This window comes from Lissotriton helveticus, chromosome 6, assembly GCF_964261635.1.
Source record: "Lissotriton helveticus chromosome 6, aLisHel1.1, whole genome shotgun sequence".
Lineage (NCBI taxonomy): Eukaryota > Metazoa > Chordata > Amphibia > Caudata > Salamandridae > Lissotriton > Lissotriton helveticus.
Window position 1 is genome coordinate 1836378866 of NC_136067.1, and position 256324 is coordinate 1836635189.

The window sequence follows — 256324 nt, forward strand, 5'->3', positions numbered from 1 at the left end:
TGTTAGATATATGGAGTCATCAACATTCTAGCGACTCAGGGTACACCTATTACTCTGGCACCCATAAGAAATACGTACGACTCGATTATTTCTTAGGTTCAACAAATTTATTAAGGAAAAGCAGAATCAGGAAACTTCCGAAGGTAGTTTCAGATCAAAAACCATTTGTTTTTAAGGATGAAGTCGAAACAACTGTCAAACATAGTAGAAAGTGGACTTTTGATAGCAAGTTACTTACAAAAACTACGTTTGTCAAACATATCAGGAACTGGTCACAGGGATTTTACGATGTTAATAGATATAGTGCAATAAACAAATGAAGGAGTATACCCCGAAGAAAAGAGATCAACAAGATATGTAGAGGAGGAAAAGAGGAAAAAATAATTCTTTTTAAAAAGACCCCTCAAACACCAACCTAGTTGGTGACATACTTCATCATTGGGGGTCCCACTCGAGTAGCCGAATGCCTCCCGGGTGTGCTTTAAACCTGATTACAGCGGAGCAGGTTTTATTCGCAACGATACTGCAAGTGAGTTAAAAATGTCTTTATTGTTCTCCCTAAAGTTTAATATGGATCAATAAGACAAGATTAAAAAAAAGGTGTGATACCTAAACAGGTTAAATTGACCTATGGTATCTATATAAAGTGATGGTCATGGTGGTCTACATGTTTCAAGCTTCCATGAATATTACTAGGTTTTCTTCAGCACCTATGCAACGACCTGGGCGGTATACACACTTTAAGGTGCACCCATCCCTGGGTCAAACATGAATCATTCCATATACTTATGGATGATACCTTTCAGCCTTCTGTGAAAGGGAAAAAATCTGGAAGACAAATAAACAAATCACACACAGTCCTAGTTATTACTGTGTACTGGCAAGTTCATTCCTCTCATTCGTGTCTCCATTGTGTAGCCTCTACCGTGGTATGTATATTTGTACACACACACCATGCACATTGTATAATTTGTGAGTTCACATTACAGTAGTGAATGTTATTCAGAGGAACCAGAGTGCAAATCCACCTCTATTCGTAGTGTCATACCCACAATAAATTTCCAAGTGGGTGTCACAACGCTCACCTGAAAGTGAGCATATTTTATTGTGGAGCCATTTAAAATACACATGTGCACATATCATACTACTGTAATTGTGCAGATGTGAACGGACAGACAAACATGTAGGAGGGAACCAAGAATCAAGCTTACTAGAGACTAGCTTCTGTCTCGCCCCATGGGAACCGTAGTGGGGTGCTGGTTATAGTCACACACTATAGGCGTAAAACACAAAATAGCATTTTGTGTTTTACACATACTCAGGGGCCGATTCCGATCCGGTAAAAAGCGCTCCGAATTGCGGTTCGGAGGGGTTTTCCCCTTACGAATCGTACCCGTAGGCGTCCCCGTACGAATCAGCAAGTACGATCACAATCTAAAGCGTCACTCCGTACGGCTCGTAAAAAACGCCGTACGAATCGAAAGTCCATACGAATTGCAGTCGGCTGACACTCGACGCTACGTCCGAACGTAAAAGGAGCGCGTCTCCCGAACCAGGAAGTACGATCCGTGTAGAACACACTCCGTATGGCTCTTTTCCTACGAGAGCTCAAAACTACCGTAAAACCACACTCCGGCACGAACCGCACCCCGGTACGTGACAAGCAGGACATGAACGCCATCGTCCGTCTCATCCCTATCCTGTACGGCCACCACCTCGTACTTAGAAACCGACGACGGCGCAGAAGGTGAGTACAACGAAGTCCAACATACCTGTACGTGTTGCCACACGCGCACATCTCCATTGCACGACTGTAATGACTGGGTACGTTGCTCCACACACTCCCGCACTCCACCAGTGTAATACGTGCCGCATGTACGTCATCCAGCTCGGGGTACGGTACGTCACCGCACAACACCAGTGTAATACGGAGACGTACCGCACCTACGTCATCGACCTCGGGGTACGGTACGTCACCGCACAACACCACTGCAATACGGAGATGTGCCGCACCTACGTCATCGAAGTACGTCACCGCACTACACCAGTGTAATACGGAGACGTACCGCACCTACGTCATCGAAGTACGTCACCGCACTCCACCAGTGTAATACGTGCCCGCATGTATGTCATCCAGCTCGGGGTACGGTACGTCACCGCACAACACCAGTGTAATTCGGAGACGTACCGCACCTACGTCATCGAAGTACGTCACCGCACTCAACCAGTGTAATATGTGCCGCATGTACGTCATCCAGCTCGGGGTACGGTACGTCACCGCACAACACCAGTGTAATACGGAGACGTACCGCACCTACGTCATCGAAGTACGTCACTGCACTTCACCAGTGTAATAGACGTGTGGGACATACGTCTGCTATGTCAATGTAAGTGTAAGTATCAGAGTGTGTGTGTGTACAACACCCCCACCACTGCCCACCAGGGCCCACCAGTGCCCAGCATCAGACTGTGTGTGTGGACAACACACCCACCACTGCCCACCAGTGCCCAGCATCAGAGTGTGTGTGTGTATAACACCCCCACCACTGCCCACCAGTGCCCAGCATCAGAGTGTGTGTGTGGCTGAGACCCCCACCACTGCCCCCCAGTGCCCACCAGTGCCCAGCATCAGAGTGTGTGTGTGTACATCACCCCCACCACTGCCCACCAGTGCCCACCAGTGCCCAGCATCAGAGTGTGTGTGTGGACAACACCCCCACCAGTGCCCACCAGTGCCCAGCATGAGAGTGTGTGTGCGGCTGAGACCCCCACCACTGCCCCCCAGTGCCCACCAGTGCCCAGCATCAGAGTGTGTGTGTGGACATCACCCCCACCACTGCCCACCAGTGCCCACCAGTGCCCAGCATCAGAGTGTGTGTGTGGACAACACCCCCACCAGTGCCCACCAGTGCCCAGCATCAGAGTGTGTGTGTGGCTGAGACCCCCACCACTGCCCCCAGTGCCCACCAGTGCCCAGCATCAGAGTGTGTGTGTGTGGACAACACCCCCACCAGTGCCCACCATCAGAGTGTGTGTGTGGCTGAGACCCCCACCACTGCCACCCAGTGCCCACTAGTGCCCAGCATCAGAGTGTGTGTGTGGCTGAGACCCCCACCACTGCCCACCACGGCCCACCAGTGCCCAGCATCAGAGTGTGTGTGTGTACATCACCCCCACCACTGCCCACCAGTGCCCAGCATCAGAGTGTGTGTGTGTGGACAACACCCCTACCAGTGCCCACCAGTGCCCAGCATCAGAGTGTGTGTGTGTATAACACCCCCACCACTGCCCACCAGTGCCCAGCATCAGAGTGTGTGTGTGGCTAAGACCCCCACCACTGCCCCCCAGTGCCCACCAGTGCCCAGCATCAGAGTGTGTGTGTGTACATCACCCCCACCACTGCCCACCAGTGCCCAGCATCAGAGTGTGTGTGTGGACAACACCCCCACCAGTGCCCACCAGTGCCCAGCATGAGAGTGTGTGTGCGGCTGAGACCCCCACCACTGCCCCCCAGTGCCCACCAGTGCCCAGCATCAGAGTGTGTGTGTGGACATCACCCCCACCACTGCCCACCAGGGCCCACCAGTGCCCAGCATCAGACTGTGTGTGTGGACAACACCCCCACCACTGCCCACCAGTGCCCAGCATCAGAGTGTGTGTGTGTATAACACCCCCACCACTGCCCACCAGTGCCCAGCATCAGAGTGTGTGTGTGGCTGAGACCCCCACCACTGCCCCCCAGTGCCCACCAGTGCCCAGCATCAGAGTGTGTGTGTGTACATCACCCCCACCACTGCCCACCAGTGCCCACCAGTGCCCAGCATCAGAGTGTGTGTGTGGACAGCACCCCCACCAGTGCCCACCAGTGCCCAGCATGAGAGTGTGTGTGCGGCTGAGACCCCCACCACTGCCCCCCCAGTGCCCACCAGTGCCCAGCATCAGAGTGTGTGTGTGGACATCACCCCCACCACTGCCCACCAGTGCCCACTAGTGCCCAGCATCAGAGTGTGTGTGTGGACAACACCCCCACCAGTGCCCACCAGTGCCCAGCATCAGAGTGTGTGTGTGGCTGAGACCCCCACCACTGCCCCCAGTGCCCACCAGTGCCCAGCATCAGAGTGTGTGTGTGTGGACAACACCCCCACCAGTGCCCACCATCAGAGTGTGTGTGTGGCTGAGACCCCCACCACTGCCACCCAGTGCCCACTAGTGCCCAGCATCAGAGTGTGTGTGTGGCTGAGACCCCCACCACTGCCCACCACTGCCCACCAGTGCCCAGCATCAGAGTGTGTGTGTGTACATCACCCCCACCACTGCCCACCAGTGCCCAGCATCAGAGTGTGTGTGTGTGGACAACACCCCTACCAGTGCCCACCAGTGCCCAGCATCAGAGTGTGTGTGTGGCTGAGACCCCCACCACTGCCCCCCAGTGCCCACCAGTGCCCAGCATCAGAGTGTGTGTGTGGCTGAGACCCCCACCACTGCCCCCCAGTGCCCACCAGTGCCCAGCATCAGAGTGTGTGTGTGTGTACATCACCCCCACCACTGCCCACCAGTGCCCAGCATCAGAGTGTGTGTGTGGACAACACCCCCACTAGTGCCCACCAGTGCCCAGCATCAGAGTGTGTGTGTGGCTGAGACCCCCACCACTGCCCCACAGTGCCCAGCATCAGAGTGTGTGTGTGTGGACAACACCCCCACCAGTGCCCACCAGTGCCCAGCATCAGAGTGTGTGTGTGGCTGAGACCCCCACCACTGCCCCCCAGTGCCCACCAGTGCCCAGCATCAGAGTGTGTGTGTGTACATCACCCCCACCACTGCCCACCAGTGCCCAGCATCAGAGTGTGTGTGTGGACAACACCCCCACCAGTGACCACCAGTGCCCAGCATCAGAGTGTGTGTGTGGCTGAGACCCCCACCGCTGCCCCCCAATGCCCACCAGTGCCCAGCATCAGAGTGTGTGTGTGAACAACACCCCCACCAGTGCCCAGCATCAGAGTGTGTGTGTGTACATCACCCCCACCACTGCCCACCAGTGCCCACCAGTGCCCAGCATCAGAGAGTGTGTGTGGACAACACCCCCACCACTGCCCACCAGTGCCCAGCATCAGAGTGTGTGTGTGGACAACACCCCCACCAGTGCCCACTAGTGCCCAGCATCAGAGTGTGTGTGTGTATAACACCCCCACCACTGCCCACCAGTGCCCACCAGTGCCCAGCATCAGAGTGTGTGTGTGGACAACACCCCCACCACTGCCCACCAGTGCCCAGCCCTTACATCATAAACATACCATTGTTAACCACATTACCATCAGGAGAATGGCACATGTCAACATAACTATATTTGAACATCACACCAGCTCCCAGGCACACAGCAGTCACAGACATTATCACACAAACTGAAGTTCAGAAAATGAAAAGAATTGCTTTATTCAGCTGGTTCAAAATAGAAATCCAAATAAGAGTCCTTGCTCATTAAAGGCCAATGGCCAGTCCAAAAAAGTCTGAGCAACAGTTTGTGACTCAATGGGTGTGATCACACCCAAACTTGCCTGCACATGGCGTTTAATCTGCTGTGGAAACTATGGGGGCACCATCTGTGGAATCCTCCGGCACCGCATGGACAGGAGAGGGAACGACAGGTGGAGTGGGTGCAGGTGTAGTGGATTCATCCACACTGGTTGGTGCATCGCCAAAAGTAGCCTCAAAAACCTGGCTGCACACCTCAGCCAGTGCGGAAAAACTACCACCTGAACCCGGGTACACATTGGGGGTGGAGGTAGAGGGCTGTGAGTCTGTTCCCCTGGGTGTGTGGATGCGTGTGTGAGGTGTCTCCCCTCTCCCTGTGGGTGTGCCTACATCCCCTTGAGATTGGGTGCATGGAGCTTTGAGCTTCTTATGCTGTGTGTGTGTGCTGGGTGTGTCTGACCTGTGGGGTGTGCGTGTATGCTGTGTAGGTATGTGAGAGGCAGAGGTGGATGGGTCTGAAGGATGGGGGGGGGGCAGATGCTGCTGGGTGTACAGAGCTGCCGTCAGTGTTGACTCTATGGCAGCCACACTCCGACGTAGATCAGACATGGCCGATGACATGCCCTCCATGAACGACACCAACTGTGTAATCAGTTGTGTATGTCCATGGAGGACAGTCAGCATGGATGTCTGACCTACTGCTATCTACCGGAGTAGGTCAACAGTCTCAGCACTGAGGGCAGCAGGGGACACAGGGGCAGGGGCTGCGGTGCCGGGAACAAAGGAGACACGGGGGCTAGCACGGACCCTAGGCACACCAAGGACTGGGAGTGTGGAGATGGGACTGGAGGAGGGGAGGGCAGCCAAAGATGAAGAAGTGACCATTGCTGCATATTCCCCCTCTTCCTGAGAGTCTGACTCGGAGTTGTCGGCATGGTAAGATGTGCCAGTCACCTGTCGTCCGGCCTGCAGACTCTCCTCACCCTCCGTGCCACTGCCACCCTCTGACTCCTCAAAGCAGGTGGCACTGTCGCTGGGTCCCTCTGCCTGGTCCGCGCCTGTGTCTCCTCCAGATTCAGATGATGATGCTGTGGGCAAGGAGAAGAAGAAAAACATATCAGTCACCTGTACACATCAGACATATCAGCTACAAATCATTTGGGCTCATTTCTAAACATGGCATGCATCATGAGTCACATGACACTGAACTCTGCACAATGATAAGTCTAGTTTTGGCCAATTGTGAGAGACACAACGCTCAATGTATACTAGGATACAAGCAACAGGCAAGGCAAAAACTTGTATGAGAGACACAATGATGATCCACTGCCTGACAACAGGATAGCTGATGATGCATCACATGCTCATTTACCCACCCTGCCACCCAAACCCAGACCTGGACTTGTTTGATTTGCTTAGACCTTGTGCCACATGGAAAAAGTCCTGCCTGAACTGAAATGTGATGCCATCCTTGGACCTGAACCAAGTGTAACAACACCTCACACTGGCATCACAGCTGTTGACACCCAAGGCCTAATTGTGTGGCTGACCATCATTATTAGTTAGAAACAACATTCTACTTATTTGGCGAATATGCACACACGCACTGCCAAGTGTGAGTATGCATAAGCCCAAAATGTTGCACATTAACATTGTGCACCTGTAGCCAACACATGACAATTCGAAAGAGTACCATGGACAAAGGCCACTGAGGCTGACTCCTGCAGAAAACACATGTTGACACTCAATATCAGTGCCAAAATATTAAGAATGGCAGACACAGTGCACATGTGGTGCTACATGTAATGTACCAACAGGTGTCACAGACCCCCCTCCAACATGATGATGTGCAAAGGAATACGCATACTGAGACATTGCACCATAGGAGTACATGTGAAAAACAAACATCAGCCAAAGCGCAGGCCTAATGTGGAGTAGGGCAAGGCTTGTAAAGTAGCAGCTGCAGAAACTGGGACATTCTAATGCCAATGCATGGAGTGCCTGTCTGACCACACCACTCAAACTATGGGAGTGTTACCATGCCTTGGAGCAGTGCATGGAGCATGTGACACACATGACAACAAACAGACATGTACCTACCCCCTTCTTGCTAATGTCCCTCCTGCAACTGCCTATGGAGGTCTGGGAACACCACTTCCAGGACCCGGAGCATGTGGGGGGTGAGGTTGCGGGTGCCGCCATGCCGGCGTGGAGCTTCCAGCCCCAGCTGTACTCTGGCGATGCGGCGGGTCCAGCACCGGATATCCTGCCACCTCTTCTTGATGTTTCTGAGCCTCCTGCGAGCCCCCCCTCACTCCTGACAGCCTTGGCGATGTCCACCCAGATTTCACCCGTCTCATAGGCAGATACCTGTCACAAATGTAAAGTAAAAGAGCATCAGTACACCTGGTCCATGTTCTAAAGACACACATATGTGCACAAAATGCTTGATAACAACAGGGCATCGTAGGCTCCACACATTTGCATCATTGTCCAGGAGTATGTGGCCTGTGAGCAAACACTACTGCATTACATGCCATTGAAAGGCTACAGATGACATGACGGGTGCTAAACACTCTTAGAGCATGGCACTCACAGAGCAATGTATGCTACATCTGGGTGCACTGCAGCACGTGACACGCTGTCACACACCCCACTACAACAAAGAACCCTCTTGAAACAACACTGTACACCCTGGCACTCACTCCTAACAACATTGCATCTATACACTATACATACACAGTGGCTAAAATGTCACACACACAACAGGTGCACACTCCAAGGTATTGCACACATCACTCACCTGATCCCCTGGTCTCCCATACAGCTTGCTGTATTTGGGCAGGAGGGCATCCAGCAGGGCCTTGTTCTCAGCATCAGTGAATGCAGGTGCCCTCTCCATGCTCAGCTAATCAGGGTCCAGAGGATTCAGAGACAGCAGCTGTGGTTACCACACCAATGTTGTGCAGGCAAGTGCCCTCCCACAGCCACATGCTGCCTTATATCTGTGCTGCAGAGGGTCTGTGAGTCCAAGGAGTAGTGTGTGATAGGCCACCATAGTTAGCATCCTATGTTCCATCCAATAACATCACACATAAGGCCATTACACACATATGCATGGTTTGAAAACTGAGCCTGAGCTGAACAACAACATTTGCAACATTGTATACTTTTGCCCAACTGAATTTACTAGAACACCTGTAGGAGGCTCAAAAAACTCTGTATCCATGACAACCTGGTTGCATTTTGATCAGTACACTGTTCCCCTAGATGTTGCCTATGTATTTATTCAAATACCCACACAAGTACGGTGACATTGCCGTTGCTTATGCAACCCATTCAATGGTGTAACGAGGCGTACACACGCACGTACCATTGGGGTACGCTTGGTTCGCGTATGGCTGAAATGCAATAGGGAAATGAGGCGTACACATGCACGTACCATTGGGGTACGCTTGGCTTGCGTATGGCAGAAATGCAATAGGGAAACGAGGCGTACACACGCACGTACCATTGGGGTAGTGTGCGTCAGACATGCTCAAGTAAACGATTGTGTAGGCTGCGTCCCTGTCCTCCTTCATGTCACCATTGGGAGAGTGACTCCAGGAAATCACATAGCAGGGATGTAGACTACACTCATGTCGAGGATGTGGATGCATACATCAGCATGGCATCCATACATCAGCATGCCCCAGGTGTGGCAGACATAGAAGAAGCACAGGGACTGTTACCTTGTGCCTCAGTTGATGTGTGAAGAGCTGGCGAGACATGTCATCAACCATATTGCACATGTGCCTCACATGCATTCAACACTTCACACCGGAGTAACGTCTGCAACATATTGTGATGCACATCAACACTGGAATGGCACACCATTCAGTACAGGGAACTGGCACATGATGACAGCAACATGCCCACTGTCACAGAGGTGTAATAGCCACACAGCATGACCCTGTGTGACCACGTCATGTGTGTGCCATGTGCGACATTGTGCATGCTGTTTGCATATGAAATTAACAGGTCAGTATCATATTACTCACCTTTGAATATCCCCACGTGTCATCCTGGATATGGCAATTTCCGCTCAGCAGTACACTTGTGTGTCGGTAGGCATGTCCTGCAGCTCAGCATGTGTAGTTGGCGGTGTGTGTGCCGTGATGACGTTGTCTGAGTACTCAGACGTCACCTCTGCGTGCACACGTCAGGTACTCTTTTTTCACAACACAAGCGCTGGTATAAGTGCAAGCGTACTCATTTTTGCCCCAAAATCATAGTACGTTCACTTCTAACCATTTCACTTGGATTGTCTGACTCCGGACGGTGCCAATATGGATGTCCGTTTCAAAGCCTGTGAGGAATGCAAACGACTCATGTTGGTGACTGACCCTCACCGTCGGTGTCTCCACTGTTTTCACGTCAAGCACAACAACAAGAGCTGCTCCGACTGCCAGGACCAGACATATGAATCCAGGTGTGATTGGACCCACAAGCCGCTCAGACTCCAGCAGTTGGCCCTGCACCACTATAGCTCATGGTCTGGACGTAGGACGAGTGCCTGGGCGTGGGTGTTGAGACATCAGAGCCCCTGAATCTGACATCAGTCCTCCAGGGCTGAGTCGTCAGGTAACCCAAATAAGTCAAAGACATATCATCGCACTTCCAAATCACCACAATGCACGTGCAATGCTGCATGGGATTCGGGTGACACCGCCCACGCGGCTCCATCAGATTTCCAGCCGTCGTAGCCTGCACCACGACCTCCGGGCCCTGCCCTGCATGTGACGCAGGAGGAGTAAGTGCACTTAATCATTGTCCATGATGGCCCTCACCCCACCAATGGCCTACGCGGCGGCTTCTGGCCCAGCGGACCCGTCTGGGGCACAAGCGCGTCTGGTGAATTGCCCCTGACACCATCACTTGCTTTGTCCCTGACGCAGGCGGCGCATACGTCCCGGAACCGCTGGGACAGACAGGATCTGAATGGTCATCCTGGTCCTCGCTGGTTCACCTCACAACCTCACTGGCAACTGTCCCCCAGGTGTCAGCCTTGGCGCCGTTCTCGGGTAGTGCTGTCCCCGATACCACACACTGTACGGCTCCAGCGTGGAAACTGTGCGGCAGAACACCGCTATTAATGCTGCATGGGGAGTTAAACTTCAATGAGCCGGGCACAGCTCATTACAATGGTTGTTAATGAGTATTGGGAGGGTCATGAAGACCCACTGGCACGTGAGTGTCAGTCCCAAGACGACAGGACAGGTGGACTGGGGGATGCGAGTGGTCTGGACACCTAGCCAGACACTGGTGATGTCTCTACTCCAAACGTGTTTTTGGATGAGCAGGCAACGTACAGTGTTGTGTTTACGTGGCCGGCCGGAGCCTTGCCCCTTCATCTCCCCGTTGCCACCGTGAGGACCAACCTCCTCACTGAGGTCCTTCAACTCCACTCACGCTCCGCTGAGCCTCTGCAGGCCTATCTTGAGGAATGTACTGTATCTATATTGGCCAGCATGTACAGGCACGCAGCATGTTTGGCTGTAGATAGGCACGTTGTCAGACGCCCACACCCCTCCCCGGACTGACCATGTTCCCTGTCCTCCCACCCCACCCCAGAGAGCATGGGCATCCAGGCCTCCAAATCACAGACCACATTCCCGTTAGCTCCGCTGTAGAGGGTATCCAAGAGGTATGAGCACTACGGAAACATGTCATCATCCTCCCTGAGTCTGGGAGTGAGGTCTTCCAACATCACATGCCTCTTTGTCCGCTACCCACACTCTCTGTGGGACATGGTTGTGTAACTGCTGGCAGAGTGTGCGTTGTAGGTACGGGCAATACTTGGCCACGCCCTTGTAGGATGCCAATCAGCGACACTGTCTTTTTTACGGTGTGGCCTGGATAGCCCCGACTCACTGGGCAGATCGATGGCATCCAGGGAAGCTTGTTATGTATTCAAAGTCGGGAATATGCTTCTAACTACTGTTCCTTACTGATATTTTGTTACAAAAGGTAAGTAACTAGTCCATACAGTTCAGTACATCTGCTGTAGGAGCATCTATGTTGTGTCCTTGGCGTGATGACCGGGTTTCTAATGTACGCACACCATGCCACGTGTGTTAATGACCCGCTCATATGTGTGATGGCATCACAGACCATTTGTCACAAATCAAACATTTATGCTGTATGATGATGGTCATGTAATAGTTGGGGAAAGTACACACCGCAACATGACTAAGGCAGAACTGTGAAAATAATGGCACATGTGGTGTGTGTGTGTGTATTGCTGTCAGCTGTCTGGATGTGCAGACAACCTCCTACTGACATTCACGTGACGTGTGTCACTGACATGATACATTGTCATGCTCACTAAGACCTTTCCATCAGATCATTTGTATGCATGTCATATCCATTCCACACACCACAGGTCTTTTACTTTTCATGGAGGAGTGGCTGGGAGCTGGCACATGTTACATCAGTGTGTATCCCACGCCACACTCCAAATTGTCTAGATTATTTGAAGCAGTGTTGCTTGTGCCATGTACATTGTTGTTGTCTTAGTCAGACAGTTGAAGACATTTTCGATAAATTGTGTATTGCAGGGCACCCCCTCTGGAAAGGCCGTTGCCTGACTTGGAAGCCATGAGGGAGCGCAATTGCATCCGTCGTTATCGCTTCAACAGACAGATGATCAAGGACCTGACGGACAGTCTGGAGGCTCACCTACAACCACGCCACAGGTATCCAACTGCGCTGACACCCAAGGTAAAGGTGATGGCAGCCCTCCATTTCTTTGCCACAGGTACGTTCCAATTTACCATAGCTGATGTGGGAGGGATGTCTCAGACAATGTTTAGCCGGGTATTGGGCGATGTATTGGCAGCTATGTTGCTGCACATAGATGAATTCATTACATTCCCTACTCCAGAAGAGTTGACAGATGTCAAGGGGGAATTCTATGCCCTGGGCCGCATGCCACATGTAATTGGTGCAATTGATGGTACACATGTTACTCTGGTGCCACCACAGGCTCAGGAGCAAGCGTATCGCAACAGGAAACACTACCACTCGATAAATGCCCTGGTGGTGTGTCTTGCCAACATGATTATCTCACATGTTTGTGCACGTTTTCCAGGATCGTGCCACGATGCTTTCATCATGAGGCGTAGCAGGGTACCACAGATGATGCTGCAGCTGCACAACCACCGGGCATGTCTTGTTGGTGAGTATACCCTGTTACGTTATGTTATGTTATGTTATGTAGCTTTTTATATAGCGCACGGCTACTCAGGATGAGTGTCCCGGCGCTTTCCACCTGCAGCTCAGAGTAAAAATAACACAACACAGAAAAAAACCAATAAAAGCAATAAACAGTAAAAGCGAACTAAAGATTAAAAAGCCAAGTCTTCAGGCTCTTCCTGAACTGAAGCAAGTTGGCAGTGCTGCGGAGCGAAAGAGGAAGCAAATTCCACAGCTGGGGAGCTCTGCAGCTGAAAGAACGTCCTCCCGCGCGGGCCTTCCTCACCCGCGGGACCACCGCTTTAAAGAGGGATTCCGAACGCAAGGAGCGGACTGGACGATAGAAGGCCAGTCTCCGCCGCAGATATCCAGCCCCTGATCCAAACAGGGCTTTATGCATCAAAGTCAAGGATTTGAACTGGATCCGCTTCCTGATAGGCAGCCAGTGTAGCGTCTGAAGCAGCCCGGACGCTCGAGCTCGTCTGCGAAGGCCGAAAATAGCCCGGGCGGCAGAGTTCTGCACCACCTGTAGGCGCTGAACCAGGTAGTCAGGGAGGCCAAGAAAGAGGGCGTTAGCATAGTCAAGCCTCGAGCCGACAAGAGCCTGCACAGTAATCCTCCTGTGCTCCTCAGACAGCAGAGGCAGAAATTTGCGGAGCATTTTCAGGATACCGTAGCAGGTGCCAGCCAGACCTAGAATATGAGTTCTCAGCGACAGCTGATTGTCAAGTTTGACACCCACATTTTTGGCCACCAAAGACGGCTGTGCCGGAGGGCTCATGTCAGATGGCCACCATTGCTGCCACTCCGGATCGGCGACGCAACCAAAGAATAGAACCTCGGACTTACTTGAGTTGGCCCTCAGACTGTTCCGCTGGAACCAGTCGAAGACCAATGCAAGACAGTCCCGAATTCTCTCTCCATCAAACTCTTGGTCTTTCCCGCATGTGAAGAGGAGTTGCGTATCGTCGGCATAAGAGACGATCTGGGCCCCGTAGGCCTCCACCAAGGCCGCCAAAGGGGACATGAAGATGTTAAACAACGTGGGGCTCAACACAGAACTCTGTGGAACCCCAACTCCCAGTGGCGGCATCTCGGCGGAACTCTGGGAAACCCAGACCATCTGGCGGCGGCCTTCAAGGAAAGAAGTAAACCACCTAAGCACCGTCCCTCTAAGGCCGATGTCATACAGCCTAGCTAAGAGCGCCTTATGGGGGACGGTGTCGAAAGCCGCCGATAGGTCTAACATGACCAACATGGCCCTGCCGCCGACATCCAAGGTCTCCCTGATGATCTCAGTAACCTCCAACAGAGCCGTTTCCGTGCTGAAATTAGGACGGAAACCGGATTGGGATATATGGAGCAGATTGTTAGCTTCCAAAAAGCTCGACAAGACGCCGTGGGCATGTTTTTCCGTAATCTTCGCTAGCGCCGGAAGAAGCGAGATTGGCCTATAATTGGCCAAAACCTCAGCGTCGAGACCCGCTTTTTTTAGGAGGGGGATCACCATCGCTCTTTTCCACGAACTAGGGACCCTCCCCTCCCTCAAGGAGGCATTGAGGATGGGGTTAACCAGTGGATTCACCACTGCCGCCATCCCGGCCAGGAATTTGGCAGGGCAGGGGTCAAGTGGCGAGCCAGATTTAAGATTGGCCAGCAGCGACCTAGACACCTCGCTGGAAACAACAGGGAAATCGGACAGCACCGCCAAAGGTGTGTGCGGAGGTCCACAACCCGTCCTCATGACGCCACTACCATCCGGTCCCTCCACGAAGGTGGCCTGAATCGCCTTGATCTTATTAGTGAAGAAACCGGCAAGATCACACGCCCATGCATCCGAAGAGGCTAATGGGGGCGGATGGGCGCTGGGGGTCGTGAACTCCTTCACAATATTAAAGATCTCCTTACAGGAGTTCGCAGATGCCTCGATCCTCCTAGCCAGATAGTCCCTCTTGGCACCCAAGATGTCCCGGTGGTAGGCCTTCACCGCCACCTTATAGGCGAGTTTAGCCTCCCCATCATACAAGAAGCGCCAGGCCCTCTCGGCCACCTTGCATTGGCTGCGAGCCACACGGAGCGCCTCCGTAAACCACGGTGCAGATTGCCGTGCCGCCAAGGACCGGGGGGCTGCCTTAGGGGCAAGATCATCCAGCCTGTCAGTAAGCCATAGCTGCAGAGCCTCAGTGTCGCTATCCAAATCACCCGAGAGATGACAGGGGTGGTCCAGCAGCGCCTGCTCTAGCATATCAGGTGTCACTCTGTGCAGCGCTCTCGAGGCCGGTCTAAGCAGGGAAGACGCTCTATTGTCCGGGCGCGCACACTCCAGCACCAAGAATCTGATCAACCTGTGATCGGTCCAGAGCACCTGCAGGGTATCAACCTCCAAGAGTGGAACAGACGAAAACACCTGATCCAGGGTATGCCCCTTCTCATGTGTTGGCCCTGACACGAACGGTATGAGACCCAGCGGAGATGTGACATCCAACAGTTTGGCCGCATCTGGGTCATCCGCCACGTCAAGGTGGAAGTTGAAATCGCCAGCCACGACACAATGCTGTGTGGTCAGCGCCAGCTCAGAAACGGCTGTCTGCAGGTCCTCCAGAAAGAGACCCACAGGGCCTGGTGGTCTATAGACCAGCAACACCTTCAGAGCCTGACCCGGGGATAGTCTGAGCGTAAAGGCGAGCGACCCGGCGCTCCCAATGGAGTTCAGGGGAAGCACTGAGCAGGAAACGCTCTTTTTCACCACTACAGCCACTCCCCCACCCCTCCCCTTAGCTCTATCCTGCCGGAAGATATTATACGCCGGAGGAATGGCTGAGAAGACGTCCGGATGGGAAGCCTCTCCCAGCCAAGTTTCGGTCAATAGCAAGCACAGGGGATTTTCCCTGACCAGAAGATCGTAAATATGCAGGGCATGGCGTCCTACCGACCTCGTATTCAGCAGCAGGCAGAGATGCTTCACGCTCGCTGTTGCTGGGCGGGGAACTGTAACACGAGTCCAAGACGGCGTCCAGCCACAGCAAGGACAATGTCGTTTGCCCCTAAACCGCCCAGGGAAGACGGAGCGGCAGGAGCAAGAATGGCCCCGCATGTCCCGCAATGTCGCTGAGGAATAACTAATCATCTTAGCCACAGTATCGCCGGACCGGGGTCCCCCGCCGCCCCGACGCCTCCGGGACGCTGACGGGCGCAGACGGGCAGGACTCCGGCACGACTCAGGCTAAGCGAGGGCGTCTACCTGTCAGCTATGTATGTCAGTATGTCACAACTTCATGATCTGCATCATATTACACACTCATTTCCATGATGTCAATTTGCAGGAGACGCTGGATATCCAAACATGCCGTGGTTAATGACTCCACTACGCAACCCCAGGACAGCTGCAGACCAGCGGTACAACAATGCTCATGGTAAGACCAGGCGGGTGATCGAGCGAACATTTGGACTCCTGAAGAGCCGGTTCAGGTGCCTGGACAAGACAGGCGGAGCCCTCCAATACAGCCCACGCAAGGTGTGTGACATCTTCACCGTGTGCTGCATGCTACACAACATGGCAGTGGAGAAGGCCGTGCCACTCTACCTTGATCCTGATGAGCTGGAACATCCGCCCGTTGAGGATGAAGGCCTTGCCCAGGATGCCAGCGACGAGGAGGGTGAAGATGATATCCGGAGTCACCTCATCCGCAACTTCTTTTCATAATGGTGTGTCATAGCAGGTGTAATGTGAAACTTGTACTATAGAGTTGCATGGGTAGCATGCTGTGTATGCAACAGACTGTATGCAAGGTCACTTGGATGTTTGTTGTGCAGTGTCACTCAGGTGCAGATGTAATGCAACACACATACGTGCTATGTGTGTATTTGGAATGTACAGGTGTACTACAACATCTGGATATTCAACAGGACATTGTCAAAATGACATTATACAGAACTTGACCCCTTGTGTGCCACTCTCATCCACAGCTCGCCCTGCCTGTTGTCCGCTGGGGTCATCATGGTCATCCTGCTATTGCTCATAATGATTGTAACGTCAGCCAAATCAACGGAGCATGCATGGACATGTGGAGAAGTAAATTTGGGTAAGGACTCATATGAGGCTGTTTAGCGTTGGTATGTTTTGAAACGTGTGGTACATGTTCATGTGCATGTAGTGAGACCATGCATACATGCAACAACATTATGTTACTTATTACATGTATGCCCACTCCCATGACAGGATAGTCACCCCATCTGACTGTCATCTGTTGTAGTTTGAGACTCTGGTGAATGCATCAATGTGTGTAGACATTGACACTGCAACATTGCATATACAATGGCTTGACATTGTGTCAGAGGTCACAACCACGGACTCTGTGGGGGATTGCAGCCTCACTGTGTGCATTAGAATGTGACTGGATCCTCACCTCCAGCTTGTGGGCCAGTCCAGTTTGATTACCATCAAACCATGTGGTGTAGGTGTGGCCCAGTCTATGTTCCACATGTTAAGATAACTGTCCTGTGATTCTGTTTACATGGATGTATTGCCCCTTGTTGCAGTATATCATGTCACTGTCATGTCGTTACCTCAGTGCAGGTTGAAAATACTGCAACGCCAGCCTTCACAGTGAGTAGCAGTTCTGTTTTGATTCACATGATGCCATGAATGTTTAGCATGAGAAATGAAAATGTTGGGATGATGCATATGTGATTTATTGTGTTGCACCAGTGGAGTGCGGTCATTCACATGAATCTCTAGTCCCGTGCAGCATTACTGTGCAATGCTAGGGTCTCATTATGTGGCTTGGATCAACATCACTTGCACTTTATATTTCTTCTACCTGCATATCATGTTTAGCATAGTAATGCAAACGTGATCAAAAGACTGGCTACAGAGTGCCTTCATTGCATGTAGGTCATTAGCTTCCTCATCATATGTGATACTTACAGCTGTTGTGGGTGAAGTAAAGTTTGCCTACATGGCCCTTATGGGTACCCATAATCACATACAGACATTACAGTTATCGTAAGTAGCATTGCCATATGTTTCCATTTGTTTGTAAGGTCCACCTCATCTGAGCCAGTGAATGAGTTTTAACAACATAGATCTCATTGCATGGTAGCTCACTTGTGAGCGTTACACATGACTCTAATGGATGACAGACTGTCCTAGGTTTTATGTGTCCGTGTCATAGCATCGGATCTCATGTGATAGCATGATTACTCATCTAAAATTGTCTCCATTTAGTACACTTCACAGGTGTGACTGGTACAGTGTAGCAAATGAGGTTTTTGAAGTGTCAGCGCCATGAGAATGTACTCCTAATGGTTATTTGCCTCTGTTTCAGGTCTCCCTCCCAGCAGTTCCCATCCTCTCCTTCCCTCGCCTGATCACCCTTTTGTGTCTGTCATTTGTACTCAGACCAAGGGGCTATTTGGAGGTGGAACCCTTTGAGCATCACACCACTCTGATGAAGAAAGGTACGGCCAGTCCTTGACAGGGTTGTAGCCAATAGTACTGCTGCATTACAGGTGACATCATTAATAGTGTTATTTGGAGTTCTTGCCAATGCACATGTATGTTTGATAATGCTCTATGGGCTCACAATGTAAATAATCATGTTGTGCATGACGTCTAACTTCTACAGAATATTGTGCCGCCTTGATGTCAACGCACTTGTCCTTCTAATGTGCATGTATACTATTTGGCATGAAGTTAGCTTATGCTTGTTATGTGTTTACCTGTAAAGTGACCACACGCATGGTGTTGGGGAAGGCTAGAATACTATGTTGTGTGTGAGTTAGATGGCTTTGTAGCTGCTGTTTAGCTTTGAACACTCTAGCTGTAGTCTATACCTGCTGACGCTGTGTGTCTTGTGCCCCACTTGTCCGTAAGGGCCCTGATCCAGTGACTGTGATCTTTGGTGATTACTGTGCCATTTTATTTGGAGTGACCCTGAGTGAGGCAGACACTCCTGCCTTCACATACATATGTCACTTTGTGGCTTGCCAATGCCCTTGTGGTATGTGCTTGTTTTGCAAGTTGTCACACCCCTCCTGCCGTCATGTCTTCACTCATTGCTGCTGCTGCATACACAGCCACCATGCAGCGCACACTATCCAGGAACACAGAGACCTACAGGATGACCCTCCTTCCATCCATTTATAGAGCATGCTCCTGCCACCCTACACACAGACAACACCAGACATTCACCCTCCTGCTATCACAATGCTTCAAACTCAGCCATTGCAGCTGCTATGCCTGTGTGTGCAACACATACTGGCACGACTATGGCAGATTCACATGACATTGGGTCTATGTACCACCAGGTCATGTGCCGTGTACAGCACACACACACCTTCCATAGGCACAATATTGTACAGTGTTACCTTGTCAACGCCACAGCAGCAAAAACATAGCTGTCACAGGCAGTCAAGTAGCCACAGGGGACACACACCATGACCACGTCTCTTGGGTGTGGTGTGATTTCCCCGTTCTGGTGTAGGTATTTGTCAGATGTGGGTAGTTGTTCTGTATGCGTTGCTCCCATTACAGTAGTATAGTACTTGTAGCTACATAGGGGTAGGTCACCTATTCAGGTGTGCTTGTGTAGAGTGCTACAGCCCATTGCCCACAGTCTGTCCTGCCACCCTTGTCCTGTGCGCCATTCATCACATCCACAGTACTGCATCATGCAGATGATAGTTCACATACCTGAGGACACAGTTGTAGGTACTCCCTACGTGGACAACTAGTTTTGTCACACTGATCTGTACACCTCAAAGTGACTCTCCTGGGCCTGCCTGTGATTGTAGTTTTGGGATCCAAACCCCCCTGCAGCATTTACTATCCCACACAGGTGTGTCTTTCCATCCATGTATCTAGTTGTTAGGAATTTCTGACCGATGTGTGTTCGCACTCAGATTCTGATCCAAGTGTGTGGTTGGCTGCTGTTTGTTGGATACCCTTGCATTTTATACATTTGCACACACATATCAATTTATGCTTTGGTTCAAAGATAACTCACCAAATGTGTATGAGGATTAGTATATTTATTGGGTGATATTGTGCAGGAAACGTGAATAGGTGCTGTACAGAAAGGGGTGGAATCCAAAGTTCACTGCTGGAGATGAGATGCCTTACAGTTTCAGTCAACAGAGTCCAGGCCACAGTGCTTGGCATCATTGGGCAGACTGTGACCAGCAAGTCCATGTGGGAGAGTCTCATAGGGGATGCTGTTGCACCCAGGGGCAATATGCCAGGCCCAGTGTCCTGGGAGATGTGCATGGCCCACTGCCCCTCAACGTCTTAGCCGTGGACGACCCACCTTCCTTGGGGGACCCTCAGGTGCAGGCCTGGACGATGCATGGGATGCTACGTCAGAGAGTTCCTCCTCCTCCTCCCTCCCTGTGGCTGGTGTCACACTTTGCTGTGATGTTGCTGGCCTTGTGACACAGGGAGGGTGCTGCATGTTGGCAGCTATCTGACGTAGCGATTGGCTCATTTCCCGATGCACCATCAAGAGCTGAGCCAGACTTGCCTTCACCCGTCCATAATGTAGGTCTTGCCTGGCTATTTATTTATTTATTTATTTATTTTTAACACTTATAAAGCGCTGCTTATACCCTTGGGCGTCAAGGCGCTGAAACCAATATTAAAGAAGAAATGGGGGATGAGAGAATGAACAGATTTGACGGATGAGAAAAAAAAGATTACTGAGAGAAAAGCCAGGTTTTCAAAAGTTTGCGGAACTGGAACAGAGTAACGCTTTGTCTGATGTTAGGAGGCAAGGTGTTCCAGAGTCTGGGGGCCGCCACCAAAAAGCGTCGGTCACCCCAGGACACTGTTTTGGTGCGAGGGACAACCAGTTGGTTGAGAGTGGCTGATCGTAAAGCTCTTGTAGGTTTGTAAAGTTGAAGTTGATCTCATAGAAAATGTGGTCCTTGATTATTGATTGATTTGAAGACTATACAGAGTGCTTTGAAATGAATTCTTTTTTGTACAGTCAGCCAATGAAGATCTTTTATGTTTTTGGCAATGGATTCGAACTTTGTTTTGCCAGTAATGAGGCGGGCTGCTGCATTTTGTATAGTTTGGAGTTTTGCAGTTACTCGAATTTGCGCATTGAGAAATAAACCATTACAATAATCCAGGGATGAGAGGACAAGAGCAGAAACCAGTGTCTTAATAGCAGAGTCCGGAAGAAAAGGACGTATTTTGCGGATCATTTTTAGCTTTAAGTGCGCTGTGGATACTGTTTTGTTGGCGTGATTCATGAAATTAAGTCCATCATCAAAGATAACACCCAAATTCCTGACCTTCGAGGTCGGCGTGGGAGGAGTGCCGAAGGTCTCTGGCCACCAGCAGGTGGACCAGGCTGGGGAGAGTGGACCGAAAATGAGTACCTCAGTTTTTTCTGAGTTTAGCTTTAAGCAGTTTGTCGCCATCCAGTCTCCTATGTCTAGGAGCCCTTTCTTAAATTTTTCAGCTACTTGTTCTCCGTCGCCTTTGATCGCCAACACTAGTTGGGTGTCGTCGGCGTACGAGGTAAGGCTCATCCCATGTGCTTTGATGGTCTTAGCTAGGTCCGACACGTAGATGTTAAAAAGTGTCGGACTAAGGGATGAGCCTTGAGGGACTCCGCAGGGGGCGGAGAGTTGGGCTGATTGAAAGGGTCCTAGGATGACAGCCTGCGTTCTATTGGCAAGGAAAGAGGCTATTAGGTTTTTGGCAGTATGACAAATGCCAAGTCCTTGGACACGGTCGACCAAGATGTTGTGGTCGACCGTGTCGAAAGCCGCTGATAAATCTAGCAGAACCAGTATGGCAGTGCCACCCTGGTCCCTGATAACCCTGATATCATCAGCGGCTTTGATCAAGGCTGTCTCGGTCCCGTGATATTTTCGGAACCCGAACTGCGTGTTATCAAGAAGCTGGTGTTCTTCAATAAACTCAGAAATCTGGGTATTCATGATCTTTTCAATTGTCTTTGCCATAAAGGGTAAACTAGCAATTGGTCGGTAATTTTTTAGCTCATTTTTGTCGAGCGAGGGTTTTTTTAACAGCGGTTTTAGTAGTGTATTTTTGAGAGGGTTCGGGTAATAGCCTGACCGCAATATTAAATTGCAGACCTGTGTGAGTGCCGGTATGATGACGTCTATGACTGGTCTGAGGACAGATAGAGGGCAAGGGTCTAGGGGTGAACCTGATTTGATGGTCAGTAGTGTGTTTTTTATTTGATCCTGGGTGACTGGTTGAAAGCACGGGAAGGCATTAGCTGGGGAGGAGGTAACGGATGAAGTTAAAACCGAAGGTGATTTGGAGGAGAATGCTTGGTAAATGTCATCTACTTTAGTGTAGAAAAAAGATGCAAGAGAGTCACACAAAGATTGTGACGGAGGGGGCGTGAGGTCCGGGGAATTGCCTGATAAAGCTTTGGTGATAGAGAATAGTTGTTTACTGGAGTTCCTGGCCTTCTCAATTTGGTCAGTGTAATATTCTCTTTTAGCTTCTGCTATCATGTTTTTATATAGTGCTAAGGATTCCTTATAGGCAGACTTACTACCGGCATCATAGTCTTTTCTCCAGGTTCTTTCCTTGCTGCGGTTTATCTGTTTTTGTGTCCTGAGTTTATCGTTATACCAAGGAGCGGTGGGTTTAGCTCTGTTACTGGAGTGTTCCTTGGAAGGGGCTGATTGGTGTGTTGCCTGACCAATCCAGTCATATAATTGCTGGAGAGCTAGATTAGGGTCTGAAGCGAACCCTGGGCAGGTTTGTATGAGTGTAAGCTTCAAGTTTTCTAGATTTATATTTTTCCAGTCTTTAAACGATAGTTTAGGTACAGGTTGGGAATTGTTGTTACAATGATTGCTAGTAACAATATTGGCAAAGATTGCAAAGTGATCTGTCCACGACATGGGCAAAATATTAGTGATTTGCAGTCCTTCTAAGTTGGAAAAGATGGGGTCCAGAATGTGGCCTGCTTGGTGAGTGGCAGATGTAACAAGCTGTTTTAACCCTAGATTGCCTAAATCAGTAGTAAGGGCAACAGAGTCGGCTAGGTGATCCAGATCTAAATGAAAGTTCAGGTCGCCGAGAACCGTGAAGCTGCTTTCTGTTGCTACAGATTCCATTATGGTGTTTATGTTAGACAGAAAGGTTGTTTTTGATCCCGGGGGCCGATATATTAATATACCCTTGAAATTAGACAAAGGGGAAATATTGATGGAAAATTGCATGGCCTCGCAGGCGGTGGAGGGAATAGAGGTTGTTCTAACAGGGTATAAATCTCTGGCGATTATAGCCAGCCCTCCCCCTCTTTGTTTGGGCCTGTCCTGACAATATGCCTTAAATCCCGGTCGCACAGCGATGACCAAATCTGGCTGTGAGGAATCATCTGTCCAAGTTTCTGTAATGAACAAAATATCGAGAGAGTGGTCGGTAATCAGATCAAATATTTCCTGCCTGTGCTTACCAAGTGAACGCGCATTTATAAGGGCTATAGAAGTGATAGCACCTGCATCTTGGTTAATTGGAGTGCCGATAGTTTGTTGGGGGAATAGTAGAGGGATAGTGTGACGACAGTGAGGGCAAGTGGTGGCCATGTCTTTATGGATCTCTGATGGATTGATATGTAAACACTTGGACGTATTAAATGGACGAAAGGCATGTAGGTTGTGACTGGAATATGTTGTAACATTTCCTGATAGATTTTGGGCAGGAGTTATGGCCCTGGGCCCGGTCCCGGCGCGGACGGGCGCAGACGGGCTTGCCTCTGGCGCGCCCGCCCGCTGCGCGGGCGGGAAATCACTTTACTTTTATGCATCGAAAGGGCGGGAAGGGGGGAGTGCTGGATCGACCTGGCTATTTGCTCTGCCTGCTGTTCTTTCACCTGGTTGAGGGCCTCCGCAAGCTGGCTTACCTCCCTGGTGTCCCGCCGGTATGCCTCTAGGATGTTAGCGAGTTCAGGCGTACCGGGTGCTTCAGCTGACTGGCCAGAATCTCGCCTCCGCCTTCCGCCACTCCCACCACCCTGACCCACACGAACACGGCCTGCGCTTGTGGGCACATCCGATCGACGGGCCCCCCCCCCCGAGTGCTGCCAGGGTGGAGGTCGTCAGCAACCTCAGGGGCGCCCGACAAAGGGTGTCCCTCATTTTCAGACTGGCTCTCTTGTGGATCATGGGCAGGGCTGTGACCTGTCTGCTGGGATGTGGTGGGAATGGGTCCGGTGGTTGGCTGAGATGTAGCTGGTACAGTTGGTGCAGGGGTTTGGGATCCAGAGGAGCCAGGTTGGTTGGGGTCATCCACAGTGCGTTGAGTGGCGTCGCTGTCGGTGGGGTCAGGGTCCTGCTGAGCCTGGAACTGGGATCCTTCTCCCCCCTGGTTGGGGGGGGCGCCACACGATCCCCTGTGTGTGGGAGAGACAGACACTGTTAAGGCACTATCAAGTGACATCTTGTTTAGTTATCCATTATGAGCATCACAGTTCCACAAGCTTTACATTGTTGACATTGTTCTGTTGTGTATGTAGTGGTAGTAAATTGACATGTACTCTGGGGTATTTTCATTCTTCCATTCTCTTGACAATGACTGACACAGCCATTGCTGTGTCTTGTATTGCCGGCACAACACATGTAAAGCATTGGTCATGTTCACGAAACATCCAGGATACGGTGTAAATCCTTATGTCTGCGTCAAGCATGCACAGAGTTTAGATGCAGCATGTTGATGTAAGAGACAGAGCATCATTAATTTGCATGACATCTACTACTTTGGATGTCTTTTGCTGTACCGTGATGGCCAAACAATGCCAACACCCCTGGACCTGTACACACACTTATAGATCATGGCTTTTGAACTTGGCACTTCTCTAAGACGCATAACCTTGTCAATACCCATGTCCATGTTGGTACTTCAGTGCATCCACAACGTTCATGAGATGGGGCACGTGCATTGTTTGAGCGGCACAATGGACTTGAGCATCTGCAATGTGCATGTATGAGTTGTATGCGTATTCATATGAGTGAGTGTTTTGTTGTGGTACATGACAATTGGGACAGTGTTGCACTCCAAAGCCTGTCCCCAGGGCATGAGTTTCTGTAAGGCGGGTGTATGATAGGCCGTGCTAGTAGTTTGCGTGTGATTTGCAAGCGTCCATCGTTCATGATTTGGCTGCCCCCTGATGTAGCATGCTGGCATAATCGTGGTTTTGTGTTCATGCACAGGATGTGTGACCTTGTCCTGGTGTTTGTGTTTGCAGTAATCACAGGAGGGACTTGTGCTGCCTACACCTGTGCCCATTGTGTACTACAGAGCTTTCCGATATGTGTGTCCTGACACAGTACAGTGTTGCCTGGAAATGGTGTGTGTGTTGCAGGCACTTAGTAGATGACTGCTGGTAATTAGGAGACATCCCTAAACATTCTGCTCTATGGTGTTTGTAAGGCCTGTGCAGTGCTTGGGTGCAACTGTGTGTGTGCCCAGGGAGATGCGGTGAGGTGACAGAGGGAGGAACACTGAGGGATGGATACAGAGGGAGGCAGGCAGACAGAGGGAGAGGGCGACAGAGGGAGAGGGCGACAGTGGGAGAGGGCGACTGTGGGAGAGGGCTACAGAGGGAGAGGGCGACAGAGGGAGAGGACGACAGTGGGAGAGGGCGACAGAGGGAGGGAGGGCGATAGAGGGAGGGAGGGCGACAGAGGGAGAGGGCGACAGAGGGAGAGGGCAACAGAGGGAGAGGGCGACAGTGGGAGAGGGCGACAGAGGGAGAGGGCGACAGTGGGAGAGGGCGACAGTGGGAGAGGGCAACAGAGGGAGAGGGCGACAGTGGGAGAGGGCGACAGAGGGAGGGAGGGCGACAGAGGGAGAGGGCGACAGAGGGAGAGGGCGACAGAGGGAGAGGGCGACAGTGGCAGAGGGCAACAGAGGGAGAGGGCGACAATGGGAGAGGGCGACAGTGGGAGAGGGCAACAGAGGGAGAGGGCGACAGTGGGAGAGGGCGACAGTGGAAGGGAGGGCAACAGAGGAAGAGGGAGACAGAGGGAGGGAGGGCAACAGAGGGAGAGGGCGACAGAGGGAGAGGGAGGGAGAGGGCGACAGAGGGAGAGGGCGACAGAGGGAGAGGGCAACAGAAGGAGAGGGCGACAGTGGGAGAGGGCGACAGTGGGAGAGGGTGACAGAGGGAGAGGGCAACAGTGGGAGAGGGCGACAGTGGGAGAGGGCGACAGAGGGAGAGGGCGACAGTGGGAGAGGGCAACAGAGGGAGAGGGCGACAGTGGGAGAGGGCGACAGAGGGAGGGAGGGCGACAAAGGGAGAGGGCGACAGAGGGAGGGAGGGCGACAGAGGGAGAGGGCGACAGTGGGAGAGGGTGACAGTGGGAGAGGGTGACAGTGGGAGAGGGCGACAGTGGGAGAGGGCGACAGAGGGAGAGGGCGACAGAGGGAGGGAGGGCGACAGTGGGAGAGGGCGACAGTGGGAGAGGGCGACAGAGGGAAAGGGCAACAGTGGGAGAGGGCAACAGTGGGAGAGGGCAACAGAGGCAGGGGGAGACAGGGATGGAGACAGGTTGTTTGTGCTTGCTCACCTGCTACACTGCCTTACTGTGTCACAAAATATTGCATCTCTGGAAGGTGTGTCCGCAACATGAAATTGTTTAGGAGCTGTGGTCTACTATCTTGTGTGATATTTCCCTATGCCTGCACATTGGGCATGGTGCTTGGGTGAGGCCCTGGGACATATGGGATGAGAGCAGCCTCCTACCCTCCACCTTCCACCCTTTGTGGCTCCCCCTTGCAACAAACAACATTTTGTTTTGTCCTGCTTGGACTCATGGCCACCCACCCCATGCTGCTGGGCACTGTTGTAAGTCCACCCATGTAACATGTATTATTTGTACACTCACCAGACTCAACGGCTCCTTCGATTCCATGTACTCCCTCCGGTGGCAGCAGGGCCATGACTCTCTCCTCCCAGGGATGGTATACAGGAGGTCTGCGGGGACCACCACCTCCAGTGTAGTGTGCAGAGGCGTAGTCTTGGTCCATTTTCTTCTTGACCATCCTCCGCTGATCATACCACCTGGACTGGCATTCCCCCCTGGTGCGCCTGATGGGTGCAACAGCATTGACCCGGTCTACGATCCTCTCCCACAGGCCTGTCTGACTAATGCGCCAAACAGCTGTGGCTCGACTCTGATGACTTCATCTGTAAGTATCTCATTCTCCGGGTTAGTGAACTTTGGATTCTTGGGTGTGGTCATGGTGTGGGGTGTATGTGATTGAGGGGGTGATGGTGTGTATGGATGAGGGTGTGTGGTTGTGATTGTGAAGGGGGTGGTGTGGGTGTAGATGTGATAGGGTGTATGTGTGAAGGTATGTGGCTGCAATTGTTGGTGTGCTCTCTGTTTCTTCGCAAGAATGGGTATGTTGCAAAGGTTGATGGGTTGTATGTGTGGACCCTTTTATTGGTCAAAATAGTGGGTGTGGCTTAATTTGAATTGGTTGTGTGTGTGTTATATGGGGTGGGTGTTAGTGTTGACCTCTGTTTGGCTGTGACCAGGACATTGATTCTCTATGGTGTGTACACAGGAGACATGTTCAGTGTTGTTGTGCGACTTGTTTGCAAAGTCCTTGTGCTGTTTTGGGTGTTGGCGTTATGTGTGCGTGTCGTACTTGTGCGTGCGATTGACTGGTACGGGCCGTTGGCGGGTGGGGGTGTTCGCGTGGGCTTGTTGGGGGGGGTGCGTGTCATACTTGTGCGTGCGATTGACTGGTACGGACCGTTGGCGGGTGGGGGTGTTCGCGTGGGCTTGTTGGGGGGGTGTGCGTGTCGTACTTGTGCGTGCCATTGACTGGTACGGGCCGTTGGCGGGTGGGGGTGTTCGCGTAGGGGGGTGAGCGTGTCGTACTTGTGCATGCGATTGACTGGTACGGGCCGTTGGCGGGTGGGGGTGTTCGCGTGGGCTTGTTGGGGGGGTGTGTGTGTCATACTTGTGCGTGCGATTGACTGGTACGGGTCGTTGGCGGGTGGGGGTGTTCGCGTAGGGGGGTGTGCATGTCGTACTTGTGCGTGCGATTGACTGGTACGGGCCGTTGGCGGGTGGGGGTGTTCGCGTAGGGGGGTGTGCGTGTCGTACTTGTGCGTGCGATTGACTGGTACGGGCCGTTGGCGGGTGGGGGTGTTCGCGTGGGCTTGTTGGGGGGGTGTGCGTGTCGTACTTGTGCGTGCGATTGACTGGTATGGGCCGTTGGCGGGTGGGGGTGTTCGCATGGGCTTGTTGGGGGGGTGCGTGTCGTACTTGGCGTGCGATTTACTTGTACGGGCCGTTGGCGGGTGGGGGTGTTCGCGTGGGCTTGTTGGGAGGTGTGCGTGTCGTACTTGTGCGTGCGATTGACTGGTACGGGCCGTTGGCGGGTGGGGGTGTTCACGTGGGCTTGTTGGGGGGGTGCGTGTCGTACTTGTGCGTGCGATTGACTGGTACGGGCCGTTGGCGTGGGGGTGTTCGCGTAGGGGGGTGTGCGTGTCGTACTTGTGCGTGCGATTGACTGGTACGGGCGGGTGGGGGTGTTCGCGTGGGCTTGTTGGGGGGGTGTGCGTGTCATACTTGTGCGTGCGATTGAGTGGTACGGGCCATTGGCGGGTGGGGGTGTTCGCGTGGGCTTGTTGGGGGGTGCGTGTCGTACTTGTGCGTGCGATTGACTTGTACGGGCCGTTGGCGGGTGGGGGTGTTCGCGTGGGCTTGTTGGGGGGTGTGCGTGCCGTACTTGTGCGTGCGATTGACTGGTACGGGCCGTTGGCGGGCGGGGGTGTTCGCGTGGGCTTGTTGGGGGGGGGTGCGTGTCATACTTGTGCGTGCGATTGACTGGTACGGGCCGTTGGCGTGGGGTGTTCGCATAGGGGGGTGTGCGTGTCGTACTTGTGCGTGCGATTGACTGGTACGGGCCGTTGGCGGGTGGGGGTGTTCGCGTGGGCTTGTTGGGGGGTGTGTGTGTCGTACTTGTGCGTGTGATTGAGTGGTACGGGCCGTTGACGGGTGGGGGTGTTCGCGTGGGCTTGTTGGGGGGGTGTGTCGTACTTGTGCGTGCGATTGACTTGTACGGGCCGTTGGCGGGTGGGGGTGTTCGCGTGGGCTTGTGGGGGGGTGTGCGTGTCGTACTTGTGCGTGCGATTGACAGGTACGGGCCGTTGGCGGGTGGGGGTGTTCGCGTGGGCTTGTTGGGGGGGGTGCGTGTCGTACTTCTGTGTGTGATTGACTGGTATGGGCCGTTGGCGTGGGGGTGTTCGCGTAGGGGGGTGTGCGTGTCGTACTTGTGCGTGCGATTGACTGGTACGGGCCGCTGGCGGGTGGGGGTGTTCGCGTGGGCTTGTTGGGGGGGTGTGCGTGTCGTACTTGTGCATGCGATTGAGTGGTACGGGCCGTTGGCGGGTGGGGGTGTTCGCGTAGGGGGGTGTGCGTGTCATACTTGTGCGTGCGATTGAGTGGTACGGGCCGTTGGCGGGTGTGGGTGTTCGCGTGGGCTTGTTGGGGGGGGTGTACGTGTCGTACTTGTGCTTGAGTGAGGGGTACACGTGTGGTATGTGTTGACGCTGCTTGATGCGAGCCGAATATTGCCGTACGATTCATTATTGAAGTGCGAGAACTTTGTTCTGTACGAACCGCTGTCAGGCTTCTCGTATAGGATCGTACTTGTGTGTTTGTACGGGCTGGTTACGATTCGTACGGTAGGATTCCCGATGCATATTCGTACGGATCATCGACTGTGATTCGGACGGTTCGATGATATTCGTACGGAATTGGACGGGAATGGATCGGAATTCGCAGGTCGAACGTAAAGTTCCCATTCGTACGGATTCGGATACGAATGCGAATCGTAGGCGGAATATTTTACCGGATCGGAATCGACGCCCTTGTGTTTAACGTACCTTTTCTCAGAGCTTGCAGCAAAGCGGGGCCCACCCGCATTTCGTTCATACTCACGTCTTCAAACCATACTGCCCGCCTTCCAACCAAAGGGGACAACCTACACAGAGCCCCGAGGATCCTTCGGTGTTTTTCTCAGCGGGTTTTATGCCGGATAGAAAACAGTGTACTTCCTGGATCGTGATGAGTGACGTTGTCACGTGTTCACGTGATGCCGTCAAAGGGGTGTGGCCAAGAGCCGGTCAATTTCGCCACCTCGCACGGAGGAAACAGCATGAGACCTCCCGTGCAATATACGCGCACACCAACAGAAATGCAAAAAGAAAAAGGATTGTGAGACTATGTATACCATCATGTACTAGTCTGAATACATAATTCGGGGGAAATGTCTGAGATGAGTCAGTTTTATTCATTCCATTGTATGCTCAGGATTATGGTCTCATTGTTAGTAAAGAGTGAAACTGATATGCAAAAAAGCATTTTCTGGTAAAACAACAGTGATAAAAAATAGTGATAAAAAAACAGGCAGAAACCAGAAAGGGAGGGTCCATTAAAACAGAGGTAGGCCATGTTACCATTTTACCTCTGCTTTAAGGAGTTCCACGGGATGTTGTCATTTAACCCGTGTTTATGTGTAGACAGTCTATAAACCCAGCGTGACAAAAGGACCAAAGCAGCAGACCTGGTCATGCACAACAATTCATTTGTTTCCCATTTAATGGTGGTGCAAACACTTCTAACATCCGCTGCCGTAGGATGTGTAATTTACAAGAATATTGAAACAGAAAAAGAAGGTGCACTCTAAGAAAAATCAGTATCCGAAGTTGCTTTTTTGTATAAATTCTTCTTTATTTTGGATTTCTTTCAAACATCAAAGGCACAGCCAACGCGTTTCGTTCCACTCTTTGCCTTTTGGAACTTCGTCAGGGCTGTAATAATTATAAACATATATACACACATAAATATTCAATTGACAAAACCAAAAAAAGTAAAAGTACAAGATTTTTACAAAAAGAAAAAGATTACATTTATACAATTATATTACACATACAACAAACCCAAGGAGATACAAACTCAAAATAATACACCATAGTTAAAAAAAAAAAAAAAGTGGAGCTAAGGTTGGTTATACCATTTCTAATGTTGTCATAACATCTTTACAATATAGCCAGAACAAGTGACTGCCATGATTGCATTGATATAATTTTTAGAAAGCATCATATATGTTGAAAAGACTGTCATGGTTTAATGCCTTTCTACTGTTGTTAAATGAAAGGAAAAAACGGACAAGTGTCGTAATAACCGTAGATAATACCCTGCTCCTAGTTGATGCCTATTAAAACCAGTTACAAAACCTGAAATTTCTTATTTATAAGACATACATAATAAGATATATACAATAGATCAAGTCTAGACAGAGTCATAATTACATTGAGTTAATGTGAGCAAAAATGAATACATAAAGGAGATCAATCTTCGGAGGACAGATTTAAACAAACAGAGGGATTGGATATTCCGTCCTTGGTCTTAAAAGGCCATTGTCACAAGGAGTGACGTGTTGCCCTAAATGGATCCCCTTTGCCCAAAATGTGAATTAAGAGTACTGAGTTAGGCCAACCCCAACAGAATATTAGTGAGAAGTGGGGGGAGATCAATGTAGGTCTGCCTACAACCACCAAGATATAGAGGATAAAAAAGCCAGTTGTGCTTACCAATAGACAATAAACTTGGGACTTCAAAGCAGTAAAATTCGGACTGCCACATAGTTCCACATATTACGTTGTGTAGGCCGGAAGTGCGTTCTAAACAGAAAGGAGCGAAAATGTATAGTAATTTAAACATAGAAAATTCAACCCATTAGCGGCTCATAAAGATAAAAACCATGAGCCAGGGGGTCTCGCATCCATATGACAATAAATGTTAGTGACCATCCTTTCCAAACATATTATATAAACACCCGTCCATAGTACGCACTTAGGGTAAATTAGCTGTTTTTACGGCTCCATGGTCCTAAACTAGGAACCATGTAGCGACTATAAAGTACTACTGCTCCCGCTCAATGTTTATATACCTCATAAATAAGGATAGCGTAAGTCAGCCTGTGGTTCCTGGGGTGATCTTGTGTTTCACGCAGGAAGATTGGGAACCTATAGAAATCGCAGACAACTCAAATCAGTATGAGGTTAAAAAAAAAAACATTTAATTTTCAGGACGTGGAAAAGGCGGAAATTTAAAACACCAAGGATGGCACCGACTGTCACTTTTAGTTTCAAGGAGGCTACTAAGAGGAGTTTATGCTGTAATGAGTAAAAACTCACAATGATAGACTACAGCGCCGGAACTTGGCGAATTGTTATTATAGTATATAGTTAATGGCCTCGCGCTCCAGCGTTGTTCTTTCTCAAATAGAAGCTGTTGGGTATGTTCTCTGGTTCTGAATAGTTCAAATATTGTCCATCTCATATCATTTGTAGTGTGGTTTGCCTAGAGGAAATGTTCAGTGAGTTTAGTTGTCACTTTCTTGCACCTGATTGTGCTGCAATGCTCACATATCCTTTGTTTTACTTTCCTTCCAGTCATGCCTACATATTGAAGGACACATGGGCATGTTATGAGATAGACGACGTTCATACTGTTGCAATAAGTGTGTGCCCTTTGTGTCCAAATCTTTCCAGGTTCCAGGTCTAAGGTTTTGGTTGCAGTTGTTAAATGGCACACACTGCAATTGCCGCAGGGAAAGTGTCTGCGACATTTGGTAGGCCCCATGCGTTCAGTACAGTGGTTGCATTTTCTTGTTCCTTTCTTCTGGGGCGAATGGTTACAAGTGTGCCTTTTAGACTTCCCGCCCTCTTAAAGGAGAATAAAGTTTTTTCCCAGTGTAAATTTCCTGTCTGGAGAATTCCCCAGTGTTTGTTGCTACAACGTGTCACCTGATTGGAGATCGTACTATATGTGGTTACACATGTTAGTGGTGTATCTTTTTCTGTAGTTGTTTTTTCTTCTAGAAGGGCTTCACGAGGTTGGTTCCTTGCACTTTTTTTGACAAGTGTTCAATAATCTTTCTGGGGTAAACACCCTAAATATCAATTCCAAAATATAGACTGCCCAAAATATCGAATCAAAAATATAGACTGCCCAGAATATCGAATTATCAAAATATAGAATTTGGGGTATGAAATATCGAATTCCATAATATCAAATTTAAAATATTTATTCCCATAATATCTTTTTTTTTAGTGTTATATATTGTAGTATATGTATTAAAATTATGTATTAATTTTGTAATGTATGTTTATGTTTTTTTAAAGTTATGAATGGTATGTAATTTAATTTTTGCGTAATTTAATTCCGTAGCGGGTTGTGGGTTTATAGGGGAATAGGGTGGGAAGTAATTTAATTATAGTAAATTAAATATCAAATTTTATTTATATGTGTTGATAATTAATGATTAATTGGTAAGTAATTTTTATTAATTGGTAATTAATTTTTTTTATTTGTAATTAATTTGTATTAATTGGTAAATAATTTTTATACATTGATTAATTGATAATTATGTTAATTGTATTATTTATTTGGAGCGGGTTGTGGGTTTATAGGGGAATAGGGTGGGAAGAAATGTAATTGTAATAAAGTTAATATTTATTTTTATTTATATGTATTGATAATTAATTGCTTGATAATTAATTATTAATTGGTAATTAATTTTTATTAATTGGTAATTAATTTTTATTAATTGGTAATTATTTTTAATAATATTTTTTTGGTATGGATAATGAATGTAATTTTATTTTAATATTAAATCATTACTTTTCCTACTGTTGCACTCTCTGGAGTGGGAATAGTAATTTTTACCCCCACTATCCAACGCTTTCCCTACTGTTGCACTCTCTGGAGTGGGAATAGTAATTTTTACCCCCCCCCCGCTATCCAACGCTTTCCCTACTGTTGCACTCTCTGGAGTGGGAATAGTAACTTTTACCCGCCCGCTATCCAACGCTTTCCCTACTGTTGCACTCTCTTTGGTAGGGAGTAGTAATTTTTACCCTCTCGCTATCCAACGCTTTCCCTACTGTTGCAGTCTCTGGAGTGGGAATAGTAATTTTTACCCGCCCGCTATCCAACGCTTTCCCTACTGTTGCACTCTCTGGAGTGGGAATAGTAATTTCCCCCCCCCCCCCCCCCGCTATCCAACGCTTTCTCTACTGTTGCACTCTCTGGAGTGGGAATAGTAATTTTTACTCCTACGCTATCCAACGCTTTCCCTACTGTTGCACTCTCCGGAGTGGGAATAGTAATTTTTACCCGCCCGCTAACCAACGCTTTCCCTACTGTTACACTCACTGGAGTGGGAATAGTAACTTTTACCCTCTCACTATCCAACAAATTCTCTACTTTTTTTACATTACATTTATTATTTTGACATTTTAAGATTTTTTTACATTATTTTAAGTATTTTTTCGTAAAATTGTTTGTAATATTTAATTAATTTAATATTATTTTTAATACATTTACAAAATTCGATATTTTAGCTAACTATATTTTTAACAATCTATATTTTGGATTCGATATTTTGGTACTTACCTGTTTGTAGATAGGGATTCGATATTCTGTACTTAGATATTTTGGATTCGATATTTTGGGCATTCTATATATGTCCCTCGATATTAAGTCACTGATCCCTTTCTGGGTATCTGTGAGAGGTCACCCTGCTTCCCCCCCCCAAACCTCCGACTTACCTGCTGAAATGCCGTTTTGGTCCTCGTTACTGCCTGGTCCCAATGACGTAGAGAGGGGCTGGAAAAATATACCAACAGTGAGGATGGACTGTTGTTCCTCCCCACAGGAAAAGGAACTACAAAAGCAGAGCCAATCAGGAGAGCCGAGAGGAGGAGAAAAGGAACCAGGAAGAGAACGAGGGGAGGACTCGCCGGACGGAGGAGACAAGCATGCTACAACCCGGGAGGAACCAGGGACAACCCAGGAGATCGGAGGAACCCAGAAAGAAGACGAGGAAGCAGAGGGATGCCCAGACGAGTGGTGTGAGGAGTGGTGGCACCCTGGAGCTGATGCGCAGGAGCCGCTGCAACTCAGGAGATTTGCGTCAGAGGCGGTACGTGGCTCAAGGGGGTGAGATACCCTTGGGTTGGCTGGGAGTGAGGGCAGGTACTAGCGGGAGGTTTGTTTGTTTACTCCCTATCGTTTCCCTCCCGTTCTGCCCCCGTCTGTCCTAATACACTCCCTTGTTCACCTGTCCTCCTCTTACCTGCTCATAATAGAAAAAGAAACCCTCCCATATTATTGTCTCTTCCTGTGGCCTAAAGAGGAACATACGTAATTTTCTTTTCTTTTGGTGTGTGTGTAATTCACGGGCATATCCCACCCTGACGTAAAAAGAATTTATTCACTTGGGACACGATTACATTGTTTTGTAATTGTACAAATGTATATAAATGTGTGAATTGTTTATATATGTATCTATTTTTTCTGGTATCTAATATATTCTTCCAGTGCATATACCACTTACTTGCCTTTCGTCTCCTTTCACATCACCTATATTGCCATTGTGCATTTATAATATTACAACTTGTTGAGTATTTACCCACAGGAGCCATTGTTTTTGTTTGAGTAAAAAGAATTAAAGCAGCCCCAAGAGAAAGCAGCATTAGGAGAATCCCAGCAATGAGAGAAAAGCCAAGCACCGGGCACCAGCAAACTAGACGGACTGTCCCAAATTATTTTCTTCATTTTTTTTTCTCTCTTCCACCCGGTTGTGGTAACGGGATTTATGCTAGATTCCAGAAATATCCGCAGCAACTTACCCCTCATTTGTTTTTGTTCTTCTGCTCTTCTTCTCAAGCTCCGCGGGACGCCATCAGACGACCGGAACACCTGGGAAAGAAAGAGAAGAAACAAAGCATGAAGTGACGGACATTTTATCCAGTGGACAGTGTGTTTTTTCTTTATACTTAAGTTACGATTATGTCTGCAATAAAGAACCCCAAATATAGCACATATCCGGCCTCCTCACTTCTGTTTCCGCCCATCCCTCCGACAGTATCCCCTTTCAGATAACTTCATGGAAAGGTCAGCTGCTTAGGGCCGATAGTCGGAGGTTTTGCTACAGTTACGCCTTAATCTGAGGTACGGTCCATAGGGGAGATTCTCCTACAGTGCCCTAGGATGAAAACTCTCAAACCTAAGGAGATTGTTCTTGGCAGTAGGTTTATGATATGTTCTTGTCTCCAGCCTTCCATCTTCCTTGGTGATTATGATGTCTAAGAAAACCAAAGTGTTGGTGTCCATTGAGTGGGTGAACTTCAGGTTTCTGTCACAAGTATTGATCCATGTGATGAAATCCAATAAGATGTTACTAGGTCCTTGCCAGATGGCAAGGAAATCATCAATGTGTGAAGACAAAGGGTGGGCATCACCTAGTATATACTTTCCCTGAAAGTCAAAGTAACATAATCCTTTTAACACCCGCCATCCCAAAGGACCACAGGGCTTCACTGGCCCAAAACAATCCAAGACGGATGGAGCACCGAAAAGTATGTGTTGCGTTCAGATTTTGTCATCCATGCCCACAATCAGCCAGTGGCGGCAGACTGATGGGTTTAACAAATTGATCAAAGGGGGCTTGCCTTACCTTTTATTTCGCCTTTACCTCCTATTTCCTCAACACCAGAGCACTTTTCGGTAGACCACGTATCTATCTTCGTGTAAGAAGTTAATAGCCTTCTTCCCACAGGTGCCATTTACCGGAAAGGGACGATGGTGCTATTTGCTCCTGTGTAGGATTAGTTGTCAAGGGGGCGTAATTTTCTTGTCGGTTAGTAGACACTGGCATTCTGTTTGGTAGGCTACCTTGCCTGCACTACCACCCTTCCCCCTTTATCTGCCTGCTTTATGACAATGCTGTTACAGTTCCTCAAATTTTCCAGAGCCAAATTTTCTTCTTCGCTCATATTGAAGAATGGTTGTTTTGCCTCCATTTTTTCAATGTCATTACAGAGGGCTTGTTCAAATGTTATCACCTCCACAGGGATTGTGTGGGGTGGTGGTATGAATGTGGATTTTACACGCAAGCCCGTCTCACATTGGTCCTGGGTGTGTACCCTATCTCCTTGTTTTTCAAAAAAACGTTGAGCCTTCACTTACAAAAGAAACCGGCCAGTTGACAATGAAAACTGAATTTGTCCAGTTTAGTCGTTGGGACAAATCCTTGCCCTTTGTTTAAGACCTTTTATTCTGTTGTAGTGAGGGGTCTGGAAGACAGATTAGTGACTAAGCCCTGATGTTGCTTGTCTCTGCCTGTGGGTCCAGTGTTCTGCTCCTTGTGTTGCTCCCCACTGGGTTCTCCTCCTCCCAGTGTACCTGGTTCTGCCTCTTTCTTCTGCCTCTTCCCCTACTGGCCCTGTCTAAAAAAGGGGGCTTATATGTGTTCTGTGGGAATAGAGATTGTGGAAATAGCGGTTGACACCCAAACATGGGGTACTGCTGGTGTGGGTTATAGGGGTCTGGGAACCCACCCATCATTGGGGCGTTGAAATTGTGCCATGTGTTTTGGGATCTGTTTTTCCCTCTCTGTCTGAATCTCCTGCTACCTGTGCTGGAGCCACTACTGACCGAAGAATCATCACTTGAAAGATCTGAATTCCTGTCTGTCTTAGCAGGAGGTGTGAAATCTGGGTCGGAATAGGGATATGTTTTACATAAGAGAAACGTTTCTGTTGGGTTAAATTTTCCTTGTATTCGTTAATTTCTCTGTTCAACTCATCCAGTTTCCTTTTATATCCTGTGATGGTTGTCTTGATAAGATTTTCTAATAGTTGTAGTTCTACTAGCATTGTTTCGGATAGTCTCAAAGCTGTCTTTATTATTAGTACCATCCAGTCACAGGTGCAATGCCACGTAATCTGGGCCCAATCTTTCCTAAACACAGGGTCTTCGAGAAAGATGTGTGGTGCGTTAGTGACAAGTAAACCCTTAGGTGAGGTGTTGTTCCTAAGGTACTCAGTTAGTATGGTGCCATGAAGTATTGACCGAATCCTATTCTTTTTCATTTCTGTTAGCTTGTCCCAATCTGTGATTTGCGATATAGTATGTGCTATGCTGGCATCATCAAAGAGGGAAGAATCTGCCTGAATGGCATCAACTTCCTCATTCAAAAAGGATAGACCTTGGTTCTCCCCATGTCTGTCAGTTAAGAAAAAAGCTCCTAAAGGATCGACTCTCACAGCTGTGTGCTGCCTGGACTGTATTCAACAAAATAGAGATAAAGGGTTATTTGTCATAGGGAATACTCCCAGTCCCCCTGAGATAAGTACAATAAACAAATGAAGGAGTATACCCCGAAGAAAAGAGATCAATGAGATATGTAGAGGAGGAAAAAAGGAAAAAATAATCCTTTTTAAAAAGACCACTCACTCACCAACCTAGTTGGTGACATGCTTCATCATTGGGGTCCCACCCGAGTAGCCGAATGCCACCCGGATGTGCGTAAACGCCTGATTACAGCGAAGCATGTTTTATTTGCAACGATAGTGCAAGTGAGTGAGAAAGTGAGTTAAAAATGCCTTTATTGTTCACCCTAAAGTTTAATTTGGAGCAATAAGACAAGATTTCTGCATTTCTGTTGGTGTGCGCATACATTGCACGGGCGGTCTCATGCTGTTTCCTCCGTGCGATGTGGCAAAATTGACCGGCTCCTGGCCGCGCCCCTTTGACGTCATCACGTGAACACATGACGACGTCACGCGTCACAGTCCAGGAAGTACACTGTTTTCTATCTGGCATAAAAACCGCTGAGACAAACACCAGAGGATCCTCGGGGCTCTGTGTAGGTCATCTCCTTAGGTTGGAAGGCGGGCGGTATGGTTTGAAGATGTGAGTATGAACGAAATGCGGGTGGGCTCTGCTTGGCCGCAAACTCTGAGAAAAGGTATGTGATGCAAACCGCAATGCTATTGTGTGTTTTACGCCCACAGTGTGCGACTATAACCAGCGCCCCCCCCCCACGGTTCCCATGAGGCGAGAAAGAAGCTAGTCTCTAGTAAGCTTGAGTCTTGGTTTCCTCCTACATATTTGTCTGTCCATTCACATCGGCACAAGTACAGTAGTACGATATCTGCACATGCATATTTTAAATGGCTCCACAATAAAATATGCTCACTTTCAGGTGAGCGTTGTGACACCCACTTGAGAATTTATTGTGGGTATGACACTACGAATAGGGGTGGATTTGCACTCCGGTTCGTCTCTGAATAACATTCACTATTGGTAAGTGAACTCACAAACGCACAAATTATACAGTGTGCATGGTGTGTGTACAAATATACATACCACTGTAGAGGCTTAACGATGGAGACATGAATGAGAGTAGTGAACTGGCCAGTACACAGTAATAACTAGGACTGTGTGTGATTGAGTTTATTGTCTTCCAGATTTTTTCCCTTTCACAGAAGGCTGAAAGGTGTCATACGTAAGTATACGGAATGATTCATGTTTGTCCCAGGGACAGGTGCACCTAAGCGTGTGTATACCGCCCGTGTCTTTGCATAGGTCCTGAAGAAAACCTGGTAATATCCATGAAAGGTTGAAACATGTAGACCACCACGACCATCACTTTATATAGATACCATAGGTCAATTTAACCTGTTTAGGTATCACACCTTGTTTTTAATCTTGTTTTAGGTTTAAATCTTTTATTGATTTTCAAACAGGTAGAAAAGACAAGGCTCTCAGCTCCTTAAAGACGGTGCACATGAGACAACAAGGTCGCAATACATATCAATACCAAAGGCAATAAGCATGGAGAGGGCCCTCAAAACTTAACAAGGTAGGGAAACAAGTGAAAAAACCCAACTGCCCCCCCGTCCTCCTACCTCCCTCGCCCTCCCCTCATCCACCCTTAACGAAAAGATGAAAAGGGGAAGCAGCCTAGTGTTCAGCGCCGTTATTTACAGTGTTTCCTGGGATCGCTACTTGGAATATGTGTGTCTGGAAGGCGAAGTAGTCGGAGATACCATGGGCATGTCAACTCTCGGAACTCGGACACTAGTAAAGTGAGGAAGGGCCGCCACAACTCAGGGAATTCAGACCCTCTACTGGCCAACATAAGAGTGAGTTCCTCCATGCCCAACAATAGCCAAAGTCTCTGGAGCCAGCCAGAGTGCGTTGGGAGTTGGGCAGAGCGCCAGTGTATCAGGATGTTTTGTGTCGCTGCTCCTAGAGCAATAGCATTCAGCCAGCCCTTCCGGGATTTAAGTGAATATGTCAATGGGTTGGGCAGGCCCAAGAGGACGTAAGTGGGGAAACGTGGGTGCTGCGTCTCGAAATGTAGGTCTATTTTGTCAAGGACTTGGGACCATATGGTTGTATACAAGTACAGCTCCAGAGGACGTGTTCTAGGGTACCCACCTCCCCGCACTCCCTCCAGCACGGGTCGCTCCGGTGGGGGTCGAAGAGATGTATGCGCTCCGGTGTGTAGTACCAATAGGTGGCAATCTTGGTCAGGGTCTCCGTGAGGCCCATCTGATAGACCGAGTACCGTGCCCTATGGTAAATGCCTTCCCATTCCTTGTGACTTAATGTTCTCCCTAAATCTCTTTCCCATCTGGCACGGCCCGCATTATATGTGTGGGTGGTAGTGGTTAGAAGCATTTTATATAGGTCGGAGATCATTTTCTTTTCAGAGGTGCGTGTTACAAGCAATTTTTCATATGGGGTCAGTGCCTGTGGTCTAACATGTGGATGAAGTGCCCAGTGTCTGATTCGGAGATACGGCAAACGTTCTAGTTCCGAGAGGCCATTATCCTATTTGAGCTGTGGAAATGGAGTGATGCCATCAATGTTGAAGAGGTGACCCAAAGATCTGCAGGGGAAAGAGCGCCAGGCCTGAAAGGTTCGGACAACCGTGCCAGGGTGAAACTCGGGATTGTCAAATAACGGTGTGAGGGGTGATGGGAAGGTGGTCAGCTGATTGGAAACGTTCGTGCGATCCCAGGATTCCATAATAGTGCTTGTAATGTATGAGGCATAGAGGTTTGGCGACCTGTGCTGTTTGCGGAGAAAGGGCACCCTCTGCAGCGGCATGCCTGCCACCGCCTGGTCCTGGAACAGCCAGTGTTTCTCTGATTCCAGGCGGTGCCACTCCAATAGGTATCTAAGCTGGGCAGCATGGAAGTACAGTTGAAGGTCAGGCACCCCCACTCCCCCCTCTCTGGTGGAAGAACCGCAATCTGGTGATGAAATCGTGGCTTGTGCCCATGCCAGATAAAGTGCGAAAGGTCCGCTTGGGTCTGTTGGATCCAACCCAGCGAAGAGGAAGGGTCTGGAAAAGGTACAGAATCTGGGGAAGAATAGTCATTTTGGTAGCAGCGATCCTTCCTAGCCAAGACATTGTGCAGTGTTTCCACCTGTTTAATTCCTTGCGTTGTGGGTGCGGAGGTTGGAATAGTTAATCTCAGTGGTAGCCTGTATGGTGGGGGCCAATTGAATTCCTACATAGGGAATCGCAGCAGATGCCCATTGCATCGGGTGTTCCTCCGGCATGTGGAGTGTGTGTGGAGAGAGTGAAATATTAAGAGCTATAGATTTGTCCATATTAATTTTAAATCCCGGCCCTTGGGCAAAACTATATAGCTCAACAAAGAGGGAGTGCAGAGCTGTGATCGGATTGGAGAGAGAGAGCAGGATATCATCCGCGTAGAGGCTTATGGTGTGGACATCCCCCCCGAATTTAATCCCAGATATAAGAGGGTGATGTCGAATTCTAAGTGCCAGAGGTTCCATAAAAAGCGCAAAAAGGAGGGGTGACAGAGGGCACCCCTGCCTAGTGCCCCTCCCGATGGGGAAACGGGAGGACGTGTGACCGTTAACTCGGACCGTCGCCATAGGGGAACGGTAGCAATTTAAAATCCGAGCTTCTCACCAAAGCCAGCAGCCATCAAGACCATCTCCAGGTAAGGCCATGGCACCCTGTCAAAGGCCTTCTCCACATCGATGGCCAGAAGCATGTATTCTCCGAGTACGGGACGCCTTTTCGATCAGGTGTAGGATGCGTTTAGTATTATCACTAGTCTGCCTCTACGGGATAAAGCCCGCCTGATCTGGTTCAACCAGGTGAGTCATATATGGGGCTAATCAGGCCGCTATGATGCTAGTATATATTTTAATATCTATGTTCAAAAGAGATATAGGCTATATGCACTACAGACCGTCCTGTCCTTCCCAGGTTTCGGGATAACAACTATTGCCGCCTCCAACATTTCGCCTGGTATGGCTCCTGCTTGTTTGGAGGTATTAAACAAACCTGTCAGAATAGGGGCCAGCTGGCTGCAGAATGCCTTCTAGAAGGCAGCCGTGTAGCCATCTGGGCTGGGTGATTTGCCTAGCTTGATACGAGAGATCGGGGAGACAACCTCCTCTATCTGTATGGCTCTATCTAGGTGGTCAGCCTGTGCCTGAGACAAAGAGGGCATGCAAGCCGTAGCTATATAGTTGGTGCTGTTCTGGGCATCTAGTGGGTCTCCTGTGTAGAGGCCAGTGTAGAAATTTCGGAATGTTTCAGCTATAGCCGCATCTTCAGAGACTGACTCGCCCCCCGGTGTCTGAATAGTGTGAACAACTTGTCTCTGCCTGGCTTCTCGCAACTTGTTGGCCAGGAGACGGCTGCATCTGTCCCCCCGTATAGTAGGAGTGACAAAGTCAGAGGGCCGCATATTTGGCTCTGTCCTGGTCTAAGGCTGCGAGCTGCTTCCGCTCTACACATAGCTGACGCCAGGCACAGGAGGCACCGGTTCGTTGATGCGTCTGCTCAAGCTCTGAAACTCTCTGGGTGAGTTCCACCCGCTTGCGGCTCCTCTCCTGGTTATGGGCTGAGGATATAGCTATACATTTCCCCCGTATGACTGCCTTCAATGCCCCCCATTGTGTCACCAGGGATGTGTCTGGGGTAGCATTAAGGGTGATGAAATCTTTGATGACTTTCTGGACCTGTTCAGTTACAGATGGGAGGTGTAGCAGCGTGTTTCGTAGGTGACAATGTCTGAGAGGCCGCGTTGAAGGCGGCAGTCGGAAAGTGGCTAGGACTGAGAATTGGTCTGAGAGGGAGGCTGTCAAAATTTCGGCGCCTAATGCGTGTGCCTGAAGTGATGAGAAGCTAAGGAAGTAATCTAATCTCGCATATGTTTTGTGGGCCCTGGAGTAAAAAGTGTAGCTGCGAGTGTGTAGGTGAAAGTGGTGCCAGAGGTCAAGCAGCCCCAGGTCCTGAAGATGGGTCCGCCCCGTAGATGTGAGTACGCCCGCTTGGCTTGTTCTCAGGCAGGAAGGATCCATTTCATTGTCAAAGACAATATTGAGATCACCGCCCAGCAACTGGTGGCGGTCCGCGGCTTTGGCCGCCTCCCGAAGTGAATTGAGGAGGAACTTGATCTCACCATCATTAGGTGCGTATATAGAACCAACTACGAATGTCACCCCACCCAGTGAGAACTGATATGTGAGTAGGCGGACCTTAATCTCCACCTCTTTCTGTATGACCATGCCGGTAAAGGAGCGGGAGACCAGTATGGCTACCCCAGCCGATTTGGAGGTGTTAGGGGAGAACATCTGTGTTGGGAAGGCCCAGGACTTCATCTATGGTGGTCTTTGGAGAGAAGGTCAGTCTCCTGCAGGAGGCACATGTCTGCCTTTGAGTGCTCTAAGTAGTGGGGGACGGCTCTGCGTTTGATTGGGTTGTTCAAAGCCCTCACATTAAGCGTGAGGGCCATAAGGGAGTCGTGTGGCATCAGGGGACCATGGTCGGACTGAGTTGCGGTGTTTGCTGCATGTTCTGTCAAATAACAGGAGTCGATAGAATGGGCCACGGAGCTAAAAAGTTCCAGAAGGGCAACAAAAGGAGGTGGACGAGGGAACCCATAACCAAAAAAAAAAAAAAAAACTACTTTCAAAATTAGCGTCCCAACTATAAAAATGAGAAGAAAGACAAAGAAGAAAGTCAAGTTCCAAGAACAGTGTCCGCCATCCCGGAACAACCAGGAAGTCGTCCAATTGGGGCTCGTAGTGTGACCAAGAGGGGGGTACGCCCACCAGGAGTCAGAGAGCCAGTTCCAGAGAGGTGCAATTACCAACTGTTCACTCGGTGATCTGGCTCGCCCCAGCTAGGGCTTCCGTTGAGGAAGCTAGCGCATCCTGCTGGCTTTTAGCTATATCTGCTTTGTTTGGCTTCCCGATCCCTCGACATTGGCCCTGGCGCTGCCACCCTGAAGGCGCGGTCTCAGGCCCCGAACTGGTTATTTGGTGAACGTCTTCCTCGCTAGGCACCGCCAGGCCCTGCAGTCGGCAAGAGTCAGTGAGCGACCGCAGCTGATGAAGCTTGCCGTTGAGGAAAAGTATCCTTCTTGTCGGCATTTATTTTGTGTCAGGACTCCATTGTTTTTGCATTGCCATTTCGTGTCAAACACCTCTGCACGACCCTCCTGGTCGTTTCTGCTGAGGTCTGATGAAATTCTAGCTGTCACGACCACCCTGCCCTTCCTGCTCCTTGTGGTTGAGCCAATTTCGAAAAAGGGGAACAAAGAATTGGCCTCACCACCCTCGGACTGAACTCCTGCACGCACCCATCCTGTTTTGCAAGACTTGGTCAAGCCACCGTCCCAGAACCTGTTCTTTCATGTATATCCTGCTTTGCAAGATCTGTCTGTTTCTTCGTACATCTCATGTTTTACAAGATCTGTCCTTAATCTATTACAACATCTGCTGCAGCACCATCCTGCCTGAACAAAGAATGGCGAAACTATGTCCTGACTCGGAGGCGCCCAGCCCCATCCAAACTGGTTTCTTAATGGGGGAAAATATGTATATAAGGCCTGTAAGCTGCGGAGTAAAGTAGCAGCCTCCTCTGTCTTGTTTCTAACGAGCTTGGGACTCTGTTCCATAGCCCGGGCTATTCGAATAAAACTTGGTTCCTCCTGCAAACGAAGGCTCCTGTGTCTCCTTTTTCCATATAAGGAGGGTATGGAAGACTTGGGCGGTTCCCCCGCCGCCGAGACCCAGTAGGTGGGTATAAACGGTTCTTCACCGTTGAAGCGAAAGATGAGGCGAAATGGATGACCCCAAGAGTACTGGATGCCTTGTTGCCTGAGGTGTTCTGTCACTGGCGGAATTGCCGGCGGTGCTACAAGGTGATCAAGGCTAAGTCTTGGTAGAGCACCCGGTAGTGCCCTTGATAGGAGATAGGATGGAGAGATCTCGCTTTTGAGAGGATGGCTTCCTTGGTTTTGAAGTCCTGTAAGCGCACAAGGATGTCTGCTGGGGGGGTGTTGGGAGCGCGAGGTGGACCCACTCTGTTCTCTCTGTCAAGAATTATCTCTGTGCTATCAGGACCTGCTAAGATGTGACAGAACAGGCCCACCGTGAAAGCAAAGAGGTCCTTGATGTCATCTGATGCCTTCACGCCCCGGATCCTAATGTTGTGCCTGCGCGACCTGTTTTCTAAGTCCTCTAGGTGTACTTGGGTATCCAGATGCTGATCCTGTAAGCGGATTATCTCCTGTTCCTGTTCCTGTTCCTGTTCCAGTGTTGCGACGCATTGTCCCACTTCGTCGACATCCCTGCGGATCTCCTTTATCTCAGGCGTCAGGTCTGCTTTCACAGTTTGTAGATCAGTTCTGAGAGTGTTGAAAAGCGATTCCAAGAATGCTTTAGTTATAGGCTCATCTCCATTGCTAGGGGATTGCTGCAGGGTCGCCATTTTGGGTGACACGGTTGCTAAGTTGGGGATGGAGTGAGCTCTTCCAAAGATATCCTTCAGGGGCTTCTGTTTTCTCGTCCTGGACGGGGACATAGTCGTGTGGGCCCTAGTGTGCGGTCAGCCCCTGTATATAACTGGCGGTTTCGCAGAGGGATGGCCGAGCGCCACTTCCAACAAAGTCGGGCCAGGCCGCGCCCCTCTGTCCTCCACGGGCCCGGGGTAGGCCCCGTACATGTCCAGGTAAGGGTATTCTGCTCATCTCAACTCCAGGAGCAAGGATCCACATGGCACGAGGGCGTGTCGTCACCCGCGTGGGTACTGTAGGATGGTCAAGGTGTGGGCCAACCAGGCGCGGGAGTCCCCAGTAGCCGCGGGTTATGAAGAACCAGTAATGGCTGAGGCAATCAGCGAAGGTCCCATTTGGTACACCCAGAGGCCCGCTCCAACACCACTCCGCTCGCTCAGGCCATTGATGTCCTCTCTACCACACTCCTCGGTATTTGGCTGGCGATGGGTCCCCACGTAAGGCCGGCTCAGGGCAAGGGGCACACTTGCAGTTGCAGACCTGCTCAGTTGGCCCACTGCCTACTTCGCCCGCATGAATGGTGGGTTTGCCAGTCTCTGCTCGAGTAGAGCGAATGTCTCTTCGGCCCCGGTTAGTCTGTCAGTAGGGCCTCTGGGCTAAGCTAGGCCGCAAGGGAGCGTCTTCACCTCAGGCCATCCGGTCAGCGCCACAGGCCTCCCCCCTCGCTGTGGGCCCAAGGGGCCGGCTGTGGTTGCCGATGTGGGTATCCCCGACGTCGCTGAGTCAAAGCTGGCGTGGCTGATGCAGGAGAGGGGTAATCTCACCTCGATCCCTGCCGGCCGCTGCGGACTAGATGTAAGGCCCCAGGGGCGTCCGGCAGGCTCCGGGCGCCACGCGGCTGACGGGGTCCACTGCTCTCCAGATCGTTGGCCTCCAGAGGTCCCGGAGCAGACGGTGCAGTCTCTCAGGTGCGGCGTTGGGCAACCCGCGTGTCTTCCAGGTCGCTCGGCAGGGGACGCTTCGAGGGAAGCTGGCCTCGACGGTCTCCGGTACGGGCCGTCCCTGTGTCAAGGCCTCCGCCGCAGTGCGAACGGCGTAGGCCAGGTCGCTCTCCTCTCGCCCGCAGCGGGTCGCTGTGTGCTGGTGTCCGCGGCTGCCCACCGCGGTCACCGAGGGCATAGATCATGGGTACTCATAGTATGGCCCGCGGCCCGTCAGCGGCCCGGCAAGCCTTCCCTGGCGGCCCGCGGACCTTGCAGACAATTTACCAGTGTTAAAAAAAAAAATTACAGTGTCTGCAAACACTGGGGGCCGAGACTCTGCTGCTCTGTGGGGGCCCGGGCATTCCGTGATAGTCAGAGTGGAGCTGCAGGGGCAGGGGCGCTAAGAGGTGAAAGACAAAAGCCTCATTAACATACAAATGGTCTTTTAAAGACCTGTGAAGTGCTCCTGCGGCTGTGTGCTGTGTGTGTGTGCCCTGAAGCTGTCTCAGCCCGGGCACAGACAGGCAGGGACAGATGAAGAAGGTGACAGAGGGAGGTAGAGGGAGGAAGACAGAGGGAGTGAGAGAAAGGGAGGGAGCCAGAGGGAGAGCGAGGGAGGAAGGGAAAAGGAGGGAGAGTGAGGGAGAGCGAGGGAGGGAAAGGGAGGGAGAGCGAGGGAGGGAGAGAAAGGGAGACAGACAGAGCGAGGGAGGGAGGGAAAGGGCGGCAGAGAGAGGGAGAGGGAGGGAGGGAAAAGGAGGCAATTAAAGGGAGAGCAAGGGAGGGATGGAAAGGGAGGCAGAGAGAAGAAGAGCGAGGGAGGGAGAGAAAGGGAGGCAGACAGAGGGAGAGCGAGGGAAGGAAGGAAAGGAGGGAGGAAAAGGGAGGCAGACAGAGGGAGGAGGGTGACAGACAGAGCGAGGGACGAGGGAGGGAGGAGGGTGACAGAGGGAGGGAGGAGGGTGACAGACAGAGGGAGGGAGGAGGGTGACAGACAGAGGGAGGGAGGAGGAAGGGGGAGGGTGACAGACAGAGGGAGGGAGGAAGGTGACAGACAGAGGGAGGGAGGAAGGAGGGTGACAGACAGAGGGAGGGAGGAGGGAGGGGGAGGGTGACAGACAGAGGGAGGGAGGAGGGAGGGAGGAGGGTGACAGACAGAGGGAGGGAGGAGGGTGACAGATAGAGGGAGGGAAGAGGGAGGGGGAGGGTGACAGACAGAGGGAGGGAGGAGGGAGGGAGGAGGGTGACAGACAGAGGCAGGGAGGAGGGTGACAGACAGAGGGAGGGAGGAGGGAGAGGGAGGGTGACAGACAGAGGGAGGGAGGAGGGAGGGAGGAGGGTGACAGAGGGAGGGAGGAGGGTGACAGACAGAGGGAGGGAGGAGGGTGACAGACAGAGGGAGGAGGGTGACAGACAGAGGGAGGGAGGGGGAGGGTGACAGACAGAGGGAGGGAGGAGGGCAACAGAGTGAGGAAGGCGACAGAGTGAGAAGGGTGACAGAGTGAGGAGGGCAACAGAGTGGGAGAGGGAAGGAGAGAGAGGGAGACAGAGAGAGAGGGGGAAGGAGAGAGCGGGAGACAGAGGGAGAGGGAAGGAGAGAGAGGGAGACAGAGAGGGAGAGGGAAGGAGAGAGAGGGAGACAGAAGGAGAGGGAAGGAGAGAGAGGGAGACAGAGAGGAAAAGGGAAGGAGAGAGAAGGAGACAGAGAGGGAGAGAGGGAGTGAGACAGTCAGAGTGAGTGAGACAGAGGGAGTCAGGGGGAGAGAGAGGGAGAGAGAGGGAGAGAGAGGGAGTGAGAGGGAGTGAGAGGGAGTGAGACAGTCTGAGTGAGACAGAGGGAGCAATAGGGAGAGAGGGAGGGAGAGAGGGAGAGAGAGGTTGAGAGAGCGGTTGAGAGAGGGAGAGAGAGGGAGGAGAGAGATGTGTGTATGCCGGGTCTAGTGGCTCAGTGGACGAAGGCGTTCGCTGCGGGGACCTGTGTTCAACCTCATGGTCACAGTTTTTTTTTGCTCTAGCCCCGCCCCCTCCTCCACTGATCCCGCCCCCACCGGGGCAGCCCTCGGACACAAACCACACTGTAAATTTGGCCCCCGAAAGAAAGTTTGTGAGTATCCATGGCATAGATGTTATGGGGAAGCCCTCCACCACAGTAATCAGCCTTCCTACGCTGGTTTCAGCGGACGGCGAGCGGGAGCTCTGGAAAACGAGTCCTACCTCGCCGCCATCTTGGCCACGCCCCACTTTAATCTTGTTTTATTGCTCCATATTAAACTTTAGGGAGAACAATAAAGACATTTTTAACTCACTTTCTCATTCACTTGCTCTATTGTTGCGAATAAAACCTGCTCCGCTGTAATCAGGCTTTGAAGCACACCCTGGTGGCATTCGGCTACTCGATGGGACCCGAATGATGAAGCATGTCACCAACTAAGTTGGTGAATGAGGGATCTTTTTAAAAGAGGATTATTCTTACCTTTTTTCCTCGTCTACATATCTTGTTGATCTCTTTTCTTCGGGTATACTCCTTCATTTGTTTATTGTGCTTATCTCAAGGGGACTGGGAGTATTCCCTATGACAAATAACCCTTTCTCTCAATTTTGTTGAATACAATAGATATAGTGCTTCACATGCCATAGTATGGGACACCTTCAAGGCTGCCTTGAGGGGGGAAATTATTAGCTTTGTCACCCAGGAAAGGAGACAACTCCAGGCTGAAAAAGAAAGATTGTTAAGGGAATTGGCAGAGACGGAGCAGGAACATGTGTTGCAGATATCACAGGGGCAGGGGGCAGCTCGAACTCAACTTAAATTTATCACTTTGAAGGCAGAAGTTGACGCCTTAACGGCGGCCGAGATTTTACGGGCGGGCCGCGTCAGCCATTGGCTGACGGCAGCACAGGGGAAGTAGTGCTGCCGTCGGCCAATGGCCGACGGCAGCACGGAACGGGTTAATAGTTGAATAAATCAAAGAGCGGCTGAGTAATATCAAATACATAGAGCCGAAGTATATGAATTCGGAGAGTCAGCTGGTAGAGTACTAGCGCTAAGTATAAGGCAAAGGGAAGCCAGAAGTAGGATAGCCTTGATACAGAAGGATGGAAGAGCTCATACAGATGTCAGTGATATACTTGGGGTATTTCAGGAATTTTATCGGGAACTATATAAGGGGGAGGATGGACCACCTTTAGACATCTCTCAGTTTATTTTAGAAGGGGATCACGGGCGGCTCTAGACCAATCCACTAGAGCGGAGCTAGAGGCAGAAATAACATTAGAGGAGGTCATGGCAGCCATGCAACATCTGTCTTCAGGGAAAGCTGAGGGGCCTGATAAAATACCTATTAAATGTTATAAAGTATTCCAACCACAATTAGCCCCCATCCTATTGGATCTGTTTCTGGGAGTGCAATATACTGGGATCCCCCCGGAATCGTGGAAGGGTACTGATATGGAGATATTTCCCAAGAAAGGCAAAGACCTAGACAACCCAGCCTCGTATAGGCCAATTTCACTGATGAATTCAGATGCCAAGATCTATTCTAACATCCTGGCAACTCTTCTGGGTAGGGTCATAACCCATCTAGTGTCGCCATGGCAACATGGGTTTATCCCAGGCAGGGGGACTACGGACCATACGGTGGGCAATAACTCTGTTCGACATCACAGCTGGGACAAGGGGACGGATGGCTATGGCCCTACTCAATGCCGAGAAGGGCTTTGATCGGATGGATTGGAGGTTCCTATGCGGGATTCTAGAATTAAGGGGGTTTTGCCCCCAAATAATTACTAATTAAAGCCATGTACTCCTCTCCATATGCATGTCTCCAACTAATGGAAGAGGAATCAGATGTCATAAGGATTTTGAGGGGGACTAAGCAGGGGTGTCCATGTTCCCTCATCCTATTTGCACTCTATATAAACCCTCTGATTGAAAAGATTATAAATAACCATGGGATAAGCCCTATAATCAACAAAGGGTATTAGACCAAGGTTCTGCCATATGCCGATGACATTGCTGGCATCACTACTGACCCCAAAGGAGCAATCAGGGAAATAGAAGTTACGGCTGAAGATTTTGGAACAATCTCAGGCTACTCTCTGAACAAAAGCAAAACACAGATTATCTGTACAGATAATCTTAACTTTCAAGACCCTCGATGTCTCAACTCGGCAGTGTATCTTGGAGTCAGTATCAGCCCCACAGTAACTCCCATAGCAAAAATAAATGTTGTCCCTTTAATGGAGAAAATGTCAGCTGACCTAAGACGTATACATGGGTTGCACTTATCAATTATTGGTAGGACTAATGTTTTAAAAATGACCATGCTGCCTAAAGTCTTATATCTCTGTTGATTATTACCAGTGGTTATTGACAAAATAATATTGAAGACTCTGGATGCTATATTAATTAACTTTATCTGGCAGTATGGTATGGTGAGGCGCTCAATAAAGTATCTCTTTCTCCCACAGAGGCAGGGGGTGCTGACAATACCTAATATTAAACTATACTACTGGGCGGCCATTATACAACAAATGCATATCTTGGAGGCAAGATGGCGCCTGAGTGAGAGGACGCCGTAACACCGCTCTCACAGGTCTCTGTGACCCGCCTTGGAGTTCAGCCTTGGAGTACAGCCATACAGCCGTATGCTCTACTGTGGTTCACTACGACCACGGTCTCGTATTAATGGAAGCGCGCTGACCGTAGAGTCCTCTATGGTGCAGTGATGTCTGGCGAGGCACCGGCTGTATGCGAGGGGATGAGAGAGTAAGACCCGGGCAGCAGCAGCGGCTCTTCGGCTTCTCAGCTTTCGGGTTTTTGGCATCTGGGTCTGATCAACTAAGTGAACCCGGTATCCTGCTGCGGCTGCTGCATTGGTGACGGAGACCGTCGGAGGGGGAGCGGAAAAAAAAAACTCTACACATTTTCCGAGCAGACTTGCGGACCAGGCGAGCAGCTGCTCTCACCTGCATTTACCGGCTGTGTTTACCGGGGCGACGGAACCAAGTGTGCTGCGCTGGAGACGGGGTTGAGAGCCAAAGACTGGAGGTGAGGCTGCATGGAGCATGGCGGGGCAAGCATCGCGCTATAGCTTTTGTTGGAGTTCGACTCTGTGGAAGTTAGTGTCTCTCCATAGCTGTAGATACGAGAAGGAAACGCAGTAGTGTCACTACAGCGCGAGACACGAGTAATCTGCTGTTTGTTGTCTATCCACGGAACCTTTACAGAACTACAGAACTTTTATGCCCTCAATTAGTTAAAGTGGCCGTTTTATCGCAACGTCATTCACTGTTTGGTGCAGAAGATTTGAACTCTCTCCTCTCTCTCCTCTCTGCAGCGGGGGAGGGGGGATATTCATCACCTGTCTGTCGGAGCTGCTGAGATTATTTTTGAAAAAGCAAACTGTGTTCTTCTTTTACAGCAGTTGCTCAGCCTGGTCTAAGCTCTGCAGCCTTCTTCTTAGTAAGGTCTGCAATCGGCCAGGATAAACGGGTTAAAAATAAGCCTGCACCTCATATCACGAATGGCAATTAAATGGCACTGAACTGGATTAAAACTGAGTAGAGCCGAGCTAATCGAAATGGTCAGAGCTGAGCTGAACTGAAGAGAGTGGGTGGCCTGATAGTCTGACAGCCTGTTAAGTCAGTATTGCAGTCGAGAGGGCTAGGGGAAATCTAAAACTCTCCTAAGTTGCTTGCAATGAGAGGTGGGTCAGTAAAGAGTAAAAATTTGTTTGGACAGTTGAAGCAGCAGTCAAAACAGAGATTAATATTGGAAACCCGACTCACAAACGAACATACACAGCTTATCTCTGGCCCTATTAGATATCAATCGGCGAACGCAATTATTCAAATCGAGCTTGGAGGCCACCACCTCACAAAGGTGATAAGCTGTATATACAATGTAATTCTTGAGTGCAAGGCACAGCTAAGATCACGGCTCCCTGTCCAAGCGAAGCTGCTTAAGGGAGTGCGAGGCGCACAGAAAGCGACAAAGATTGAGGTGCGAGGAGAAGCGCTCACCACAGTATCTTCGTTCGGCACCCAATCGCTTTGTATTTCAATCTTAGGACCTGGTAAAATATCTAGCAGAAGTTCAGCTATGGAAGACCTGGTTCATGGGGCTTGTGCTGGAGATGGAGCATCAGTTTCGTCGTCAGCGCTGAAGGAGCCAATAAAGCATTGTGAGACCAATGTAGGAAACCTCGGAAAAAAAATTGAGAATAAGTTGGAACTATCAAGGGACTTAAGCAATCCAACGATACCCTCTAGGAGTACAGAGGGAGATGCCTATACATCTGATATTGAAATCGACAATGCTGTTGACTCCTCTAAATCGAAGGATAAAAACATAGATAAACGATTAGAGACAAAGAGACCAGAAACTCGTGGGGCCAAGGCAAAGGAAACCAAAAATAAATTACGAGAAGAAGGGAAGGGGAGAGAGAAAGATAAAGACAAAGACAAACCAAAACGGAAAGGCCTAGAAAAAGAAAAAGAAAAAGATCCAGATAAAGACAGAGACAAAGACAAAAGCAGAGATAAAGAATTGGAAATCGAAAATGAAAAAACTACAGAAAAAAAATATATATATCTTGCTGAAAAAGAGAAAGTCCAACGTAAAGATAAAGAGAAGGACGAAAGCACCGAAGCAATAGATGACGCAGAATTAATGGCAAAAAAAGCCAAGCGTCTACAAACTATAAAGAATCTGAAAGCAAACGCTAAAGCCACCGCTACTGACCAAAACACTACATTACAGCCTAGCATATCCAGCATCTTCAGCCCTATACCCAAGGAAGGGGCGAAAAAAGCTTCAGAACATCCAGCATTAGTTGAACTATCTAAGAATGATGAGAATAGAATGATATATTCGGAACCAGACCCTGAAACATCTACAAAGTCTCTTATAAATCAATCTGGTTATATTGAGACTCCCAGCTCCATACGTAATCCATCTATCGCGAAGCTGAGACAATCTGAAGCGGAAAATCCATCTGAGGGATCGGAGGCAGACATATATGAGACTAGTCTATCCACAACAAGTGAGATTAGCGATGATAATATCAATCCTGCTCGAGGTTCAACACCTGAAGGTACAGACTCCTTAGACGCCAAGAAATCCAGCGCTCCAGATCAAGGTAAGACCCCGCGGGGGAAAAAATTTGAGAAAAGGAGAACAAGGAACCTACGGCTTAATAAGTCAAACTTCGAAGACAGTTCAGACCAAGGAAGTATAACTGGGCAAGGTAGCAAAAGCAGGAATAAATCCAATTATTCTGACGAAGCTATACCGGCTCAGTACAGTGGAGAGGAATTAAATGGGAGCGAGAACCAGCTACAACATGGCTTGGCTATACGAAAAGAGAAATTGGCTGAGCCTTCCTTAAAAGATATTTTGATGACTATTAGAGACTTTCATAAGGATACAAAGAAAGACAGTGAGAGGAATCATGCTGCTATTCAGAAGTTAGAAGGAGTGGTCAACAAAGTAGGCAGTACTTGTACCGAGATATCGGAAAGGATGGCATCTCTAGAAACTCGTACTGAGTATTTAGAGAAAGATGTTGCCTGCCTCCAAAAGCAAGAAAAATCTCAAGAAGGGATTATTCGAGACTTAATGTTCAAGGTTGAAGACCAGGAGAATCGCACCAGAAGAAATAACCTCCGGTTCTTGGCATTCCGGAAGACGTGGAGAGAAACGATCCTAGGGGATATATAAGCAATCTTTTGAAAAAAACTTTTCCTGAATTAGAATCCTGGGATATGGATAAAGAAATCCAGCGGGCCCATCGCTTTCCCCTCACACAACGTAAACTGGCCAAGAACTCAACCATATACACAAGGGCAATGTTAGTGTATTTTGGTAACTTTCTGTTACGGGAAGCCATTTACGATCTAGCACGACCTACCAGTAAACGGGAACATAATGGATTCTCCTTCTTTGTAAGACCAGATTATGCACATCCAACAGTTGAAAGAAGATGGAGAATGCGGCAGCTTTTTACCCCTTTTGAAAAAGCTGGTGCTACTGTGTACTTACAAAACCCTTCTCGCTTGAAAGTAATTTTTAAAGGTACTACGCGTTTTTTCAACAGCGGAAGGTTACTTGCAAGAAATATCGGATTCTGTAAGGAAAGACAACTGATAAACATTAAGGGGGCTAGTTAATTGCCTGAGACCTAAAAATTAATTAATGTTTGGGTATAGCCTTAAACTTTTATTTTTATGGTTTGTTTTTTCCTCCTTTCCTATTTTCTGCTTTGGCGCTCTCTCTTTAGTCTCCAATGGCGGGGCCGGAGGCTCTGAGAGCGATTGTCGTGCTCGGACCACACAGACGACCACACCTGGATCCGGCTGGACCCAGAATGCCTCAATGGGAGGTTGAGGGGGGTGGGAGGGACTGGGTGGTGGAAGGGGATGGGGATGGGGAGGGAGGGTTGGGTTGGTACAGGGGGGGTGCAAATCAAAAAAAGAGAATTCATGATACTATTGTAAATATAATCAGATTAAGATTTAAAGTTGTAACAAGGTATGTAGTCAAACGTGTCTTTACTATATCAAGTGGAAGGTTGAACCGAAGGAAGGATCTAAAACAGAAGTATGTCAAAACTTAGGATCTGCTCTATGAATATAGGGGGTCTAAACGATTGGAAAAAAAGGGGAAGATTAGAGGAATTTGTTAAATTTACACGTACAGATATCATGTGTATACAGGAGACCCATTTGCCATGGGGGAAAAGGCATTGGTTAAACATAAAGGGATTCGAGATTCTATCCTGCTCCTCCCAAACGTCTACTATTAGGGGGGTCGCTATCATTGGCAAGGTCGGTCTGGGGGGAGCTAAACGATTTAAGGCTGACACCATGGGGCGGTGGGCATTATGCGAAATGAATTCTGGTATTACTATTTGTAGTATATACGGGGCTAACAGCGACGACCCTGACATCTTCAATCATATTGAGAAGGAGCTAGCAAGCTGGCCAGCACCCATAGTGGTTTGCGGGGATTTTAATATCTCTGCAGATTTCGAAGGGGGAATAGGATATACCAGGGGTAAACCCCGGGTATATCGGGCAGTACGCTCAATGATGGATTCACATGGTTTGAGGGATGTCTGGGGTAGTATTGAATCAGGGAATGCAGGCTTCACATATTTTTCGCATCCATTTAAGAAATATTCCAAGCTGGATTATTTTATGATTACCACCACTGAGATTAGCACAGTAGAAATCCGCAAATTACCTATGATAATATCAGACCATAATCCATTGTTATTAACAATAGCTTCGAATAGACCAGCTAAACCATTGAGACCATGGACTTTTAAGAAGCTCTTAACAGATAGCACATATATCGCATATATGAAGAACTGGTCACAGGCCTTTTTTGATGTTAACAGATACAGCACATCGCGAAACTCTGTTTGGGACAGCTATAAAGCTGCACTAAGGGGAGAAACCAGCAGCTAGACCTCTCGTAATTGGAAACGACTCAACTTAGAAAGAGAGCAATTATTGAATAAATTAACAGCAGCGGAGGAACAGCATAGGAAAGATATATCTGAGAGAAGGCCGGGCACCATAAGCCTAGAAAGAGTGAGCACTATCAAAGCTGAGATACAAAAGCAATTAGCCGAAAAAGCTGCTGCTGAATATCAAACACAAAGAAGGAATATGTGTGAGACAGGGGAACAAGCTGGGAAAGCATTGGCACTACGTATTAGACAAGCGACCTCGAAAAATATTATTTCACGTATAGTAGAGCAGGGCAGGATCTATGAGGAGCCAAAGGATATTACAGATGTCTTCAAAAGATACTATCAAACATTGTATCAGGAAGATGTGGTGACAGAGGAGCCAATGGCTGAGTGGACAGGATTGGGGATCAAAGTGGCTCAGAATGATAGAGAAATTCTAGAACAATCCATTACTATGGATGAACTCTCGGAGGCCATACAAGAATTAGCAGCAGGGAAGGCTGCCGGCCCCGATGGTTTACCAATTGAGTTCTACAAAAGTTTTTTTGAAGAAACATCTATACTTCTGATAGACCTTTTCAACGGGGTTATAAATACAGGTTTAATCCCTGAGTCATGGATGAACACCAATATAGTGGTGTTCCATAAAAAAGGCAAGCCCACGGAAAATCTGGCTTCATATAGACCCATATCTCTAATAAATGCGGACAATAAATTATACGCTAAGATCTTGGCAACCCGCTTGGGACGGATCATTGGGTCCCTGGTCTCTCCCTGGCAGCATGGTTTTATTCCTGGTAGGGGAACCACAGATCATATCAGACGAGCTATCACGTTGTTTGATATCCATGCTGCCGGGGACGGAGGGGTCACAATGATCCTCCTAGATGCGGAGAAAGCTTTTGACCGCATCAGATGGGAATTCCTGTGGAGTGTGCTCGCCGAAAGGGGGTTTGGACCAAGGTTTATGAAGGCTATTCAGGCCATGTATGCCACCCCAGGGCGAAAATTCAAATGATGGGTGAGAGTTCAGATAAGATTTTTATCACGAGGGGGACGAGGCAGGGATGCCCATGCTCACCCATTCTATTCTCACTATATATTGATCCTCTAATACGCCAAATAATCAACAACACAGCAATTAAACTGGTAGTTACGAATGCATTTCAAACAAAAATTTTGGCATATGCTGATGATCTAGCTGTCATTACTACTGATCCCGAAGCAGCTATGCGAGAAGTAGTGGGTACTACGAGCAAATTTGGCGGACAATCAGTCTATCGTCTAAATGTGGGTAAGACACAGGTGCTCTGCTCCAAGAACATAAACAAGTCAGACTCCAGATTCGTTGACTCTGTGGTTTACCTGGGGTTTACCTGGGGATAACGATCAACGCACAACCGGAGTTGATAATTAGAGACAATTTTATTCCTCTTATGAAATCCATGAGGGAGAATCTGAAGAGAATGGACACGCTACAACTCTCAATAATTGGTCGCGCCAATGTCATCAAAATGACTATGTTCCCCAAGGCGTTATATACATTTTGGTCGATCCCCTTTAAAATAGAGGGGAAAATTATTAAAGAAATAGAATCCATCTTTATGAACTTCTTGTGGCAATATGGTAAGGTTAGAAGATCCATGAAATATATGTCTCTGCCTCAGGAAAGGGGTGGTCTGGGAATGCCAAACGTCAGATACTATCATTGGTCCTGTCTACTTACACAGATGGCTATTTTATTTGAACCAGTGGGAAGCATCTCAAACTCCCCGAGAAGACAAGACGCGATTCCATCTATCTTTGAATTACTACTTGGCAGCGAGGCTACCGGGGTATTATTAAGGAGAACAGAAAGGAAATATTATAGCAAGTCGAGACTTAAGACACTCGAAGGAATATGGGGGGTCTGGGCAGCAGCTCAGAAAGCACTGGCAATCCGCAAATATAATCACCACACCCCACTCTGGAATTCTGGCCTCATTCCCAATTTAAGTAATGATGGGTCCTGGAGACACTGGGCGGGAAAAGGTATCCTGACACTGGGGCAAGTTATTGTCAGGGATGAGTGCAGAACTCTGGAAGAATTAAGACAAAGGCACTCCCTCCAAGGTATACAAGATTATAAATATGCTCAGGTGGTCAGTACAATCAGATCAATAAGGCCCCGTGAGGAACCAGAATTAGATTAGGCCTCGCACGGGTAAATAGAACATGGTTTCTAAGTCAGTGTTCAGCGTGATGCAACTAATTAACATACTAAGAACGCCCCTATGACATAAGACACCCTTTTTGTTCCATTCCGTCATATATTGTGTAATCATTTTCTTTGCCCTCCTTGTAAATAGGTTAACGTCGGTCAGCAGGACCAGCGCCATTTTGTTTGGCCAATTCGTAGCACTGTCTGTAAAACTCTCCATGTCTCAGCATTTTCGCAGCTTCTCGTTCTCATGAGAAATAGCTAGACACATGTAGCAGGCAGCTGCTTCTGCTTTCGGGCCCCGTCAAGGTTATAGGAGGGGGCCGGCCAGATAAGCACATTCTTGCAGGCGCTGTGTGGACTCTCACCGAAACTAGCAGAAGGGAGTCAACCGGCCTGACCTTGCTATACTGAGCTCAGATAGACGCTTTGTGTGCCATATATGGGCATACCCCTTGCCACCTCCTGTACCAACCTATACTTTTCCATTTTGGGTAACGGTTGCAAATTGTGATAGTATATATGTGTTGACCTGACAACGTGCCAGCAGACTCTCTGCGGTCCTCGGGGTGTGAGGTCGTTGGGAGCTCCTCTGGCAGAGTATTGTTTTGTCTAATAAACGCTTGAACTTTCTACACTGCCAATTGACTGATTATTGATGAATGACATTTGGTTATTGTAAGTATAATCTGTTAGGGGTTTGTAAATCTCGGTACTTCAGTTGGCGACTCCGACGAGAACCCTGCGTTGGGGTCGTCCCTCCGTATTCGGAAAAGGAAAGGGACATTAAAAAGGGGTGCACTCGGTCAGGGGGTGGACTGACCAAAGAAAAAGGGTTGCTCCGCTTTTCTGATCGGGAGAAGCCTCAGCTGCTAGTGGCCCCACGCCGGAGTCCTACGGGTGAAACTCGGAAGAATAGATCGATTGGCAGTGGAGAAATCTGCAACCGGACCTGAGTGCACCAGGTGAGTGTTTGCCTCGTCTCATGTTGGATATCCTTCTGTAATTGATTTGGAATTTGGTGGTCTTTGACCATGGAGATCGCGGTATTTTGGGAGGTGGTCTGACGGGGCAGTAGTGAGACTGCACGGGCGGACACCTCTAATTCGTATTTGATAGAGATATAACTAACACGCCTAAGTATGAATCGTAAAACGTTCATACCTGGCCGGATCTCTCTCTGAAAGGCTGATGGTCATACTTGGGTAGCACTCGGACAGATCTGGAGCGGTGCTTGAAAAAGCGGGCTAAGCCAGCATAGTCCGGGAGGTGAACCAAGAGGGCCGTCGGATGGTCGGTAGGTCGGTCTGTGGTAGTGAAAACCCTGTGTAGCTATCTCTAGGCAGCCCCTATGGTGAGGCTGTTTTGATCTTTGGTTCTTTGACTTGGAATAGACTGGTTCTCCACAGACTGGAGTCGACGGGCTCCGTCTTTTGATTTGGGCTAGCATTTGTTCTCACTGGTTTGTACTGTCTGTATTTCGGTCTATGTTCTGTTTTATGTTATTTGTATTCCGGATGATCAGACGAATTTTGATTCTGAACAAGTGATTGCATGAGTAAATGAACATGGCCATGTATGTGTGAAAGTATTGTGAATAATAAATTGCCTTTTCCTTTTATACAGATACAATTTGAGCAGTAGTAAAACAATGCCGTGCTTCAGTCGACTATGTTTTGGCTGTACCAGCCCAAATAGTACTAGATTAGACGAAAGTCAGCCGGCCCCTCCGGAAGGCACTCCCAGCCATGATCTATACTGTAAGCACGGGATTGGACCCATGATATTTAATCGTCTATGGCACAAGTATACCAAGGATAATGTAGAACTGCAGTGGCCTCTGACAGGGTCCTTCGATGAGAAAAAGATTAATTATTTACAAGAGCGTCTGTTTGCGAAACGCAGCAGACAGTCCATGATACCCTGAGAACGTGGCAGAAAGAGGCCACTCGCAGAAGAATGAGGGCCGAAAAATTAGTACAAATGAAACAAGGACAGACCATTACCCGGAAAGCAATCGCGCATGACAAAAACCAAACCGAGCAGAATATCGAGTACCTAGATAGACAGTTTCGGTTGGAGGTAGATAAGACCTATGTTGTCCGAAAGGAAGCCGAAGAGGAGATAGAGGATCTGCTGGACGTTCGCCCCCCTCCGCCGTATGCTCCACAACGGATATATCCAGCAATGCCTTTAACGGCGCCCACCGCCCCTGTGGCATTGGCTCAAGAGGGGGCCCCGACCCAGGCTCCCACCGATGTACCGGCCACCATCGCTCCTGCCCCTAGGAATTTAGCCACCTTGCTCCCGGACACACGCCACCCCTTGGGGGCGACGGGTGTCTCTCCAGCGCTATCGCCCTTGTGTAGCCCGGTAGGAACTTCCCAGTCAGCTAGCACGACACCCGAGTGCCGGGATCGGGCTCCGATTGGGGATTCGGAAGGCTCGCATGTTAGGCGCCTGTTCACGAGAGGTGCTGTGGGCTACGGATAGAAAGAAGCGATACCGGAGCAAGCAGTTAGATGGATGTACAAAAACATCTATACCTTTACTGACATATGGAGTACCATGAAAGACTTTGAACCGGTGATGCAACAAACTGCCCTACAACACATGTCCCGATTTCTCATCGAAATATGGGAACAAAGTTTTGGAACACGGGGATTAGCCCCACAAATTCTGTATGACATAAAGGATTGCGCTCATAAATTCCAATTAAGTCCCGATGAAGTATATAAGAATGCCGACACCTTAGTGGGTTATCGAGGCAGACTCTTTTTGCAGTTCCCTGAGTTAGGTTCCCAGCAACCCATGAGGGAGGTACACCCTATTTATCATCCCGAAATTCCCGAACTACGCAATGATCAGAATGTAATAACACAAGACCGAGTAGAAGCCAGGTTTCAAGAACAATGGGTGTACACCCCATGGAAACGAAGTGAAGTGTTGGCTTTAAAAGCGCAACTTCCTGACCCCCGTAAGAATCCCACTGCCTATTATAAAGAATTAACGGAGGCAACGTCCTCCGCTGTCATGACTTTAGCTGATATTGAGTTATTTTTCGGGTTATTGGTTCCTGTAGATATATGGCGGCAAGTCCATGATACTCCCCACGCGGCCGAGTTGGGGGGTACCTGTGATGAGCTGAAAGGATGGGATCAAGACCGTAAGCCGGGGGACAAGCCGAGGGCTGAAATAATCGCCTTGCCAGCAAAAATTATAGCTTATATGCATACTTTGATCCCTCCACGGAAGGTGGACTGGGATAAACTGACTGCTTGCAAACAAAAGAAGGATGAAAGTGTCTCCGATTTCTTTACCAGATTCGAGGGAACTTTTATCGATTTTAGTGGTCAGGACCTTGCTAGCGAGGGGGGATACGAATATTTGTGAACAGATTTGTAACAAATCTGATACCTGAAATTTCGACCCGACTACAAGCTGCTGAAAGCACGTGGACTATGTCCACCCCTTCTATCATATTAAGCATGGCCCAGTATTATGAGCACAGGGAGAATGAGAGCAAGGATAAAGACGAAAAGAAGACTAAGGACCTCAAAACTCGAGTGTTGCTACAGCAGGTTATGAGTGGTCGAGGCGCAGGAAGAGGCGCCAGGGGGCCCGGGTCCAGCGGGCCAGTCTCCAGAGGGGGAGGAGGGGGTCAGCCCTTCCGATGGGGACCCAATCAGTGCGCGTACTGTAGAGAGGAAGGTCATTGGAAAGATCAGTGTCCGTGGCTGTTAGCACAGAACGGAGCAGTCCGAGGAAGGGGTAGAGGACGTGGCGGAACGGACCGTAGTGATATGCACCGAGAGGAGGCAGTGCAAGGAGAAAACGAGCGAAATCATTTTGATAAAGCACAAGGCACAGTGCGAGGCACAGGTAGGCAGTACTACAATGAAGATTATGGTTTTGAGGATCAGGATAAATTCGGAGATGTATAGGACAGCCAAGGACAGAGTGGGGGCCAAGTGTCGATACCGGTCAATCAGCAGGGACCCTATGTCACAGGGGAATTGATGGGGACCACCGACAAATTTTTGATTCACACAGGAGCCATGAATAGTTCGGTTGCTCGCTCGTTGGTCCCTGGGGCCGCTCTGTCCGGGCATAATAATGTTTCCGTGGGATTTTCAGGAGTTCCTGTAATCAGCCCCATCTCTCAGCCTATCCCTTTCACGATTGGTCCATTCACTATGAACACTCCATTCCTCTTAACTTCCAGTTGCGGAGAGAATCTTTTGGGCTTGGATATGTTGAAAAGACTGAATGCTAAAATACATTGTTCCCCCGATGGTGTTTATTTGACCATTCAAAATCCCGATGTAAGTACGAGACAATGTTTTGCTAAAAATGACCCATTGCCACCTGAATTTGCGGATGTATCGCCCAGTCTATGGGCAACAGGAGATACGGATGTCGGTAAACTAGATATCCCTCCTGTCCGCATTACCTTGAAACCCGGCGCTAGATTGCCCCGTCTACCACAATACAAGATCTCCCCAGCGGGAGAACGAGCTTTTTTTTCCACAATCCAAGACTTGATTGATAAAGGGGTGGTTGAGGAAACTGCATCGAACATCTGTAATAGCCCTATCCTGCCTATTTTGAAAAAAGCTCCTGAGACAGGGACCCCTGACAATCTTGATGTCTACCGTTTTGTAATTGATTTGCGGGAAGTTAATAAAATAGTGGTGCCCCAATTCCCGGTGGTGTCGGACATCACTACAATCCTTACTATGATACCTCCTACTGCTAAATATTTCTCTGTCATCGACCTGAAGAATGCCTTCTTCAGTATCCCTATCCATCCTGATAGCAGGCAGGTCTTCGGATTCTCATTATCTGGCCGAAGCTTCAGATTCTGTTGCGCTCCCCAAGGTTATACCGAAAGTCCTAGCATCTACAGCCAAGCCCTTAAGGCAGTCTTAGATGACCTGTCTTTGCCAGATGGTAGCGTGCTCTTGCAGTACGTTGATGATTTATTGATAGCGTCTGATACAGAAGAGGGTTGTAAGGAAGCAACTGTTAAGTTGTTGCACCACCTGGCGGACAGAGGTAATAAGGTTTCCCTGTCCAAGTTTCAATATTGTCGACAGGAAGTGACCTACCTCGGCCACTTACTATCGAAGGAGGGTAGACGTTTATCACCTGAACGAATTACTACCATCACTAACATGCCTGTGCCTTGTACTCAGCGTGAAGTCCGTGCTTTTCTTGGCATTACCTCTTACTGTCGTCAATGGATCCCTAATTTTTCTCTTCTTGCTAAACCTTTGCTACATTTAACCACTAAAGATGTGCATGAACCCCTCCCTTGGACTGATGAATGTCAAGCTGCTTTTTCTACCCTGAAATCTGCTTTGTGTTCTGCTCCTGTCCTTGGCACTCCTGATTACCGTAAACCTTTTGCACTATATGTGCACGAGGTCGACGGTTGCTCGCTTTCAGTGTTAACACAGGACTTTGGTGGTAAGCAAAGACCGTGTGCTTATTTTTCGACCATATTGGATAATGTGGCCAGAGCACTTCCCAGCTGCTTGAGGGCCACGGCGGCTGTAGCAGCGGCCATCAGGCAGTCAGAAGGGCTCGTTCTAAATTCTAATTTGACGGTGATGGTGCCGCATGCTGTAGACACATTATTGAACAAAACAAAGACTCAGCATATGACAAGCGCGCGCCTCACTGGTTATGAATTGACTTTGTTCGCCCCACATGTGACCATTAAACATTGTGCCACATTGAATCCGGCTACGCTGTTACCCCTCCCTTCAGGAGAACAGGCGAATGATGTTCATGATTGTATTTTCAGAACAGAAGAAGAGATGAAGGGAAGAATCGATCTCACAGACATTCCTTTATCTGACCCCCAAGGGGAACTGTATGTGGACGGTTCTTGTTTTAAATTAGCAGATGGCACAACGACAGCTGCGTATGCAATCACTACTCTAAAAACAGTAGTTGAAACATTCCGAATACCCCATCGATCAGCCCAAGCTGCTGAATTGATGGCTTTACTACGAGCATGTGAGCTGAGTGAAGGACTAGAGGTCAACATCTTCACGGACAGCCAATACGCCTTTGGCGTGGCTCATAGCTTCTGGAGGTTATGGAGGGAGCGGGGATTCCTCACCTCACATGGTCAGAAAATACAGAATGGACCCTTGGTATTACGATTACTTGCAGCTTTGACGCTCCCCAAGAAAGTAGCAATTGTAAAATGTAGTGCACATAAGACAGTGGTGGATGAAGTAGGAGAGGGTAATGCTTTTGCAGATCAGGTAGCCAAACACACAGCTCAGTCAATGATGTCTTCTATGTACGTAAACTCCTCTGCACGATGGGTGGGGGAGACAGACTGGTTTGATAATACTATTGAAAGTGTCCGAGACATTCAGAAAGAAGCGACTGCAGTGGAGCTAGAGAGATGGGAGCAGGAAGTAGGGAGGTTGGATGAGAATAATTGTTGGGTGGACCTGACAGACAAACAGCGATGGTTACTGCCCAATGCCATGGTACAGGCTGTCGTCACTATGGCCCATGGACCAGCCCATGTTGGAGCTAAAGGCATTTGTGCCTTGTTGGACCCAGTGTGGAATAACCCCAATATACAGAAAACAGCTGTACGACTTGTTCAATATTGCATGGTCTGCCTACAACATAACCCAGGGAAAGGAGAACCTGTTCTGAGTGGAAGTTTTGCACCCCCGACATTGCCATTTGAGGTGCTCCAGATGGACTACATCCATATGGAGCACGTCAATAACTTCAAATATGTACTGGTGGTGGGGTGCGCCTTCAGTAAATGGGTTGAGGCGTACCCTACCAAAGAAAATACTGCCCTAGCCACTGCAAAGGCTCTTACAAAGGAGTTTATCCCACGCTTTGGATTGCCTCGCTTGATCTGGTCAGACAACGGCGGGCATTTCCATGGGGCCCTTGTGCAAAATATATGCAATGGGCTCCAAATAAAACAGAAATTCCACGCAGCTAGGCACCCCCAATCCGCAGGATTAATGGAAAAATATAACGGAATTCTGAAGTTAAATGGCAAAAATCCAAGAGAGTACTGGTTTGAAATGGCCTGACACCCTCCCATTAGCTCTTATGTCTCTGCGGGTCACCCCCCATTCACGCTCTAGATTATCTCCTTACGAGATAGTGTTTGGGCGACCTGCTAATATATGGGGCGTGCCTAGGCCAAAATTGTTTTCTGATATTGAATACCCTATGTTGATTGATTACTTGTATACGTTGACTAAAGATCTTCGTTCTATTCATCAGCAGGTAGCCTCTGTACTGCAACCCCTGCCAGAGGGTCCCGGACATCGCCTGGAACCCGGCCAGTGGGTTCTTGTCAAGAAATACGATCGAGACTCCAGCTTGGCTCCGAGATGGTCTGAGCCACACCAGATCCTGTTGGCCACGCGGACGGCCGTAAGAGTGGAGGGAAAACGACACTGGATCCATGTGTCGCACCTAAAAAGAATTCCTCTTCCACTCCCCTATGACCAGCGACACCCTGAGGGAATTCTGACTCAGGAAAGCGAGAGAGCTGTTGCCTTTGTTCCCTTCTCCGACGCTTGTGAAATCGGAGCTGAAACAGAGACAGGGCCGGTCGGGGCAGTCTCTGGAGAATCAGCAATAACCCCTGGCTCTGTCCATGTTGATTTGGTTGCAGCAGATCTAACGAAGGTGCTGTACTTTCCACTGTGTTATTCCCGGTTCAGGAAGTAACAGGTCATGTCTGTTACAACCTGCGGCCAAGAAAAACCCACAGTACCTCAGATGACCCTATTAGGAGATAAGGAAAGACTTTGATAAAACTAGGGTTTGCTAGTTTCCGATCTGTGGTACTGAGCGAGACACTGGACTGAACTAGTTGAGAGCTGGAACATTGATATTGTGCTCTGTTCAGAAAGAAAGACTCTGTTCTTGTCACTGGCCAGGTTGTTTACACTAAACCCATTTTCCAGAGAATCTCCATCGTGGGACGCCGTTGGATATGTATGCTGATTAAAAGCCTGCCTGTGAGGCTTTGAAGGACACAGGAAAGAAGAACCCTCTGGCAGGAAGGTTGTTCTGATCCCATTTAGTTAGTTTGGACTTTTTAGCTAGGAATGTACCCTTTTGGTCGTTTTATAATAGAAGAAGAACTCCCTTTGGCTCCTAGGTATTTGCCTTTATACGAACCAATGTTTTCTAGTTGGACCATGCGTGTGAAAATAGCTTTCGTAGTTACAATCGCAGTAATTTTAGCAATCTTCATGGGGGTTTTTATATACTTAGAATATAAGCACCCAATGCAATCAATGATGACAACGACTGTCGCTCCTCCTGAGCATTTTATGTACACTTTAGAGCCCCACAAAGAACGACATCGCCAGACCTATTCGAAAAATGTATTTGTTGAGATGTTGCACCAAACACATAGCACCACCAACACCACTGACTGCTGGGTTTGTGGACTTCTGCCCTCTGTTGTACACAATCATGATCTGTTCCTCTCGTTACCTCTCTCCTATTTAGGGAGTTGTGAAGCCTGGTTCAAACTGTTCTCTGCCATGTACAATCATTACATAGAAAATTACAAGCAATTTGTCTACACCGAAAAAGATTATAATATGATCCTAGCGTACATTAGGGCACATCAAGGTTTTGACCCGCAAGGCAATGGGGGGCGGGGATCTCTAGATCCACAAGCATGTATGAATAAGTATATGGAGATTCAAAATAGTACTTGGTTGCAGGATGAACTCTATGATTTTGATGATTTCAATTCTACCAAATATTTTCAGCTTTTTGTTGATCGAAATGTTACAAGCGAACGCATTGTACCCATCCCTATTCTGAATACTTACTCTGATTTCTGCGTCCAGGGATTAGGGCATGTGCAGGTTGGTGACAGTGTTTGTAATTATACCTATCAGATGAATATACTTAGCAGTCCACCGTTGTTAACACCACCCAATGTGTATTTCGTATGTGGGGAAAATGCTTACACTTGGTTACCTTGTGGGTGGGCTGGGTACTGTTACCTATCCTTCCTGTACCCACCTGTATATATAGCACCATCTGACTACCATAGAACACACCAGTTACACTCAACAAGATCAGTACCCAACAGGCAACGTAGGCAGCTCATAGCAACCGAAGTTGATCAGACCGATACCTCCTTGGAACAGTTCACAGACTTTAGCAAAGGCTTGGTTCCCTTCTGGGGACCAATCTTTAACAGCAGAGAAATAAGGCCGCTGTCTAGAATAGTAGAGAATGTTATTAACATCACTACTGATATCATGGCCAATCTAACGGTTGAGCTTCAGGCGACCAGACTCGTGGCGCTTCAGAACCGTATGGTTTTAGACGTTATCTTGGCTGATCGAGGCGGAGCATGCCGGGTGATCGGCAGCTCTTGCTGTGTTTACATTCCAGACTCCGCCCCTACTGTCCATCCGGCCATTCAGAAGCTCCATCGCATAGCGGCAGAGATGCATGTAGATAATGGGTCTTGGTCCCTGTCTGGGTGGTTCTGGGGTATGCTGGGCACTTGGGGATGGAAGGTATTGTTGGTTCTGGGTGGAGCGGCAGGTGTCCTTTTTGTCTGTTGTCTCTGTCTGCAGTGCGGTCCTGCGTGCTGCTCATATTGTGCCACTAGACTAACAGCGGCAGTTACCCCTTCAGTAACCCCCACTAAAGCCCAGATGCTCCAGCAGGAGGTCCGTGAACTTATGAGGATAGACGAAGATCACTTCGACGATTAGTGACCTCTGTTATTAGCTTCATCACGCTAAAAATAGGGTTTGAGGAACCAGAATTAGATTAGGCCTCGCACGGGTAAATAGAACATGGTTTCTAAGTCAGTGTTCAGCGTGATGCAACTAATTAACATACTAAGAACGCCCCTATGACATAAGACACCCTTTTTGTTCCATTCCGTCATATATCTTGTAATCATTTTCTTTGCCCTCCTTGTAAATAGGTTAACGTCGGTCAGCAGGACCAGCGTTATTTTGTTTGGCCAATTCGTAGCACTGTCTGTAAAACTCTCCATGTCTCAGCATTTTCGCAGCTTCTCGTTCTCATGAGAAATAGCTAGACACATGTAGCAGGCAGCTGCTTCTGCTTTCGGGCCCCGTCAAGGTTATAGGAGGGGGCCGGCCAGATAAGCACATTCTTGCAGGCGCTGTGTGGACTCTCACCGAAACTAGCAGATGGGAGTCAACCGGCCTGACCTTGCTATACTGAGCTCAGATAGACACTTTGTGTGCCATATATGGGCATACCCCTTGCCACCTCCTGTACCAACCTGTACTTTTCCATTTTGGGTAACGGTTGCAAATTGTGATAGTATATATGTGTTGACCTGGTTAGAGGCGGCAGACCCGTAAGCAGAGAACGGCCCGGGACCAGGGTTCGATTCCCGACGCGGCAGGGTCGTGGACCAGGGTCAGCGGACCCGATAATTCTCGCCTCGGTGCCTACTCTAGTCAGAAACCACACTCGGCAACTCTGGGCATCAGCTTGCCTCATCTTCACAACGGCCCCCCCAGACCGCCGGGGATGCTTGGTCGCACCTTAGAGATACCCATCAGGGACCATCTCTCAGGGTGAGCCAGGACGGGTTCCCCAGCGGTCGAAGCGTGGAGATACTCCTCCGGGAGTCGATTCCTAGCGCTATATAAACCCACAATTAAATTAAATTAAATTAAACGTGCCAGCAGTCTCTCTGCGGTCCTCGGGGTGTGAGGTCGTTGGGAGCTCCTCTGGCAGAGTATTGTTTTGTCTAATAAACGCTTGAACTTTCTACACTGCCAATCGACTGATTATTGATGAATGACATTTGGTTATTGTAAGTATAATCTGTTAGGGGTTTGTAAATCTTGGTACTTCACCCGAATCATCTTAAGGGAGAGGTGTAAGATATTGGACTATCTGAAGGTGGGTGAACCTAGAATTAATAGTGTGTACAGGCTGTTTTTGGAGGAATCCCAGGACGACATGGGCAAAACCGAGGCAGCCTGGGCTTCAAAGCTGGAGGATCCGGATATTGACCTGGACAGAACCCTCGAAATGGATAGAAGATTCCTACGCTCCTCCAATTTAAGAGCTCAACACTTTAAAACATTATTCAATCTTTATTATACCCCCTCTAAACTTTATGATTGGGGCAAGAGGGAGAACAGTAATTGTCCCAGATGCTGCAAAGGCCCAGCTGACATTATCCATATGTTTTATCAGTGCGAGAAACTAGAATCAATCAAAATAGGGATCGAATCATTCTGGTCAGGACTGCTGGATGCTCAGATAACCTTGTCTCTGACACTCATGATTATAGGATGCCAAAGTCAATTGAAATTAAATACTGAGACTGAAGCTTTAATTTTTATCTCCACAGCTGTACTCAGAATTTTAATTTCAGCAGCTTGGAAAGATACTGAGGCCCCAACCTTCCAAATGTGGTTATCCAGATTATTGGGTATACATAATGTGGAGGCGGCTTTGTATCAACTCAAAGGTAAAAAATTAAGAGAATTGGGGATGAAGATATGGGTACCAGTGGCTTCTTGGCGTACTAGTAGATTGTAGCAAACTTATTGATTTTCAGGATTATGGTTACGGCAATGCTCTTAATGCTCTTATTTGCTATATTTACTTTTTCTTTTTCTGTATGTGGTAGCCGGCACTATGTTTACCATACGCATATTAATATCAATATCAATATCTATATCAATAACATTTCATGATTTACAGCCATCAATTTCAATCAGATACTAGCAATGTAATTCGTTAACCGACCTCTACACACCATGTTTTTGTTTTATTTATTCTTTATTGTCAATTTTTCTGTGGTTTGCCTATACTGTATCAAGTCTTTTTCAGTCAAATTTATTCATATTGCTTTGTTATTATGTTACATGAATTCTCAATAAAAAACAAATAAAAAAAAAAAAACAAATGCATATCTTACTCCTGTTGGAAAATAAAGAAGGCACAGATCAGCAGAACCACAACAAACTCCCAACAATATATGAACTCGTTTTGGGAAGGGCTGATGAGCTATTGCTGCGGCAACTGGAGCCAAGTTATTATAAAAAAAAGTATGCTTTAAGGTTGTATTTTGTGCTTGGAAAATATGGAGTAATGAATCTAAAATTATGAATGTTCCTAAATCTAGCAGATATACTCCCTTGTGGCGCTCTTCTGCTTTTCCTGAGCTGTTCTATGGTGTAATGGGCAGACAATGGGAGCGTGGTGGACTGAGCAATCGGGGATATATTCCACCTAGGCCAGCTACTTCCTTTTACCACGTTACTTCAAAAATGTGGTATCCCGGAAACTCAGTGTTTTAAATATATAGAAATCAGGGAGTTTTGGAATAACACCAGGGAGGTTACATGTACTGATAAAATATATTTGATGGAGACAGTCATCCGATGACCTCTCAACCTTCCAGTGTTCTATTTATTGGTAGCATGTCCTTTGATCACTATATCGCAGTGAAGAGTGGGTGTGAACTCACGTCATTGCATAACCCAATGCTTCTAAAGAATTGTGTTCAGCATCCCCGCCCAAACATGATCCACCCGCCCCTCTGCCAGGGCCGGACTGGCTGTAGCGGGCATCGGGCGTTTTCCACCCGGCTGGAAGGGTGTAGGGCTGGTATTACAGCGGTGGGGGCCGCTTTTGTTACTGCGGCCAGTTTTTGAGCCGTGCTGCAATATCGGCCCTTAGTAACAATAGCTGCAGTGCTTCACACTTGCACTACACCCCAGCCCTCGGTGGCTCCGGCACAATTGCCAGAGAGAGCTGCTTTGGGTGTCCAGGCCTGCCTTGCCCTCCGTCTCCACCCACTGTGCGGCACGTTACAAGTCAGAGCTCAAAATACATTTCGGAGAATTTGCCTTGCACTTGATCATGCAAACGCTCAGCTTCAGGAATAGATTGTCTCGGTATGTAAATGAATCAATTAGCGCATCACCACCTCCGAGCTGGGAAATGAAACTGCTGTAACACACACTGCAGATAATAGATCCGGGCGAAGGACAGACCACCCACACTGCTCCGGGATGGCAGACCGAGGCAAACCTGGGCAGCAGCCGGTTCATACAACCAGAAAGCAGAAGTGCCGGCACTTAGGTGCACCTGCTGACCACTTTCCAAGCCGTGGACACATGCCTATGCCGGGCCCTACCTGTACATGTTGGCGCGGCGCCACTCTGTAAGGGGAATGCACAGCACAGCTCCTTGATAATTAATGGGGGCCCAGAGGGGTGCCAGTTGGATAGTTCACTCGGTTACAGCGAGTGGTGTAGGTATCTATGGGCCATCTGCAGCTAATAGTAACAATACTACGTAGAATGCTTTGCAGCACGTTAGGGAATGCACCTGAACGCTCCAGAACCTCGGTGACTTTATGTCACTCATGCTATCGTCCTCTTAGAATACCATTTCAATCTGTCCCGGGGTATTTTTCCTTCTCTTACATCATAACTTACATTTTCCTCTTGCTAATTCCTAGATCTCACTTTTCATCTTTGTTCAATCGGAATTACACGCTCTTCTCTCCTGTTGTTTGTCTGTTTAGACCAGTACGACCGCCCATAAACTATTTTTCGTGGTCTCAGAAGGCAAGCGAATGAAAGAATTAAACACACTTGTACACAGTAACACTGACGCCAACTTGCCACATGACCTCAAAGCTTACACTGGCCTGACACCGCCATGCCACCCCTTTCCTGCCTCTGGCCCATGCATCCGGGCTGGTCAGAGCACCTCCCCTTCACATCCCACGTCCAGCACCTCTTCAGCCTACCACAAAGAAGCAAAGGCAGACAAACAATCACAACACTCCTGGGCGACTACCATAAAATCACTCAAGCATGGCCGCACCACCGAGGTGAACTTACAGCCCCTGAAACACCTACCCACTCACAGATAAAATATCTTCACAGCCGAAGCCACTTAGAGTTCAACAACCACCTCTGAAGCCTCCAAGCGAAGCAAAACTGTATTCAGTGCTATAAAGCACTGCACCACGCCACTGCCAAACACCCCCTTAACACATAACACGCTTCACAGTAAGATGCAAGGACAGTTATTATTACATCTTCAGTACTAACACTGACACAATATTGCTCTGTAACTGTTCTGTGCGCAGTATAGAGGGGCACACACGAAACCAGGGGTACACATGCAATAGTAATGAGACAATAGCTAAGGGCAGCGTCTGCTCATTCAGCACAGGGGGGTTGCGTTGCACAAATATCTCTGGAGCTTTCTTCAAGAGGGCTGGAGGTCGTCCATAGGACCACCATCTTGGTGGGAACAGGGAGGGGCCACCAGCTGTGATTGTACAGTTCAGCACAGGGGATAGGAAGGTCAAGAGGCGGCCTTCGTATGTGTTGCATGATTAGTTCTGGTGCTGCTCTGGAACATGTACAGGCAGCATGTGGGTGCATGATCCAGTTCTATGCTGTGGTGCCAGACCCAGAGATGACCGTGAGGCCAATGGAATGATGTGACATCTTCCTTGGTGTCTTAACAGTCTGTAGAATGGGTCATTGGGTCGCGGTCTGCGTCTTTGGTCGGGTGCAGTGGCGTACAGTGAGTGACAAGCAGCCAAAACAAAGGTGCAGCGGTGGAAGTCACACACTCTGGTGTTGCACATGCGATGTTCTGCTGAGGATAAGCTTCATGCTTGCAGTGGTTTACAGTGAGTGGCAAGCAACCAAAATGAAGGTGCAGCGATGGAGGTCACACACTCTGGTCTTGCACGTGTGATGCTCACCTGAGGATAAGCTTCATGCTATGGATGCAGAGGCTCACAGTGTTAGCAGGCCACCAAGACGTGGTGCTGCTGAGAATTTGCATGCATAATCCTCACACCAGCAAGTATACTCGCTCTTGAGTGCATCGTTCGAGACGATCAGGTCCTGCTGGGTAACGTTGCCCAGTATGAAACAGATTTTGCGGTTTGACTCCTCAGTGCTAAGCATCTCCTAACAGTGCAGGGCACAATATCTGGTGGTGCTCAGGCAGGTTCTCAGTACTGTGGGCAGTCTACTCTCTTCTTCAGCTGGGCTCAGCATCACATAGCTTGTCCTCAGTCTTCATGGTATGATCCGTACCCAACAAAGGGGAACAGATATAGATTCTGCCTCGGGTCCTGCCCTCCATCTACACAGAACTGCTGCGCTTTCTTTAATCCTAGAGGTGAGCACTGGATATGCTGCAATTGTGAGTATGGTTTCCTGGTCTCAGGCAATCAAATTCAAAGTTAGGCTCAATTTTAAGAGGGGACGAATTCTTACGAAGTGCATTTTCTTTTCATGTATGTAATAGCTTTACAGCAAGAGCTACAGGAAAACCAGCACTATTAGGTCTTGTTATGCTTCCAGACACCTTGTCTAGCCAATCAGATGCTGCTGCCGTAGTCTTCCCACTGAAGCAGCACAAAGTACCTCATTTTTGTTCTGTAGTTGTGAATCCTTGGCATTGGCTTGGGCCACAGTCATTGCTCTGGTGTTGCCCTTGCCAGTCTACAGGCTTAGCTGCTGAAACTGACTTGGTATAGGTCTTCCTATACCTTTCTCCTGGATGATGCTTCCAGTTAGACAGTTGCACTTGGATTCCACATGGAGGATGGAATAAGGGGAGCAGCGCAGGGGACATGTAGAAAGAAGGGGCAACAGCAGCTCTGAGTACTACTAGACCATGGGGAGCTCCCTAAGGGCTACAAGCAGGCAAGGGAACCCCAGCAGAGGAGCACAGCACCTCTCATGTACCCACATGAAGCACTCATGCACAACAGACAGTCAGGGAAACTGAGGGCGCCCAGTCATCCTATGCAACAAAGATTCACCAAGAAGAGAGCCTGTAGTCAGTTACCCCACTGGGGTACAGATTAAATCCAGTTCACCCCAACTATTAGAGGTGCCAAGGCCTGGTCATGCGGTGGGTAGATAACAATGGCAAAAGGAGTACCACTGTGAGGTGTCCCCTTTATCCGAACTGTCTATCTATCGCTCTGTTGGTGAGAAACAAATACAATCATTGTAGAGCATGGTAGAGCACAAGTAGTTCAAATCCGACTTCCCATGACTACTACTATCCAGGCGGATCCATACCATCTGATGGAGTAAGCCTTCTAGAAAGACCATCAGCATTCCTCTGGTGCAATCCTTCAGTGTCTCTATGGTAGACCCGAATCCCGCTAAGAGTTACACCACCAAAGCAAGTTTCGTTTAGGTTTTTTTCATGGCATTCAGTATAAGGTCTTATGGTCCTGCAGGCAGGGAGGTAGTTCCAAGCAAATGAGAACAGAACCTCTTCAATGGCCAAATTATGGCATGAGCCTCTTTATCAGTCATTGCCCATTTCTGCTCTCTTGGTAGGACACGAGGAGTGTTCAAAATCACTGCATGGCCCTTGTCAATGTAATTCGCTTATAACACTCTTTTCTGAGGCATCTGCTGTAGCAAAAAAAGACCAACTGTAGCCAGGCACCTGAAGTATAGGGATTTGGTAAGAGCCTTTTGACATCCTGCTGTCCAATTGATCCATTTTGTATTTTTAACTAAAAGTGAAAGTAGTCAATGGATCAAATACTGTTCCGCAGTGTCCTCAAATTATGCTAGTATCCGTTTAGTCTTAGAAAAACACTTATCTACATATGGGTAAAGTGAGCCTCCCAGTCTTTTAGAGCCTGCTGCAGCAAAGGAAGCTAGGCACCTGGCATTATCTCATCCCTGTCTGTGGTACCCTGCTCAGGCACCAACCCCAATGAGCTTGTCCATGGATTGTGGGTCTTCTCGGTGTCCCAGAGGTGCAGCCTCGTAGCCATTTCTGCCATGACACAGTACTCGATTTTATCTGACGTCCTAGAGATGTGAATCATCAGAGAAAGACTGTCCTCAGTGTCAACGCTGTGCATACACAGTGAGGACAAGCCCTAGAATTGTCTCAGAACATATGCATTGTGAGTGCAGTGTAGGTGTCATTTCTGGCGAGAGAAGGACTCCCTCCAGGGAGACATTCTTCAGATCGCTGCATAGTAGGTCTGTGAGGGCCTCACTGAACTCTGTCAAGTAGGACACCATCAGCAAAACCCTTCATTTTCCATGGCTATTACAGGCCAATAGAAATGAGAGGAAAGCTTCCCCTTAGTCTTGAACCCAGAGGCGTCCAGAGGTGCTTTGCATCAGGAGGATCTGATGCACCTGGAGAAATGCTAACCTTGTCCTGCTTTCAGTTCCCATATCGAGGGTTCACTCAAGTGGAATCCATCTTCATATTTAAGGGTGGTAGCAACACCCAGATCTCAACGGGGCCCTGTTATTGGAAACAATACTTCCACTGACCCCATCTGTGCCTGTTTCCTTTGCTACCACCTGACAGAACATGCAGTTTGAGCACTCCTAAGGGTGTGCAAATGTTGAGGGCTACACTTTCCTGGTACAATCTTCAAGTGAAAATGCAGAAGCTGGAAGCAGGACTGGGGAATCACAACTGAAGTAGGAAAATGTACTATCAGCGTGACTACTTGTGGTAGCATCCATCTTCAAGACAGGTAATGCTGCCTACTAATGAAAGCGCTAAAGTGGAAATACTGCCACCTTTAGCAACAAGGTATAGTGGCATTTGGCAGAGAGAGGCATCAAATTAGCCAACAGAGGTCACTCTGCACTTTGGTGTCACTTTCTGTTACTCTGAAATGAACAGAGCATGGCTTGCCCACGATCAGAGGGCTGGGCGGGATGGATGGAGGTGAGAGTGAAATAGGTAGTTCTCCTTTGATGGTGGTGAGAGTGCTGTGTAAGGGTAAGTAGATGTACAAGAACTTGTACCTTATTAGGGTTTCTCTTTTGTTTACTGACATTTGCATAGGAGATTTCACATATATCTTGAACCCCTTCGCCGTGGGGCTAATTCCCCCGCAACGCAGGGGGGCCACGCGCGGCGCCACGATGCTCGTGATGAACTCAGCTTGTCATGCAGCATGGTGGCGCTGTGCTCATGACGAGCTGAGCTCGTCATGACCCGTTGCGGAACGCCCGTTTGATGGAACGCCCAGCACAGCAGGGGAATTATCCCCGTGTGGGCGTTCCGCAACGGTCATGACGAGCTCAGCTCGTCATGAGCACAGCGCCACTGTGCCTCATGACGAGCTCAGCTCGTCATGAGCACCTAACGGGTTAAAGGAATATATCAAGGTACAATAATAGGCAGGCATTATAGGAATTAAGACCTTGTCCTGCCATGTACATGTTTCAGCCCCATACCTACCGGCTCTACTTCAGTACACCATACTAATGCTCTTATTACAGGGGTGGCAGAAATACCAAAGCGGTGTTCACGCACTAGGAAAAATTGATAACCCTGGGACCGAGTAGTAATTATTGCTAGAATTGAAAATACTACTACCAAAGCTGCAGCTAAAGGACACTCCGGGCGGAGAATGATGTGAACATTTTGCTTATTTTATTTATTTTTATTTTATGCGTTTTTATATAGCACAGACTTTACCCGAAGGTGTCAGAGTGCTTCACAATAGGAACAGTACTGATACATGAGGAGAAGATTACAAGTAAACAAATTACCAAAGCAAACCTTAAGTTACATGAGGCAAAAGTGACAATTGTGAGAAAACAAAATACAAGAGGTAGCAAACAGTACATTACAGGAGGAAAAAGTGACATGTGAGCAGGTTACAAAAGCATACAAGTACAAGTAGAGGTATCGTACTGCTATAAATGGCAGACACTCAAACACAAAAACAAACGTTACGTAGGCAATGGTGGCTCTTGTGCAAGTATCTAAAGCAAACAAAATGTAAGAGGTAGCAAATAGTGTGTTACAAGAGAAAAGTGACGTGTGCATGTTACAAAAGAGTACCAAACACAGGTAGAAGGATAATACTGCAATAAATGGCAGACACTCAAACCACAAGAACACACTGGGAAGGCACTTCCATAGTCATGGAGAATAGAATTTTCTATAATGGAAGGTCTTCCTTCAGATAATAGAGACGGCGTGAATTCAATTTGGAAGTATCTTTGAAGGAGGAGAACTTTGAGGTCAGTTTTGAAGGCCTGGGAGGAGGTGGTGGTCCTGAGCTGAGGTGGAAGTGAGTTCCAGATTCTCACGCGGTTGCCTGAAAAGGATTGGGACATCGATCTTTCCTTCTTGAAAGCGGGAGGTTCAAGCAGTACATTTTCCGCATTACGTGATGGTCTAGAGCCTCCAGAGAGTTTCAGTTTATTTGCCAGGTAGCGAGGAGAGGAGGAGTGCAAGGCTTTGTGGGTGATACAGGCAGTCTTGTAGATAGACCTTGCCTCGATGGGAAGCCAGCGGAGGATGGATAACATGGGTGTGATGTGGTCGCTTCTTTTGGCACCATAAATGAAATGAGCTGCTGAATGGAGAACAGATTTAAGTGGGGACAGGTGGGATTTGGGGAGGCCAGTAAGAAGAGAATTGCAGTAGTCCAGTCTGGAGAGGACCAGCGATTGGACAAGGGTTTTAAGGTCTTGCTCCGGAAAGAAGCGATGAATTCCCCAAAGAAGGCACAGTTGGTATCGAGCAGACTTTGCAATGGAATTGAGGTGGGAGAATAGATTGAGTTTTTTGGCGAGTATGACACCAAGGGTTTTGCGCTGTCGACAATGATGTACAAAAGGGGGTGGTGATGGACGGAGCATCTGAATCAATCAAACACTCACACCCAGTCAAAAGATCTGGGTTTGATCCATCACCGTTCTTTAGCCCACTCTGCCACCCCAGTTCAGACATGGCTATATGCAAATCAGTCTGACCCTGTGCCTCATGGGAACAGTCCAGCCCGAACTGCCAAGCCATGCCTTCCCTGGACCGGAAACAAGCTTCCGAGGACCGGTTTCTGGCATTACAGCCGTCTTCAGCCCAGCTTGCTTGAATCCAGTGGCAAAGTGAGCAAGGGACTCACGTCTGAGCATACCCTGCCACACTTATGGCAGCCAAAGCGGTACAAAAGGGGGTGGCCACTGGATTCAAGCAAGCCAGGCTGAAGACGGCTGGAATGCAAAACCAGATCTTTTGACTGGGTGTGAGTGTTTGATTGGTTCAGATGCTCCGTCCATCACCACCCCCTTTTGTACCGCATTGGTCGCCATAAGTGTGGCAGGGTATGCTCAGACGTGAGTCCCTTGCTCACTTTGCCACTGGATTCAAGCAAGCCAGGCTGAAGGTGGCTGGAATGCCAGAAACCGGTCCTCGGAAGCTTGTTTCCGGTCCAGGGAAGGCATGGCTTGGCAGTTCGGGCTGGACTGTTCCCATGAGGCACAGGGTCAGACTGATTTGCATATAGCCATGTCTGAACTGGGGTGGCAGAGTGGGCTAAAGAACGGTGATGGATCAAACCCAGATCTTTTGACTGGGTGTGAGTGTTTGATTGGTTCAGATGCTCCGTCCATCACCACCCCCTTTTGTACCGTCAACAATGATGGGTTTATTGTTAAGTAGATTCATCTGATCCATCCATGATTGAACCGGGAGAGGAGAAAGTGAGGAGGAGAGGAGGAGGAATTCAGTTTTGGAGGGATTCAGAATCAGTTGATGAGTTGACATCCAGTTTTGAATGGAGTCGAGAGTAGATCTTAGGATGGAGAGATCGTGAGTAGAGGCAACCTTAAGGTAGATTTGAGTGTCATCTGCATAGAGATGATGGTGGATCCCGGATTTAGTTAGGAGATTTCCCAGTGGTTCTCAATAGAGATTGAACAATGTGGGTGCAAGTATAGAGCCTTGAGGAACACCTTGACCTACCGCCAAAGGAGATGAAAGACTGTTCGCTATTTTGATCATTTGGGATCTATCAGAGAGGAAGGAAGCTAACCATTTAAGCACAGTGCCCTCCATGCCCATTCTCTGTTGAAGAGTGTTGAGGAGAGTGTTGTGATTGACAGTGTCAAAGGCTACAGAAAGGTCAAGGAAAATTAGAAGACAAGACCCCCCGAATCGAGTATCCGCAGCACGTCATCAATCACTTGCAGCAGGGCTGTTTCAGTGCTGCAGTTTTGGATGAAGCCGGACCGAAAATTGTCAAGAAGATCATTGTCCTTGATATGACGAGAGAGTTGTTTCGCTACACATCTTTCTGTGATCTTTGCAAGAAAGGGTAGGTTAGTGATGGGGCGGAAGTTGTTGAGGTAATTTGCATCATCAGTGGGTTTTTTTTAAGCAGAGGGGTGACCTGCCCAGTTTTGAAGGAGACAGGAAGAGAGCCTTGACAGAGGGAGAGGTTGACCAGAGTGGTCCAATAGGAAAGAGAATGGGTATAGAAGTCAGTGGCGATGGCACTAGGGATGGGGTCCAGAGAATGGTTGGAGGGCTTTGTTTCGAGGATGCAATTGAGGAGGGAATCTTCAGAGATGGGGTCAAGGTTCTGCCAAATGGCTAAGGATTTGCACTCCTCTGGAGGGGTAGGATGAACGACCTGATCCACAAGTGATTTCACTTTGTCGTCAAAGAATATAGTGAAATCCGCTCCTTTCTTTGTAGAATCCTCCAACTTTTAGGTTGGGAGAGAGCAGTTAGTATTATTGATGAGATCAAATATTTTTTTGGGTCTATTTTTGGCTGAGTCAAGGAGGGTTCTGAAGTGCGACGCTTTCCCAAGGAAGATGTGCTTGTGGTACTTGAATCTTGCTGAATGAAGCGTGGCCAAATTATCGGTGGAGGGCGCTTGTCTCCATTGTTTCTCCAGAAATCTTAGGTGCTTCCTTTCTTCATAGAAGGATTTGTTGAATCAAGGTGCTGAGGGAGTGGGCCTTTTCTTTTTGCTTTGGAGAGGAGCGACGTTATTGATTTCGACTGCAAGGACTGTGAGGCATTGGGAGGTGAGATCGTCAACATCTAGGTTCAGGTCTAGCCTTGGAAGTGATAGCAAAACTGATTCACAGAGGGAACCAACGTCAATATTTTTAGTGTCACAGAACCAGGAGGTAGCCCTCTTAGGTTGGCCAAGAGTTATAGAGTGTGATAGGTGAAGAAAGATTGGGATGAGGAGGTGGTCAGACCAGTCTACATGAATAGGGGTAGTGATAGAAAGCATGCCTGCTTTAGAAATAACAAGGTCCAGGATTGAGCCCTTAGAGTGTGTTGATTCTGTGCAGTGTTGGATAAGATCATTTGCAGAGAGGAAGGTGGCCAGCAAATTCGCTAAAGAGTCATGCGGTAAGACCCAGTGGAGATTGAAGTCACCCACGAAGCTCTGATTGTCACTTTGCGAGTATTGGTCGCTGATGAAGTCAGTGAGTTCCTCCATAAACGAAGGGCCGCTACAAGGCGGGCGGTAAATGGCATGGAATCTGAGGGGTGAGCGGTGGTGTAATTGAAGCTCAAGAGATAGGCATTCAAAAGTGCGGGAGGAGCTGATAGGAAAAGCCTTAAGTTGAAGGGAGTTTCTAAAGATGACTGCAACACCTCCCCCAACTTTGTCAATTCTGTCATTCCTAAATATAGACCAGCCTGTGGGTAATAGTAGAACAAACATAGAGTGAGAGGTATTGTTGAACCAGGTCTCTGTTAGGAAGGGCATGTCAATATTGTTAAGGGTGATGGTATTGGAGATTTAAAGTTTGTGTTTTATTGCAGATCTGCAGTTGTGGAGCAGACAACGCAGCTCTGTCAAGACTGTTTTGGTGATGGGGGCACTTGGGCTACGAAGGGTGATAGGGATATTGTACTTATACGGGGGTGCTCGGGAGGGTTTAGGTGGATGCTTGGTTCTGACAGAGGAGATGGTCGGAATAGTGTAGATAGCAGGCTTACTAGGAGATGCAAGTTGAAGAAGGGTGGCGTTCAAGGGCTTGTGTGAGTTAACGATGTTTGCAGACGACGGGTTATTCTTGGCTATAATGGGGTGGGGGGGTGAGGTGCATCTCGTGGGAAGGTGAGAGTTTTCCAAAGGAGTTGAGGTGTATGAAAAAGTGGAAATGTTGGAGCTTAAAAGTGAAATGGTAGCTACAAGTTGGGAGATGGAGGTGATAAGAGAGCCTAGCTTATTTTCCAGAGAGAGTAGGGCAGAGCACGAAAGGTTGGGTAGCTCGATGGAAACAGGAGGGGGTGAAATTGGTGGTGGAGGGCAGGGAGAGGTGGGGGGACAAGAGGAGAATTGGGGTATAGGGTTCATAGGTGGGGAAAGGTGGAGGTTGAGAGCTGGAGTTGGTGTATCAGAGGTGAAGGGAGAGTTGTCTTTGTTGGCGTTGCAAGAAGGAAAGGAATTAAGGACATATTTAGAGGGAGATGGGTGCAGATCAAGGCGGTGGGGTAAAAGGAGAGGGGAGGACTGTGTGGAGTCATAGGAATGTAGGAGGTTTGGGAGGAAAAGAGGGGAGGTGGTTGGAGAGGCCCTGTCAGCTAGGAGAGGTGGCTGTGAGGGAACAGGCATCTGGCAGAGTGAGGGGGGTTGGGAGAAAGGGAAGTTGAAGAAAGGAAATGGTTCTGCTGGGCCTGAGGGATGGAAATGGAAAGGGTTACCAAGGGGAGAAGGGGTAGCACAGCATTGCTGGAGGAGTGGGGGGAAGGAGAGAGATGCAATGGGTTTGTGGAGAAATCGGGGTAAATAGCGAGGGGAGGAGGGGGTAGAGAAGAGGGGGAGAGGGAAGACTAAGGGGAGTGTAAGGACAGTTAACTGGGGAGAAGGTTGGAGGAGAGGTGGACTAAAAAGGAGGGTGGCAGGTAGGAATAGGGGGGAGGAGATGAGATTGGAGTACCGGGACGGTGCAGATTGGATGAGGAGCGTATTAGCTAGAGGTAAGGGATGTACGTTGTTACAACGCATGCTTTTACCACGCATGCTGTAACAACGCAAGTTTTAAAACGCATTCCATTACAACGCATTACACTGGGGGGTGCTAGATAGTGAATAGTTTAATTTACTATTCCAACACCAGTCCCCGTGGACACTAGGGAAGGTGTTGGATAGTACATTAAAACTATTCCCTATCCTAGAGCGCCCCCCAGTGTAATGCGTTGTAATGGTTTTCGTTTTAAAGTCTGCGTTGTAATAGCACTGCGTGCTAAAAGTTGCGTAGTAAAGGTTGTTCCCCAGAGGTAAGGCTGAAGTGATAAAGGGGGGGCATACTGTGGGGGGGAGGAATAGGAGAGGAGGGCACAGGGGAGGGGGAGGGAAGAGGGCCGACCTGTGCTTCTCGGGGGTGCAGCCTATTGGAGTGTAGGGGGGTCAGGGAAGGAGAAAGGGAGTAATGGGTGGAGCTAGATGAAGAGTCAGGGGATAACCCGGTCGCAGAGGAGGGGAGTAGGGAGGAGAAGAGGTGGTCAAAGAGAGAGAGACAAGTGTCTTTGCCGTGGATCATGACAGTACCGTTGTTATAGAGTGAGATAGTGAGGGAGCCGTTGAAACACGCAGAGGGGGACATTTTTAGTTGTATCCCATGAGGGATAGAGGAGGAGGAGGTGACGTTAAGGGAATTATATAAGCTGGTGGACCAAGAGGGGGTGTCGTGAGTGAAGAAAATGAAATCGTTTTGAGCCTCCCAAAACGACCATTGTAAAATTGATCAACAAAAAGGGAATCAGGGAAACATTCAATAATGTTATGCTTCAATCGTTTCACTGAAGCTTTAGTCTGGTTGGGAGGATAAATTATTTTGTAGCAATTAATTCCAGCCTTAACTCGAGTGGTGGCCATGTCGGGAAAATGAGGAGGAGGAGGTTGGGGTGGATATGAGAAGGGTGTTACTAGGAAAGCGGTGGTGAGGAGAAGTATAAGGACATAAAGGGGGCACATATTCCAGACGTCGGATGAAGATATCTGAACTAATGTGCCGTCCGGGAGGTGAGGTGTTAGGAACAGGTGATTACTTCAGAGCAGAAGAAGATGGGGGCTTGGGAGTCTCTGTAATTCCGCTGGTATTTGTTGGGCTCTTCATCTAGGTATACATGATGCCACCTGGCACTAGATAATATTTACAAGGGAATTGTTTACATAAGACAGGGCCAACTGGACCATTGTCAGAACCATAACAGAGCAAATTTAGTAAAAAGTAAAACAGATCATAAACGAACACCCAGTAACCACTGGTGATCACTGTACTTAGCATTAGCCTGTAACAAAAATCACTTTCGGCACCAACCGCATTGTACGCCCATAATCTCAACAGACTAATATTGGACCCTAATCTCTTAAGAATCACTAACATTAGCGGCATAAAGCACAGGGTGGAACAAAATCTCACTAGCGTAACCAAAATATGCAAGACAACCTCATCATCATAAAATCACCTTTAGAGGTACTCAGAACAGGGTGCGTAAATCATACTACATGAAAAACATTTCCTAGCACCACATTATCGTAATAGGGCCTGGCGCCCAACAAACCTCCCAGTCTCCCTGGCCAACCGGCCATCTCAGACGGGGGCTCAGAAGCCCTGTATCCAGAATGTCAGGGTTGCTGCCAATGCAGCGAAAGTCAAAGGATGCGCACTTGCACACACCTAAGCGTTGCAGCTGGCACTAAGTGCTGCGCAGCTGTGAGGGAATAGGGCGAAGGAGTGCATCTCACTCCTAACTCAATCAGAACTGTCCCCACGGATAGAGTGGCCTAAACGGTGCAGCTGGCACTACTTTCAGCACAGCTGTTAATGGCCTAAACGGTGCAGCTGGCACTACTTGCTGCGCAGCTGTAAGTGAGGGAAAGGCCACCCAGAGTACGTTTTTGGAGCCAAGATAGAGCCAGAACATATCAACAAGAAGGTCCATCCAGCTGAGAAACCCAGTACTTGCCGAAGTCTAGACAACAACTGTAGGGATTTTATACAGTGATAAGTATTTGCAGTGAGCTGCATCTATGGTAACATTGTTTTCTCATGACATTATACATTGATTGGCTCCTTTGACATATACGATCACTTCCTGTATAGAAAACAGGGCGGGGATATGCCCTGAAGCCTCGACACATGGAACGATTGAGCCAGAGCGAAGTCTGTCATTCTGCTCCACCCAATCGCATGTCTTCGTTATTTTTTTCAGGTATTTAACCTACCTCTATCTGCTGTGTACTTACCAGTCAGCACCTTTGTCAGTAATTTACAGCTTGCGTGCACACCTGTGAAACGTTTGCTGCTATCTGTAACAAATATATATGTGGCTGTATTTTAGCAAACATGTCAACCGCTCCTGATACCTTTACATCCCAATTAACCTGCTGCTTTAAACATTATCTTCAGACCTGTCGAGGTCCTCGTATACCAATAAATAACGTCACATAGTGTTGGTGTGATAGACTATTTTACATGACGTTTGAGAGGCTTGGAAGGACCTTTGCACCACAGGTTCTCTGCAACAGTGACAAGCACCAGCGTGGCTTTATTTCTGAAAACAGTGTGGGATTGATGCAATGCAAACAAACCAGTTGTGTTCTATGTTTAGGCCGAAATCTGCTCTGCAGCAAAGGCTTGAGCAACAATCTTCACAGTCAGCGACCCAAAATGTCTTCGGAAATTAGAGCCCTGGAAATTGCTTTGTTGCTATGCAGTGCTTTTCCAAAGAAGATGCTTGTCCTCAAACAGAGAGAGCTGGTATCGATGCAGCTCTCGGAGTCGATATGACCCATTTAGGGAAACCATATATTTATTTCTGTCCAGGGCAGGGCGTTTCAGAATAAAGAAACTAAAAACCCATAAAATTGTTCTGTTTTACTTTCAAGATATTCCATCCCTGAAAAAATTTGGACATGTAGCCAACAAAATTCTAATAAAATCAAAGTGACATTTACAACGTCTTTAACCCAAGTTCATTACAAAATGGCTGCATACAGCTGGAGGTCGGCTGGAACACAAACCCACCTGCATATAAGTTGGAAGCAATTCACTAAAACGCTCCAGGTTTCTTCTATGACCTCTCCAACCACTTTTACTTCATGTGACAAATCTGAAACCATCAACTGTAGTTGTCTTTTTTTGTTGTTTTATATAGCGCAAACTCGAAACAAAGGTATCAAAGCGCTTTGCACAGCACCAGTTGCATTACAGACGGACACAATAATATTTTTGCTAAGCACGGGGAGATGAAGTGATTTGCCCAGAATCACAGGATGTTGAGCGTCCCTACTGAGACTCGAACCTGGTTCCCCAGCTTTTACGTCGACTGCTTAGGCCGTTAGGCCACATTCTCTCCCCAAGTGTGAAAAGAACCATCAGCAAGAGCTGTAGGGTTTATTAGCCCATTACAGCAATTTCCGCTGCCGGGGCCAGACAGTGCCTAACGGGGACTCCATCCCCCAACGGGCTTAGCGGTCGGAGCCGCTGACGCTAGCTGATGCGCCAGGAGGAGCTTATTACCCGCTCAGGGCTCCCGCAGTAAGGGAGCCCATTACAGCAATTTCCGCTGCCGCTGCCGGGGCCAGGGTCAGACAGTACATAATGGGGACTCCATCCCACAACGTGCTTAGCGGCAGGAGCTGCTGACGCTTGCTGGCGCGCCAGGAGGCACTTATTATTCGCTCAGGGCTCCCACGGCGCGGACCCCGCATGCGTCGCCCGGGTAAAGCCCAGGCCAAGGGCACGCACGGAGGAGGCTGGGCTGGGCCTACCCTCTTGGTTTTCATTTTTTTCCCAAAATGGGTTGAGCTACTTGGTGGTACGTGGCTATTCGCTGGGGGAGTCCAAAATTCACGGCAAGTAAGTTTGCTCGTGCCCTAGGACTAAGCTAACGGCTATACCTTGTGGGACTAGGGTTGTTTATTTAATGGCTAAGCGAAAGCAAACGGGTGATATGGAGAGCACACTTAAGACATCCAAGACACCTAAGTCTGTAAAAAGTTCAATCGGGTCGGGGACAATCGATATTTGCCCGGCGGTATTGCCTCTGTGACCCTCTAGTTATTTAAATCAATGAAGAGGCAGGCGCTGGAGACTGGAAAGCAGGAAACAAGGTTTTTTTTTTATTCTCTCCGGAGGAGAACACAACGAAACGGACAGAAGGTATCGTTCTGAGGTGCTCTAACTGTATTTCTGAGGCCTGGCCTCTTATACCCACATTTATGACTTTATTGTAGATTACACATACATGTTTAAAGCTTTGATGTACGGAAAAGACATTCTCGGAACTCCCCTTTGGGCCCGTTCCCACACACATTTACAGTTGAAGTCCCCACCCTAGTCACAACGGGTGATGAGCATCACGCAGCTGGATAATCCGCCGATTCACGGAATGTGGGGAGTTTGATCGGATCTCATGGGGTGGGGGCTTTGATCAACCCGGGGATTCTTTGATGGGGGAAGCTTTCTATTGTACGGGGAGGGGCAAGGATGGTATCGGCAGAGCTGGGTGTCGGCTTGGGAACGGGGAGGACAAAGCGGGCACACGGGGAAAAGGGGGTTTGCATCTAAGGGCCGGAGATCATGAAAGGAAAGCAGGGAGGTGTCGCGCTGGGAACAGGATGAGGGCCTGGGGCAGAGCAGCGCCGAAGAGGGGTTTATGACTCAAGGCAGGTGCAAGCAGGGGGTGGTCAGCGTGCAGGCTTAGTGAAGGCAAAGGGCTATGTCAGGGGCCAGCGGCATGCAAAAGGGTTTGTTCTGATCGGGGCATCTTAAAATGGCGGGCGCGCACGACAAAAGTGTGGCATCAGGGGAAGAGGCAAGATGGCGCAGATAATGTTCACCAAAACGCACTAATTTTCCACAGTCCTCCCTTTAACATATTCAAGACATCTTGCTGGTTCATTTTCTATTCGGTTCTACTGTAGTGAGCATGAGAAAGAAAACGGTAGGAACCCTAGATGAAAAAGAGTTGTAAACAATACATTTTGAGGTTTCTAGTTTTTAAGAGGTGCACCTATTTGATAAACTTTGATAAATTTGTTCAGCAGGAAAGTCATAGGAATGAAATACAAAAACGGCGAGCAGCAAGTACATATCATAACGTGAACTGGCAGGTTAATACATATTTCAGATTCGGATTGGAGCAGGATCAATACAATGGCGGCTGGGAGAGAAATGAGGCGTAGCAAAACGGTGGTTGAGGATGTCAAATGTTCGAAGTTTTATGAGTTCTCATTGTTCTTTGTGGTCTTTCGTTGGCGCTGTTGAGCACCGGCGGTGGAGCTACAAGTCCAGCTCTGTTCTAAGTTCTGCGTTGCAGGGCACGACCCTTTCCTCGCGTTTCTGGTCGGAAAGGTCCTTTTCGCCCTGTGTCCTTTGAGGTGATTGTCAGAAAGTTCCGATGGAAGAAGAGCGTTCAAAACAGTCCATAGGGTAGGTCAGAGGAAAAAGGGGGGATGGAGCAAGGCCAAATTGGGAACAGACTAGGGGAACGAGAGACTTCAAATAGGCGGGCGTGTGACGGAATTCAGAGAGCGGGGACTTGTCGACAGGCACTGGACGTCGAGCAGGGGCATCAGGTCGACCCTTTCTTTTCATGCTGTCGAAAACAGTGCCTCGTCCTGCAGCTCTTTTCAGTCGTGGTCTCGCCTTGGCTAATGTCGCAGGTGTTCCTTAGTCTGCAGTCAGGCCTCGTGCTCCCACATCCGGTCCTTCTCTCCTCCAACAGCAGTACCCTTAAACAAGTTTGAAAAGACAGTCTTTAGAAAATTTGCAGATGGAGATAATCAAAAAGTCTATTTCTCTCCCAGCTCCAGGCAAAGAATGAAAATGTCCGTTATATTTAATGTTCACAACTGGCATATGAATGACCGGTGGCGGACCTGTTGGATTTACTGTGACTTTCCTTCATAATTATTTATTACAGGCATGACAGTTCATCTGATGGTAACCCACCTTCGGGAGACAAATCTGGCAAAGATATGCCGTTCTCTAGAGTTTCATATTTACAAAAGGGTACAGTGAGTCGTCAACATGGTACTACACAGGTATTTTGCTGAGAGACGAACATGGCTAAACATTTCCTTTCTATCGGTGCATCCTGCTTTTCAACTACTGCGGGGTTCATTTTGATGATTTCTTTACCTTGGTCTAGTCTGTTAACCTTGTAAAACATCATTCTGGGTCCTACGTAACCTTTTACAGCCCGGTTACTTAACTAGGAAGGACAGGGGTTTTATGGGAAACAACCAGGGACATAGACAGGGGAGGTAACGGGGGTGGTCACTTTTCCGGTTTGGGTATTGCGACAATTCGGGGAGGGGAGGGTCGCGTATTCTGAGGTCCTTGTTTTATACTATAGGAGCCGTTTGACATGTAGTTCCCTTATTTCGGGTCAGATTAGGGAACCTCTGTCGTCTTACCTGTCCTTTCCCTTACGGCCCAACCTGGGTTCATTGACTTCTAGCGGAAAAGGAGAGGTAATGACGCAGCCTCAGGGTGATTGTATTAAAGACAAGCGTTTGTGCAAATACTGACGGTATTTGAAGCCAATTAGGTGGTGTGCTAGGGGTGGCAATCTGCCAATTTCGGGGCTAACCACTCGGAAGAGTGGTAGTGCAAAAATAGAGAGAGAGAGAGAGAGAGAGTGAGAGAGAGAGAGAGAGAGAGAGAGAGAGAGAGAGAGAGAGAGAGAGAGAGAGAGAGAGAGAGAGTGCAACGGCAGGCTAAATAGTACACGTGCAACAGAGAGGGTGGCAGTGTATTCAAGAAAGGCTATTTAGTGCATTACACAGTAAAGGGCATTCACGAGTCTGCGTTAGAATCTTGTAATCATGCAGTTTGAGCATTAGACAGGGTAGAGGGGACGTGCCTCGAGAAAAAGGAAAGAAAAAAAAAGGTACCATGTTGTCGCACTTTCTCGCATTCTCGGTCCTTCGACCAGTTGGGCCAACGCCTCAGTCACACACACACACATTCCCTCATAGTTTCACATCATACGTGACATGGGTTCATTCGTCCGGTCTGGTTTAAGGGTGATCACTTTCTCTAATTTTCCGGGTCTGTTCGATACGTGAGTAGTTTGCAGGCGTGCTTAGACACCACCCTGCGGCGCTAGTCCGTTTCGTGTATTTAGACATGGCAAGGTCTCAGATCTTCGCCACACCTTGGCTGTAATCTCTGATGTAACCTGCAGAGGGAGGAAAAAAAGGGGGGGGTGGGGGAGACAGCATTCGCGCGCATTCAAATACATGGATTCATAAGTCCTTTACTTACCTCTTACTCGTCTTTCCTCCTTGGGGCAGGGTCCCCGGGGATATGGTTTCCGGAGTCGAGGGGGGGTAGTGTGTTCATGTAGGGCGTGTGCGGGGAAACATAAAAAGGAAACCAGAGGTGCCTAGTGCGAGGTATCTAGTCAAAGGATATATCTCACTATCGGGATCCTTAAACCTCTTTCAACGCCGTGGCGTTCTAAAGTTCTTCGGTTCTTGGGTCCCTGCTACTTTGGAACGTTGTACTTTATAATATTTACATTATTTCATTTCACCCTCCTTTTACATTCCCTCATTTACACCATTCGTTTTACCCATCCTTGGAAGTCAAGGTCTTCCTCTACGCGAGAGTTCATGAGTCAGTCGCGTACTTTGAAGGCGGAGTGTCGTGTTGTCGATCCGATCCGTCCTCCAGGGCTGGGCAACCATCTTCTTTTAACCTTAAAGAGAGAGCAGAGTAGGGTGCACAGAAAAAGAACTTTCCCACCCATCCCACATTTTTAAAATAAAGCATGCAATACCCGTCCATAGTTTCAAAGACTTTATTTTGCAAAATCATTTCAGCATATGGATTATGAGGGTGCGGTCGTATTTGGTCGGTCGTGGCAATGGCTAAAGTGCGTACAGTGGGGGGTGTCGTTTGCAACAATAAAACATCGGAAAGTTTTACTCATTCATTTGTAAGAGACTAAAACGTCTATTAATTGGCTGGGGGTTCGGGGGCATATATTTTCATAATTTAGAAGCATAATCATAACAGTTGTAATCAGATTTCCTATATGCATACCGTACGTGTGCGTCGTAAATGGGGTTTACATCAGTTATAAAAATATAATACATTGTACATTCGTAATCAACATTTGTAACGGGGATCTTTTCACACTATTCGTCGAGTGAGTTCTCTTCGTCTTTTCTAGCCAAGTGTACAAAGGATCATATAAAATCTCAGAACATCAAGTTTATATTAGTGCGAAGGAACGCCACGAGGTGTTCGTAAGTTCCGATTGATACCAGCGCCATTTTGGGCGGGGCCGGCACAGTCCGGAAGCAGCATCAGGGGGAAATGTTTCCATTACTGGCAGTTTGGACCAGAGTCCTTTTCGGCAGTTCTAGAATTCACGCTAACAGAAGGTGTGGCAATGTCATGTTTGTTTCGTTGGCGATCAAGGCAGCCGTCCCTTACCGGAAACCTGCAAAGGCCGAAGGTTCCGCCGGGGACCTTTGTATGATCTTCAAGGCTGCGGAGATGCTGTCGGAGATGGGGGCTCGTGCTCCATGGGACAAATGTTCGAGTTATACGGCTGGCCAAAGTTACTCTAGTGGCCGGGGCCCGCCTTCCAGCGGATCCAGACGCCATTTTGAGGCCCTACAGGGACCACTCTCGTCGAGTTTGCAAGAATGGAAGAGACCCTTCGGAGTGAAAGGAAGAGGTCCCTGTTTTGTGAGAGCGGGACGTTCAGCTGGGGTGCAGCTGTGATGCCCCCACCTGGGGGGGCGAGGGAGACTCGTTCACATCGTCTCCTTCTCCCGGTGCACTCCATGCCGCTCCTTTTCATCGCCCCGCATGAAGGCCTCTCCACATCCGGTGTTCCCCAAGTGCCACCATTGTACGTTCGGTGCTGCGCAAATACTGGGGTGCCACCATTGTACGTTCGGTGCTGCGCAAGTACTGGGGTGCCACCATGGTGTGTTCGGTGCTGTGGAAGTATGGGCACCATCGCCTGACTGGGGATGTTCGGCGTCGGGCTGGGGGCTGGGAAACCTCCTACCGGTGGAGGTGGGAGAGGCTCGTCCGCGTCGCCTCTTCCTCCCAGCCCAACTTGGACAAATTGTTGTGGAGGTACGTGCAGGACATCCCGCCGTCCAGGACTGCTGCGGCTGTGACGGAAGAGAAAAGGAAGAGGTGCCTCGTTCTCCTCTTGGACATGTGGCGGGACTACCTTAGTCTTTCCAGGCCCGTTGCGGCTGGCCAAGGAGACATGTGGCGGGACTACCTGCAAATGCCCAGGCTGCGGGATCCTGCCTCTCCTCCGGCTCCCCCATACGTTAAGATTTCCTGACCAAGAGTTGGCGGCGGGGCTCGCCTTATATGGGTTGCCGTTGGTTGGGCGTAGCCGTAACCCTGCCCTACTTTGGAAGGTTCCAGAATGGGGGGGGGGGCGAATGTTCTGTTTGACTTTCATTTTCTACAGTTTATCGTTATTATTCCTTGTTTGTTGTGTTAAATTAAAAGTTCAAGTTTATTAATGGTCTACGGATTTTGTTTTACCATTTCTTTCTTTCCAGGTTGCTTTTATGCTAAGTTTCTGCTAACAGAGGTCGAGTAACACGGAAACACGTGTAGAGGGATGACGCAGATTTGTACATTACATACACACGAACTCAGACGGGGGACAGTACAAGTACGACATACAAAGACCCAAGACAAATATAAAAACAGTTATTGGTCATAATTATCTCTTTCCGTCTGTGAATTTTTAAACGAGGCTGGGTTCCCGTCTTGACATTGCCCGACCTAGGAGAACTTGAGCATGCCGCTGAGATTTTCCTGGCGAAATCTGTGCCATCGGGCATAATCAAACGTGGTGGTTCTGTCTGGTCTGTCTATGTAAGTCGGGTTCTTCTCTGTCTCGCGCCTTTTCTCGTACTGTCGGTCTGTCGTTCTTGTCGGCCCTTTGCCTTTACTCACGCTCAGTAGAGTCGGGCATTGGGCTTTCCAGTGTCCGACATACCTACAAAAAGCGCATTGGTCTGACCCTAAGTCTGGTCGTCCTTTGCATAGTGTCGGGGGATAAGTTGTGGGTAGCGGTGTCCTGGGGTTGTCCTGTCGGTATATTTCCCTACTTGGTTTATCCTCGTCTTTTCTCTGTCGTTTCGTAGCCTCTCTGCGCCACATACCGAGACTGTCGAGCATAATTGGCGTCGTCTTATTATTTCGAAGGGCTATTTCTAACGTTTCTATTTTATCAAGGTCAAAGGATCCTGCCAGTGGCCACTGTTTGTCTTGGCTATCTTCGGTATACCTGTGCCATAATTTATTATAAGCTATGGTGACTAACCCATAGTTTATGAACATGTCCTTATTAGGGGTGCCTTCTAGTGGAGCTATATGGTCCACCTCTAACACCCGGTCCGGGCTAAACAGGCTATTTATCAGTGGGGAGAAGACAGACATGACGGCTCGTAACGAGGGACTAAAAAGTCAGCACTGCCTATCTTATCACTAGGTGCAAAGACTAGACAGAATATTTCTATTCTACGTTGTTTGCAGGTAGTGAATACCTCATGGATCAAAAAAAAATATAAAACCAAACGACCAATAAATAACAATGGGGAGAATGAGTAGGTCCGCAAAGATCTGCGTTACCTACCCTTTTCACTATCTGCAAAAAGGGTGGTCTCTTCCCTGCTTGCAGACAGGGAATCTCCAGGAAACAATAGTTTTGTGAACAACAGTTCAGTTTCAAGCAATTATTGAGTGGGGGAGAAAAAGAACAAGCACGGCTGCTACCCTACCTATCCTCCACTGCTTGCAAAGGGAGAGAGAGCCTGTTGCTTCTCCGTTTGCAGACAGTGAATCTCCAAATAAAAATAAACAAAGCAATACTAGTATTTTGAACAATCAAGCAATCAAAACAAATTTTTTTTCGCAACTTGTCGTGGCAACACGACCTTACCCGGACCATGTGGACAGTTTCTTGTCTTCCGAATCCAGCGCCCGATCGTCCTCTTTTTCTCGTATTTCTCACGGCACTCCTGATGGTTCCCAGTCAGGACCGTAGATCACTCGAGAGAGGTCTGTTCGGAACTAGTGAAGTTCGGATGATCGGCTGCCAGACGAGGGTCTGTTGGGCAAGAGCTCTCCCGATCGTTGCAGTCGTTCACTCTGTCGTCGGGACCTCTCCCACTGGATCCACGAGTCGCTGATGGGCCCCACGCTTGGGACGCCAATTGTAAAAAGTTCAATCGGGTCGGGGACAATCGATATTTGCCCGGCGGTATTGCCTCTGTGACCCTCTAGTTATTTAAATCAATGAAGAGGCAGGCGCTGGAGACTGGAAAGCAGGAAACAAGGTTTTTTTTTTATTCTCTCCGGAGGAGAACACAACGAAACGGACAGAAGGTATCGTTCTGAGGTGCTCTAACTGTATTTCTGAGGCCTGGCCTCTTATACCCACATTTATGACTTTATTGTAGATTACACATACATGTTTAAAGCTTTGATGTACGGAAAAGACATTCTCGGAACTCCCCTTTGGGCCCGTTCCCACACACATTTACAGTTGAAGTCCCCACCCTAGTCACAACGGGTGATGAGCATCGCGCAGCTGGATAATCCGCCGATTCACGGAATGTGGGGAGTTTGATCGGATCTCATGGGGTGGGGGCTTTGATCAACCCGGGGATTCTTTGATGGGGGAAGCTTTCTATTGTACGGGGAGGGGCAAGGATGGTATCGGCAGAGCTGGGTGTCGGCTTGGGAACGGGGAGGACAAAGCGGGCACACGGGGAAAAGGGGGTTTGCATCTAAGGGCCGGAGATCATGAAAGGAAAGCAGGGAGGTGTCGCGCTGGGAACAGGATGAGGGCCTGGGGCAGAGCAGCGCCGAAGAGGGGTTTATGACTCAAGGCAGGTGCAAGCAGGGGGTGGTCAGCGTGCAGGCTTAGTGAAGGCAAAGGGCTATGTCAGGGGCCAGCGGCATGCAAAAGGGTTTGTTCTGATCGGGGCATCTTAAAATGGCGGGCGCGCACGACAAAAGTGTGGCATCAGGGGAAGAGGCAAGATGGCGCAGATAATGTTCACCAAAACGCACTAATTTTCCACAAGTCTCTTCAAAACTTGACTCTTGATTGTTTTTAACCCGTGCTGCCAGAGCCTTGGATAAATACATTTTAGTGGTGGAACGTCGGTTGTCTATGGATGGTGGGCCACATATTGCTTTGAATGGGGATTATACTCCTAACAGGGTGCCTGGGGATATAGAGTCCGTAATCCCTTGGAACATCCTGAAAATAACAGACCAATCCGCCCCTATGAAGTACCCATCCCCGACTTGTCTTACAATTTCCAACAACTGAATTACCAGCCAAAAGGAAGAGGAAAACGAAACATCAAGATCCACCACTTGGCACTAGATCAGAAAATAAAACAAAGTTGTCAACACTGAAAGGGATCAAAAGTACCACAACCACATTAACAGTACCCGCAAGATATCATCCTACACCATCAGCCTCTACAGCTCTAACCAAGCATGATATAGAGACTCTAAAGAATCCCTTGGACAATATACTTTTAAAGAATCTCTTACCAATCATGGATAGACTTGATAAACTTGAGGCTAATTTGGGTGAAATTCAAAAGAGTATTAATAAACTTGTGGTAGGGGCAGGAAAAAATGGGTCTACAGGTCGGGCACACCCAGCTTTGGGGGGGGCGAGAAGAACAAGTAAGTCAGTCTAACATGGCAGGAAGACATAATAGTAAAGCCTTACAACCTCCTCTTGCAGTTACCACTCCAAAATAAGTCAATGATCAAGCACAAGGCATATCCAAAGACAGATCCTTGAGACAAGTTGATCACTCAACAGGGGGTGGAAACACAGGGAGTAGCCCAAGAGTACATTCTGCTGTACAAAATGTTAATGTCATGGTACATAATAGACAGTCAAACTTATAACTAGATGACACCCCTAACATGTATCCTTCCTCACATGGGACTAACCTGGACCTTCCACCAGAATGTGGCCCATATGTGTCGATTTTAACCAATGTCCCTACGCTACACGGAAATATTGAGGAAACCACAAGCCAATTAAAAAACAAAGTCTGCCACTGGCTATCCCTTAATTCTGATTATACAAATACTAGTTATGGTGACATTCTCTTTGTAAGAAGAGTGAGTTGGATTGGTCGTTTATGCAAGTATACCAGTGGAGAATGTACAGTGATCTACTGCAGGTCTCCTGTCCTAGAAGGGAAATTGATCAGAGGCAGGAGGAATCATGCTGGGCGGGGCCCAGACCAAAGGATTGGCATCATGCCTTTGTTTTTTTTTATAGACATCTCAAGTTTAACGGTCCTGCCAGTACAATAGATATTTGCACAGCCCATTATCCTCATGCATGTAAGGAACAATTTCCCCTTGCACCCACCAATAGATAGCAAGCTCTCTCGGAGATGGATATCACCGACTGACTAAAGATGGGCAGTGTTAAAAGGATGCTGTCCCATGACATGGTTTTACCTAGTCAACTAAGGAGGGACACTACAAAAAATAATCTGAGAGAACTAGAGACTCGAAGTTCGGTTACTCCCAAGGGCCATCAAATAGGTTCTCAAGATGGTGAAGTAAAAAACTTAACTGCAGGACTCCAGCTTCAAGATAAATCTGATGAGGCCCAGTAATTAAACATTATTTCACGGAATATTGCAGGGATAAAGCCTAACATAAATAGCCCGGAGTGGGGCAGTCTAGTGGATAGTAGTCACATATGCCTGGTCCAAGAAACCTGGGTTACCGAACAGTACTATTGGGTGGGATACACCACTTTTAGGTATTGAAGCTAGACCCTCAACAGCAGTTAGACCCGCCGGAGGTCTGTTAATTTGGCTCAAGATAACCCTGGGTTGTAAAATTAAGCAGCTAAATATAGGTTCACAGGAGATCCTTGGATTAGATCTTATATCTTTGAAAGGGAACTTTCACGTTAGGATAATTAATCTATATAATCGTTTGCTAATCCCCATAAGGACTCTGATACTATCTCAATGCTCACTAACTTCCTTGACAGCTAATAGCTGGTGATTTCAATACGACCTATGAACCTATCGATTATGTGCAGGAACTAGCTCAGGAGGAAGAACAAACTAGAGGTATAAAAAGGCTTCAGATACCGGCCCTGAAAAGGAGCACTACGGTCCGACAGCAAGTCCTGTCATTTACCCTTAATCATGGGGTTCGCGCTTCTAATGGGCAGACTCCCTCAGATGTTGAAGCTAAAGTTACGTTCAAAAGGGGAAGTGCTAGGAACAGGATTGATTTTATTATGGTAGATATTGACCTCTGGGCACAAAGTAAAGATATGATTGTTTTAAACCAAGAGGACAGTGATCATAATGCATTGCTCCTGAAGCTATCTGGTATTAACATTCAGCAGTTCCAGACAAGCTTAGTGACAGCCCCTGTCATCAAAACTAACAATATTAGGAGGATAAAATGGCTTCAGGCAATTGCTGATGAAAAGCTTTTACCAAACATCTATAAAGAGGTGGTCCAGACCTTAAATGTTTTGGGTAATCCAGATTTAAATGATGACAGCATTATGTCTACTTTCCAATACCTAGTAAACTGCATTAAGCCTTATTTTAGCAAAAAGTTCAGCCCAAATGTAGTAACCCATTAAACTGCCCAGTGGTTTAATGAGGACTATAAGCATGCTAGAACCAATTTATCCGTGGCAGTTAAAAAAGGTATAAGGATTGATATAATTGACACAAGGAGAATCTACAATAGAGTACAGGATGAGACAAAAAGGGCCTTGGAGGCAGAAAACTGGTGTACATTAGTGGAGGCATCCAGATCGAAGGACTTTCAGCTATTTTGGCACTTACTTGCAAAAGGGGTAAAACAGCCAGTCAGTGAAACTGACTTACACTTACAACCTCAAGTCTGGGAAGAGTATTTCCAAAGCTTATACTCAGGAAAGGTCCCCGAGATGGAGAGTAAGGTAGGACTGTCAGGTAGTGACTGTAATATAGAGCCTCCTATAGAAACTGTAATTAGTTTCTCTTTAGAGGAAACTGTGAATTTAGGCTTCCCCCTCCCTCTGAGCGCCCTCTTTGTGCTCCTACTGCCCTCGATGTTGTGCCAGGAATAGTAGAACACAAGGTGAGTGTCTTCCCACTTCGTGCCCGCTCCCCCCAGTAGGGGGGGTCGAGCTGGGCCAGGCGGCCTGCTTAGCGTCAGGCCGCTGTTGTGGAGTGTAATATTATTCAATTTTGGTGCATTTCATTGTGTTCCTCTTCCTGGGACCCTTTTGTCCCCGCCTCCCTAGTTGTGCATGCAGTATGTTTTCCGGGTTAGGGCCGCAGTGGTCATCCAGTTCGCTTTTCCCTATTCTCGGCCCATGCTTGCTACGGAGGTGGGGGTTTGGCCCGGAGTCGGGCGGCGCATCGGGCGGGTTTGCGAGGTGTTACTTTTGCCCAGCCAGCATACGGAGTGGTGCTATCCTCCCTCGCCACGGCACGCGCTGTTCGGGGATGGGAGGCTGGCCCGGAGCCGGGCGGCGCATCGGGCGGGACTGTGTTGTGTTTTAGTCGTGCCCAGCCTGCCTTTGTTTAGCGCGGGTACATGCTGCCCTTTCAGAAATCTTAGCTGCCCTGCCATGCTGGGTTTAGGGTGGTGCGTTTCTCCTTGCTCCGATCGGGCGGAAAGGGGGTTTGAGGGAGTCATTTCTGACGGGAGGTGACCGACGGGGGGCAAGTTCTGGCAAGCGTGTTGGTAGCGGAGGCCCCCCCCCCCTAATTTTACATGGAGTTTGCTAACGGAATAGTCCTTCCCCCCCGTCCTGGCCAGTAGATTTATTTGCTGTCCAAAATTTACTTTGATTTACCAGAGTGCCCTTTTACTTATTTGCTGCTGGGATTTTATCACGCAGCCACCAGGGCCACGTATAGGCCGTTTGGCGACCCGAGCAGCATTAGGTCACTGCCTTCGCGGGCAGGGGCGCTTTCATCACGGCCATTTTAGTGACCAAGGCAGCCGTTGGTCACTGCCCACGCGCCATGGGCGGCAGGTTGCGTAGCGGCCATCTTGGTGACTCGTACTGTCCCCCACCTTGGGATATGGACGCTAAGGTCTGGCCATCTTGACCCCTTTACGGCAGTGCCTGCCCGGGGGCTTGTTTACCTTTGAGGCATGTTTATCTTTGAGGGTGTTTGCTCCTTTTTAGTGTTTTATAGTGCGCGCCACCTCCCGAGTTGTAGGACTACTTGTGTGTCCTAGGCTAGGGTAACGGGTGTCCGATCCACCTGGAACGGAGTGGGACGTTATGGCGCCAGTCATTGATTTGGTTCCCTGCTTTGATGCCGTATTTTGCAATTATTTTTCAGGTAGGCAGTAGTTCCCTCTGCCCCTATTGATGCCCTTTCCACTCCGTCTCTCCTCGCACGCCCCAGCCCTCTCCGTCCGGTTTTCCTCGAGTCAGTGGGCACGTCTTTGGCGCATCGGCGCGCTAGCCGTGTGCTCACGCTCTAGTTATCGCGTCGCCACAGCTCCTCTTTGGCAGGCAGGAGGGGATTCTCTCCCTGCGCAATGAGGAGGCGTCACGCACAGGCCGTTGATGCCCGAGCAGGCGGGAAGTTTCGCACCTCAGCGCTGCTGGAGCATTTTAGGGTACCTCGCTCGCCTTCTTCTCGTATATTTCAGGGGTAAGCTGGATGCTGCCTGTTGTTTCACGCCACCTGCCGCTCCATGCCAGTTCATGCTTCAGGCCCCGCATTGGACTTCGCGTTACTCGAGCAGACCAGGGTCAGGCTGCACGAGCCTGGGTTTTTTCCTGCCCCACCATCTGTGGAGGCTATTTACTTCAGGGGCGGCCTTGCGGTGGCTTCCTCTTCCGAGTGCAAGTAGGCATCGCCCTACGGGCAGGCGCAAAATGGAAGACAGTGCTTCGTTAACAGATTCCGCGTAGCGCACTATACGAATCAAGCATTGGCAATGCAATGGGTCTCGCATCAAGAAAGTGTAATTTTGAATGACACAATTTTCGCTTGGCTGTGTTGGTTAGGGAGTATCCAGAAGGGCAATAAGGAATGACATATGTTACATATAAGATGACACTAACATGCGTGTACTTGCAGGCTAATACGTGTACGGGTGGCGAGGACTGGCTGACAAGAAGCTGAAATACGGTGGTAGGACGCCGGAAGCGGAAGGAGCGCTACAGATTAAAGAGCGCATTTCAAAAAATTGAAGGAACGTTGTGACAATGTCTTTTATTTTTCAGGATACAAAGTAAAGTAAGCAGCGCAAAGGTTGAGGAAGCGGCACAGGTGGCAATTGGTGGGCCAGAGACAGGTCTATGGCGAAGGACCGGTCTTTGGGGTGGACACAGAAGGGGGGCGCATACACACAGGAAGGGAGAGGGAAAACGCCAGTGTGTTTTCAGGAAAATTGTCACCTACAAGCGCTAACGTTACCTATTCCCCTCCATAGCCCCTTCTCGTTCTACCTCGCTGATTTCAACCGAATCAATCGCAATTTTTCGTTCCGCCTTGTCGCACCAGTATAATGTAAGTATCGAGGGGTCTGGGACACGCACCAGTTGCCATTCAAGACGGCCAGGGTACTTTCTCCATGTGTGTGCTGTGGCTGATACTATGTTTTATCCCCAGATCCCATGTGGGCGAACAGAAGTGAGAATGGACAGCCAAAGTTCCCCTCCCCTCTTTCAAGAAAATACCCAGGTGGAGGACTCGTTGCCGGGCACCTCCCAGGATGCAGTGTGGGCAAACTTTTTGGAGATGGCAAAGCTTAAAGGCATTGCTTGGGCACAGAACTTGATGAACACGCCAGAGCCAGAGGATTCTGGTTTAACGACTGAAACCCCATTGTCTGATACCCAGAACAGTACCGAGGCCGCTCCCTCCAGGCCCAAAAGGATCAGAAAGCCCACTGTTAGGGATTTCCCCCTGGAATCTTTGCCGCTGACACGAAGAAAATCGGTGGCAAACCCCCGCGAGGTCCCGTCACAAGGGGCAAGTGCTGCGCCACCACCCCCGGTCCTTCCTAAGGACAACCAGGCTGCCCAAGGTAATTTCGCTACAAGAGACGATCTGACTAAAGTTATGGACACTTTGAACAATTTCATGGGGCGTTTCCAAGGGGTGCTTACTGCTGGTATCTCACCTCAAGCTGGGGGTAATAGTGTTTTTAGCGGGAGTCCTGCTCCGGCAGCCTTCACTGTATGGTCATCTGTGCAAGCTGCTAAGCAAGGGGATTCAGTGCAAGTTGCTACCACATCAGTGGCTAATACGATTACGAATGGGGCGCTGAGTGCGGCGCCGCTGGGGAGTCCTCCCGACGCTCCATCCCCGGCCATTTCTCTGGTTCCTAACACGCCCTCTACCGGCACAAGCGCTCCCGCAGGGGTGCCTCCTGCTTCCAGCCCTTTGCCTGTTCCCCCGCCTTCCCCTGTCCCTGCGATCTCCACCGCACGCTCCTTTCTGGGCGATGCTCCTTGGCTTGGCAGGTACCTCAAGATGCCAAAGAGGGTATTTGGAGAAGGGAGTTTATTGATATCTTTACCCTACTTATGTTGGGTCAGGAGGGCATGGATGCTAGAAAGTTTGGGGCGAAGGAAGATGACAAAAAGGTAAAGTACCAGCCACGGCCTGAAAAGAACATTGCTAATTGGCTAGAAACTTTTTCCATTTTAGCGTCTGTCACCATGGAATGTTTTCCTGAACAGGGCCCAGGCCTGGTACAGTATTCTAGGATTATCCACAATGAGGCCTTGAAATGGGGTGGTAATGGGTGGATCAATTACGACAGAGAATTCAGAAGGAAAATGTCTCAGTGCCCAGAGATGAACTGGGATCAAAAGGAGGTGCAGCTCTGGATGGAGCACATGGGAGAACGGGGTCAGCTTGCAGTAGTAGCAACAGGTAGTCCTCCCAGTGGGCAGTCTTCGACAGGGGGATCCTCCTATGTTAGGGGCAAGGGTAAACATTTCTTTCGTGGAGGCCGCAGAAGGGGTGGGTCCAGAGGTGGCTACAAGCGGTCCCCTCCGGGCACTTGTCGTCTCTTCAACAATGAGTCTTGCTCCTGGGGGAAGACATGCAAATTCGTACATGCCTGTAACACTTGTGGGGGATCCCACCCCGCAACTTCAGCTTCTTGCCACTCCAAACAGGGCTCACAGCCAGCAAGTAAAGGGGGACAGTAATTTGGGGACAGGCAGCAGGTCACCGGGTCCGGCTACTCCTCACATGCTTTCAGACCCTTCCCAGTTGCAGGAAAGCGAGCTTCCTGGGCTCTCTCTTTCTCCAGTTTCACCCTCTCCTCCTCCAACTTTGCACCGGCTAGCGCCACTGGGAGGGTCCCCTGTGATCCTTGACAACATCACTCCTTTGCTCGGGGCGCTATCCTTTAGAGGCAGACAGCCGCCTGCTTTTGTTTGGTTTCCACGAAGGCTTTAGGATCTGTTGGACTTGGCCCTTAGGGCAGGTTCACCCCTAATCTTTTTGCTTTTATTTGTGACCCAGTGTTAGTGATTCTTGGGTCTTTGCGCACTTTTTCCCTGTGTCCCAGAGTAAAGTGCGTGCGTGTAGTATGGCTGGCCTGCCCTCCCATAGGAATGCATGGAGAATGTGTGTGTCCATGTTAGTTTCTGATGTGTGGGGAGTGCAGGCTCGAGTTTGGTATGTATGAACTCGTGAGAATGAATGCTGCGCAATGGTATGTGCGGCTTGTATGTGTCTAGAAGGGAAGTGCTACTTCTGGACATTGATGTATGTGTGCAGTGAGGATACTGGAGCGTGATTGGCTGGAGCTGGCTGGCATGCCAGGCTCCAGGAAGTCTGGATGGGTCTGCCCGGTGGTGAGTGTGAGATCAGCATGAGTGATGTGTGGGAGGAGTGCACCTGGGTCCTGGATGGGCTGGGGTTTTCCCCACACAATGCTGGCTCCGCCCCCCTGTGGTTTGTCTAACGACCCAAGCCTCCCCAGTGAATGAAAGGGGTGGTTGGGCCATCAAGGGTACTCCCAAGCCAGCTGCAACTGGTTTCCCCCCACCCTGCACCCTGAAGACAAAGGAATTTACAGTATAAGAAGGGACTGTGTCCCCTTACAATTGGTTCTCTGTTCTTTCCAGGATCCTTGCCAGAGGGGGCTGTTGCTGCTGCTGGGGCCAGGAGGACCGCCACTTGGCTTGTCTCCCTGCCTGGAGACCCAGTGTGCTGGCTCTGGCCCTGCCTTGCCCCCTGCCTGCCTAAAAGGACTTTGCTTGTGGCCAGAGCGCCTGGAAGCGCTTTATTTTCCCCCTTAGCGCTGAGCGTGCTTCTCTGTGCCTTGGGAGCGCTTATCTGCCTGCTAGCGCTGTGGAGCGCTTTTCCTTGTGCTCATAGCGCTTAGGAGCGCTTTATTTACGAGCCGGTGCCCACCCGGCATTGGACCCGTCTTGCCGACTTTTGGCAGAGCGAGTGCCCACCTCGCTTTACATCTATTTTGGACGCCGGTGCCCACCCGGCATTGCCCCGTGGTCGTGACTTCATTATCGAGGGAGCCCACCCCTCGTTTGCCCAGGAGATCACCGCCACAGCCCCGGGACCGAGAGAGTGCAGCCGCTGACGTCACCCGGAGAGCCGCGCTGTGATTGGTTACAGCTGCCGGAGGCTCGCCGGGTGACTCGCGACGTGATTGGCTGCCTGCCGGAGAAGCAGGAAGCAGCCTGCCGAGGCTCCGGAGGGAGAAGGGGAGCCCGCGCCGCCCAGGAGGAGAGAAGCCGGCCGTGTTTCCCGCCTCCCGCTGCACCAGTGGAGCTCCGGTGAGTACGGGGGCGGGTTCGTTGTTGTTCTGCGAGCGGCCCCGTTGGGAGAGGGCCGCTCCAACGAGAGGGGCCATCCCTTTGCTCGTGAGCCCTAGAGGCTCTTGGGGGCAATTATCTTGATCCAGAGTCCCCCGTGAGGGACTCCAACGAAGCCCCCATTTGATTTAGGAGCCCCGAGAGGCTCCAGGGCCCTGCAGTTGTTCTGAGCCCAGCGAGGCTCCAGCCCACATATTGTTTAGAGCGCTGAAGCTCAAAATTACCTATTGGTTGTGTGAGCCCTGAGAGAGGCTCAAGGGGGCATTTTAGCGTTTGAGAGCGCTGAAGCTCTATAGTGCCAGCAGATTGATTTTGCGAGCCCAGAGAAGGCTCACAGCGCCCACATTTGTTTTAGAGCCCCAGAGAGGCTCTTGGGTGCCATTCCGGGTTCTTGAGCCCACGAGGCTCCAACGTTGGCCAGCAGTATTCACAACTGTCCAGCACTAAGTGGACAGTTGCTACGTTTAGGCTTTGTGTTCTTGGCTGCCGGCGCAGCCTCCCCTGACATTGAGACTCAGGGCATTCCTGCCCTTTCGAGGCCAGTTGGCCTGGGGGACATTTCTAGTGTTGTGCCATGTGCACCCTGCGCAATTTATGATTTACTGCTTATGTGATTTCTGCGCAAATGTTCTACCTGCACCTCTGAATGTGTTTTAATGTTTCAGGTGCAATTGTTTGTTATTACCTTTGCTAAAAGTGACCTGCTTAGGTAATTGTTTATGTTTTTATTCCCCTTTGCTAAAAGTGACCTGCTTAGAGGAATGTTTGTTGTTTACCTTTGCTAAAAGTGACCTGCTTAGGTAATTGTTTATGTTTTAGTCCCCTTTGCTAAAAGTGACCTGCTTAGAGGAATGTTTGTTGTTTACCTTTGCTAAAAGTGACCTGCTTAGGTAATTGTTTATGTTTTTATTCCCCTTTGCTAAAAGTGACCTGCTTAGAGGAATGTTTGTTGTTTACCTTTGCTAAAAGTGACCTGCTTAGGTAATTGTTTGTTTTATCCCCTTTGCTAAAAGTGACCTGCTTAGAGGATTGTTTGATATTACCTTTGCTAAAAGGGACCTGCTTAGGTAATTGTTTATGGTTTATTTCCCTTTGCTAAAAGTGACCTGCTTAGAGGAATGTTGATGTTTTATTGCCTTTGCTAAATGTGACTTGCTTAGGTGATTATTTTAGGTTTCCTTCCCTTTGCTAAATGTGACTTGCTTAGGTGATAGGTTTTCCTTCCATAGGTCCTGATGATAAGGTCCTAGTTCCCTGCGTGATTTCCCTACAGTGTTTAGGGTGGCGTAGGAGGTATTTTCCCTTTACCAGTAGTTACTGGTTGTATGCTACATTTACTATTTCTGTGTTACAGTCATTATATGTTTATGTGCTAAGTGTTATACCTACAAGTGCTATTTCTAAAAAGTGCATACCCCTGACAGTGGGCCAGGTGGCCCTGTCCTGTACATAATCCCTTGTAAATCTTGCCCGTGCCTGTTGGCACATTGTAAAGTGTGTGTGTTATCTAATGTGTTTTTATTATTATAATACAAAGGCTATTTTTGATATAACCTTGTGTGGAGTTTCCTTTGTGGTGGGCCTAGGGTGTTGTCGCTGGGGTGCGCGCGCAAACGCTTTACACATCGCCTCCGAGATTAGCCTTGCTGCTCGCGTCACGTTACCTAGAGGGTGGGCAGGGGTTATCTTGGTGTGTGACTCCCTTGCCCTGACCTTAGAAATGGTGATCCCTGACTGACCTTGGCGTGAGCCTTGGCCGCCCGGGGGTCCCGTTTCTAACAGGATCCCTTTCACAGGTGCTCCGGGGAACAAGGATGCTGACAACCTTAGATCTGCCAAGGATCAACCAGAAGTAGTGAGGGCAAAGGTGGAAAAAGAGAGATCTTTGAACAGAATAGGAGGTCCTTTCCTGCACCCACCTCTAGAGAATTTTGTTATATCTCCCCTGGGGGTCGTGCCCAAAAAAGAACCAGGTGCCTTTAGACTGATACACCACCTTTCCTACCCAAAAGGGACTTCGGTCAATGATGGGCTAGAGGAGGGAGCATGCTCTGTGTCTTATGCCACGCTGGACGTAGCATTGGATCTAGTCAGGAGGGCGGGCAGAGGGGCCTGGTTAGCCAAAGCAGACATTGAATCGGCTTTTAGGTTACTACCAGTCCACTCGAGCAGCTATCACCTGCTAGGTTTCAAGTTAGACGGCATGTTTTACTATGACAAGTGCATGCCTATTGGTTGCGCTGTGTCCTGTGCGTACTTCGCGGCTTTCAGTTGCTTCCTGCAATGGGCACTCCAAGACACATACGGTGTAGAGGGGATGACTCATTACTTGGATTACTTTTTGTTCATCGGGAGTGACGGGAGACAGCGGTGCTCTCATGCCCTGGCAGATTTTGTTCTTCTCACAGACCACTTGGGGGTCCCCCTTGCTCCTGGTAAGACAGTGGGGCCAGCACAAATCCTGACATTCCTGGGAATAGAGATCGACACGATTGCAGGGGAGTCCAGATTACCAGAGGATAAGGTGCGCGACCTGACTACCAAGCTTCAGGCGCTGGTAGGGCTGGACAAAGCTTCCCTGGGCTGCATCCAGGGCATCCTAGGTCTGCTCAATTTTGCTGCCAGAATCATTCCAGTAGGTAGGGTCTTCGCCAGGAGACTAGCCAGGGCTACTGCGAACATAGCCAAGAAGCACCACATGGTGAAACTGAGCAAAGGTATTCAACACGATTTGGCCATGTGGGCTGAGTTTCTGCGCAACTTCAATGGGGCAGTGATTTGGAGGGCTCCCTGGGCGGGCAGCCCATACCTAGCTCTTTTCATAGACTCCTCAGGCAGGCACGGTTTTGGGGCCATCTTGGACAGGGAATGGTGCACTGAGAAATGGCCCAACGCCTGGATTAAGAAAAAGGTGACAGCTAAAATTACCGTCCTTGAGCTCTTCCCCATCATAGTGGCCTTCCACTTATGGCCTGCTATCCTGTCTGCTAAAAGGGTCCTACTGTGGTCAGATAACTTAGCTGTGGTACAGGCCAGCAACTCTCACTCTGCTAATTGCCCCCTGGTTCTATGCCTGCTACGCGAACTAGTGCGAGCTTGCCTTTACAACAATGTCGAATGCAGGGCGCGACACATTCAGGGTATCAAGAACATCGCTGCTGACGCTCTCTCTCGTTTTCAGTGGCAGCGGTTCCGAGAAGCTTGGCCAAGAGCGAGAGAGGAAGCCACCCCCTTCCCAGCGCACCTCTGGTACCTTCTGAAGTGGTGAACAGAATGAGGGCCCTGGGGGAGATGTCACTGGCGCCGAACACTAGCAATAGATACAAAGCATGTGTGAAAAAATGTTGTGCCACTGTGGGGCCCTGGGAAGTCTCCGGGGTGGCAGCGGAATTGAAAGTCCAGGCCTTCATTTGTGGGCCAAGGATAGCAAAAAGAGCCATTCTTGGATTTCAGGCCACCTCGCAGCCATCAGCCACAGGGCCAAGTTGAAAGGGCAGGCGGACCCTACCAGGACCTTTCTCATCGCCACGGCACGCGCTGTGCGGGGATGGGAGGCTGGCCCGGAGCCGGGCGGCGCATCGGGCGGGACTGTGTTGTGTTTTTGTCGTGCCCAGCCGGCCTTCGTTTAGCGCGGGTACATGCTGCCCTTTCAGAAATCTTAGCTGCCCTGCCATGCTGGGTTTAGGGTGGTGCGTTTCTCCTTGCTCCGATCGGGCGGAAAGGGGGTTCGAGGGAGTCATTTCTGACGGGAGGTGACCGACGGGGGGCAAGTTCTGGCAAGCGTGTTGGTAGCGGAGGCCCCCCCCCCTAATTTTACATGGAGTTTGCTAACGGAATAGTCCTTCCCCCCGTCCTGGCCAGTAGATTTATTTGCTGTCCAAAATTTACTTTGATTTACCAGAGTGCCCTTTTACTTATTTGCTGTTGGGATTTTATCACGCAGCCACCAGGGCCACGTATAGGCCGTTTGGCGACCCGAGCAGCATTAGGTAACTGCCTTCGCGGGCAGGGGTGCTTTCATCGCGGCCATTTTAGTGACCAAGGCAGCCGTTGGTCACTGCCCACGCGCCATGGGCGGCAGGTTGCGTAGCGGCCATCTTGGCGACTCGTACTGTCCCCCACCTTGGGATATGGACGCTAAGGTCTGGCTATCTTGACCCCTTTACGGCAGCGCCTGCCCGGGGGCTTGTTTACCTTTGAGGCATGTTTATCTTTGAGGGTGTTTGCTCCTTTTTAGTGTTTTATAGTGCGCGCCACCTCCCGAGTTGTAGGACTACTTGTGTGTCCTAGGCTAGGGTAACGGGTGTCCGATCCACCTGGAATGGAGTGGGACGTTATGGCTCCAGTCATTGATTTGGTTCCCTGCTTTGATGCCGTATTTTGCAATTATTTTTCAGGTAGGCAGTAGTTCCCTCTGCCCCTATTGATGCCCTTTCCACTCCGTCTCTCCTCGCACGCCCCAGCCCTCTCCGTCCGGTTTTCCTCGAGTCAGTGGGCACGTCTTTGGCGCATCGGCGCGCTAGCCGTGTGCTCACGCTCTAGTTATCGCGTCGCCACAGCTCCTCTTTGGCAGGCAGGAGGGGATTCTCTCCCTGCGCAATGAGGAGGCGTCACGCACAGGCCGTTGATGCCCGAGCAGGCAGGAAGTTTCGCACCTCAGCGCTGCCGGAGCAGTTTAGGGTACCTCGCTCACCTTCTTCTCGTATATTTCAGGGGTAAGCTGGATGCTGCCTGTTGTTTCACGCCACCTGCCGCTCCATGCCAGTTCATGCTTCAGGCCCCGCATTGGACTTCGCGTTACTCGAGCAGACCAGGGTCAGGCTGCACGAGCCTGGGTTTTTTCCTGCCCCACCATCTGTGGAGGCTATTTACTTCAGGGGCGGCCTTGCGGTGGCTTCCTCTTCCGAGTGCAAGTAGGCATCGCCCTACGGGCAGGCGCAAAATGGAAGACAGTGCTTCGTTAACAGATTCCGCATAGCGCACTATACGAATCAAGCATTGGCAATGCAATGGGTCTCGCATCAAGAAAGTGTAATTTTGAATGACACAATTTTCGCTTGGCTGTGTTGGTTAGGGAGTATCCAGAAGGGCAATAAGGGATGACATATGTTACATATAAGATGACACTAACATGCGTGTACTTGCAGGATTATACATGTACGGGTGGCGAGGACTGGCTGACAAGAAGCTGAAATACGGTGGTAGGACGCCGGAAGCGGAAGGAGCGCTACAGATTAAAGAGCGCATTTCAAAAAATTGAAGGAACGTTGTGACAATGTCTTTTATTTTTCAGGATACAAAGTAAAGTAAGCAGCGCAAAGGTTGAGGAAGCGGCACAGGTGGCAATTGGTGGGCCAGAGACAGGTCTATGGCGAAGGACCGGTCTTTGGGGTGGACACAGAAGGGGGGCGCATACACACAGGAAGGGAGAGGGAAAACGCCAGTGTGTTTTCAGGAAAATTGTCACCTACAAGCGCTAACGTTACCTATTTCCCTCCATAGCCCCTTCTCGTTCTACCTCGCTGATTTCAACCGAATCGATCGCAATTTTTCGTTCCGCCTTGTCGCACCAGTATAATGTAAGTATCGAGGGGTCTGGGACACGCACCAGTTGCCATTCAAGACGGCCAGGGTACTTTCTCCATGTGTGTGCTGTGGCTGATACTATGTTTTATCCCCAGATCCCATGTGGGCGAACAGAAGTGAGAATGGACAGCCAAAGTTCCCCTCCCCTCTTTCAAGAAAATACCCAGGTGGAGGACTCGTTGCCGGGCACCTCCCAGGATGCAGTGTGGGCAAACTTTTTGGAGATGGCAAAGCTTAAAGGCCTTGCTTGGGCACAGAACTTGATGAACACGCCAGAGCCAGAGGATTCTGGTTTAACGACTGAATCCCCATTGTCTGATACCCAGAACAGTACCGAGGCCGCTCCCTCCAGGCCCAAACGGATCAGAAAGCCCACTGTTAGGGATTTCCCCCTGGAATCTTTGCCGCTGACACGAAGAAAATCGGTGGCAAACCCCCGCGAGGTCCCGTCACAAGGGGCAAGTGCTGCGCCACCGCCCCCGGTCCTTCCTAAGGACAACCAGGCTGCCCAAGGTAATTTTGCTACAAGAAACGATCTGACTAAAGTTATGGACACTTTGAACAATTTCATGGGGCGTTTCCAAGGGGGGCTTACTGCTGGTATCTCACCTCAAGCTGGGGGTAATAGTGTTTTTAGCGAGAGTCCTGCTCCGGCAGCCCCCACTGTATGGTCATCTGTGCAAGCTACTAAGCAAGGGGATTCAGTGCAAGTTGCTACCACATCAGTGGCTAATACGATTACGAATGGGGCGCTGAGTGCGGCGCCGCTGGGGAGTCCTCCCAACGCTCCATCCCCGGCCATTTCTCTGGTTCCTAACACGCCCTCTACCGCCACAAGCGCTCCCGCAGGGGTGCCTCCTGCTTCCAGCCCTTTGCCTGTTCCCCCGCCTTCCCCTGTCCCTGCGATCTCCACCGCACGCTCCTTTCTGGGCGATGCTCCTTGGCTTGGCAGGTACCTCAAGATGCCAAAGAAGGTATTTGGAGAAGGGAGTTTATTGATATCTTTACCCTACTTATGTTGGGTCAGGAGGGCATGGATGCTAGAAAGTTTGGGGCGAAGGAAGATGACAAAAAGGTAAAGTACCAGCCATGGCCTGAAAAGAACATTGCTAATTGGCTAGAAGCTTTTTCCATTTTAGCGTCTGTCACCATGGAATGTTTTCCTGAACAGGGCCCAGGCCTGGTACAGTATTCTAGGATTATCCACAATGAGGCCTTGAAATGGGGTGGTAATGGGTGGATCAATTACGACAGAGAATTCAGAAGGAAAATGTCTCAGTGCCCAGAGATGAACTGGGATCAAAAGGAGGTGCAGCTCTGGATGGAGCACATGGGAGAACGGGGTCAGCTTGCAGTAGTAGCAACAGGTAGTCCTCCCAGTGGGCAGTGTTCGACAGGGGGATCCTCCTATGTTAGGGGCAAGGGTAAACATTTCTTTCGTGGAGGCCGCAGAGGGGGTGGGTCCAGAGGTGGCTACAAGCGGTCCCCTCCGGGCACTTGTCGTCTCTTCAACAATGAGTCTTGCTCCTGGGGGAAGACATGCAAATTCGTACATGCCTGTAACACTTGTGGGGGACCCCACCCCGCAACTTCAGCTTCTTGCCACTCCAAACAGGGCTCACAGCCAGCAAGTAAAGAGGGACAGTAATTTGGGGACAGGCAGCAGGTCACCGGGTCCGGCTACTCCTCACATGCTTTCAGACCCTTCCCAGTTGCAGGAAAGCGAGCTTCCTGGGCTCTCTCTTTCTCCAGTTTCACCCTCTCCTCCTCCAACTTTGCACCGGCTAGCGCCACTGGGAGGGTCCCCTGTGATCCTTGACAACATCACTCCTTTGCTCGGGGCGCTATCCCATAGAGGCAGACAGCCGCCTGCTTTTGTTTGGTTTCCACGAAGGCTTTAGGATCCCTTTCACAGGTGCTCCGGGGAACAAGGATGCTGACAACCTTAGATCTGCCAAGGATCAACCAGAAGTAGTGAGGGCAAAGGTGGAAAAAGAGAGATCTTTGAACAGAATAGGAGGTCCTTTCCTGCACCCACCTCTAGAGAATTTTGTTATATCTCCCCTGGGGGTCGTGCCCAAAAAAGAACCAGGTGCCTTTAGACTGATACACCACCTTTCCTACCCAAAAGGGACTTCGGTCAATGATGGGCTAGAGGAGGGAGCATGCTCTGTGTCTTATGCCACGCTGGACGTAGCATTGGATCTAGTCAGGAGGGCGGGCAGAGGGGCCTGGTTAGCCAAAGCAGACATTGAATCGGCTTTTAGGTTACTACCAGTCCACTCGAGCAGCTATCACCTGCTAGGTTTCAAGTTAGACGTCATGTTTTACTATGACAAATGCATGCCTATTGGTTGCGCTGTGTCCTGTGCGTAGTTCGCGGCTTTCAGTTGCTTCCTGCAATGGGCACTCCAAGACACATACGGTGTAGAGGGGATGACTCATTACTTGGATGACTTTTTGTTCATCTGGAGTGACGGGAGACAGCGGTGCTCTCAGGCCCTGGCTGATTTTGTTCTTCTCACAGACCACTTGGGGGCCCCCCTTGCTCCTGGTAAGACAGTGGGGCCAGCACAAATCCTGACATTCCTGGGAATAGAGATCGACACGATTGCAGGGGAGTCCAGATTACCAGAGGATAAGGTGCGCGACCTGACTACCAAGCTTCAGGCGCTGGTAGGGCTGGACAAAGCTTCCCTGGGCTGCATCCAGGGCATCCTAGGTCTGCTCAATTTTGCTGCCAGAATCATTCCAGCAGGTAGGGTCTTCGCCAGGAGACTAGCCAGGGCTACTGCGAACATAGCCAAGAAGCACCACATGGTGAAACTGAGCAAAGGTATTCAACACCATTTGGCCATGTGGGCTGAGTTTCTGCGCAACTTCAATGGGGCAGTGATTTGGAGGGCTCCCTGGGCGGGCAGCCCTGACCTAGCTCTTTTCATAGACTCCTCAGGCAGGCACGGTTTTGGGGCCATCTTGGACAGGGAATGGTGCACTGAGAAATGGCCCAACGCCTGGATTAAGAAAAAGGTGACAGCTAAAATTACCGTCCTTGAGCTCTTCCCCATCATAGTGGCCTTCCACTTATGGCCTGCTATCCTGTCTGCTAAAAGGGTCCTACTGTGGTCAGATAACTTAGCTGTGGTACAGGCCAGCAACTCTCACTCTGCTAATTGCCCCCTGGTTCTATGCCTGCTACGCGAACTAGTGCGAGCTTGCCTTTACAACAATGTCGAATGCAGGGCGCGACACATTCAGGGTATCAAGAACATCGCTGCTGACGCTCTCTCTCGTTTTCAGTGGCAGCGGTTCCGAGAAGCTTGGCCAAGAGCGAGAGAGGAAGCCACCCCCTTCCCAGCGCACCTCTGGTACCTTCTGAAGTGGTGAACAGAATGAGGGCCCTGGGGGAGATGTCACTGGCGCCGAACACTAGCAATAGATACAAAGCATGTGTGAAAAAATGTTGTGCCACTGTGGGGCCCTGGGAAGTCTCCGGGGTGGCAGCGGAATTGAAAGTCCAGGCCTTCATTTGTGGGCCAAGGATAGCAAAAAGAGCCATTCTTGGATTTCAGGCCACCTAGCAGCCATCAGCCACAGGGCCAAGTTGAAAGGGCAGGCGGACCCTACCAGGACCTTTGTCATCAGGGCAGCTTTAAAAGGGTGGGCTAGGGGTGAACCCAAAGTGCCCGACAACAGATCACCTATTGATTTCATAACTCTCCAGAGAATGATCTTGTGTTTGCCTCAGGTTACTTCCTCTGTTTACAAGTCTGCCTTGTTTGCATCTGCCTTCAGTTTAGCTTTCTTTGGCGCTTTCAGGATTTCAGAGCTGGTCGCCAAATCCAAGAATGACACGTCAGGTGTAGCATTGTCTCTGCAGGACATTTTGGTATTGGATGATATGCTCAAGATCACCTTGCGCCAATCCAAAACTGATCAGCGGGGAAGGGGGATAGAATTTTGGTTGCAAAGCCTAGGCTCGCCCAAATTTTGCCCAGTGAGCCTCCTGACTGCTTACCTTGCCATCCGCCCTTTTAGTGAGGGATATCTCCTCTTGCATTCAGATGGCACGCCACTCACTAAATACCAAGTGGAACATGTCATGCACGCTTGCTTGTCTTCGGCAGGGGTCTCTACGCTAGGCAAAAAGTTTTCGCATAGGTGCAGCCACAACTGCATCCTCTGAAGGGGTACACGTAGAAGGCGTCAAACAATTAGGGAGATGGACATCGGACTGTTACAAAAGATAGATCGGATCAGACAGCAGCATGTAGTGCTCAGTGAGCGCAGGATAATTTGTTAAGTTTTGTTCTGGGACTATAGGCAGCAACTGTGAATCTTGGGCAATCTTGGCCCTGTCCCACGAACTGTGTTTTGCTGTGTATGTTAGGCAGTGTGGTTTTTCTTGCCAGTGTGTTTTATTGCATGTTTTAATAAAATAGTTATATACAACACTTCTCTTTATTTACCAGGAACCACGGTTTGGGTGCTGCGCCACGAGGGGGTTTCCTAGTTGGCCCTGTGGGCGAAAAGCAGGAAGTGGAATCATGGGTTTAGCAAAACTCAATTTGTGTGGCGAGGAATTGCTGGCTTGCGTTGGAGCGGGGTGCTGGGCCTACTAACACAAGAATTGCAGGGGAACGCCCACCCCCCAGATGTGCTCATCCTGCATCTGGGAGGGAATGACTTGCCTTTACTAGGTAAAAGGTTCCTCCTGAGGGACATGAAAGTGAACATTATCAAGATCAGCAATTTATTAGGACCTTGCGAACTTTGGTGGTCTGAGATCACACCACGCCGTGTTTGGCTAGGTGCTCGCTCTGGGCAAGCGATAGAAGTGGCGCGAAGGAAGGTAAACTGTGCAATGCGTAAATTCGCAGAACTGATGGGCTTCGGCTTCATTCGACATGGGGAACTTCACGCCAAAGCCACTGGGTGCCTTGATGAGGAAGGAGTCCACCTTTCCAAAGTAGGCATGGATTTATTTTTGTTGGACATTCAAGAAGCCCTTCTTTCAGCAGGCTGAGTCTAGGAAGGTTAGCTCAGGTGGGGGGCCCTGTCTGTGACGGTCGCCACATCCAGGGCTGTGGAGGAGTTACAGGATGATCCAGAGGCGAAAGGGACTCAGGAGTACCCCATGCAGAAGCACAAAGGGTGCTCAGGCCCAAAATCCCCGGGAGATCTGTGCAGTGGACCCTGGGGGTGCGACGGCGCCCCGTTATCCTACGGGCGGTTGGTTACCGGGACAACCGGGGGTCGCTTGAACGCTCCGCCCCTCGTAGGGGGGGTGTGAGCTAGAGGGTGGACCAATGGTTACACCGGATAGGGGAGGGGCTATCCTCTCACCACAACCGCTAAGCACCGTCTGGCCAAGGCCGTGGGCTACTTGGCCTATCAGGTGGCAAGCTGCGAGGGGCGGCTTGCCTTTGGATCATCTGTAAGTTAACCCACCATGTTTTGGCATAAGGATGCTAATAAACCTGCAGCTACTTTTTCCCAACAACAAGTTGTCTTGTCTTTTTATTTTTTGTGGTACAACATGTTTATTGGGGGATGGTGTGCTGGCCGATATTGGCACAATGAATAATTACAGAGCTGGGAGCCTCATAAACCATCGCCATGTTCTGCATCAGTTGGGGGGCATCTATTTGCGTTATGACACTGGAGAGGGGAGAGTGCTGAAAGGAACATGGTTAGAGGTTGAAAACAGAAAGGAGGAGAGCAAGGGGGACCACTTCCGCAGGAATGTCCCAGCGAGCTGCTGCTCACTCAGAGCCGATGCCCAGCACAAGGAGTGCATTCAAGATCGGAGCTGGACTGGAAGGAGAAGCAACAAAACAACTCATCAGATGAAACCCACCAGCAGGATAATGTGTAAACCGCTGCCAATACTGCGGAATCTGAGAAGCCTTGGCTATACTACCAAACCCCTGCAAGGCCAATAAGGCTTGTAAATAAAGAGTGGCATAAAAAATAAAAGTGAAATGATTTGCAATGGAAAACGGGGAGGTTTTGGGGGGAGAGCGTGAGCTCACAGGAGTACGCAAGAATGGAGAAAAAGCCCACAAAAACACAGGGCGCCGAATAAAGGGGGGTAGTATAAGACAGAGCGGGTAAGAGAGAGAAATGGGGTTCTGACGGGAGGGCCGAGAGTAGACAGCAAGAGACACGAATGAGGAGGAGGAGGGGCATGGAAAATTAGAGCAACAGGAAAAGGAGGAGAAAGGGGGGAGCGGCCATGGACCTCTGCCATGGAGGACTGGCGCCTCCCGGGATGTTCTAATCAACCCCAGATAGTGACTCCATACACAGGAGATTTGCTTTGTCACCAATTACCATGTTTAAAACAAATATATCCACCCCCCACCCCCTAAATCAACTATGTGCCCGTTTCAGATAGTCAGAAAAAAGCGACATAGGAAAGGGGGAGAAGATGCATTTTGAACCTGCCCATTGGGTAAACACGCACATTTTAAATATCAACCAATTCAAAACTGAAATAAAGACTCTACATACTTACAGGTTTGTTGTGTCTGCTGCGTTTGTGCTTGCCCATAAGATGATCCGTACCCACTCGGTTGTTGTCCGTAGCTTGACTGCGTGTCAGCAGACTGTCCGTAACAGCCGTAGCTCTGCTGGCCATACTGTGGTTGGCCTGTTGTGAATACCCCGACCCAGCTGGGAAGGATAAGCCCCGTAACTAGACAGAGGAGATGCACATTAGATTCTCTACTTTGAATTGCCAACATTTTAGCTTTTAAAGTAAAAACAGTGAATGAAACTCACCCCTGAGCAGCTTGCTGACAATAATGTAAAATTATAACAAGCACGCGCCTCCATGGCCGCCACAAACTGCAAGACAACGGACAGCGGGAGGGGGGCGGGAATAAAGGGAACGGGGACACGGACAACGGGAAAGGGGGTAGGAGGATGGACAACACGGCTAATGGGAGGGGGCGGGAACAGGAAACAAAAAAGCCAACACTTCCGAACTCGGCAGCTAGTGGTGAACGGCGGTGGAAAATAAACAAGGAAGTAGTCCCTAAATGAGTAGATAACGCCGAGCAGCGGAACTAAACTGTATTTGGTCGGTGCTGTTTCCTGCAAAACGGAAGCAAAACGGAAGTGACGTTTCTGACCACCAGACAATGAATGAGCTACATAAAAAGAGCAATGCCAGATTTAACCAAAGGCAAGCTAAAAAACAAATATAAACGCAATGGGTGAGGTTGATCACTAATACTGACTACTTGATACCTCGTATGCGAGACCTAAAAAGGAGATAAGGGAGACCCATCAGACTACAAGCCAATCAGTCTCATAGATGTATCACAGAAAATATTCAGCAAAATAATTTTAACACACTACAGAGCTGGATAGAGGAATTTAGTATACTCTCCCACCTGCAGGCTGGTTTTAGCGCCATTACGAGTACCTTAGAGCAGGTGTTTCGGTTCCTGTTGCTCATCTGGAAGGATGCCACCATAAAGAAGGGCCACCTGTATGTCGTGTTTATCGATCTCAAAACGGCATTTGATTCCATATATCGCACCTGGCTTTGGGCTGCCCTTAGGGAACTTGGTCTTCCTGATGGATTACTCCATCTCCGGGTTTGCTTACATCTAGGTAATTATGCCAAAGTCAGGTGGAACTCTGATGGTAGCTTAACTAAGAATATTCGTGTTTCTGATGGGGTAAGGCAGGGTTGCGTGTTAGTGCCGAATTTATTTACCCTTTACATGAATGGGCTCATCAATGATCTTTATGATTGTGGAGGTGACCCACCAAAATTAGCTGGTAAACAAATCTGTTGTCTTTTATTTGCCTCTCATTTCAAAAACTTCAATGGGCATCCAGAAAGTGTTAACCAAGTTTGCGGAAGCCTGTAAAGAGCGGGGTCTGGAAATTAGTTGTACTAAAACTAAGGGGTCGATTATGATTGCGGTGAATCCGCATCCTTAGGGCCGGTGGAAGCCACCGCCGGCCCGGAGGATGCGGATTCACCGCCGCGGTCAGCGAAAACACCCACCGGCAGATTATGATGGCGTTGGGAACAGCGGCGGACGGCAGGTCCGTCCGCCGCTGGTCCGCGGGGTGTTGACCGCTATTTGGTGGCAGTGTCTGCAAGACACCGTCAGCCAAATTAGGATGTGTGTGTAAACATGCTTTTCCGCTGCGGCTTTTCCGCCGTGGAAAAGCATGTGGACCTTTGCTTCTGGGGGCCCCTTGCGGGCCCCCAGGGTTAAGGGGAGGGTGGGGGTTCACATGGGGGGTACCTATGGTACCCCCCTGCATTTGCATGCACAAAGCGGCAGGCACCATGCGGTGCCTGCCGCTTTGTGCATGTAAATGCAAAGCATGCATTTTTAATCTTGCGGCGGGTGCTGCTTGAAGCAGCACACGCCGCAATGTTAAAGATACAGGATGTACGACGTGGACCTACCGCGCCCTCTCCTAACCTTCTTGGTCTTGGCGGTAGCCAAAAGGGACATAGCGAAATACTGGGGGTCACCGACTCCCCCGGAATTGGAAGAATGGAGAAGAGGGTTAGATCTCTACATGGCTGCCGAGAGAGTGACCTATAAAGCTAGAGGGTGTCCACGGAAGTTCCGTAAGGTTTGGGCCAGGTGGCGTCACTATCATGGTTTGGATGGGGGGCTGGGAGGGAGGTGAGCCCAGCATTGGGGCACAAAACTGCTTAGACACCTCACGGGAGGCCGGGGAGGGACAATGAGAGATCTCTGCATATCGAACCTACGGACATTGAACAAGTGTGCTATGAAAAGTGACAGCAAAGTTGGATTGTGGAAGGGTGGGCGAGGGAATGGGGGGATGAGCACGAATAATGGCATGACTGTACTGTTGAGTTATAACCAAAATGCAAATAAAAATAATAAAAAAATAAAAAAAAAGATACGGGATGTGACCGCCAGGGTGGCGGTCACATCCTAATTGGCATGGAGGGAACGCCGCTGCCCCTGCGGACGGTCCCTCCACCTTGGGGGTGGCGGATGGACGCATCATAATCGACCACATAGTTTATGGTCTTCAATCCCTACAAGTCAACCAAGGGAAAATTGAGGCTTGGAGCACAACACCTAGATCAGGTTAAGGTCTTCGAGTATCTAGGAGTCAGAATTAGTGAGAACTTGACTTGGACCAAATTCAGAAGAGTGTCTTTTCATTGCAACACATGGATTGTGCAATAGTAAAAAAAGTCACAAAATCTCCCAATCGCCCAATCTCTCCAATCTTAGAAATTCACTGGGCTAGAGGGCAGGGACAGCCTTATATGGGGTGAAATTGTGGGGGTTGGACCTCCTGAACCAGCTAGAAGTAGCAGAAAATAAATTTTTTAAGAGCAATCCTAAACCTTCCAATGAACACGCCTTTAATACCACTTCGTCTTGATCTTGGGCTAAGGTCTATTATCCATTCAGATAATAAGCCAAAGCTTGTCATGTATTGAATCTAAAATGGATACTAGGAACTTACGCATAGATTTTCTTGTGCAAAAACTTGAAAACATGACATGCGCATATTGGAGGCAGAGCAGTCTGTCTCCTCACTTGAAGACAGCTCTACTACTAACTGCGCAAAACTACAGGGCATGGAGAAGCTTTTGAAAATTATAGCTGCCAAAAATGAAGACTTAGTAGTGCGCTCACGCAGAAATAATCTGCGCATAGTGGGTGTTCCGGAATCCACTGCTACAGGTCGCATGGAGGAATACGTGGAACAAATGCTGCTGGGCCTTTTTGGGATGGAAGTTTTCTCCAAAGCAATGGTGGTGGAGAGAGCCCACAGGTCGCTTGGGGCGAGACCGCTACCGGGCGCGCCACCCAGTCCTACCTTGGCGCAACCTCAACTACAAGGATCGCAATGCTGTGCTACGACTGACCAGCGAAAAGCAAGATTTGACCCATGATGGAGTTAAAATTTCTATATACCCAGACTTCACATTAGCGGTACAGGAAGCACAGAAAAAAATCAGCCCTGTCAAACGGAAGCTTCAGCAGGCTAATATCCAGTACTCCATACTCTACCCTGCGCGACTGCTTGTTCAGCACTGCGGAAAGATGCATGTTTTCAATAACCCGCAGCTTGCCCAGGACTTTCTAAAATCCTGCATCGCTCACCTACATCACAAGATGATGACCATGGATCAAGACGTTTCTCACCGACCTATGAGGAAGACTAACAACAGACTAAGTAATATTCTGCACTCTGCCTAGATCCGATAAGACTCTGCTCCATGCTCAAACTTAAGCTGGCAGGAAGAGCATACTTCTCTAAACGCTCTGCCCTTATACAGGCATCACGGTGCTCCTACAATGCTGTATATTACCTTGCTGCATATTTCACATAATAAAGATCTTCCCAGGCCCCCTCGCACTATGGGAGGTGCGCTGACAGTCTCTCTGGAGCGTATCCCCAGAGGATATTCTGTAATGTTATGTTATTAGTTGCCACTATTCAGTCATTACAAGTGTATTCTCAGGTTGCATTTACTAGCAAACTACGCTCCCTTGATGATTCGCTGATGTCCCTGGAAGGAGTCAGACTAGGAAGGTGCACTTATCAATATGTCCAAAGTATATTTGCTGTACTGATGTTTACGCGGGTTGGGTGGGATATATTTCCCCCGCGGGTATGGGCTGCAGAGGTGGGGGGGAGGTGGGCAGGTCAGTTAAGGGCATATGTGTCTGTAATGTATGGCACCGCTCATATTTGCACAGATGAGATTAGATGTTCTTTATTATGAGCAGTCTTCATGTGGTAACTCATGCGTTTTTATATTCCCAAAGTCCACACAATAATTCATGGCTTAACATGGAATGTACGCGGTCTTTGTGACCCCCCGTAAACACAGGCAGCTCCTCCATTATCTAGACAGACCAGTTACCATAGGAGAATGGATCACTTGTCCTGTGTTGTTACCAGGGTCTGGGGTATTAGCCGTCTTAGAAAACCCTCATTCGCGTAAACGGTACAGTGGCGGTAGATCATGATTTTCTGCTTGGTTGCCTACGTAAAAAGCATCATCATTGGGTCTTTCAGTATGCTTTCCTCCACCTGGAGGGCAACCTAATGGTGGATATAATAGTGATCAGAGATGGTGAAAGAGTGACTAGAGTGAATTTAAAATTACCTCCTTCTCTCAACAACGTATTTTATTCTGTTGGAGATTGGGCAAGGATAAAAAACTAAGGACGGTGCTTTTCTAGAAGAGCTACTGTTCTATAGCACCTATTACGCACGGTACCATTTACGTGAATGAGAGTTTTCATATATGGTAAAGATCAGCTCACGACATATGCAGAATTACTACCAGCTACCTCTCAACCCAGAGACATTTTAGAACCCCTTCTGGCATATTTACATGAACAGGATGATTGAAGGTTTGTGCACCCTGCTAGACGACTGTACGTAACTCCTGGAACCCAGCTGTGAGAATGTATGAGCCCCACTCACAACAGGTATCGCATGTATTAAGGTAACAATCCTATTTCGCGTGCTGTGGGATGTCTATGCAAATTTTAGGATACACTGATGATTTGCGGAAATAAATGGGGACTGTTTTTTAGATGGTCAATGTCTGTAAATTAGTTGTATACATGAAGACTCAAGACATGTACTGTGCCATTCCATGTTATGATATACTTGGTGGTGCCTATGTATTTCTTATGTTTGAAAATTCAATTTAAAAAAAAAGTGTTAATGTTTTGGTTAAGACTTTGGTCCAGTAACACTCAGATACCAGTAAAGGAGGCAGTGGAAGAATTATTAACGCTCCATAGGCAAATAGGGCGATTAGTTTGGTTTAAAAAAGTAAGGCAATGTTTTTATAAATTGGGGCTTGGGTTCATGTGGGATGACCCACAGTCTTTTACTAAAAGAATGGGCTCCCAGCTCAAAAAAAGGTATTGGGGTTTTATTGACCGAATTTGCACTGAAACTAGGACACTTAGCACTTTAACTACTCGATTTTTAGACATTAAAAGTTGTTTTAGGGGTTGCGCCTTCGCGTGACACACTTGATCAATACTTCGACACTCTTGAACTCCTCTGGCTGGGCAACAGCCACTGGGAGTACCTCGATGAACCTTTTTCCAAGGAGGAGATCCTGTCAGCTATTAATAGACTGCCAGACGACAAGGCTCCGGGCTCCGACAGCTTACCAGCGTCCTTTTACAAAGCTTTTGCTCCCCTTCTAGTCCCGCACCATGCCGCTATGTACAACGACTCCTTTGAGTGCGGCCACTTCGCTCCGCGAGGCCCTGTTGACGCTTCTCTTGAAGCCGGACAAGTCCCCCGAGCTCCTCGACTCTTACCGTCCTCTGTCCCTCATCAACACCGATAATACGATTTTCTCCCTATCATGCCCCTTATAGCTCGCCTGGACCAGTCCGGTTTCATCCCCGGCTGTGCTACGTTGCACAATCCTCGTACTATATTCGCCGTCCTCCATCAAATCAAACCCACACTCCCGGCTGTGGCTGCCCTCTTGGATGCCACCAAAGCTTTCGATACTCTTGAGTGGCCTTTCCTCTTCTACCTTCTCACTCGCTTAGGCTTTAGCCTGTTTTTTGCGCATGGTTCACCTTCTGTACACTCTCCCCACAGCTCGCCTTCGGATCAACGGTCGGATTATAGAGTCCATCCCCGTCGCTAGGGGCACAAGGCAGGGGTGCCCACTTTCACCCATGCTCTTCGCTATAGCTATGGAGCCCCTCGTTGCCAGGCTCTAGCAGCCTCACACCCAGAGGGTTCTCGGCTTCGCGGCTCGAGCCTTGGTCTTCTCTATGTATGCGGAAGACGTCACACTCTATGTCCGTAATCCCCAGGAGCATCTCGGCCCCATGATCCGCGAGGTGGTGCGCTTTGGGGTTTTAACGGGCATCCAGGTCAACTGGGATCAGTCCATTCTTTTTCCCCTGACGGACGTCACTGTCCCTTTCACTCCGGATTATCCGTTTGTATGGGAGTCGGGTCCCACTAGATATCTGGGCATATGGCTCAGCAGGAAAGTGGAAGAACTCCAGATGGTGAATTTCGGCCGGGCGGTGGACTGGCTGGAGTCTACGATTCACCTCTGCCGATGACTGTCTTTGACCCTGGCGGGGCACGTAGCCATCGCCAAGATGGTGGTGCTCCCGAAGTTTCTGTACCTCTTCTTGAACATCCCCATCCCACTCGCGGCTCACTTTTTTTGCAAACTCCGCTCCCTTATAATCACTCTTGTCTGGGCCGGGCGCCAGCCTAGAATCGCATATAACATTCTAACACTTCTTCTAACGTGTGGCGGATTGGCCGCCCCACACTTCAAACTATACGCCCTTAGCGCCCAAGCCAGCTTTCTTCACTTGGCTGCATCCGACGCCTTTTCAGTGTCACGTGGCGGTGGAGGCTGATCTCGCAGCCCCTGGCCGCTCCTGACCGTTCTCTCTTTGCCCCTGCAAAACCCAGAGGTGGAGAGATCAACGTGGTAGAGACCTTGCACTGGGCCAGGGACGGCCTCCGGAGATACGCTGGCTCAAGCATGCTCTCCGCCAATGCCATGCCCATCGCACACAATCCGGTATTCCCCCCTTTGCAGACTGTCGACATTGTTAAACGCGCAACTCGCTTGGGGCTGGCCACGTTATCGGACCTTTACCAGGACAATAACTTCTTTTCAACTTTCAGCCGAGTCCAGCCCCATGGACACTCTGCTGTATTACCAACTCATAGCGTCTTGCAGGGAGATGCACCCCACGTTTCCTCCACCCCCCCTTCGATGACTGTCCTCCACTTCGCATACTCATCCACCTTCCCCCGCAAGCTGGTCACCAGACTTTACGCTTTCACGCTGGCGGCATCCCCGATTTCCACCGACCGCGCAGCTTGGAATGAGGACCATGGCGCCGATCTCTCTCAGGGGGTCTGGCTGTACTGTTGCAAGCAGACCAAACGTCTGTCCCCTAACTACCGCCTGCGCCTCATACTTTTTAAATACCTGCATAGACTGCCGCTCCCCTGCCCAGCTATAAAAAATGGGTCTCATTCCCAGGAACAGTTGCCTCCGATGCTCCGCTCCCGCTGCCGACTTCTCCCATCTCGCCTGGCTGTGCCCAAAGGTCTCTGCATTTTGGCACGATGTGTGCACCACCATCACTGAGATCACCTCCACGCCTTTCATGCCAGGCCCACTGATCTGCCTCTTAGGCTGTGTGAAATACTGTCCAGACGCCTCCTGCCGGCTGACCGCTATGCTGCTACTGTAATGGGACGCTTATGTACAATTGCTCCTACGATACATGTCACAGATGTGGTTCTCCTCTTTGAATGCAGCATTTGAGAAGAAAAAAAAAGTTGTTTTAAGTTTGATCCCTATATGGATGAAGTTGAACACCCCCACCCCTCCCCGGCACGAGCATTTTATATGGAGTTTAGAATTGGGGTTCTCCCATTGAATGCTTTGAAAAGCAGCTGGATGAACGTGACTGTAACTTCATTGTGCCCTTTGTGTAGCGCCAGTCCTGAAACTTCAGAGCACTTAATATTTATCTGCCCGTTTTATGTCAATTTGAGGAAAAAGTGGATTATTCCAGCCTGTCGGGTGTTGTCTTTTTCATGCCCCATAGATGCATTACATGTTTTTAGATGAGACTCGACAAGATGGCTTGTTTTTACGCTATCAAGATATTTGCTTTATGCCTGGTGGCAAAGGTCCAAATCTGAAACAAGACCATGATATAAGAGTTTGGATATAAATGGGGCAGCAAGTTATAAAACTTTTTTTGAAGGACTGTAGTGTTAAACGATGGTTGTGAACCAACCCAATATTATTGGTGTTTTCTCATTTTAATTGATTTTAATGTATTCAGAATTTTAAAGTGTCTATTTTAAGTATCTTAATCATGGGAAACATCCTAAACCACGATTCTTTCACAACGACTCACCTGAACTACGAGGGGAGAACAACGAAGACTGCTCAACAACGAAAGCCGGAACCACGACTTGCCGGCCACGTCACTTCTCTCCGCTGTCTTCCGCCTACCATCCCCTCAAAGCTCAATACGATTGGTCTTTGTTGGAGTGATACGTCAATCAACACTGCCCAATCACAAAATATCTCCCACGATAGGAAAAGAAAAAAAAAACACATTTGCATCGTTTCGAATGAACCCAAACTGGCGTCATAGGTAGGACAATTCTTAAAAAGAATATTTAATTAATACATAAAATTAATGTTAAAAGTATAATCTTAAAAATGTGTTGTTAAATTTTTTTATTAAATATGACGAAAAAAATATCAAATCAAGCAAAACAAAGGGGGGTGGGGGGGATTTCCCCCCCCGCAAAAAAAGACTAATTAAAGAAAATTCGTTGTAAAGGAAGTCGTACTTAAACAAGTAGTTGTAACGATTAGATCGTTGTAAAAACTTTTGTGGAAAAGGAGGTCGTGGTTCAGGCAGTCGTGCTTCAGGCAGTAGTTATTGAGTCATACAACCCTTAATCATAATTCTACCTAGAATGATGTAAAGGAGTACCAAGTTGTAGTGGCGCATACTAGTTGATGCACGTCACGTCATGACGTGACGTGCGGCGGCCATCTTAGAGATGCGCGCGCAGCCTGCATTGAAGGCGCGAGTTCCGAGAGGAACACAGCGCCGGCTCGGCGCTCTTCAGTTAGGATATTACAATTTATAATATAGAACGTTATTCCTCTACATTGGCTCAGCGCCTCATTGAGAGTGAGCAACTTTACAGTGGCGACGAGGTCGGGACGCGACCAGAACCCTCGTGCGAGACTCACGAAGCCAGCGCAGGCAGACCCTTGGAGGAACAGCAAGAACCTGTGAGGACACACGAGACACGTGAAGCACCAATGGAGCACAGCCTGGACTGGTGACACAGATAAGTGCCAATAAAAGAGAAGAGACACACAAACTGAAGAGCGTGGCAGAGCCACAACCAACCGAACAGAGAAGTCAGCAGGGGGGCGGCGGACATACTATGCACAAGCTACAAAAAGCGCGCCAAACCTAAAACGGCCCCACTACACTAGAGGCAGCGAGCTGGCAACCACTAAGCAAGAGGAGGGGGCTGACACCGAGAGTCCCCGGGCACAACCCTACAAAGCAGAAGCAGACAGCACCCCAGGCAGCCCCACCAGCAAAGCGGACAGAGCATCCACAGGCAAGGGAGAGAGGATGAGCACACCAGCGGGGTACGCCATAGCGCCGGTCCAGTTCCTACCGAAACCAGGGGAACCATTAATGAAATGGGAGGACTGGCGAGAATACATAGACAATTTTATAGGGGTTCTGGAGGATGAAAACGAAGAGGTATTCACCTCCAAAAGGAAGAAACGCATATTACTACTAAATCTGGGACCAGAAGGACTCAGGATATACAAGAGCCTGGTGCCCAAACAAAGAGATAGCACGGACGATGATGTGTATGCCCATGCCCTCGATGACCTAAATGAACATTATCGACCCACTGTATGTGTATCAGTCGACAGATTCAACTTCCAGCAGAGGAAACAAAGATCTGGAGAGTCGATTGAGGAATATGTGGCGGCCCTGAAGAAATTAGCGACCACGTGCAGGTACAAAGAGTGGGAGGAGGAATTTATCAAAGACCAGATAGTGATGCACACCTCCAGCACAAATGTTCAGGACAAGCTGTGGGCGAGTGGAGACACCACACTCAAAGACGTGATGGTCATCGTCAAGAGGGCAGAGCTGGCACGCAGGTGCGCCGATGCCACCAAGAAAGACACAGCACCCAGCTCCATGGTGAACAAAGTATACGAAGAGGAACCGCGGAGGGACCAGAAATACAAGGGCCCGGAAAGGAAAGGTCACAACAAAGGGCAAAGCAACACTGGTCAACATGGACGACAACCCAGCAAGGACACAAGAAAGACGTGCTACAGGTGCGGGAGTTGGTCACATGAGGCACACGACAGGAGATGTCCTGCGTTCAGGGCCAAGTGCATGCACTGTGGCATCATCGGCCATTACGAGAAGGTGTGCCGGAAGAAAGTGTCGAAGAATGCGGTGCGATACGTCGATCAAGAAGAGGTGCACCAGGATGAGACCCAGGAAGAAGAAGTCGACACAGTCTTGTGCATTTATGATCAGATCTTGAGCGTGGAGGGGACGAGGACAACCAAACCCGTACTGGAAATGAAGATGGGTGGAATAGCCGTCGAGGTGGTGGCAGACACCGGCTCACCCTTCACCATAGTGCCAAGAGCGGTGTGGAACGACACTTTCAGACCCAAACTAGGACCAGAGTTGGAGAAACTGGATATCCGTCCAGTTACATATAATTGTGACCGCATCCCCATGGTGGGGTTCCGGCTCCTAAAGTTCGAGTTCAGAGGCCGCTCAGCGATGTGTAAACTATACGTCTCAGAGAAGGGACCGTCTGTGCTGGGATGGCTGGATCAGGGTGACTTGGGAATAAAACTGGACCCAGGAGGAAAAGAACAGATCCTGCTCACGGAACCGGACACCTGGCCCAATTTGACAAGATGGAAAGAGAGTTATCCAAAGGTATTCGGAGGCACAGTAGGGAAGCTGCAGAGGTTCCAACACAAGATTATACTCAAGAACGACGCCAGTCCGGTGGCCCACAAAGTAAGGAATGTACCAATAGCTGTAAAGGAGGCAGTTCAAACAGAACTTCAAGACTTGGAAAAGAAAGGGATAATTGAACCTATCACCTGTGCAGAATGGCTCGCACCGTTGGTGGTAGTCATGAAGCCCAATGGAAAGGTCAGGCTCTGTGTTGACCTGAGGGAGTTAAACAAGAACATTGTTGTGGAAAAATTCCCCCTCCCAAGAATCGAGGAAATGTTGGCAAGAACAAGAGGGGTCAAGTGGTACTCCACCATCGATTTGACCTCCGCCTACCACCAAATAGAATTACACCCATACAGCAGAAAACTCACTTCATTCATCACCCCATTCGGCTGCTACCAGTTCCGCCGCATGCCGTTCGGATTGGCCTCGGCAGCCGCCGTGTTCCAGAAACTAATGCACCAGTTGTTTAAGGACATAACGGGCATCCAATATTTCCAGGACGACATCCTGGTGATGGGGCGAGACAAAATAGACCATGATCAGAAGCTGGAGAAGGTACTGAAAACCCTGGAAATCAAAGGCCTCACAGCGGAGTGGGCCAAATGCCGACTGGGTCTGGAGTCAGTGACCTATTTGGGCCATGAGATTGGGGCTCGAGGCATCACGCCAAAGGCAGGAAATGTGAAGGCAATCGCTGAGGCTCCGCCACCCACCAACAAAGAGGAGGTTAGATCGTTTTTGGGTATGGCGGAGTACTACAGTAAATTTGTGGTACACTTTGCTTCCAAGACACACCACATGAGGATGCTGACCAGGGAGAACACCTGCTTCCAATGGACACCAGAGGCACAAAGTGAGTTCGACATGATCAAAAAGGATGTCACGGGAGCAGTACCGCTGAAGGGATATGACCCGCAGGGTGTCACAGTGCTCACGACTGATGCAAGTGATAAAGGATTGGGTGCAGTACTAATGCAAGATCGTGGACAGGGGCTGATGGAGACGATCAGTTTTGCTTCTCGGACATTAACAGCCACTGAAAGCAAGTACAGCGTAATCGAGAAGGAGATGTTGGCTGTGGTGTGGGCCACATCGAGATTTCGGCAGTTCCTATGGGGTATCCGATTCTTACTCAGGACAGACCATAAGCCCTTGGTGAAGGTATTAACATCTAGTGGGCACGCCAACGCTACTCCCAGGATATCCAAGATGACATTGAAGCTACTTGAGTTCAGGTATGACGTGGAGTATATTCCTGGAAATCGGAATCGGGTAGCAGACTACCTGAGCAGGGCAGCGGCCATGGAGCCAGGCGAAGAGGACCCCACGGACCAGAGCGAATTGGTAGCCCTAGTAGAGGACCAGGAGAAGATCATCAGCTACCAGGAGTGGATGGATGAATACGAGGAAGATAGTGTCATAAAGGAAGTAAAATCAAACATCGTCAAGGGCTGGCCGGACAAACGACACGTGAATGAACACATCAAGCCATACTACGAAGTGAGAGAAGAACTATCAGTAGGGGACAGAGGAGTGTTTGTATATAGAGGGGACAAGGTGATCCCCCCGAGGAACTTGATCACTAAGCTACTGGACATGTTACACGAAGGACACCTTGGCATTGGAAAGTTGAAATTAAGAGCAAAACAGAACTACTGGTGGCCCGGCATGGACATAAGAGCTGAGAGGCATGTCAGAGAATGTCCCCAGTGCCAAGGAGCCGACAAAACGCTCAAACCCCTGCGTCCTGCACTAGGACAGTTCGAGATTCCACAGAACCCGTGGGAGGAATTATCCATAGACATATTAGGGCCTATCCTTGATGACCAAGGCACTCAGAAATATGTATGCGTTCTCATGGATCGATACTCCAAATGGCCGGAGGTGAAGGTGGATGAGTCCATGGACACTGAGAACATTCTAAGATTCTTGTCAGACACATTCGTGAGAGAGGGCATTCCCAAGGCTATCCTCAGTGACAACGGCCCCCAATTCACATCCGACAGGTGGAACCAATTCATGCAGAGGAACGGCATCACGAGCAAACACACAGCCATCTATCATCCAGCCGGGAATGGCTTGGTGGAACGTTTTAACAGGGTGGTGATGGGTGCCGTACAAGCTGCAATCTCAGGCAACAAGGATTGGGAGAAAGCCATAGAGAACATGGTATGGGCTTACAGAATAACCCCAACCGGGACTGGATATAGCCCGTTTCAGATATTGAGAGGGCGTGAGCCCTTCACCCATGACAATAGGGTTTGGAAGGAAAAAGTTATCACCAGTGAGTGGTCTCCTGCAGTAGTACGTGCCAACCTGGAAAAGGCACAGTCCATATATACCAACCACTACAACAAAAGGAGGAACGTGAAGGGAGCAAGATTAGAGGAGGGCGAGTGGGTCAGAGTGAAGCTGGCAACGTTACAGAAGAAAGGCGACAGTAAATATAGCAAGCCCATGCAAGTCAAAGAGGTATATGATTGGGCGGCCTTGCTCAGTGATGGGAATGCATGGTCCCAAGACCGCATGGCCAAGTGCAACAAGATCCTACAATGGAGGCAGATGGGAAATGACTGGGGAGACGGAGATGAACAGGACATTGAGCCGGGACAAGAAGCTGACGTGCAGCAAGAAGGAAGAGATGCTGGAGATGAACTTACAAAGGAGAGAAGAGTAAATGATCACCAAGGAACAGATGAGGACTTACGAAGGAGAAACACAGAAGGAGCTACTGCTGGAAGGAGAGAGGAATGTAGCGAGGAGGTGCAGAGCCAAGGCCCTCCGGAGAACACTGCCAGAGTGACCAGGAGCGGTAGAACTGTGACGAGGCCCTCCAGGTATCGTGATTTCGAAATGGACAGTGAACTGTAAGTGACTTTATTGTTGGTTGGAAAAAGGGGAGATATGTAGTGGCGCATACTAGTTGATGCACGTCACGTCATGACGTGACGTGCGGCGGCCATCTTAGAGATGCGCGCGCAGCCTGCATTGAAGGCGCGAGTTCCGAGAGGAACACAGCGCCGGCTCGGCGCTCTTCAGTTAGGATATTACAATTTATAATAAAGAACGTTATTCCTCTACATTGGCTCAGCGCCTCATTGAGAGTGAGCAACTTTACACAAGTGATGGTTTACTTTTTATCTATGGCAATATGAAATATGTATGTTCTGTGATATTTTTATATGTATATGATCATACTTTTGATCGAATACATTTCTATCTATTACTACAGCTGAGTATGATTTGCGCTGGAAACATTTAATTTGTGTAGAGAAAGAGGTCAAATGACAATGGTGATAAGTGGACCACGTGTGCAAAGATCCCATCTGCATGTCTCCTCACACTCATGTTCATGTCATAAGCACTGTCGAACAACATTGTTAACCGCTCCTTTGCCACATGGAGTAACTCAGTATGTAAGACCCCTACAGAGAAAACATGACCCATGCTGTTAATGTCAGTCTGATCCCTGTATCAGTTAAGGCTATTGCAGGGTATTATAGCGTCAGGGATCCGTTGCCAAATACTGCTGTGTCATGGAGTGAGCAAATACATAAGCAATCATCCTAATCCCATTTTTTCAATGAAAAGGGCAGTTTGGGGGACAATGGAATGGATCATTTATCATCCAAAGATGTTTGTGTGAAAAATAGAACCAGGCATGCATGTTAATTCACCATAACACCGGGAGTAGCAGACGTGTCAAAATGCACCCTTTGATACCAACATCACACTGTTTTTTAAAAGTTCTTTTTATTTAACATTTGGTCAGTTTGATTTGACACTTCCCAGCAATATGCATAGCATCTCAGGACTTGAACATAAGATTACAATACCGTTCCATTGTTTGAGTAACTCCAGTGTAAGTTTGAGGCTACATGTCATTTATGCTAGATTGAGGCACATTACATATTCAACAGGCTACGCCATCCTATACATGCATGTGCAGAATCGCATCGGTTCAGTACCCCTGTATGCCTCCCATAAACCCCAAATCTTTTCTCACTTGTGAGGGCACCCCCAACTCTGGTACACCAGTTTCTCTGTGCTGCTGCACCAGTCCAGATCGACTTTCCAGGCTTTCACCCTCGGTGCCAACATCACACTGTTGACCCCTTGTCCTCCTATTAGTGACGTAACAAAATTGTATGTGCTGCTAAGAGTACTTGGGCAAGACTGCCAAGGACTGGGAACTATAAAGTCTTTTGAGTTTCCTTCTTGGCTGCCAGAGGGAAGAGTAACTTCTCCTAGCAGCCCCAGTGCCAACCTGCACTTAATAGTACTTGTGAATGGGGTCGAGAGTCATCTGAAGAGGGCTCCAGTTAAGAGGAAAAAACACCTAGGATAAAAAGAGTTTTTATGTCAGGTTTGCAGCTCTTAAATAAAAATGAAGATTGATGCAGAAGCTCATAGCAAGGCATTACATCCCCCCTGACTCCTGGAAAAAGGTAAAAGCCAAGCAAGAACATCCCAAATAAACACAGTACATGTTCCAAGCAAAAATCAGGGGCAGGCCAGTGCCTAAATTATGCCGGTATTTGCAGGTGCTTGGCCCCAGAACTTTTTCCTAAACGACACCACTTGTTTAAGACAGCCTTCAACATGGTGCCCCTTCTATGAGCTTCATTTACGAGGCCCTAGTGGCAATTTTGTGCAACCAGAGAGTCACTTTTTTGATGCTCTGGTGGCGCAATGTGCCACCGCATATTTACAAGGCCAAGCAAAGCCACTTTACTTGGCTTTTCATGGCCCTGTAAATATGTGCTCTTTTTACGCAGAACACTGCTGTGGCATGCAACACACATGGAATCTGAAGCATTCCCAGATTTACGAGGAATCGTAAACCTGGGAATGCGTCAGATTCCTAGGCCTCCACAGGCGTGAAAGGGGCGGTCCTTGGGTGTTGCTGTGGGTGTTCCAGGCAGCACACATAGAATCTGCAGCATTCCCACATTTACAAGGAATTGTAAACCTGGGAATGCGTCAGATTCCTAGGCCTCCACAGGCGTGAAAGGGGCGGTCCTTGGGTGTTGCTGTGGGTGTTCCAGGCAGCACACATAGAATCTGCAGCATTCCCAGATTTACAAGGAATTGTAAACCTGGGAATGCGTCAGATTCCTATGCCTCCACAGGCATGAAAGGGGCGGTCCTAGGGTGTTGCTTTGGGTGTTCCAGGCAGCACACATAGAATCTGCAGCATTCCCAGATTTACGAGGAATCATAAACCTGGGAATGCGGCGTATTCCTAAGACTACCCAGGGGGCGGGGGCGTAGGAGTGGCGCAAATAGGAGAAATACTTTTATTTCTCCTCTCCTCGTTTTTTCCTGCAGCACGCATAGAAAGAGGAATAATGGCATCAATAATTATTTTAGGCAGGAAGGTGTCCCTTCCTGCACAAAACCAATCATCCCCACACTGCAGGCACCCTTGGAACATGGCGCAAGCGTGTCTGTGTTGGCGCACAGCTCCTGTTTGTGTACAGGGAAGAAGGACAGAAATGTGCTGTATCTTGTAGATACCTGCATTACTGCCCTTTTCTTTTAAATCAGGGCAGGACAGCAAGATTTCTTGTGGGCTGCCCTGCACCAAAACCTCGTAAATGAAGCCCTATGTTTGATCAGTCCGTATCACTGAAGTGTTAAACGTACTTCAAAAAAATTATTAAACCATCGGGACCAAACCATGCTTTCAGCTTGACAAGTCCTGAAATAGTGCAAAACATCACACTTGTACTGTGTGATGCTTAGTATTTGACAATGATGACAGGGACAGCGAGTAGTGCCAACAAGGGTGGCCTCCTGAGGAATACCTCGGACCCTAACACTTACAGTTCTACAAATTAAGCAATGGGACAAACATTTGTAGCAAGTGGGAAAAGAAAGCAATAAACAGTAACGAAACAAATGCAATGTGACTCATCTGTCCCTCTTCACAGGACTCAACAGGAACTGATATCACAGGGAAAGTCTCTACTTCATCTTGGATTGGGAACCTCAGATAGGATTCTCTGGACAGACCACCGTCTTGGAAAGGGAAGTTCATAAAACATATCCACAGACCTTTCCTGAAACTCATGACATCGGTTTGGCACAAGAACGCAATACCCAGGATTGCTATCCTCTGGTCAGTACTGAACTCCACACCTCAATTGCTGCCCTTTTTGCACAAAGGTCTACGCTGCTCACAGAACAACCCTCTGTGTGACTGCGAGTTTGGAAATGCCAGCACTATATAGGCAGCAAAGACGCTTAACCACTTGGTGATTGTGGCATCCAGTAACATACTGTCTGACTACTCAAGCAGCGCACCATCTTGTCTTGAACACTTGCAATCTCTGGAAAGCTCTCTGCAATAGTATGCCCCCACCCCCTGAAGAGGGGGCCCACTGACTGTTGAAAGTTGGGCTGAAACCGTCAACATTATCGGCGCCCTCTTGCTCTCCTTAAACCTTTTGTGCGCGTAAAACAGCCGCCATTTTGAGCACCATGGCTTCCCTGCTCTCGCCGAGAGCCAGCGCGCCTCTCTCCCCCTCCTAGCTTCGCTGACAACCCCCCTGCCTGCACCTGCCGCGAATCATAAAACCCCTCTTCGGCGCGGCTCTGCCCCAGGCCCTCGTCCTGTTCCCAGCGCAACACCTCCCTTCTTCCCATTTATGATCCCCGGCCCTTTGATGCAAACCCCTTTCCCCGTGTGCCCGTTCGTCTTCCTCGTTCCCAGGCCGACACCCAGCTCTGCCGATACTGTTCCTTGCCCCTCCCCGTACAATAGAAAGTTTCCCCCCAGCAAGGGATCCCCGGGTTGATCAAAGCCCCCCCGCCCTACGAGATCCGATCGAACCCCACACACTCCGTGAATCGGCGGAATATCCAGCTGCGCGATGATCATCACCTGTTGTGAACGGGGCGGGGACTTCCACTGTAACCTTGCGTGGGAACGGGCTGGGAAGGGGGGATTCTGAGGATGTCTTTCCGTACATCAAAGTATCGACGAGAATGTGTTACATGCAATAAAGAGATAAACTTGTGTATAAGAGGCCAGGCCTCAGGGATGCAGTTAGAGCACCTCAGAACGATACCTTCTGTCCGTTTCGTTGTGTTCTCCTCCGGAGAGAATAAAAACCTTGTTTCCTGCCTTCCAGTCTCCAGCGCCTGCCTCTTCAATAGTTTAACTTCTTTGTGGGTTCAAGAGGCGACACCGCCGGGCAATACTTAAGGATCTTATATTCTGGTTGGTAGTGTCACCCTTATTTCAACAATTGGCGTCCCAAGCGTGGGGCCCATCAGCGACCCATGGATCCAGTGGGAGAGGTCCTGACGACAAAGTGAACGACTGCAACGATCGGGAACGCGTCTGTCCGATAGACCCTCGTCTGACAGCCGATCATCCGAACTTCACTGGTTCCGAACAGACCTCTCTCGAGTGATCTACGGTCCTGACTGGGAACCATAAGGAGTGCCGCGAGGATAACGGAGAAGAGAGGACGATCGGGCGCTGGATTCGGAAGACAAGAAACTGTCCATGCGGTCCGGGTAAGGTCGTGTAATCACGACAAGTTGCGAAATGATTGCTTGATTGTTTAAAAAATACTAGTATTGCTCTTTTTATTTATTTGGAGATTCACTGTCTGCAAACGGAGAAACAACGGGCTCTCTCTTTGCAAGCAGTGGAGGATAGGTAGGGCAGCAGCCGTGCTTATTTTTTTCTCCCCCACTCAATAATCACTTGAAACTGAACTGTTGTTCGCAAAACTATTGTTTCCTGGAGATTCCCTGTCTGCAAACAGGGAAGAGACCACCCTTTTTGCAGATAGTGAAAAGGGTAGGTAACGCAGATCTTTGCGGACCTACTCATTCTCCCCATTGTTATTTATTGGTCTTTTGTTATTTTGATCCATGAGGTATTCACTGCCTGCAAACAACGTAGAATAGAAATATTCTGTCCAGTCTTTGCACCTAGTGATAAGATAGGCAGTGCTGACTTTTTAGTCCCTCGTTACGAGCCGTCATGTCTGTCTTCTCCCCACTGATTAGTAGCCTGTTTAGCCCGGACCGCTTATTAGAGATGGACCATCCAGCCCCACTGGAAGGCACCCCTAATAAGGACATGTTCATGAAGCATGGATTGACCGCTATAGCCTATAGTAAACTATGGCATAAATATACGAAAAGGGGTCAAGAAAGTCAGTGGCCCCTGATAGGATCCTTCGATGATGATAAAATAAAAACGCTAGAAACTGCCCTGGGTAAAAACAAGACAACACCCACTATGCTTGACAGTTTCGGCATGTGGCGAAAAGAAACTGAACAACGTAAAAAGAAAACTGAGAGTAGGCTGGAAAAAGAGCTGCGAAAAGCAGCCCACCTAGCTGCCCAGAACTTAGAAAAAGAGATAAAGGAAAGAGAGAAAGCTAAACAGAAACTAGAAATGGAAACGCCAAGCCAGTGTCCGGTTAGAACTCCCTCCATGCTCTACCCTGATTTACCCTCGAAACAACGAGCCAATGAGGACCTGCTGTTAGGTCCTCCTATCATCTACATGCCCCCTCCATATGCCCCTTCTCAACCCTTGGCGCAGCACGCGCCACCCCCAGGTACAAACGAAGGTACCGCCACAGCGTCGGCCCCAATGGCCTCTGTGCCAGCCGAACCCCTGGTATTAAAACCCGCATCAACAACAACGTTAGACGACCATGAGACTCGAGGGGCTGGCCCTGCAAGAACAAACAGACTAGACAAAGATGAGCGAGCGGGGATCGACAAAATAGCAAGGACACTGGTAGAAAGGAAGGATGATGAAGAGTACATCACAGATATGTTCAGCTCGTATACAGGGAGTCACAGACGACATTTTACCGTACGACTGTGTTATCATGTCTTGAATGCATACGAGGACCGATATCGAGACAAAGGTCCCGAGAGCCTAAGGACTCTGTACCGGAAGGTCGATATCGGGGATGAGGGCGAGTGTGATGTGTCGGACCTCCTTACGCGTACGCTTGAGGTTTTCCGCCACCTCACTGAACGAAAGCCGGGAGCTAAATCCGCAGCCTCCGTAGTGACCGAACCACCAACCGAGCAATCTAACACCATGATGCCGATACGAGAGGCTGCCCCTTACTGGGTTCCTCCTCGGGGTACAGGGACCACGATGATGCAAACAACCAAGATGCGAAGGGAAGGGTAGTGTACAACTGGGTCTACCAGCCATGGGACCGGCAAGAGATACTGACATTCCGGAAATCTCTACCCGACCTACGTAAAAACCCCACTGCCTTCTATACTGAATTGGGTACAGCCCTGGGCTCAACGATTATGACCCTGGCTGACATCGACTTGTTCTTCGGGTTATGTCTACCAGCTGATGTGTGGAAGCAAATCCGGAAAGTCGACCACCTTGAGCTGTTTGGACATACCTGGTCACAACTCGATGATCTGGATAAACAACGGGGACCAGGACAAAAGCCTTTGAAATCCATTCTAGACCTCCCAGATAAAATCGTAGAGAAATTAAAAACCCTAATCCCAGAAAAGAAAGTGGACTGGTCGATAGTAACAGCCTGTCGCCAAAAACCCCAGGAGGATGTATCGGAATACTTCTCCCGGTTTGAAACGGTGTTCTCCGATTACAGCGGCCAGGACATGACCACTGCAACCGGACACCATCTGTTTGTCCAGAATTATGTTAAGGGCCTATCATCGGAAATCTCCCAGAAACTACAGGCCAGCGAGAGTAGTTGGGCAGCCTCCAAACCTACAGCGATTCTCCAAATGGCCCAATATTATGAGCATCAGAAAAATGAAAACGATAGGGCGACAGAGAAAAAGAAGAAGGACTTAAAAGAGAGGGTGATGATTGCCAAACTGCAAGGGGTGACTATAGGACGAGACCAATACCGGGGAAACTACCAGACAAACGTCCCTAAGACTACATTTCCCCAGGACCGCACTCTGACTTCCTACAGTGGACGCACAGACCTTAGAGAAAACCAGTGCGCTTTCTGCAAAGGGACTGGCCATTGGAAATCCCAGTGCCCAGTTCTGCTGGAAATGATCAGAAACAAAGACCCCAGGGACGTAGCAAACGGACCGAGACCTAAGGGACAACAACGAGGGCCCCCAAATGACGCGACTAACGACAGATCAAGCAGACCAAATACGTTCGACCGACCCAGGCAGAACCAATATCAACAATCTGACTATGACGATACTCACACCTTCGCATAGGACAGCCAAGGGCGAGGGAGGGATCCAGTCGAGCTCTATGTTGACCAGCAGGGCCCTTATGTCACTGCTAAGGTCCTGGGTACCAAGTCTCCATTTCTGGTAGACACTGGCGCAACACGTAGTGCGTTATCTAAACGACTGATTCCAAGGGCACCCTTGTCTGGCTCACTCATAACATCGACAGGTTTCGATGGAACGCCCTCCACCAACCCTTTGTCTGCCCCGATTCTCTTTGACGTAGAAAACAACACCACCGACACCACGTTCTTGCTTTCCTCCAATAGCCCTGACGCCATTATGGGACTTGACTTACTGAAACACTTCCGAGCGACGATCAGGTGTTCTCAAGATGGAGTTTGAGTGTTTCTTTACGACAACCCCGTTCTGCTTAGACATTGCTCCCCCCGACACATGTTTTCCATCACCGACGTTGACGCGTCCCTGCTTGACACTCTACCTCCGTATCTGTGGGCCAAAGCGGATTCGGACGTAGGGCGTATGTTAATTGACCCAGTGCACATTACTGTCCGACCAGACGCAACACTCCCAAAACTCCCACAATATCGGATATCGCCAGAGGGCGAGAAGGCATTGGTAATGATTATCCAGTCACTGATAGACGCAGGAGTGGTAGAGGAAGTGGTTAGCAACGTTTGCAACAGCCCTATCTTGCCCATTATCAAGAAGCAGGGAGAGGGAGATGAGAAAGCATACCGTTTCATCATCGACCTCCGAGATATCAACAAAGTGGTGGTACCCCAGTACCCTGTGGTCTCAGACATCACCACCATCCTGACCTTGATTCCATCCACTGCCACCACCTTTTCCGTCATCGACCTCAAGAACGCATTCTTCTCCATCCCCATCCACCCAGACAGCCGATATCTCTTCGGCTTTACCCTAAAAGCCCGCTCATATAGGTTTTGCCGAGCGCCTCAAGGCTACACGGAAAGCCCTAGCATCTACAGCCAGGCCCTCAAAAGACAACTAGACCAAGTCCAGTTACCCGACGGAGTGGTGTTGGTACAATATGTCGATGACATCCTTTTGGCAGCCGACACCACCCCTCTAGCGGTTACCGCCACCATCCAACTCTTGCACTTCCTTGCGGAAAATGGCCACAAGGTCTCCAAGAAGAAGTTGCAATTCTGCCTACCCCAGGTCACTTACCTAGGCCACCTCTTGTCCAAAGATGGAAGAAAACTCACCCCAGATCGAATCCAAACCATTCTAGATACCCCTGTCCCTAAGACCCAGAAGCAGGTTCGCTCCCTATTAGGCCTCACCTCCTTCTGCCGACAATGGTTACCAAACTTCAGCCTCGTTGTAAAACCACTGCTTTCTCTGCTAAACAAAGACGTCCCTTTCCCACTCCCTTGGACCCCTGAGTGTCAAACTTCCTTCACAGAACTGCGAGATGCCCTTTGCTCAGCCCCTGTCCTAGGTACCCCTGATTACAAAAAGCCCTTCTCCCTTTACACTCACGAAAGGGAGGGGTGCGCTTTATCTGTCCTGACCCAGGCCATCGGCCCTAAGCAACGACTGTGCGCTTACTTCTCTGCCACTCTTGACCCTGTCGCCAGAGCCTTGCCTGCCTGCCTTCGAGCTGTAGCTGCTGCTGCAATCTCTATCCGACAGAGTGAGGGGATTGTACTCTCGAATTCCCTCACGGTACTGGTACCCCATGCAGTCGACACCCTCCTGAACCAAACCAAGACGCAACATCTGACGAGTGCACGACTGACTGGATACGAACTGACCTTGCTTGCCCCCCATATCACCCTGAAAAGATGCACCACACTGAACCCAGCAACTCTGTTACCCTTGCCAGAGAACGATCCCAATGTGCACCCCGTACATGACTGCGTGACTCTTACGGACGAACAGACCAGGAGTAGGGTCGATCTCAGAGACACGGCTTTCCCTGACCCCGACGGGGAGCTGTGGGTGGACGGTTCTTGCATCAAACTCTCCGATGGTACCACTTCCGCTGCCTATGCAGTCACCACGGCTCGAACTGTAGTAGAAACAGCCCGCATCACCCAGCGATCTGCCCAGGCAGCGGAACTGATTGCTTTGACGCGAGCCTGCATCCTGGCAACAGGAACCACAGCGAACATTTACACCGACAGCCAGTATGCCTTCGGGGTGGTTCACCATTTTGGGCTCCTCTGGAGGGAGAGAGGATTCTTGACCTCACACGGCACACCCATTTTGCACGGGGATTTAGTCTCCGCCTTAATCGAAGCTGTCCTCCTCCCCAACAAACTTGCCGTTATCAAATGCCAGGCACACAAGAAAGTGACAGACATTATTGGACAGGGAAATGCACTAGCCGACATCACCGCCCGAACGACAGCTGAAAATAGAACGACAACACATATGTACGTGACCAGGTCACAAGCAGAAAACTGGACTGACGCCAAGGACACAATTAGAGACATACAAACGTCTAGCACACAACACGAATTGACTGAATGGACACGGGTGGGATTGAAAGACGATGAAGGCTGCTGGCGGACAAAAGACACGAACAGATGGTTGCTACCTGATTCATACTTGATTCCCATATTAACCATGGCACACTCCCCTGCCCACATAGGATCAGCCCCCATGATCGAACTTGTCTCCAGGGTTTGGCACAATGACAAGATCCCAGATTCCGCCAAACGCCTGGTCCAACAATGCTTAATATGCCTGCAACACAACCCCGGGAAAGGAACTGTAGTACCCCGGGGGGGATTTGGGGTCCCAAACCACCCATTTGAAGTCCTGCAGATGGACTACATCCAGCTAGACAGATGCCAAGGCTTAAAATATGTGCTCGTCGTGGTGTGCGCATTTAGCAAGTGGGTGGAAGCATATCCAACCTGTGACAACACCGCTATGGCCACTGCAAAGGTTCTGTTAAAGGAGTTTTTCCCCCGTTATGGCCTCTGTCGTGTTTTATGGAGTGATAATGGCCCCCACTTCGTAGCCAAAGTTATCCAGCTCATCCTAAATGGGCTGGGTATTAAACAGAAATTCCACGCAGTCTTCCACCCTCAATCTGCTGGGCTTGTCGAACGACACAATGCCACACTAAAGCTTAAACTGGCCAAAATAGTGGCTACCACGGGCCTGAAATGGCCAGACGCCCTCCCATTGGCATTGCTATCGATGCGCTCTACCCCCACCCGACATCACTTAACCCCTTATGAAGTTGTCTTCGGTCGACCCATGAGCGTCTGGTCTGCCCCGAAACCAACTTCCATTCATGACGTTCCGGACGTCCTAATGTCTGATTATCTGTACAAATTGACTGAAACTTTGTCTGTCCTTCATCAGCAGGTGCAGCAGGCCATCCCCGATGCTTCCAGGGGTCCGGGTCACGCCATCCAGCCGGGGGACTTCGTGCTGATCCGAAATTTTCAGCGATCAAAGAGTTTGGAACCCCGGTGGACGGGCCCCTGGCAAGTGCTGATCACCACTCGGACCGCACTTCGAGTGGAGGGGAAGAAACACTGGCTGCACGCTCATCACTGCAAAAAGGTCTCTCCAGCCCTGGCCACAACAGACACCGTCAACACCCAAGAAGAGCTCCTGAACCAGGACCGACCATCGTTGAACTGCTATCCTGATACTGAGACACTTGAACTTTCAAAACATCCTGACCCCACTGTGCCATCTCGAGAAGGGTATTTCCTGCGTCGAAAGGAGGGAGCTTCGGCTAAGTAGGCCACGGACTAGGTTAAAGGATCTCAGAACGGTGACCCAAACCACCAAGGGTTACCTGGAGAGAAGCTAAAACTAAGTCTGTGGTCCTGCCCACTACCGAGCACCTTGAAGACGAAGATGATGGAAGCGCCAGATAAGAAGATGATGGAAGCGCCAAATAAGAAGCCGACGGAGACAGCAGGAAATACCCACTACAGAAATCCGAGAACAGACAGACTCCATAGCTCAAAGACAATTGCACTCTTCATCGTAATCCTCCTCTGTTTTCTCCTCATGACTACGCTCTGGATTATGGAAGAACACGCACCTGCTCACGAAACATTCCTAACCACTGCTCAGCCTACCACCATGAAGGAACATTATCTAATTTCGCTCTCTCCTCAACTAAGAGAGAGGCGAAAGGAGTTTTGGAACAACTCTTTCGTGCAGCTACTTCACCAGCACAATCTTGCCACCAACACCACCAACTGCTGGATCTGTGGGTTGCTACCCCATGCCACTGGACATTCAATACCATTCATCCCTTCACCCTTCTCTGTCCACGGCTCCTGCCTTGCCTGGCTGATCCTCCTGCAAGAGAGCTATACGGGCAATGCCACCTCCAGCAGAACTGCAGCACATTCTTCTCACGGGGCCGGGCGAAACAAGACAAAGACACACTTCTGCCCGCTGACCCCCAGCGACTCGATCCAAATGGACATCCCGGCTAAAGAACGAATCGAAATGCAGGTGTTCAACAATCCAACCAGACCCACCTTCTCCTATCTGCGGAAACGAACGGCTGCCACTCTGACTGTGGCCCTGTCGGTCATCAACGTCACAGGCCACATGTGTGTAGAAGGACTTGGGACACAGCTGGTGGGTCGCAGCGCTTGCCGCTTTACCAGCACTCTGGATTCCACGGATCCACCTTCCTTTGTGTCATCCCCAAACATGTATTTCATCTGCGGCACGAAGGCCTACACCTGGCTCCCCAAAGGCTGGGGGGGCACTTGCTACATCTCCTTCGTCCTTCCTCCAACTTATGTGGCCCCAGCGAATCACCACAGGCAAAAACGAGCCAAAGACGTTGAGCAAGCCGACTCAACAGGGGCGCAGTTCCTCGATGCTATGAAAGGACTCGTCCCCCTCTGGGGCCCGATGGCAAACAGCCGTGCCATCCGACATTTGACTCAGGCAGTCGAGACAACCATGAACATCACAGCGGGCATCTTTGCCAACAACACTGCCGAGCTCCAAGCGGTCCGTTTGGTGGCTCTTCAGAACCGCCTCGTTCTAGATGTGGTTCTGGCGGACCGTGGAGGAGCATGCCGCATTATTGGGTCCAGCTGTTGTACATACATACCGGACAACTCACCCTCAGTGTACAAAGCCATCGAACATCTTCACAGACTCTCTTCGGAAGTTCACCAAGAGCAAGAAGAATGGTCGCTGGGTGGTTGGTTCTGGGACACCGTCAAAAGCTGGGGCTGGAGACTGCTCACCATTATCCTGATTCCCGTAGTTGTAATATGTGGCCTATGCTTAGGAATTCAATGTCTGCCACCTATGTGTTCTTTATGTGCGAGTTGTATTTTTCCCAAAACTGTGGACATTGGAAGCGAACATATGAGAGCATTGTATGATACCGAAGTTAGGAATTTGATGAAAATTGACATTGAGTAAAGCAAGGTGGCTAGATATGTTGAAAAGGGGGGACTGTTGAAAGTTGGGCTGAAACCGTCAACATTATCGGCGCCCTCTTGCTCTCCTTAAACCTTTTGTGCGCGTAAAACAGCCGCCATTTTGAGCACCATGGCTTCCCTGCTCTCGCCGAGAGCCAGCGCGCCTCTCTCCCCCTCCTAGCTTCGCTGACAACCCCCCTGCCTGCACCTGCCGCGAATCATAAAACCCCTCTTCGGCGCGGCTCTGCCCCAGGCCCTCGTCCTGTTCCCAGCGCAACACCTCCCTTCTTCCCATTTATGATCCCCGGCCCTTTGATGCAAACCCCTTTCCCCGTGTGCCCGTTCGTCTTCCTCGTTCCCAGGCCGACACCCAGCTCTGCCGATACTGTTCCTTGCCCCTCCCCGTACAATAGAAAGTTTCCCCCCAGCAAGGGATCCCCGGGTTGATCAAAGCCCCCCCGCCCTACGAGATCCGATCGAACCCCACACACTCCGTGAATCGGCGGAATATCCAGCTGCGCGATGATCATCACCAGTTGTGAACGGGGCGGGGACTTCCACTGTAACCTTGCGTGGGAACGGGCTGGGAAGGGGGGATTCTGAGGATGTCTTTCCGTACATCAAAGTATCGACGAGAATGTGTTACATGCAATAAAGAGATAAACTTGTGTATAAGAGGCCAGGCCTCAGGGATGCAGTTAGAGCACCTCAGAACGATACCTTCTGTCCGTTTCGTTGTGTTCTCCTCCGGAGAGAATAAAAACCTTGTTTCCTGCCTTCCAGTCTCCAGCGCCTGCCTCTTCAATAGTTTAACTTCTTTGTGGGTTCAAGAGGCGACACCGCCGGGCAATACTTAAGGATCTTATATTCTGGTTGGTAGTGTCACCCTTATTTCAACATGACAGAAACAGAAGACTAACAGGGAAGCATGGGACCTCCACAGAAGTAAAATCTTTCCAGTGGATCAGACAATTAAGGCAAAATCAAAACTTCAGAGAATCAAACATTTTTTCAACCTCATGTGCCATAATTGGTAGAAGTTCAGATGGAAGCTGATGATAAGGATCAGGAACATATGGCTTCGGTTGAGATGAATGAAAGGAAGAATCTGTCTTCCAAGCATGAGGCAACTTCAATTGATGAGATTTTTCTGATGAGTTATAACAAATGGGCCAAAAATGTGGTAAAATGTAACTGCCAATGTATGAGCATGTGAGCATTTTGAATATTGTGTACACTATTTGGGTTGGACAGTGCTCAGCCATTTTTCACCAATTATGAATGCAATATAAACCAGTCCATTTTGATCTACTTGGATGATATCCTAGTATTCTTAAAGACTCATGAGTAACATTGAGAAAATATGAATTTTATGTTATCAAGACTTCATCAACGTTATTTGTCTTCTTAACTAGAGAGGTGTGTGGTTAAGAAAGAAGACGTTGAGTATGTTGTGTTTAGATTGAATGCTTCTAGCTTTCCATGGACCCAAAGAAAGTTTCAGCTATTTTGGATTGGCCTTCTCTTATTAATAGTAAAGAGACTTAAAGTTTCCTTGAATTCACAAACATTTATCATCAATTAATCAATTTATTAAGACTCTAGCTGAGATAAACAATGAGATCACATGAGTTGTTAAAAAGAAAAATATGAAGAGAGGCTTTTGCTAGGATAATCATGTTGAGATGTATAATCAAGCACCACGCTCATGCCAGCCATCCTGATACTTCTATGAATGGCTGTAATGTATATTTATCAATGTCTGTGACTTTCAAAGTTTGAAATTAATAAAAATATATTCCTCCCCAAAAAAAAGTCAGCTCAATTATTTCAACTCACGTAATTTCAGTTGCCAAGTACCAAATATGCGTCACTTAAATCCATACATCTACTCCACCTTGTTGAATATAGCAGAGTGCTCCTAGTTAGGACATTCAAACATCTTGTTAAATTCTACCAAGAAGATATCATAAGATGACAAACAAAGACCCTAATTTGGAACTAATAGAGTTGCCCAAGTCATTGAGGCTGAGAAAGTAAGGTAATTATTCGTGCAACCCATTTTGATTTTCTGTTGACTAAACTGTGCTTCCCCTACTGTTGCCTAGGTTGGAGTGGGAATAGTAAGTCTGACCTCTCCAAAGTTCAACGCTTTCCCTACATTTGCCCAGGCTGGAGTGGAAATAGTAAGTCTGACTGCTCCAAAGTCCACCGCCTTCGCTACCATTGCTTAAGTTTGGGTGGGAATAGTAACTACTCTATGGTCCAAAATTGTAGTTAATGTTGCTCGGGTTGGAGTAGGAGTCATAAATCTGACCAGCACTTTCCCTACTGTTGCTTAGATTGGAGTGGCAATTGTATATGTGAACTCTCCAAAGTCCAACACTGTTATCAATGTTGCTTAAGTTGGAGTGAGAAAAGTAAATCTGATCCCTTCAAAGTTGAGGACTTTTCCCAATGTTGCTTAGATTGGAATAGAAATAGTACATCTTAACCATGGCCTCCAAAGTCCAGCACTGTCCCTACTGTTGCTTAGATTGGAGTGAGAACAGTAAATCGGATCTCTCCAAAGTCCAACAAGTTCATTTCTGTTATTTAGGTTGGAGTGGGAATAGTAAATGTAGCCCTTTAAAGTCAAACACTTTTGACAATGTTGCTTAGGTTGGACTAAATCTAACACCCACCTCCCCAAAGTCCAATGCTTTCCCCCTGTTACTAGATTTGAGTGGGCATAGTAAACCTGATACCTCCATGGTCCAACATTTTCATACCCGTTGCTTAGGATGGAGTGGAAATAGTAAATCTGATTCTTTTAAAGTCCAGCGCTTTCCCTACTGTTGCTGAGGTTGAAATGTGAATAGTAAATTTCATCCATCCCAAGTGTAACACTTTCCCTGCTATTGCTTAGGTTGAAGTGGGAGTAGTAAATTTTATTCCTCCCAATTTTTTTTTTTTGGGCTAAATTTAGAATGTTTATTTTGTTTTTGGTTTGAACATGTATTTTAATGGAGTTTAGGTGTTTGTTTGATACTTGTTTAATTTTTTTTACGTTTATTACTTTGGAGGTAGAATTGAACATTTTGTATCCCTTTTTGATGAAGATGCATTTTAATATTATTTTCTGTAGGTTATTAGTATTTTTGAAGTTAGGTTATTTTTTATTCAAATATTTGTTTCATAATTTTAGCTTTTAATTTTTTGTGATTTTATTTTAAAGCATATTTTATCCTATTTTAATATATTTCGTTTATTTAGTAACTTTTGTTGAGCAATATGGTCATCCTAATGCACTTATAAAAAGTATTTTTAAATACACTTAATAATCATGTGGTATACTTTTCATTTTTATTCAGTCTTTTATAATAAATGCATCTTATTGGCACCTGTTTTTATCGCTCCAGTTTGCTTCCTTGGCCCCCATAGTCCCTATTATCCCTAGTATTAATGCTTAGGGTACTAGTTACTGTGTTAGCAGCAGTTGTTCCTTGTTGTAATCGTTCATATGGTTGCCCCTGTGGCCCATTCGCATTCTCCCTTGGGTTTTCACTGATACGTTTTAATATACCGCTACGTTTAACAACTTCTCCATTAAGTTTGTCTAGTTTATCATGGAGTGGTTTTATTAATGCTTCTAGCTTTTGGGTTAAAAGGGCTACAATATGATTAATTTGCACAGCCGGCAGAGGCCCTTGGTCAGGGTTTATTTCCGGTGCGTTGACAATAGTGTTCGGCAGTGGGCCTTTTTTGCTTTTATTAATGGTCCCTGTTTTCACCTGACTTTTTTTACAACCCCTTTTCCTTTTCGGTGAAGGTGAACCACTAAGTGAATTTAATCATGGCGCATCAGATAATGTAAGTAAATTTGTATCAAGATTCCCTGTACTCAGTATTGTCGGGGGGTACCTTATTGCTCATTACAGGGGACAATCTCTGCTTCATGCTGTTGAATCCCACATTCCAACCCAGCTATTGCTTCCATCACTATGCCTGCGCCTAGTGAAAGGCGACATTCCGCCCTATCTTTTTCAATGTTAATGCCGCTAACCGCCCATACTAAGTAAGATGGTGGTGCATGAGGGCCAACAGCAAATTGATGTGTTTTTGTAGTTTGCGCTTCGACATTCTAATTATTGCTACTATATCACTGTGTCCTTAGAATATAAGGTGCACAGGACAAGATGCACAGTACAAGACATGCAAAGTGCAAGAGATGTAAAGTGCAAAACGTGCCAAAAAAGTGCAGGATGCAAAGTACAAAGATAGGGGGTTTCCACAACACCTGATATAATAAAAAGGGCTAGGTATTATACAACGATTTACATGGGGATGTTAGCTAACAACGAAATAACAGTACAATCAGGTTAAAAGACCCATTAATACATGCTAGCCGCCGAAGAAATTATTTGCAAACATTCAATACACAAAAATAGAATATATAATATACTACACAAACCCTAGCTAAACCTTATCCCTGTCTTACTTACAGGTTTATTCTAAATTAAAATCGTTAAGTGTCACGTAGTCTGTCGAGAGAGGAGAGGCACTACCAAATTAAGAAGGATATGTTCCTTCATTTATTAGCTTACCGCCTTCCTGCTCATCAAAGTTATTGGAAAGAATTGCGCAACAGGAGTTCAGTCCACTCTACGATTACTGAGGGTTTCAGCCAATATCCAATACCTGGGCCGCCAAGTCGCACTATTGAAGAACCAAATGAAGGGGTTCTGCCCTGCCACGGTCTGTCCGGGATGGGTGCAGACGGGCCAGTCTGCGCGCGTCCCGCGCTGCGTGAGCACTGATCAGGCTTTAAGTGCTTTTAAGGCCTTAAGCGCCTCCTGGCGCGTCCCGGGTGCAGGGGGGCATGCCTGGCGCTGGGCTGACCAAACAACTCAAGGACAAAGAAAGAGATAATTTGGGGGAAAAAATAACCACTCTTATCTTTGGGGGGAAAAAAACACAACAAGTTTAAAAATACAGTCCAACATCTGAACATAAAAGCCTGCACAGGAAAAATACATATACATCTACCAAAAACGCTTTCCATCAAACAAATCACAGTAAAAAATACATTAAAATCAATGGTAAACACACTTACAAAATACAATTAAACATTGTATTTTACAAGACCTACTGCAATATCTATAACAAACCAGTACATACTAATTTAAAAATGTAATGTACAAAATAAAAAATTCAAACAAATGCTAAATGTTTATAAATATCATATGTGGTATTCAAAAGAAAAACCTATCCACATTGAAAAATTTGTTATAATTTGGGAAGTTTACTACCCCTACTCCAAACTTCACCACACTGGGGTAAATGAACTTTGTAGAGGTCAAATTTACTATTCCCCACTCCAGACCTAACCACGTCGAGAAAATATTTGGACTTGGAGGATTCGGATTGACAATTTTAACTCCACTCTTAACTGCATTGGGGAAAGCGTTGAGATTTGGGGGGTTAAAAATACTATTCCCACTCCAAACTTAAACATTCTGGGGAAAGTGTTGATTTTTTGGGGGGGGTGGGGGTCATATTTACTATTACCACTCCAAAGTTATCCACATTAGTAAAAGTGCTGGGCTTTGGAGGGAACAGATTTACTATCCCAACTCTAAAATTAAGCACTCTGGAGAAAGTGTAGGACTTTGGGGGATTCAGATTTACTATCCCAACTGAAAACGTAACCATATTTGAGAAAGTATTGTACTTTCAAGGAATCACATATGCTATTGCCACTTTAAACTTGCGGAAAGTGATGAACTTATAATATCAAAATTACCTACTCCCACAAAATTGTAACAGATACACCACTAGAAATGATACAATACAAAAAGCCATTCTAATTATCCCCAAAAAGTAAATCACATGACATAAATAAGGTAGATTGGAAGTGCTATGAAAATAACAAATGTGTGTTGTAACTTTAAAAGTGACACGTATAATGATTTTTTAAAATATGTTTTAACGTTTAAAAAAATATTTAGGAATATAAATTATCAATAGTTTAAGTTTTAAAAATAAATGAAATTACATGCAATTTTATTTCCCATTACATAAATATACAAATTATGAAAACACCCTTATTAAAGACCAATATATATTACAATTATTAATATATTTTACAATTAATAGAATATATTTTTTCTTTTAAATAATTATAAATATGGTTTTATGTACCAAGTACCAAAAAAAGTTTTATAAATGTATATACAGAAAAACGTACTTATTATAAAGAAAATAAGAATATTACAACAATGTTTTTATTACTGAATTAAAACTCAAAACAAATTTAAAAATCCAATATATAGTTTCATAAAAAATAATGTATTATATACAATAATGGAAATTTTAGAAAAATAACAAAATAGCAACATAACATTAAACATTAAAACCTTTAATTTACTTACCAGCATGTTCACCTTTTACACCAAGTTAAGGCCCCTGGTCACAACGCCATTCCAGGTGATCTATTTAAATCTGAGGTCGGCATTTGGGCTTTTTACATCAACTTTCTTTCAAACGAAATCCTCAAAGGGGCTGTTCCTCGTTCTATTTGGTCCAAGGCTCACATTATCCTCATTTTCAAAAAGAGAGACTGAAGTGGACCCAAAAATCATAGGCCAATAAGCCTTCAAGACAACCTCCTAAAAATATTTTAATCCCAGCTCCTCACAAAGCTCGAGAACTGGATAGAGGAAGCTAATATTTTGTAGCCTTTTCAGGCTGAGTTTTGGGGCAAGATTAGCACCCTAGACCAAGTGCTCGGATTCCTTTTTATTGTTTGGAAGTACGCCGTCCTATCCAAAGACCACCTCTGCGTGGCTTTTGCTGACTTCAGGGCCTTGTGCGACAAGGTCCCCAGGCATACTCTCTGGGAGGTCCTTGGCGACCATGTGTTCCCTCCTTGAAATTTTAAACATTGTTGTCAGGCTCCATCAATCTAATTTTGCAAGGATCAGATGGGGCCATGGGAGGAAACTAACTGACCCCATCTCCATACACAGAGGAGTGTGCCATGGGTGCATACTGGCACCCACTCTATTTTATATTTTCATCAACAGGGTTGTCAACCAGCTAGATGTTGAAAACAGTGACTTCCCGAAGTGGAGCGTAAATTAAGATCCCTGTGCTCCTATTCGCAGACAGCGCTCTTCTCCTCTCTAGAACCCCATCTGGCCTACAAAATCTACTAAATATGAAGATTTTTGTCTCTCAAGAGGTTTGGAAATGAACATGCAAATTACCAAACTAATGGCCTTCGGACCCAATAGAAGCCTTAAGTATCTATTCACCCTAGGCTCGACACTCTTGCAGCTCGTCCAAACTTTCGATTATCTTGGAGTAAGGATTTCTAATTCCCTTTCTTGGTCACCCCAGATTCGGATGTATGATGTTACAACGCATACTTTTACAACGCCTACCTTTACAACGCGGTTTTTACCACGCATACCATTACAACGCATAGCGCTTTGGGGTGCTGGATAGTGAATAGTTTAATTTACTATTCCAACTCCAGTCCCCGTGGATAGTAGGGAAGGTTATTGGATAGTAAATTAACCTATTCCCTATCCTAGAGTGCCCCCCAGAGCAATGCGTTGTAATAGTTTGCGTTGTAAAAGTTGCGTTGTAATGGTAGGTCGTTGTAAAAGTTTCGTTGTAAAGGTCACATACCCCAGATTCTTACAAGCAGCCTGATTATTCCTCACTCCTCGGTTAGCATTTTAAAAACCAAACAGTTGCACTTCATGGAGCTGAGTTATGGGGACATGCAAATTGTAATTTGCTAAAAGCTAAGGAGCTTAAGTTTCTTATGTCCTTGCTCAAACTTCCCTAGTCTGCTCCTACCCTACCTATCATTCTAGATACCGCTCACAAACGTATAGCTCATCTTGCTGCTCTAAGACCCCTTCATTATTTAACCAGACTTTGGTCCAACCAGGAATTGGATTTGATTAGCAGGGATGTTCTTGAAATTAGCAGCCCAGATCTAGACAATAAGATCAAGTGGATCACCCACATCAAGGATTGGTTCACAAAATTAGGCTTGCAGTCATTTTACACTTCTCCTGAATGCATCACTCCTAAAGCTACGACAATCCTAAAGAAAGCGTTTTGGAATGTTTTAGTGGCCCAGTGGCACCAATCAACTAACTTAGGCTCCCCATTACTACAATTCCTGCTTTGTAACCCTGCTCCTAAATTTGAGGGTTACCTCAATGACATTACCCCTCCTGTGGCGAAAAGCCTATACATTAAATTTCGCTTCGGCTGTTTGCCACTAAGGGTCTTTACCAGAAATGGTCTCAAGATCTTCTTCCGATGACAGAATGTAAATTGTGAGGACATAAACATGAAGATGTTGATCATTTGATGTTTTTTTGCCCGTTCTATTTGCACCCTCTGGGCAAATGGTTTCACCCCTTGTGTCTTATCTTGAGCATTGATAGATTCCTAGTGGCCCACAGGATGTTTATAACCGACAACTCAAGAATTATAGCATTCACCATCAGTAGATATCTATTCGCTGCTTGGTCCAAACATTCTAGATTTCTCTCCATTGATTCCAAGAACTTATGTTATCATTTGATCTTTGTACTCCCTGTCCATGTGATACGTAGCGATAGTTGATCTTTATAGGATAGATGAGTGCACATAGGTTTTCTTTATAACCCCTTCCCTAAACATCATTGGCTTCCCAGTCCTTGAGTGTTATCCTTCGATACCCCTGAAGGGGGTCAGCCTGGCAATACGTCTTGGCTGTGTGGCCTTCAATCTCTAGTTCCTGGTAGGCACCATTTTCCAGCTTATCTATTTATTGGTTATAATCGGTATTTGGGCCTCTCCCAAGTGTCATTCAAGTATTTAAATTCTATCATCATAGTTGTAGGAACACATAGCAGACCCTCAATTGAGATTTTTATCCTCCTCCTTTCTTCTTTTCTACTCGAACACATAACCTATTTAGCTTCGATGCTCTGGTTCCAAGGTATGTAAATTTACACAATGTTTTTATTTGTTCCATTTTCATTATGCCATGCTCCAGACAGATTTGGTTGGAAGCTGCACTTTCTAAGACTAGCAGGTATTTCGTCATAGTACGTCTTCTTCTAACTGAGTACTGTATAGACATATGTCGCTATGTCACTATGTACTTTATCTGAATGTCCTTTTACTCCTAACGTATTTTACACCTGAAATTTGGGATCTCCAATTATTGCGATATTCTTTGATTTATGATTGTTGTCAAATTTTGTGTATCTTGTTTCTACTCTGCACTTTTATGAACTTTTGGCTGAAATAAAGTTTTACTACTACTACTACTTCCCATCATATTTCCCTCTAAACCCCATATCCTGTTCCTAAAGTTATTATGCAAAAGATTACAAGCATATTTTGAAAAATCAACATATTAATGAACAAAATACACTTCAAACAATATAAATTACAATGATATAGTCCACAACTATATAAAATATTAATATACTAAAAAACAGGGGAGGAGCTTCGCGCGCATCCAAGATGGCCGCGTGAGCAAGGGGCTCCCGAGACCCTCGTGCATATATCCTGTCATTGATCCTGTTTGCTGTTGACATCTCCGAGTAGATGAACCACCGGAGCAGTGAAAGCTGAATAACGTGTCCCTATCGGACTCCGGGGGCCGGAGTTGTGGTGCGGAGAAATCGGCGGCCTACGTTTCCTGGATGCCCGGCGCTTGAGTTGGCAGGGTGCCCGAGGTGTAATTGAACAACATTGGCACAGGTTCGCGGAGGCGGCCGGTCCAGTCTTACTTTCACTTTTGGCACTTGGACTGATCTTTGAATCGGAAGACGCCTCATTGTGGCGACGGCTTATACCCCGGATGGTGTTTGAGCATTTTGGACAATATACTATGTGTCGGACTCTACCCTAGGGGGCCGACCTTTTTCATGCTAATTCGAGTGCGTAGAGGGCCGTCTTGTACTTTCCGTTTTCCCCTTCTTTTTGACGTTGACATTGGGCGAATATCCTGGACGATAGATTCTATCTATTGCCCGCTAGACTGGAGACTTGTTCCCCCCTCTCTCGAGTTGGGATTGTCCTGAAATGGCAAGCAAACCGGAGGGGGACAAACAGAAATTGAAAACCACTAGAAGGGGTGGCTATACCCAGTCCAATGTCATGGATCGATATGCCCAAGTTAAAGGGTGGCCCAGTGGACCGGGTAGGTCGCAGGAGGAGGCGAAGGATTCCTCGGCACCGGCAACCGAACCGACGTTGCAAGACGTTCTGGCCGCCATTGACGGCATTAGGTCATCCCTTGGGAAGCAGATGGAGACCCTGGCGCATAAGTTGGACACGGTGGCTATTGATGTGAATCTGATTCGCACGGACCTTACAAAGACAAATGAAAAGGTCAAATCATTAGACATTAAGACATCGAGTCTAACGGATGACGTCATCGAGTTGCAAACCGAAGTCCGAAATCTGAGGGCCTCGAATGACAATGTTGTCCGTTGCCTGGAGGACTTTGAAGGGAGGGCCCGAAGGAATAATGTCCGTATAATTGGAGTTCCGCAAAAGGCGGAGGATCGAGCGGCTGACCTTTTTGTTAAAGACCTTATCATCAACCAGCTAAAGCCCAAGGGACTGAGCAAGTTCTTTACTGTGGAATGTGCCCACAGGGTCCCTGGTGGAAGGCCGAAAGTGGGCGCACTGCCGAGGCCTATTATAGCGCGGATCTTTAACTTTCTAGACAGAGACGCTATTCTTCAGACCTCCCGAGCGAGTGGGCCCTTGAAGTTCGAGAACTCATCTATCAGTTTTTATCCGGACTTCACTCAAGTGGTTCAAAAACAAAGACTCAGTTTTCTGGGGGTGAAGAGGCAACTTCGGGACATGGGTCTCAAATAGGCCATGCTTTTTCCGGCCAAGTTGAGGACCGAGCATAACGAACGGACCTATTTCTTTGACAAGCCCGAAGTGGTGGCCGATTGGTTGGACAATTTGCCGGCCCAGCAAGATTTGGAGAGACAATCTGGTGGGGCTGAGGGTGGAAATATGGAACAGGAATAAGTATCCACTGTCTGGTTCCTGGGGTCGCTAGGGTATTTACTATGGTGTGTGGTTCTAATATCTATGTGCAGTTTCACGCAGATGGAATGGGGGGGTCACTGGGCTACCGGAGGGTCACGCTCCTCCTCAGCTTAACTTTTTGTAGTTTAGTTTAGATTGGGGGCCACAGGCACACTGCGAGTTGGGGTGGCTCTATAGTCGGAAGCAGGGGTGCAGGGTGGGGGGTATTGTAACGGGTTGTTTGGGAGGGGGTGGTGGGGGGTGTTGGTTTTCTGTTTCTTTTTTCAGCAAGGCGCTATATTGCAAGACATTTTCATTGAAGTGCTGGACTCGGAGGAGGGGTGGGTTTTCTTTCTGTTTCATGATGGGGGGTAGGGGGTTGAGGTTGATGAGCTGGAATGTGAATGGGTTGGGGGACAAGATTAAATGCGGGGTGGTGTTGCAACTCCTGAAACGGCACTTTCCGGACGTGGTTTTACTACAAGAAACCCACTTAGTTGGCAATACATGTCACGCCATGAATAGAAAGGGATATCGTTTGGTGGCTCATGCTGGGTTCTCATCCGGATCTCGGGGGGTCGGAATCCTCCTTAGGAACTCTTTTCCGCTCGAAGTGGAGTCAATGATCTTTGATGAGAAAGGGCGCCATGTGGCTTTGTCGGGGCGGTGGGAGGGCCGCATACTTTCATTGGTGTCTGTTTATGTTCCTCCTGGCTTGCAGTCTACTACCTTTGCTGACCTGGGACGGGTTCTACTCGATCTCCCTGGGGGGTTTCTGATTCTGGGTGGTGATTTTAATGCAGTGGTATCTGGTGAATTGGATAGGCACCCACCTAGGGATCTCAGGGGAGGTCATGGCTGGCTGCCTGACTTCATTAACACAATGGGCCTGGTGGGCTGCTGGAGGTTGCTTCACACCACTCAACAGCAGTATACTTTTCATTCTGGCGCCCATGGTAGTCTCTCCAGGATAGACTATGTGTTACTGCCGGCTGCACACGCATCCTACGTTGCGGAGGTCAGACATATGGCTCGGGGTATCTCCGATCACTCCCCGCTTTGGTTTCGGTTTGAACTGGCGCCGGGTTCTGAGGGAAGGATAGCCCCTATTAACCCTTGGTATCTTTGTAATCCCAAGACTCGCAGTGCATTAGTTAAGGCATTGGAACACTATTTCCGGGAGAATGAGGGTTCGGTCTCTTCCTCTATATCACTATGGGAGGCGTTCAAGACAGTAATTAGGGGTCAAGCTCTTTCTTTAATTGCTGGTGGTAAAAAACAGAAGGAAGAGGATGTGGTGAGGATAGAGACGGAGATAGCTGATTTGGAATTGGAATTGGAGCAAGAGGTTACCCGCTCTAGATTGCATGTCCTGCACCTGAAGCAGCTGGAATATAGAACATTGGTAACGGATGGTGCGAAGGCCCTTAGTCGGGAACAACAGGGGCGTCTCTATGACGTTGGTGACAAGGCTGGCAAATTAATTGCACGCTGGACAGAAAAGACAGCGCTAGTTGCGTTGTACCAGAAATCGAGTTAGAGGGTAGGGCTCTGGTCTCTGACCCGCAAGAGATAGTGACATGCTTCGCTGATCATTTTCGCTCTGTGTACTCTGACGTTCTGACTTCCTTTGGTAGAAACTCTGGCTTGGTCATTAACTGGGCGAAATCCTACCTTTATGTTCTTAGTGGCGAGATACTGATCTTACCGCGTAATTGCCCTATCCAAATATCACAAGAGGGGTTCAAATATCTTGGAATTTATATTTCAATGGACCCCGTGGTTCGATACGAGAGGAACCTTCTCCCTCCTTTGACTCGGCTAAGGCTAGATGTTGCGGGCTGGCGAAAACTCCCATTGTCAATGCTTGGGCGCGCGCCCCTTTTCAAAATTATGTCACTTCCTCGTTTTCTGTATGCTCTTCAGAACACGCTCGATATTGTCCCAGATAGTTATTTTCATTTGGTGGAGGATCTATAGCGGAAACTGTTGTGGGATGGAAGACCGCAAATTGCGTTAGCCCAAATTAACGCTCCCGTGGTATGATGGGGGCATTGCTCTCCCTGGTATTAAGAGATATTATTGGGCTTCGCAGTTGGGAGCCATCAATCACGGTATGTACGGCCCTGAGTTAAACCCTGGTTTTGCCATGGATAGGTGGATACTTCCTGGTGGCACTTATTATAGAGCGTTGTACTCTAAATCTGTAGTGAAGACTTTGACAGGGCCAATCAAGTCGGCTGTGCGGATCTGGCTCGACGCTACCAGTTCGTTAGGGTGGAAGGATCGTCTGACTTTGGCTACCCCACTTTTCGGCTCTGATAAGTTTGGTAAATTGTGGAATACTAAAGGGTTCGATAAGTGGGATCTCATTGGCATCTCCAAGGTGGGAGACCTATGGGTGAAGGGACAGGTGAAATTGTTTACGGCCTTGCAGACCGAGTTTGAATTGGGAGGGACGGAGTACTTCCGTTATGCTCAGGTTCGGCATGCGCTAACGTCTGTTTTCCCGGAAGGGGACGAGATACCGGAGTCTACCCCATTAGAGGATCGTATCTTGGATGGCCATATGCCTGATAGTACCATTTCCCTTGTGTATAAGAAATTGATTAATCACAGGGTGGACCTTCTATTGCAATTGCGTGATCAGTGGACCCGTGATGGCCTCGAGCTTGATGATGAAGACTGGCAGTCGGCGATCTCCTCACCGAAGGAGGTTGCAATTCCTGCACGATTGAGATTAGTCCAGCTCAAAATATTACATAGGGTATATGTTACAGGTCCACGTCTGGTACGGATGGGCTTTTCTGATGAGGGTCTGTGTCAGCGGGGTTGCGGTCAATTGAGGACATTCCTTCATATTATCTGGGAATGTCGGGAAGTGTTTTACTACTGGAGTAGGGTCCATGAGGTGATGCAGGAGGTCACGGGTGTGGCTCTCTTACCGGAGGTCAGACGCTGCTTGTTGAACGTTTGGGAGCCCACTGATCATAATGTGGCACATTCTCAATGGGTGACTTTAGGGGCCATGCTTGCCAAACGGAACATCGCACAGTTGTGGGGGTCCCAGAGGCCTCCTACTCTTGATGTTTGGGTAGAAAATATGGATTGGTGCATGTTCCGAGAAAAAACGGTGTACTTGGCTCGGGGTTGCCCCCGGAAATGGCATAAGATTTGGGGCCCTTGGAATCGATATAGAGGGGACATATGCGTACCACCTGTAGCTGCGGACCTTGATGTCCCGCTTGCCCCCTGACCCCTTATTGCTATTGATCACTTTCGTAGGATTACTGTGTTCTCTTCCCCTCCCCCGCCTCCCCATCAATGTATTGTTTATTGTACTGTTTTATGATATGATGCTCAGCCCTCGTAGAGTCTTTGCATTCTTCTGTTTTAGGTACGTGCCTTGCTTTGTTTTTTCAATAAAAAGAAATATAAAAAAATATATATATACTAAAAAACAATAATCTTACCTGCGATATTCTGATCCACAACATTTTTGGCCTCACGGTATTTAAGACATAATATTTGTGTCTCATAATATCCTTTCTATGTTTCCTCAGAACATCAGCGAGACTTTTGGTGCTGAATTATGACCTAGTAAAGCTAAGGTACTTGTAATGGAGGCCAGTGTGTCTGTCCATAAGGTACATGGTTTGCCTGCCACCTAGTAGGTGCCATTCTGTTGTTGTTTTGCGCATATGACTTGCTTCCAAAGGTAAGATACGTACCCATGCCTTCCTTTCTTTTATTAAAAGAGTCTTTATTTGTTGGCTGCCAAAATCCTTAGAACCGCAGACATATGCAATAAACATTACATTGTAAAAACATGATTATCAGATTATGTGATGGCACCAGGAACATTAAACAGAATGGTGTACATGCTTATGAAAATTCTCAAAGCACATTTTTCACCTATGGCCTAGGACTCCGCCTAGTATTATCCCCTAGAGACCCTGTTGTGATGTCGCTTAAGTGCCACTTTGGTGAGCCCCGCACACAAAGGAAGCAGGAAATGAAGGGGCGTAGATGTAGGTTAGCATAACACAAACATTTAGTTAATACATCCTGAAATTCAGTCTGCTGATCAACATTTTGGACTTCATTTAGAATTTGGAGGGAACTAAAACTCCTCCAATTTCTGAAGGAAACTCTAAATGCAAAGTAGAATACGCCAGCTGAATTTCCTCCACCATCAGCTTAGTTAGATCCTGATTCAGAGTTTCGTGGAGCGTGGGGATTGTAACTCAGCATTCCCCTCACACCCTCAAACATGCAGTCCCCTCGCTCAATTTTGAGTCCAGGGAAGTGCCAGGTTTTCTATTGTAGCCAGTCAAATCCGTTCTCCATAGTGAAAACATCAGCTAAATTTGAAAGATTTCTACAGAGACTAGATGTATTTTGGAGAACACAGCAATCTTATCAGCCATTACATGAGGTGCGTGACCTAGAACTCTTAGGGAAAAAATGCAAAATACTGTGCCCAGTCACCTGGCAACAATGTAAGAGTTGGAGCACAGGATGAAGAAGGGGCAGGAACGGGGGTTGATGGAAAATGACTAAATGAAAAAATTATGGGATAACCCTGGGAAGTTTTGCGTTAAAGAAAATAACTCTTTCATGGTTAGAACTGCAGAAGGCATCATGAGACCATGGTATATAAACCTTTATCAGGCAACAAAGGCTGCATAGGAAACCCTAGGCAGAATTCAAATATAGCAACAGCAGGTCACGGAGTAGGGGTGTGCCAGTTGCTGTCTTTAACTCTGAAGAGTACGAAGAGTTCATGTTCCTTGACACCCTGAAAGGGAGATTCGCTACTAGCAGACTGAGACAGTGATAAATCCCCTTTGCCAGAAGTGTTAATCAAACTAGCCCCTTTACAGGCAGATCAGTTCTGTCAAGCACAAATAAAGGCAACCATGCAGGGGGTGGAGCCACATTGTTACTAGATACAGATGCTGCAAAGAAAATGGTAGCACATGATCATGCACAACCACCAATCACATACACCATGATGTTGGAAAGCATATATGGTCCACGGCCTGAATCACCCATCAAAAGCCCAGCATCGCTATGGGGAATTAAATTACAATTGCACACAAAGGTGGCAACCGGGAGGGGAGGGCGGGGAGTGCACAACATTTGCTAGGGAGAAAAGATATGAGGCACTACAATCTTGTTGTAGATATCTCCAAAAGGACCCTATAGCAATGGTCCCATGGTACACAACCAGACCAATTCACATTGCTATCACAGCTTCTGATCCACTTGATGGCATCCAACCAACCAACTCCTACAACCCCTAGAGACCAGTGTCAATCTACTGACAGACATTAAGATATTAAGAGACCTAGTGCAAAAGAAGATGCACCCCATTCCTCGAGACAGCACACGCTGCATTAGGACAGTAATGAAAGAACTATTGGGCCAAATCTGATTGCAGGTGCACCGGCATGGACAGGTTCTATGCCAACTGCTGGCAACTACAAAACAGACAAACACCAAAGGACAGTAAGATTACTGCTGACTGGGAACTAAATAAAGGTGCAACGTATTTGGCACAGATAGTGGCTGCTTTCCTTGAGCTTGTTGCAAAGATCAGCATATCCTTTTGATTTGAAAATTGAATTTTGGTAATGTCTCCTTATAGAAAGTAGCAGAGAAAATACAGCCTTTCACTTTGGCTGCAGAAGGAGTTAAGCGGCATGTGGAATTTCTGCATCAGAACAGGCATGCTATCAGACAAAAAGAATCATGCCCTCACACGAGCGCAATCTAAACAGCAAACAAGAGAAGAAGAAAAGTTCCAAATGTTAAGGAAACTGTAGAGCAAAGAAGCTGAATTAAAATGCCCTTTAGAAAAAGGACATACACAGGACAATGGAGAGACCCAATTGTGACACACAAACACTGCCCAGATTATTCAGGAATATGCTCAACACATGGTAACACAAGTCAGTGAACCTTAATGAAGCAATATGTTGATCACGTCAGTGACAGGAAAGAAATGCAGGTTGGTGACCATTGTATGATCCACAGACAACAGCAACACCTCCCCTGCCTTATGGTTACCTGGACGTGGCCTCTCATAATCACAGATAAAATGACACCAGTAGTGTATCAGGTGCACAACCCAGCACCTGGATACGGATGAGTCCATATATGATAGACAAAGTGTGCCACTACAAGGGGGGCGTGGCCACGGAGGCGACCAAGATGGCTGCCTCCGCTTGAAGCTCCGCCTGTCGGGCTTCCTAAACTTCATTTTACCATGAGCTAAGGTCATCCTGCTCACAGCGGACTCCCTCCATCCTTCACCAACACACGTCGCAGCTTTCTGGAGTCCCGCAGGAAAATCGCGGCGACAAGGGAATTGAGTGCGGCGAGGTCCTTGGTGGTGCGGCCTGCCTGCCCTCTCCCCGGGAGACCCGAGTTGCGCCTGGCTTCTGGTGAGTTCTGCCTCTGTGGGGCCCGCGCTGCCCGGTACGCTGTCTAGCGGACCGCAGGGCTTATCCCCCCTCCCCCTGCCCTTTTCGTAGCAGCTCCTGCTTGGTCCCGGTTATCGGGACGTGATTTTGGCCTACCGGCCTTCTGCGCGCTCCCGCGCTGGGGCCTAAATTTTGGGCTGCGGCGCTTAGCGGGGTGAGCTGGGGTGGGGACCCCACGCTGCTTGATTTGGCACGTCAGTGACGGTGGGCCCTGCTGTGCGCGCTCGCACCTCTGCCACCCGGCGGCTCCATTGGGCATCCATCGCCCCATTTCTGACAGCATTGCCTCCTGGTGCGACGCGCCGGGGAGAAAGACTTCAGCTGCCTCCGCCCTGCCCCCGAGTTTATTGAAGCCGCCCTACCTGCCCCCTGCGGTGCCCGTGTTCTCCCCAGCTTTGACACGCAGGCTAGATAACCGCCACGCAGACGGGTGGGCTCCATTGACTGACCGGACTGGGGTCTGAGGTGCCCCACAACCATCGACCCAGCCACCAACAAGGGATCTACAGCATTTGCCCTGCAGATTGACGGATTAATCCACAGCGACACCTCTGCTCTTGGCGGCGCACTACTGAGTCCCCACCATTTTTCTCAGTACTGTCTCCTACGTGCTGGCTTTGCTTTTGGTGCCTGCCTGCTGCAGTACTAGCGCTCTCACTGCGCCTGCCCGGTGCTTGTGTTTGCTGTGCTCACGCCGCCTGCCCTCTGCTTGGGTCCTTGTGTGTTCCTCTGTGTAGCCTGGTTCCCTGACGCTGATGGAGCGGGATAGAAAACGGAAATCTGTTTAAACCCGTGAAGTCACACTTCCATAAATAAATTAATAATGCTAACAATTTGTGCTGTGTGTATAATAATTCAACCTAGTTTTAAGTTGCATTTTCACAGAACACGCGGGAAACTAACATGTGTGCTCATAAATGTGCATTATGTTGCATTCTTATGTATGTGGAAAATAATAAATTAATCTTGTCTATTGTCATGTCATAACTAATAGCAGCTGTTTTAAAAATAATGGCATGTGCTTATTTTGCTTCCCTTGTCTATGTGATGTCATTTCTACTATTCTAGGTGCACATAAGGCTTTATGGATTTATGAAGACTGGTAGATATAAAATGCTGCTTTATTTGTGCTTTACCGCTAGGTAATTTAGACTAATGGGTTAATTATTAGCAATGATGGGAGGCAACAGAACAAACTGTATTTCTTTCATTAATTATTCTTTGTGTTTGTTTATATAATAGTTTTACAAGTGAAGCTTAGAGATGACTGCAAGAAAATAGTACACTTTTAAAAGTGGCGCAGGGACAGTGGCGCAGAAAATTGACGCTTTCTGAAAGAGGCCTAATGATGAAAATGGCTCAAGTGAAAATAATTCCAAGAAGGATGGAAAAGGCCTCTGAGCTTTTATTCTGAAAGGTTTTGGATTGAACTGCTAAAAAGATGACTTTTTGGAGAAATTTGCTAACGTTTGCTAACGTGCCACGGGAGTTTAGAGCTGACAGGCTCAAGGTTAAAAGGAAGCTGTCGCTACAAAATGTAGCAGTCTAAGGAGAGCTGCCAAGACTTCTAAATGAACAATGGACTAGTGAATTTGCCCGGGCATGTAAGAAGGAGGTGTCACAGTTTACTGTGGTACGAGGTGGCTCAGCCAATGGAGAACTAGAATTCGTCTGCTGGAATGTGAAAAATAGTTAGCTCAGCTAAAATTAGGGTATAAGAATAGGTTCAGAGAACACATAGTTGGCTTACGCTCGAGAATTCTGGAGGACGATGTTATGCTGATGGACTTTACACGTGAGGACAGGAGTTTTTATTAATTACTTTATTATTAGGTGATGAGGGTAGAGACAGAGATATAGTTAGGATTTTGGAAAATGCTTAATTTTACTTATTCCTGCTAATGAATAATAATTCTTGATTTATGCTCTTTTTATTAATTCTGAATAAATCTTTCTTTATGACATTTTCTAATGCTTGTTTAATAAAATACCAAAACCTAAGTTTTCTAGATGTGTTAAAATAAACTTTCTAAAATGACAAGCTGGTCTTGATTATTGCAGATGGTTTAAACAACTATATTTAGATCTTATCGCCTCATGATTCAAGCGCTCTATTGTTGTTATGGGCCTAGTGTTGTAGTGTAAGTTTTGTTGGTAGTAGATAGTGTCATTTGTGCAATATTTTGGTGAGAGCGCTGGATCAATTTCTGGTAGCCATCGGACGGTTTATATATGTTGTTTTTGACATACATGTTACATGCATGATACATATATGTTGGTAAATTCATAGGATTAAGTTTTAACACATGTTGAGTTTGTTTATTTTGTGCTAAGTGTGTACCGGTACAAAAACTGTGTGATGAGAAGGTAGTCATGCAGAATATCTGATCTGTTTCTGTGATATCGCCGAGTATCACTGTTGGTATCGCCGTGTACCAGAAGTATTGTCGCCGTGCAATACAGTGTTGTCGCCGTGCAACACAGTTTTAGGGCTAGGTGTGAATCTTGTATAGTGAGGGTTTTCTAAGAAATTAGAGCAGCATGAGAATAGGGACAAAGCGCCTTCCATAAAACTCACTGTGATAAGAGTATTAGTTATATTCGAGCTTGAGTGAAGGGCAGGGTAATGTCGGTGCATGATTATCTATAAACAGGTGAGAGTCCTGTACGGGTACATGTTTTATATCTATAAACAGGTGAGAGTCCTGTACGGATAACGGTGTTATTTTGCTAACGGTGCATGATTTCTATAAACAGGTGAGAGTCCTGTACGGATTTCATGTGTGACTGAAGTTAGGGAATTTTCAGTGTGAAAGTGCGAGATTGTTTTGTAAGGTATGTTCAAGTGGAACTCTTAGATACTGTCACTTCGCGGTGCGTTCAGAGGAAATTGAGTTCATATTCTTACGTGTTAGAAGGGTAGGGTAAGAGTTGCTCTACTGGCAAATGAAAATTATCCTTAGTGTGAATAGCGCCGACTATTCCGAAGTGTGGATACTTGAATGTATGTAAACTATCCTAATTAGAGAAGCAGACAGATGAGTTTCGTTTTTTGTATTCACTAAAATGTACCAAAAGTAATTCTAAGGTACTTAGGAAAGTTTAGGATAAAGTCTGTACCATTCTAAGACTTTTATGATGATGTGCAGTGTTTAAATACATTTAAAAGCTCTGCACGCTAATAAAATTGAATTCAAAAGTGTTCAGCATAGTTGAAAAGTATAATAAGGTGAACTGTGCTATTTTAAAACATTCAGGAGCATTTTAGAATGTTCTGTGTTAATTAGGCTATAATTAAGGTATTACACGTTGTTAAACATTTTTAAGTAAGTAAAAAGCGATTAGAATTAATTTTATAAACATTCCCCGTTTTAAATACAGTAATAAATTGTTCTCCCTAGTTTAAAACCATTAAATTGTGCCCCGATCGAAAATTGTAAGGGAGGGGCTGGTTTTGTGAGTGAAACAGTGTGAGGAGAGACAGAAGCTGCAGCAGCTGCCTACGTCAGAGCTTGCCGCGCTCTGGTTGGTAGAACTGTCTGGAGCGTCATCATTGAGTAGTGCTCTGATTGGTTCAGGTTTCCCGGAGTGTCAGAACAATACAGCGCTTTTATTGGCTGAAGCGCGATTAATACTTGAAGTAATATTTTGTTTTATAAATATTCCCGTTCTGATTTCTGTCCTCCTTTTACAGATCGCGCTAATTTTAGAGAAAAATTAACTTGATTATATGTCACGTCACAGCTGATATATTCTGGCGAGCGTTGTACTGTTTTAAAAGTGAAGCGTAGCGTTGTGGCCTAATTAAATTGTAATTATGAATACCCCCGTGTTGATAGATGTGCGCTAATGCTTTAAAAGAAAGTTATTGTGTGTCCCGAGCATTTTGTGAAGGAGGGGCTGCTGCCTGGGGAGAGCTACCAGCTGCAGCGACTGACTACGTCAGCCGCCGCGCTGCCATTGGCTAGAACGCCGTCGCGTCATAGGCAAACCCGCGCTGTGATTGGGCGAGGCTCCGTGAACTGTGCTCTGATTGGATGAGGCTTCGTGGATGGATGTAAGAATAATAAAAATTTGTTATTGTTTGTGGCGGGTGGTTTGAATGTATATTGGCCCTGGGTATTCTATATAGTAGCGCGTGTGGAGGGAAACTGACTGTGGCTGTGAAGAGTGCGCTTCATAGGGAGAGAGATGCCTTGTTGTTTCAGCGCGTCTTGGAGGAGTTGTACATCAATTGGCTATTGACGCGTAGCGTCACTGAAGGGCTGTGCACCTATTGGTTAGTGACGCTTGGTGTCACAGGAAGAGCCGCGACCTGATTGGTTGAGGCTTTGTGATGCAACCGGATTGGTTGAGGCTCGGGTGGGCACTATAATTGAATGTTAAGGAGTTGCCTGTCGGCCGAGGAGTGGGAATTTGAAGCGCTGTGATCGCGTTAGAGTGTGCTGATATTTGTGGGAGCATTGAAAGGCTGTGGAGGCATTTAAAGGGCTGTGGATATTGGAATGAATGCTGGTGAGCAGCTAAACAAAGTGCAGTAGTGGTGAGGTGGAGGAAGGCAGATTCTCAAACTGGAGATTGTAGGGAGTGGTTTGAAGTTTTGCAGCAGTGTCACATTAATAAATAAAAAAGACATTAAGCTTTCTTTTTACAGATACTGTTACAGTAAGGTGTGTAAGTGCAGAGATACATTTTAAACATACCCAATCACATTTAGGTGTTTCTTGTTGTAAAAATAAATGTTTTATATTGCTGTTTTGCAAATACAGAATTTTTCCCAGGTTTATTAAAATTAAGATACAGAAAATTAAGGCAAAACAAGTTAGGTTTTCTTTTTTACAGGTATACGTTGCAGAAGGTGTGTAAGTGAAAATTAAGTACAATTAAAACACATATGATTATATGTTGGTATTGTTATAAATAAATATTTTGCGTTGCTACTGTTTTTCCAAATTGATAAATTTTCTTTACAGGTTAATTATAATTAGTGATACAGGTAAATTAAGAGAAAAATTAAGTTGACTGAGTTATAAAGTTTTCTTCACCTGACCTTGTTAAATTAATTAATTAATTGATCAGCAAACGCTGCAAGGCAAATTTAGAGAGTACATTTACCAAATTAATTAAAGAAAATGTCTTCCTTATACAAGAAAATGAAAAAGGTTGTTGCCAAATGCGAAAGTAAATTAAAGATTCCCAAATTAGCGAAAATAAATAATAAAAGTGTCAGAGTAGAAAATATTGATCAATGTAAAATTGATGTTGTAAATATTGATCAGAACAGGAATTTAAGAAGACCCCCAGAACAGGTAAATGTAACGTCAAAAGTCCCAGATCAAATTAAAAGAGTCCAAGCTCAAACTTATTCTAAAATTAATGCAACAGAAAAGCATGATGAGATACTTGGTACATCTGGAATTAATATTCCTGATCATGTAAATTCATCAAATGATTTAAAGGAGTCCATGAAAATAATGGAAACGGAGATAGTTCCTGTGCTTAGAAAAGATGAAATTAGTTCCGCAGTTTTAAAGGTTCCATTACCTGAAAAGGTTTATTCTATTGTACTTGAGATTGAATTAGTAGGGATTACAACCGAGCAAGAAACAGAGATGACTTCAGTTCTGGTAAGTGAGAAGTCTGACATTGACCTAATTGAATTGACACAGTCAGACGAGTCAAAATTCTGGTCAATTAAAAGGGAAACTGAGATAAATGAGCTAAATAAAGAGCTACAAATACAGCGACAAGTAATGGTTCAGCAGAATGACACGGCTTCATTGCCATTGCAAAATTTTATTAATGAACAGTCAGAGAATACAGATACAGGATTAAATAAAGAACAGGAAAACAGTCCAAGAAGATTAAATGCACTTCCAGTATTTTGGAATAAAAATAATGTTCTTTTGAGTGAAGACATCAAAGTAAAGGATGCAATTGATCAACAGATTGAAACATTGACTTCTGCAGGTTCACTTTTCAGAAATGCAAATTTAATTAAAAGGTTGATTGATGATATCCAATTGGCAGAAAGGTTTGCTGGCGTGATATGTACAGCATACAAAATTGATGATGAACATGCTTTGAGTTTACTAATACTAACAGCAGTTGAAACATGGCAGGTAGTCAAAGACTTACAAGATGAAGCAACTCATGAGGAGAATAACACATGGTTGAGAACAGATTTTAGACAGCGAGATGAGAATGATATTTGGATATACAGAGATGACAGAGTAGTTTTGTTAAATAACATAATTACTGACATGGATAATATGTACCATAAAATCGTAGAATTTCTTTACCAGAGGTGTCTGACATATCAGCAAGGGAACACAATTAAGAGAACAATTGTGAGAATGGGAACAGAATTACAGGAGAGTGGTTCATTGACCAAATTACAAATGGATTTCTGTGAGATGTCACTGAATGATAAACTGTGCTACATTTTTGTGATTTACTGTTTGATTACAAAATGGATTGAAACATTTCAGATGCGACATGATGATGAAATTACTGTTGCAAAGTTATCAGATAACAGAAAACATATTGAAAACAGACTGCTCCATTGTACAGATAGAACAGAAATTTCAGATGTTGAGGAGCATGAGAATGTTACTATAAAAGTCAGAGATGCAAAAATGTGCCTAGCTGCAGGTACAAAGTGGACAGATGTTCTTCCACTTGTTTTGATGTTTCTGAGAAACACTACTGATAAAAAGACAGATTTAAGTCCACGTGAGATTATGATGGACAAGGTCATGAGACAAACATTTATACCAGAGAAAAGAATGATGACTATCAATGATAGCATCAATTTGGAGAACTGCAGGAATTTATCAGATGAAATGATTTCTGTGTTTGATGAAGATGAAACTGAAGTGCAAACAAGAGAAAAAGAGCAAGCACTTGAATTGTTACCAGGAAAAAGAATCAGGAAAAAGGTTCGTCTAAAAAGAAATTCTCTAGTGCCAAGGTGGCAGAAAAGGAGGTCAGTCAGTCTTGTCACAACAAATGCAGAGAAGTGCAAAAGACTGAAGAGGTGGATTGACACTGGCCATACTTTTCATGTAACTACACCTGAAAATCCTGATGAGGATAGTGTCACAACTGTTGATTCAGATTCTGAAGAAGAGCCTGAAGAGAATCCAGATCTTGAAGATCGACAAGTTGGTCGACATCTGGAGAATATGAAGAGAGAACAAGCCTTGATTGAAGAAGACTTGAAATTTGTGACTGAAGACTCAGAAAATGATGGAAATCTGCCAGAAAAAGAAGCAGAAGAAGAATGTGATCAGATTGTGATTCAAGACCAGGAGAGTATTGAAAAGCAGAAAAGTAGCTCTGAAAGCAGGAACAAGAATTCTGAAACTGGGAAGTTGAAGGTAATTGAAGAAGAAAATGAATTGCCAAGTACCAGCTACAAAGATGACGTTCCTAACGGAGTGAAACTGCCGAGTAAAGAAGTGCCTGAGTCTGAAGTTGAAATTTCTGACACTGAAACTAATGAGAGTGATGAAGATTCTCAGATGAAAAAATTCAGAAAAGGAGCTTGGAGAACAGAATGTAATGTAACCAAGCAAAAGAAGAAATTACTAAGAAAAAGTGATAACTGGCCAGAAGAAAACGAAGGCCTAAAATTTAAATTGAGATACAGATCAAAAGAAAAGATTGATGAAAAATCAAGTCAAAAAGATTCTGAAAAGAAAAATGAGGCAGGAAAGAAAATAGAAGTGATACCTGTAATGGAGGTAAATAGTCACAGTCAAAAAGAGATTGAAAACAAAAGTGACAATGATTGAAGTACATACCTGTTAAATTTTAGGTTCTCTGTTTTTGGCATAAGGCTGAAGAAAATGTGTTAGATGACACAAGGTCGAAGAAATTCTGTTAGCTGAAAAATTAATTTGTGACATTAGGTCGAAGAAAAACTGTTAGAAGGTCTAAGTATAAAAAAAAAAAAAAAAATTGAAAAAGGGGGGTGTTAGAAATTTTTTGAAATTTTAGGTAAAATTTTTAAAATTTTTGTTTTATTTTTCTTTGCAAGCTTAATGCAAATATAATTCTGCTTTGGTTAATTTAAGTTACTTTTCCTTTAGAAATTAACAAAGAGAAGTTTTAGGTTAATATGACAAGCAAGATACTGACATTTTATTAGTTATAGTTTTTGCAAAACTTTTGTTGAAGCTTAGTTGTATGTTACACAAGAGAAAGAAATAGAACTAGAGGGGTTTCTTAAAACTCAATATGAGAATTGTAGATAAACTGATGAGATAAGTCTTTAGAAATACTAACACAGGTGAAATTGAATCATGTTCATCTTAGATAAAATCTTTGCTAAAATATTGGGTGGTGGTGTGGTGATTTGTTAATCACCAGATGAGGGAGTTGATGGAGCGGGATAGAAAACGGAAATCTGTTTAAACCCGTGAAGTCACACTTCCATAAATAAATTAATAATGCTAACAATTTGTGCTGTGTGTATAATAATTCAACCTAGTTTTAAGTTGCATTTTCACAGAACACGCGGGAAACTAACATGTGTGCTCATAAATGTGCATTATGTTGCATTCTTATGTATGTGGAAAATAATAAATTAATCTTGTCTATTGTCATGTCATAACTAATAGCAGCTGTTTTAAAAATAATGGCATGTGCTTATTTTGCTTCCCTTGTCTATGTGATGTCATTTCTACTATTCTAGGTGCACATAAGGCTTTATGGATTTATGAAGACTGGTAGATATAAAATGCTGCTTTATTTGTGCTTTACTGCTAGGTAATTTAGACTAATGGGTTAATTATTAGCAATGATGGGAGGCAACAGAACAAACTGTATTTCTTTCATTAATTATTCTTTGTGTTTGTTTATATAATAGTTTTACAAGTGAAGCTTAGAGATGACTGCAAGAAAATAGTACACTTTTAAAAGTGGCGCAGGGACAGTGGCGCAGAAAATTGACGCTTTCTGAAAGAGGCCTAATGATGAAAATGGCTCAAGTGAAAATAATTCCAAGAAGGATGGAAAAGGCCTCTGAGCTTTTATTCTGAAAGGTTTTGGATTGAACTGCTAAAAAGATGACTTTTTGGAGAAATTTGCTAACGTTTGCTAACGTGCCACGGGAGTTTAGAGCTGACAGGCTCAAGGTTAAAAGGAAGCTGTCGCTACAAAATGTAGCAGTCTAAGGAGAGCTGCCAAGACTTTTAAATGAACAATGGACTAGTGAATTTGCCCGGGCATGTAAGAAGGAGGTGTCACAGTTTACTGTGGTACGAGGTGGCTCAGCCAATGGAGAACTAGAATTCGTCTGCTGGAATGTGAAAAATAGTTAGCTCAGCTAAAATTAGGGTATAAGAATAGGTTCAGAGAACACATAGTTGGCTTACGCTCGAGAATTCTGGAGGACGATGTTATGCTGATGGACTTTACACGTGAGGACAGGAGTTTTTATTAATTACTTTATTATTAGGTGATGAGGGTAGAGACAGAGATATAGTTAGGATTTTGGAAAATGCTTAATTTTACTTATTCCTGCTAATGAATAATAATTCTTGATTTATGCTCTTTTTATTAATTCTGAATAAATCTTTCTTTATGACATTTTCTAATGCTTGTTTAATAAAATACCAAAACCTAAGTTTTCTAGATGTGTTAAAATAAACTTTCTAAAATGACAAGCTGGTCTTGATTATTGCAGATGGTTTAAACAACTATATTTAGATCTTATCGCCTCATGATTCAAGCGCTCTATTGTTGTTATGGGCCTAGTGTTGTAGTGTAAGTTTTGTTGGTAGTAGATAGTGTCATTTGTGCAATATTTTGGTGAGAGCGCTGGATCAACGCGCGGGAGCGATTCTTAGCTGCGACCTTGCCTTTTAGCCATCATTTCCCCTCTCTTGAACTGCAACATGGGGAAAAGGGACCCTAATTAGCGCAAACTGAGCTTCGACAAAACTCCTGGCCCCACCTCAGAGTCTCCCCCTGGGGCGTCCACTGGCGCTGTGGATTCCAGCGACCATGAGGGCGCGGCCTCTCTAGTCATGGCTATGATGAGTGAGATGAGGGCCGGCTTTAAGTCGCTTGGCAGGCGCTTTGACAGCCTCGAACAAAAATTGGTGGAGATGGGGTCTAAGGTGCAGGTCCACGACCGGCGTTTGGATGTGGAGGAGGCTAGGGTCTCGAATATAGAAGACGTCGCTTCGGCCTCGCTGAAACGGAACGCGTGGAGAAAATCCTCAAGGATGTGGCTATCAAGAACGAGGACCCAGAGGCCCGCAGCCGACGTAATAATATTCGCATCCTTGGTGTGGCGGAGATGACTTCCACTGGTCGTATGGACATTTTTGTGGAAAAGTTGCTCATTGAGTTGTTTGGCAGAGATAGGTTCACACAAGGTTTTGTTGTGGAGCGGGCCCATAGATCCCTGGGGCCCCTTCCACGTCCTGGCCTGCCTCCCCGTCCTATCATTGCAAGACTCATGAATTTTCAGGACTGAGACGCTGCTCTTCGTGCGGCCCGTGAGCTGGGTGAGGTCAAGTGGCAGGGCCGCAAGTTGTCTCTTTTTCCTGACTTCACCATCATGGTCCAGGAGGCGCGGCGCAAATACAATGGTGTCAAGGAAACCTTGAGAAATCTTGGCCTCAAATATGGAATGCTTTATCCTACAAGGTTAAAGGTGGATGTTGCGGGACGGTTTCGTATTTTTGATTCCCCCACTGTGGTAAATAAATAATTAAATACCTGATCTATTTATCGGAATAATTAATTAACAGATAGCTCAATAAATAAGAGTCAAGATTCGAGGTAGCTGGAGTTTGCAGGTTTTAATACAGAAAGGACAGGAACAGGACAACCTGCACGGGGAAGATCTGGGATGGCTAGCAACTTTTAATAACAGTGCACAAGCATATATACTTAAACAAAATACATGGTATTCAATACAGTAGGCGTAGCAGTGGGCGGGGTTCGTAACAGTCGCGAAAGATAAGGCATAAAGTGGGTGTAACAAGAGGCGTGAACATAGACATGTGATGCAAACGTAACAGAATATGTCATAAATGGGGCGGAAACATGGAGGGGGCTACCTAAGGAGCCGGGACCTCTAACCTAGTGGTGCGCGCAAACTGGCAATGACGTGTTACTAGGAGGAACTGGGGGCTATGACTTCTGTGCTACAAGAAGAGACTGAAGTCTGGAGAGTCAGAGCGACATGTACCTAAACACTATCTAGTATCTGATGTTTAGAGAACATATTGATAGAATCCAAAAGTTATCAGGGTAAAGGCTAACAGACTCTAAGACTGGTGCATGCATTATTCTACATGTGGTGCGTGTTGAGGAATATTAAATGACCATTAATACAGTATTTCTCTTACATGGAGACGTAAAGGCTAGACTGTGACGGAAACTATTGATGCGATTCAGTAACTTAGGAATGCAGAGAAGGAGAGCTGGACTGATAACTAGAATCATAACATACTCTTGGCAGACTGGCAGGCAGAGCCAGGCCGAGCCGGGCACTGTGAGGCAGGAAGTAAGTGAAGGGTCAGGGATACAGGTGGGGGCTGTATCGCTCCTCGGAGAGGGTTCAGGAGACAGGAGCTGAATCTGAGTCCGGGCCCTTTTGAGGCCTAGAAACGGGGACTTTGCAATGAATTAACGTGCACACTGAGAAACGTGGCAACATAACTTTACATAGGCCTGATACTCGTAGCTTTCACGAGAACTGGAAACTGGCATACTAGAGATGGACACAACTGTAATTGCGTCTTTAATCGATCATGGGGAATACATATTGCATATTAATCATGCACATATAGCATAAGATGGGGAACACGTAGGGACACAGAACACGGCAAAATTTACTTTTCCACATTCCCTCCTTGTCACTACGTTTCCATCAGGAAACATCTATATTCATGATACCATCTATCATTTCATACAGTATCATTTGCTCGTCTCGAATTGTCTTGGAACGGGATTTAGGACGGGACATGGGACTAGGAATACAAGAGGTAGCACAAATGCCGCAAATCGCAGGGCCACATTGTATACAGAGGCAGCAACTGAATATGATCGCTACTGCAATACCTAGAAATGACAATACTTTCCATCCCCAGGCAGAAATTATACTCCAGAGCCAACCGGACCATGTCCAGGTGCCTGGATTCTGGTGTAACTGATGGGCAATTTTATGAAGTCTGGTTATAGCTGAATAAACAGACGGCGCGTTATTAGGAATGAAAATGCAGCAACTAGATCCGATGACTCTACATGCTCCTCCTCTATCGGCCAGTATGACGTCAAGAACGAGACGATTTTGGAGCACGACAAATCTCATAGCAGATTGCTCTTCGGTTAAGTTACCTAGAGCAGAGGCAGTCTCATTCACTACTGCTTCAAGGGTTCTGGTTAATCTACGTATTAGTTTACTATTCTGGATAGGTCCTATAAAGAAGAAGAAACCTTTATTGAAATCTGTATACTGTTCTAGAGCAGTTTCAGTTTGATCGACAATTGGGGACTCGATCTCCCTTCTATGTCTAATGTGGACTAGATGTATGTTTCTATGATAATCGGATGGGGCTAGAAAAACTGGTGGCAGTAGGAAAGCAATGTAACAGGTTCCATCCCAATCGAGGGGCAGACGAACATATGCGGTCTGACCACAAACAAAATAAGAATGACGTGAGGCTTTGAAAATAGATTTCCCACTGTCACTATACTTGACAATAGTAGTACAATCACTATGTCCTACATGTGCGGAACCATTTTTTCGGACACATAATTCGCCTTTGACTGGTAGTACTGAAATAGCAGGTAAATCTGGAGTAGTATCAGACTGAACATTCAGGACCATAAAATTCGAAGAATAATTTCCTAAATTATAAACTTCATTTTCTAGGTCTAACCCGGTTCTATGGGTGAGACCTTGCTTGTCTGGAAAACATGTACTATTCAGAAGGGACATATCAGTTGAGGATGACGTTAACGTGGACCATGCTCCACACGAACCATTATGTGAAAACGGATAAGGAAAGAGTGGCAGAACTCCCTTCGGTGTCTGGAAAGGGGGGAGTCGACCACACACCCAACAATTAGTGGCATTGCTGGTCTGGTGTGAATAGTGTAACATACGGATAAATGTGTTATTGCGCATAGCAAGACGATAGGATAGCTCGTGAGGAAGCAGATCACTAAATGTGTGTTCTACTGTAGCATTAGAAAACTTATTTACATGAGAAATTGAAAAACATAAATGCAATGCATAACTTGTGCAGGTAACCATCAAACTCAAAAATAGAAGAAAACATAAAATAACAATACATCTGATGGAGTTTTGACTAACTCTCTCACTATGGGGGTCTATCTCATACATGTCAGAAACCTGTCTAACCGTTTCACCCGAGGGGGACTTAGACAATTAAACTGGCTGACTTATTTTACTAGACCGGAGCTTCTTTTTATACTCCTGCTGTGGGGTTTTCTCTAACAGGGAGGGCTTTGAATCAAAGTCAATAGCGGGACAGTCCTTGAGAATAGGGCAATTTTTAGACTCGGAAGTGTCTGTAGAAGTATTATTTAAAGTCTTGTTTCTTAGTCCATGAAATTTTTTGACGTGAGACAGGTGCACCCAGCCTTTGCGGCCTTCCAACTTCACGGCCGTGCGGGTGGTCAGAAGGACTAACTTCGGCTCCTTCCAGCGAGGCTCCAGCGGACTTGAACGATCAAAATTCCTCACAAGGACAAAACATCCTGGAACGATTTCATGCGGTTTCACCTCGGTATTGTCTGGAAATGCATCGGCAACCTGTGAACGACAAGAGTGTAGGGCAGACATCAAGGAAGCTAGGTAATCTGTCAGCATATTACTGGAAACATCTGTAATACTTCGGGGTCTAGGTGTACCCCACATATTCGGGGGGCGGCCGAATACGACCTCATAAGGGGACAGACCTGATCTGGAGTGTGCGACCATGCGCATATAGAACAAAGCAACTGGCAGGGCAACTAACCAGTCTACACCTTTTTCTTGACAGATCTTGGCAATACGGATTTTCAAGGTTTGATTATGTCTCTCTACGAGACCGGCTGCTTCTGGATGGCGTACACAATGGAACTTCCACTGGTACCCTAACAAAAGGGAAACGTGCTTCATGAGTTCGGATGAAAATGGCTGGCCGTTATCAGAATACACGACCCTAGGGAGTCCATAGCGGGGGAAAAATTCACGAACCAACTGCTTGGCAGTGGTCGCGGCTGTATAATCTGGGACTGGATATGCCTCTGTCCACCTGGACAAAGCGCATACAACTACAAGGACATACTTGAAACCTCGACATCGCTCCATCTGAATATAATCCATCTGGAGGACCTCAAAAGGGTGGTCAGGGGGCTGGAATCCACCTTTTTCCACCGGGACACTTTTACCTGGATTGAACTGGCAACATATCATACAGGTACGGACTTTCTGCTTGGCTGCAGCTCGTAAATGCTTGTTGGACCAAATGTTCTGGATACTGTCTAACATGGCTTTTTCTCCTAAGTGTGCTGGACTATGTGCGGTATTAATAATGACTTGAACCATTGAGTCGGGGAGAAACCATGTGGCTTTTCCCTTCGTCACCCATCCCTGATCTGTCTGGACCCCTCCTTGTTCGGACCATTTCTTGATTTCTTCAGGAGTAGCATGTGACTGGATATCTATGACATCTTGAGTAGGGTCCTTAACTGTCATACATGAAGTCGGATCTGGAGTGTGTGTCAGTGTTGCGTTAACTGGAATGTCTGGAGTCTGGGCTGTAAAATCTGCTAGATCGTTACCTTGGGAAATAATGTCAGTGACTTTCGTATGTGCTTTGCACTTTATGATAGCGATAGCTGTTGGTAAATGTATTGCATCTAACAGAGCTTGGATAAGGAGACCATGCTGAATCTTGGTTCCATGAGAAGTCATAAAACCTCTTTCTTGCCAGAGCACTCCAAAGTCGTGTACGACTCCGAATGCGTAGCGTGAATCTGTGTAAATGTTAACTTTCAGGTTCTTGGCACGTATGCAGGCTTGGGTCAGAGCGACTAGCTCTGCTGCTTGAGCGGACAGAGTGTCAATACGGTGTGTCTCTATAACTTCAGTGTCAGTAGTCACTGCATACGCGGCTACTAGTTCTCCTGTACTTGTTCTCATACATGAACCATCCACATAAAGTGTCAGGTCAGGATTAGGTAAGGCAATGTCTGTCAGATCTTGTCTTGGCTTAGTCATAGTGTTCACAACTTCCACACAGTCATGTGTGGCAGGATTTGAAGTAACTGACGGTAACAGTGTAGCAGGATTTAGAATGTTGCAGCGTCTGATTTCTATGTGTGGCTGGAACAGTGTCAATTCATAACCTGTTAAACGTGCAATGGTCAAGTGCTGAGTCTGGGTTCGGTTTAAAAGAACTTCCACGGAGTGTGGAACCTGTACTGTCAGGGAATGTCCTAACACTATGGAATCACTTTGTCTGATAGCTAGTGCTGTGGCTGCAACTGACTTGAGGCACGCAGGCAGAGCCTGGGCTACTGGATCTAATGTGCTCGAAAAATAAGCACAGGGCTTGTATTGTCCTGCTTGATCTTGTGTGAGAACAGATAATGCTGTACCATTACGTTCTGTGACAAAAAGTGTAAAAGGCTTACTGTAGTTCGGAGTAGCTAGAACAGGAGCTTGACATAAAGCTTTCTTTAACTCATTAAAAGCAAGTGTATGTTCCTGGGTCCAAGGGAGGACAGTCGATACGGCTGCCTCCTGTGTCGTTAACTGTATCAGTGGCTTGGCTAGAAATGCATACTGAGGAATCCATTGTCGGCAATAAGAAGTGAGGCCGATAAAAGCTCGTACCTCCTTCTGGGTCTTGGGCTGAGGAAGACTCGCTATTAACTGGATACGGTCAGGTGTCAACTGCCTACCCCTCTTGGACAGTAAGTGGCCTAAGTAGATCACTTGCTGGACACAGAATTGAAGCTTCGAAGGGGACACCTTGTGCCCCATCTCGGCTAGGAAATACAGAACTGTAAGTGACGCACGCTCGCAGGCACGTTCAGAACGGGCTGTGATCAGTAGATCATCGACATACTGGAGCAGGGCAGTGTCAGTTGGCATGTGAATATTGTCTAGTTGTCTCTTAAGTGCTTGACTGTAAATACTAGGACTTTCTGTGAAACCTTGAGGAGCTCGTGTGAATTTATAGCTCCTTCCATTTAAACAGAATCCGAAAAGAAACTGACTGTCTGGATGAATGGGGACACTGAAAAATACGTTTTTGAGGTCTATGACTGTGAAAAATGTAGCCTCAGAATCAATGGCTGTCAATAGGGAAGAAATATCTGGGACAACTGGGTACTGGGGAATGATACATTTATTAAGTTCTCGAAGATCAATCACTAATCGATATACTGGAGGTGCATTTGGATCAGTACGTTTCATGACTGGAATGATAGGAGAATTACATACATTGGAGTCAGTTTCTACAACTACTCCTTGAGCAATGAGCTCGTCAATAATTTTGGATAAGGCTGCTACAGCCTCAGGTGGCAATCTGTACTGTCTGATTCGTGGTAACACTACACCTGGTTTGAGAGTCACACGATGGGGTGTGATTTGCATAAAACCAACATCAGTTGGACCTTGTGCCCATAGATGCTGCGGAACATTCAATAATCTTGGATCAAAATCACGTAATACATAGTGACCCTTAAAGTCACGTAAAAACAAACGTATTCCTTCTGGGGAGCAGCAAATAACTGCACCTAATTCTTTTAATGTCTTAATGCCTAACAAATTTTCTGGACATGATTTCGTGAGTAGCAGGTCAGTAGTTCGGGACAATGGACCTACTTCTAGAGTAACTGGTTTGGAAATCTCGTTAACAATTGGCTTTCCTGAAAATCCAAGGGAAACATTTCTAGAGCCTGAGAGCGGAGCCCCTGGAACCTCGTCATGACTGATAGTAGTCCTACTTGCCCCTGTATCAATCAGAAACTTTCTGTCTTTCCCTAATACTTGACTGTGAACATAGGGACCCTCTTGATCTACAGGAATCTCGATGAGAGGCAAGCCTACCTCCCTCTCTAGGCTGTTTCATGAATACGGCTGGTACTCTGGATACTCGGACTGTGCATACTGGTACATCTGCTGTGTAACATGCTGTGTTGCAGCTATAGGCTGCGGTGCTGTAACTGTCTGTGGTGTATTCTGTGGTAACTGGGAAGTCTGTGAAACTTGTTCTTGTCTAGGCGGACGTGGTCTTTCTTTAGTCTTACCAGTGGCTATGTTGTGTTTCAGAACTGCACACTCGTTTATAAAATGACCTGGCTGTTTACAATAATTGCAGGTCCCTTTAACAGGAACTGCAGGATGACTGGCTTGATTTGGACCCCTCTTCTGACTGTCCTGTGGAACAGATTGTGCAACTAATACTTTCATTTTCGTGTCTTTCATACGTTTTCTTTCGTGTTCTTGCTCTTCCCTGATTCTATTCTGGTGATACTGGAGCATCTGGAGCATTTGGGACGGAGTATTAGCTTGCCAGGTACTCTCGACTTTCAAAACTCTATTTTTAACTTGTGGATTTGAATTCTCGACTAGTTTAGTAACAAAAAGATGAGGGTATGACTCACTACTCGTCTTCAAACCACTGTTGATGCTAAAACATTTCTCAAATCTAGAATAAAAATCACTAGTATCTTCGTCTGGTTTCTGTTTACAGGCTGAGATTGCATCCCAGTCTTCCTTTTTCGTGGCTAGTAATCTTGGCAAAACTTGTATTAACAGTTCAGGTAATTCTTTACATTTATCTCCTTGACCGGTACCTGGTACACGTGTATTTTCTTCAGCTTCTAGAGCTGCCCAATCTATCTTTTTCTCTCCCACCTCCCATTCTTTCTCCTTGAGTTTTTCATATATGCCCGCGGGCAACAGGACCTTTAACATTTTAATTATATCTGGATACGTGTATTCTCCCATACGGAGCATGTCTTTTAATTCTCGGTGGAACCCTGCTGGATCTTTGTCGTGACAGGGAATTAACTTCTTCATTTCTAAGAGTTCCATCTTGGTAACTGGGGTGTAAACAAATACTCGTTGCATCTCACCACCCGCTGTCCTAACTGGGTGTACTTCTCGTAACGGATGCTCTCTGTCTATGTAAAACGGTTTACTTTCTGGAGGTGAGACATGAACAAAATGCGGGTTCAGAAACGTTCTATATTTATGGCGCTGTTCTAGAATGACACTAATTAAATCGGTACCTAAACCTTTCCATCTATACTGGAGTAACTCGTTCAGGATATCATGTAACGGACCTGGATCGGAATGCTGACCCTCATACAATGTAATGAGGTGCTGGATCATATACATACCCACCAGTCGCTGCTCGGCTGGGGGCAGTTTCAGAAACATTTGTGCCACTATTTCGTCTGAAAAAGTGGTAGAATCAGTAGCCCATCGGACTGCTGATCGGGCTAGTTCTTGTTCATGCATGGTACTAAGTTCACTATAACCGATTCGTGATTTCAGAATGTGATCGGTAGCTTGAAATACTTGCTCTAGAGAACCTTGTTCTGGTGCTGGAAGAGGAACAGTTTTCTTGTGTTCTAGACGTGAATGTCGGTCGGGAAGTCTAGCTTTACCTACATACGCTATTCTGGCGGTATTCTCGTCGTCTACCTCTTCAGTAGAAGAGTCGTTTTCCTTCTCGCTTACTTGTGCTGCTTTGCGTTTCTCGTGTATCCTTATTATTTCCTTACGAATTTTCTTGTACATACTCTCTATACAACTGAGCGTCCTGTGTCTTCCCTCGGCTATATTATCACTCCACCTTGTCAGGACTTTCATTTCGGTCGGATCTTTAGTCGGATAATCTTGTTCCCTTATTAAACAATTAATTAGAAACTTTAATAGCATGAGCTGAATCTCAGCTTTTCTTAGAAACATGACTTCGCCAATACTTTCTGGGTCTGTTCCTGTACGAATGAAACGATATATTCTGTCTAGATCTTCTTTCATATTTGGTAGGGTGTCCAAATACTCGGTCACCCGTCTTACACGTAATGAATATATAACCATACTATCATCACCTGGGACCGGATCATAACGGCATTCGGTAAGAGCTCGTCTGATATCTGCAACAGACTGATGTTTGGGCGTGCGCTGTAACGCACGTTCATGTAACTCGACTGACGTTACACGTTTGTGTGGCGGCGGGGTTCCCGGAGGACCTCCTCCCGCGGCCCCTGAACTGGAATCGTCGACTGATACTCTTCGTGCTGGCAGAGTGACCAGTGTAGCGGGTACTTGTAATGTAGGCTGGACCGGGGGTACCGTAACAGGTGCTGTAACAGGTGCCCCGGTGACTGGAGGAGCAGGATTTACATTATTTACAGGAGCTGGCGGAACAGGATTTGCATATTCTGGGACTGTGTCGTCCAAATAGGACGAGAGAAAAATATCAGCTGCGGTCGGTTTGTGACGTACCTTGGTCGGAACTAAGGGTGGCGGAAAATTACTGGATGCCTCCGGGGTTGCTTTTGGCAAGCCCTCGGCAAGAACATACCCTTAATAAGGGCATTCCTCTGTCTGTCTGACTGTTCGGTTTTAACTCGTTCACCTATTTCGATTAATTCCCTTTCTTGGGCTCTTTCTGAGGATTCTCTACTTAATTCTGACTTTCTGTTTTCTTTTTCGGTTCTTTTATGAGATTCTTTGCGCCATAACTCGATGGCATCTTTCTGTGACTGTCTGGCTTTCTTTTTCCATAATACTTCTTCTACTCGCATGATGCACTCGGCATCCCATGTGCCTGATACAGGCCATCTATATTTCTCTTCTAATTCCTTAGTGTACTCGACCCATAAGTCTAGATATAATATGGCACTTATGCCATGCTTATGATACATAAAATGACCTGGACTGTCCCTAGGTGGGACAGGAACTGCTTCCTCGAGCAGACCTTTTCTAGTTCTTAACTGACGTAATTTTGAGAACAGAGGCATGACGTGAACTGGGATCTGGACACAATACAATACACAATGAACACAATAATGACTTGAGACTGATCACTCATACCACGACATTAAAAACACATTGAAATGACATTTAAAATAACAGTTCGAACAGAAACATTACCTGGAATACTTGAGAACAGAAACACATGAATTTCTCGAGACTAGAACTTACTAGAGTTACTAGATGCACTGCTGAAACAGTACGAAACATACCGGTCTCATAAAGAGACACGTCAGGACCCGCATCCACCTAGGTGGATACTTCGTGTTGGATTTGCGTACCCAAACCCACGGACCAGAGACAAATTAATTGACCCTGTCTAGATACTACCCCAGCAACGGTACTCACCGGGCAGCAAGAACGGAAGGCCTCGAACTGGACTGGACTGCTACGACGACGGACTACGAACTTCGGACTTCAGTTACGGGTGGGCCTCCGGATACCTCGGACCTTGGACTCTCGGCTTGGGCTCTGGTCGGGACTCGCCGCGTTCCTCCACCGCCTCGTCTGGATGCTGGACCGCAACCTCCGTCTCCTCCGTGGGCCTGAGGGATACTTGAAGCAGAAATATCTGCACGTGCACGGTATGGTTCCGTCACGGCTGCAGAGGATCAGGGGGCTTGCGTGGCTTCACCGGCGCATGGGGAAAGGGCAAGTCCCTGTTCGGGCGCCATTATGTGGTAAATAAATAATTAAATACCTGATCTATTTTTCGGAATAATTAATTAACAGATAGCTCAATAAATAAGAGTCAAGATTCGAGGTAGCTGGAGTTTGCAGGTTTTAATACAGAAAGGACAAGAACAGGACAACCTGCACGGGGAAGATCTGGGATGGCTAGCAACTTTTAATAACAGTGCACAAGCATATATACTTAAACAAAATACATGGTATTCAATACAGTAGGCGTAGCAGTGGGCGGGGTTCGTAACAGTCGCGAAAGATAAGGCATAAAGTGGGTGTAACAAGAGGCGTGAACATAGACATGTGATGCAAACGTAACAGAATATGTCATAAATGGGGCGGAAACATGGAGGGGGCTACCTAAGGAGCCGGGACCTCTAACCTAGTGGTGCGCGCAAACTGGCAATGACGTGTTACTAGGAGGAACTGGGGGCTATGACTTCTGTGCTAGAAGAAGAGACTGAAGTCTGGAGAGTCAGAGCGACATGTACCTAAACACTATCTAGTATCTGATGTTTAGAGAACATATTGATAGAATCCAAAAGTTATCAGGGTAAAGGCTAACAGACTCTAAGACTGGTGCATGCATTATTCTACATGTGGTGCGTGTTGAGGAATATTAAATGACCATTAATACAGTATTTCTCTTACATGGAGACGTAAAGGCTAGACTGTGACGGAAACTATTGATGCGATTCAGTAACTTAGGAATGCAGAGAAGGAGAGCTGGACTGATAACTAGAATCATAACATACTCTTGGCAGACTGGCAGGCAGAGCCAGGCCGAGCCGGGCACTGTGAGGCAGGAAGTAAGTGAAGGGTCAGGGATACAGGTGGGGGCTGTATCGCTCCTCGGAGAGGGTTCAGGAGACAGGAGCTGAATCTGAGTCCGGGCCCTTTTGAGGCCTAGAAACGGGGACTTTGCAATGAATTAACGTGCACACTGAGAAACGTGGCAACATAACTTTACATAGGCCTGATACTCGTAGCTTTCACGAGAACTGGAAACTGGCATACTAGAGATGGACACAACTGTAATTGCGTCTTTAATCGATCATGGGGAATACATATTGCATATTAATCATGCACATATAGCATAAGATGGGGAACACGTAGGGACACAGAACACGGCAAAATTTACTTTTCCACACCACGGAGGCGCAGGAATTCTGTCAAGAGTATAAAAAGAGTGGTTCTGGCGCGGCTGCCGGTCCAAGATCGATCTCTCCATCCCAGGGTGGCTCGCAGAATAGTGTTGACCTCTTTCCAGATCCAGTGACTGGTTGATTGTTCCTTGCTGCATGTCCTCTTGGTTCTGCTGTGTTGCAAATCATCATGCTTTTCTTCCATTCACCTATAACATGTTTGTTTGGTATGCCTGACCGTCGAGGCGTTGTTGCGCCCCATGGCGAATGCCTCTGGTTCTTTGATCGCATTAGTTCATTTTGGGAATGCTTATTTTTCTCCCACTGTGTTAGTAACATGTATTCTACACTTGTGCCTCATCGTGATCATTTGGGTTTGCCTCTTGGGGTTCTATAAGAGGTTGGGTGGTGGGTGGGGGCGAGACTTTGGTTCATTTCTCTTTCATGTGACTGTTTCACTGTTCATTATGTTTTTTGGAGGTGATGGAGAAGCGTGCATTTCGGTTTCGTTTTGATCTTGATTCTCCGATGGGTAAGCTCGGATTACAGCCTGGGCCTGCCGGGCTTTCACTGATGTCTTGGAACGTTAGGGGGCTGAATAACACCAAAAAATGCAGACAGTTACTTAAATACATCGTCAGACACAACATTGACATAGTCTTCCTGCAGGAGACTCACTTGTTCTCCCCTGACTCCTCACACATTGCTAGAAGGTGGGGCTCCCATCGCTTTTTTTCTAATTACAGCGGGTATTCCAGACGGGTGCCCATATTCATACATAAACGCGTCCATTCGCACTGTCCAAGACCATGTCTGACGTGGAAGGTCGTACTCTGATTGTCACAGAGACCCTTATGGGTCATAAAACCACGCTGGTCGGGGTCTATGCCCCTAATGTGGACTCCCCAGTTTTTTCCATGACTTGCAGGTGCTTCTCCTCACATTCGACCCGGGGCTGTTGATAATTGGGGGTGACTTTAATTTGCTATTAAACCCCACTAGAGACAGTACATCCTCTTCCCCTGATGTTAAACCCCGATTGCGTACGGTTCTTCTTGATCTATGCACACACTCATTAATTGACATTGAGAATAAATTACATCCACACCTCCCTGACTTTACCCATTATTCAGGGTTTCACAACACCTGAACCAGAATAGATTATTGGCTCCTTTCTCCTGGGGTCGTCGGGTGGGTGGATGGGCTCCTCACACTCCCACGTACACTCTCGGACCACTCTCCCATTGTTCTTAAACTGAATGTCCCAAGATTGGGTGGCTATGAGAGGCAGTGGCGGTTTCCCGGGAAGGCGTTACTAGATCCAGTTTTACAGAGGAAATCAGGCAGGCGTATGAGGACTATTTCGAACTAAACACTGGGTCAGTGGATACTTGGGCGGTTCTGTGGGAAGGGTTCTAGGCCTATATCCGCGGTGTTTGCATTGCCAAGCACGCAGGGATGTTGAAAGACATACGGTCCACATTGGCCCATGTCGATAAAGACATTTCTGATTTAGATAGGGACCTGTTGCTAGCGCCCTCCAGTGCGAATGAAGCTAGGCATCCATCACTGATGATGGACTTTAGAGATGCGGCGGACAGAGATTTGCGGTTCCTCAACAAGCAATCCGTCGTGCGCCGATACGGCGAAGGTGAAAGACCCGGTAGGTTAGTGGCTCAAATGCTCCGCCCCCCTTATAACGCATCGTACATCACTGACATCGTAGGCCCACGGGGTGATTTGCTCCATACCACTCCGGAAATATGTGACACCTTCTTTTCCTACTACAAAACTCTATACATGTCCAAATTGTCGGGAGATTTGCAGGTTTAGGGTGATTACCTTGCCGAGATTGCTATGGTCTATCTAGAAAAGCACATGCAGGATTTTCTGGCTCTCCCCATTACTCAGGATAGTATAGTTGAGGCTATTGATGCGTTGAGGGGGTTCGTCGGCACCCGGACTAGACGGTTTTTCCGCCTAATTTTATAAAGCCTACAAGGAGGTCTTGGTCCCTCGATTAGTGGATGTTTATGCCGCTTGCCTCCTATGTTTCTGGAAGTGGTCATTATTCTGCTTCCTAAGCCAGGCAGAGACTCCAAAGTATGCAGCTCTTACAGACCTTTATCTTTGTTAAACCTCGATTATAAGATTCTGGCTAAGGTCATTGCTATCCGCCTGTCACTATTGATGGAGGCTATCATCTCCCCAGTGCAGTCAGGCTTTGTGCCGCATCGTTCAACTTCTTTAAATTTGAGGATTCGGTTCACGGTTTTACATAGAATTGACCCTTCCACCCCGGCCGCCGCTGTCCTTCTCGACGCAGAGAAGGCATTTGACTCCCTCGACTGGCCCTTCTTCTTATCCATCATGAGATGCATGGGCATGCCGGAATGTTTTGTCTCTACAGTGGCTCTATTATACACTGAGCCTAACGCTAGACTGCGCCTTAATGGCACTATCACCGAACCCTTTTCCTTGTCTCGGGGCACACGCCAGGGATGCCCTCTGTCCCCATTGCTTTTTATTCTGGTGATGGATTTTCTGGTCTCAACATCAACTGGCATAAGTCAGTTATCTTTTCCGCTCACCTCTAGCACGTCCGCTTGAGATTGCTCCTCCCCCCTAGAGTGGTGCCGGGATGCGGTTAAATACTTGAGTGTGCATATTCATCTCGATACCGCCACCATGATTAGATTGAACTATGGCAGTACAATCAGTTCATTAGAAACACAGATTGAGAGATGGATACGTCTTCCATTATTAATGGCAGGGCGTATTGCCATAATTAAAAGGTAACAAGACAAAATATAGAATTCAAAATATAGAATTACCAAAATATCGAAGTCAAAATATAGAATGGACAAAATATCGAATGGACAGAATATAGTGGTGGAAAATATCGAATTGAAGGTAAGTAATTTAATATCGAATAGTAATTTTTACCCCTACGCTCTCCAACGCTTTCCCTACTGTTGCACTCTCTGGAGTGGGAATAGTAATTTTTACCCCTACGCTATCCAACGCTTTCCCTACTGTTGCACTCTCTGGAGTGGGAATAGTCATTTTTACCCCTACGGTATCCAACGCTTTCCCTACTGTTGCACTCACTGGAGTGGTAATAGTAAATGTTTTATTTATTATTTCATTAATTTTAAATTACTTTTAAGACATTTAAAAAAAAAATCGATATTTTGACTATATGTTTTAAAACTATATTTTTGATTAGATATTTTGGTACTTACCTGTTTGTAGATAGGAAATCGATATTTTTGCATTCTATATTTTTTCTTCGATATTTTGGTAATCCTATATTTGTGTACTCGATATTATGTCAGTGATCCAATTAAAATTATTGTCCTCCCGCGGTTTTTATACCTTTTTAACAATATTCCGGTCCTGCTCACTAAAACCTTTTTCTCACAGTTGCGCTCTTTAATATTGCGCTTTGTATGGGGAGATAAGACTCCGCGGGGTCCCTAATCTTCCCTATGAAAGAGGAGGCTTCGGGGTCCCTGATTTTTACTTATATTTCCTAATAGCACAATGCTCCTACGCTCATCCCTGGTCCCATCCGGACGCGCGCATCCTATATTTGAAACCGGAGGCTGATATAGTATTCCCTAGACTCCTTCCCACTATCCTCCCCACTGGTTTCCCGCGCGACCCTCGAGACATACAGGCTGTCTCAACCACCTGTTGGGCCTGGGACAGATTGCGCAGACTACTGGATCTCACCCAATTATATTCGCCGGCCCTACCATTGCCCAATCCCTCTTGGTTCCCGATCACAGGGGAAATAGTGGTTAAGCACACGCTGGAGAAATTTCGCATTCATACCAATGGTGACCTCTTCCGCTTTTTCCATTTCAGAAGACTCCCGATTTCCTGAGCGCTCTTTCATGGACTCCTTTATCTTGACCTGATTACGATCCATGCTCCGTGCCTCGTTTGCTACCTTCCCACTGGTTCCGGACCAAATGCCCCACTGACGCTCCTTATCCAACACCCCACCGGGGCACATATGGTCTCTAAGTTATACAAACTGTGTAGTGACGCAATTCCCGTTTCTGACTCCAGGGTGCGTACTGCATAGGAAGAGGATCTGGGCAAATCTATCACAGACGACCAATGGGAGCAATGTTGTAGAGCTACCAAAGAGGTTTCCCTAAATAGTAAGCACAAACTCCTTCCTTTTAAGTTTCTCCACAGGCTTTACCTTACTCCAGCACGCTCACACAGAATTGACCCTAGTCGTCCCCACCACTGTCCTAAATGCAAAGCTTCCTTTGCCGACTTTGCTCACCTCTCTTGGACCTTCCCCAACCTCCAAGATTACTGGTCTCAGATACACAGGGCCCTGGGCGACATTTTAGACATGAAACTGGTCCCTAATCCCGAAATTGCTTTGCTCGGCTATGTCGCCAACTCCCCTCGTGCTGTTAGGAGACTCGCTGCTTTGAGCTTCTTGTTAGCCAAGAGGGAAGTTGCTTTGCTGTGGGGTGGTAGGCGACCCCCAACGTTGAAATCATGGCTTATTAGTATGGCTTTTTGCAGCATTAATTGTGACGAATACTCTGCTCAGATCCCTAGTGCATCCAGACCGGTAGACATTTGGAGTCCATACAGGGCCTACATTGCTAGAGTAAACGCCGACCACCTGTCTCAATCAGAGAATGGGATTATCCCCGAGGGGGTTGGCTGAATTGGTACTGAGTTATAAATAATATGCATATGTGCTCTTTGATTGATGTTCTGTCCTCTGTTGTCTTTATATTTTTCTCAATGTCACCAATGCAAACCTGGTATTGTCCCTGACCACACATGTGTCACAGTGTCAACGATGAACTTTTTGATGTCTCACCCATGTCTACATAGATACCGCCCTCTGGCTGTTTGATGTTCCTGAACTACAACATATGTTAAGATGTATTTTGTAATGCACGCTCTCATTATTATTATCCATATATTATGCCATGTAACGCACATTTTGTTACTGTACATATATGTGAAAAGGGTAAATAAAGTTTAAAAAAAAGTGTGTCACTACAAGAAAAGCTGAAAATGCACCTCAAACTTATAGGTAGGTCACAGAGGAAGCAGGATGCCGATGGAACAGGCAGGAAAAAAGCAAATAACGAGGATTTAAAACATAAAAGCTAATAATAGGCGACCTTCAAAAATGTTGTCTTCTTTTTCAAAGGATACATCTGGCCAGCAAAACTCTAACTTTGTGGCAAACACAATAACTGCCAAGCGTCAACACAATCCATCAGCTAATAACACAAGTATCACATATAACAACAACAGCTGCAGACCACATCAGAGTGACATGACACAGTCACAAGACAAGCCTATGGGTTACGTTCCAATACCAGCCACAGACAACACAAGTTATGTATTACATATAGACATTGTTTCTTGTATATCTTGCATAACCCACTTATATTTTCAAAGTCCACACCAACCTGGCGAAGCTAAGGATAGGGAAATATGACTGTTTACTATATTCATAATGGGCGAAAAAGGTTGGTTTTTGGCGCAGACTCATATCATTGTAAACCGGGTGAAAAGCGTACCATCATCCTTGTTGTACAATGTGTCAGTGCTACCAGTTGTAAGGATCCAATAGGAGTAATAGATGGCTTTATACCTCACTCTCGGTTGCTGGTTCAATGCACACTCACTGCAGTCCAGGTTTTTCAGGTGGCAGATGAGTTAGTACCCATGGCCACAGCAAACGTTAGCATGAATGGCCCATTCTATGAAAAATATGTAGCTAATTATGACATGGAAAGGTGTATACGAGTGATGTTCGCAGTCTGACAATTGACAAATGGGGAACAAGAGCTACAGGTACTTCGAAAATAGCTATTAATGTGTTGTGTGCTGCCATGAGCTAGTACCATAAAAGAGTGAGGGGCAAGAAAACATGGCAACGCAAACCAATGACACAAATGAATATGCATATACCATCGATGTATGTCCAGAGAATAGCACAATAAGTATAAGGGAGCATAGTGTTGATTATCTACATGCACCTTTTTGTATATGTGATATGACTGATAAAGATAGACATTACAAGGTACATGGGAGATAGAGTTACACATATTGTTACATCAAATACTTGAACAACAAAGGCAATATGGGAGAAAGGAAAGAGAGTTATGGAATGTACTCAATCCTCAATACAGGAAGGGCAACTTGTAAGTGAACATGAAAGAATAAACAGTTTGGCACAAGAGTAGATAAAGAAGCAGACCATCAACTGTCTGCAAGGATGAAGCAGAACAAGTCATTAGGATGAGACATCTCTGCATATGGATGTCCAACCACTCAAGGTTCTGGAGGCATGCTCCTTCCGTTAAATGATTCTGACAGGCCTCTGGAAGGATAATCCCACCCAAATGTTGCAACTGGAAAGAAGGGACGTGGATCTCTTGATGTACCACAGGAGAACTGGACTGGATGAATGAACACATACTTTTGGACCAGAAAATCCGGAACAGCAGAGTCAGAGTGAATAACACATTATATATCCAAGGATGCAAGCGGCAAAGGTAGGCTCAGAAGCAAAGGATGGGCAAAGAGGGACGATAATATTGATTAAAGAAGTCAGTTTAATACAGGTGAGCAACAACATCTTCAGAGGGGTGCAGGACATCCAGACAATCTACACTGAGAATGAAAAACAACAACTGTTACTGAATACATTCACCTATAGTTTGTTTGAGCCTACCCAAAAAGGCTGTGTTACGTGTCTCGAAAGAAAGAGAAATTAACAAGAATTTAATCATTCTAGCAAAGCACATTTTGGGTCAGATCAAAGACTTTTAAGGCAACAGTGTCAACGAAGAATTTGAAAAGCAGTCCAATTGGCTTTCAAAACCCATCAGTTTGCCATTCATCAGAAGTGATTTGGAAACAGAAAATGTATGGTGCGTGTAGTGCATTTCTGTACTGTAGCACAGTGTCACACTTTTACCTTAATAATGATTTTTAGAAAGAGACGAAATAGAAAAGCCAGGGGGAGCAAAATGAAAAAAATATTATTGGGGGGAAATAGCATATTAGCATGTTAATTGCTGAATAAAAACATAAAAAAGGAGCCCATGTGGATGGAGTTAGAAAATGGACTGCAGCACGACTAAAGGCAATACATGACGGTGCCCTATTAATAGGTTCTCCCCCTACCAACCCTTGGTGAAGAAATCGCCCCAGTACACAGAGTCAGCTGGAACACTACTGGATGGCCAGCAACAAGTTCTTGCACAGCGAAGGACAAAACTGATTCAATTATGGAACTCTTAGAATGAACTCCGGCATCCTTTGCAGGTTTAGTGTATTTCCTAATAAGGTTGTAGTTTCTGCTCCACAAAGTCTGTAAAAAGAGATTCACTAATTAGGAGGTTGGGCAGTGCTAGGGGGCTGTGCTTCACATTAATATAATGCTGTTGTTTGTGCACAGGTGGAGGGAGCTTTAACACTTGCCATACAGCAAGTGACACTCACAATAAACCTGATCTGAATACTTTGAACCAATGCGATTATTTGTCTTCATTTGGGAGCAGTGTTTGCAGTGCTGTACAGTACTCCAAGGTACTGACTAATAGTCCAGTCAGGGCTGGCTCTTGGGTGATGTGACCAGGGCAACCACACCTGGTTCTGACCTGGGCAGGGGCTGTTTTATAAATAACTTGTGGGTTTAAAAGGATTCTCTGCAGAGTTCCTTGTGTGTCAGACAGTTTTCACGTAATAATAAAATTGTCAAGATAACTCTCATGATTAATGTGCCTGCTGGGAGAGAGATCGGAGTTTTGTCTAGTGGCAGTTCTGACTTGTGATAAAGGGTTAATATGCAAGCTGCAAAGTGTGTGTACCATACAGTTCAGAGATTTGTATTTTATGTGGATAGCTCAGGGTTTACTGTTTTTATCACAGAGATCCTTTTGTTACAAGGGTCAAGGTTTCACAACGCCAGACCTTCCGATCCATGTCCCTGCTCCCATTCCAGGCGAAAGTCATTGAGAAGACCGCCAACAGACTACGGACCCACTTCCTGGAGGAGAACAACATCCTGGACTCCTCCCAATCTGGTTTCCGCAGCAATCATAGCACCGAAACCGCCCTCATCGCTGCCACCGACGACATCAGGACCTTGCTGGACAACGGCAAAACCACAGCCCTCATCCTCCTGGACATCTTGGCCGCCTTCGACACTGTCTGCCATCACACCCTGTGCACACGCCTCCACGACGCAGGGATCCGTGACAAAACCCTGAACTGGATCTCCTCCTTCCTCACCCGCAAAACCCAGAGAGTCCGCCTACCCCTGATGGAGCGAGATTCAGAATGATATTTTGTTCTGAATCGCAAAGTTAAAACTTCCATAATAATATAACCGTATTAATTGATTTCCGATGAATTATTAACCAACCTAGTTTAAAATGCATTTACACAACACGAGGGACTAACTTATGTGCTCTTTGTTGCAAAAGCAAGTACGTATAAAATAATAAACTAACCTTGTCTATTGTCTTTGTCAGTATTAAATGCGGCAGTTTAACTAATGGCATGTGCTTATTTTGTGTGTTTGAGTTATGTCTTTACGTCTTTTATGTGGCATAAGCTTGTGGAGAATCCTGCGGCCTATAAGAAGAAGGTTGTTATGAAATGCAGCTTTGTGTTCACAGCTAGGTAACATAAATTAATGGGTTAATAATTAGCAAAGGGGCTGGGTAACAGAATGGATCTCAATTCTCTGATTAATTGATGTCTTGTGTTTGTTTAAATAATAGTTTTCGAGTGAGGCCTAAAGGGTAAACTGAAAAGATGGCGTTGTCAAGTCCTGTCCAGAAAGAGCAAGAGCCCTGCTTGGAAGTGGAAACCTTTACCACGTAGACAAAAAGTTTTTAAAAAATCAAAAGAACTGTGTTAAACGTGCTCTTGGAAAGACAGATTCAAGGACAGGAAGCGGCAAAGTTTGCCAAGCCAAGGAAGTCATGTACGGTGGCTCAAATGAAAGTATCATTTTAAGGAAGCTGCGTGACTTGAGAATAAGAGACAATGGACTCTAAGAAAAGCCCGATCTAGGCTTGGAGAAAGGTGATGACACCATATGAGCTGACATCAGTCAGCCAATAAGGACACTGGATGGCAGAGAAAAATATACAATTTAGTGAGATTAGCTAGACAGAAAGGTATAAAACTTGGTCCCATGGGCAGGAGGGCGTCTTCTCGCTTTCCAATTCCTGAAGGGCGTGTCGTGCTGTTGGACTCTTTGGCGCACATAAGGATAATAGGCTTAAATGACTTAATTTTAGGTGAAGTGAGATTTAGACAGGGAAATAGAATTTAGGGAATGGAAACTGTTATTTTCTTTAATTCATGCTAACTGATTTGCCTTTGAAGTGTCAGTCTATTATGCTTTCTACTTAATAAACGCAGCTTACATATTGCTAATAAAATAAAGTTTCATAAAGAATGCTCTTTTCTGAATAATAAAGTTAATAAAATGTGATTTTTGAAACGACAAGCTGGTCTGTTTATTCATGGTCTAGTTACCATCAGCTGATCCATTTACCTAAGTGATCTAATTATAATGATATTAGTTTAAACCATGGTAAGAAATGATAAACTGCAGTTGTATATAATGTTGTAAATAGTTTGTGAATAGTTCTGTTTAATTAGGTCACATGATTCAGTTGCCCAAAATTTGTCTCGTTGGTATATGGGCCTTGTGAGTGATATATGATTAATGGTGAGTATTGTGGAGTTGGGTAGCGTTGGTGAGACAGTTTTTCCTTAGGGGCGCTGGATCAATTCCTTGGTAGCAGAGGATGGTTGCTATGGTAACTGTCATGCTACATGGTAATTACATAGGATCGATGTTTAACACATGTTAAGTTTGTTTAGTTTGTTTAGTTGTTATATGTAGTCGAAAGGTTTTTTCCAGCAGTGTGAAAATTCCTAGTTGTGCCGGCAAGAGTAGTGTGACAGGTGAAGTTGCACAGTGCATTTGTTCTGTTTCAAAATAGTGGTATTGTCATATATCACTAGTGTTGTGGTTGTACAGCACAAGTTTAGGGATTCTAGGTGTGTAAGGTAGAATGTATAGTGAGGATTGTTTATGAAATTCTAGCTATCGAGTATAGGGACTTGGAGCCTGTTTTAAAACTCACTGTGAAAAGAGTAGTAGAATTTATCCAAGCTTGAGTGAAGGGTAAGGAAGCGTCGTATATCTTACTGGCGTATGAGGTTTTCTGGTGTGGGTTAAAGTCCTACCAAGATTCATGTATGTATGGTTAGGGGTTTTCCGTTTGAATGTGCGTAAATGATTTTGTAATATACGACTGAGTGAAACTTTGAATTGCTACTATATGTGCATTCAGAGAAGTAACGAGTTCATTATTACCTGCTAGAAGGGTAGAGTAGCCTTACTTTATCAACGAATTTAAATATTCTGTGAGAATAGCGTTGTCTATTCCACGCAAAAAGAATACCTGAGTGACTGTAAAAGCTATCACTTTATTTTAGCAAAACAGACAAATGGTTTGTTTTTCTGGAGTTACTAACTGAAATCCATTGAAAATATTTGTAAAAATGGCGCTGTGAAAATATTTTGTAAAGGAGGGGTTAGTTTAAGGAGCGAAGCCTCTCTGTCCGAAGCTGCAGCGGCAGTGTACGTCACAGGGTCCGCGCTGTGATTGGCTAGCATACGTCACAGAAAGCGCACTGATTGGTTCACGTGACCAAGACGAGCTAGCAGCTGATTGGCTCTCCCTGAAAAGCAGCAATTCTATTGGTTGAGCAAAGCAGTGACGTAGCTTAACCTGATTGGCTTGTTGGTGAGTTTCGCGCACGGATTGTTTGGTTTTGCAGAACAACCAGGAAATATTTACGATTTATTCTAAAATAAGCGGAATCGTTTTAAAACATGGATTATTATTACATGAAAGAGAAAAAGAAGCTTTCTTGATTTCAGAAATTGAAAAATAAATTCAAACCTGACAAGAAAATTGAAACACGAGGTGGAAGATTACTTCATAAGTACAAAACACCTGCAGCTTATATATTAGGTGAATATGGTTATCATACTTGTCTGTGGATTGAGAATTGGATGGAATATACCAAGAATGATGGTGTATTAGCATGGCCGGAAGATGGGTCATTTAACATTAACGTTATGAAAAATTTGAGAGAAAAAATGATGACTCTTGAACCAAAGCCTAGACCTACACAATTTGAGGCCTTAGCTGAATGGGAGGATGAGATGTTTGAATTGGAACGAGAGAATAGAGGCATAACAAGAGGTACCAGATTGGACATAAATAGGGAAACTCATGAGGATAGAATGTGTCGATGGAGACGTAATGCATGTGAGGGTCTGTATCCAGCAAGAATTGGTGAGGTAACTAGTCAAAGCAATGCCCAAAAGAAAAATAATAATGCTGAAGAAAGTGAATTAGAAGATTCAGTTTTAGAAGAGATTTATATTACAAAACCGAAAAAGCCTCCTCCTTATCAACCAGCTTGTACATGGTCTTCCCCGATGTTTCCTCCAGGAACTTCACCAAGTGCTCCTCCTAGAGAGATTATTGATGAGGCATCACCCAGATCAAATCCAAATAATGCAAAAACTCCTGAAAGAGTAGAAACAAGAACTAATTCCAGTATGTCTGGTGAAAACAGAAATTATGCTGAAACGCCAGTTCACAGAAATGATACCCCAAGAGTTGTAATGAGAACAGAAAGATGTCAGGAAATGCCAAATATATCAGAATATTTCCGATCAAAAGATGAATTAATACAGCAGTTAACTAAGAGCATGGAAGCAGTAATGGTACCAGTAACAATTGGACCTGTTCAACCAGTGTTTGATCAAAGGGAAATTAGACACTCAGCTTTAACTATTCCATTAAATACAGAAATTCAGAAAGTGGCTGAAAAATGTTATTCAGATTTATCAGAAATTCACCGAGATAAAGCAATGATGCCCGACTTAACTTTTAATCAAAGCTTCTCGAATAAAACTCGATCTGGTGCAGAATCTGATTCTGGAACTCCAGAAAAGAGCATAAATAAAATAGATTTAACGCATTCCCCACAAAGCTCAGAATTTAAAATACTTGATGTTGCATAACTGAAGGCAGATTTAGAAGAATTAATTATTGGCACAATTGGACCTGACAGTTTAAAGTTATATCAGGATGATGAATTATTGTTTATTTGCAAAAGCATACAATGGAAAACGAAAACAAAGTATGATCAATTAGAGGAAATAGCTGCAGAATTGGAAATTGATTTGAGTAGACAGAAAAATTTGGGAAAGAGTTACAGAGTGGATTTCTCTGAAAAAGACATTGAGAGCATGAACACCACAGGAAGAATTATTCACATAAAAGAATTAATTGTGTTTCTAAAAAGATTAGGTGAATTAAGTAAGTGGAGAGTAAAATGGACTAAGAAAAGAGAGGAAGAAAGAAGAGAAAGAGGAGAGGTAGCAGGTCAGTTTCCAATGAGAGAATTTGCTGGTGGTGGATATGTGCATGTTCCTTGGTCAAGACAGGACATTTTACTGTTTACAAATGATTTTCGCCGGCTAGAGAAAAACCTGTGCAATGGTATCGACAGGTAGACAGATTTGTTAAGGGTTCAAAAGTTCTGTGGATTGATCTTGATGGATTCTTTGACATTGTTGTCCCGTCAGATCTTTTGAGAGAATGTAAAATTTCTATAGATTGGCCCAAGGAAGAACCTGCCAGAGATAGAGTGACTGGTGCTCCTTCAGCAGATGTTATGAATCTGTACGATAAGGTAAATGTTTGGTTGAAAAACAAGATTCCCCCAAAAGAAGTTGATTGGGTTAAAATAGACAGAACAAATCAAGAGCCAAAAGAATCAGTACATTTGTTCTATGAAAGATTACTGCTTGTATTCAAACAATACAGTGGTTATGAAAAATTGAGTGAGAAGGATATGAGCCTCTTTATTTACAGATTTGTTTATGGATTAAGACCTGAAATTGGTGAAATGATAAGGTCTGGAATAGTTGGTTGGCAATCACTTTCGGTTGATGACATTTTGAGAAAAGCAAAATATTGCAGTGATGAAATAGATGCAAAACAGAAAAAGCTGAAAGAGAAGGCAAAAAGGGCACAGGTGAAGGTAGCTGAACAGCAAATAGCAACTTTAGAAAATAAAAATGTTCATCAGAATCAAGGCAAATTTAAAGGTAATTTTAATAAGCAAAAATTGATGGGAAATATTGAAGAATTAAAGCAGAAACTCCCATGTTTTAATTGTGGTGAAAATGGACACTGGAAGCGCGAATGTAAGAATCCGCCCAGAAATTTAAAAAATGCATCATTAAATCCACAGATGCAGAATGAAATAAATCTGCAGCAACAGCTACAGCGACAGGTAGTGAAACAGCAGAGTCAGATGCCACAACCGCCACTTCCAAATTGTGTAAATGTGCAGAGGTACAATACAGAAACGGGATTCAGCGGAGGTGAACAGGTAAACAGATCGCCAAGAGTGAATGTGTCAAATGTTTCTCAACAGTATTTGTTGAATGAAAATGGAGGGAGTGATTCTGATGATAACTTATGACGGTGCCTGAGAGAGGAGGAAGAGTGTGTGCTTGGAGCCACGCTTGAGGTAGATCAGGCTGGTCCATTTGTAAATGGTAAAGTGAATGATGTAGAAATCACTTTTCTTGTGGACTCTGGTGCTACCCGTTCCACTGTTAGATCAGTGGAAATAGAAAACCTGCCTCTCTCGGGTGAGAAAATCCAAGTAGTTGGAGTAGCTAATCAACAAATTAAAACAGATTTAACAGAACCAGTTAAAGTTGAAATTGGCAAATTTTAAAGACAAGCATAGATTTCTAGTTTGTAACAGCAGTCCTGTAAACCTGTTAGGAAGGGACATCCTCTGTAAGATGAATTGCAAAATATATTGCTCACCGGATGGTATAGAGCTTCAAACTCAAGAAGAAGATGGGCTTTACAGATTAACGATGTTAATGGTTGAAGCAGAGAAAAGTACATTATTTCCTGCATTTGATAAAAATAATCTACCTGAAGAATTAAAAGAGACAGTCAATGCTAAAATTTGGGATTTAACTGGAGACGAAATGGGTTTGAAGAAAAATGTAGACCCAGTTAAAATAACAGTAAAGCAATGAGTAGATTTTCCAAATATTCCCCAGTATAAAATGAAAGCAGAAATTATTGAAGGTGTTATACCTGTAATTGAAAAATTTATAAAACAAGGTTTTCTAAAAAGAAATTGAGAGTTGCCCATGCAATTCACCGATTATGGGAATTAAAAAGCCAAACGGAACTTTCAGGAATGTTCAAGACCTGAGAAAGTTTAAATCAAATAGTTGTTCCATGTCGCCCAGTTGTACCAAACCCAGCTTTAATTCTTTATCAGATTCCGCATGATGCAGAATGGTATACAGTTATAGATCTTTGCAATGCATTCTTTACTGTTCCATTGCATCCAGAAAGCCAGCAAATGTTTGTGTTCAGGTTCCAGGACCGTATTATAGCATGGTGTCGTATCCCTCAGGGGTATACAGAAAGTCCATCTATTTTTAATCAGTTGCTAAAGAAATCCTTGGAGAATCTAGATTTACCTGGAAAATCAACATTAGTACAGTATATTGATGATCTCCTTGTGGCTGCAAAAACACGAGATAACTGTGTAACAGATACCATTACTCTTTTAAATCATCTGGCAGATGAGGGACATAAAGTGTCTCCTGCAAAATTACAGTTTTGCAAACAAGAAGTGAAATATCTTGGTCACAGAATTGCAAAAGGAAAGTGACAATTGATAGAATTAAAATGATTCAGGGAATGCAACCTCCAAAAACACAGAGACAGGTCAGAATGTTTCTAGGAATGGTTGGTTATTGTCGTCAATAGATTAGTGGATTTTCAGTAATTGCAAAACCACTGCAAAGACTGACAAAAACAGACATAAAAGACCCGAATACTCTAACAGAAATTGCGTTAGAAGCTTTTGAACAGTCTAAAAGAAGTCTATGTGAAGCACCTGCTTTAGGTATGCCAGACTACGAGAAAGAGTTTGAGCTGTATTGCAGTGAAAGGGAAGGATGTGCATTATCAGTTTTGATTCAAAGACATGGAAAACTGAGAAAGCCAATAGCTTATTTCTCGGCTGTTCTTGATCCTGTTGCAAAAGCATTACCTGGTTGCTTAAAAGCAGTAGCTGCAACAAGTGTAAGCCTTGAACAGAGCGAAGGAATAATAATGGGATTCCCTCTGAATTTGCGTCGCCTTCACGGCGCGCTGGCGAGGGCGGGGCTTTTGACTGAGCCGGCCATTTTGGCGTCCCTAGATGCCTCCATGGCCTTTGATACTGTGGAGTGGCCCTATTTATGGGCGACACTCGAGAAATTCGGATTCGGGTGCGAGTTTATTAGCTGGATTAGGCTGTTGTACGCGGAACCTCTGGCGCAAGTTGTAGTGAACGGTAGAGTGTCGGCCCCCTTTTCCTTGGGCAGGGGTACCCGTCAGGGCTGCCCCTTGTCCCCTCTGTTGTTCGCGCTCGCTCTTGAACCGTTGGCGGCCTGGCTCCGTTGGGAACCGTCCCTTAAAGGTATTCGTTGGGCCCCGGACTTCGAAGACCGCGTCTCGCTTTATGCGGACGACATCCTCTTGTATCTTACTTCCCCTCGCAAGTCTCTATCTGTTTTATTTGACGTTCTTGCGTCCTTTGGCGCTAACTCAGGCCTCGTCATCAATTGGTCTAAATCCTGTGTATACGTTTTGTCTGGTATCTTGCCTCCGTTGCCGAGTAGACTTCCTCTTCAGGTGGTCCGGGATGGTTTCAAATACTTGGGGGTGTTCGTTACCTTGGATCCGTCCCTTCGTTTTGATCGTAATCTCCTTCCCCCGTTGCTTAGGCTCCGTTTGGACGTTGCCCGCTGGCGCAAACTTCCCCTGTCTCCACTGGGTCGGGCGGCCCTGTTTAAGATGATGTCACTACCGCGGTTTCTCTACGCTCTCCAGAATTATTATGATCCTATCCCCAAGACCTATTTTCGGGAGATTGAGAGCCTTCAGAGGCAACTTATTTGGGATGGGCGACCGCGCATTGCTCTCGCTAAACTTTCCATCCCGTGGTACGATGGGGGCATGGCGCTCCCCGACATTAAGAGATACTACTGGGCTTCCCATCTGTCCGCTATTAATCACGCTATGTTCTCTCCGGGTCGTAATCCGGCGTTTGAGATGGATAAACTTCAGCTTCCGGGAGGTGACTTTAATAGAGTGCTCTATTCTCGCTCCGCTGGGCGCCATCTTGTGGGACCTACTTTGACTGCTTTGACTGTGTGGCGTGCTGCGAATGTGAGCCTGGGCTGGGAGGATCGCTTGACGTTGGCGACGCCGCTTTATGCTTCGGAACGTCTGGGCGGTCTTTGGTCTTCCAAGGGTTTCGACCGTTGGGACTTGATTGGGATCTCTAAAGTGGGGGATGTGTATTCTAAGGGTTCGGTGCGCCCGTTTCAGGCCCTCCAGGCTGACTACGGCCTGAGTAGTCGGGAATTCTTTCGTTATTTACAGATCAGGCACGCTTTGGTTTCGGTGTTTGCTCCTGGTGAGATTCCGCCTGACTCTTCCCCACTTGAAGACCGTATCCTCGACGAACATCTTCCTGATAGCACTATCTCCCTGATTTATAAAAAGTTGATTAACAATCGGACTGACTTATTGGCCCGGCTTCGGGAACAGTGGATGGGAGATGGGTTGGAACTTGATGATGAGGACTGGCAATCGGCCCTCTCCTCTCCGAAGGAGGTGGCTATACCGGCTCGACTCCGTTTGGTCCAATTGAAGATCCTTCATCGGGTGTACGTGACGGGACCGCGACTGATGGTGATGGGCTTTTCCTCCGATGGACTGTGTAAGCGTGGATGTGGTTTGCGTGCTACTTTCCTGCATATTCTTTGGGAGTGCCCGTTGGTGGCTGCTTATTGGGTGGCCGTGCTTGATCTGATGACTGTGGTGACGGGGATATCCTTGCGACCGGAACCTCGTCGCTGTCTTTTGAATGTTTGGGAGCCCACGGACTATTCGGTGGCACAGACTAGATGGGCCACCCTGGGCTATATGATCGCGAAGCGAGATATTGCGCAACTCTGGGGGGCCTCCAGGCCCCCTGCCCTCTCGCAATGGGAGGATAATATGGATTGGTCCATGTTCCGTGAGAAAACTGTTTATGTGGCCAGGGGTAGACCCAGGGCATGGGTGAAGGTGTGGGGTCAATGGAACGAATACCGTGGCGACATTTGTACTCCTCCCCTTGTGGACACTGTCGAGATTACTCTATCTCCCTAGGCCGGCGTTCCCGGAATCTTCATATAGGGACTGAGCTGGTGTCACCGGCTCTTCCCCCCTTCTTCTTCCTGGTCTCTGCCCCCCCTCCCCCCTCCCCCCCCCGCTCCATACTCCTTAGTGCTTAGGATATTATTATTGCTCCTCCGTTGCTGTCCCCCCCTTGCGTCCCTTGGGCTGACTTTCAGTGATACACTCTCGCCTTTTTGTATGTTTGTTCTTTCATATATATAAAACCTGTTTTGGTCCTGTATATATTGTGGAGTATTGCATTGTTGATTGACGGTTACCTCTGCGGGCTTATGTGATATGTCTCTCCTCCTTTTTAGCGGCTGGCCCGTGTGGTTGTAGGCCCATCCTTGTACATTTCTGCTTGCTCAAATAAAGGTTTTTAAAAAAAAAAAAAAAAAAAAAAAAAAAATAATGGGATTCCCTGTAAAAGTGTATGTACCCCATTCAGTTGAAATTCTTCTTACAAGAAGCAAAACACAGCATTTAACAAGTAACAGGTTAACTAAATATGAGAAAGTTATTCTGGGATCAGATAAGGTTTCGATTGCAAGATGTGTGAATTTAAATCCTTCCACATTTTTGCCTGATGGAATTATAACAGAAATCAGAAATGAAAATGATATTGATCATGAATGCTTGGATGTTTTAGAATATTGTACAAAACCAAGGCAGGACATTAAAGATGTCCCATTAGCTGAATCAGATTTTGTTTATTTTGTTGATGGTTCATGCTTAAGACCAGATGAAGGTGTTCTGAGAGTAGCATATTCTGTTTGCACAGTTGCAGATGTAGTTGAAGCCTCCTGTCTCAAAGGAATTCGTTCAGCTCAAGTAGCAGAATTGATTGGTTTGATTCGTGCATGTGAAAGAGCAAAAGAATTAAAAGTTACCATAGTGACTGATAGTCAATATGGATATGGCGTAGTTCATGGCTATGGCCAGCTCTGGTCTCAAAGAGGTTATTTAACTTCTGCGGGAACTCCAATAAGAAACGCTGAATTGATAAAAAGGTTAATTGACGGAATTCAGCTACCAGAGAAAATTGCTGTAGTGAAATGTACAGCGCATAAAAGGGGCGATGACTATATTACAAAAGGAAATTCATAGGCTGATGAGATCGCGAAATTTTGCGCGAAAAATAATATGTCAATCAATCGGGAAATAAACAATGAACATGTTTTTAACTCACTTATGCTAACATCTGTAGTTGAGACATGGCAAGGAGTAAAAGATTTACAAGATGAGGCAAGTGATGAGGAAAAAGACACATGGTTAAAAGCAGGTTGCAGACAGAGAGAGGAAGATGAAATTTGGGTTTACAAAGATGACAGACCAGTTATGCCAGAAAGCATGATTGCTGACATGGTCAGAATGTATCATAGTCCAGGACACATTGGAAGAGACTCAATGATTAGGTTATTTAGGCAAACATGGTATAATCCAATGTTCAGACTAATTGCAGAATCTTTTTGTCAAAGATGCTTGATCTGCCAGCCGATCAACCCAAACAGAAAAACAGTTGTGAGCATGGGAACCATAGGACGGGAGGTTGGTCCTTTTACCAGATTGCAGATGGATTTCATTGACATGCCACCCCATAACAAATTGAGATACGTCCTAGTGATTATCTGTCTGTTTTCGATATAGGTGGAAGCGTTCCCAACACGTCACAATGATTCAGTTACTGTGGCAAAATTGCTTTTAAGGGAAATCATACCAAGGTACGGTTTTCCAGTGACGGTCGAGACTGATTGTGGAACACATTTTGAAAACAGATTGTTAAAATTGGTTTGTGAAGCACTGAACATAAAACAAAAGCTCCATTGTGCTTACAGGCCAGAAGCATCAGGTGTTGTTGAGCAAGTGAATGGCACTATCAAAAATAGAATAGCTAAGATGTGTCTTGCTACAGGAATGAAGTAGACTGATGCACTTCCACTTGTTTTGATGTCTTTGAGAAGTACTCCAGACAAAAAGACAGGTTTAAGCCCACATGAGATACTCATGGGCAGAGTCATGAGACAAGCATTTGTACCAGTAGGAAAAGTTATGAGTATTAATGATAGCGTCATTTTGGATTACTGCAAGAGCCTTTCTGACGTCGTGACTTCTGTGTTCCATCAGGTGGGAACTGAAGTGTTAACGAGAGAGAAGGAACAAGATCATGATCTGTTACCAGGAGACTGGGTGAGAACAAAAGTTCACCGGAGAAGAAACTGCCTAGTACCCAGGTGGCAAAAGGCAAGACAGGTGATACTTGTCACAACAAATGCAGTAAAGTGCAGAGGTTTGAAAAGGTGGATTCATGCTAGTCACACCATTCGTGTAGCACCACCTGAAAATCCTGACGAAGGTGATACTACAGCTGATTCAGATTCTGAAGAAGAGCTTGAAAGAGATCCAGATTCTGAAGATCGACAAGAAGGTCGACATCTGGAAAATTCAATTGAGAATGAGGCGTTGAATGAAGACACTGAAGAAATTGTGATTCAAGACTCTGAAAATGATGAAGATCTGCTAGAAAAAGAGTCTGATCAAGTGGTGATTCAAGATCAGGAGAGTATTGAAAAGCAGATTGGAAGCTCTGAAGGCAGGAACGAAAATTCTGAAACTGGGAAGTTGGAAGTAATAGAAGAAGAAGACAAAATTCCGAGTACCAGCTATAAGGATGATGTTCCTAGCAGAGTGAAACTGTCGAGTAAAGAAGTGCCTGAATCTAAAGCTGACATCACGGAAAGTGAAACAGATGAAAGTGACGATGAATCCAAACTAAGAAGTTCAAGGAAAAGAGCTTGAAGAGCAGAGTGTAACCTGACTGAACCAAAAAAGAAATTATCAAGAAAAGGTGATAACTGGCCAAATGAAAATGAGAGTCTAAAATTTAAATTAATAAACAGATCAAAAGAGCAGGTTAACGAAGTCTCAAGTCAAAAAGGAGACTCTGATAAGAAAAATCAAGCAGGAAAGAAAATAGAGGTGCAGAAGTACAAGTCGCCTGAATGGTCATACATCTTGATTCCACCAGTAATAGAAGTAAGTAGTAGTAGTCTGGAAGACTTAGATGACATTTGTGACAATGATTGATTTTGTTTCTATATAGAGTTGAACATTTTTTATTTGGCATAAGGCTGAAGAAAATGTGTTAGGTGACACAAGGTCGAAGAAATTGTGTTAGCTGGAAAAACACATTGATGTAAGACGCAAGGTCGAAGAAAAGCTGTTAGAAAGTAGGGTTTTCTTTTTTTTAAAAAAAGTAAAAACAGGGGGGTATTTGTAATTAATTTTTGATAATTTTTAATTTTTTTTGTAAGGCTCTTGTTTCAGAGTAAAAGATGCCTTCTACCAATAACAGCTCAAGATGTTCTATCTTAAGAAGATGTCGCAAAATGTCTTCCATATGTGATTCTAATAGTTTTGGTTTGGTTAATTTTAGCTGTCATTTTTCCTTTTGGCATTGATAAGGAAGAGTATAAGACTAATATGACTAGTAAAATAGTGGATGAACAAGATAACCATAATGTAATAGGCAAGTCTAACAGAGTTATTGAGCACAAACCAGAGATCCACCAAGATAGGTCTGTTGGTGATTTTTCTAGTAATACTTTTTCAAGACTTTTATCTGAATATGTTAAGGTTATGGATGTTAACGATTGTTACATTTGTGTGAAACTACCCACTTCTGTTTCCGAGGGAGTCACATATAATATGCTTCCCCTTACTTATGGCATAACTTGCAGTGTTATAGCTAGTCTATTTTATCAGACAGGTCGTTTGGAGTATTATCACTCTAATTATGACGAAATCTTTGCTAACTTAAAAGTTGATAAAAGCTTGAATAAACATAAACATGCTAAACAGATGAGGAAATTTTTCATTGTAACTAATGAATTTACTTATGAGTATGCTTTTAGAAATAATTTAACTTGTAAATTGAGAACTGAAGAGAAATCTTTCTTAAACCTGGTTGAAGAGAGAAGGGCGATTTATAAGCGAAACGAAATGCTGAAACAAACCAAATCTAAGTTTTGGCCGATTGAAGATGAAAAGCTTAATGGTAGAGCTGAAAATGTTGCTATTCACATAGATAAACCTGTTAGTGGAAAACTTTGTATTCGGAGAGATAATACTCTATTCGATAATTATTTTGTAGGTGCTAGTCAATGCGAAGACACTTCTTGGGTGGTTGGAGATTTAAAGGTGGTAAAGATCCAATTTTTCCTGGAATTTATTTTGTGTGCGGAAACAAAGCCTACTATAATATCCCAGACCATTGGTATGGGACCTGGTATGCTGGTTTAGTTTTCCCAAAGATTTTTCATGTAGATAGAAATGTAAAGGGTTAATTTGAAATTAGCAATCATCTGAGTAGATTCAAAAGGAAAAGTTTTTCAGAAATTTTGGGAGATATTTTTGGTGCAGTAATACCTTTGGTGGGTATAACCCTGAATGCAGTTAAAATCAGAAAAATGTCTACAATTGTTGACAGATTGTCTACTGATACTGCTAGTGGATTCCAATTAGTCGATACTGAACTTATTGCCATGAGATCGATGGTTATGCAGAACCGCCTTGCTCTTGACATTCTTTTAGCTAAAGAGGGAGGAGTTTGTGGAATATTACATGTCCAGCATTGCTGTACATATATTCCACATAAGAGTCAAAACATTTAGATGTATATTAAAAATATTACAGAATTACATTCAGAAATTGTACCTTTAGAAGATGAAGATTTTTCAGAACGTTTGAGCAAAAGATTTGCAGCAATCAAAAACTGGAACTCAGGAACACTGATTCATCTGCTGCCCCATAGCTGTTCTATGTCTTGAACTTCCGGTTGCCAGAGTGAGCTGAGCGAGCTGATCACACGTTTCACGAAGAGAGGGGGTGGCGGCTGTGTCAGCAGAGGCGCAGCGGCAGGTCTAGCGGGACCTTACTCTACCTTGCACTTAACACCCGGTCCTCGTTCCCCCGAGGGTGAAAGAGCTTGCCGTGGTTACCGCGGCTGTAGGCGCCGGCGCCGGCGAGTGAAGGCGGAGGCAGAGGCAAGGTGAAAGTGAAGGCGGGGGCCGCGAGTGCCTCGGGCGGTGCCGGCGCTGCAAACACCGCGGAAGAGTAGAACAGCCATCAAGAGCGCCGCGGGAGATCAGGAGCTGCAACGAGCTGTAACGAGCTGCGGGGGGGGGGGGGTGCCGTGAATGCTGCAAGGGCTGCAAAAGCCGTAAGTACCGCGGGTGCCACAAGTGCTGTCATGCCATGCCGTGGTAACCCGACCCCGACTCACATTAAGTCCTGACTTTACTTTTAGAACGCTGAGAGCTGACAGCTGTGTCTTGAGAGCTCGTATTTGATAACGAGCCATTAAACAGCCTTCCTGAAGTAAAACATCAGTTTAAAAAACACTACTAACAAATATACAGCATACAGCATACCTTCATCTCCTCAGAAGTCATTCGGACACCTAATGATTTAAATTGCATAAAAAATTGGATGATTGTACGATTGGACTGGAGTATTGGCGCCGGGACTTGGCCAAACCCGGTAGTGGCAGCGCACTTCTCTAGAGTGAAGCGGGGTGTGTGCGCTGTCGCGGTGAGCTTTAATCTGCCTTAACCGGACGTTCCCACCCTCCTCCCCTCTGTCCCCTGTCTACTACTTCTGGATCCAATCCAATCTGGTGGTTGTTGTAATAGTTTTGGCTTCGCCTTCCCTTAAATCTTTACCTACTACGCAAGTGTGTATTGTAAGTGCAATTAAAACCAGCAGCAAAGGAGCACACTATTATCTATAGCACCAAACAATCTAATCAAGAAAAGTTGACGCTTGAAAATGCGCTCTGGCAAAGAGAGAACTGTGGGTTCTCCTAAGAAACGAACACGAAGAAACCAAGCATCTAACTCACAAAAAAAGGCCCGCGTTAAAGTGCAAATAAAGGGGCCCACTCAATCGCTAATTTCACCTATAGCAAGGATCTTTGAAAGATCAACAAAAATCCCACAGAAATTTGACTTCTTGAAAGACCCAACTACTGCACTTATGACCATGACTATGCAATCAGAGCAAGATTATAAATCTTTACAGTCCCCCCTCAAACCAATGAACGGAATGAAAGAGGTTTGGAACCCAAATATTGAAGTGGGACTTAATACAGTTGCCAAGTTTAACGATAACTCAGAGGTACCAGATCTACATACAGACCTTCGACTAGAAGACCTATCGCATAACATTTTTGTGCAAGATACGAAAAACAGATCAGTGGAATGTGTAGAGCCCATAGAGGTCATCAATTCCTCTAACATTACATTGGCAGCTCACAATCAATCCGCCCTGATACCTCTCAAGGCCAATGTGGTCATAAAAAATAATCAAGCTTATACACCCAAAGAATTGCTACTAACACCTACACCAGGGTGCCGATGCGCCCGAGAAGGAATAAAGTGTGTCCATATGCTAGGAAATAGACATAACGAGGCAAATGGACGATTCATAGTGCAAAATCATGACTTTCTAGAACCAATTGATCAGGAAAATACTATTTACCTACAGACCTTAGAAAAAACATATACTGAAATAGGTAGCAAGATTCAACAATCGTTTGCAAATGGTATTACCTTAACAAATGGATCTTCAACCGAAAAATTATCAACATTTCCAAACGGATCGGCAGTCATAAAGGAAAACGCTCCTACCAAAGGGAGTGTTTTATCGCCAAATCATGCATTGTCAATTACACATAAAGGTACCCTTGATACCAAAACAAATGATGTAGATAACAAGAGTAGCTCAAATATTAATGAACTAAACTTTGAACACAAGTCAAAACAAACACGAAAAATGGAAGCTGGAACAATATGGGACATACATTATCAGACTTCAGTACTAACTCTGGAAGTCCAAATCTACTCAGTCAAACAAAATGGACATCCAAATAGACATTTTGGGTCTTTTGGCCAATGCAGCGGCAGGAATTGAGAACAAACTAGCCGATTTAAACAATTTAATAATAAAAGTACAAAAGGAAAAAGCGCCAACCTGCATAGAATGTACTTGTGCTCCAATAATAAATAAACTAGTACTTATTCCAGAACTTCTAAACACAATATTGGAGGATGCCAAAGAAGCTATCCACAAAAAGATACCGTAAAATAGTAAGAAGGACGGAAATCAAATTAGTATAAACTCATTCTCTGAAAGTAAACAGGACCAACCGACAAAATTGTCTATCGATTACAACAAAAAGCCAACTCTGACTAATCAAGCGAACACAATTCATGACTCAAGTGAAAACAAAGTACACAATAAATCCGGAGACTCGCCCAGTAAACAGAATGAAAAAGACGAGGAATCAGGGACTTTCGAACTAACAAAAAGACAAAAAAAGAAACTAAGGAAAGCAAGAAACAGGGTAAACAAGGAATCCTTTGCACATACTGAAATAGATATAGTTAAATCTTACAAAGGAAGAGCAAGAACTCCTGAACCCAATTACTGCAGAACCACAAATATTTCAAATCAAAAAAGTGAAAAGGAAAAATCATCAAATGGAGGAGTCAATGGGATGCCACGAATCAAAGTGGCAAAAACGTCGAAGGAGAGACCAAATATTTTTATATCTTCTCTAAACCATTTGCCCTCAGTTTAAAACATATACTGACTGAAAATAACACCACTAGTATAACTGAAACTTCCGACCAAACCTCAGGTTCTCGTGAACTCAAACAAAAAACACTAGAGGAAGTGCAAATAACAAACAAAATTAACGTAAACGGCTGTATAATCGATGATCTCACTCTTTCCGAAATTCAAATCGACCAAACCTAGAGTATGACTAAGGAAAACAGTGTAAGGCCTACACGAGAGCTCGGAACCATACTGTATAATGAGAACGAGGCACAAAGTCATAAGCGTCCACCTAACCAAATTCTGAACGACCAGTACGAAAAAAAAACATCCAGTCTACACAGAACTTGTAAAAAACAAGATGATCTCCCGGAACGGAAAGAAACAGGGAACATCGGAGTAACGACAAATTGTCCCAAAAGAGAAGAAACAACTGACGATCTGAACTATGAAAAAATGCGAGATAATTTAGTCATCATAAAAAGAGGTCAGAGTAGGCAGATTACTTGCACAGAAAACAGAAGAACGAGGGAAATAATAACTGAGCCAACCCAAAATCAAAAAATGACCACACAAATTGTTCTTAAGCCAGTATATGAATCAAGAGGATCCCATGACATTCTAAATAGAGGAAACATCCTCCGGTTAATGAAAAATGTACCAACTCTTGAAAGTATATCAACAGAAGACATTGAAACAGTAAGCTTTCAGTCAAATCCGGAAGGCACACTGCCTCTAACACTGATAACAGTACCTACAGGCCCTATAGTGGACTCTATATTGAAAGAGCATAGATGTTTTCGTGATTGGGGTATATTAATAAGCCAACTTCCGCCAAAGGTTTATCCTACACCCCTTCTATATACTGGAAACAACACACAAAAATCCCGGTCTGTTGAATGTAACACAGTTTTTTCCATATTAAGAAATCCTCTGGGTAAAAAAAACCATGAAGCCAAAGCCCGTTCTATTCCTTTACTGAAAGTGGACAGAAAAGAGGCAAATGAACATTGGATTACGGCAGCCCTCCACGACACGAAGGACCACTGACAAAGCCTATCGCATGAACCACTGCAAGAAAAGCCTAGGGTATTTCCAAAATTGAAGATATGCTCATGGAACATTAATGGGATCTCGGGACAGTGGAAGGAAGCTAAAATTCATGGATTTTCAACTCAAACTCATATAATTTTACTGCAGGAAACATGGGCAATAGACCCATTTATGTTAAAACATCATAAGGGATACTTTGAACCAGCTGTTAAATATCAGAAATTTGGACGTCCCTGTGGAGGCTTAGCAATTTTCGTATCAAACGACCTAGATGCGAAACATGAGCTAATTCATACGAACAACCCAAATCTTCTTGCACTAAAAATTCATTATAAAACCGGTACAAATATGCCTTACAAAACTCTCACTCTAGTAAATGTCTACATACCACCAAAAAGGACTGTTAAGAAAGTGCTGACTACTGCCCTAAATAACCTATTACTGGAGCAAATTTTGGAAGAGCCATTGGCCGATTATATTGTAACAGGAGACTTCAATATAAATTTGTTAATGCCCTTGGTACGGAGTGACTTTGTCCAATCCCAAAATCAACAATGGGCGATCCCTGACCTAATAACGGGACCTAAAACTGCAACTAAACAAGATAAAATAGGGATAAACTTGGTGAAGGACATGGAAACTCTGGGTCTTAGAATATTGAACGGCAGATTTCCAACGGACTCTCCACCGGCTTGTTCATTTTATTAAAAAAACGGTACTTCACGAATTGACTATACGTTGACGTCCTTATCTGTTTTTAACAAGGTGATATCTTATACCTTGAATAAAGTTAAGGACAGCGATCACAGTCAGCAAATTATCGAGATAAATATACTGTGTCCAAAATCAGAGACCTTCCAGACTATCCCAGGCGAAATCTGTACCATTAATTACACGAAACTTATATGGAAACCCGAAAATGCGGATGAGATCATGGCTTGGGCAAAAAAATTAGTGACAGAATCTATGGACAGAAAAGCAAGTATAAATCCCATAGAAGGATGGGAAAATTTTACCCATAAAGTAGTCGCTGATAATACCAAAACAACAGGTGTACAAAGAAGGAAAGGGGCACATAGCGTAAAAGCGGAAGGCAGTGAAAATCACATCTTTCTCCCTTATGCTGTTAAGAAACTCAGATGTTCACGAAACAGGCTGCGGAGACAACTAACGAAGTCTCCGCTTAACAAAAATATAGCTGCTTCATTGAGGAATACAAACCGAAGTTTAAAGAAATTGATATGGAATGAAAAGTGTAAAGCCAGACAAGAGCTATGGACAAAAATATTCCATGCAAGTACATTGGCAAACTCAAGGGAGTTCTTGAGAATAATCAATGGCCTAGCTAGACCAAACAAACTTGGAATTGGATCCAGTTTATCTGAAGAACAATGGGTGACGTTTCTCAAAACACATCTAAATCCAAACCAACCGTCTCTGATACAACTCAATGTCGACGCCAGTCCTACAAAGGTCGACAAAGACGGAGATAGTGAGATTTTTATTACAATCAGTCAAGTGGCAAGTTTGATAAAAAAGCAAAAAGATGGCGCCCCTGGTCCGAACGGCATTCCCTTTGCACTTTTCAAAGAAGCGCCCGACTTCTGGTCAGTTTACCTTACAGACGTTTTTAACGAAGTGGTCCAGAGAGAACAGATTCCAAAATCATGGAAAGGATCACTTATAACACCCATATTCAAGAAAGGCAACTGGCAACAGCCAGAAAACTATCGCTTAATCACTTTACAGGACACTGATGCTAAGCTGTTTGCTGGAATTCTCCTGATGAATCTAACTGACTGGGCAAAAGAGAATCAGGTATTACCCACAAACCAAACAGGCTTCGTCAAAGGCCTCGGCACGACAACTAATCTTTTAATCTTAGCAACAGAATAGAAAAAGCAATATTTGCTAAACTAACATTATATTTGTGTTTTGTAGATTTCAAATCTGCCTTTGATTGCGTCGACAGAGAACTCCTATGGGACAAACTTGCAAAACAAGGAATACCTGAAAAACTGTTAAAGATGATTAAGCTCTTGCATTCTGAAACTTGGGTTAGGGTCAGGACGGGCAATGGATCAACATTAACCAAAATAATTCCAACATCGAGTGGGCTTAAACAGGGTTGTGTGTTGGCTCCCCTACTTTTTAACTTATTCTTAGCTGATCTTACCACCAATCTAAAAGCCATTAACGCCCGCCCGCCAAGGTTAGCTCAAACTCAGATATCCAGTTTACTATATGCGGACGATGTCATACTCCTGAGTCATACAAAGGTAGGGATGCAACGTCTAATTGATGGCATTACTAAGTACTCCAAGGAAAATGGAATGCATATAAACGATGCCAAGACCAAAGTGATGGTAATTACAAAAAATGTACGGTTAAAACACGCACACAAATGGATCCTGCAAGGGAAAAAACTGGAACAAGTAGCTGACTACAAGTACTTGGGAGTAACTTTCAGCGATAACGGCAAGTTCTTGACTCACAATCTAGATATTACAAGGAAAGCGAACTCCCTTGTAGGTGCGTTTAGATCAATCCAGAAATCCATTGGTGATTTGTCTTATCGTCCTTTATTAAAAACAATTGCAGCCAAATTACTGCCTACTCTAACATATGGCAGCGAGGTGCTCAACGGGAAAGACGCAGAGACCATCAACACCTCGGTTGCTAAAACCTATAGGACTTTATTTTCTCTACCAAAGAATGCCGCACAAGCCCAAGTGAGACTGGAATTCGGGCTAAACGACCAATCTTATGCAAGAAAAGTGCACACATTGAAAGTTTGGAACAGAATTAAAAACGATCAGGACAATGAAATGTCTCGTCTACTGTGGCAAGAAATAAGAAATAGCAGGAACCTAACTGCCAGCACCTATTTAAATCTAGCAATTGATGAGTTTGGTATATTACCTATTTGGAACACCACGGTTCAACAGGAGAGTTTTAAAAAAACTATAAACAAACTTACTGATTATCTCTCCTTGAAAAAGGACAAGGACAACTTCGTTAAAAGACAGCATGCGTGGTCAATCGTGAATGGTTTAAAGAAAAAAAAGATTCAAACCTACCTGGAAACTTCTTGGTCGAAAAAGAACAAACAATTTTTTATGAATGCTAGGTTTGGCAATTTTCCAGGATTATGCCATATGGCACAGTGGAAAAGATCACAAGATAATTATCTGTGTAGGCTATGTAAATCAGGACAAGAAGCCATCTTACACTTATTGTGCCTTTGCCCGAATCTGGATGTGGAAAGAAAAAGTATACTTAAGAAACTATTTAATGAACGTGGTGTAAGGACTTGTAGGCAGGCTTTAATGGCAAGCTTAAATCCAGAAGACTTACCAATTAATTCAGCTTTTGTGAAATTCCTTCAAATGGCTCAAAAAAAGTTGGCAGCCAGTGTCTGATTAAACTATGAGCGGTGTCAAGATGAACCTACCGAATTAATTTAAAAAATAATTTTAAAGGAATGAATTTTATATATTAGACTGGTGAAAATTATTTGAATATATGGACTATTCTAGTATTTTATATTTGTAAAAGTTTTAGCTGCTTTGTAAGATTTTAATTAATCAAACAAATAAAAAATAAATATGTGAAAATGTGAACTGGTTTCAGAGATTGGTAGTTCAATTTTAGGCAAAATATTGTGTCCTTTATTAGCTATAGTTTTTGTGATATTTCTTCTAAAAATTAGTTGCATGTTACACAAAAGAAAGAAGTATCTTCGGGAAAAGAAGAAGATTTACAAGCTCAGAAAAGAACAGGAGAAAGAGATAGAATTAGAAGAGTTTCGTAGGTCACAATATGAGAGTTACAAACAAACAGCAGAATCGAAAGTTTAGAAACACTAATACTGTGATTGCCCAAAACATGTTCAAAGGTATTAAAATTTTGCTAAAAATGTTGGGTGTAGTTTGGTGATTTTGAAATCACCAGATGAGGGAGTTGATGGAGAGGGATTCAGAATGATATTTTGTTCTGACTCGCAAAGTTAAACTTCCATAATAATATAACCGTATTAATTGATTTGTGATGAATTATTAACCAACCTAGTTTAAAATGCATTTACACAACACGAGGGACTAACTTATGTGCTCTTTGTTGCAAAAGCAAGTACGTATAAAATAATAAACTAACCTTGTCTATTGTCTTTGTCAGTATTAAATGCGGCTGTTTAACTAATGGCATGTGCTTATTTTGTGTGCTTGAGTTATGTCTTTACGTCTTTTATGTGGCATAAGCTTGTGGAGAATCCTGCGGCCTATAAGAAGAAGGTTGTTATGAAATGCAGCTTTGTGTGCACAGCTAGGTAACATAAATTAATGGGTTAATAATTAGCAAAGGGGTGGGTAACAGAATGGATCTCAATTCTCTAATTAATTGATGTCTTGTGTTTGTTTAAATAATAGTTTTCGAGTGAGGCCTAAAGGGTAAACTGAAAAGATGGCGTTGTCAAGTCCTGTCCAGAAAGAGCAAGAGCCCTGCTTGGAAGGGGAAACTTTTACCACGTAGACAAAAAGTTTTTTAAAAATCAAAAGAACTGTGTTAAACGTGCTCTTGGAAAGACAGATTCAAGGACAGGAAGCGGCAAAGTTTGCCAAGCCAAGGAAGTCATGTACAGTGGCTCAAATGAAAGTATCATTTTAAGGAAGCTGCGTGACTTGAGAATAAGAGACAATGGACTCTAAGAAAAGCCCGATCTAGGCTTGGAGAAAGGTGATGACACCATATGAGCTGGTACAAAAGGGGGGTGGTGATGGACGGAGCATCTGAATCAATCAAACACTCACACCCAGTCAAAAGATCTGGGTTTAATCCATCACCGTTCTTTAGCCCACTCTGCCACCCCAGTTCTGACATGGCTATATGCAAATCAGTCTGACCCTGTGCCTCATGGGAACAGTCCAGCCCGAACTGCCAAGCCATGTCTTCCCTGGACCGGAAACAAGCCTCCGAGGACCGGTTTCTGGCATTCCAGCCGTCTTCAGCCCGGCTTGCTTGAATCCAGTGGCAAAGTGAGCAAGGGACTCACGTCTGAGCATACCCTGCCACACTTATGGCGGCCAAAAGCGGTACAAAAGGGGGGTGGTGCTGGACGGAGCATCTGAATCAATCAAACACTCACACCCAGTCAAAAGATCTGGGTTTAATCCATCACCGTTCTTTAGCCCACTCTGCCACCCCAGTTCAGACATGGCTATATGCAAATCAGTCTGACCCTGTGCCTCATGGGAACAGTCCAGCCCGAACTGCCAAGCCATGTCTTCCCTGGACCGGAAACAAGCTTCCGAGGACCGGTTTCTGGCATTCCAGCCGTCTTCAGCCCGGCTTGCTTGAATCCAGTGGCAAAGTGAGCAAGGGACTCACGTCTGAGCATACCCTGCCACACTTATGGCGGCCAAAAGCGGTACAAAAGGGGGGTGGTGATGGACGGAGCATCTGAATCAATCAAACACTCACACCCAGTCAAAAGATCTGGGTTTAATCCATCACCGTTCTTTAGCCCACTCTGCCACCCCAGTTCTGACATGGCTATATGCAAATCAGTCTGACCCTGTGCCTCATGGGAACAGTCCAGCCCGAACTGCCAAGCCATGTCTTCCCTGGACCGGAAACAAGCTTCCGAGGACCGGTTTCTGGCATTCCAGCCGTCTTCAGCCCGGCTTGCTTGAATCCAGTGGCAAAGTGAGCAAGGGACTCACGTCTGAGCATACCCGGCCACACTTATGGCGGCCAAAAGCGGTACAAAAGGGGGGTGGTGATGGACGGAGCATCTGAATCAATCAAACACTCACACCCAGTCAAAAGATCTGGGTTTAATCCATCACCGTTCTTTAGCCCACTCTGCCACCCCAGTTCTGACATGGCTATATGCAAATCAGTCTGACCCTGTGCCTCATGGGAACAGTCCAGCCCGAACTGCCAAGCCATGTCTTCCCTGGACCGGAAACAAGCTTCCGAGGACCGGTTTCTGGCATTCCAGCCGTCTTCAGCCCGGCTTGCTTGAATCCAGTGGCAAAGTGAGCAAGGAACTCGCGTCTGAGCATACCCTGCCACACTTATGGGGGCCAAAAGCGGTACAAAAGGGGGGTGGTGATGGACGGAGCATCTGAATCAATCAAACACTCACACCCAGTCAAAAGATCTGGGTTTAATCCATCACCGTTCTTTAGCCCACTCTGCCACCCCAGCTCTGACATGGCTATATGCAAATCAGTCTGACCCTGTGCCTCATGGGAACAGTCCAGCCCGAACTGCCAAGCCATGTCTTCCCTGGACCGGAAACAGGCTTCCGAGGACCGGTTTCTGGCATTCCAGCCGTCTTCAGCCCGGCTCGCTTGAATCCAGTGGCAAAGTGAGCAAGGGACTCACGTCTGAGCATACCCTGCCACACTTATGGCGGCCAAAAGCGGTACAAAAGGGGGGTGGTGATGGACGGAGCATCTGAATCAATCAAACACTCACACTAAGTCAAAAGATCTGGGTTTAATCCATCACCGTTCTTTAGCCCACTCTGCCACCCCAGTTCGACATGGCTATATGCAAATCAGTCTGACCCTGTGCCTCATGGGAACAGTCCAGCCCGAACTGCCAAGCCATGTCTTCCCTGGACCGGAAACAAGCTTCCGAGGACCGGTTTCTGGCATTCCAGCCGTCTTCAGCCCGGCTTGCTTGAATCCAGTGGCAAAGTGAGCAAGGGACTCACGTCTGAGCATACCCTGCCACACTTATGGAGGCCAAAAGCGGTACAAAAGGGGGGTGGTGATGGACGGAGCATCTGAATCAATCAAACACTCACACCCAGTCAAAAGATCTGGGTTTAATCCATCACCGTTCTTTAGCCCACTCTGCCACCCCAGTTCTGACATGGCTATATGCAAATCAGTCTGACCCTGTGCCTCATGGGAACAGTCCAGCCCGAACCGCCAAGCCATGTCTTCCCTGGACCGGAAACAAGCTTCCGAGGACCGGTTTCTGGTATTCCAGCCGTCTTCAGCCCGGCTTGCTTGAATCCAGTGGCAAAGTGAGCAAGGGACTCACGTCTGAGCATACCCTGCCACACTTATGGCGGCCAAAAGCGGTACAAAAGGGGGGTGGTGACACCATATGAGCTGACATCAGTCAGCCAATGAGGACACTGGATGGCAGAGAAAAATATACAATTTAGTGAGATTAGCTAGACAGAAAGGTATAAAACTTGGTCCCATGGGCAGGAGGGCGTCTTCTCGCTTTCCGATTCCTGAAGGGCGTGTCGTGCTGTTGGACTCTTTGGTGCACGTAAGGATAATACGCTTAAATGACTTACTTTTAGGTGAAGTGAGATTTAGACAGGGAAATAGAATTTAGGGAATGGAAACTGTTATTTTCTTTAATTCATGCTAACTGATTTGCCTTTGAAGTGTCAGTCTATTATGCTTTCTACTTAATAAACGCAGCTTACATATTGCTAATAAAATAAAGTTTCATAAAGAATGCTCTTTTCTGAATAATAAAGTTAATAAAATTTGATTTTTGAAACGACAAGCTGGTCCATTTACCTAAGTGATCTAATTATAATGATATTAGTTTAAACCATGGTAAGAAATGATAAACTGCAGTTGTATATAATGTTGTAAATAGTTTGTGAATAGTTCTGTTTAATTAGGTCACATGATTCAGTTGCCCAAAAATTGTCTCGTTGGTATATGGGCCTTGTGAGTAATATATGATTAATGGTGAGTATTGTGGAGTTGGGTAGCGTTGGTGAGACAGTTTTTCCTTAGGGGCGCTGGATCACCCCCATTCCGATCTGAAGCCACCACCATCACCAGCGGCGTACCCCAAGGATCATCCCTCAGCCTGACCCTTTTCAACATCTACATGGCACCCCTCACCAAAATTGTCCGAGTACACCACCTCTGCATCATTGAGTACGCTGACGACACCTAGCTGATCTTCTCCCTCACCAAGGACCCAGCCATCGCCAAATCCAACCTCCAAGAGGGAATGAAGGCCATCGCAGACTGGATGAAGTGCAGCCGTCTGAAACTGAATTCCGACAAGACAGAGGCCCTCATCCTCGGCCCCATCCCCTCCACATGGGACGACTCCTCGTGGCCAGCCGTTTTGGGAGCTGCCCCGACACCCACCAACCACTCACACAACCTGAGGTTCATCCTGGACTCAACGCTCTCCATGGCCCAACAGGTCAACGCTGTCTCCTCCTCCTGCTTATATATATGGCGAAATTCGAATCTCAAAACATATATAATGAGATGGCACCGTTCTATGAGTCTGTTTCCCATTGGTACCGATTTATAGATGATATTTTTTTCATTTGGACCAATGGGGAACAGACTCTTGTAGAGTTCCTGGAATGGCTGAACCTGGCAGATGGAAATCTCCATTTCACTGCACATGTTAATTCAACTAAAGTGGAGTTTCTAGATATTAACATCAAAAATGTGTCAAACCAACTGGAAGTTGACCTACATGTGAAGCCAACGGCAAGAAACACGTTGCTTCATTTTAGTAGCTACCACCCAAGGAATCAAAAGGATGGGATACCTTTCTCCCAATCCCTTAGGGTGCGTAGAAATTGTACGAACATGAGGGACTATGATGTCCAGTCTGAACAGATGAAAAATAAATTTATTGCACGTGGCTACCCTCACAGACTAGTACGTGAGGCATATAAGCGAGCACGTTATTTTGATCGAGATGTGCTACTTAATTCCAACAAACAACAAAAAGAACAGAAGTTAGTGTGTATTACTAAACACTCTCCACTTAATGCCACAGTCAAACAAATCATAAATTCAAACTGGCATCTTTTAAATGTAGAATCAACTCAACCCAAATTACCAAAGCCCTTGTTTGCGCATCGTCGAAACAAAAACTTGAAAGATCTAGTGGTAAGATCACGTTTCGAGGGCTCAGGTAGGAAGACTCCATACATCCAGAAGTCTTTTGAAGGCGGGAATGCCATCAAGGGAACTTCGCGATGTGGTTCATGCCAGTCATGTGAGGGTATTATTTCAGGTGAGACCTTCACATTCAATCAGATTAGAATTCAAGCTCAGGAACTATGGACATGCAATACCAGTAATGTTGTTTATCTTTTACTGTGTCCGTGCAATTTAGGCTATGTCGGTGAGACGTCAAGAACCATGAAACTTCGTCTCACCGAACACAGATCTGCCATAAAAACACGCAAAATGGCAGCTCCTTTGGCCCTACATTTCTCTGAGTTTCACCATGCACCCTCACAGATTCGATGGAGGATTTTAGAAAAGATCCATACATCCAACAGCAATGGTGGAGATAAAATTAGAAAGAAAAGAGAGGTATACTGGATTTTTTCTTTGAATACCTTCTCCCATGGGCTTAATAATGATCTACCATGGATCAATGCAATAATATAAAAAAAATTTATTGGGTTATAAGTCCTAGTTTATAAATGGGTTTACATGGAAACTATTAATTTCTTTATCCCCTATGTATGCAAACACGGGTTTTACAAATAGTTTCCCTGTATAGGGTCCCAAAATACAGTTCAGTTAGACCTTAAGAATAAAATGCGTAAAATGCTAGCTTTTCCCTTTAAGAAACACATGGCTGCAATTTAACCAATGAGCGGAGCCGGTATATATAGCCAATGTATAAGCCTAACTGAGATTCATGCCGAATTTTCAGAAACCGCCAGGATCCATTTGCCACCGGTCCGTGTTCAGCTCTGCAATTCACGGTAAGCTGTAGGCGAATGCACTAAAAGCCATGAGCTGTTACTTTTAAATATCAGGTAGCAAACTATTTAAAACTGCGGGTGTTCCGTTTTACAGCACCAAAGACGCTGGGAACCACATGCAGCAAGGCTACGTAGATTAACCTCTGAAGCCGAGCCAAGCTAGCCGACCGAGTGAGAGGGTGCTAATTACGGTGAGCCTCCCTCTACTATAGCGTTTTCACATCAACTGCATATGCGGTAGTTTTGTTAGCAGTCATCTTCATCTTTTTAACTAAAAGTACACGAGGCTTACACTGTTTCCGGCCCCCGCTGTAGCGCTGTCAGTAAAAGATTAGTATTGCGGTATTTTTACTGGGATTCATTTGTATCCTGCAGTTTAAATAACAGCAACCGCGTTCATGCTTCCCTCTTAGAATCAAAGTTGTCGGGAACCATATGCAGCCGGCCCATACTTAAATTGCCTTTTAAGCAGGTAAACATTTTTGTTGCATATGAGGAGGTGATATAATATTGTGACATATCTGTTCCTCATCATGATGTCAATCTTGTTTCTACCGGCATCCGCTAAAGCGTTTTTATGTAAAATACTGGTAATGTAGCATCTTGCCAGCATTTACCTTTCCCTATAGTTTAAAATAACAGTAGCCATGTCAATGCTTCCCCTATAGATACACAAATAAGGACGCCGGGAACCACACGCAGCCGGTTCACAATAACTGTCACCAAAACAGGTAAACATTGTTGCTGGTTTACAATAGATGAAACAGCATTTTGGCAGATTAATCCGCAATTTTGACGCTATTCACGCTTCTGCCTTGCACTCTCTTTCTATGCAGGAGGAAATATTTGTTTTTAAACGTGATAAAGTTGCTGTTCTAAGAATATCAACTTTGGAGGTAAAACCCATTAATCATGACCTGGTATTACCGGCAAGGCCAGCTTATAGTCCACTTTCTAAATGGCGAAATCTTAGTTTTTAAGGTTTAAACCTTGAATTAGATATGGCAGTAATCGGCTATTTAAACACGAGAACTATATTGTGTGTTCTCATCACTTCACAATAGTAACAATAAATAAAATTATTACACTTATCGTGTGATGTAGCTAATGAGATCAGCAAAATATTTACGCAAGAATAGTACGTTTTATTAGGTTTGGGTAGTTATAACTGTAGATACCCACAATAAAAGTTATGCAGGACAGTCCAGAATGAACTTAGAATGGCAATTTATGTGTTTGAGTCACTGATTGGCACTCTGATCCCCACTCCCCCCTTTTCTCTGCAGAACCTATCAACTCTTACTTTACCCTGGGATCCATTGCTGTGTAATCTGCCCCATATTGGTTCTAACTCCGGTACCATGTGTTGGTATCTATAGGTAAGCAGACTATATAATATAACAATAAAGTGTACAGCTAACCAACATGGCCCTAGAGGACCCTTCATAAAATGCTGTAAACACTGTGACATTAGCCTATAAGCAGTTACCATGTCATATTAATAAGATAGCTCAAGGACAAACAAAGCTTTGAGGATAACGTAAATACGTAAACCTTTACAGGCTTTTTCTATTGCTCTTATCTTTCCTGTGAAATCATAAATATGGTCTACCATTCTCTACTATAGATGTGGATGTATAGTAAATTGGTGTAGCAGTGATGTAAATAGGTTTCGATAGATATGTATATAGATTTGTATATATGTACATAAATGATGCCTCTCATGTATGAATGTCTAGCGGTATTATTAGACTTTGTGATAATCAGAACACTAGCACTATTTATGAAATGTCAAAATGTACATTATAAACGTTTTTTTGCACTGTAGATACAGACTTGTAAATATCTTTTATATATATTTTTTACAGAAATATGATGGTACAGTCCTGAGGAAGACACAGTTGTGTCGAAACGCGTAGACAGGAAACCATCTTTTTATTGTAACATATATGTACCTACTTATGTCTAAATTCACGCATATGGTATAATGCTGGAATATTTTATCATGTATCAATACAAATGTACTTAAAACTTTTTTTTTTATCATTGAATTATGTTTTATAATAGAAATTAAAATACACTTAATGTGCAAAAACGTTTTTCTGATTATTTTCTCAAAAATATGTTTGAGCTAATGTCACTACTCATGTGCTAGTGTTCTATTGAGGATTTGCCTGGGTATTTTACTCACATATCATCCTCCTGCTTCAACACCCTCCACAAGATCTACAGATGGATCCCCACCGAACCCAGAAGGACAGTCACCCAGGCCCTCGTCAGCAGCAGGCTGGACTACAGCAACGCCCTATATGCGGGAACCACAGCCAAACTCCAGAAAAGACACCAACGCATACAAAACACCTCCGCATGCCTCATCCTCGGAAACCCTCGCCACAGCCACACCAACGCCCACCTGAGAGACCTGCACTGGCTCCCGGTCCACAAGAGGATCACCCTGAAGCTCCTCACCCATGCTCACAAAGCACTCCACAACGCCGGACCAGCATACCTTAATGAACGGCTCACCTTCTACACCCCGAGCCGCCAGCTTCGCTCCGGTGACCTCGCCCTGGCCACCGTCTCACACATCCGCTGAACAAACATCAGTGGCAGATAATTCTCTCACCTCGCTGCAAAGACATGGAACACCATCCCCATCCACCAGCGTCAGACCCAGGACCTGCTGACTTTCAGGAGACTCCTCAAGACCTGGTTGTTTGATCAGTAGCTGCAACATCCCCCTCCAGTACCTTGAGACCCTCACAGGGGAGGGGTAGCGTGCTCTACAAATGTTTGCTTGATTGATTGATTATTTGCAGTTCAATCATAAGTTACAACCCTAATATATCACAATGACCTATGAACTGCCATCAAAGAGCTGTAGGCAAACTGCAAGGAATAGGGGTGGAGCCTAACGTTTTTCCCCAGTCTTTGTTTATCCTACTTTATCTAAAAATTGTTTGTTTAGGTAGAAATACGTTTTTATTAATGAAGCTAACCCCTACCACTGTGGTACGTTTTGAATCCAGAGTTTGTGCTTCTCCAGACCAAGTATTCTTAAAATATACTGCCAACTAGTATGGATGACATGTGATTCCTACACCTTGTAATCCTCATTATCTTAAGTAACATTTCCTATAGACTGATTTACACACATAAGATTCACTGTCTCTGTATAATGTGTGTGATGTAAATTACTCTGACACTGGTATGAGTAGTGCTATAAAACAAATGAGATACATGTGACAGAAGGGCTGTGGAAAGATCAGAGGCACTGGTGGAGGGCGGTAGTGAGGGAATCCATGGAGAAGAAGGTCACTGAGAGGAGCTCCAAAAAGGATTGTCACACCGGGCTGCACGAGTGCTAAAGCCGGACCCGAGTCCAGTGGGACTTTTGCAGCAGCTGAGCCCTCCCTTCTTCACCGGCTGAATTCAGATTTGGGCACATCTCGAACAGAGAATCAAGACGAGAGCTCACCAGAGACAAGGATTGATACCTCCATTGGTTCCATCAATGTAAAACTCTGACTTGCTAGCAGTTTTAGCAAATTCAGGGCCGAATAACCACTTAATTTCCATGCCAATGTCTGAATGCAAGGCATATTGGGCACAGACAGAGAAATGGTAGAATGCTCCCACACACATGGAGAAAAACTCTGTGAATGCCAGGGGCATTTATTTTTAGAGTTAAATAAACAATATCTTGATGTGGAAGTTTATCTTCTTAATACAAAACGGATTAGCGAGAGACGCTTTGAAAATGGAGTCCATTTAGCAGACCATTCAGTGCTGTGGCTATGAAGAAATTGCCACAGTGCCCACACTCTTCACATCACTGAGCCAGGCGGTGATCTCTAATAAAATTGGAGAGGAAATTCAGCCAATGGATTCCACTCTATACTTCGAGTTCCCTGATATAAGGTTGAGGAGGTATTCCCTCTTCTCTTTCCCATTTTAAAGTGTATAGGTTAATACATTATTCATTATAAAAGCAATCAATACATGGTTCAATAGAGTTGGGACATGCTCGCCTCATACCATTTGTTTCCCCTTTATGGATCCTCAGTCCTCATAAATGAATACATTTTAAGAGTGCACTGTGCACTTTTTGAGATTGCAAAGTATTACGGCACGCACCATCACAGCTGATAGCTTTATCAACCTTCAGGACCAATGGGACGAAAGCAAAGACTGGTAGGGGAAGGGGGAGAAGGTAGTTTTTGTGGGGCATCAACGTCATGTGCTGCCTGAGGGAGGTGGGCACACCTCTATTAGTAAGTAAGTGGATAAGAAAGGGACAGGGCTGGCCTTAGACATGGGTGAGCTGGGCCCAAGCCCGGGGCGCCATTATTCCAAGGAGTGCACCTGACCTAACTCAATGGGGTCTTGTTAATGACTTTGTAATCATCCCTTAATGTACCTCAGTGTAATTGTTAGCACGCCATCAACTCTCTGCCCTCCTCCCATTTTCCTCACACCTCCTGCCGTCACACCATAACGGCCCCCCCGCCCACACAACAAACACCACATTTTCTTTCCGCCCATGGCGCTATCCCAGTCAATCGGTTTAGGGCCGGCCCTGGGAAGGGTAATTAGCGTAATAAGAATTATCGATAAGGAACCAGCACATGATTTAACCGTGCACGGCTTCCATTTTCTCCTCAAATTATCACTTCCGAGTCCCACTGTTTACATATTGAGGGGCAACGGAAGTGACGATGACGCTCGGACTAAGAGTGACGTGACGTGAGCCTGCCCTGTCGCCGTGACTGAAATTTCACATCGACTTGGACTGGAAAATGTTGGTCCCCAGCATCGGGGCCCCCCTGGCTAACACTGCAAAAAGGTCACTTATTCTGAGAGTGCTCGTTCCCAGGAACCAAATCAAGACGCTTCGGTCTAAAAACAGCGCTGTCCCTATATAGACAGAGTGCTTTGAAACAGCAACTTCTCCACATCACAAGCCTTAAGAGGACGAGCTGGAGGGACCAGGGCATGCACAGTGAGCGAGGGCTAAATGGGAAACAGAGAGAAGCATGACTGAGAGGTATAGACCGATACTTGTACCTGGAGTTAAAATTACTGTTTTAAGACGTTTTAAGCAAAGGGAGCTCTGGCCCAGGGCCCCAGCCTTTCAGGGGAGCCCCCTGATAAAGTAAGCTCTGTTCTGGGGAGACTCTTGCTGTGATCACCTTGTATAATTCTTAAACAGATTGTTTTAAATAGCATTTTCCTTTAACGTACTTTTAATGTGGGTGATGCGTGAAAGTCTATTGCAGACATTCTCCTGACAAATGTGGTGTTTGTTTCCTGCAATATCCATTAAACAGTTTCTTTAAATTAAAAGCAGGACCTCATATATGAGAAATGGGAGGGGGGCACAGATATTATTTGCAGTAAATAGTGAGATGCTTCTGTGTTACGATATTTAAAACACATATCATTATCCCTGAATAATAGATCTAAATACATTTAGAAGTTGAACTAGTGCAATGGCCAAAGAGGGCATGAAAGAGCTGAAACTGGATCATAAAGTCAAAGCTTTTCAGAAAGGGGCCCCCAGAATGCGCTGGGTCCCCAGACAGAATGCGCTTGGCCCAAGGCTCCCAAAATCCTTAAGATGTCCCTGGGGCATGTGACACGTTCCACATTCTATCTATAGCAGCTGTATGCACTTTTCATAAAAAAATTGCTTTTTAGTTTAAAATGAGAAGGGCACAACATGCCCACTGTGTTCACAGAAGTGATAATCTGGGGGTGTAAGGTAAAATAAATTTAGACGCAACCGTCCTTAATGACGAGACAAGTTTATCGAACTCCTTATAAAAGTTATATTTCCCGCAGTGCACAAATATTCTTGCTCTGGTTTTTTTTATTTTAACTGCAATGTGAACCCCTGCAATGTAATTTTTATTATTGTGCTAATTTATAGAAAAAAAATCAGATTTTGAGTAGAAAAAGTTATATTTCCCGAGTTTGTGCTTGCAAAAACAACATTCTTTTTCTTGCTGTTTGGCATGGAGAGAGCAAATTTGCTCTCAAACTTTAAACGTGTGCACCCAGCAGGTATTGTTTTCTATTAAATATAGCATGTGCGTAGCGCTTACTTGCCTTATGAGGTAATGTTGTCTTTTCGTTTAGCCTAGGTGAGGAGTATTTTCATTTTGTGCTTGATCACCCGTGCGGTTATCTTGATATGAGACGCAGCTCTTCGTTGTGCGTGTAATCCTTTTTCCGCCCACCTGATGGGCCTGGGAGGAAGTTGCGCCATTTTGACTTTATCAAAAATGCTCCCCAGGCCGCGCTCCGTCTTCTAAAAACAACGCAATGCCAATTTATGCAGTGCTGGCACGCAAGCGTGACGCTCGCAGGGCTTAGGCCAGTCTTATAATAGTATCAGGTTTTAGAGGCCGTGGTGACCTTATTTAAAGTACCCAATCCAGGCCACGGCTGTTATGAAATTTCTACCATATATATCCCACTTTCTTCAGATTTACAATCTGTCGGCGATTTGTTCATTATAGGCCTCATACCTTGCCAGCTTAATGCAATGTGCCAGCTAGTGTTCTTAAGAGCTCTCCTGAGCAGAGCCAGTCGTGTCTTCCCTGCCAGCACGTCCCTGACACCCTAGTGCTGGCTCAGTTGCAGTAAGGCGCTTTAAGCTGGGGGCGTAAGTTTATGTTGTTTTCGAATTTCATTTGGAAGCGCAGAGGAGGCAGAGCCTAAGCAGACACAGCTAAAGCTGATGCACATAATTCGATAATAAAACGTTCGTTACGTGTTCTGTTGTGTGTGCGGTGCTTAATGTGTGAAACAAATAATAATCAATTGCAGAGGCCAAAAAGTTTTTCTCAAGAGCCCAACGCTGCCAAGTTTTGATGCCCGCTAACCTCTTTCTTACACTGCCTAACATGTCCTGTCATTTTACTTCAGTCTTGCACGTGATTTCCATCTCTTCTTGCTTCCTTTGTTAATAATTTCCTTTCTTTTCCTGTTTCCTCCATCTTTTTTGCAATGTCATGCCTTTCCTTTTGCTTGAACTCGGTCAAAGTCAGAATATGAGAAAAGATCCTAATCATCAAAAGTGAGTGTTGAAGCCCATTCCAAATTAAACATCGTATGTGAATAAGCATACATGTATGTGGTTTACTCTTACACTTTGTAGTGAATGTGCAACTTTAGGCTATTCAACATTTATAACATTTTCACTCTTTCATTGATTGCATCATGCTTGAGTGAATTTTCTAGAGGGGTCAGGTAACTATTTGCAGATAGAAATGTTTGAATTAAAATGGAACATACACTGGCAAATAAAGAGCCTAGCGGTGCAGGAATCTTAACCATCATGAGTATATAATGTATACTACCTTATAATTTCAAAAAGATTAACCCCCAGATGCATCAAGAACCCACTCTGCAAATTCTAAATAGCGAAAAATACCGAATCGCTATCTAGAATTCGCAGAATGGGACGCATCATCAAAATCGCTAATCAAGTGCGATTCGCAATCGCCGTATGCAAATTTCCCAAAATCGCTATTAAATCGCAGAATCGGCTGTTTCCCAACCCCAAATTGCGATTTCGCAAATTGCGATTTCGCAAATAGCGATCTCGCAGATAGCGAGATCGCAAAAATGGGAAGTCACATTTTGAGCACAATTATAACATCACAACCGGGAAGTAGGTAGCTCCATGACTCATTTGGAACACAGAGCTGGATAGAGGAGGTGGCACAGCACCGAGCTCCAGGAGACACACCCTGCAGTCCCAAGACAGGACACACATTGAAACCACAAGTCCCAGGATGCAGCAGGATCCAGTGAAACTGGCAGGAAGCGGAAAATCAAGTTCTCCGAACAAGAGCTGGAGTACTTGATCGAGGGAGTCAGCAGGGACCATGACAAGCTTTTCGGAAAGCTTTCCCGGAAGGTACCTGAGGCTGACAAAAGGGGCATCTGGCTGCGCATCAGGGCAAAGTTAAATGCCGTAGGAGTGACACAGCGGTCAATCGATGACCTCAAGATGAGGTGGTACGACCTTAGAGGCCGTGCCAAGGAGCGCATTGCGGAGAGGCTGGAGGAGAGACTGGCCACGGGAGGAGGAGAGTCCACAGTTCCCGCAAACACACCACTGGAGGACTTGGTGGAGGACACTATCAACCCTGCAGCCTGCGTGGGGGTCACTCAGCTGGACACTTCCCGTGCCACACACCAATCACAAGGTAAGAGCCATGCAACTGTGACCCCGTCCCCTAACAATGCCCATGCCCCCAGAGCAAGACATATTGGTAACCCCAGTAATGCAGTCCCTGCCCATCCCAAACGCCCAATTGCATTGTGGGACCTGTAGTGTGACAATGTGCCCTGATAAAAGCAAAAGGTTCCCCTGGACTTCAGTATAAGTCATCCAATGTTAATGGTAATTACCTTTTTATATATTTTTTCTGAAAAATAAAAAGAAGTATATATTAGCACTACTTTCCGGTTTGGTTACAGACTACTGATACAACGGGTAAAACTGGCAGTTTGGATGGATGATAGAGTGTGTGAAATAGAATTAGGTCTGATTGAATATTAACATTGGATGACTTATACTGAAGTCAAGGGGAACCTTTTGCTTTCCTTAGACTAGGCTCAGCCCCCTGGGATAGAGTGAGCCACCTCTCTCTTTAATACAATGTGCCCTGATAGCCACACACAGCCAGAACAGTCAAGTGAAACATACCCCTAAAGCCAGTCAGGGAATGCAAGCCTGCATGCATGTTGCTACATCCCAGGTGCCAGAATCATATCATTAATCATGCACTCATTCACATCACAGGTGCTGCAGATGCTGAGACCTCAGATAGCGAGGCACTCCATATCGTGGAGACTCCAGATGAGACGGAGGGAGAGAGCCAAACAGCCCCAGCACCTGGACCGTCACATGCACCTGCACCAGTACCAGCACCTTCCCAAACGCACAGGGCCACCCCTGCAGCCATAGGAGGAGTTCAACCACCCCAGGCGTCACGCATGGCAGTGGATCAGACCCCACCACCACCCAGGAGGCAGACACGCAGCACAGCCACTGTGCGGTCCCAGGCAAGCGGCTGGTTGAGGCATTAGCGCTCCGTGGCCACACAACCAGACATGGAGCAACAGGCCCAAAATCTAGGGCTAGGAATTGAATCCCGGATGCTTGCTGTGCACCGCAAGCAGGCACAGCACATGGCAGCCATGCAGCTGCAGCTGTACAAAACTGCACGCAATATTGACCAACTGACAGAAAGTGTGCAGGAGCTAACCGCTGCAGTGAAAGAGAACAACCAACTGATGGTGGCGCAGCACGACATCACCCGCCGACGCCACCGCCAGCTGCTGACCCGGCTATCTGCCTATACCCGGTCGAACCACCTCATTGGGAACGCCACATCACAAATGTCGCGCAGGTCACTGGTCATGCAGCAGATGGTGCAATGCTGCCAAGATGTAGCAAGATGTAGAAAGGGCCCTGGAGCAGGTTACCACTGCAGTTGAAAATCAACAGGTGTGCGGCCATGGCCATGCAAGGGGGGGGTGATGATGCCAGTGAGGGCACATCGAGCCTGAGCAGCCTGTCTGTGCCGGTGCTACCAGAAAGGCGCCACAGTTCCAGGCTCAGTGCTGCATCACGGCCGGACACTCCCAACGTGGAGTTGGAGAGGCGACAGGGTGCGTCCGGCAGGAGGCGCCATTGACTGACTAAACATTATCAGCAGTGCCATGGTGATGTAACCACTCACGCCTGCTCTGGATACAAGAGCCTGTATGACGCAATACAGTTGTAATATTTTTTGATGATTTAAAGCACATCTAGAGCTTGTTGAACATAAAAATAAGAATTTATTTTGAACACAAATCTTCCTCATGTCATTAATTCATTTGGCATGCATGAGTGCAGTGTTGTGTGAGGGGTATGGGTGCACTAGAAATAGTTCAGTGTGATGTTGTTACGGCGCCTGTGTCCTTCAGCAGGATTCTCCCCGCGTGCATGATGCACATGTGCAAGTGGCAGGTTGTCCCTCCGACTCACTACCAGACACCTCCACAGGTATCATCCGCTTAGTGGCAATATTGTGGAGTATGGCACACACGGCCACGATGCGGCAGCAGACCTCAGGCTGGTATTTGAGGGCCCCGCCAGTCTTGTGGAGAATGCGGAATCGACTCTTTAACATGCCAAATGTCCGCTCAATGACATTTCTTGTGTGTATGTGCGCAGCATTGTAACGCCGTTCCTGTGGTGTAGCAGGGTTGAGGTATGGGGTGAGGAGGTATTCACGGAGGCCGTAGGCGCTGTCACCTGAAGGATAGGAGCAGAGGGTCAGTGCCTGTTATGCGCAGCTACATGGTCTTGACATACTGTTTGTTGACATGTGTACTTACCTAGGAGATGTCCTTCGCCAAAGTCACCCCTGGCCAAGCGGGTGTGTATGCCGCTGTGCCGGAAGATGAACGAATCATGCGTGCTCCCCGGGTATTGTGCCACAATGTCTGTGATGATGGTTTTCGCATTGCAGACCATCTGGATGTTGAGGGATTGGTATGACTTGCGGTTCTGGTACATGTATTCGGTCTCAGCGGGTGGACAGACTTGAATGTGGGTGCAGTCAATGCAGCCAATTACATGGGGGAAATGGGCAGTGTGATAGAATTCCAGTTTAGTTTGCGTTAAGTCCTGTTGGGTTGTTGGGAAGGTGATGTAGTGATGGATCCGGCTCAGCATGGCGTCCAGGAAACTCTGTAGGCAGCGTGACAGGGTACTCTGTGATATACCCCCTGCATATGCAACTATCCCCTGGAAGCTTCCGGAGGCCAGGAGGTGCAGGCAGCACAGGACCTGGACATGGGTGGTCACGGCATTGGTCCTCCGTGTTGGGTGCTGCATCAGGGGGTCAAGGTCTCTGATGAGCTTCTTTATCATTGTCCTATTGAGCCTGTATTTGGAGAAGATTTCCTCTTCAGTCTGTCCCAGGAGTGTAATCCGCAGTCGGAAGATGCGCTCCTGGATCCTGCGTCGGTTCTGGGCTGCAGCCTGGAGCCTCAGCCGCCTTGCCACGATGTAGAGACCTGGCATTGTGACTTTCATCATGCTCCTACTGAGTATCCTTAAGTGTGTTTGGTTTACCCTACACCTGTTTCTTGTTTGCACTTTTTTTCACAATTGGACTTCATGGTTACCACCTGGTTTAGCTTCTCCTTAAATTACGACTCGTTTTTTGCGAATTTGGGTATTTTCGCAAATTGCGATTTATGATGAATTTGAATTGCGATTTGATTTGCGAATTCGCAATATAATTGCGAGTTCGCAATATATTTGCGAATTCGCAATATTTTTCGCTGAAAATGTGGGTAATCGCTGTAAAGGAATCACAATGTGGGTTGACAATTGGATTTGCGATTGTTTGTTTTGTGAATTCGCTATTTGCTGCTTTTGTAGTTGATGAATTGCGGGAGCGGAAATTGCAATCCCAATCGCTGTTTCGCAGTTATCGCGATAGCTATTTCGCTTGATGAATCTATGCCTAAGTATCAACACTAATGGCAATCTGGGCGATATAGTTGTGTAACATCAAATGCCGAGAAATGTATTAATTTAATACTGTGAATATGCGTCGATGGTACTGTTCAAAGCTGTGTAAAACTGGGGATTTTTTTGTTATTTCTCCGTGTTTTGTCAGAAAAAAATTCAATAAAACAAATTAGAAAAGAAAAAAAATACAACCATCCGTAAACAGATACAAATCTCTGGAGTAGTAAGTTGGGCTGATATCCGTCTCTTTAAAAGTTAGAAAAACAGCAGTTAAAACTTAAATGTAAAGACGGTCTATGTAGGTTTGAACTCCAAATCTGCCCTCTCCTGTATCCTTGTCAGAGATAAAGTGGATGCAGCGAATCAGTAAAAATAAACCCACAAATGCACATTAAAAACTTGCTGTACCACACAATCAATGCACATTTCTATGCAAGTGCCTGTGCAGAGCTTCATTAGGTGAATACGTAGAATATGTGACTGCAAGAGCCTAGAAAATATGTCAATTCCCATTAAGGCTGAAAGTCTAACATGATTGCGATGTGACTTCTAGTAAAGCTGTTGCAAACTTATGCTAATTAGTCACATTCACTTATGTTTAGGTTGAAGCCTACCAGCTGTCTAGTTGCTAAAGACTTCTTAGGCATATTTTGAAAGCTGACCTAGGAATACATGCTGCCCTTTGCTTTCCATTGGCTTTGTGGTTTGTAACTCACATGTGCTTACTTTCTATTTGCTGGCATTATATGTTTTAGACTGTCCAGCATGTCTTTGCCCCTCTTGTGGAGCATAACCTTCACCACCGTTCTGACTTGCTCCTTGTATTTTTCCACGAGCGCTGACTTTCTGTAAACAGGATTTAAATTGTGTTCTTATCTTGCCACATTTGTTATTCATTCAAAGACAGAGGTCAACTGTCAGTCTATGTCTTCTGAGGGTGCTTGGTGTTTACTTTTCTTTCTCTGAAGGATTTACGTGACAATGTTTGAGTGTAAAAGGAAATGCTTTATTCTAGCACAGCAACATTTAAATGAAGTGTGCAATTATTTCAGACTATATCAGAATTCAGAAAGCACAAATGAAGCAAATTATGTGTAAATCTGAAGTATAGTGGAAAAAATATTTTAATAAGATCACAACAAATGTATATACTAGTTAGTGCCATTTCAACACATTATCGCTTGTGCTCTGTAAAGTTTTATTAGTAAAACTGTATGCCTGTGAAAATGTAACGGTCATTTCAATTGAGAATACGTTGTCATTAATGACAGTGTACTACCACACCATGCATACTCCACTCCATGCCACTTCACTCTACTACACTCTACTACACTCTGTGCTACTCTACAGCCCTCCACTCTATGACATTCTATGCCACTCTATGCTACTCTACAGTCCTCCACTCTGACATTCAATGCCACACTACGCCACTCTACACCACACTACGACACGGTACGTCACTGCACTCTACGACACTCCACATCCCTATACACCACTTCACTCTGTGACACTCTAGACCTCTCTACTCTTCTGTACACCACTCCACTCTGTGCCACAACACTCTACCCTACTCCACTGATTGACACTCCATGACACCCTACTCTATGCCAATCTGTGACACTTCACTCTACAACACTCTCTACCACTCTATGGCACTTTATGCCACACCACTTTACCACTGTCCACGCAACTTTACCCCACCCTACAAACACTCCACTCTATGACACTTTACTCTCCTATCCACGACGCCACCCCACTACTCTCCACTCTACGCCACTCCACTCAACTCCACCCTACATTAAGCCACCCCACTGTACTCTACAGGACTTTACCCCACTCAACGCCCATCCACTCTACGCCCCGCTGCTCTATGATTCTCCACTGTACACCCCTCCACTGTAAACCCCTCCACTCTACGCCTCTCCACTCTACACCCGTCCACTCTATGCCCCTCCACTCCAAGACACTCTAGGACACCCTACAACATTGTATGAAACTCCACTCTACAACACTTTACTTCACTCTATTCCACTCTTTGCCACTTCACTCTAGCCACTCTAATAAACTTCACTCCACATTACCCCACTCTAATGCAAACCACTCTTTTCCACTCCACTGTGCGACACTGTAAACCAATGTACAACACTCCTCCCCTTGCATTCTACTCCACTCCATGACACACTACTGCACTCTACACCACTACTCCACTCTACTACACGCCAATCTTTGCTACCCCACTCTACAGTACTCTATGCCTCTCCATTTTACTCCACTCTACACCACTCTATGCCACTCCACTCTACAACACTCTATTCCACTCTATGCCCCTCCACACCCCTTCAGTCTGCACCCCTCTAAACCACTTTACGCTCATCCACTCTATGCCACTGTATACCACTCAACACTACCCCACTCTACACCATTCTTCACCACTCTACACCACTCCATGACAGTCCAGAACACTCCACTGTGCCCCATGACACTCCACTCTGTTCCAAATCACTCCCCAACACTCCAGTCCACTCTACTTAATGGCACTCTACTCAATGACGCTCCACTCCACGACACTCCACAACAATCTACTCCACTCTACAGCACTCCAGTCTAGACTACTCCATGCATCTCTCCTATATGCCACTAATTCTTAGCATGCTGAACAGAAGCCAAACTGGTGTACAACATGGCTTAAAACACATAGGTGAGACCTATTGGCTTTGCCACTGCTTGTTAAGGATTGGTCCTTGTACCTGTGCAAGTCACATGTTATTTACCCAAAGGTAATCGGGTGAGGGATGAATGGGGAACTGGTGGATTAAGAGTCTTGGGATAATGTTTATATTTTTGATGTATGTGTGACCAGGATGGCATACTGGATCCTAAAATGTGGGTCATGCGTTTGTCCATCCATCTACCTATCTGCTGCCTGGAGAGTGTGTGCAGGGCGAGACTGATGGTTTTAGACCAAGATGTCAAGAACTGGCTGGGAATGTAAGTCTCAGTTGTTAGTGGGGAAATCACGCTCTGTATCTGACAAACAATTTCTAAAATGTGTGTTAATTTGCATCCTGTTCCTTTAATAATCAGAATGTTTTCCCTGGAACTCTCATTGTGTAAATGCTATGTTTGATCCCAGCTCTGGCAGTTGCTGTCTGTTCCTGTTTCGTGCAGCTGCTCCTGACATGGGCTCCTTATTACTTGTATACCTGCCTTGGTTTATATCTAATAAACCCTTATGGATTACAACTGACGTCTCTGAGAGTTCCTGTATCTGCCCCACCACATTTTGGTACCAGGAGTGGGGTAAAGGATCACTCTCAACATCCTGCTCTAGATTGCTGCTGGATCCCACCGGTTTTTCCATTTGCGCGTATTGCTACTCCTACTTCCTTGACTACTACAAGCATATTCCACGTGGGACAATTTGTGCTCTACGAGGTGGGTGATTTTGTCTTCTGCCCTGCCTCCAACTCTTACTTTACGTTGGTCACCCATATCTATATACATTAAAAACGACCGGTTTGCTTCTTGACGTCTCAGGCAACAGAAGGCCCCTTTGTTTCCAGGACCAGCCGGACACAGAGAGCAGCAGAGAGTCGTCAGAACGAGCGGAGAGCAGTCACAGCAGAAGCAGGCAAGCGGGCAGGACGACGAGCGAACGTCATCACCTTCGCCAAACCCAGCAGCACGGCAAGGTCCTGCTCAAAGCCCTGCTCAAGCCGATTGTCCCGTTACTGACAGAGGGGCCCGTCAGCCAGCCACGGCAGAGTGCAAGGAGGACGCCGCATCTAACCTGCCGTATCGCTGCTGAATCGCTGCACAAGTCTGCTGTAAGGCTCCCATTCCGCTACGCAGAACTGTAACCCCCCTCCCCCGCAAGCCATCTCGCGGCACCTGCGCCCCCAGCAACCCGGAGAAATTGGTTAGTGGCAGCAAAGCGGTCGGAGCACTGCTATGCTCCCGTAGACTGCAGCCTGCTGTGCTTGCCTGCCTCTCATCTGTAGTCCCTGTGGTGCCTACGTTGTGTGCCTGTGTAAGGGGGGGTCTAAACAGGAGGAGAGCCGAGCTGAGGAGCCATGGAGACCGCGAGGTCACAGCAGCTGTGATAAGTGACTGTGTAAATCCATTCTTGTTTTTGGAGAGAGCTGAGTGCTGAGAGAGCGGAGCCACGGACGGAGCTGCTGCAGTAGCTGAGTGGGGAGAAAGCCTGACGCCCCTGCCCCTGCCATTCCCCTCGCCCTTACCACTGGTTCACCGGTACTGGTTCAGCCACCATAGTCCCGGTTGCCAGACGGGGGTCAGTGTACGGTTCTTGCTGAATCGCTGCTGAATCGCCCAGGCCCCGGGTGAGGTGGCGTGAGGGGTGAAGTGGATGTGAACTGGCACACTACGAGGCGGTGGCGTCGAGGGAGGACCAAGCAGATCCAAGTAGACCTTTTTCGCCCTCGTACCCCCTGTACATCCAGTAGCTGACAGAGTCATTTTTGGCTAAAAATAATATTGTGGAAAATCTTGGAGAAGAAGGGTGGTTTTGGTTCTGGGCTGCATCCTATGCCAGTGGCGAAAGAGTTCCTATTTCAAAGGGAGGCTGCGTTGAGATTTGGAGGCCTGGAACCTGAGACTTGAAGTAATCAGACATATTTTTCCTTCTTAAGCCCTCTATGGTTGCTATATGAACTGTGTGAGTTTTATATTACCGCACTATATTTTTATAATTTGTACATTTTTGATTACTACTTGATTTTTTGTTAAATGTTATTGCATACACGCTTGCCCTAGTCTTTAGTGTATCTTTTTATATAATCCTTAAATATAATGACAGCAAAAAAACTAAGGTCTGGGCGACTACTGGCAGGTAGGACTTGCACAAAGACTAAATGAAATCCTTTACGAAACAATGATGTTTCTGGTATGCTGTCGAAAGGAAAATGTCAACTATTTAGTTTATAGGAAAGGGGAAAGGATAAAAATCCCCAAGTTGGATCAAATATCGGAGACAGAGATGGAGATGGAGGAGTAACTGTGAGTGGGAACAGCAATTATGTTGAAACAGTTGAAATGGTAAATACAGCAGAGGCTGCAGAACCACATACTATCGGGGAGGGTGGATCCCGAGAATCCCTGGAACCCCAGAGGCATTTGGACGAACTCCTGGGGATCAAAATAGTTCACCAATCCTCCAGGGATTCTCTAGACCTACTTTTAAAACAGTGGATGTGATTCTGCACGGACCTCAACACGCCCCTTGTGGAATCATAGAAGAACCTCTTGGTCCCCATTTAGCTGAGGATGCTCGAAGTAAGGATTTTACTCTTCCGGATCTAGATTTAGAGCTTTGCAGGAAATATATCTCCTGTGATACTAGCAGGATTATAGAATTAGCAAATACCTCAGTAATAACAGTTCCTACAGGACTTCAATTATTCAGCAGTACCCCATCTAATAAATACAATTATTCTCTATTGCAGTCACACACCTCTACGAGCCAGATCTAAATATTACTGATATCCAACCCAGTCAAACCACTAGGCAGCATATATTAGTCTCGGATTCATTATTATCTTTAGAACATCTATTTTATTCTCAATTTTAATGTTACTTGAAAAATTCGTAGGAAGTTCAGACTGTGTGTTGGAAACTAACTCAAATATTAAAGGTATTAATAAAAAGTAAACAGGAGAAGGAGGTTAGTTTAAAAACTGACTCTAAACAAGTAGACATGGAAGTAAAGATAGAAAAGGTGGTGGAGAATATATTTGAGAATGCTAACTGTCATCTAATCCATATTGATCATGATGGTAATGCCCAAACTAATAAGCAAATGAATAAAGTGGTGACGATAGAGAAGACTCTTGAATCTTCATCAAAAGTTATACAGGCTGATTATGATCATGAGTTAGCTCAAGAAGTAAAAGACCCGGCGGACTCAGAAAAAAGGATAGATAAGGAGCTATTTCCTATTTTTAAAACTCAGTTAAATGATGAGAAAGAGGGTGCTCTGGAAGCTTCAGGTTTGGAAAAAAGGTGAAAAATGGGAAAAATAAAAAGAATAGAGGGAAAAAGATGAAACCAATACGAAGATTCTCAAAAAAGAAGCAAAGAAAAACTTGCTTTAAAGAAAACTTAGAGGCCTCAGATGGAAAGGATTTTTCCCACAGGACGATGCACAATGTATCACAAGATATGAATCAGAAAGATGAAGCTGATCAGGTGAATCTGGAGCTCAAAGATCTAGCGATAGGGCCAATGATGACTTACTAAACTCCCCCCCCCGGATACTGCACACCCCGTGCCAGTTCCCAATAATACTGTAATAGAGGGGTTCCCATCTGTTAAAATTGCGGTGCAGCAGGGGCCTGCTAGCCTATTTTTGTCAGCACTCAATCCCTTGGCTATCCCTTTCTCTGAAATCGTAAAAAGTAAAGGAGAATCCGAGATGCCTGATGTCGAACGTGTCAGGGAAAGTATAGACACACTCCAGTTAGATTTTATGCCTCTGTTTGATACGGATCTAATATTAAATAGGTCTTCGCTTCTCAAATGTTTTTGGGAGATTGAAAGTTTGAAACTTATTCAAAGTATTGATATAAGTTTAGTCTCCATCCTCAAAATAGAAGTTGGCTATAAAAAGAGGGTAAGTTTTAATTCCAAAATTATCGCAAATCTTATATTACAATGGTCAGAAGCCCTACAATGTAGGGGGATTGATGTCATTCCTTTTTTAGAGAAACCACGAAATAGAGTCCTTGTTAACAAGCCTTGGTTAACTCAGGTAGACTCAGGCAGTAGAGATCGCCCATATGAGACAGAGGAATTAAAAATCTGTATTACAAAAAATGGTAGACAAGTGAAATTTAAAGACTATATCCCTGTTTCCTCTCTATGAAACTCCAAAGAGGAGAGCCAACAATGGAACTGGCTACCTGGTGTCCTGTCGAGCAGATCTAATAATAATCTCCCCCAGCAACCATTCTGTTAGCAATGAATTAAAAATAATATCGTGGAATGCTGCAGGAATAAAGAATAGTAGGGAGAAGTTGCAATATTTATATACATTAGATGCAAATGTGATTTGTCTTCAGGAGACTTGGTGTACAGAGGAATTAATATGTTAGGATTATTTCACTCTAGATGGTATAGCAATTCTATCCAGGAGAGGACATGCAAGGGGAGGGGTGGCATGCCTACTGTCAAATAAGATAACATTGAATTATGATTATTACATAGATCCTAGCAACCTTTTTCTGGCAATAACATTGTACAATCCTGATAACATTGCAAAATGTAAACCATTGATCTTGATAAATGCTTATATTCCACCGGACGCCTGTCATGATGTACTCCTGAAGACGGTCTTTTTATACATTAAGAAAGCCAATGAAGTAGAACCCTCCCCTCATATAGTTTTGTTAGGGGATCTTTTTTTTTTTTTTTTTTTTTAAAAACCTTTATTTGAGTATGCAATAAAATACAAGGATGGGCCTACAACCACACGGGCCAGCCGCTAAAGAGGAGAAAATACACAATATACACTTCCGTAGCGGTAACGATCAATCGTCAATGCAATACTCCATATAATAGACAGAACAAAAACAGATTTTGTTTTATAAAAAAGAACAGACACACAAAAAAGGCGAAAGTGTATTACTGAAGGTCAGCCCAAAGGACGGGAGGGGACAGCAACAAAAATGGAATCAAAGCTATAAGCTCCAAAGAGCCCGGATGGGGGGGGGGACGGGGCACGAAGGAGAAAAAGAAGGGGGGGGGGGAGCCGGAAAACCAGCACAACCCCTATATGCAAGGTTCCAAGAACGCTCGCCTAAGGAGACCGGGAAAGCTCAATGTCATCCACAAGGGGAGGAGTACAGATGGCACCACGATATTCATTCCATTGACCCCACACCCTAGTCCATGCCCTGGGTCTGCCCCTAGCCACGTAGACAGTCTTCTCACGGAACATAGACCAATCCATGTCGTCTTCCCATTTCGATAGTTCAGGGGGCTTGGAGGCCCCCCAAAGTTGAGCAATATCTCGCTTCGCAACCATATAACCCAGGGTGGCCCACCTAGTCTGGGCCACCGAGCAGTCAGTGGGCTCCCAAACATTCAAAAGACAACGACGAGGTTCCGGACACAAGGACACCCCTGTCACCACAGCCATAACCTCAAGCACAGCCGTCCAGTAAGCAACCACCATCGGGCATTCCCAAAGAATATGTAGGAAAGTCGCACTCAAACCACATCCACGCTTACACAACCCATCGGAAGAAAAACCCATCACAAGCAAACGAGGTCCCGTAACATACACCCGATGAAGGATCTTCAATTGGACCAAACGGAGACGAGCCGGGATAGCCACCTCTTTAGGAGAAGAGAGGGCCGACTGCCAATCCTCGTCATCAAGCTCCAAACCATCACGAACCCATGCCTCCCGGAGTCGAACCAACAGATCAGTCCGATTATTAATCAGTTTCTTGTAAATCAGGGAGATAGTGCTGTCAGGAAGATGTCCGTCAAGGACACGGTCCTCAAGGGGGGAAGAATCAGGCGGAATCTCACCAGGAGCAAATACAGCGGTCAAGGCGTGCCTAACCTGTAGGTATCGAAAGAATTCCCGACCACTCAAGCCATATTCAGCCTGGAGGGCCTGAAATGTTCGCACAGAGCCCTTGGAATACACATCTCCCACTTTAGAAATTCCAATCATGTCCCAGCGATCGAAACCCTTGGTAGACCAAAGACCGCCCAGACGTTCGGAAGCATAAAGCGGCGTGGCTAACGTCAAGCGATCCTCCCAGCCCAGGCTCCGAGTCGCGGCCCGCCACACCGCCAAAGCAATCGACGTAGGACCCACAAGATGGCGCCCAGCAGGGCGAGAGTAAAGCACTCTGTTAAAGTCACCTCCCGGAAGCTGAAGTCTATCCATCTCAAACGCCGGATTACTACCCGGCGAGAACATGATGTGGTTGATAGCGGACAAGTGTGAGGCCCAATAATACCTCTTAATATCGGGGAGTGCAATGCCACCGTCATACCAAGGAATGGAAAGCTTAGCAAGAGCAATACGCGGGCGTCCATCCCAGACAAGTTGTCTCTGAAGGGTCTCAATCTCCCGAAAATAGGACTGAGGGACAGGATCATAATAATTCTGGAGAGCGTAAAGAAACCTCGGTAACGACATCATCTTAAACAGGGCTGCCCGACCAAGGGGAGACAAGGGAAGCCTGCGCCAACGAGCAACGTCCAAACGCAGTCGAAGCAACGGAGGAAGGAGATTACGATCAAAGCGAAGAGACGAGTCCAGAGTAACGAAAACTCCCAAGTATTTGAAACCATCCCGGGCCACCTGAAGAGGGAGCCTGCTCGGTAATGGAGGCAAGACACCAGACAAAACATACACACAGGACTTGGTCCAATTGATTACGAGGCCCGAGTTAGCACCAAAGGACACAAGAACGTCAAATAAAACAGATAAAGACTTACGAGGGGAGGTAAGATACAAGAGGATATCGTCCGCATAGAGCGAGACTCGGTCCTCGAAGTCCGGGGCCCAGCGGATCCCTTTAAGGGACGGTTCCCAGCGGAGCCAGGCCGCCAACGGCTCAAGGGCGAGCGCAAACAGTAGCGGGGACAAGGGGCAACCTTGGCGGGTGCCCCTGCCCAGGGGGAAGGGAGCAGACACCCTACCATTCACAACAACCTGCGCCAAAGGTTCCGCATACAATAACTTAATCCAGCTAATAAACTCGCACCCGAAACCGAATTTCTCAAGAGTCGCCCATAAATAAGGCCACTCCACAGTATCAAAGGCCATGGAGGCATCCAAGGACGCCAAAATGGCCGGTTCAGTCAGTAGCCCCGCCCTCGCTATCACGCCGTGAAGACGACGTAGATTCAGAGCAGTGTTGCGATGCGGGATAAAACCAGATTGATCCGGATGAACTAAGTCCCCAAGAACCGATAGGAGTCGGGTCGCCAAAAGTTTCGCCAGAACCTTGGGTTCAACATTTAACAGGGAGATGGGTCTATATGAGGAACAAAGGTCGCGAGGTTTACCGTCTTTAGGGATGACGACTATCGTCGCCAAACGCTGATCATAGGGAAGGAGGTTACGCTCACGTGATTCCAAAAACATATCGCGGAGATATGGCGCCATTTTATCGGGTCGCAACTTGTACAACTCAATAGGCAAACCATTTGGACCCAACGCCTTGCCCGAACGGAGCGAACGAATGGCAGTAGCTATTTCATCAACCGTAAAGGGGGAGTCCAAAGCGATACGGTCCAAATCAGAGACACAGGGCAATGCAATATCACGCAGAAGGAGGCGAGAGTCAGCCACATCCCTCACAGACACAGGAGCATACACAATACGGAAATGTTCCGCAAAACGATCTACAATGGCGATCGGATCAATCACATTTTCACCACTCGCAGACTGAATCACAGGCACCACACGATTAGCTCTTTCTTTCTTGTCCAACCACGCCAGGAGTTTACCCGCCTTATCACCAACATCATACAATCTGCCTTGTTGCTCACGAAACATCACTTTTGCAGCGTCAGTAACTAGGGATTTATATGCAAACTGTTTTAGACCCAGGGCATGAAGTTTCTCAGGCGTGACACCAGATCCCAACTCGTCCTCCAAGGCAGAAATTTCCCCCTCGAGGTCCACTACCTCCCTCTTCCCGGCTTTCTTAGCTTCAACAATCAAAGAAAGGGCCTGTCCACGAATCACAGTTTTGAAGGCTTCCCACAGGGACACCGCCGAAGGGACCGACCCCTCGTTTTCCAGGAAATAAGCATCTATGGACTTGAGCAAGAGGGCACGAGTCTCAGGGGAGGAGAGATACCATGGGTTAATGGGAGCCACTCGGCCCACTGCCTCTATCCCAACCTCAAAACGAAGCCAGAGCGGCGAGTGGTCAGAGATGCCCCTTGGCAAATGTATAATCTCACGGACCGCCGACGACTGGGCAGCGGGCATCAGGAAATAATCTAGCCGAGATAGGCTACCATGGGCGCCAGAGTGAAAAGTGTATTGAAGCTGAGTAGGGTGTAACAATCGCCAGCAGTCCACAAGGCCAAAAGTATCCAAAAACCCACCCAACCAACGCTGGGCATGCGGGGTATCCCTAGGGGGATGGCGATCGTGAAGGCCAGAAAGCACTGAATTAAAGTCACCGGCAAGAAAGAGTACACTATCAGGAAGGCCCAACAAGACACGGCCTAAATCAGTGAAAGTAGCAGTTTGCAAGCCTGGGGGGACATAAACATTAAAGAGGGACAGGGTGCGGCCCTCATATCTACCCACCAGAACAATATATCTCCCACGGTCATCCCGAATCACCTCATCTATCGCCAGAGGGAGGGAGTTACGAACAAGGATACCCACACCCCTGGATCCTGAAGTAAACCCCGAGTGTGCCACAAGGCTGTAGCCCCATCTATTCATTGCATTACATACATTCCCAATCAAATGGGTCTCTTGCAGGAAAACAATGTCCGGTGACAAACGTCTTATATATTTCAACACCACACTGCGCTTGATGCGATCTCCCAGGCCATTAACGTTCCAGGAAACAAATTTCAACCCCCTACCCCCCATCCCACCCACCCGAGCCAGGACCCCCCATCCAAGAGCTAGACATCAGAAACATCAGTAAAGACAGAAGCAATTCACCTTGAAAACAACACACAAAAAAATAAGAACTTCCCATCCCCCCTCCCCCAAGCTGAAAGGAAACACCCCCCACCCTGCACCCCTGCAAAAAGCTAAAGAGCCACCCCAACCTGCAGTGTGCCTGTCGCCCCATAACCCCTAGTCCACACAAAGACCCCGGAGGAGGAAAGGTCTCCGTTCCACCCGCCCCCAGACTACAGTAAGAGCAAGAAACAACACACAAAAAATAAATAATCACATTGCAGAGGCACGCCGGCCACCACTCCTGGGAACGTATTCAAAACGAGACATCAGAGTCAAACAATCAGATCTCCACACCACCTTCGGCACCACCAGGGTGAGCGGCAGATTCAGTCTCAGGAGGACGGTCAGGCAAGGAGTCCAGCCAGTCATTAACAGCATCCGGTCTATCAAAGAACAGAGTACGCTCATTATACTCGACACGAAGTCTGGTGGGGAAAAGCATAGCGTAGCGTAGACCCCGATCTCGAAGACGTTTCTTAGCACCACGAAACTCCATCCGTTGTCTTTGAACCTGTTGGGAGAAGTCCGGGTAGAAGTTCACTGTGGCATTCTCGAAGGCCACCGGGCCCTTCACCCGTGAGGCCTGCAGGATAGCGTCCCGATCCCTATAATGAAACAGTTTAGCCACAATAGGCCTTGGCGGAGCACCCGGTTTAACTTTGCCCCCCGGGACACGATGTGCACGTTCAACCGTGAAAAATTTGGTAAGCCCGGAGGGGGCAAGATGGTTTAAAATCAGACCCTCAACCAGGAGATCAACAGAGTGGGGTTCAGGGTTTTCCGGTACACCAACCAGGCGAACATTGCAGCGACGTGCCCTGTTTTCAAAATCCTCCAGGCGTCGGGTCAGGAAGTCGTTCACCCGACGAAGATTCCCAACCTCTGTCTGGAGCTCCGAGACGTCCTTCGTGAGGCTAGACGATTTAATATCCAATGACTGCACCCTCTCATTCGTCTTGCCGAGATCAGCACGAATCAGGTTCACCTCGATGGCCACGGTGTCAAGTTTGTGGGCCAAGGCCTCATACTGAAGGCCGGTGGATTCCCTCACTCCCGAGATGGCGCCCATGATATCCTGTAGGGAAGGCTCCGCCGACTCTTCCAAAATTCGTTCAGACGCCGTACTGTGGCCAGGTAGGGCAGCTCCGGGGGACCCCTTAGATTGAGTATAACGGTCCATGACGTTCGTCTGAACCGGCGCTCCGCGCAGAGGTGTTTTCGTCTTGCGCGTTTCTCTGTCCCCTCTGCCCGCCATTTTGAAGATGCGTCACGGGACAAGCCACCAGGGTCGACGGGCCAAACACCCAAAACTCAGGATCAAAAGTACACCCAAAAGAAGGGCTCAACTCGGGAGGAGGCCACCAAACCAGCAAATAGACAAGAGGAGAGCCCCGTGTCCGAACTGTCTCCAAGTCTCAGCCAAGCGCGATACGCACACTCGTGGCACAGGTCAAGACAGAATCGAAACCGAAACTCAGGAAGGGGGTCTCACAAGGCCAGATCTCCTGCCGTTGTTGTTCAATTCCAGGACGGCCACAGATCTGCACCCCGTCCCGGGCGCACCTCAAGGGCGGAGCCCAAAAGTTCAGACCACCGTAGCTCAGGAGTACGAGATCCAAAGCAAATTCCGAAAAGTGCCAGGGTAATCAGCCAAACGTCCTCTACTTGAATTCTTACAAGAAATCAGGATCTAGTCAGGATAAATCGCCGGGAGCGGCGAGGGTCCGGAGAGCGCTGTGCTCAAGCGGCCATCACGGATGCCCGCCAAGCTCCTCCTCCTTGTTAGGGGATCTTAACTGTAAAATCTCCAATCTTAATCTGGACATATTCAGAAATAAGGAAAAAGAAGAATCCTTGCAGATTCCACAAGCACTCTTTCCACGAAATATCAGGACGAATAAGAGAGGGAAATTGCTCCTTGATGAATTACTAAAAGTTGATGGCATTATAGCAAATGGAAGACTGCCCTCAGATACGCCGGCAAACTTTACCTGTAAATCGAACAGCAGTGAATCCATTCTAGACTATGTGATAGTGGGAAGTACCTGCTTCTTCCTATTGAAAGATCTTAAGGTCTCCAATACTCCCCACAGTGACCATAAAGTACTAACTCTTACTGTAAACTTAAATCCAATACTGAGCGATCCATGGTCACTAAACAGTGAATCTGTTGGTTTTGGTAAGAAATCAGGGAGATGCTATTGGGATACCAGGGCAATCAGGGGTTTGGAAAGTATTTTGGAGGCCGCTGTGGAGAATTTGTTTAACTGGAATGGATCAGAAATCGAATGTTTTGCTGACTTTATGAATACAGTGATTGCTATTGCAAAGAAGTCGAACCAAAAAAGTAACACTAAAGTAATTCCCAGATCTCTACGTCTGTTAAATATTGAAATAAATAGATTAATTAGAGAACAGTACTTGGCCTACTCCTCTGATAGATATCATAGAATCTCACTATTAAAGAGGAGGACTAGGGTGAAGGTTAAGATGAGAAAAGAGAGGGAAGATAGCATTTGGATCAAACTGAGAGAAGCAGTGTTAAAAGGTCAAGTAAGAACGTTTTGGTCTCTCATCGGGGAGGGATGTGGAGTTAGATCAAGACCACTTCCAGTTGCTATTGAGGAGCATACATGGGTTGGCTACATTCAGAACCTATATGCAAGTTATGGAACTGTAATTGATTGTAGTGGAGTAAATGAAGACCTCTCATCGTATGGATTGCCATCCGAAAAAGGTATTGAATTGGCCATCAAGGGGATGCGATCCTCCGGGGTGATGGGCCCGGATGAGTTCCCAAATACAGTTTTGAAACAAAATAGTACAATGTGGAGTAAAATCCTTTACCCGGTGTTTAGTTACAGCTATGTGAAGAAAACGGTTCTCCCGTCTTGGAAGGGGTGTATATTAGTCCCCCTTTTCAAGAAGGGAGACCGAGATGTTCCACATAACTACCGACAAATTGCACTTTTAGATGCTGTGAGTAAAGTGTTTGCCAAATGCTTCTTGATGCAAATTAATGACTGGGTGGACACGGGTAAAATCTTACCTTTTGAACAAACCGGATTTAGGTCCAAGCATGAAACTATGGATAATTTAACGGCATTACAGGTAATACATGAAAAATATGTTAAAGTCAGAGGAGGAAAAGTGTACACAGCATTTATAGACTTCTCCACAGCATTCGATAAAGTAGATCGTCTCTTGCTGTGGAGAAAACTGTCGGACCTTGGCATGCCGGCCATCCTCCTGGAGTTAGTCCGTGCTCTCCATACTGATACTTGGTGTAGAGTCTTGATGGGAGGGGAAAGAGGTCTCTCCCAAGCTATACCTACAATAAACGGCTTAAAACAAGGATGTTTATTGGCCCCTCTATTATTCTCCTTATATATATCTGACCTCCCTTATGCTCTGTCTCTAAGTGAAGGTATCGCCCCATTACTGGGGGGAAAATCGATTGTCTGTTTACTTTATGCTGACGACATAATAATATTGGATCTAACACCGAGGGGAGTAAATAGTCGTCCGCAGGTATTAAATGAATATGCAGAGGCCCATTACCTAAAGATAAATGTATCTAAAAGTAAAGTAATGTGTATGCATGGAATGAAAAAGTTGAAGTATGGGAATTTTGCTTGGTCTGTAGGTGGACAAAAATTGGAATTGGTAAAATCATATGTCTTCCTGGGAAAAACGGTGTGCGGAAATTTAAGTGATAAAGCTCATATAGAAAATAATACCTGTAAAGCAATTACACAGGGGAAAAGTCTAGCTTCCCTCTATAGATCCACAGGAAGAAGACACTTTGCACTCCTATTAGAGGTATTTCGTACTAAAATTCCCGCTTCCCTGTTGTATGGTATTGAACTACTTGACTCAGGAAAATGGGGCTTTTTAAATATAACAGAAGGAAAGATGTTACGGAACCTAGCCTCAGTTAACTCTGCTTGTCCTGTAGCCGCACTCAGGTTGGAATTTGGTTTGCGAAGTAGTTGGGTACAGGGTCTTGCAGGGATAGTGCGATGGGTTACAAGCCTTGTAAAGGGTGATCCTTGTACATTAAGATCTTTTATTCGGAAAGAATTACTAGGAACCTTAAATGAGCAATCATTAATTGTAAAAAAAAATAGAATTTCGGTTGACTTGCTTCAATTGGACGAATCTGTACTTTTTACTTTGTCACCATATCAATTAAAGGCCATATTGAAACAGGCCACCTGGAAATTAAGTTTCACAATGGACAGGGAAGCCCGTATTCTAAAGAGAGGCATTCATCCAGCTATTGACTCTTGTTTGATAAATAAAGTACAATCTTATATCACTTGGAACCTCCCCCATGGAGTGTGCCGTTTTTGGCTACTATTGAGGCAGGGTTCTCTTCCACTAAATAATGTATTATCTAAATGGTACGGTTCCTCCCCAGTCTGTAATTTGTGTAATAATTCTATCCAGGATGTTACCCATGTGCTCTTTATCTGTCCCGCTTTACTATTATATTGATGTAAATGGATGAGGCCAATCTGTCTACAATTATCCATTCTTTCTGCCTCTGCATTAATAGACGCCATCTATATACCACCAAATGAAATGTTTTGTCATAGGATTTTTAACTTTTTAAAGTGTTTTTTAGATATGTATTAAAACTTTATATGGATGTCATGATTAATAATATTGATTTTATCTGATATTTTATAATATTTGGTGCATTTGTAAATCATATTTTACTGTTTGAGAATGTATGCTTCACCTTTTTTTTCTCTTCTTTTTATGTGGATCTCTTTTGAGTTCCAAAATCATAAAAATAAAATAAACTGAAACTGAACTGACCACAGCTGCTCAGACCCGCGCTACCCATTTATTCAAACCATCACAGCTGCAGCCCCGTGCTCACCTTCGTCACGTCGAAACCTGAGCCAGGAGGTACTACTGCTCATCCCCGCATTCTTCCTGCTTGTTTGACGTCAGTTCAACGCGCAGTAAGGTGCTCGGCATTCTGGGAGGTCCGTGACGTCATACGCACGGCGGCCATTTTGGGTGAGTCTTAGAAGGAATTTTCCTCGGACACCAACGTTTACACCTTTTCAGTGCTACGCTAGTCAGTAATTTGCACACTATTAAATAATTTTGGCAGTTTCAAGAGCTTCACATCTTTCATACCAGATAATTGTGTGCAACGCCAAGATCAGTGATTCGCACACCTGCTCGCCCATTTAATCGTACAAGTGAGTTATTGTTGCATTGTGTGTGACACCCATTCTACAGTGATTCACACACCTACCGCCTATTTCATCTTGCTAGTGGCTTGTGTATGTACTGTGTGTGACGTTTGTTAACAGTGCTTCACACACCATTTTTATTGCGTTTTTCATTTTTCTCACGTCTTTAAACTCTTCACCTTTGATACAAACACTATTTCCATATTTGCTGCATACATTTTGTTTTCCTGTTGTTCTATTTGTTTTCTTTTCCATGGCAACCAGTCAAGGTGTGATTCAGCCTGCACCTTTCCTACAAAAGCCAGGCAAGCCTGATATAAAGTGGACAGAATAGCTAAGAGACTTTAAGAACTACCTTACTGCTTCGACGCTGATGCCTACTCTCCTTCAAGGACATTAGCATTATTAATCAATCATCTTGGAGTTTCTGGTCGTAGGGTTTTTAACAACCTTTCACGTATTCCAGAATATGGTGACAGGGTAAGAGTTGACAGCCAGCGGGGAACATGGCAGCCGTAAGCTAAGCGGTCGCCGCTGAAAGTCTCCTCGGGCGTGAGTCCAAGTCTTTCTAATGGGATCTTCCATAACGAACTCTGAGTAATTTCTCTCTACCCCCACCCCGTATTCGTTTTGGTTCCTCTTTTCTTTGTATTTGTCCTTTTCTGCGGTGATTTTTCTCTCTTTGTCATGGCACGGCGAATGCCTCTAGAGCTCCGGGGAGAAAGACCAGCACTCCGAGCCTCTCGGTGGGAGAGTCCGGGTTTCTGGAGGCAGAGTCAGTACCAGAGATTATTTCACTGCAAAGCCGGGCTATCTATTGACTGTTGCAGGAAAGCAAGTATTTCAGGTAGGGCATGAAGAGGCTGGTTTGAACACCGAGTTTGAGGTGTTCGCTGGAAAGGAAGGTAAGGACATTTATAGCTGCCAGGGGCACTTCTTTCCTCGCAGTGTGTATTGGGGAAATCAGGGGAAGATTCTCGCTGTTGCTTAGGAGCTTGGAGAGCAAAGGGGGACCCCATACTGTATGGAGAAAGGTGAAGTCTTGCAAAGAATAGTTCCCCCATTCCCAAATTGTGCAGATACACCATTAGAACAAGGGCTGTTCAGCTCCCCTCCAATATAAATATTGCTCCATCTACAGAGTCTCTTCCCCTATTGCTGAAGTAACAGTGTCAACCACACAGAAGAAGTGTGGAGTGGAAAAGGGTGTTAATTTCAAGACCTCAGTTTGTACTAAAGGATGAGGGAGAGGCAAGAAAGTATTGGCTCCTAAAGTAAAAATAACACCCTCACTGAAGTCATACTATAAGGTTCTGTCTGCTCCCACAACCTAGGGTTCTAACAAGGAAGGTATTTGTCCCGTCAATACCAGCAGGCTGCAATTGGACCAAACCCAAAACCCAACCCAGATCGTGACCTCGGCTACGTTAACCACGCCTCAGAGAGAAATACAATGCCCCGCTACACTTCGTGTCTCGGATGGAGCAGCAGAGGCATTGTCAGAGATCTCTGGGAGCCATCAAATTGCTATCCACCCTACGGTTAGTATTTCAAACCGTTTTAGTGTTTTGGAGGCACAAGATGGTCAAATAGGCTCTCGCCCAGAATCAATGAATCCAGTAATATCCCCTCAATATCTTCCTCCATCAACCCCAGGGTCTCTAGCCGATATCCTATTAGCACTCAAGGATGAGATGGGGAATAGATTCACAGTCTCTGAGTCGACTCAGACGGCTATTCAAGCATCTTCTGTAGTGTTAGCCCAAAAGTTGGAAGAGGTATCGTTAAGAACAGATGTGTTAGAGCAGGAGATACTGAAGACCAAAGAGGCACTCAATACCTCCGCAACGAAAATGGCTAAGTTGGTAAGCCAGAACAGGGAAATGAAGGATGATCTAGAGCGCTTGGAGAATCACGCAAGGAGGAATAATTTGAAACTCATTAATGTCCCTGAAGCACTTGAAGGCGCTGATATTAAGGGGTTCATGACATTCCTTTTAAAAGAGCCAGTATTACAAAATTCCCCTAATATAGATCTTGCTCAGGAGATACAACGGGTACATCAGACCCCTTTAAAAGAAACCCGGCAAAACTGAAGCTCAGAAAAATCCTGATAAACTTCCTTACGTACACTGTCAAAGAGACAATTTTATCAACAGCACTCAAGGAAGGAAAATTAACATCTACTCTCTCCCCAACTCTTTTACATTTTCTATCAGGCCAGATGTATATCATACCACTGCATTAAAACAGTGGGAGCTGGGCAAACGAATGGAGGAACTGAATAGGCTGGGGGCAAGGGCACAATTGAAGTTTCCCGCATCACTTTGCATCATGTGGCATACCCACATGTATATGTATCGTTCGGTTGAGGAGTTTGATGCCCTCATTGATAAGATTAAGAAGGGTGCTGGGGTGTAAGGGGAGGAATGTTAAAGCAAAGGAGGCCCTGAAACTAGAGAGACCTGGGAAATGAAATGTAAAGTTCAAAGTTCTTTTTTTTTTACCAGCCCGAGGGACTGAGGCCGAATAGGCTTATAGCCTATTAGAAGGGAGGGTTTCCCGGGGGGATAGGGGGCACGTAGGTGGGATGGGGGTGGTAGGTGAGGGGGAGCATGGGGTGGGGAGCAGTGGGAATTAAGAAATCCTCAATCACACCTTTATGTTAGGCGGTCTGCCCTGGGCTTCCCGTATATAATGGGAAGGTTCCCGCGAATAGCTGAACTGTTTTGATGGGTGTTAGTGATGTAAAATTTATCTTGTGGAATATAAACGGTTTAAGATGCCCTCGTAGACAAAGACTAGTGGTGAAATATCTAGAACAAAGTTCTGCTCAAATCTGTCTTATTCAGGAGACTCATTCAAGCCACCTAGAGAGTCGTACTATATTCGCAAGGTACTCTTGGGTAAAATATTTCTGTACTTCAGAACAGACAGTTCGTAGTAAAGGGATTGCCATTTTGATAAAATAGGGGGCGGGCTGTACTATCAAACCAACTAAAACTGATCAAACAGGGAGATTGATAGTAGCTATATAAGACTTTGGAGGATCTGAGCTAAAATGTGTATCTTTTCTATGGTGCTAATATCGACGACCCTACATACATTTGTAAGTTACAAAATTGATGGAAGCAGTCTCACCCATAGTTATCGGAGGAGACTTCAATGTCCTTCCTGACTTTCTAAAGGATAGATCTAATCAGAACCACTATGTAGGTGCGCCGAGGTTTGAAAAATATGATCCATGATCTGGAGCTCACGGATCTGTGCAGGGCAAAGATGAGCGACAAACAGGGTTTCACTTTTCATAGTAAGAAACATGGCCACTCTTCTAGAATTGACTATGTTTTGCTCGACAGGCCTTGCATAAATAATATGACATCAAGAAGCGTTCTGCCTAGTCATATATCAGATCATGCCAATGTCGCATTTGCTTTAGCAGGAAAGAGGTACAATCTAAGGCCCAGGTGGACATTAAAAAAGGTCTATGTTGTTGGATCCAGAGATAGTAAGGGATCTTAAACCTGCATCCCTAGACTACTTCTCAGTAAATATCGGATTAACATCTATGGACTATGTCTGGGACGCCTTTAAGGCATAACTAAAGGGTTTGATACATAGTTGTATTTGCTCGAAGAACAGGGAGGAGTCACAAAGGTTACAGACATTGGAGGATAAAATCTCCCAACTAGAGGTAGAAAGGTTTTGGCTTAATCAGGGGGCTTCGGAAAGATTGTTACAAGTTTAGAGAAACTTGGAAAATGCTCGCCAGGACTGTAGGGATAGGCTAGATCAGAAATGTAAGGCACAATGGCTGACCAAAAATATGCAGAACTTCGAATATGGAGAGAGCGCAGGAGCACTTTTGGCATGGAAAGCCAGAGCAGGTTGTGCAAAAAACCACATTAATGAACTAATAATAAATGAGAGTGGGGAGACGTCGAGTAGATTGGAGGATATGCAAGTCCTGCTTTCACTGTTCTTGGAGCTCTATAAAGAGGAGATTGTACCAAATACTGAGACCCTTCAAACGTGGCTGAGGGAGAAATCCTACTTTAACAGCTGAAAGTTGTGAAAGACTAGATGCTCCAATTAGCGAGAGCGAGATTAGAGCGCAAATAGGGAAATCTGAAACCAATAAAGCAGCAGGTACGGATGTGCTTCCTAGTGAAGTCTACAAACTCCTGTTAGAAGAACTGGTCCCGATTATGGGTATTTTATTTAACTCAGTTTACCACTCAGGAGACCTTATCCCTAGATCTTGGAAAGAGGCAACTTTAGTGCTTATTTTTAAACCTGCAAAGGACCCCTTAAGAGCAGATTCCTATAAACCAATCTCCCTGTTGAATGCTGATTATAAAATCTTTATGAATATTCTTGCAGGGAGATTGGTTAAAATTGCCCCAGAGCTGATTAACGCCAACCAGAAAGGATTCATCCCCAAAAGATATATCCAGGAACAAATGCAGCAACTAATTGGCAATATAGATCTGGCCACAGTACGATTGGAACCCGTGGCCGTTGTGGCACTAGATGCGCCCAAGGCGTTTGATAGAGTTTGTTGGGTATATCTCTGGGAGGTATTAAGGTTGATGGGCTTTGGGCCCATTTTTATTCAGACCCTGATAAATTGCTATCAAGGGGCCTCAACAAAAATCTTACTGAACGGTATGTTAACTAACCCTGGGCTTAGGACTACAAGACGCTTGCGAAGTTTGCGCAAATACGCAAATTGCACATAGCACAGTGCAAAAACAGATATCGTAGCGGGCATTTTTTGCTTGCTCGCGGCCTTCAACGTCAAGTTGGTGACCGCGAGCAAGCAAAATAACATTCTGGCGAGACTTTTTCCTCCTTCGCGATCAGCAACATCAAGTTGCCGATTGCGAGGAGGTCAGGTTTTCTCATTGCGAGTGGTCGCGACTGCTCATGACCGCTCGTGTTGAGAAACTACCAGTCCGCGTTGAGAAAGTTGCTGCTCGAGTAGAAATCTACTTGAGCGGCAGAAAACGACCGCTTGCACTGTGCAAGATACGGTTTGCAATGATTGCACAGTGCGGACAAGCACCCGACACTGTGCAATCAGTGCGAACAGCATTTTGCACAGTGCACTACACAGCTCGCGTAGCTACGGGTAGTTCGCGTAGTGCGAAGTGCACTTCGCGTAGCTACGCATAGCGCTACTACGTGAACTACGCCCAGGGTTAATGGTAACACCTAGTTTCAATATTCTAAGAGGAACATGACAGGGCTGCCCTATCTCACCTCTATTGTTTAACATTATATAAAACCCTTGGCACAAGCAATACGAGCAGATGATCTGGTTACCCCTATTAAATCTTACCAAATAGCAGGGTTGCTTTATACTAAGATGACTTGCTGTTATATACTAACAACCCGGGGGTAGCAATACCAAGGGTTGTAGCTTTGTTAGAGGAATTTGGATCCCTCTCAGGGTATTTAGCCAACACCCCTAAAACTGAGGTGATGTGTTGGAATATTGACAACTGGGCGGCAGAATGGGCCATGAGTTTAAATATATGGGTATCACTATAGTCAAAGATATAGATAACCTTTCTCAGATTAATTTGAGCAGTACTATAAAAGAAGTGGACTGACTATTTGCTAGGTGTAAGAACCTTCCCCTAACAATTTTCGGAAGGGTCAACTTAGTAAAAATGGTCATCCTCCCCAAACTAACATACCTGTTTAATACCATCCCCCTTAACTTTCCAAGTCCGGATATCGGTAAAATTCAGAGTAAGATCGTGAGTTTTATTTGGGCATACAAGGGTGCTAGACTGGCATAGAAAAAGTTGAGACATATGCTCATTAAAGGGGGGCTGGCCCTTCCAGACATAGTACTGTGAAGTCTTTCAATTAAAAAATATTTGGATTGTAGTGAAGGCAGGGTTCTGCTTGCAAACATTGCTATGTTAGCATAAGCATATTAGAAGTTTAAACGTAATTTTGCTACTTTGCAGCTTTTGCACACAACCCTACGTGTAACTGTTGTTGTAAGTTAAACTGCTTGATTTTTTTCGCATGAGAACGGTCTGTTTTTCACATCCCTAGACTTACACCGCGACCTTAGTCTGTACACTGCGTGCAGAAGTCTTCAAGGTCATAATAACAATGTATGCTGCTGGTTCAGGTTGATCGGCCCACGCTCTAGACACAACACGTACAAAGCTGTAACCAACTGAAATTCTAGTGCCTTTAATATTGCACTGCATGCATGATTCGGGCACTTGGACAAAAACCTTTCCAGAGACAGAGAGCTTTGCTGATCCTGAGATGTGATTCACCTCTGGTGATCTTGGAGGTATGGGGTTCCCCATTCAAGCTTAAGAGACCTTCTATTATTATAAAAAGTAGCTCCTAGCAGGGGAGGGTGGTTCATAAGGTGCTATACGACCTGTTTCCACTATCATTATAACATGATTTCTCCCTTTGTGTTTTATGGAATTATAACAATGCTGATTGTGTTATTTCTAATCATATGCCTGCTTACGTTAGCCACAATACTGCATCCTACAGCATGTAGGTAAAAAAACTTTTCTGTGTCTCTGATTACTCACTTACGTTGTGGACTGGTATGAGAATAAAAACGAAAGAGTGTTCTTGATTCCCACCATTCCTGAGAGTACCCTAAGTCACATGTTCTGGGTTGTCTAATCATTGGTAGCTTCGCTGTATTATGGAGAGCTAATGAGACACTGATGCTGGTCGGAATAGGGGTCCTTGGGTACTGAGGTGAGTTTTTTGGTACACCACAATTCACTGAGGTCCTGGTTTCCTGTGCATACTTCTGTGCATGAGCAGAATCCCCGCAACAGAATGTTACTTGCGAAGCCAGAGGAGACATCTTGGGGCAGACTATTGGCTGAAATGACAAGGGAGGATGGTGGGGAAGACGTTTTTTTGTATACATTAGGGGCACCTAGGTACTTCAAAAAAAGTGCGTTTGAAAGTACTGAGGGCTGCCCTCAGCCTTTGGTACAAGGTCAGATGTAGATGGGGGATCCGGTATTACTCTGAGTTCGCTCCAATCTGGGAATCCCCAGGGACCCCGTTATGTCTGATGGATAGCCTCGCAACTTCAGTTAGAAGGGTAGGCATCACCATATGGTCAGAACTTTTATCTTCAGAAGGGGTTCACCCATGGGAGGTTTTAAGAGCTAGGATTAGAAGCGGTTTCTCCAGATTTAAATACTTGCAATTAGTTTCTTGGTTTGAAGCAGAAAAGGGGGACATACATGGAGATTGGGAGTCGAAGAAAACTCTGCAAGAGGTACACCTTAAGAGCAAGGAAATCTCAAAATGGTATAAGAAACTCCTGGAGGCTGAGGAGATGGAATACCCCCCACAACATCTAGTTTGAAATCAGATCCCCCTAGAATGCAATATTTAAGAACTCTATGAACCCTTTCCTCGAGACCTATTGTAGTCAAGATGCCTCTCAAGGGAGACAGACAGGGGCACGTGCGGCGATTCTGGTCTGTGGACGCGCCCGTGAGACGCGCCTGCCACAAAGTGTGTACAGCTGCTGCGCGTTAACAGTGTGAACGCGCCGCGCATGCTTTAGTGAAATTATAGCGATCAAAAAGTATCTGTCGTTGTGGATGCTGCCTCACCCCACTTACCGGCTACTGGTCTCTGCTCCTCCGCTATAGTCTCAGTCTTCAACCGGCCCCACCTGAACTCCTGCGCAGCACTCTTGAAGTGTTAGTGAAATTATAGCGATCAAAAAGTATCTGTCGCTGTGGATGCTGCCTCACCTCACTTACCGGCTACTGGTCTCTGCTCCTCCGCTATAGTCTCAGTCTTCAACCGGCCCGTCTGAACTCCTGCGCAGCACTCTTGAAGTGTGGTTAAGTCCGCAGGCGCCACCACTGTGCACGAGTCGCAGGCCACGCGGATGTGCACGCTCATGGCGTGACTACAACGCGCGCGTGGCGTGCTTTCACTTTCCCCTCCCCCGTCGGCTACAGATCATCATGGAAGTCCCGGGAACCGTGCTCTGCATTAGCGATCTCGGAGTCGGCTCACCGTTCTGGGATTCTGGGCAAGTCACTAGTCTTCCACCTTGTTTTACAAGAATTGGATTTCATTTTCAGTGTTCAAATATTGTTTTTTTTTAGGTTTTTAATTTTTGTACCAACATTTATTTTTCTGCTTGTACGGTACCATGAGTCCGTGGGCACTTCAGAAAGAAATAGAAACGCAACATGTAGAAAATACTTGTAAGCACTTGGTAAAAGACTAACACAGTGGCTAGCCTTGAGTCAGACATCACACCAGGTCTTTAGATCACAAATAGGTCACCTGCTTTCCTGGGCATTTATTATGATAAATTAAAGTGCAGCACCATGGCATCCCGCATCAAACATGTACACTCGGTTTAAGAGAGAGATACTTATGTATCCCGGCAGCATTATTAGTAGTTGTATTCTCACAGAACTGGATATCAAGTGTGCCGGATTTGTAGGCATTTACTGTTAAGAGGTATCCCTCAGTCACAGTATGGATAATTCTGCTGCGATGCAAGTTGCATGATGGGTAAGGAATTCTTCTTTGACTCCTCTCTAGATTTCCACAGATCGCTGGGATTCCTACATTTTTTGTGCTAGTAGGTTTCCCCGTTAAAGAGCTTCACAGGTAAGCAATCTACCCCACCAATGATCTATGATATGCCACCCCTCTCTTCACACCCTTCTATTGGCCATAACTCAAGGATGCTTTGAGATAGGACAGAATGGCTACTCCAAAATAACTCCTTTTTTCCTTACTCACCTTTTCTATCGCTTTCTCCTTTCCGTTCCTGTTTACGTTACCTTTTCGACCTTGACAGTCTCTCAGTTACGACAGACCGTCTTCTTCTATACTCGTATGTCCCTATTGTTCACTCCTCCGCCTAACTAAACAGTAGAGATGTTAGACCTTCTGTGCCTTGTTATAGATAGATCGGCTTTTATCTTCGCTATCTCACTGTTGCATGTGTTTAGATAAAAAAAGAAAAATTGAAATCCCAGGCAGAACATTTATGAAAATGTAACCCACAATACAGAAGGAAACTTTGATTCAACTCAGTTTTGCTCACAATAGGATCTCAGGTTTGTGTTTTGTATCCATACATTATGTCCTGCCTCTTCTTATCTACCGGCTCTCCAGTTTTAAAAAAGCTTTACATGCCCTTTGAGGACGTGCAGGCGTCTGTTGTTTCCCCAGATCAAGATAATCCCTTAGTATTTGCTGCCCGCAACTCATATTCAGAGCGAGCTTATGGAAAAGAGAGGATTTTGTCTTCGGTGCACTGCGGTACAACGCGTTGCCAATATTACTTTGTTGACTGTATTGTTTGCATTTTCACAAAAACACAAGTCTTACACATTTCATTGAGCCAATTAAATTCTGTATCTAATCACTGCTTTTATTATTAACATTTTGATATTAATTTATACTTTTGCTGATAGGCCCAAAAAGCCTTTGGCTGTATGAGTGCTATCAAGAGTACTCCAGCCATGATACAATGTGAACCTGCCCTTGGCACAGATGAGTGTAGCATGCAGATTTCATCAATTTTGTCTCATGTGAGTTACGGCATTTGAAAGTACACACAATACCCAAGTAATGTGAAATGTTACATTGTAGCAGGGTTACATATCAGGCAACAGCACACAGAACCTGAGGGGGTTCACTTGCGTAGCTTACGAGGCCATTCCAAAGAACACCTGATACAGCGGTGGGGCACACACGTAAGGGGTTTGGAAGATGTTCCTACATTTTCCTTTGCCAGTAATTCAAAGGCCCAGTTTCACGCTTACAGTTTGAGTGACACTGCAAGACCCAATTAGGCCGTGTGTTGTGAACTGCACTGTATATGTGACACCAGGCCTCCCAATTCGCTGGCATATTTGTGTCAGTTCTTGATATTTTGTGGGCCCTTCATGCTAGCCCCTGCATACCGGTGGCAATTCTTGACATTGTGGGCCATCTATGCTGGTCCTAGAATATTACTGACAATGCTGGACGTTCTGGCACATCCTCTGCATGATGGTTCCCACACTGGGCAGAATGCTGGTCCTGGTATATTGATGTTTACTCTTTGTATAATATTGCCATCACAGGAATAACGGTGCCCAGCCTGAATAAAATGCCAGGCGCCTAGCATACTGATGGTAACTCTTGTATATTGGTTATATCTTTGACATCACAAGGTGATACATGGGCATGCAAGGCTGAATATGTCCATGTGTCTGCTACATATAAGTTATTGATGAAAATTATATATTGATATTAGGACACCAAACATTTGTTTACCAAAAATGAAAAGGTGGTATTAGTTCATAACAAAAAATACATTGTCTTAAATGATAAGCTCTTCTTTGGGGAATCAAGTGTATTGTTCCAAAGTAAAAGGGTACATTTAATAGCAAAATGTGTTTATTTTCAAAAGCCAAAAAGCTGATGTCTGAAGACAAAATGATTGCATTTCCAAATAAATCTGAACCTGTAAGGTTTTTGTTGTCAGAATACTATTGTTGCTGTATAAACCTATAAAATTAGTTGAGATCTGCTATGCGCTGCATGAGCAAGACTGTGTAATTTTATTTTATTTTTGCACCCTGGCACTCCAAGGTGTTCTCAGTAATATGGGTGGGAATCTACGCGACAGGAAGCAGGCTAGAACATTTAATTAGCTGAAAACTACGAGTGTATACAAATACTATAGAAAATGATAGGGGGTAGGTGAAATTTCATTTTTTTCTTCTTTTTTTTTCTCGGAGTTTTAAATAGCGCGAACTAGAACCGAACCGAATCAGTTATCAGAGCGCTTTACATAGCACCAGTTACGTTACATGAGGACACACTTTCATTTTTTAGGCACGGGGAGATTAAGTGATTGCCTTTATTTTCCCAAAACTATCTTGAAGCAGGTGAACTTGCAACCCTCCTGAGAGGGTCAAGTTAAATGACCACAGCATGAACATATTGGGATAGTTCACAAGTGCCCAATAGGGGCCTATTGCTCTTTAAACAAATTTCTGCTAAATATGTAGAAAAAAATCCACTAATTTACCCTCTGGAGACTGTGGGCTCCCTCGTTGAAACTT

General features: G+C 46.4%; 1 long non-coding RNA gene across 1 annotated transcript; it reads right to left on the minus strand.

Moving 5' to 3' along the window:
* Positions 1 to 30342: 30342 nt before the first annotated feature.
* LOC144761917 (uncharacterized) lies at positions 30343 to 222972 on the minus strand. Its single transcript, XR_013595947.1, has 6 exons — positions 222842 to 222972; positions 114993 to 115019; positions 114840 to 114934; positions 35427 to 35496; positions 31320 to 31409; positions 30343 to 30536 (listed from the first exon to the last, which is right to left on the minus strand). It is a non-coding gene; the product is annotated as an uncharacterized LOC144761917 (long non-coding RNA).
* Positions 222973 to 256324: the final 33352 nt, after the last annotated feature.